This window comes from Microtus pennsylvanicus, chromosome 1 (genome assembly GCF_037038515.1).
Source record: "Microtus pennsylvanicus isolate mMicPen1 chromosome 1, mMicPen1.hap1, whole genome shotgun sequence".
In the NCBI taxonomy this organism is placed as follows: Eukaryota; Metazoa; Chordata; class Mammalia; order Rodentia; family Cricetidae; genus Microtus; species Microtus pennsylvanicus.
Window position 1 is genome coordinate 41,203,528 of NC_134579.1, and position 288,358 is coordinate 41,491,885.

The 288,358-nt window shown below is 42.8% G+C and overlaps 1 protein-coding gene across 2 annotated transcripts; it reads left to right on the forward strand.

Moving 5' to 3' along the window:
• The first annotated feature begins 35,883 nt into the window (after positions 1 to 35,883).
• On the forward strand, positions 35,884 to 171,015 carry Igsf11 (immunoglobulin superfamily member 11). Of its 2 annotated transcripts, none has more exons than XM_075962626.1 (7): positions 35,884 to 36,121; positions 151,338 to 151,501; positions 152,955 to 153,162; positions 155,293 to 155,448; positions 166,447 to 166,569; positions 167,290 to 167,440; positions 168,683 to 171,015. In XM_075962626.1, the coding sequence occupies exons 1-7, from the start codon at positions 36,070 to 36,072 to the stop codon at positions 169,113 to 169,115; spliced, it is 1,287 nt and encodes a 428-aa protein (XP_075818741.1). In that variant the 5' UTR covers positions 35,884 to 36,069; the 3' UTR covers positions 169,116 to 171,015. The 2 variants fall into 2 exon arrangements, with proteins under 2 accessions (XP_075818741.1, XP_075818747.1); XM_075962632.1 differs by lacking the exon at positions 35,884 to 36,121 and adding an exon at positions 107,281 to 107,400.
• The last annotated feature ends 117,343 nt before the right edge of the window (positions 171,016 to 288,358 follow it).

Below are 288,358 nucleotides of genomic sequence, written 5' to 3' on the forward strand. Positions count from 1 at the left end.
TTCATGTCATATATATGAGCACACATTTTTATGTATATAACATCTAGGGAACACAAATGAGAGAAAATAGATAATACTCGTCTTTCCGAGACTGGCTTAATTCTCTAGTTTCATCCATTTTCTTGCAAACAACACAACTTTGTTCTTCATGGCTGAAGAAGTCAGTCCATTGTGCATGTAGATCATGTTTTCCTTATCCATGCACCTGTTGATGGGCACCTAGGCTGGTCTGTGACCTAGTGGTTGTGACTAGTGACGTGATCAGTGTTGATGTGCAAGGGTCTCTGGGAGATGCTGACCTAGAGGTCAGTGAGCAGACATCCAGGAGAAGTCTGGGGTAGTGTGGAATATCTATGTAGTTTTTGAGAAACCTTCATACTTATTGCCATAGTAGCTGGATGAGTTTATATTCCCGGAAGCAGTGTGTGTTTTCTTTAACCCACATCATTGCCAACATCTGCTATTTTCTTAATGACTGACATTCTAATAGGGATGGAATCTCAGGGCAGTCTTTTTAATTTTTAATTAGAAATTTTATAATGATTCTAAATTAAAATATAATTATATCCTTTCCCCCCTCCCCTTCTCTCCCTCCATCTCCTTCCATGTACCCTGACTCACTCCCTCTCAAATTTATGGGCTCTTTTTTTCTTGATTTGTTATTGTAACTTTAGTGTGTAAATGCATAAATATTTAAATGCAGCCCTTCTGAGGCATTTAGTGTTGCTTGTGTGTATTTGACTTCAGGGCTGAGAACTTGGAATTGGATACCCAATTAGGGGTCTCATCCCCGGGGACAATTAATTTCCCCTCTTTTAGCAGTTTTTGGTTGCCTATAGTTCATTGTGTAGGAGTGAGACCCAATCAGATTTCTCCTTTCTCCAATAGCATCTCTAGTAATGTCACAGTTCAGGTCCTGTTTAGGCAGCTATGCTGTTGAAGCATCACGGGAGTAGCTTCCCCTCCATTTCTAGGAGACATTGTCTCACAGATTTCCCAACCCTCTGGCTTTTCCAGTCTTTCTACCCCCACTTTTCTGATGTTCCCTGAGCCTTAAATTAATAATGATGTTTTAGATATATCCACTGGGTCTGGGCAGTCCCCTATCAGATGGCTTCTGCATTTTGATCAGTTGTGGACCTCTGTAATGGTCTCCATCCTCTGCAAAGAGAAGCTTCTTTGATGGGGGATGAGAACTATTCGGATCTGTGGGTGTGAGGGTATTGGAATGCAGTTAGAAAGTATGCTGGTTTAGCAATGTGGTGACAGTAGCTTCTCCTGTAAGATTCATGCTCCATTAGCCCTGGGAATTAAGTATGTTTCTAGTACCTGGCATGATTTTCCTCCTGTGAAGTGAGCTTTAAGTATAATTGGACACCTGTTGGTTACAATCAAGATATCAGGGCTACTATTGCACCTTTAGGGACGTCTTTCTTAGTTTATTGTTGTAGCTCCCAGACATCATTGCTGGGTAGGGTTGTTGCTTGCTGCCTGCTCTTGCCAGCATGTACCTACCTTCTGGTACTCTGACAGCTAGTCACCAAGAAGGAGGCGCTCAGATCAAATCTAGCTTGAATCTTTTAAGTGTGCAATTGAGTTTTACCTTCGAACAAGGGCAACAGCAATAGTTTAAATTGTTTAAACTTCTCTGACCAACAACTTCAAAGGAGGTTTCTCATGCCTGGGTCTGGGGTTGAGCCATTATTTTCTGAGTGACTTATGCTGCTATTTTAAGTGTTTTCCTTCTAACAGTTTAAGAGCTTCAGGATCTATTTGATATTTTTGTTTTGCACAGGGTGAGAGAAAGAGATTTATTATCGTGTGGATATCTAGTTTTCCCAGCTTCCCTTGTGGAAGTGGCTGTCTTCTTCTAATGTATGATTTGACATCTTTTTCAAAGATTGGGTCATACCTTTTATTGGTCTATATCTCCTCTGCTCTGTTGACTTTATGTTAAAAGTACGTGACTATGTATTGTTTGCACCAAAAGTTGCCTTTTTGTGGCTATGGCCGTGTGATCTAACTTGAAATCAGGCAGGCATTGAAGTCTAGTATTTCTTCCCTCAGCATCAACGTCTTTGCCTTCCCTCCTTTCTCATTTTCTTTTTGTACCTCTGACCACAACACCATCTTTGTTACCCCTCCTCCTAATTTTAGCCTTTTGAATGTCATCTTTTTGTGTGACCAAACTAATTAAAATTTGTCAATTTTGTTTTCTTTTCAAAAGAGTCAATTTAATGTTCTTTTCTAATTTTATATTCTAGTTTATAACTTTTCTGATTCTTATGACTTACTATTTATTCCTACTGTATTGTGTATGTGAAGTTCTTTTTTCTTTATGTAGTCTTACAGAAGACTATATAAATTTAGGTTATCAGTTAGGATTTGGGTTGATAAACTATATCTTTCCTTCTGTACATTGCTCTTCTGAACCACTCATTTGGGTTCATTCTATTTACATTTAGATTCATCTCTAAGTATTTTTCATTATACTTAGTATAAACCCATTACCATTTTTAATAAATCATTGTTTTTTCTGGAATATGTAATTCAATTTTCACAAATTTGTGAATTCCCTGATTTTTCCTATTATTGATTCCTAATTTAATTTCACTGCAGGTTATGAATATACTTTGTACAATTAGAACACCATGATGGTATTTTACTTAAATGAATACTAAACTATCAACATTTCAACAAGTAATCAGTGCATTAAAATAATTATTGAGATATTCTATACTTCTATGAAGTGCTCACAATCTGTTGGGTGATTTTCTTTATGGGACATCTCAGTTCAGATAAGTCACATCTCTAGAGTTGAAGCTAAATAATGGCAAGTGTCTGCTTTATGGGACATAGTCCTTTAGAACCTACTGAGGTTTGTTTTATGGTCAAGCATATAGTGCATCTCGGGAAATGTTCACATGCATTTAAAATACATATTTTGTTATGACTGAATCATGTATACAAGATGTATTTCCTATAAGCATTAAATTTTAAAAATATATAGTATGTTATGTCTTCACAATATTTTGTCCTTCTTCACCTCCTCACTGTTTTCAGATGTGAAGAGAAGATGTCTCTGGTGGAACCGCCCTTCCGGAACTGGTGAGTGACTTGGTGGCTGTAAGAAGTTATTTCCCCAGTGGCCTGGATGAAGGCACGATGTTGGCAAGTCTTTATTACTGCTAGTGGCTACTACCCCACAGCCTGATTGAGTGAGGGGCTGTCTGTGGACCCATACCTTCCACATCCTCCTAACATTGAGAAGAAGCTTCCATTTCTTAATCTTGAGTAACAACCAATTTCCCATTAAACACACTCATTCGACACACAAAAATCAGTAGCCAGTGGTTTGAAATAGGAGACAGGAAAGCAATCTTATTTATAATAGCTGCTAAAAAGAAGTGAAAAAAAAACCTTTATGGGGAAGACCATAAAACATTGATGAAGAAAATATACACACATAAAATAGAAAGATGGTGTTTAGAGAGAAATCATATTGTTAAAAATATCCATACAGCACAAAACACTCAACAAGTCAATTCTTATCAAAATATCAGGGGCATTCTTCATAGCAGTAGAAGCAATCTTAGAATTTGTGTGGAAATACAGTGCCCTTTCCTCCACCTCTTTCCCTACAACTAATCTTTTTTTTATTGAGAAAAGGAAAAAAAAAAAAAACAAATTTCCGCCTCCTCCCAGCCTCCCATTTCCCTCCCGTTCCTCCCACCCTTCTCCCCCTTCTTCCACCCTTCTCCCCTTCCTCCCACTCCTCTCCCTCTCCCTCTCCAGTTCAAAGAGCAGTCAGGGTTCCCTGCCCTGTGGTAAGTCCTAGGTCCTCCCCCCTCCGTCCATATCTAGGAAGGTGAACATCCAAACTGGCTAGGCTCCCACAAAGCCAGCACATTAAGTAGGATCAAAACCCCGTGCCATTGTCCTTGGCTTCTCATCAGCCCTCATTGTTCGTCATGTTCAGAGAGTCCAGTTTTATCCCATGCTTTTTCAGTCACAGTCCAGCTGGCCTTGGTGAGCTCCCAGTAGATCAGCTCCACTGTCTCAGTGGGTGGGTGCACCCCTCGTGGTCCCGACTTCTTTGCTCATGTTCTCCCTCCTTCTGCTCCTCATTGGGACCTTGGGAGCTCAGTCCAGTGCTCCAGTGTGGGTCTCTGTCTCTATCTCCATCCATCACCAGATGAAGGTTCTATGATGATATGCAAGATATTCGTCAGTATTGCTATAGGCTAGGGTCATTTCAGGTTCCCTATCCTCAGCTGCGCAAGGAACTGACTGGGGACATCGCCTTGGGCTCCTGATGGAGAGGCTGTGGAGGAAGGGGTACCCTACAACTAATCTTAAGCAAAAAAAGAATAAGGAAGGGGGCATTGGAGTACTTGGTTCTTAATAGACTGTAAAGTTGTGTTGACCAAGATGACATGGTCACATGCAGACCATAGAAAAGACATACACACAGACCAATAGAATAGAAAACTAAGAAATAAACCCACACATCTGTAGACAAGTGGTTATTTTTGCTCTTTATTTATAGACAGATTTAACTCTGGTGGTCAGGTTTGTCTTATCAACAATCAGCCTTGGGACACTAGGGTGGCAGCCGAGAGGTGTGAACTGCCACACTCGCCTTAGTCAGTGATTTTTTTTTTAAAACAAAGGTCCTAAGGGAATTGTGGGATTGGATAGCCGCATGCAAAAGCATGAGAGCTGGCCCATATCTCTTGATAGTTAAAAAGTCACTTTAAACATGCAGTAAAGATTTAAAAGCAAGGCCCCAAATTATGAAACTACTAGAAAAAAATCTAGGAAAATGCTTTAGTATATTGGGATGGCAAAGATATTTTTGGTAAGACCCAAAAAGCATGTATAAGAAAAGTACACATAGAGAAATGTGATTACACCCGGACTGCGTAACAAAGGAAACAGTAGAGCACAGCCCAGAGACCGGGAGGAAGTATTTGTAAACTGTATCCGACAATGGGTCAGTTTCAAGAATATACAAGAACTCAATGGTCAGAACCAACCTGATTAAAAAATGGACAGTTCATGTAAGTAGGCATTTCTTTAAAAAAAAAAGGTACAAAAATGGCCAAAAAGTTTTTGAAGAAACGCTCATTATCAACAATGATCAGAATGCAACGTCTCACAGCAGTAAGGATGGCCATGGTCAGAGAGATAAATGGTAAAATGTGCTGGCGGGAATGTAAATTATCATGGGCATTACGGCAGCCACATGGAGATTGGCCTGGAAAGTGAGGGAGCCGCTCACAACTCCTCAGTCCCACACTGGGCGATGGCCACAGAAATGAAATCCGGACTGAGGACACATCAGAACGCGTGTCTACGGCTGCACTGGTCACAGTGGTCAAGAAACAGAGCAGCTTGTCACCAAGAAGATGTGGAACACAGACACAGTCATAAGAATAATCAAATCCTGTCATTTGACTGTAACGAGGGGTCGCTATGTTAAATGAGGTAAAATAGGTATAGGAAGACAAGTAACGCACAATCTCGTTCATGTGGAAAAAAGAATGGCTGCTTTTGTGGAGGTCAAGGACAGAATGAGGGTTGCCAGGGCCTTCGGAGAGGGATGTGGTGATGTTGGGATGGGGTCAGGTTGATCAATGGCTGTGTAGTTCTGAGCAAGCAGATATAGTGTGTTATTGCGTAGCAGGGCAAGTATAGACACCAATGTACTCCATGTTTTAAAAAAGCTGGGGGAGAGATTTTGGAGTTTTGACCATGAGGAGATGATACGCCAGGAAATACACATGTGTAATCTGAATCAAACATTAGGCCGTGTTCCAAAGCATCACGTGGTTCCCTGTAAATAGGTATCCTTTTAAATGTATTAGTTAAAAGGTAAAATGGGATGGAAATACACAGACTTCATAAGGGAGTGGGGGGGAAGTCTGATCTCCATTGGAAGAAGAGTCCAATGTCCTTCCTTGGAGTTATTTTGTTAATCCTCCTACTTCTGAACCTGAATCTCAGTATTTCAAACCCAGTGATGTATGAAGGGAGATGGGGAGCTGGGACACCAAAGGTGACCGTTTGTTTGGTTTTGTTTTCTTATTTAATTTTAAAAGAAATTTAGTCTTTGCTCATATATTACACCCCAACCTCAGCTTTCACTCCCCACCCCCTCCCAGCTCCTTCTCTCCCCACCTCCCACTACCCTGCCTCTGTTTCCCTTCAGAAAAGAGCGATCCTCCCAGGGGTATCAACTAAACATGGCATGTCAAGTTGCAATAAGACTAGGCTCCTCCCCTCATATTAAGGCTGAATAAGACAACCTAGTAGGAGGAAATGGGTTCCAAAAGTGGGCAAAAGAGTTAGAGATAGTCTCCTCCCTGTTTCCACTGTTAGGAGTCCCACAAGAGGACGAAACTATACAACCATAGCATACACACAGAGGACCTAGCTCAGATCTCTGCGGGCTCCCTGATTGCCACTTCAGCCACAGTGAGCCCTGTGGGACCAGATTGGTTGATTCTGTGGGTTTTTATGTGGTGTCCAAAGGTGATGTTTTTAACTAATTATCTCTGTTTTTGAGAGATGAGTTTTAATACAGTTCAGTTAAAATTAATCTAAATTTAAAATCTGTGATCGAACACTTGCTGTGTGTCAGGCAATATCCACAGTATAGGAAATAGCTCTTAGGCCTCACAGATTTTATATTATAAAAGGACTTTAATATAAAAATAGATAAATCTATTTCTCAGTGTAAAAATAGAAGATGGGATGTCTTGGGAGGCAGCTCAGTGGTAGAGTGCTTGTTCAACGTATGTAAGGCTCTGATTTCTGTCCCTAGCATGGGGTGGGAGGGGGGAGAAAAGAGGGAGTTGTTACGGAAGAAGTATAGCTACTAGTGAATATTTAAAATCACTCAGAGATTTTAAGATCTTAAATGTAAGACTAGGCGATGTTCGATGGCTTTTCTGACTACACCGGTCGCTGCAACCGTTCCTGGGTGGACTTCCTCCCCAAAGTTGGTGCTGTATTTTCCAATCCTGTGTTCTATTTCTGACTCCTCCCAAGAAGCCTTTACTTATTTACTGAATCCCGTCTCCACTCTCCAGTGCCCACTCCCTTTCAGGCTACTGTAGGAAGCTACTGTCCCGTAAATCTCCCCTTCTGCTCATCTCTGGAGTTGTATTGATACAGTTCCTTTACCGAGTAATAAAGCTTCTCAGTGCTCAGAAAACGTTTGCATTGAATCGAGGATTCTTCATGACCCCTCTGGGGGCATCCCAGGGATCTAAATTTGGGACATAATCTGAAGTTAGGTGGCAGGATTAACTGTGCACTCTCAAGTGAGAACGGAGCCCAAGGGCCCTTGACTCCTGTTGTATCTCTAAATGACATTCTCCACCTGCAACTTCCCCAAATTTCATGTTGCTTATTTGAAAATGTGATAGACTCGATGCAAAATTTAAACAGTGAAAATTGTTCGGGATCATCCAGGAGAAATAGATTTTGAATGCAAATAAGTTATCTGAGATATTAATCCAAATGTCGAAAAGTAAAACTCTGAAAACGAAAGAGATTGAATTCTTGGAAAACACTTATGTATAAAAGCTGTTTTGATTTTCAGAAACGACTTTTATAATTTTTATTTACTCTTTGGTGGTTTTACGTATGACTATAATGTGTTTGGATTATATGCCTCCAAATCACTGGCCTGCCAAGGCTGGCACCATTGTATGCTTTGTGTTGTTCTTCCACTAGAGGGCAGCAAAGATTCATGATTGAACAATAGACTTAGGGGTTTGTTTTTGGAATATAGTTTGAACAAAATACATTTACCATTAATGGTAAAACACACTAACTTTCTAGCCAATTGTAAGGTGAGATGAAGCGATATCTTTTCTCTTTTAAAGGACAGTGTGCTTCGTCATAGTACAGGCTCCTCCCATGGCTTTATAACCTCACCCAAATGTGTGTTAGGCTTTGCCCCTTGCTGGGAGCTGTGCAGGTCTTGGGATTGAGAGATGAACCAGATACCATTTCTGCTTCCGAGAGCTCTGTCCTGTGGCAAACCATGTCCACAGTAAACCCAGGTGTGGCATACCTGCAGAAGGCGCAGTATGTTGTACATTGCAGGTGTTTTCTGCTGTTTGCTTTATCTCATTACTCAAAAATAGCTATCGACACAGCCTTTCACCACAGTGTTATACTGTGTTCTGAAACAAACAAACAAACAAACAAAACCCCATCGTCTGTGATGCACTTGATCTTTAGGTCTGTTTGACGGTGTCAACAAAGGTACTTTCTTTCTGACTTAGATTCTAAATGGTTTGAGAAATGAAACAGGAGAGTGTGGAAATGAAGTTCACATCTTTATTATGGAGCGACTTTGAGGAATTGGAGGTCTGAGGTTTAGAACTGCTAAGTAGATTTACTTGTTAGTCCTGATTTTCAGCATGAATGGGCCTCATCCTCAGACCTCCACCCAGTGCCTCCTCCCGGTAAGGCAGTCCCCGGATGAAAAGAGGACTGAGTGACCTATTAGTAACTCATTTCCGGGAAGGAGAGAACTGTGAGTCAACACACCCAGATTATTCTTTTCACATCTACCAGTCAGATGCAGCATAGTCTCCCGTGAGCAGAGAGAAGCCAGGAAATTGCTTCCTAGGGAGGAAAAATCCACAAGTGATGGAGATGCATTCCTCCCTATTGCAGAGTGTGTGGCAGCCACCTACTGTTGAATTTTTATACAGTTGTACACCTACACCGCAGTCTCTGGAACCTGTGAATAGCTTACATGGCAAGGGGTGGGGGATGCAGGTCGTAGGTGGAACTTAGTTTGCTGATCATCTGAACTGGGAGGCTATCTTGGATATGCAATGTCATCGCCTTTGAACACGGAAGATGCATGAAAAAGAGTCACAAGGACAGAGAATGGCTTCCCCAAGCCCAAGAATGGTGCGGGAGAATTATCTGTATTCTGTCAATCATGTATTTTAATAAAACACTGATTGGCCAGGCAGGAAGTATATAGGTGGGTCAACCAGACAGGAAGTAGAGACAGGGAGATGAGAACAGGAGAATTCTGGGAAGGAGGAAGTTGATTCCTCCCAGCCCTGCCCAGACTCCGAAGAAGCAACATGTGATCTGCCCTGCTCTGAAAGGTACTGAGCCACATGGCTAACATAACATAGATCAGAATAATGGGTTAATATAAGCTATAAGAGCTAATAAGAAGCCTGAGCTAATTGGCCAATCAGTTTATAACCTATGTAGACCTCTGTGTGATTTTCTTTGGGATTTGCCGGCTGTGGGGTATTGGGTGGGACAGAAACCCCAACAAGCCGGCCCTTCATGTTACATGAGAAAACAATTATCCCCTGTGGCAAGAGTTTTGGTTGACAGATGTGGGAGCTTCCTCCTCTTCTGCACAGTGTGGAGTCCACTCTCAACAGCTTCTCTTCACTGTCCTGGTCTCCATGCCCTCCTAGCTCTCTTTTTTAACATCTTCTTAGAAGACATGACTAGATGAAAGGATTGTGTTCCAGATGTCGCAGAAGGTGCCTGGTGGGCTGTTCTTTTGTTTTCCATGAACACTCGTCTACAGGAGACAGTATCTGTGAGTCTTAGTGGTTCTCTATTGTTTGGGTTTTGGGGTTTGTAGGAACAAGCTATTATTTATAAATGGCATGCACTCTTGACTTTGCTATCTCGTTGTTTTTATGACTTGATAGAACTATGTTTGCATGGCCTGTCTTCCTGGCATCCATACTAACTCCTCCATCATCTACAACTTATCATTAGGGTGGCCAGTGCACCCCTACCACCTGTATCCAAGGAAGATGTCTTCTCGGATGTCCCAGCTTTATGAAAACACCCCTCAAAGTCTCTTCAGAGAATTATTTTCTGATTATATCTGGCTTGTCTTCTGGTCTTAATTTTATTTCTCTCTCAGAAGGTGATCACGTTGATTAGCTGATGAATAAATGACCTTGGATATTCTATTTCTCACTATGAATTATTTATTTATTCAATTCAGGTTAACCCTTCTTTGGGCCCTGCCATTTATACCAGAAACTATGAGCCGGGATACATGAGGCAAATAAGAGGAGGAATTGTGGATCCTGAACCAAAGGGACTCGCATCCTTAGGGCTCAGTGCTTCCCTCAAATGATGTCAGAGCCCAGAAAGCAACCACTGATGAAGAGAGGAAGCCTTGGTGTCTTAACTCTCAAGGTCACGAACAGATTTAGTCAGTTCCATGGAGATCAAAGGAGTTAAACTGCTTCTGGTTTCCAAGGGTGGGGAAAAGGCAGAGACGGAAGCAGAAGATGAAGAGATAGTATAAAAACAAATGAAAAAAAATCAAGAAATGGAGCCAAGAGGAGGAAAGCGAGCAAAAGGAAGGCAATGAAGAACAAGCCAGGAAGGATGCAGAAGACCCTGTGGGCAGCCTAAAGCGTCCTCAGGGGCCATAAACAGCAGGCGGGAAGATGTAGCCGAGTGGCTGGCATGGGAATCATTGTGCCTTCACTTCATCTTCTCAGGACCCAAGAAGCACAAACATCACTGCCACGAAAATGAATACATGAGAAAAACACACACGCCCCAAACTTTCTGGGTAATATTTTAGTAGAAGAAAATTCATTAATGTATTAATAGATTTTGGTCTGCAGGGAAGTAGTTAGAGCGGGAAGAAAAGCAACTGCCACCCTAGGTATGGGCCATCTTCCCTTAAAGATGCAAATGAAGCGGCAGCGACTCTCAGATGCTACTTAGGAATGTTACAATTAGCCGCAGTAATAACTGTGCTCTTTGGTTCTTGCTTTGTTATACAGTGACTCTAATTAAAGGCCTAGTGATGTCGGAAAGTCACATTAATTATTCATCTGCAAACATTTACATAGACTTCCCTATTCGCCTTCAATAAATTATCAACTTCACATCTCCATAATTTAATCAAAATGACTAAAAATATACCATCTCAGGCTTTGGTTCCTCCTCTGTGGTCTTTGACTCTTCAGTGTTCTTTGTCAGAAGAGAAGATTTCCAACTATTAGTGAGAAAGAAGAGAAGATAATCTGCCAGTGGAAATCGTGGAGACAGTGTTTACTTTTTCCCACACTGTTGTATTGATTGGTATAAGGCTGTGGTTTGCAAATGGCTGTAATTGGTTTTTTTTTTATCACAAGATGAGAGGTACCATGGTATTGTGTTGTTATTGAAAGTCGCATGCTGCTATAATTATTAACAGAAGCAGAATATTCCAGAATACAGGGAGAACCCCCCTACCATGCTCAGTATGTGAAGAACTGAGCCTTCAGCAGCTTAGAGCACACACACACACACACACACACACACACACACACACACACACACACAGAGAGAGAAACTCCTAGGGCTTACAGTTGAGGCAGCACGGCTTAGCATAGAGAATTCACACACACACACACACACACACACACACACACACACATACACACACACACACACACACACACACACACAGAAACTCCTAGGGCTTACAGTTGAGGCAGCACGGCTTAGCATAGAGAATTCACACACACACACACACACACACACACACACACACACACACACACACACACACAGGGCTTACAGTTGAGGCATCATGGATAGAGAGCAAAATTAGAAAAGCAATTGAAGAATAACAGACTAAGGAGACAGATGTGCAACTCGATGGATTAAGTAGTTTCTTAGTCGGCCTATAACTAACTCTTTAGACTGGCAGCCAGCCAGGCAAACCCAAGGACCTTTTTTTTTTTTTTTTTTTTTTGGTTTTTCGAGACAGGGTTTCTCTGTAGCTTTGGTCCCCGTTCTGGAACTAGCTCCTGTAGACCAGGCTGGCCTCGAACTCCCAGAGATCCGCCTGCCTCTGCCTCCCGAGTGCTGGGATTAAAGGCGTGCGCCACCATCGGGCACCCAAGGACCTTTTAAGGGTGGTGATGGGAAAAGTTTAGACTTTGGAGTCAGCTGCACTCATGGTAAAGAAAAATTCTCAATTCTGATTTTCAGTAGTTTCTGTTGAAGAAGTCTTATTCATCTCGACGGATAATGCCCTGGTCCAGGATCATTTGATTGCAGGGAGTGGCAGCCTCTTCAAGCAAATTAAACCCAGAGCACTCACTGGAGGGAGCACAAGTACACCGCCCAGACAGACTGCAGACAGCTTTTCATTTCCACCGGTGTTCTCACCCGAATTCCTGTACGAAATCTGCAGGACTGTAGAACCAAGAACAGAGAGGCATCCTGGGTTTATGGTTCAAAAGATGTAAACTGTTTAAATGGAAACACTCCCCGAGTTGGCCTAGACGTCCAAGCGCTTCTCAGAAGTCAGTTTTCGAGATTTGGGGACAGAAATCAACAAGTGGGCCCTAAGGTTCACATGAATACCCAGAGAACCAGAATAGCCAAGACCACCCTGGGAAAGAAAATGGTAGGGTGCTCACCCTCCTGATATCACAGTTTCCTATAAAGTTACAGGAACCAAGGGAGCATGGATCCGGCATGGAGGCGGACATGCAGGATCAGTGCAATTTAATTGGAGAGCCCAGAAATTATAAATGTGTACATACATACGGTCTAATTTTTTTTCTAAGTTGCCAAATGTTGGAGTGCTGGGATTAAAGGCGTGTGCCACCACCACCCTGCTGGAAAAGAATAGTCTTTAAAGGGAGTTATCACAACTGGGTAGCACCATGCAAAGTAATGGAACTAGACTCCTCTGCCATACCACATACAATAAACTAACTAGCACATCAGTCACAGATCTGAAAGGGAAAGCTCTAAAAGTCTTAAAGAGGTCCATGTGTTCATCAACTTGGATTAGAGAATGGTTCTCCTCCCAAGTTTTATCTCCTTGTCTTGTTTTTCTCCTTTCTCCCCTTCCCGTTTATCTGAGATATTGTGTAGCCAAAAATGACCTTGGACCTCATTACAACAACAAAAGTACAGGCAGCAAAAGAAATGAGATAAATTGACTATGTTGGGACTAAAAATATTGCTGGGCTGTTTTGTTTTTTCGTGCAGCTCTCTAGACATGCTGAGAATGTGCACTACCCCTGAGCCACGCTCTCTTAGAGCTACAGAATGAAATGATAACCCACAGAACAGAAAAATTATTTGCAAATCATTTAGTTGATAAGGTCTGATATCCAGGATCTATCAGAACTTCTGCAACTACATATGATTTTTTAAAATTTTTTTAAATTAATTAATTAATTTATTTATTAAGGATTTCTGCCTCCTCCCCTCAACCGCCTCCCATTTCCCTCCCCCTCCCCCGATCAAGTCACCCTCCCTCATCTGCTTGAAGAGCAATCAGGGTTCCCTGACCTGTGGGAAGCCCAAGGACCGCCCACCTCTATCCAGGTCTCCAAAGGTGAGCATCCAAACTGCCTAGGCTCCCCCAAAGCCAGTACGTGCAGTAGGATCAAAAACCCACTGTGATTGTTCCTGAGTTCTCAGTATTCCTCATTGTCCTCTATGTTCAGCTAGTCCGGATTTATCCCATGCTTTTTCAGACCCAGGCCAGCTGGCCTTGGTGAGTTCCGATAGAACATCCCCATTGTCTCAGTGTGTGGGTGCACCCCTTGCGGTCCTGAGGTCCTTGCTCGTGCTCCGTCTCCTTCTGCTCCTGATTTGGACCTTGAGATTTCTGTCCCGTGCTCCTCTGTCTCTGTCTCTGTCTCCTTTCATCACCTGATGAAGGTTAATATTCATGAGGATGACTATGTGTTTGTCTTTGGGTTCACCTTCTTACTTAGCTTCTCTAGGAACATGCATTATAAACTCATTGTCCTTTATTTATGGCTAGAAACCAAATATGAGTGAGTACATCCCATGTTCCTCTTTTTGGGTCTGGCTTACCTCACTCAGGATAGTGTTTTCTATTTCCATCCATTTGTATGCAAAATTCAAGAAGTCCTTGTTTTTTACTGCTGAGTAATACTCTAATATGTATATAAGAGTATTACTTATATACATATTGATATATACATGTTGATAAGGTCTGATATCCAGGATCTATCAGAACTTCTGCAACTACATATGATTTTTTTTTAAAAAAAAAAAAAGACCCAGAAAGACAACTCAATGAAAAAAATTGCCAAAGGACTTGAATAAGCATTTCTCCAAAGTCGTGTCAACTGCTAGTTAGTAGTGGTTGTCCCATAGTCTAAGTGATTACCAGGAGACTGAATAGCGGACACTTCTATCGTGACTTATACTTAAGTTTTGGTGTAAGGATCTTGTAGGCAATATGAAGTCGACTGAGGCACTGGGTGGTATCCTGAGCATAGGAAAACCTCAAAGCCTGCCCCACAGTGACACCGTTTTTCCAGCAAGGCCACACTCACTTTACAAGGGTCATTGTCACTCACCGCGGATGCTGAATCGTTGGCAAGTCCTCCATCCCTGGAGGTAAACTCTTCTGTAATCAGAGAGAAAATCAAGCCCTTTCATCCTGATTTGGGCCTTCCGGTACTTAGCTGGTTCTACTTTTAGTTTCAAGATCTAAGATTTTCTTTTCTCAGACCATGCCTAGTATTTTTATCTCACTCCAAGTGTTTGACCTTGCTTCAAGATGAGGTTAGAACCTCCTCAGCTTCTTTGTCAGTTTCTCTTTTTCTTGAACCTACACAGTGTAACCTTTGTCCAGTTCTCTGTAGTCCAGGCTGTAGCCTGGGGCCCACAGTGGCTCGCATGCCTCGGTCTCCAGAGTGATGGGATTCAAGCATGCGCCACCATGTTCCTTTCTTTTACTTCGTCTAGCTTTCTGTCTCTAAACGAGGATAGACTGTTTGCTTTTCTAAGTAGTCAATAATGTGGGAAATCAGCCTGTGAGAGTGTTATCCAGAGGCTTCCTGTTGCCCCACTCTGTGTGTACAGTGGTTAAGATATGGGATCAGCTGTTCATAAACAGATGGCAAAATTAAGGAATTACGTGGTATATATAAACAGTGGGATATTGTTCAGCCATAGAAAAGAAGTGTCATGGAAGATGTCTTAGGGTTTCTATTGCTGTGACAAGACACCATGATCAGAGCAACTCTTATAAAGAAAACCTTAGATTGGGGTGACTTGCTTACAGTTTCAGAGGTTCAGTCCATTATCATCATGATGGGAATCATGGTGGTGTGCAGGCAGACATGGTCCTGGAGTAGCAGCTGAGAGTCCTACATCTTATAGGCAACAGGAAGTCGACTGAGGCACTGGGTGGTATCCTGAGCATAGGAAACCTCAAAGCCTGCCCCACAGTGACACCGTTCTTCCATTAAGGCCACACCCACTCCACAAACCACACCTTCTCATAGGGCCACTCCCTATGAGATTATGGGGGCCAGTTACATTCAAACTGCCCCAGAAGACATTATGCTTGATAAAATAAGCCAGATGCAGAAAGTAGTACTTCATGATCTCAAATACATGTGGAAGCTAAAAACAACCAAGCAAACCCAAACCAAACCAAAACAACAGAATAACCAAAAAACAACAGAACTTGGTTCAGAGCAGACTAATGCGTATTAGGAGCTTGAGAGGTTTGGGGAGGAGGGAGCCCCGAGAGGTTGGTCAACAGTATGTAGCTCCAGTTAGACTAAAGAATAGCATACGGTTCTTTTAATACAGTGATGCTACTACAGAAAATAAGATGTTTATTTCACACAACTAGAAGAATTATAAATTGTAAAGAAAAAATACTTAACTTGATTTAATCACTGGACACTGTGTGCATGTGTTGAACTATTACAATACACAACATAACTTTGTACAACTAAAAAATGAAGAAAAAGGTAAATGAATACTTCATTTTCCTACTTGTTCACTTCCCCCTTCCTCCACAGCCCACCACAGTCAAGCTGGACTGTTTTGGAGTCAATGGAATTTTCCGCTTCATTCTTTCTTTAGCCTTTTAGGTCTAATCCTTAGCAATTCAGATGACTTCTTTCAGGATGGTGTGGTTGCAGAACATTTTTTGCTAATTCATCCATCTCCAACGGTGGCTTCTGTGATGTGACTCTTAGTTTTCTTTCTCTATCCTGTATTTCTATAGCCTGTATTTGGATAATATCCCATAGACTGCTCTTCCTTTCATCCAATCATTCTTTGGTTGCTTTGCCAAGTCACTTTATAAAGATTTGAGTGCCTCGTGTGCACCAGGCACTGTTAGGTATGGAGGTATAAAACACAATGGGGCCTTTGTCTTCATTGACCTTATTTTTTGCTCTGCAGCACTGGGTTTTGAACTTGGGTCTTACACATGCCCGTACGCTAGGCATGTAGGGCTTTACCACTGGCCTTTTCTCCAGCCCTTTTTAGTTTTTATTGGAGACTGTGCCAATTCAGGTAAGGTTTGGACTTTGGAATCTATGAATACATTGAGCTACCTCTCAAAGAGGAATTCAGGCTGCAGATCAGAGATGAGGTAGATGGAGCCCAAGGAAGAGGCAAGCCTGAGTGAATGCAGAACAAGAGGCATCTTACACCAGATGGTGTCAAGTCCAGCACGGCCTTAGCACATGGCAAGGGAAAGAACTGAAGTGCGGGGAGGTTGGAGAGCTGCAGTGAATGTGTTGTATTGAAACTTCTGCCTTGGAAGGTCCAGGGGACGAGTCCTCCACCCCTGGGAAAACTGAACTTGGGGTGAGACCTTGAGTGCTCAGAGCCACTGGGTGAGTGATTGGAGTGTCAGGCAATTTTCACCATGGAGGCACAGCACGTTATTCTTACTAAAAAGCATACTTACTCTGTGTGGATTTCCCGTTCCTCTACACAGTGCTTCTGCCAAAACTACCATCTGTGGGTCGTAGAATGCCCTCAACACTGTCATCATATTCCATAGAAACATCACTTCTGGCTAAGAAAGTCATCTCATAGATGAAGTCTACAGGGGGCCAGCCGATGGAATTCATCTGTCTTGTCATAGACCCGGCTATGCCAAAGAATCTGTCTTAATAATGGCAGGATGCCTTTGAACAGGGGGCTACGGTGCCAGGTAGGTAGCACTACCTTGCAGAGCTGGGGGAATGGCCTCAGAATGCAGAACATGTTCTATGTCCAGGGTTGAGAATGTGGTTCTGCTTTTCTCGCAGCCAGGGTTTTTGTGTCCGGAAACCAGGGCTGAAATTCACACTCCCTTCTTATGGTGTTCCCCAGGGATCTACAGACAGAGCTTGATGCCCCACCATCGGATTAAAGCTCTACTGATCTAGCAGTGTTCATTCCAGAGGAAAGGGGAACCCCTCTGGGAGGGTTGCTCGTGGACCACAATTTTGAGGAGGCTGCTGGGGCGCTTTGACTCTTCATGTCTCTCAATTCACAGACACGGGATTGGTTAACTGTCAGGCATGTGGTTATGAATTGTGACTGATCCAAATGCTTTGAAATCTGTACATCAGAGATAATATTTATTAGACTTGAAGTGTCATCCTTAACTTGAACAATAAATTAGTAAATCGGTATTACCAGTTTAGATTGACAGTTGTGTCAAATTGTTTGCTTACAGTTCCCATAATATAAGATATTGCACCAGGAAGATACGTGCATAGAGCATATGCCATGCTATGCTGGTTAGATTTTACCAATTTCATATGAACTAGAGTGAAGTGGGAAGAGGGAATTCTCAAAGGAGGAATTGCCTCCCTCAGATTAGGTTGTGGGCACATCTGTGGGGACTTTTTCTTGGCTAGTGATAGATGTAGGAAGGCTCAGACCACTGTGGGTAGTGCCACCCCTAGGCTGGTGGTCCTGGGTTATATCAGGCTGATTGATTGAGCCACGGGGAGCAAGCCAGTAAGCAGCACCCTTCCATGGCCTGTGCTCCAGCCCTTGGCTCCAGGATCCTGCCTTTGCTTTCCTTGACGATTAACTATTACTTGAAAACTAAATAACTCTTTCCTCTCCAAGTTCCTTTTGGTCAGAATGCTGTGGGGTTTTTGGCTTGTTCGACTGATTTTTTTTTCTCTTTAAGCATCCCATGCATATTGTTTCATCTCTACATTAGTTCCACCAAAGTTTATCAGAAATTCTTTACAGGAACCCCCAGGAAAAGAGACCAGTTTATTTTTCTTTGGAACTTTCAATGTAAAAGAAAAACACTTCTGCTTTGGTGAGACTCCTATCAGTGAGAGCAGGGGCTGATTCTGACTCTTTTGCCAGCTTTTGGGACCCTATCCCTCATACTGGGTTGCCTTGTCCAGTATTAATACAAGGGGTGGTTCTTAGTCTTACTGAAACTTGATATACCATGTTTTTTTTTTTTTTATATTCACGGGAGGCCAGCCCTTTTCTGAATAGTCGATGAAGGGCACGCAGAAGGGAGTGGGGAGGAACTCGGAGGAGAGGAGGCAGGGAAAACTGTGACTGGGATGTAAAACTATCTGTATCTGTCTGTCTGTCTATCTATCTATCTATCTATCGATCTATCTATCTACCTACCATTCTTAAAATTAAGGAAAGAAAGGAAAAACACTTCTGACTGTCTGCAAAAACTCTGTCAAAGGGAAAACAGCGTGAGCTCTGAGTCAGGAGCTCCTTGATTCTAGCTACCTGGCGACACATGTGGGCGGCTTTTAGATAAGGTCTTGCTAAGTAGCACAGGCTGTCATCAAGTTTAGCGACCTCCTTCCACTGTTCATGGAGTGCTGGGATTGCAGCTATGTACCGCCACACCAGCCGGTCCCAATGCCCTCTCCATCCAGCTGCTGAGAGAGCCCCTGCCAGCTCCTTTGCAGACTGAATATGGTGTTTGCAAGGTGTATTCTTGTTGGGGATAAGTGAGATTATGCCTCACACCTAGAGGAGCCCCCACAGATGTTCCTTCCTCCCACACACTGCCTCTCCTCACAGAATTGTCTCATCCTCGGGTGAATCATTGCTATATGGGATCTTAAAGCTGGGAAGAAATAGGTCTCAATTTCATTGCCATGACGACAGACTCAGAAGTGAAAAGCTTCCTCCTGAAACAGTGAGCAACTGTTAACAAAGTAGCACCTTTTTAATTGGTGGCAAGTATGTGATTTTTTTTCCTTTGTCCCCACTTTGCTGTTTTCCTTAATCCTGTTTATTTTCTCTTTGCTGTGAAGATGTCAACAATGGTATTTTGCCCTTTTATATATCTACCCCACTGCCCACAGAAGATGGTCCAAAGGAGCTGGAATTTTGTTATTATCTGAAATTGGATGTCATCATCAGTATCTGTATGTTCTTCAGATACCATCAAGCCGTGGTTATATTTTCCTCACTAGAAAATACCCCCAATGAGTTACAGTGGCTGTTACATTTTTCCTACTCTAAATAAGACCATTTCCAAAAGAATTTTGTAAATGAAAATTCACAAATGGAAGTGAAAAGTAGTATTTTGAAATGTTAAGAGTTGGTTCAACTAATGTCTAGGGAAATATATAATACACCTTTTGTGGTCTTAATTACCAGTGCAACTTCCTAAAATTGTAGCCTGTTGCTCTACCAACCACCAGTCAGAACAGTTACTCATTGTCACTAAGAAATGCTGTCCTCATTACTTTCCTGAAAAGGGACTCTAAATCTTGATTTTTTTTTAAGATCAAGAAATCACCCTTTAATCACATCACTCTGTATCAAGCTGTTGTGAGATAATGCTTTCTACCTAAACGTTATTTTTAAAAAGTTGCTTTGTAAGCCCGTGTTCTCAAGAGTGGTGTGGTAGTGGTCAGTGAAGAAATTACTTATTGACTCTTCTTAGAAGACACGAGAGATGCGAAGACATGTTGTCACTAATTTTAATGGTTCCTTCTCCATTTCAGACGGGAAGGCAAGCTGTTTGTGTGCATTGTGAAATGGTAGACTATGTTTCTGGCCTCTGATAAGGTACTTGGAGAGGAATATAATTCTTCACATGGACAATTATTGAGAGACATTTATTTTATTATGTTTTAAAGGTTTTTTAAATTAAATTTACAAACTCACAGGAATGCTCATAAGGAGGAGATAATTTTTGTTTTGCCAGAGGCAACCACCAGATTTTAAGATCAGTATGAGCACAGATTAAGTAGATAGTCTATGCCTGGGCTAGGATGAAGAAACTGAACCATGAGGGCTGAACAGAGGAGAAAAACCAAACACGCTCCACCATCCCATTTCTATCAAGATTGTACTTGGTAAGAAGAAGCCATTTTTCAGTGTCTAATGAGATGATCGTGTGCGTTTTTCTTTCATTTTGTTTATATGGTGGATTACATTGACAGATTTTTATATACTGAACCATCCCTGCTTCTCTAAGATGAAGCCTACTTAATCATGGTGGATGCTTTTTCTTTCCTTTTTTTTTTGATGTATTCTTTCTTGGATTCAGTTTGCCAGTATTTTGTTGAGTAGTTTTTCATCAATGTTCATGAGGGAGATTGGTCTGTAATTCTTTCTTTGTTGCATCTTTGTTTGGTTTGGGTATCAGGGTAACTGTAGCATCATAAGAATTTGGCAATATTCCTTCTGTTTCCATTGTGTGGAAAAATTTGAGGGGTACTGGTATTAGCTCTTCTTTAAAATACTAATAGAATACTGAAACCATCTGGTCCTGGCTTTTTTTTTTTGGTTGGGAGACTTACTGACTGTTTATATTTCTTTAGTGGTTATAGGTCTGTTTAAATTGTTTATCTGGTCTTGATTTAATTCTGGCATGTGGTACCTATCAAGAAAGTTGTTCATTTCTTTTAGATTTTCCAATTTTGCTGAGTTTGAGATTTTTGAAGTATGACCTAATGATTCTTTGTATTTCCTCATTGTCTGTTATGTCCCCCTTTTCATTTCTGATTTTGTTAATTTGGATAGTCCCTCTTTGCCCTTTGATTAGTTTGGATAAGGATTTATCTATTTTGTTGATTTTCTTAAAGAACCAACTCTTTGTTGCGTTGATTCTTTGTATTGTTCTCTTTGTTTCAAGTTTATTGATTTCAGCCCTGAGTTTGATTATTTCCTGGCATCTACTCTCCCTATGTGAGTTTGCTTCTTTTTGTTCTAGCGCTTTCATATGTGCTGTTATGTTATGTTATTCTCCAAATTCTTTATGTAGACACTTAGTGCTATGAACTTTCCTTGTAGCGCTGCTTTTATTGTGCCCCATAAGTTTGGGTATGTTGTAGATTCATTTTCATTGATTCCTGGGAAGTCTTTGATTTCTTTCTTTATTTCTTCCTTGACCCAGTGGTGGTTCTGCTGAAAGTTGTTCAGTTTCTGTGAGGTTGTAGGCTTTCTGTAGTTTGTGTTGTTGAACTCTAACTTTAACCCATGGTAGTCTGGTAAGATACAAGGGGTTTTTCCAATTTTTTTTTAATCTTTTGAGATTTGTATTGTGACCGAGTATGTGGTCATACTTTTAGAGAATGTTCCATGAGGTGTTGAGAAAAAGTATATTCTTTTGTGTTTGGGTGAAATGTTCTGTAGATGTCTATTAAGTCCATTTGAGTTATAACATTTGTTAGTTCTCTTGTTTCTCTGCCAAGCTTCTGTCTGTCAGACCTGTCTGTGAGAGTGGGATGTTGAAGTCTCCCAGTACTAATGTGTGGGGTTTGATGTGGGACTTATGCTTTAGTAATTTTTTTTTTCTTAACAAATGTGGGTGACAGGGACTGGAGAGATGGCTCAGTGGTTAAGAGCATTGCCTGCTCTTCCAAAGGTCCTGAGTTCAATTCCCGGCAACCACATGGTGGCTCACAACCATCTGTAAAGAGGTCTGGTGCCCTCTTCCGGCCTGCAGACATACACACAGACAGAATATTGTATACATAATAAATAAATAAATAAATATTAAAAAAAACAAATGTGGATGACCTGGTATTTGGGACATAGATGTTCAGAATTAAGTCTTCATCTTGATGGATTTTTTCATTTGATGAATATGAAATATCCTTCTTCATCTCTTTTGATTAATTTTAGTTTGAAGTCTATTTTGTTAGATATCAGAATAGCTATACTGGCTTGCTTCTTAGCACCATTTGATCGGAAAATCTTTTCCCAACCCTTTAATCTGAGATGTCTTTGAAGTTGAGTTGTGTTTCTTGTATGCAGCAGAAGGATGGATCCTGTTTTCATATCCATTCCGTCAGCTTGTGTCTTTTTATTGATAAATTGATTCCATTGATATTAAGAAATGTTATTGACCAATGATTGTTAATTCATGTTATTTTTTGGTTTTGGTGGTGGTGATGGTAGTGTGTGTGTTTCCCTTCTTTGGGTTTTGCTGTTGTGAGATTATCTATTGCCTGTGTTTGTGTGGATGTAGTTGAGTTCCTTGCATTGGAGTTTTTCTTCTAGTAATTTCTGTAGTGCTGGATTTGTGGATAGGTATTGCTTAAATCTATGTTGATTGAAAGTTTTTCTGGGTATAATAGTCTGGGCTGACATCCCTTAGTGTCTGTAAAACACCAGTTCTGGCCCTTCTGGCTTTCAGAGTCTCCATTGAGAAGTCAGGTGTAATTCTGATAGGTCTGCCTTTATATGTTAGTTGGCCCTTTTCCTTTGTAGCTCTTGAAATTATTTATTTATTCTGTATGTTTTATTGTTTTGATTATTCTGTGGTGAGGTTGTTGGACTCTAGTTTCCAAACACCGAGAAGGAGTCGCCCCCAGAGACCATCTCATACACCACAGCCTATGCAAAAGCATGAGGATTTTATTAATTCTGTCATGACAGGGTCCCCCAGCATTCGGGAAGCCGAGGGACCTCGAATAGCGGGTACAGTCTACTTTTAAAGGGGCCACAGAAGCAAGGGGGTTGTTTTTTGACTATTCTGATTGGCTTATTTGAAAGGGCTATTACCAATAATTGACTGGAGAGCTGTTGCCAGATCAGATGGGGTAAGAGGTCATTTTGACCCCGTTTCCCAGGGGACCGAACCAAAGCATACGTATATGGGTAATTGTTCAGGAACTGAGTACGTGCGAGTGTAGCTGTTAGGTCCTTGGTTCCCAGGGGAGGAGAGGAAGCACTATGGCACAGAGGCTGAGAGGATTCAGAATTGTCAAAAATGGCTTCAAGTCTTACAAGGTGAATTAGTCCAGCCTATTTGGTGTTCCGTAAGTTTCTTATAACTTTATGGGCATGAACTTCTTTAGGCTGGGAAATTTTTTTTCTATGATTTTGTTTAATATATTTTTTGTGCCTTTGAGCCAGGATTCTTCTCCTTCTCTTATTCCTATTATTTTTAGGTTTGTTTTTTCTCATGGTGTCCCAGATTTCCTGGATGTTTTATATTAGGAATTCATTGGATTTAACATTTTCTTTGGCTGATGAATCTATTTCCTCTATTGTATCTTCAACACCTGAGATTTTCTCTTCCATCTCTTGTATTCTGCTGATGATGCTTGCGTCTGTAGTTCCTGTTTGCTTTCCCAGATTTTCCATTTCCAGAATTCCCCCTTTCTGTGTTTTCTTTATTGTTTCTATTTCCGTTTTCAAGTCTTGAACCATTTCCTTCACCTGTTTGATTGCTTTTTTCTTGGCTTTCTTTAAGGGATTTATTGATTTCTTCCAATTTTTTGCTTGTCTTTACCTTGACTTCTTTACTTTTGAATTTCCTCTTTAAGAGCCTCCATCATATTCATAAAGTAAATTTTAAGTTCATCTTCTTGTGTTTTGGCTGCTTTGGAATCTTCAGGTGTTGCTGCTGTAGGATCACTGGGTGGTGCTATATTGTTCTTTTAGTTGTTGAATATATTCTTACATTCACATTTACTCATCTTTTCTTCTAACTACTATGACTTGTGCCTGTGCCTGTTCTTCCAACTGGTGAATTTTGCACCTTTACCTATGTAGTCTTCTATTTTCGCAACTGGTGTGTTTGTACCTGTGCCTATGTGGACTGCTGGGATTGCAGGGGAGGCCTGACCACAGGGAGCATGTTCAGGTGTGTGGGGTTGGGCAGCAGACTGGGTCTTGAGGGACAGTGTCCAGTGGGTGGTGGGAGGTTGGGCGCAGTCTGGAGGCAGGGCTTTTACCTGTCTGAGGCTCAGAAGAAGTATTCGTAAGAATGGTAATGTTTTGAAGCCTCTCAAGAACATACGTGGAGGTTTTCCCGGTGTGTTCTGTGAAGATATTCTGATCCTCAGCACTAAGCCTATGGAGATAGCTATGTACATCTTCAAAATAAGATTCAGTGAAAAGTTTGAGCTGGAAATAGCAAGTCTATAAAATGGATACTTTATCCTCACGGTGGCAGACTTTCAAGTAAAACGAATTCTGCTGATAATGGTAATAATATCAGCTAACAGCACTAGCTTGCCAGGTTGATTATCTGCCTGGCGCTATAATGGACATTTTCACACATATTAGTTCACTGAATCCTAATAACAACCTGTGAAGTAGGAATTGTATTCCATTTTCATAAATGTGGGTGTTGAGGCATAGAGAGGCAAATTGACTTCCCAAAAGGTATTGTACCATAAAGCAAAGTGGAAATTGAGCAAACCTGTTATCACTTAGAAGTTCAGACACCAAAGGCCTGTTTTGTATATGCTTTATTTGATTCTAATATCAAGAGAGCTACAGGATGGAGATGCTACAAAATCTCTAGGACAAGACGAGAGCTATTCTTAGAATGCAGACATGGGATTTAAAATATCAGCCACTACAAAAAAAATGATAAAAAAAAACTTTAGCTGAGTCATAGTGAGAACCATACACACGGATATATAAAAATCTAGGAAATGTAGGTCTCTTTGCCTGAATTCTCCTGAAGATACAGCCTGAGCCAAGGCTTATGTATAATTAGAAGAATTTTCAGGGGAACAGGAGTCATTGATGGAAAAGTTAACAGAGGGAAAGCTAATTAAAGATGCATCCTTTGCTGGTAGGTTATTGGTCATGCCAGAACCTTCTCAGGAGCCCAGTAAAACATGACCAGGAACTGCTATTTGAGAGATATGAAGGGGAAGGATTATATGTTGATACTCATAGGGTGGTCCCATAAATACTGACACCTGCGAGTTATGCACGTTGCGGTCACCAGTTTCCCGTCAGTGCCTCAGCAGCAGTGGTGGTGACTCGCCAGGCTCCAGGGCAGTCTGCGCACTCAGAGTCCCAGATGCGGAGAAGTTGAGGTAGGAGGGTAAGCTGGGTTCAAGAATTCAAGGCTTATGATAACCACACAAGGTGACCTGTGTGCACAGTGCCAATGTTGTGAGAGAGGTTTATCGATGATTGGCTATTGTGTTGTGTTTTTTTTTTTTGACTTCGCAAATGAGTTTACCTGACATGCAGGTTTAGACTTCGACTCACATGCCTCGGTGTTTCCTAGGGCTTGCTCTTTCTGCTGCAGTCTTTAGCAGCTGTCTTAGTCACTTTTCTATGGCTGTTCCCCCTCACTAGGACTAACACAACTTATACAGAAAAACATTTCATTGATCTTAGAGTTCCAAATGGTTAGAGTCCATGATGGTGGAGCAAAGGTGTGGTGGCAGGACCAGCCTAGAGCTCATGTCTTCATACACAAGAAGGAGGGAGAGAAAGGAACACTGGGGATAGCAGGAATCTTTGGAAACCTCCAATTGTACACATCTCTCACAAGGCTCCTCCTCCTCATCCTCCCCGAACAGTTCTACCAGTTGGGGACCAGCTATTTAAACATGTGAGCCTATGGAGGTTGTTCTCATTTGAACCATCACAGTAGGCAAGTTAAGGCCTTCTACTCCTGAACACAGAAGCTACTCCTGAGCAGAAAGAGCTTCTTCGTTGGGCCACAGCAAAATGTGCTTCCAGGTTGTAGCTGTGGGAAGTGGGATAAGCTTGCAGAAAGTAGTCCCAAGATCAGCAGTGTGTACAGGGAGCTCATACCATAGCACACTCCACATGATGCTACTGTGTAGATGTTGGTAATAATAATTGTTAAGTGCCTATGGATTTTTTTCTAAAGCCTTGGACCAATGTGTTATAATTACAGCATCTCTTAGGCCATCTCATCTTTCTCTCATTATGTTACTATAGAAACAGAGCATAGCTCACTGTTTTTAATTTAGGTTCCAATTGTTACAGTCTATTTTTGATTTTACTATTGAGATAATATAAAAACCAAGTATTATTTAGTCTTCATTCTCACTAAATATAAAATTCAGGTTGATTTTTTTAAAAGGTCAGTGTCTCATTTAACCGTGTCAAGAAAGGGTCATTAGCTGATAGAGAGAAGATAGGCTGAAGTTTGAACAAACTTTTAGTACTCAAAGTAGAAAAATTATCAGCTGTGAGTGGTCACATTAATACTTCAGACAGATGTATTGGAGCTCAGTTTTCTGGTCTTATAGACTAGAGACCTGGGTGATACTGTTTGACACTACTGTGTAAGAATGGTATGATCTGATCTTGCAGTTTAAACCTCCACTGAACTTCAGGTTTTTAAAAAGAATTCAATATATTTTATTGCATGTATATGGGTGTTTGGTGTTCCTGTTTGTCTGTGTACAACATGTATCTGGTGCTCAGAGAGGTCACAAGAAAGTATTTTCTCTCTGGAACAGGGAGTTATGTTGTGGGTGCTGGGAATTGAACCTGAGTCCTCTGGAAGATCAGCCAGTATTCCTAATCACTCAACCATCTCCCCTAAATCTGTTTCCTTTATCCAGAAAAATAGATTGTATTAGTTACTTTTATCATTACTATAATAAAAGAATGCTATGGCACAACCGGGCAGGGGTGGCACCCACCTTCAATCCCAGAACTCAGGAAGCAGAGGCAGGTGGACCACTGTGAGTTCGAGGCCAGCATGGTCTGCAGAGCAAGTTCCAGGACAGCTAGAGTTGTTACACAGAGAAAAACCATACGGGGTGGGGGAGAGAGAGGAGAGAGGGAGTGAGAGCACATGATTTCAGGGAATGTAGTCCACCATGGCAGGGAAAGCATGGCAGCCTGAGTGTGAAGCAACCGGTCACACTGCATCCATTTCCGTCAGGAAGCAGAGAAAGGCGAATGCGGAAATCCTGGCTGCTTTCTCTTTTTATCCAGGGACCCCAGCTCATGGCTGGCGCCACTTATCCAGAGCAGAATTCTCCTCTTCAGTGAAGGTGGCAGCACCCCTACAGACAAACCCTGTCTTCTAGAGGATTCCAGATATAGTCAAGTTGGCAATGACTATTAAACATGACAAGTGTGGCGTAACCTATTGCACAGGGTTGCGGTGAGAATTTAAATGAGGATTTGAATAATCCAAGTGAGATTTAAATTTAACCTTCTACACAGGTTAAGGCATATCTCACAGTTTCATTGCAAAGAACATAGTTAATATACTATAGTATGAATTAAATCTATATATGAACTGCACACTGTGCCCTGGCTCTGACTCCCACGTTGGCATCAAAGACACCATCATGCAATTCAATCCATCAAAATCTTCTATTGCTTTCTCTTGCATGTTGCATTCTTACCCAGATATTACTCTTTTACAAAGATTTCCTCTGATGAATTCAATCAAGGCAACCCCCCTTTACCTTTTAACCTTTGAAATCTAAGTCGATTGGTTTCTCTAACCTAGAAAGACAAAATCTTCAGAACATTTTAATCCCAAAGAGTTTAAAGCCCTTGGTTGCCAGAATAGAAATTTATGCTGACTGATGACTGGAGAGAAAGCCCAGGATTTTGAATAGCTCATAGACAGGAAGCCTGAACATTCCAAAATAAGGAGAAACCACAGGGATGTGTCAGTCTCTGCCCTAGTTGCTGCGGAAAATATCTGGCAGAAGCAACTTGAAGGAGGAAGGGTTTTTCATTTTGTTTCGTTTTTTCCTCACAGTTTGAAAGGATATAGTCCAACAAGGGAGGTAAGGGGTGAGGTGGCTGGTTACTTTGTGAGCGTGGTACTCGAACTGCAGAGAGCTCTGAGTACTGATTCTCAGCTCACGTTCGTTCTCCCTTTTATTCCATCCTGGAGCCCAGCTCATGGAATGGTGAGGCCTACCTTCACAGCCAGTCTTCCTTTCTCAGTTAAATCTTCTTGGAAATGTTCTTGTAGATGGACCCAGAGGTGTGTTTCCATAGTGATTCTAAATCCATCAAACTTACAGTGAAGACGAACCATTACGAGCAGCTAGGTAGTCAAAATGATGCCATAGGAAATCTTTCGGTGAGGATATCTGGGAACTCCCAGAACCACCCAGACTGCTGGCCTCAGGCATTAGGGGTCACAGCTCCTCTGCTCAGTGGGGAATGCTTTCTTCCTTATTTGTCATCTCATTATTTCCATTTCCCTAATCCGAATGCTTTATTTATAAAGATTTATTTATTTTTATGTGTGTGAATATTTTCCCTGCTTGTCTGAATGCATACCGTGTGCATGCCTGGTGTCGGAGGCCAGAAAAGGATTTCAGAACCTCTGGAATAGCCTCTGTCGGAGGTTGTCAGCTGCTGTGTGGGACTGGGGAACTCACACAGGGTCCTCTGCAAGACTAGCTGAAAACGGAGCCATTTCCCAGCCCCTGCTCAAGGCTTACATGCTCAGAGGTGTGCCTGTCCAATTGGCTAACGTCTTGTTCTGCAGCTGCTCATGGGTTCCCTGAGGTGCAAAAGCGTTTTGGGCTCTGCTTCCCACTGCAAATAAAACTGAGAAATTTTCTGTGCATTGACTGGGCGCAGTCTTTATGTTAGAGGCTAAACATACTAGAGGTATAAAAGTTGACTAAAGTATACTCAAAATGAATATCTGACATCTACTGATGCTCTTTCATTTAAGCTTAAAAATACATAGAATATTTTTCTTCCTAAGACTGAAACACCACTCAGTGCTCTCACATTGGACATTATAACCTGAATGTGAAAAAGTCTCCTAACTCTCTTCTGCTAAAGATGGTACATGGTGCAGTGCTCAAAAAAATAGAACTTTAAGAATGTGTCAGGATCGTGTGGGTTCTGACCAATGAATGCAAGGATCCATTGATAGACTCATAATGGAATAGATTGCTGGAAGCGCATGGAACTCTGGGAGATGGGGCCTGAGGAAAGAAAGTGGGCTGCTAGGGGCGAGGGTCTTCATCTCTCTGCTTCTAAGCTGCCCCGAGTAAGCAGTGTCGCATGATCCTGACGTGGTGATGTTCTGTCGTGCTCCAGGCCCAAAGCAGTGGGCCTGCTTGACAGGAAGCTCCTGAGACGGTGAGGGGTGAGCTTTAGTCTTTCATTTAAGTCGTTTGCCACGTGCATTTCTTCTTGTCACAGGTCACAACTCAAAGTTTTGAGTTATCAGTTATCGTTTCAAGATTTTAGTACAATAGTGATTATTCTGTTTTCACAGTCTTTAGTTTGTGGCTGTAGCCCATACCTATCATCCCCTCTTCTACAAAAGAGGCGAAAAGGAGAGGAAAAGGTGGTTAACCTACATACGTAAGCCATACAGCAAGGGATGGGATAGCAACAGAGGCTACAGGTCTCTAAGTCTGATTAGGAGATCTTGGGTATTTCCACCTTGCTGCTCAAGAGACAACCTAGATGCCCCTCAACCAAAGAATAAAGCAAATGTGGTATATTTAAACAATGAAGTACTACACAGTAGTAAAAAAATAGTGACATCTTGAAATTTGCTGGCAAATGGACGGACCTAGAAAAAAAATCATATTGAGTGAGGTAGCCCAGACCCAGAAAGACAAATGTGATATGTATTAACTCATAAGTGACTTTTAGACATAAAGCAAAGTAAAACCAGCCCACAGGCCACAACCCCAGAAAAACTAGACAACAAAGAGAACTGTAAGAGAGACATACATGATCTAGAGGAAGTAGAAAAATATAAAATCTCCTGAATAAATTGGAAGTGTGGGAGTCATGGGAGAAGCTAGAAGCTGAAAGGGGCGGAAGGGAGGGGAGTGGTAAAAAATGTACAGGTCAAAAAAAAACCAATAAAAAGGAATGATAGGAGAAAAATTACCTATGCATAGATTTTTAACTATCAACTCCCAGTTTTACTAGTTTTAAGTCAACCTCTTTTTCATAGATTTTGAAGATTTTTAACCTTATCCAATGAAATAAACTTAAAAATCTTGGAGAAAAAAAGATGGAGAATAATGACTTCCCAAAAATATTCACTTCCTAATCCTCAAGATTACCGAGCATGGTACTTTAAATGGCAGCAGGGCATTGAGGGCAGATGATATTCTGTTGACCTGGAAAAGGCTTATCTTGGATTATCTAAGAAGCTTCACTGTAATCACAGGAATCCTTACACATGAAAGAAGGAAACAGAAGTCCAAGTTGGCTGTCTCTCCCTTTTTCCTGGCAGTGCCAGAAGGCATGTTCCAAAGCTGCTGGCTTTAAAGACGAGAATAGCAACTATGAGCTAAGGGAAAACAGTGGGTTGTAGAGGCTGGGAAAAGAAGGGCATGGATTCTGTCCCACAGCTTCCAGAAAGGAGCACAGTTGTATCAATAATAGCTTGATTATTGTCTCACTGGGACTTACTTTATTTTTTACTCCAAACCCGGTAAAATACCAATCTGTGTTGTTTTAGGCCACAGGTTTGGGATTGATTACAGCAGCAATGGAACATGAACACAGGCCTTCTTTAGTAATACACCTTCTCCCTGACATGGAAACCCCTGACGTGCTGGGAAGGGGAATGACCTGAGATATGGGAAGTCACTCAACTTGTGTTCAGCATAGACCATAGACAATTATCCTTCCCTTCTGGCCTTGACCTTCTCTTTTCTATATTTTGTGGCGGGTTCATCAGCTCATTTAAAGCTTTTACAGCTTCACGTTTCCTTGTCAGTCAAGATTTCTAGGCTTTGTCACCAGAAACAAGAGTCTGAGTTATGTTTATGATTGTGAAAAATCCACCAGGATTTGAAAAGAGGAAAGCAACTGATTTCCAAAAAGCCCAATATATAAAAGTAAATGATGCATTGGAAGTAGACCAGCTTAATGGAAAATTGGTGGCGACTTTGCAGAATGTTAATAAAATTTCCTCATAGCTAAGAGACAGCGCCAAACTCTTAGGTGATGTGTAAAATGCTATTTAAGGGGTTGCTCTTGTCAAGTCTCTGTAAGTCACTGATGTCATTTTAAATTTGCCATTGGGGAGAATTCAGAAGCATTTTGTTAGAATGAATCCTGTACAAAAGCAACTTTATTCAAATACGGATGTTTGTGATGGAGAGATTTTAAAGAAAAGGGCTGAAATTTTCCAGTGGATGTAGATGCAGGGGCTGTTACCTTCAACAGAACTCACAGTGATGAGAGAGACTGGACATTGGGAGGGAGACAGAGATTGTCATTCACCTTGGTGTAAATCCTGTGCAGCCAGAGTGGCCAAGGGGAGTGTGAAGAAGTGTGTAAGAGAGTTAAGCTATCAGTATAGCTAAGCATAGTTAGGCTATACTCAACTTTCAGAAGGACGTTTGAAATATTAAATACTCATTTACATCAGCATATAAGGGGAACTTGTTGGCTTTCTTGCTGTTTGTTTAGATAATCCTATCAATTTTTACCATTTCTTTTTTATTTTAGAGAATTATTTCTGACTCCTTCTAAGGTGAGGAGAATTCCTCAGATTTTATCTTTAAAAGGACCAACCATGACTGTCGACAACATCTGGCTCTGAGCAGCTGGTCAAAAATAACTACAGAATAAGTAACTGGCCCAAACAGCTCTTTACTAGCCTTAAAATAATGTTCATATAAAACACTCCATAAATACTAAACCTCCAAATTTAAATGCAATTAATATGTAATTTATACACTTAGATGGAAAGGGATCTGCGTTCTTAATAATTTAAAATATTTAATTCAAAAGTAATTTATACTTAGCTTTAGAAAACTTTATAATTCTATCACTTTTTTAAACTATATTTCTCCCATGCCAATAATAAAATTCATTTCTCACTCTTGAATACAAATGAACTGATCATGGAAAGAGATCACTGGCATTTTGATGAACTGAAAAGTTTGTCTAGTGTTAAATTTAAACTTGGATAGGTAGAAGTTGAATCCATGCAACCTATGTTTTGAGTCAAGAGGTCTCAGTTATAATCACAGTAGAATCTAATCTGTTTTCCTTCCCTCAGCCTGACTCCTCTCTGTTGTAGGAATTTAGCAGAGTTACTGTACTGGGGGAGAAGGGGTCTAGATTTTAGAAGGAACAACTGTGTTTTAGAAGTACTTTGAAGAGTCCTTGTGGAAAACAGTGATTGTTTTGCTGGAGGGGCACCGTAGCTGTCCCACGACTATCACAGTGCACACTTGTATTGTTGTGTATTACAAATGTCACATAAGAAAGGACTAGAGTCGTGGGGGTCTGTGCTACTCTCCTTCAGTAGGACTTGCAAATTAGATCAGGGGCCTTGGTATGAAGAAATACTGTGTAACTATCAATAATACGCCTTTGTATGGCTGGCTGTTTGGGGTTCAGTCCATCAGAGAGGCTGGACCTTCCTGCTGCCACACAGGCCTTCCATTTCATCTTGGGGTGCCTCTCTCTTCACCTGACCCACGCTACACAGTGCACCCAGACACCTCCCCATTTCTTTCTTGGAGCAGCTACCATTGCCCCAGTAAACTCCATCCAACTGCCACTAATGTGGGGGTGTTGTCTAACAGTCTCCTAGGTGACCGAAACATTCTATCATGCTTGGGAGCACCTGAAGTGGGGAGGTAAGCAATCAAAAATAAAAAAAAAAACCCCAAAACTGAAACTGACCAGATGCCATGGGCCTCTCCCTCTAGAGTAAGCAGAGCCCAGCTGCCTGGAAGAGGTTGAGGCCTGCAGAGACACGGGGAAAGAACACGCTCCAACCTATTGAGCTGCCTGCAGGCGGTGCGGTGTGCTTTTGTGAGCTGTCACTCACGCTGGGGTCACCTTTGGTGTTACAACAGTCTGAGTCATTCCTGCTCCTGTTTGTAGCCCTCACCCATATTCCTACAAGCAACCCAACAAAAGTGCGCGGTTCACAAAGTTGGACTTCACTGGTATCCGTACTTGGGTCTGTTGTGCGTTCCCTATCTGGGAGGAATAGAAGAGTGTGTTTCATCAGGGAACGGTGCGTCACACAACAAGCGGTGGGTGGTCGTGGGATGGTGGTGGGGTAGAGAGGGAGATAAATCCTCGGGAGACAACTTCAGCGTTCCTCAGACTGGCTTTAGGACACCAGCATGTCTTTAAATGACTTTCTAATATAGTCAGAAAAGCTATAGGGGACACGAGAAAAGGCCTTGGTCCTGGTTCTACCCATTGGTACTTGCATCCCTGAGGTATCTTTGATTCTCTTAAGACCCAGCATCCTCCTGTGTGAATGAGGGTTATAATAAGCACCTTCCCTATCCTCTGGCATCGCAATGAAGATCAAACCAGATAGCATATGCGAAAGCACTTTGAAATACAAAGCATGGTACAAATGTCTGCTGATGTCTGTTGCTTTCTCACGCAGAATGCTTAAGGGATTTAGAGAAACCCCACTGTGGTTATCGGCAGATTAGGATAAAAGAGCACAGCGAAATCCGTCCTCAATGATAGCGCATCCCGAGCACATGGTGGTGGTGTTTCCGTGAATTAAAGATCATACCTGTGTTTTCTGGAAGAGCAAAAGGCTGAGAGCCATAGGGTCCAGCGTGGGAGCTCCTAATTCTCTGTCTGCTCCTTTGAGTCCACTCTTGACTAGATGACCCCAGTGCTTCTGTGTCTCCCAGATTCCGATTGTCCATGATCCTCCTCCTGAAGCCACAGGGCCTTTTCTATTCCAAGGGTTCCTTCATCAAACTGATACCATTGTGTCCTGGCGACTCACTGGCTCCTGTCCAGTGGGCAGTAATTCAGTTTCTCTGATGATTTGTGCCAGCATAGATGTGGTCCAGGTATAAGTGGCATTTATCTGGGGCAGGGATTACACCACATGGTTTGGCTTTAACCTTCTGCCCAGAGCCTTAATGCAGCCTCTGTGTTTAGTTAATATCTGTGTACTGTAGCCAGCAACTTGCTTTATCAGGACTTTTAAGCACAGGCTATTGAGCTGAAAAATAAACACTATTTGTCATTTAAATTTGGGATTATGACAAGGCAGAGGGGATGCTCTTGAGTAGCATCAACTACTTACTTTTCTGCAGACATCGCTTCTGTGCCCCATTGAAGACAAGGTCAGACTATAGGCAAGAGAGAGCAAAGGACTGGATGGAGAAAATAAAATCTAGTACTTGCCCCGGAGGGTAGAGGAATGGGAATAAGCTAGAGAGGGCACCAACATTGAAAATCTCAACTTCCCATTGATGTGAACGAGAAGTAGGAAGTGTGAGCCAAGCGGAAGCCTCCCTCACTCCTGAGAACAAATTACAGTTTCATGCTACTCTTGTTAAAATGATTGGCATTGTTTTCCAATATTTATTTTTCATGTCTATGACCATTTTGTCTTATGTATATATACTGCATGTGTGCCTGGTCCCTTCAGAGGTCAGAAGAGGGCACGCAATCCCCTGAACTGGAGTTACAGAAGGTTGTGAACCACTATGTGCGTCCCGGGACAGAACCCAGGTCCTCTGCAAGCCCAGCAAGTGCTCTGGACCACCGAGCCCTCTCTCAAGCCCCCAGTCATTGGCATCTTTTAAACATCTTTTTAACCTCAAAAGATAACATTCCGATTTTCAAAAGAGTGTATCGATAATTCTACTTTCTCAATATTTTTGTTTTTCTACGCAGTTTTCCATGTTTGTGCCAATGCATTTCCTTTATAAAAAATGTTTTCTACATTCGCCTTGCTTCTGAGCACACTATTGTGTCTGATTCGCTGCAGCCAGACTGACCGAGGTGTGGGGACACAGAATTCCCAATGGCTCCAGGAATTCTAATCGAGGTTGTTCGCTGGTCACACGGCCGGGCAGTTCCTGAGCAGGTATGGCCTCAGATTTAAAAGCTTCAGTGTGGATGATGTGGATGCAGAAAATAGCTCTGGGCTGTAAAGCGAAACAGAAACCCAAATGGAAAAGGAATGGCGGTAATGCAGTTGAAATAAGTAAAGCAATTTCAAATGTTGTGAAAGCCTCTCAGATGTAATCATAGCGAACAAGGCACGAAAGGTAAAAATCCATCTGAAGTAACCGCTGCCAGGGTCAAGGCTCTGCCACATGCAGGATTAGAGTCAGCTAAGGAAACCATGGCTTTGTAAGGGACCGCTTAAAACTTTGGGAGACGACATACCCGGTGGCTGCTGGCCTGAAATCCCAGGACTTGGGAGGTGGATGCAGAAAGACCAGGCACTTAAGGCCATCCTGTTTTTAACTGAAATAGTATTATATATCACTTTCACACTCTGTTTGGTCTCTCTCTCCGCTCTTCCCAGGTACTCTTTCTAAGACCCCTCTCAAGTTGAAAGTCTCTTTTTTGTTTATTATTAGTTACGTAAATATGTGTATGCATATCTATATATGCATATGTCTATCAGTCATATATTTGTATATGTCTATTAATCTCATATATATATAAATATATAAAATCATCCATCCATCCTTCAAACAACCTGCTCAGTCCGTTTTTGTTGTTTGTACATGGTTTCAGGGCTGACAACCCAGAGCTGATGACTCTGCATTGGACAACCAATAAGGGGACTCACCCCTGAGAGAGTCTAACTCTCCTTCAGTAGTCAATAGTGACAATATTGGCTATTAGATTTTTTTTTCAGATGAATTGGGTTTCAGGACAGGTTAGAAAGAGAAATGGCCAAACAGAGAAGGTACTGTCTTAAAAACTGCAACCCAAAGGCATGTTGGATCTGAGGGAGGCCGCTCTGGGTTTCAGGTCCTGCTCCCCTGTCTTTGCCGACTTCAGGGAACCAGAGCAGGTGGCCCGAGCCCCTCCAGTTGTGGTTCTGTGTGTTCCTCTGGTGGCCGCCAGGCGTCGCACTGGAGCCGCGGTTGCCCTGGAGACCGCTCGGCGAGTGGGCAGGCGGCGCCGAGCCCCCGGCTAGGGAATAACTGGCGGGAGTTGGGGGGAGTGGCTGCGGCGGCCGGCGAGCCCGGGACGCCCGAGCCTGCCCCGAGCCTCGGCGGAGCGGAGCGGCCTCGGCGCTCCCGTGTCCCGCGTGGTCCCCGCTGCACCCCGCCGCCTAGGAGCCCGGTGGACGGCGGCTCCCGCGGCGGCCCCGGTATGACTCGGCGGCGCTCGGCTCCAGCGTCCTGGCTGCTCCTGTCGCTGCTCGGTGAGTAGCCCAGCCCGTCCTCACGCGGCCGGACCGAGCCTGTCGACTCCCGCAGGTGCCGGGGTCTGGCTGCCCCGGAGGTCGTGGAGGCCCGGGCCACCCAGGCGCCCCCCGAGAGCGCAGTATCCCCTGCTCGGCTCCTGGCCGCCACTTCACGGAACGAACTCCCGTTGCCGGTCCAGTTAGAAATCGTGTTTAGAATCGCTTGCCGTTACTAGAAGGGTCCAGGAAAACTTTGTAGCTTTACCGCAACGTTGTAAGAAGATTGAGGTTTAAAAAAGAATTAAATTGATTAGAACACGTTCGCAATTTTAAAAATGTAGCTTCCTTATAACATTTAAAGCGCATACAGGATTAACAAGCCGTTTATTTTTTTTTAAAAAAAAATATTAGTCTACCAGATTGCATCGGAAAGCAAAGTTTTTTTTCACTTAGTTTCCTAACCGAAGGATCTAAGTTGCCTCATAAAAGCACATAGAATGTAGCAATACGAAAAAGAATTTGAAGGCGTTTGCTTATTCAGATTTAATTCCTTTATTTTTTCTTGCAGTTCCCCCCCCCCATAGACATTATATGTAGGCTCTGAATTTCATTTTATACAATGCTCCCTTTGTGTGTGCGCTGTTTTATGGAATCAAGTTGTCTGTCTCAACTAATTGGTTGCCGAGGTTTATGGAAATTTGTCGTGAAGGCTTTTATCAAGCTAGTTTAGTGATGTTTACATTTCTCTCTAGAGAGCTCTGTAGGTGTCCAGCCATATTTTTATGTCTAATCTTGAAGTAACCCAGTTTTAGACCGTTCACCTAGTAGAGGAGAAAGCAGAGCGAAACATTAAGTGTACCTTTTTGATTGTAGATGCCAGGGGAGGTGGAAACATCAGAGTTCTGACTTCTTGAAGTTAAGTAGGCGTAGTTTTAGTGACGCTATGCAGATAATTAAGTCATACACACCAACATATCCTTTTATGCACTTGGGCTTCCAAACTGATTTTGTTGCTCACCGCCCTCAGCCGGCCTGTTTCTCTGCCTTTCGGTCAGAGGAGAAACGAGAGGATACAGAGATGTTTCTTACAATCCTTGAACACAGCTGGAATGTTACAGATGTTGCTGTAAGAACAGCTGGCATGTTTTTGATAGAAAAATCTATGGTTAAACTCGGTTCGTTGGCCAATGGAGTTTGGCTGTGGGTTGATTTTGAATATATTAGGCCGTACTTTCTAAAGAGACAATTTCATTTCTAGAATCAGCCAGACACAGTCACCTGATTGATGCCTTTGCTCTGGGTAGAACTATGTCTGCTTTATACTAGACTACGTCTGAAGATTTCCAGCGTGGTTTCAATCTCCCAGGTAGTCTATTCTGCAGACCGCCTTTCATCCTTAAAATATATGTTCCTCTGTTCAACAGATATTTTTCGTGGTTCCCACTCGGGTGCATTTGGACATCTGGTGGGTGGGTGGGTGGGTGGGTGGGGCAGGGAGATGGTGGTGGCAAATCGAGTTTGTCCGCAGTTCTTCTGAGGTTTTCTGTCTTTAAAAATGCACAAATACTTTATGGCATAGCCAATAAATGATGAATAGCGTTTGCGAGCCGCACCAAGGACTGCAACTGTCACTGCAAAGTTAACTTTTTATCTGGACTTTGATCGCATAGGATTTAGATGATCTAACTTTAGAGTGGTTGGGCTTTTATAGCTCAGGGAACAGTGGGGATAAAGCATATATGAAGAGAAAGTGCAGAGGCATGTTCATATATGAAGAGAAAGTGCAGAGGCATGTTCATATATAAAGAGAAAGTGCAGAGGCATGTTCATATATGAAGAGAAAGTGCAGAGGCATGTTCATATATGAAGAGAAAGTGCAGAGGCATGTTCATATATGAAGAGAAAGTGCAGAGGCATGTTCATATATGAAGAGAAAGTGCAGAGGCATGTTCTTGAGAGGGCAGCTTTCTAGTTGGAAGAGCAGAGACAGGCGAGAGGAGGTGGGTGGAGACGGTATCTAGTGTTGAGTTCTGAGTTAGGGTTCATCTTGGGAAAGCCCCCAGGGCTGCTTCCTTATAGGCGGAGGAAGGAGAAGGATGCGCTGAGAGTGTGGGTGGGTGGGTCTGTGCTGTTATCCGGTGTCCAGGAGAATATTGTGTCCAGACTGAGTTCTTGAACTGCGCAGGCAGTGGCACCATTGGTTTGAGTAAACTGTGGCGTATCTTTAGAACTCTGTGAAGTTGGTTCTGTCATAAAGGGGGAGGGGAGGCTGGGTTCTGGATATGTGAGCCAGCCATGGAGGAGGAATGGTGAGCATGAGAAGTAGGAGAATCTCTTCAGTAAAGGAGGGAAAACAGGTCCCATGACATTGCTGTTCCTTTGTGAAACTTCTGTGAAAGAGTTCACAGGGAATATTGTTAGAAAAGTTTACTTCTGTGTAATTCCACCAATGGCGTAGAAATGGTTTAAGTGAGCTAGGTATGGTAGTGGGTGCCTGCCTTTATTCTCAGCACTCAGGAGGCAGGGGCAGGTGAATCTCAGTGAGTTCAAGGCTAACCTGGTCTACAAAGTGAGTTCCAGGCCATCCAAGGCTACGTAATGGGACTTTGTCTACAAATAAGCAAGAAATATCTAGAATGTTTCTTCTACTTGGGATATATAGCAGCAGATAATTTTACAGAATTTGAGGAAGTGTGTAAGAAAAAAAAGGGTCGTATCAGAAACAAAGACCCACGAATCTTTTAGTGATGACGATTTGAGAAGCTGTTTGTAAATTTCCATCTCTCAGCTTTAAACTTAATTATGTAAATGTTTTTGGAAGACTTGATTTTTTTTTTTTTTAGTTAGAATCTGTAGTTTGACCCTCTTGAAAGATGAAAGATACTGTGTGAAAATTTTGGAGAAGTTTAGTGTACTCAGCATCCGGCACTTGGGAAGTGGTTTAGAAGTTAAGTCAGGGTTTTTAATAATGTTGTGCTTAGAATGGTTGTCAGACCCACGGCGGTGACGCGCTGACAAAGGTGCTGGTTTGGGCTCTTACCCCCTGGTAACAGAAAGTGTCACATTTTCAGATGTGTTTTCACACTTGAGTAGTGGAAACACCTATAGCAGAAATTCTCATTTGCATCTTCATACTTGCGCCATGTGACTTGGTGGCAAACAAGGAGATGTGCCAGGCCACAAGATTCTGCATCGTCCCAGGGACAGGAAATGAGGGATGGGCAGTGTTTCCTGAGTTGGAACAGAGTTGGGGAATTGTTGCTTTCCCGTTCGAATTATCTCTATACCTGTTGCGGTGCCCATGCCGTAACCCCAGCATTTGGGAGGCCAAGGCAGGAAGATTACAAGTTTGAGACCCTCTTAGACGCCACGGTGAGTTCTCTGGTCAACTCTGGGCTGTACCATGAAGCCCAGTCCCTGCTTCATCCCTCCACCAGTCTTCTATGGAACCAGTTTATTTAAAATGAGGGTTCTAAGTCTGTTGCTATCTGGGCCAATAATAACAATTTATTTCGACTCCCTCAGCTTTTACATATGCTTGGTGTTTTGAAGTCAGACTGCTGAATTTCTAGCCTCGTCTCTTGCAGTAATCACAGTCACCCGAAATTTCCCCTTTGCTGAGGATTTCCCCTTAGCTGGCACCAACAGGTCTCAGTCTGCGCTCCGTGAACGGCACCCCTCCGGACCATCTGGAGGGTGTCAAGTCCCCTCCTGATCACGATTCCGTGAGCAACTGGCTTAACAGAGGTTGTCAGTTTCTGGGTGGGCCTCCGAAGCCATCTGACTTGAGTTGTGTCTTGAGAGTAGGAAGTTAATTCGTGTATTTAGTGGTCAAGCGTATCTGAAAGCCATGAAGTTTTTCTTTCTGTGTAAGTTTGGGTAGCTGACATCCTTTCTGGAGGGTCTCCCTGTGGAAGAGCGACGATGGCAGGGCTTTGCATTTGTTGGAGACATGAAATCAGAGGGAGAAATGCGTTTTCTAATTTGTGGATGAGCCTTTCCCGAGCGCTCTGTCTCAGCGTACCACGGCTGTCATCATTGACTGGGTAGCTGCTAAGATGTGTGGCTCTGCCCCACTCCCGTGTTAGAGGAAGAGGCAGGTTGTAGTAAATATCACTCAATATTCACGATGAGCTTAGGATGAAATCAACACAGATTTGCCAGTGTGGATGAACACTGCTTGATGAGTAGTCTTTTGAAAAAGTGGACTCATTTCGATTCACTAAACTTCTGCATCTTAAGAGGAAAGTTAAATGGTGTTATTAGTGGTGTACCTTCCTGAGAAAAGTAAGGAAGTTTAAGTCCTGGAAGCCCTGAGCTCAGGAAACATGTGTACCACATATTTTTTTTTTTAGAAGAATTTTCAGAGAATTAGGTTAACGGTGGCTTTGGCTGATGGTAAATCAGGATTTAGGTTAAAGTAAAGTAGGTTTGTGGAATAGGAGCGTAGATGCCGGGGTTTTCACTGAGGGTCACAGGTACACGGGGGTCACATAGTAAAGACAACCTCATCCTAATGGAGCCACAGCTCGGCTAGTCCTAAAAGACTCATCAGTTTAGTGTTCTAAAAATCTGACGAGATGAAAGTCCGTTAGAAATCCCACCGCTGGGAGCAAGGCAAGGCCCGCGTGCACCGGGCACCTCCCTGACCTGTGTCCAGAATCTTGTGGTCCTCAGCACTCTGCAAGTTTCCCCGACCCTCTTCTCACTAGCGTCGGGCTCCTCTTTCTCTTTCCTCCTCCTCCTCGCCTGTTTTGGAGTATGCCGTGGCTTTCTGTTGGCGGCATCAGATTCTTCAGAGGTAGTCAGGTTAGTCTTTCTCGGCTGCATCTGGGTAATGTGCTGATAAAAAGCAACAAACAGCTGGCACCCACAGGACAGATGCGAAGATCGTGTCAGCATGGCACGGTGGGCCTATGAGGGAGGACCGAGAACTTCGTGGGATAGTTCCACCTTGTTCTGTGAAGGCCACTCTGTGTTCTTGGGATACCTGAAAAGAACACTGTTTTCCTTTCTAAAAGACATGTAGACCCCGTTGTCATTTCTTTGAGAAATTGGTGTGACTCATGTTAGTCAATTATATAATTATACAACACAATACATATTATGTATAATGTATAAATTATACTAACGTTTGGCATATATTTTGTAGCAAAGGTGAGAGAGATTGATCTTCATAGTTTCAGAGAAATTCTGCGAGTTGTTTGGAAGTGTAAAAATATAAGTACTTACAACTTTTGTTTGCTTCTTGGTTTATCTGTGATTTTGTTGATTTTTGAAGTATGTTTTTCCCCTATGCAATTCTGAAGGTTTTGCTCTTGGTAGTAAAATAGTCTCAGGCTTTCGGCAGTCATTGTAACCTGACGCTTCCTCTTCCTGTACCTGGTACATTGTCAAACCCTAGGTCTACACGTTAGAATTTCCAAGAATGGAGTCATTTACTTCTAACACCTTTTGTAGCCCCTCCTCCCCTGTCACTGAGCCCTTCACGATGTCGGAGGTCATCTGCCATCACCCAACCCCCAGCTGTGTGTTTGAGATGTCTTAACTAGCAGCCAATACCAAACATCCGTCCCAGAACTTCCTTGTTTCTTTGGACTCAGAACATCACTGTTCATTAGACTTGTCAGCCCTGACTCAAGGTCATGTGTCAAAAACATAAATCCATAACAAACCCAGACTACAGCACACTCAACACCACTCCTGTGGGGCCAACATCTTCATGCAGGGCTTGTGTTTTAGGCTTTCATTGGTTAAACAATGTGCAGTGTAGCTTACTTACACTGTTGTCCGTGTACAGACATAGGTTGCTGTACCAGCTCTTGCTGGCCAAGACTTAAGACAGCAGAGCATGTGAGAAATGTCTACCCGATTGCGAAGATGCTTCTGGCCTTAAAGGTTGCCAAGGGCCCGTCACAGGGTGCTTGCTTATGTAGAGTGCATCCGTATTTATGTTCTAGAGACTGAAGCTGAAATCATTCAGAGACTCACCAAGAAACCTGAGATGTCTACAGAAACAACATATTTTCCTGACAAGTAATTATTCCAGATACCATGAGTGTTTCTGTTTGACATTTGTGGAAGTCTCTTTAAGGTCCAGCTTATTGGCATACACCCGCTTCTGCCGCCTCTGCATTACAATCCATTGTTTTGGCTTTGTCAAAGTGTAGGAAGCTTGTCTGACCCACATTTTCAGATAATTTTGGATACTCTCACCATTCCTCCAAAATGTGACGTGTTTGCTAAAGGTGGGTTGCAGTGTGGAATCGGACATGTCATTAAGTATTTCACACTTAATGTATCAGAAATCTGTTGGTTAGTCTTGTGCTTTGAGTAGATCATGTATCTTACATGTATCTTTTAAAAAAATACTGCACCTCAACTACTGGAAAATATTGATTCATTGGCTTAGCTGTTGATATATATTACATTTTAGAATATAAAAAGATAATTGTCACTGTTGCTATTAATTGCATAAGAACAGTCTTCCAGAATTTTTTTTGTTTTGTTTTGTTTTTGTTTTTCGAGACAGGGTTTCTCTATGTAACAGCCCTGGCTGTCCTGAAACTCACTTTGCAGACCAGGCTGGCCTCGAACTCACAGAGATCCGCCTGCCTGTGCCTCCCTAGTGCTTGAGAATTAAAGGCGTGCGCCACCACCTCCTGGCTCTCGAGAGTTTTAAGCACATAACACAGATACGAATTCTGCAACGTTTTAATTCTTGCTCCACTCTTGCGTCCTTGGCAGCAGATAATGCTAAAGGACAATTTCACTTTGTCCAGTTTTCAGAAACTTCGTTCAGGTCTCAGATCTCAACCACCAGCCTCTGTCTGTGTGTTGTTCTTTCAAGTCGGCTGAGCTCAGAAAATGGCGTATTCTCCGAGTTCTGAGCACACACGGGTAGGTAGCACACGTGACTAATGCATGGCACGGAACACTGTTAAAGGTAAAGGCCAGTAGTAAAATTACAGTTACATTTCATCAAGGATGTCGATGGAACTGTTTTTCCCCGTTGTTGAGGGAGAGTCCTGGGGAGGATGCCAGGGCCTCCAGCTCAGCTCATCGTCATGGCCTTGGCCCCAGTGATAAGGCACCAGCAGTTTCCCCCACCCACTATCCCTGCAGATGCCAGTGCAGGGTGGGAGGGAAACGGCGCTTTGCTGTTGCTAAGAATGTCCGTCTCCTTCCCACGGACTTTCTGAAAGGGTTGGAGCCTCATGTCTGCGCTCCCAGGGCTACTGTTGTGGCAATGGCATGTTAGAGCCTTTTATTTTGGAGATAATATACAATTAATATGTGCTATATAGGGTGGCATTAAGCAAGAAGTGCTTATATGTTTATTTTTATGTTATAATGTCTAATCTCAAGGGCAACATTGTCATTTAATGTAGATGTATATAGGCAATGATTCAGTCGTGACTTCCACCCACTGGGTGCCCTGGTTTTCTGTGCATGTGTCTAGACTTTATTGTAAGCAGGAAATAAACCCACACACAGATCAGTTTCTTCTTAAAATCAGTTTACGATGTAATGATCTGTAATTCATGTTTAGAGCTCAGCAAGTTAATTCTGGGCCCTTCCCCACCAGTAGCATACATTCATTTCATTCTTTGCGTAGCAGAATTAGTACTTCATAGCACACTGAGTCCATGGCTTATTTCCTCATTGTTGTTCCTTTATGTTGTTTATATGTTTTTGATATCGGTGATATTACAGTGAAGATATTTGTAGATGAAACCTGTACATCTCTGTAGACATTTCTGTAGTGCAGCTTACCCTTAGAAATACTTGCATGTCCATACTAACTTATTGGGGGAGAGCCCTGTGCAGAAGCTCATGCCCTTTTCTAGCCAGTCAAACCTAGTTTAAAATCAGCTTCTTGATATTTATTTTCCTTATGACCTTATGAATGTTATGCCATGCCCGAGCTTGTGTTTATCTTATGAAGGAGAGAGACTTTTCTTCTTATCCTGAGGAAAACTGAATTAAACAACACCCAACATTAGTAGGGGTCTAGCATAACACCCAGCATATAGCAAATGCCCAGGGGCAGTTGTAAGGATTAATCAGTCTTTTTAGGTCAGGGAGGCAAGTGGTCTGTGCAGGGTACATGCTGGATGGGTGGCCTGGGCATGTTTCCTCCAGGTTTGTGTTTACTTGGGGGATGAAGATATTAGATTTTGGAATCTATTCTTTTAGTTTCCAGTGGTAAGGTCATTGGTGGCAAAGCAAGCTGAAGATATCCTTTGGCTTGCTTCAACATAAAACTTTCACAAAAGTAGTCGTTTGACTTTGTTTTCTTGCCCCTCCTCCATCTATAGTAAGGTGTTCCAGTGAGTTCTAGAAAGTTAGACCATCTCCATCCATTGTGAAGATTATAGAAAGCAGTTAAGCTGTAAAGAATATTAAGTTTTCCCTTGGAGGTTGATGTCTGCTCACTCTGCAAGATGTGTTTTTGCCCCCCTCCCCAGCCTGTGACAGAAGAGGGTGGGTCAAAGCGGGGTATGAATGTGATGAGTGTCTTTTCATCACAGTGGCTGCATCTGGTCCTTCTGCTCGACTCCACTGGTGTTTGTGTTTGTTTAAGAAGGCAGATGTCCACATAGACCATATGACGGACAGACTTTCCGCGGTTGCATCACTGATTAAAAATGAGAAGCCCATGAGCTTTAAGACAGCTTCAGGCTGGAGCCACCTACAGGATGACTGATTCTTAGACTGAGAGCTTTGAGGGTGTGGTTAGTCCACTGCTTAATGCCAGTTGTGTTCCTGATGGGCCTTGTGCCTTCACGCATGTCTCCAGGCTGTTCTGCGGCCGTTTCCTGAAAGATGATGTTTGCACACAAAACCAGATGGTCGCTAAGACGGGCAGAGTCAGCGAGGCTGATAGGGCCGGAATAACTGCGATTCAGAAACCGTCACCTACTATGTTGCCACGCTGGGACAACCTCTCTTGCAGATGGGTAAATTATTCCTGAGTCCAAGCCATACTGGTAAGAAGTGCTTCTTGAGTTTTATATGCCAAGGTCACTCACTACATAAACTTAAACACGGGCCTTTTTCTTGAAAATACTTGCTGGAATTGTGACTTTAAATCGTTCTTAATTTGCAATTTCAGTGGCCTCAGAACGTGGCACACTGTAGTTGCCTTTTGGTCAACTTGTATTGCGAGGCACATTCTTATATGTGCGGTCCTTTGTCTTCTTGCCGCACAACCCCTTGCTTGTTTTGACTCAAGGTCAAATTGTCTTTGTCATTAAGGAGAAAGTATAATGCGTGCTGTAGACCAGTAAGGTCTCTTAGAGCCCTTTAATTCTGTAATGTCCTTGATCTGATGGAGCGACTTGGTAAATCTCTTCACGATTTCCATGACCAAGCCATCTGCCTGCATTAAAATAAATCAAATCTGCTTACTCCTCAGCGTCTAACAAATATTCTATAAACTGATGATGATGAAGTGCGTGAACACAAAAATAATTTGCACTCTTCAGCACTTCCTCCCGAGTTCTCCGCCCAGATCCTCTTCTGCAGTGGAAGCTGGCAGACTGGCTTTCTCTGGCTGCACTGGGGGGTAATCGCGCCGTTCTCCAGCCCTTTTATTTCCCAACTGTGGGAAACTAATTCAGATTTCACATTCTGAGCTTTGCAAACCCTTTTACTTATCACCCTGCTTCAAATACATCAAGGGAAAAACATCACATTTTACATTTATGTTGTATGTGTATATAGTGTTTAAATCCCAGGTGTAGATTTTGTGTGTGGCCCAGTTTCTGATGTTATCTAGAGTGTAAGGGCTGCTGACTATGGCTGTACTGTGCTCTCCATGTGTTGGCCTCTATGAGTCTCGTGACATGTTCATAGGCTAAGCTTGGTCATTTCTTCTCACGACTAGTAACCTAAAACCATCAAATCTTTAATATATTTCTTCCCTGTGATCTTCTTGTTATTTCTGATCACCCCTTTCTCAAATTATGTCTACATTAATTTTGTATCATTCTAGTTTTCTGGCTGATAATTGTCCTTCATGTCAATCCTTCCTTTCCTCTCTGCTGGACTGGTTCCTGATAGGTTTTACTCTTTACATTCCTCTCCTGTCAATAATAATGGCAACCCCCAAAGTCTTAAAGGATAACGTAGGGGCACAGAGGTCCCTGTGCTCAAATATAAGCACCGGGGAACTTGGGATGTCAACACGCAGACTTGTTCCTCCAGAGAGGGAGTGTATCACCTGTTGTCCACACACAAGGCTGGCAGCAGACATGGTTAGTAGCCTGGTGACCTATATGCTATCTGTGGCTGAGAACACACTGGATCCGCCCTGAGACCCTTTTGTGAGCCTGTCACTCTATGGACCCATCTTTATGGAAGGCATCATGTGTAGTCTAATCTGTAGAACACACCTTTATGGAAAATGTCTTTATGAAGAGTTTCGCAGTAGTTATGCCTTAAGATTTATTGTACACAGAGGACTGAGTTAATTATCACCAGGAAAATTTTATAAGATTGCACTGTGCTTAAATATACCTAAAATAAACTACTGGGAGTCAGACTCCCAAAGCTGGAACCAGCAGTGGCTATTGAGTTGTGCTGAGCCCAGCTACCCTTTTTGCCTCCCTTGGATTGTTACTCTGCTGGCTGAGGTGGGGTCACAGAGACCCAGGGGTACATTTTGGGGAGCTAGGGAGGTATCGCTCAGTTGGTGTGGTGCTTGTCCTCTACAAGGACTCAAGTCCAGTCCCCAGAGCCTGTGTGAAAAAAGTCAGTGGTGATGGAAGCCTGGATCTGGACCACATTTGTAAGTCCAGTGCTGGGGAGGCAGGAACAGACGGATGGCTGGGGTTCCTGACAGTCGTTCTGGTTTCCTTAGTAAATTCCAGGCCAATGAGAGACTCTGTTTCTAAAAGAAAAGGTGGGTGATGCAAAAGAAATGGCACGCAAGGTTGTCTTGTCTTCTGGCCTCCACATGTGCACTTGTGCACGCACACACGCACACACACACGCACACACACATGAGTGTATCATTTCATGTCCTTTATGGCTCTGCACAGCTCTCTACTCACTCAGGTTTTCTCTCTCTCTAGCTTTGTCACTGGAGTGCACATCTTTTGGTAATTCACCATTTAACAGATTAAAAGTTTAGAAATGAAATCATAATCTTAATAAATTCAGAAAAACTGACAAAATGTAAGAACCGCAGGAAAACTTCCAGTAAACTAAGAATAAAAGAACACCTGTGAAAACATGGCAGTGGGCATCGAGGGGATGCAGCTGAGGCGCGAGGCGCAGGTGTGGGGCTCACTGCGTCTGTTGGCACCGTGTTGCTCCACGTTGCACCAATGCGAAGGCTTCATGCCTTCCATCTGGCATCGTTTCCTGCTCAGAGGCTGCCCATAGATAACTCCTGTCCTGCAGATTTCTCTTCAGTGATGTCTAGCTTCTCTTTGTATCTGAAAACCACGTTAGTGCACTCCTTTTGGGTCTGTGCCTTGCAGTAGGGTCTCAGCAGCCCAGACTGGCCTTGCACACGTGCACACTGCTCCTGCTTCCATCTTCCAAGTGCTGAGATGACAGGGTTGTAGGGTCATGATGTCTGTCACCTTCTTTTGGAAACCATTGTGACCCAGCGAAGAATTCTAGGTTGAAAGTGTCTTTTTCTTCCTTTGAAATGCTAAATCTTCTACACTGTCATGCAACTTAAATCTTTCCAACAGAAATTGTTCTTCATCCTTTGATTCTCTGTGTGTGTTTTCTTTTTTCCCCCTCATTTGTGTGCTTTTCAGATTTTCTCTTTATTTGTAAGCAGTTTGGTTATGTTACAATATGCTTGTTACTTATACTTGTTCAAGAGTTGTACTTTTCACTGAATTTTGGCAGTTATTTCTTAATTGACATTTTTTTGTGGAAGTTAAATATATAAGTAACTGTTCTCATGAATTGTCATATCTAAGTAACTGTTCTCATGAATTGTCTTATCTAAGTAACTGTTCTCAAGAATTGTCATATACCTTGCTGATGTGCTGTTGTAGTTTTAAGTCTTTAATTTTCAAAATGACATTATTTATTTTGTGCGTGTGCATAATATGTGCATGCACACATGTGTGCATGTGCAGATTAGAGGAGAGCTTCTGGGAGTTATTTGTCTCCTTCCAACCACATAGGTCTCCTGGGCTTGAACCTAGGGCCTCAGACTTGGCAGTAAGCACTTTTACCCACCTCATTGCACAGGTTTTCATTTTTCTACACTTATTTTATGGATCCTTTCAAGTTTTCTCATCTATTCCTTTGAAGTGTGTAGCCTGCCCAACTTGGGTTCATTGCGGCCATTCATCTAAGATGGTGTATGTCTTAGTAAGGATTTTTATTGCTGTGAAGAGACACCATGACCACCGCAACTCTTATAAAGGAAGACATTTAATTGGGGCTGGCTTACAGTTTCAGAGGCTTAGTCTTTTATCATTGTGGTGGAAGATGGTGGCATGCAGGCAGACATGGTGCTAGAAAAGGAGCTGAGAGTCCTAAATCTTGATCAGCAAGCAACAGGAAGTGGACAGTCTCACTAGGTGTAGCTTGTGCATAGGAGAGAGACATCAAAGCCCACCCCCACAGTAACACAGTTCCTCCAACAAGGCCATACCTACTCCAACAAGACCACACTTTCTTCAACAAGGCCACAAGTGCCACTCCCTCCTGGGGCCATTTTCTTTCAATCACCACAGTGTAGTTTTTGTACAATTTGTTTTACCGCTCCCCAAATTTTCCGTGCTCCACCTAGTCAACTCTCTTCCTGTCCTCAACTTCTACAACCCACCAGTCTGTTGTGGTCATCTTTGCTTAGAATGTGCATTTAAGTTTCCTCCGTGTTTGTTTAACTTGTAGCTCATTCCCATTCACTTCTCAATCTGTGGCTTATTGACTTCTTCTTTACATCAAGATTTTACAGAAACATTGAATTATTGATTTTACTTGGTGTATGTGTAAATATGTCACAGTGCACCTGTGGAAGTCAGAGGACTTGCAGTAACTGGTTTAATTTTTGTTTGTTTTGAAACAGAGTATCATGTAGTCATGGTGGCCTTGAAAACTCTATGTAGGCAAGACTGGCCCTGAACCCTTAATCCTCTTGCCTCTACTTCTCACGTGACATTATAGGCGTGTATCACCACTCTTGGTTTTGATGAGTAATCATCAGTCTCTCACTCTCTCTTCCTCTCTCTATCTCTTCTCCCAACCCCCAGTGTGATGAGCGATATGGTCAGAACTTTATGTTGCATATTTTTCTCAATCATCTTATTTTTGAGACACAGTCTCTCGCTGAATCTGGAGCTTGACAGTTCAAACTCAACTACTGGCTAGTAAGCCACAAGGACCATTTTTTTCTCCACCAAGATTATAGGTGTTCATCCTTAGGTCTCTCTCTCTCTCTCTCTCTCTCTCTCTCTCTCTCTCTCTCTCTCTCTCTCTCTCTCTCCTCCCTCCCTCCCTCCCTCCGTCCCTCTCCTTCTCTTTTTAATTCCAAGTTTATTCTATGTGTATGGGTGTCTTCATCTGCTTGTATGTCTGTGCACCATGAAGGCCGGAAGAAAGCATTGGATTCCCTGGAACTGGAGTTGTAGACCATGTGAGCTGCCGCATGGGTGCTGAAAGTCAAAACTAGGTCTTCTGGAAGAGCAGCCAGTGCTCTTAACTGCTGAGCCATCTCTCTAGCTTCAGGCAGGCCTGGCCTCAGTACCGGGGTTTTGAACTCAAGTCTTTGTGCTTGCATCACAAGCAATTTATGGAGTGCATCATTTCCCCAAGACCTGATGGTTAATCTTTATTGTAAACTGGAGTGGATTGAGAAGTACCTGGGAGATCAGCAGTGGAAGTGTCCGAGGCTGTTTCCCGGGAGTGCTAAGGGAAGACGGCCCAGCACAACTGTGGCAGCAAGCCACCTTTCTTCCTGGCCACTGGGAGATGAGGTGAGCAGGGGTCCCCCGTGTTTGCTGACACAGTGGTCACTCGGCCTAGGCTCAGTGCAGTAGAGCCGGCTGTGACCAGCCTGAGACCTCTGGAACCGTGAACACAAACCTTCATTTTCAGCAAGTGTTTTCTAAGATGGTGGCATGTTCCTGGGTTGTCTTGGTTATACGGTCCCTTCTGAATCCTGGCCCCACCCAGTTTTTCCCAATCCCCTATCCCTTTGCCTGGCCATGCACCTTTTCTTGGTCTTCGCCTGCCCTGCTGTTCACACTTGGGCACACACCACTTGGCAGACTGCGTTCCGCAGACACAGCTCTGGTTCCTTTAGTAGGTCCCACTGTCTTCCAAAGCAGTGTGCCAGTGTTTGCTTCTGCTAGTGTGCAGAGAGTGTGCAAGAGCTCCAGGCCCTCTACTCCATCCTGTGAATGCTAGCTTCTGTCGTTCCAGGGCTCCTCACTTTACCCATTCTGACGGGTTGTAGCATGGTGTCTGTGTGCATGTATGTAGTTTTTGTTTATTTTTTCTGGTTCAAATGGCATTACTTCCCCATCTCAATATTTCTTAAAAAGAGTCATTTAAGGGGGCTGGAGAGGTGGCTCAGAAGTTAAGAGCACTGACTGTTCTTCTAGAGGTCCTGAGTTCAATCACAACAACCACATGGTGGTTCACAGCTATCTGTAATGGGATATGGTGCCCTCTTCTGGCCAGCAAGCATACATACAGACAGAACACTATACATAATAAATAAATAAATCTTTAAAAAAAGTCATTTAAGTCAAAAATTATATGTATGTGTGTGGATATATGCACATGTGTATTGTGTGCCCCATAGTGAGAGACTAATAAATTCTAATTAATAAGAATAGTTTCAAAAACTCACCAAAGGACAGCTAGAGGCTCAAATAGAACAGTAGGTAGACTTTGTGTTTAAGTAGCAACAGTTTGTTTTCTTTTCCTTTTTTTTCTGTTTTATTTTTGAGATAGAGTTTCTCTGTAGCTTTGGAGCCTGTCCTGAAACTAGCTCTTGTAGACCAGGCTGGCCTCGAACTCACAGAGATATGGAAATCTGCCTGTGTCTGCCTCCCGAGTGCCGGGATTAAAGGCGTGTGCCACTGACATCCAGCTCTTTTCTTTTTCTTCTATTTGTTCATCTCCCTGACTGTTTCTACCGCCATGTCTTCAAATTAAATGTATTTTTGACACATACAAAATGTATGTCCTCCCACATCCTCTCTTCCCTACAATGCCCCTGTCAGCTCCCACTCTTCCTAGGAATCGCCTGCATTCATATCTTTCTGCTTTGATTTGCAGCCCACTGAGCTGCACCAGGGCTGTGTGACCATGGATTTGGAACTATACCCTGGAACTTAGTGGGCTAACCTGTTCTACGGCCATTCTTACCACAATTACCTTCCTTGCTCGGAGCTGAGGTTTTCTCCCTTAGTTTTTCCACTGAATAGCATCTTCTTTTCAAAAGCATCCATTTAATTGCAAATAGAATTTTACATATTAAGCCCTTTGCATCCTAATGCCACCAGCGTTTGTTTTGACAGGGGAGTTTGATTTGTGAATCAAAGAAAGCTTTTAGGGCATTCACAGGCATGGCCAAGTTAGTGTTAGATTGCTTTTACATTTTTCTCTTTTTCTAAGAGAATCATCTCAAAAGCTTTTAAAGTTAGTTTCTCCTTCAGTTTTCCAGCACAGTCAAGAGCCCGCTCCACACAAGCCACTGTGGTTTCTACAGCGCGAGCTAACGTGGTGCTTAACCTATGTGTCGTTCTAGTTAGAACTGTAGCTGTGGTTGTGACGCAGAGAAGAAGTACTTGTAGAATACTTGCTGTTAGGATCAGGTCAGGAAATAGAAGTGCATCTCCATCATAGCTAAAATGGCAGGTGCCAGAAGATAAAGCTGGTGTGGTCTTTATCATGGTCAGCGAAGCATGGCCTTGCTTCTTATGTTCTCAGCAGATTTTAGAACTAACATCAACCTCCTCACTCCAGAGAGTTTATGTTTTAGACCCCGGAGGATAGAAAGATGCTTTTAAAAAGTATAGGATCCAGTCTTCAAGTGGAAGTGGTCCATTTGCACTTCCAATGCAACCCATAGCACTAATGGTTCAAATGAAGTGCTGTCTCTTGTTCAGTGCCCATCCTTATTCTGACAATGCGCTCCATCCACAGGGTAGGTTATTGGTTTGTTTTGGGATTTATAGGCTAAGCTGTCCATTTACAGCATGTCTGATGGCAAGAGGCTTGGACACATTCTTCAGGACCCACCTAAGCACGCAAGAGACTTAGAGAGGGGCTGAGAGGGGTCTGGAGTTAAAAGAGGAAAGCTGGGAATCCTCAGATTTTGAAAACAGAGTGCTAGCAGAGTCACAGTGGGCTCCCAGACGACAGAAATCTGTTTCTCACTGAGAGGTTAGGATCTAGAGATCTTAGTGTTGGAAGATTTGGTGGTTCCTGCTTCTTAATTCAGAGAAACCATTTTCCTGTGTCCCTAGGTGATGGGAGAGACACACGGGTCCTGTCATGATCCAGTCATGTCTCAAGAGCCCCTCCCCCACCTCTACATACCACTACATTGGGGATTATGTTTCAACATTTGGTTTTCTAGGGGACATGAACATTTAGGCTATAACAGCCATGCATGAAGGTCTAGGTCTGCAGAGCAATGCTGGGAACCTACACATGCTATCACACTTTCAATTAAGTAATAGCAACGGCAGCAATGGCAGAAAGAGCCCCCAGATAGGACAAATTCTACTTCCCATTTCTCTGTGAAGGAGTGGTTCGTCAAGATCCTCTAGCAGAGGCAACCGGAGAACTTCCCGTGGTTATGAGAGCCAGCCCTTTGCTCTCCTGGCTGGAAAAGCTTGAGTAGCTCCCTCCTTCCTTCATTTGGTATTTTTCTTGGGGGCTGGAGAGATGGCTCAGCAGTTAAGAGTACTTCCAGAGAACCCGGGTTCAATTCCCCGCACCCACATGGTGGCTCACAACTGTCTGTAACTCCAGTTCTACAGGACCCAACACCCTCCCACAGATATCTATGCAGGCAAAACACCAATGTACATAACATATTTTTCTTGAGTAAAGTGGGGCTGAGGGAAAGAACCCTAAAGACTATTTACATGATGTTACGGGAGGCCCTCCCACTCCTCCAGCCTATCGGCGCTGAGATACCAGCCCCTTGGGGCGTGGTCTCTCTCCCTTTAAAAAAGCGGCCACTTCCCTCTCCTCGCTCTCTTCACTTCCTGCTCCGCCGGTGACTTGACTTCCTTCCTGGTTACGCAGAGGGCTGACAGTGATCTGTAAGTTTTTTCCCCTTTAAATAAATATCACCCTATTAATCATAATCCCAATTTGGTGTGGCATTGTTTGTGACTTACGCCTTCATTTGGCGCCCAACGTTTGGTTTTAGAACCTCTCCCGGCTCGCAGCCGCGAGTTCGGCTTGGCGGCCGGAAGTTCGGCTTGGCGGCCGCAAGTTCGGCTTGGCGGGCGCTTGTTCGGCTTGGCGGGAGCCCTTGCTTCCTCAGCCGCTGCCTGTGGATTTAAACTCCACAGGCCCGCGTAGTCTCTGCCCGCGTGATTTGCTCTTTTCTGAGTCATTTTCAAATCTCCCTTGCAAGCACAGCTCTTAAGTGACGCGAACCAGAGCACGCGGTTGCTGAAAGCTGCAACCCCTCAGGGTGACTCTGTCACGTGGAGGCATAAGTAGCTTCCAGATTGCTCTTCTCTACCCCTGGATTCTAGGTTTCTGGTTCCATCTCTGGAATTGATTTAATTACATTTACTTTGTTGAGCAACTTACATTTTCCAGTTTTTAACAACTACTAGGCGGACTCTGAAACAGGACCGTGTTTTCGTCGAGACTTGGCAACAGCGCCACCTGCTGGATAATAGGTAATATGGCAGTTCTCGTTTCCAACGCGAATTTTACTGTTCTGGTTACCAATACAATGGGTTATATCATGCAAGGTTTATATGACTATGGGGATAACTTAATTTACTGGTTACTAGGTTTCAGTATTCTTTTGAATATTCTATCATTTAGGAAGATCATGGCACTCCTAAGAACCATACAATCTTTACTAGAAACTCATGCAGGTCAGGAGATTCAGGATTCAAAAGAGACAATAATAAAGACAATAATAAGAAGACTTGAAATGATTGAAGAAATGATTGGAGCTGGTGAACAGAGTAATAAGGCACAAGGACAGGATACAATGCCAACACCAGCTATTAGAACTGGCTTACCAAAGGTTTTAGCAGCATACCCTATACTTAATTCTGACAAAGCGTCAACTTCTAAAGGCTCAAAGGGAGTCAGAGAAGCTAGATGGACGCCAATAGCAATGAATGATCTAAAAGAAATTAAGCAAGCTATTGTTAATTTTGGCTTGCACTCTGCATACGTAAAGGAAATGATAAGGACTTGGGCTTCTAATGCTAGAGCTACCCCCCATGATTTCCATCAGTTAGTGTCTGCAGTTTTAGATAATGGACCTTCCTTGATGTTTGGAATTTATTTCAGAGAAGAATCCAAACATATGGAACAGCAAGGAAGAGCAAAAGGTATTGAGGTTTCCCAAGATCAAATTCTTGGTGCAGGAGAATATGCTGATCCACAGGTCCAAGCTCTTTATGATGATGAAGTACTGTGTCTATGTCACCAAGCAGCTTTAAATGCTTGGAATAGGATACAAGATCCAGCAAAAAGGGTTGAATCATATACCAGAATTAGGCAGGGACAGAGAGAACCCTTTATTGACTTTTTGCAAAGATTAATTAAGGCTCTGGACATAGGGGTAACAGACCCAGAAGCTAGACGAATACTTCTTGAATCTCTAGCTTTTGAGAATGCAAACATAGAATGCAAAAAGATAATTGGGCCTTTAAAGTCTAGATCAGCACCTATGGATGAATGGATTCAGCACACGATGAATGTTGAGACGTTTAGCTATAACGATGAATCTTGGGTAGGAGAAGCGATTTCCACAGCAATGAGGAGACATCAAACTGCCAGGTGTTTTAATTGTGGTAAATTAGGACATCTGAAAAGGGATTGCAGGCACAGAATTTCTAGGAATATTATCTCCTCTGGGAATGACAAAGATAGGAGACCTAGGCCTTCAGGTATATGTAGGAGATGCGGTAAAGGCCGACATTGGTCCAATGAATGCAGGTCAACAACAGACAAACAAGGCAACCCGATACCGTCGGGAAACTCCTTGAGGGGCCTCTCGCAGGCCCCCAAGCCAACAGTGGCCCAGTCATTCCCAGTCACAGTGGAGAACGTGCCTCACCAAGAAAATTAAAAGCTCCAATTTCTGCTGTAAAAAGTAATACTGGTCTAAATGATGAAATCCATGTGGAGGATGAGTCAAAAAACCCAGTTGGACAGAGTAAACGTATATTTTGGCAGACTTCTATTAATGATCAAAGACCAAAGCTAAGAGTCTGTATAAATGGCACTTTTATTGAAGGCTTATTAGACACAGGTGCGGATGTAAGTATCATTACCCCAGAATCTTGGCATCCGAATTGGCCTCTTCAAGAGGTAGATGTTCAGTTCCTGGGAATTGGAACCCTATCTCGTGTAAAACAAAGCACAAGATGGGTTGAATGCATAGGGCCCGAAGGGCAAATAGGAAGACTAAGGCCATATATAGCCAATATTGCCATAAATTTATGGGGCCGTGACCTGCTACAGCAATGGAATACCCAGATTAACATTCCTGTAGTTCCAGGAACTCATAATTCTGGGAAGTATATGATGAGGTATTATGGAAAAAGGTCACTAGACATTCAGGCTGTACAAGAACATACAGCAAATACCAAACCTGTAGAGGTACCAACAGCCCTACCTTTAAAATGGCTAACTGAGAAGCCAATATGGATCAAACAGTGGCCTCTAGCTGAAGATAAACTACAGGCATTGGAACAGCTGGTGCAGGAGCAACTAGATGCTCACCACATTGAAGAATCAACCAGCCCTTGGAATTCTCCTGTGTTTGTTGTAAAAAAGAAATCTGGTAAATGGAGAATGGTGACAGATCTAAGAGCTGTCAACAAAGTAATTCAACCTATGGGCTCACTACAATCTGGAATTCCTTTGCCTTCTCTGTTACCAAAAGGATGGCCTCTTATAGTTATTGATTTGAAAGATTGTTTTTTCACTATACCGTTACAAGAAAAGGATAGAGAAAAATTTGCCTTCACAGTGCCTACTTATAATAATTCTCAGCCCAATAGGAGATATCAATGGACTGTCCTCCCACAGGGTATGCTCAATAGTCCTACACTGTGCCAATATTTTGTAAGTAAGCCATTGGAAATAATTCGTAAACAATTCCCCAAGTCCATTATTTATCATTACATGGATGACATCTTGTTATCTGATTCAAATAAAGATACTTTAGAAAGGATGTTTGAAGAAGTAAAGAAAGTCTTGCCTAGGTGGGGATTACAAATTGCCCCTGAAAAGATTCAAAGAGGAAATTCTATTAATTACCTAGGTTACAGAATAGGGTTAGAGAAAATTAAAACGCAAAAGGCACAAATTAGGAGAGACCGGTTAAAGACTCTTAATGACTTCCAAAGATTGTTAGGAGACATTTCCAGTCTACGACCAGCTGTTGGGATAACACCTGATCTAATAGTTCATTTAAACAAAACCTTAGATGGTGATAAAGATTTGAATAGTCCAAGAAAACTGACAGCTGAAGCAGAAAAGGAACTGACAATGATTGAGGAAAAATTACAGGAGGCACATGTGGATAGGGTGAACCCAAATCTTAGCTGCATCCTAGTCATATTGCCTTCCAGAATTTCTCCTACAGGGATTCTAATGCAGAGGGAAGATATTATTTTAGAGTGGATATTTATACCTAATAAACCAAGTAAAAAATTAAAAACTTATGTGGAAAAAGTCTCTGAATTAATTATAAAAGGTAAGCTGAGACTTCGTCAACTAGCAGGTATAGACCCAGCAGAAATTATAGTGCCTTTTACTACTGAAGAAATAAAAAAGTTATGGGAAGACAATGAACCGTGGCAAAGAGCTTGTGCTAATTTTTTGGGAGAAATTAATAGCAACTATCCCAAAAGTGGTAGACTTAACCTCATAAAAAGAACTTCTTGGATTCTTCCTAGAATTGTACGTGATGCTCCAATAACTGGAGCCCGTACGTTCTATACTGATGCAAATAAATCAGGGAAAGCAGGTTACAAGTCAGATGAATTGAGTAAGGTGGAACAAAGCCCTTATAATTCTGTCCAGAAGGCAGAATTATATGCCATTCTTATGGTGCTAAGGGATTTTAAAGAACCTCTTAATATAGTTACAGATTCACAATATGCAGAAAGAGTTATCTTGCATATTGAAACCGCTGAATTTATACCAGATGACACAGAGTTGACTTCATTGTTTATCCAGGTACAAGACATAATCAGGAACAGGCTTTGTCCGATGTACATAACACACATCCGTTCCCATACAGGTCTGCCTGGTCCTCTAGCCCAAGGCAACGCTGAGATTGATCAATTATTGATTGGAAGTGTGTTGCAGGCCTCAGAATTTCATAAGAAGCATCATGTCAATAGTAAAGGCCTAAAGAAAGAATTTTCCATTACTTGGCAACAAGCTAAGGACATTATAAAGAGATGTCCTACTTGTTCTTTCTATAATCAAACACCGTTGCCTGCAGGGAGTAACCCAAAGGGCACTAAGAGAAATGAAATCTGGCAGATGGATGTGTTCCACTTTATAGAATTTGGTAAATTAAAATATGTACACCACACCATAGACACGTATTCAGGTTTTCAATGGGCTACTGCCCTGAGCTCAGAAAAGGCTGATTCAGTAATCACACATTTATTGGAAGTTATGGCCATCATGGGTATACCTGTGCAAATAAAGACAGATAATGGTCCAGCATATGTATCCAAGAAAATGAAACGCTTTTTTGATTATTATAATATAAAACACATTACAGGTATACCAAATAATCCTACAGGTCAGGCAGTTATAGAAAGATCAAATCGTACTATAAAGGATATGCTGAACAAACAGAAAGGGACCGAAAATACCCCCAGAAATAGATTACATAATGCTTTATTAACCTTGAATTTTCTTAACGCTAATGAGAAAGGAACGACAGCAGCAGAAAGACATTGGATAATGGAAAAGTCTGCTGAACTAAATCAACCGATTTATTTCAAAGATGTGCTGACCTCTCAGTGGAAGCCAGGAGATGTGCTACGTTGGGGAAGGGGTTTTGCTCTTGTTTCCACAGGAGAAGAAAAATTGTGGATACCATCAAAATTAATAAAGTTTCGATTTGAAGAGGAGAAACCTCTTGGAAAGGAGAAATGACAACTCATCCACAATGATGATATTCATACAGGTGGTAAGAAAAACATATAGAATGGGGGCAGGGTTCTGTTCTTATCTCCACAGGAAAACACTCATCTTTGAGAAATTCAAGGGACCCTGGATGTTTGGATACTGACAGATAGAAAAATACCTGCCCGATAGGAAATATCAAGAAAACTGAATGGGTTGTGTAAGTAATATTAAACCATATTTCTAAATTTATAAAGCTGGTTTTGAAGTTGGACTCTGGCTCAGTCCCTCTCCAATTCCAAGCCTGTTAGTAAGAGAAAAACCCAGAGTTTCTGGAGTTTCTGTCTCATGTCAAGAGCCATGATGTGGGACAGAAAGAAATATGAGTTTAGAAAACATCTTTGCTTTTCTTCATATCTATCATACTTTTCATTGAATATATCTATCATGTCTTTCATTGAATATATATATATATATATATGTCTATATGATTAATGCTTAAGTTTTTCATAATGAACAATGAGTTTTTCCTAAAGTGACATTTGAAGTTTCCAGGAAGAAGATGGGGCCCCATAACAACAACTCCACCTGGTTGATATGACGTCATGATACTGATAGCGCTACAACAAGACCTGCTTTGGGTACCAGCTGCACAAGACAGTTCCAACTTGGTTAGCTGAAATGGTGCACATCTTATACAACATTTTGGCCAGACCTGCACAAAATACTCAGAGACTACTGGCAATTTTAAAAGACATTGATCTTGAAATTTAACCATCATTTTACTTTCACAGGATCCCCCAGAAAGAACGTCGCCCCTATGACAGCTGGAAGTAATTTTAGAGGACGACGTCCCCTCTCCCAGTAAAGTTTGCCCTTGGGTTTAGGGACATCATTTAGGGGTTGATTATGATTAGTATACGATTGAGGGTTGGGGGAGGAATTTTATAAGCTCAGGGATCATTTTGAAAAAAAAAAAAAGAGGGATGATGGGATAATAGATTTGTAATTGTGAGTTACTGTTGTTAGACAAATATATTGGTATAGATTCTTGTATATTGATACAAAGTTAAATTATATTGACTATTGTATGCATTCATGTTTCTACCTCTGTTTAAAACATTTTTTATGTATTGACATATATTGTATTGATATATATATATATATTGTATATATTTACCATATTGCAGTATACATTTCTACCTCTGATTAAGATACTTATATAATGTTTGTGTATTGATATATATTTACCTACTACAATGTATATTTGTACATTGTTTATATTTGGAGGTCATTGTCTTCATTTGTTTCACAGTCGTTTATTGTCTTAGTCTTTAAGTTAGATAGATATTGAGAATTATATAGACTAATAGTCATCTAAGTTTGTCATTTATAATTAGACTAATCAGGTTCTTTAGATATATAGAGATTATACTCAGTATAGATAGATAGTCTTCAACTTCTTCAAAGAGCTGTAGAAAATGGCCTTTAATCTAACTCAGAGTTTTGTGGTAGTGAGACACAATTGCTCCTGGCAACACCACTCTATTCCCGAGAGAATGTTGAGCACCAAAGACACTCCACCTGGAGCCTTTCCTTTTGGCAGAACTGGCCTTGGGGCAAAGAAATGCCCATACCTCAACCACTGACAAAGATACAGAGTGTGCATCAGTGGATAAAACAGGGCTGTCTTATCCTGCCAAGACAGGGTAAGATAGTTTTGAAAAGTTGCTTGCCTTTGAAAATGGTGTGTCAGTTATGTTAGGCCTTAGCCAAAATTGGTTGCTTCAACGCTGCTAATGTGACTTTGGGTGATTGCCTAGGTAGCTAGTTGTCTCTGTGATTTGTTGCATGTTTTGGAAGTTGTTTTACTGAACTTCCTAATTAACCAGGTAACATTATTTCCCTTCTCAGATCTTCGATGGGGTTGAAGACTATATAGATGTAGTTACTTTTCTCTCATGACTTGGCCAAGTTATTTATTATACAAGACCTAAGCTAGTTAGAATAGGATATTTGTACTTATTGTATATAATTTCATAGTAGGTTTAGAACTCTCTTATTTAAACAAAAGGGGGAGGTGTTACGGGAGGCCCTCCCACTCCTCCAGCCTATCGGCGCTGAGATACCAGCCCCTTGGGGCGTGGTCTCTCTCCCTTTAAAAAAGCGGCCACTTCCCTCTCCTCGCTCTCTTCACTTCCTGCTCCGCCGGTGACTTGACTTCCTTCCTGGTTACGCAGAGGGCTGACAGTGATCTGTAAGTTTTTTCCCCTTTAAATAAATATCACCCTATTAATCATAATCCCAATTTGGTGTGGCATTGTTTGTGACTTACGCCTTCAACATGATCCATCCAAGAGCAAGATGGACAAGTTTGCTTCCAGAAGTTGGTCATGTTGGATTAGCCTGAGATGTTCAGGTTGGATGGACGTTAGTTAACCACCTGACTCCTGCCGCTCATCCAGGATGTGAGTAGACTCTTTTGGGGGATGATAACCATTCTTGGTTGTCAACTTGACTGTGTCTGGGATTAACTAAAACCCCCAAATGGGTCATACCTATACGGGACTTTTGCTGTATTTGAAGATGGGAAGATCCTCTTCTAATTTGGATCTTGAATGTGGAAAGACACACATTTAATCCAGACCTTTTGAAGTGGGAAGATGCGGCTCTAAACTGGGCTACACCGTCTGCTGGAAGCCTACGTAAGGACGTGGAAGAAGAAAGCTTTGCTCTTTGTCTGCTTGCTCTCACCTTTCTAGCAAGTGCATTCCCTCACTGGCATTAGAGCCTACTTCTCTGCGATTTTAACATATCCTGAAGACCAGCTGAGACTTCTAGTCTCATGGGCTGAACAAACTATTGGACCTTCTCTATTCATAGGCAGCCATGTTGGATTAGCTGGACCACAGCCTGTAAGTCATTCTAAATCGCATACATACATCCATACATCATGTATTATATATATATTCATTCTATTGGTTCTGCTGCTCCAGAGACCCGTGACTAATACAGGAGACAAGCATGAGAAGTGGCAGGAAGTTTGAGAGAAAATCGATTCTTCTTTCCACGTGTTTATCTACTAACAGAGGAATGAAAGATCAGTACATCACCCCCCTCTTGATACAGGTTATTTAGATGCAGAGCCGGTTCCACAGACTCTAGAGCCCTCATCTACCAGATGCACCAGGTCTTGAGCCCTGTTCTCGTCTTTAACTTAGGCGGATAAACCAGCGTGGCAGCAAGCATGTTGCAATCGCAGGGAACCCAGCGTTTTACCAAATCTCAGCAGGTGACCTTTCCTTTCAGGAAAAACCTCTTTGTTTTCTTGATCCTTTGGGATGTTTTCTTTTAATACTTGGGTTTGGCAAGCTTTTTCTGGTACCAAATTGCCCACAGTGAACTCAGTGTGGGTAAACAGCTCGGAACACTGCAGCTGAACGGGCACTGGCCACACGTACCCGAGTGGTGCCAGCCAAGTTGTCCCTCATCCCGTGCCAGCACAGAGAAGCTTTAGCTCTTCTTTCACCACTGCTTCCCAGAGTCACACACACACCCTCTATTTTCGGTCCTGAAGCTTTGAGTGTGGATGTCATCCAAATGTTCCTCTTGTATGCTGTGCCCCGCTGTTCACTTTTGTGTTTGCTCGTTCCTTCGGAAGGTGAGCCTGAGAGATGTGTGATCACCTGTCTCCCAGTGGAGAAGGTGGCGGTGCGCTGACAGCTTGGGATAGAGTCCAGTGCCTGGGAGAGGACATAAGATATCACAGGAAGAGACGGATCACAGCAGGCTCAGATGCCAGGAAGTGGATTCGATGTTGCCGTCTTAGCTCAGGCTCCTGTGGCAGTTTTGTCTCTGTTCTGACTGTTGAAGAATGTGGGAAATACCTGTGAGCGTGCTGACTGTCCCTATAAAACCTTTAAGAACCTTACAAGTTGTAAAGCATCAAACTTTAAGCTCAAGGAAATTGAACTATCCCGTAAGAGTGAGTCCTAGGTGGTTCCCTCCAGAGACCACATTCGCACTCACCTCTGTCCCCAGATGAATGATCCTCACAAAGTGGCTTGGATTTGCCCATTGGGTAATTCAGCTCCGGCAATGAGAGTTCATTTAAAAAAAACTGTATCATCAAGGAATGCTAGAAGACTAATGTTGTCAAATTCAAAGAGGAATTGTTCAAAATTGCTACATATGTTTTGAGGTCAACAAAAGGAAAAACGCATAGAGCTTGCTTACCTGTCTCCCCTGGGTTTATAACTTTGCAAAAGGAGTGATTTGTGAATGTGGAATGGAGTCGAGGCTTTCCATACGCATTATTTAATTCGTCTCCAGCATATCCTGGCTTATTTTCATTATATATTACAAGAAATGTGATGATCAGAAAGGTCAGTAGCTGACCTTATTTTTTATTAACTGCAATAAACTTTAAAAAATTCAAACTCATTTTCCTGCTTGAGAAAACAGTAATGAAATATTATCTCACCTTGAAATCCCTTCCCCTTTTCTTAATTCCTGGGACTTGAAGGCAATGCTGATGCTTTGGTGCCCCGCTGGGATGTCACTATACTTCTAGAGCAGTCTCCCTGGGCTTAGCTTTTTCTCTCTGTCTGTATACCGTATTAATACCATAACCCTTATCAGTTTAATGTTGCTTCCATACTTACCTGTTTGTGCAACCCTTCCTTTCTTAACCAGTCCTTGACAGATGCTCATTTCTTAGGTAGACAGTGATAATTATATACACACTTTCCATAACTGTAGAGGTAATTTCGATGTGCTCCTGGAGCATGCAGGAGCTAGCAGAGTCAGACTCAGAGCAGCCCAGAGGAAGCCGAGTACACCAGGCTAGGCAGAATATCATGGGAGCCAGTGGCAGCAGTGGTCATGTGGGAAGCAGCATGGCTTGTTCCTAGCGGGAAGAAATGTGAGTTAAATTTGGATGGCTTGTTTATTATTCAGCTCTTTCAAAACTACCCCTAATGGTATCGCTTTTCTTTTGTTTCCGGAAAATTAATTATCTTTTCGTAGCTATGGTAACTCACTTGAAGCCCTGTTATGCATGCGATCTGTACCCATTGAACTATGTGTTTCAGCAATTCTAAACGTTTTCGTGCTTAGTCGGCAATTCTGCACAACAGCGCACCACTTCCTTCTGTTGAGACTGGCTTTTCCCTGCAGACTTGTAGTCCAGAGGACAGACTGGCTAACAAGTTACAGGAAGTGCCCACCTCCGTTGTCATAGTTGTGCTACGATTGCTTGTATGGACGTCGTCTTACGCAGCTCTCAACAGTTGGCACATAGCAGCTTGGTTTGCCCAGCTTCCGAGCTCTGGGCCCCACGCTCTCTGTGGCTTACACATTTTCCTTCTTTCTTTGGAACCAGTGCCTCTCATCTTGCCCTGGTATAGCTAGTCCTACCTTGGTGTGTGTGCCGCCCCTCCCCCAGGCTGCTGCTTCCTAACCTACCACCAACTTCCCAGCCCAGCTCCCTGCCTGATGTGGTCTCTGATTGCTTTTGCCCTTCCTCCTTTGGAGGACTTTGAGGCTGAACTTTAGCTCTCTGAGGTAGACTAGATCATCTCATTGTCTTTTCTTCTGTGGTTAGGCTATTGTTTAACTCTTGAGTCTTTCTTTTATGGGGAGTGGGACAGATAACCCCTGCCTGCCAAGTGATTGGGTTAGATGAAGAAACAGGTAATTCCTGAGGCACAGTGAGTTTCCCACTTTTCCTCCAGCAGTAGCATTGGAAAATGACTCTTTTCTAAAGGAACTACTTAAACATTTTAATCATGTGTATAACCATGTGTCTCCGTGTGGGTATGTGTGGATACAAGAGCTTATAGAAGCCAGAAGAAGTTGCTAAGTCCCAGGAACTAGAGTTAGTGGTTGTGAGTCACCCCAGAAGTGTGCCGGGACCTGAGAGTTGTGCAGTCTGAACCACAGAATCATCTCTCCAGCTCCTATTCTTCTTTCTGAATACTCTGTATTTACTCACTAAAATTTACTTAGCGCCTGGTTTACGTTGAACTTTGTTTTAGGTATTGAGGATACATACTGGAGGCAAAATAGACAACAACAAATGAAGAAAAAAACAACATCCAAGGCACCAGAGAACAAGATAACACTAAAATGTCCATTTTAATCCTCCTTAAAATACTCATTCACTACACATATAAGTAGATTAATAATAGTACTACAGGAGAAGTTATATAAGTGTCCTTAAGGTTTGTAAATGCTTTTAATGTTTTTTGAATGCTTTTTATGTCTTTAAAATGCTTTTTAAGTGTTTTAAAATGCCTTTACCTCTGGAATACCAGAGTATTAAGAAAGAAGAGCAGGGGCTGGAGAGATGATTCTGTGATTCAGACTGCACAGCGCTCAGGTCTTGGCACACTTCTGGGGTGACTCACAACCACTAACTCTAGCTCCTGGGATTTAGCAACTTCTTCTGGCTTCTATAAGCCACACGGATTCCTTGGTGGAGTGACATAGTCATGTTGGCCCCACAGTCCTTGTCACAGACACCCTTGTGTTCGTGTTAAATAAGCTGGATTTCATCCAAGCTGTTGTTGGCAGCTTCTGGTTAACTGACTCCCTTTTGCTCAGAGCGCCATCAGGAACTGTCCTCACTTAGCTGTCCTTCAGTGCTGCTGGTGTGGCAGTGTCTGACACAGGAAGACCACACAGCAAAGGTCTGGGGGCACCGCTCAGGGGAGGGGTGTTGGTAAATAAAATGGTGCTCAGGTTGTAGTCTCTTTAGTTTAAAATTTTCAGAGTTTACCAAATCTAAACTTCTGAGGTCTATGATTCCCATCTTTTCAAGAGACTTAAAAAGGTATATGGTACATACTGACTTGCCTCTGATTTTAATGTTAAGGTTTCCAGCCAGAGGGGGAAGAGTCCAGCTAGGTGTGGTAGCTTCTTCGTGGGAATTGGCTTAGCTCTCTGTAGAACCAAAACTGTAGATGCCAAAGCACTTTCAGCGTCTGTGTTTCTCTTTATGCTCAACCCCTCCCTCCTGCCCTCCTACCTTTGTTCTTGCATGTACCTTGTAGTAAAAACCTGGAGAAGAAAAGTAGTCTTTCCAAAATAACACAGCATATACGTGGAAGAGTTTGGGCCAGAATTTGGGTAAATGCTTTCTCCAAGAAAAAAAAGTAAACTAATGCAGCTAGGTACCATTTCTTGTCCCTTCGTTATCTTAACCTCTTCAAGAGCCACGCATCCTATTTACCTGGGTTCTTCTGTCTCTGTAATCTTACCCCACCCCCAACCCAAGCATGGCACAAAGGCGCATTTGCAGCAGGTTGACGTAAGCACAGTGGGGAAGTGGGGTGCCTCATCGTGTACCACACACAGTCCATGCGGGAGACCCTGCCCTCGGCCTTTCTGCTTCTGCCGCGTCCTCGCTGTCCAGGCTGGCTAAGACAATATCCAGGAGAAGGTACTCCAGTTTCACTTCAGGAGCTGCAGCAGCTGGAGAGAACGCCAAACAGATGGGCTTTTCCACCCTGATTATCCCGACTTCCTAAATTTAGAAATACATGCTTTAAAAAAAATGTAAATTACCCAAGGGGGTGGCGTAGCACGTGCCAGGCTGTGCTAATGAGTGCAGATAGATGTCATCTGCCACCGACTTGCCGCTCGGCTCCCACTGCTCCAGCTCGAGTTTGTTTCCTTTAAGTGTGTTTTATTTTATTACTGTTTTTTTTCTTCTGAAGCTGTGCTGGCAAGTCTCTGTTCACATGTTGATTATTAGTTTAAGATGTTCAGATTTATTTCCTTCTTTTTGAGACAGGGTTGTAGACCGGATTGGTCACAAACCTTCGCTGTGGACAAGCATGGCATTGAACTCTTGGTCTTCCACCTCCTGAGTGCTGGCATGTATATAGGATCTCAACCTAGCCTAGGAGTTTTCTTCTCCCTCACACTAGTGGACCAGGCTAGGAGAGGAAGACCTTAGATAAAAATCTTCCTTTGTCTTACTTTTGCTGCAGAATAGCTGGGTGGATTTTGGCAGGACACTTCCTCCAATGTATGGGTAGACTATTTCGTATCTCTAATGAACCTTTAGCCATGAGTTATAAGGATCTCTCTCTCTCTCTCTGTCTCTCTCTCTCTCTCTCTCTCTGTCTGTCTGTCTCTGTCTCTCTTGTCTATTTGCAAATTATTTTAAACATTATCATGTCCCTAGAATATGGCACAGTGCCCATCATAGAGTAGATGTTTAAATATTGGCAAAAGAATCAACACTATGTATCTTATGTTTCCCTTTAGGAAAACTCATTGAGAAAACTTCTTAGAAACTAAATATTTAATGACCGCTTTGTTTTCATTAGAATACATGAGACTAGGTCTTTTCTGTATCCTAGAGTTGTTGAGGGGCCAAACAATGGTCCAGAGACATGGAAGGCATGCACAAACAACGAGGCTTAGGAGTACATGTCACCCTCCACTAGGGTGTAAATTATCTGGAAGAATCACATCATTCATTCGTTTGCTCTTTTATTTGAGACAGGGTCTTGCCATGTGGCCAAAGTAGTCCAGGCAGAATTTGAGTTTTCATTTCTCCCTTTTCAGCTTTGATTGCTGGAATTATAGGCATGTACCATCATGTCTTGGATGTGAATCACATTGTATGTCACATGAATATTTATAGGACCACTCTTATTCTAAAGTTCTATCTATCTATCTATCTATCTATCTATCTATCTATCTATCTATCTATCTATCTATATCTATATATAAGAAACTTTATATCTCTATATATCTATACATCTCAATCTGTAGGAGTTGAGGGGAGATGAGTCTAGAAGGTTTATCTTAGAGGTAGAGTGGAGTGTGGACATTCAGGAAGCAAGAGGGTGATGGGGAGGCAGGGAGGAAACATGGATGCTCTAGTCAATCTCAGCAGAGTCAGCAAGCAGAGCAGAGACTAGGCCGGGAAACGTGAGCCTTTTCCACATGTAGGGAGCTGGGATCAAGAGGAGTTGAGGCTAGAGACACAAGATGGGGAAGATGGAAAAAGGAAAGAGAACTAAGATAATAATGAAGTCATTGATGATACTGGACCAAAAGAAAAGGAGAATGAGGCGGACAGGGGACTCTCTGATGCCTGTAAAGAAAGAACATGATACCGGGAGGAAGGAAGTGGAGCAGAAGGGAAACATTACCACAGCTGCACCAGCTGCTCTTGCCTCAGCTGCTACCAAAGCCAAACACCTGGTCACTGTGGAAGAGGGAAAGATAAAATCCCTGGTAGTTCTCCTGGTTGAAACCCAGATGAAGAAACTAAAGATCAAACTTGGATTGAAGAACTGGGAATCATAATGGACAGAGACAAAGAGGGAGGCCCCAGAGCAATGAAGGGAGCAGTTGCTTTCTGAATGCCGGGACTTTCACGTGGGACAATTGAAATATGCTGAGTTATGAGTCTGACAATGGAGCAACAGCAGCATGACCCGAACCCTGAACAAGCACACCAGCACTCAAGAGGACCTGGTCTGGCAGCAGGGCATCTGGGCACGATGCCTCATCAGCAGCTCCCTCCCTTCCCTTGGATGCTGTTACCCTATCTCCCCCAGCCAGATCACATGCCTGATGCCTGGGAAGTGATGTCTGGCTGCACGATGCCCATTGTGGCAACCCTCCCAACTGGGAGTTGCCCTGCCCTTCCTGGTATGCCTCTGATGCCTGGAAACATCTTAGGACCTTGGGTACCCCTCACAGGACCCAGCATGTATCCTCCTCCTCCACCGTAGCAGCCACTGCCTCTACTTGGAGATGGGGGTGTCCTTCCACCTCCTGCTCCAGACCCACAAATCTCGGCCACTACTTAGCCTGAAAGATACAGGGAGCCCCCCCCCCACATTCGCTTCAAGTTCAAATAGGGATGGCAGGACTTATGTCTCAGCTTTCTTGGTTTGCTTTCTGCTGTGGATAATCCTTCTGTATGCTGCGAATATCAATTATTCTCATTGGTTAATAATAAATCTGATTGGCCTATATAACAAGGCAGGATAAAGTTAGGTGGGATAATCAGACTGAGGACTAAGATGAAGAAGGGCAGAGTGGGGCAGATGGCAGTGAGCAGTCCAGAAAAACAAGATGCTAGAGACAGGTAAAGCCATGAGCCACGTGGCAATACGTAGACTAATAGAAATGGGTTAATTTAAATATAAGAGCTAGTTAGTAAGTAGCCTGAGCTATCAGACGAATATTTTGTAATTAATATAAGCCTTTTGTGTGTTTATTTAGGACTGGGCCATTGGGACAGAGAAACTCCATCTCTGTTTACATCTTTAAGGATTTTTCTTCTTATAGACCCAAGTATGAGTCCCATGTCTCTCTACTCCTTGGTACTTCTTGTGTTGGGTCCTTAACTGATACTGAATGAGAAACCTGTGTGACTAATGTGCCCTGGTCTTCTGGCAAATAACCCTTGTTTCCCCTGTTCCATGTGGCCGGCACTTGGTCGGCAGGTCCTGTTGACATTCGTTTTCCATGTTCCTCTTTGCTTTGTCTTACGCTTCATGCTTCAGTGGATAATCCTGTATAATTACCATCCTTTCTTCCCCTGTTTTGGTTGTTTTTTGAGGAGAGAATCCTCAATTAATAGAAACAAAAGAAAAAAAGAGAGAAAAAGAAAGAAGGCGATGGCCAGAAGGAGATAGCCGCAGAGGGACCGCCTGAAGGTAGTGGTTCTCAGCTTTCCTAACGCTGCAGCCCTTTAACACCGTTCCTCATGCCGTGGTGACCCCAACCATAGAATTACTTTACTCCTACATCATAACTGTAATGTTGCTACTGTTGTGATATAAATATCTGATATGCGACCCCTGTGAGAGTTGCGACCCACAGGTTGAGTACCACCGAGGCATTGTAAGTGAGCTTATTTCTGCTTCTCTGAGCTAAGAGTGAAGCTACCAGTGAATTTCCTAAGACTTTTGCCACCCATACATGCCTCCAAATGAGACTATCTGGGGACCGAGGTGGCACCTGTTGGTTGTGTTCCTGTGCCAGGACAGTGAAGGACTGCACTCTGCCCTGAAGGACATGTTTAGTGTTTAGTAGATGGGAGAGGAGAGCACAAACATCAGAACAAGCCTGCTCCTTCCTCCTCCACCATTCTGGGTTTCTGTGCAGAAGATTCACTAGGCAGCTTGTTTTCCTAAGGGCAGTGTGAGGCTTAAAGGTTGGAGTTGGGGAGGTGTTCCTTAGATTCTCATCCTAGCCAGGAAAGTTACCTGGATACCCTTAGGAGTCCTATCCGGTCCTTCTCCATCACACCCTCTATCCTCACTGCTCCAAATCTAGCCTAACTTTATATGTGTTTTCTAAAACCTTACTCGTATAAGAAAAGAAATCTTTAAACTAGGTAAATAGATGATGCTAAATGTTTTATCTCATGAAACCTGGTTAGGGTTAAACTACCGCCTGCAGTAGCCAGGTGAGGGGGATTTGTGTAGCAGTCCTGAAGTTCAGAATGGGAGTGGAATTGTGGGCAGCGTCATGCCTTCTTCCTGGGTCGTGGAGGATGCAGAGAGTGTGGGCAGCCTCATACCCTCTTCCTGGGTCGTGGAGGATCCTGAGGGTGTGGGCAGCCTCATACCCTCTTCCTGGGTCGTGGAGGATGCTGAGGGTGTGGGCAGCCTCATACCCTCTTCCTGGGTCGTGGAGGATGCTGAGGGTGTGGGCAGCCTCATACCCTCTTCCTGGGTCGTGGAGGATGCTGAGGGTGTGGGCAGCCTCATACCCTCTTCCTGGGTCGTGGAGGATGCTGAGGGTGTGGGCAGTCTCATACTCTCTTCCTGGGTCGTGGAGGATGCTGAGGGTGTGGGCAGCCTCATACCCTCTTCCTGGGTCGTGGAGAATGTGCTGACAGCAGGAGGATTCACTTGGTTCCGGTTGGGATGCTCACACTGGGAGGGTGGGCCACTATTTCAGAGGAAGGATCACAAAAGTGCCTTGATTTGAAAGTCTGTATCTACCCCTGTTGATGATTCGATGGTTCTTGGTTTTGTCTGCCTGTCTCTGTCCTTCCATGAGTTGCAAGTGGGTGTTTTTGGCAGAACTTCACTTAGATGTATTATTGTTAATGCAAGGTGGAACATTGTATGCACATCTTTTTAAAAAGCATGTGTTTTATGTCTTTCCATATGAGAGTGTTTAGGGGGTGTCTATGAACTTGTCTATAACCGCCCTGCCCCCTTGATGTCAGAACGCGAAAGTCCACAGTAGAGGTTTGCCTTGAGATTCTCTTTGGCCTCTAACTAGTTGGCCTGGTCACCGTCAGAGTTCCCAGCCACTTGAGCTAAGGAAACCTCATTCCTTTCTTGTGTGTGTTCTAGATTTTTTGGAGTGGAACTGGAAATGAGCTTGTTTCTCACGGAGGTTACAGACCCCGGTGCCTTTTGACAGTGGCTCTGGTGTCCCTCAGTTCCCTCCATTCTCTTCCTAAAGATACTCACCCCAGAAGCTCACCTTTCCCCCTGGAGTCCTAGAGGAGGCTGGGATTCTGGTTTCTACTGTGGTCCTCTCTAACCTTTAATGAGATTGCTTTGCCTCTTGAAAGATGCTTGTGTTTTTAAACCAGTAACCGACAGAACCCCAGTTCAGCGCAGTTCTTCCTGTGTGTGTCTTAGGTTTCCCTCCTGAGACGACACCCACACAGTTCTGGGAGGGGCGGATACTGGCGGATACTGTGCGGGGTTTGTACAGATGCGTTTCTCACTATAGGCTTTTTTTTTTATTGTTTGCTGTTTTGTTTAGTTTTTAAATGAGAGGAGTTCTGAGATTTGGGAGAAAATGAATGAAAGTCGCTTAATTTGCTCTTTCATTGAATAAAAGAAATATCATTTATAAAAAAATTTTTAAGGAGAATATTTCCATCTTAGCATGGGGGAACCAGGACAAAGGAAATGTATAGAATTTGATGGTGGTTCAGTTAGTAGGTGAGGAGTGTAAAACCAAGGTATGTTTGTTCATGGGGAATCAAAGCCAGCCTTTCGTGTATACTGTCTCATTCTGGTGATCAGGCTGACTTCAGAAATCTAGACTCCCTTTGACACCATTAAATAGTACCCTCCTGAGCAGAAACTGGGTGGGACTCTCCTTATGGGGGCAGGAGGATATGAATTATAAGGAAGTCTGTGAAAATCGTAGTTTGGAGCTTTGGAATCTTGTGAAAGGCTGGGAAATACAATGCATAATTTTGAGACTAGCAAACCCCAGCAGTTTTTCTCTTCCTGAATTTGTCTGGGGACTCATCATGGAGCCTGCCAGTTTTCCTGTTTCTCAGAGGTCTTCAAGATGCTCGGGCCGTCCTTTCTCCCCACGGCTTTCTCCTAAGTTGTATGTGCATCGCTTGTCTACCTTACACTTCTGGGGGTGGACAGACCCTGTCCCCGTCCCCCTGGCCTGGGAGGTGCTCTGCTCCAGTCCTCCCCCCCCCCAGCACATGTGAAGTTAAGTGAGCGGCTTTTCAACCACTGCATCTTCTCACCCACCTAAATTATTTTTTGTAGTATAATTTTACTGTGGAAATAAATTATGCCTTATTCTAAAATTCTGATCCTTAGGTTATAGCCTTTGTTATCGCCATGGCAGTTTCATGGAAAATGGTGATTATAAACGGTTCTGCCTTGATGCATTAGTGAGAGGTTTAAGCAAACTAATTTACATGCTGGGCATGGCCACTAGCCAGGCAAAATACACCGTGCGCTTTTCTGTCTTTCCTGTTCTCCACCAGTGTCCCTGATTGGAAGAAGATCTCTGAGTATTTATCCCCTCTGCAACTCAGACTTCCTAAGAAATGTGTGCTTGGTTTAAAGTTTGACAAACAGCTGAGGTGGTGGCGCACACCTTTAATCTGGGAGGCAGAGGCAGGTGGATTTCTGTGAGTTCAAGGCTAGCCTGGTCTACAGAGTGAGTTCCAGGACAGTCAGGGCTACAAAGAGAAACCCTGTCCCCAAAACAACAAAATAAAACAAAAAGATGGACAAACACACATTCCTGATTTGTCATGCGCGCTCACGCTCAGTGCTGCTATCTACAGAGCATTGTTAGTCCCTCAGGCATAACTACTCTTTCTTGTCAGCTACAGTGGAAGACAGGCAATTATCCTAATTTTAGAAATAAAGACAGAAGAGTTCTGTGGTGTGATTAAACTGTTCTTTGGTTGTCAGGGCCGTGGGAATGCAGTTGAGAGCCCAGGTGGGTGTGCATGTAATGTCACTGATCATGCCTCAGAGAGAGGACCCTTAAGTGGTCACTGACAAGGTTGTTTTTTTTTTTTTCGTTCAGTGAACTTAATTGAGGTTCAGTTTGAGTTAAAATGGTTTCACTTATGTAAAGAGAAAAGGATTGAGATAGTTGTATATATCCAATGAGTCACCATTTCATTAAAGATACAAGGCATTTTTATTTCTGCTTACAGATCACCTGTAATAGATTTAAGAAGCTTTAGTTTGTGTTTAGTAGGCTTCTTTCAAGGGAGTCCTATAGTACATACATTTTTAAACCTAGTATGCTTTTTTTTTTAAAAAAAATAATTACTGTTAACTCTGTTATTTTACTTTTTAAAAGTTTTATTTTATGTGTAGGCATGTTTGGCCTCCATGGCTTCTGTGAACTACATGTGTGCCTGGGAGGTCAGAAGACAACATTGACTTGCCTGGAACTAGAACTATGGATGGATGGTTGGGAACCACCGTGTGGATGCTGGAACTGGACCTGGGTCCTCTGGGAGGGCAGCCTGAGCTTTAACCTCTGAGCATCTCTCCAGCCTTGTCATAATGACTTTAGAACTCACCTGAACATCTTGATAGTCTGATTGTTGCTAGCAAAAAGAACTTCTTGTGGATATACGTGGTTTTTTTCATTTTCCTGCTGGGGACACTTGAGTTGTTTCTGGCTTGCGTGTTACCATAAGAGATAGGTGTGGACACATTTCATTCTGTTTTTTTGGGGGGAGGGGAAAGTTGTTGTTAATAAATGTTAGCGAAATGGTCAGTGTTTATATTTCTTGGAAACTTTCAAATTGTTTCACCAAGTGATTGCGCCATTTTCTTTGAACTGTGTGTTTTTGCTTGTTTGCTCCTTTTTCTTTTTCTTTTTTAAAAGTGTCTTTGTTTCCTTACTTTTGGGTAAATGTTCTTAACTTTGAAAAGTTCCCCATTTCTATTGTTATATCTTGAAATTCTTTTTCTTTTTTTATTTTCTATTCTGCTTGTAGCTTGTCCAATGAATTTTAAACTGCAGACATTTAAAAGTTTCTAGCCCTTCCTCTTATTTCTTATTATAGCTCCTATTCTTTAAAACTAGTACTTCCTTCCTATTTATTATAGATGCCCATTTCCGATGTTGAACATAATTGTGATAAACTAAAATCCATGTCTGATAATTCCAGCATCTGACTCAACTTGAGACTGGCGTCCGTAAAAGTTATTTTAATGTGTCCTCTTGCCTGGGCCCTGGGATGCCCGAAGCTGGTTAATATCATTCTTCGTGTGTCTGTGAGATGTGTCTTGATGAGATTAGTGTTAAACTAGTCAGCCGTGAAAGGACCTCACCTGTGTGGGTGGGCATCATAATGTTGAGAGTCTGCAGAGAACAGGGTGAGAGAAAGATGGGGTTCTAGAAGTTCCAGACTGGAGAAGCTCAGGCATAAATCTTCTAACGTTTGCGCTTCCGACTCTCAGGTCTTCAGAGCTGGGTAGCATCCTTTCCCCTCTGACCATCAGTCTCACTGCAGCAGCTTTCCCGTGTCTCTCGCTTAACTGTGTGATAACGGGGCTCCTCTGCCCACAAGAGTCATATATACCACGGTACCTTGTTAAAAATCTGTCTGTAAAAGTGTCTCTATATATATACTCAGGGGGAGGGCAGAGAAGGAGGGAGGAAGGGGAGAGAGGTGAACAGAGTGCAGGAGAGAGCCAGAGAGGGAAAGAGAGTTTAATATAGCAGCTATCAACTGTCAATTTTTTAAATTAGTTTTTTTCTTAGCCTTTCTTTATGAGGTGTAATTTTAAATTCTGTCACCATTATATTGAGTCAAGTGTAGTTTAATGGAGTCTGGTTTCTGCCACCTCACCCCATGGCGTACTGGTTGTTATTACTTGCCCAGTCAGCAGCCATTTCATTTAGACAGCCTGTAAACTGTGTCATGCCCGTGACGGGTGGTGGCTCAGACCTCATGTCAGGCTACCTTAAGTCTACCCTTTACGTCTATGCTTCCTTGTTCTGCGAGAGACTTGTTTAAAATTTCTATGACATTGTGAGTTCCACGTTTTTACCCTTTTCTCCCTCAGGTCCCTCCCATATTCTCCAGTTGCCTTGACTCAGCTGGGCTCTTTCATCTGGTTGACAGGTGTTCTCAGAGGTTCTACGCAGCGGTCATGCTAGGAGTGGGCCTTTGACATAGTTCACACTAGTTTTGGTCTGTCCCGTGCTTCAGGTATATGTACTCAAGTATCTTCCAGAAAACCTAGTGGGATTTTCATATAGAATCTGGCCCCTCCTCAGTCATCTTCCAGGGTCTCCCTTATTCTCTGTTGGCTCTGGTCCCTTGAGCTACTTTCTCTGATTCTTAGGGATAATTGTTACGATGGGTTTTTATCAATGGCAACTTATTGTTGAGAGCCACCACCATCATAAAGTCATCCTTAGGCCAAAGCTGCAAATGCATGAAACTTGTGTAGGCCGAGCACGTGGGGAGCTTGGACTTCTCACCTCACCTACACCTGAGAGGGTGAGTCTCCGTAACTAGTCTGCCAGTGTGATGCCAGTCAGTTCCAGAAAGACCCTCAGAGACACAGCAGGAACAATGTTTCACCGCTCACGGGTACTCATCATATAGTCAAGGTGTCACACAGGGCTGACTACGTAGGGCTCCTGTCTTTCCCTGCTTCTCTTTTTGTGTTTGGCTTTTAGTAATTAATTTATAAGCAACATTACAGTGGGAAGACAGCTGGACGTACTGAACATTTGGATGTCTGTGACCTCATGACTACTGTTTGTTAGAAGGGTCCTTCTTATCCAGGGGGTATCCTTGTCCTCCTACAGTGGTTGTCCTAGCTCTGGAAGAGGCCTCTGAGAAGAGGCAGGTGAGAGGATGCTGCCGATAGGAAAGGTTCTCTGCAAACCTTTCTCCATGTGTTTGTATGCCACCTCTGCTTCTTTTCTCCTGTTGGCTCACTGTTACCACTCTTCTCATTCGGCTTAATTTGACCAAATGTACATCTTCAATATTGAAGTATTATGTTCTGTGCCATGATTTGACTTTTCATGCTTAATTTGTAGTCTGGGTATCACATACTTGAAGCTAGAAATCCAGTCCCTTGTGGTGCTTTGAACCTTCTCCGTTTGTGTGGTCATTGTAAAGAGCATCACCCAGAGATGAGTGAAGCAAAAAGCCTCACCCTGGAAAGGCTTGGAGAAAAAGCAAAATAATCTTGAATCTACTAAGAGTCGCTTCTTTTCATTTTTCGTAATATGGGTTTTGCAAAGGACTTTAACTTTGTGGGAGAAGAGAACGATTGGAAAATAGCATTTTGGGTATGTGAATTGACCTCTAGAATTAATGGTGTAGAAGAAGGCTGCACGCTGAAGCTCGCAGATTAAATGATATGTAGTTTGTAGCGTCAGATGGTGTATGTTAGGATTCTTTAGAGGAGCAAGTGCATACATGGATGTGTTCATGTATTCAGAGAAGTTTCTTAAGAGGAATTGGCCTCTTTGTTTAGGGGCAGCAAAATCTGCGGAGCTGACATCCCAGGCTAGATCTAGGCAGAAGCCACTGGAGAGCCAGAAAGAGCCGATTTCCACCTTTGAGTACCAGGCAGGATTTGCTCTTGCTCTGTCACTTGACTCTGTGAGGCCTGCCCACAAGAAGAAGGCAGTCTCCTTTACTTATCCAGCTAACTTTAATGTATCCAAAAATACCTTTATGGAAACATCCAAAAAATGTCTATATGTTGGGGTATTCCTTATGTCCCATTGAGGCAACATTTGTGATGAACCCTCTCAAGTAAAAAAAAAAGAATATATATCTATATTTATCTACATCTATCTATCTATCTATCTATCTATCTATCTATCTATCTATCTATCTATCTATCTATCTATCTATCTATCTACGCCCTAACTTTGGAATTCTTAAAGATGGACATGGATGGAGTGGTGAGAAGTGTCACCGATGTCTTCGGGGCAGAGGATGAATGTCTATTCTAGAATTGCCTTCCTCTCTATTTTCCCCCGGGGCTCTCCTTAATTCCCACTTTCTCTTCAAGAGCTCTTAACACTTGGATCTAGTCCGTGTGCTGTAGTTCGCCACAGAGTGAGGAGGAGGAAAAAGAGGAAAAGTTTTCCTGGAAAGCCTTCACACTGGAACTTTTATCAGAGGTTTTAGCATTCACAAGCTCAAGGCCACATTCCAAAGCCCGCTGGAGGGGTTTGGGTGAGCCATTGGCATACTTGGGTTGACCTCCATTGCAGATGACCAATGAGGTCTTCCTTCCTCTTTGTGGGGATACCTGAGATCCTGAACAATAATAATAATCGTACAGTTGTATTATTTGCTTTAACTTTTTTAAACCAATAAGTGCCTGTTCTTGTGGAAGGAAGGCCATTGAGATTTCCGCCTACCCTGATTCATATTTTACAGTGCTCACATTCATTTCTCCAGTTTCTCAGACTCTTGTCCGTAATGCAGGCAAAGCAGGTAAGCGGAAAGGCTCCGCTTGGCTCAGTGATTGGAAAGGAGGAAGAAACCTCCATAATGCCATTTTAGTAGAGGGTTTAAAAATCAAGCGTTCATTTGCCAAGGGATTTGAATTTTAAATTTGTACAGCCTGGGTAGAAAAAGGACTGTTATGTACAGACCAAGATATCTAAAACCCTGAGTCAAACTCCTGCAGTGAGTTGTTTGTGTTAGGTTGTGTGTTCACAGGAACAAAAAGCCTGACTGATGTATGCACAGACTGAAATGCCAGGTTGCCTGGAAGCCCTGGAAAAGACGTGAAAGACCTAAGTAATCGCTGAGCAGTTGAAAGTTCGTGATGGACGGAACCCAGGATCTCACATGTCATTCTCTAAGCAAGCACTTTAACACTGAGCTATATACATGCCCAGCCCAAAAGTCTAACGTTTCATGCTTATATTAAAAGTCAGAGTTGGGTTCCTGGAGTGATGATGGCTCAGGGGTTGAGAGCGCTTGCTGTGTTCTGGCAGACGACTGGGTTTTGGTTCCCAGCACTCTTGTTAGCCAGCTCACATCTGATTGCCTGGAACTCCGGCTCCAGTTGAGCTGATTCCTTCTCCTGATCTGTGGTCACGTGGACATGTATGTGCACATACATTTGCGCACATACACTTAAGTAAATTAAGTCGTTAAGAAATTGAGACTTCTTTAAATACAATAAAAGACTAGCATAATAACAGAGTAGATGGTATTATTCATTGTCAGTGAAAGGCTAGTCTGCTGTTACATATTTTTTTCTCCTCCCTTGGATTTTGAAATATTAGAGACATTCTGTTTCAAGGGATAACCAGATGATGTGATACAATGATACAATAAAAGCCTTGAGTGGAGCTGGGTGGTAGTGGCACATGCCTTTAATCTCAGTACTTGGGAGGCAGAGGATGGAAGATGTGAGTTCGAGGCCAGCCTGGTCTACAAGAGCTAGTTCCAGGATGGGCTCCAAGGCTACAGAGAAACCCTGTCTCGAAAAACCGAAGCCTTGAGCTGAGGTTGTAAAATGTAATGTTTATAATCTTTCTTTTTGCCTCACCCTCTACTCCCTCCTTCTGTCTCCCCCACACCCTTCTACTGCACCCCCTTTCCAAATTCTCTCACGCTGTCTTCACAGCTCACCGAGTCTAATTCATGCTGCCCGTGTGTACCTGGGTTAGGAGGCATCCACGAGGGAATGGGCAGTCTGCCAGTAGCCGTCCATCAACGACAAATTGCTCTCCTCCCAGGAGCCAGTTTACCCTCAGAAGTGTGATCTCAGGATTCCCCCCCCCAATCCTGTAATTTTTAACTGGCTTGATCTTGTGCAGATAACCACAGCTGCCCGAGCTCATGTGTGTGATAGCCACGGCGTGTTCGGAGGACATTTCACAGTACACCTCCTCATCCATTCTAGGATGGTCCTCGAGCCTCGGCAGGGAGGTGGGTCTAGGTGTCCTGTCTGTGTGTCAGCACAGCCATTTGAGCAGTTTTTCAGTCTCTGCCTTCATCACTTCCCACTGTAATAGGAAGGTTTTCTGGCCAAGGTTGGGAGCAGCACAAATCTATGAATATAAATAAATACTTAGAAGGCAGTTTGACAGTGTGACCACTCAGTAGAATAACGTCAGTAAGTCCTTCGCTTGGGCTCGAGACTTCACCAGCCTTGGGTGATGACTGTGTTTTCAGTTGTTCTGTCTGCTTTTATATCAACACAAGCTGTAGTCACTTGAGAGGAGGGAGTCTCAGTTGAGGAAATGCCTCTGTAAGATCGGGCTGTAGTCAAGCCTGTGGGGCATTTTCTTAAGTGATTGATGTTGGAAGGCTCAACCTACTGTGGGTAGTGCATTCTTGGGTTGATGGTCATGAGTTCTATAAGGAAGTGGGAAGAAGAATAGGCCATTTGGGAACAAGCCAGTAAGCAGCATTTCTCCATGGCCTTTGTATCAGCTCCTGCCTCTAGATTCCCACCTGGTTTGAGTTCCTGCCTTGATTCCCTTATTAGACTGTGACTCAGGATATGTAAGCCAAACAAACCCTTTCCTCTCAACTTGCATTTGGGTATACTATTTCATCACACCAATAGGAACCCTAACTAAGACACAGTACTAGATATGAACTTCTTCTTGTAGAGCATGCCCCGGATCCAATCAAGAGAGTAATTGGTCACTCCAGTAAACTGTCCTGCTGCTATTGTACAAGTGGCTACATATACTTTCATGGTAGAGTGGTATTGAAGCATGCAGGGTCTGTGCAGGCTAAAACTATTGATGTTTGTTGTCCCTAGAAGACTGCATAGCACCTTCCAGTACGATGAAAGCTAGACAGCCAGCAGGTGGAGAATTTCCTATTGAGCTCAAGATCAACTTCTTTATGTCCTGCAAGCAAAGTGTGTTGTGTCTTCAGTAATAGGATATTACCATTAATTGTGGTGGGCGGACAAGAGCAATGGGAAAAGTCTCTGCTGTTTTGGAGGCTTCTAGGGCTGCCCTGACCAGTATCTTATAAGAGGTAACCTGTGCCTGGCTCTAGGATGGTCTTTAACAACTCATGCCTTCTGGAAGTAACATAATTGTTTATAGTATTTATTGACTTACAGGTCAATAATTCTGATGTGTGCTGAGTTTAATCTATGGTCTTTTCTAGTTATGTTATAAATGATAAGCTGTGTTAAAATATGTCAGGGTCTCCAAAGTTACTGTTCAGGCTCTTGTTTCTGATTACTAGAATGATAATCCAAATACTAAAATTGTAAGCTGACTCACCTTATATTTTATAACTATCATGTATTTTCTTCACTGTGGGTGGAGGTTCTTGGCTCTGCTTTAAAATAAAATATTTATATAATTGTTTTATATACTGCTTTGATATCAGAAAAGATGCAGATATCATCACCAGTTTATGGGAACTGAAGAGTTTACATATAGTAGTTAAGAAACCCTAATATTGGGGAACGTGAGGAGGCAAAATAATGTGGTATTGAATATTAGAATCTTTGTCTCTTCTGTCTTTGCAAAAGTGACTTTTGCTTGTTAGACATATCCTGAGAAAACTGGGTGCTTGCCACAACACTTTATAGGAAATGTTTTGCTCAGTATTTACTGTCAGGAGCCCCAGCAAATTATAATTTTATTATTGCTTGAAAGTCCTTAGAGTAGTCATATCTTAAGACAGCTTAGGGAGAAGAGTCAATAGAAGAAAAGGACGAAGGTGATTTTTGCAGTAATTTTACCAGCACTGAGAAATTCCCGGGTGTATATTTGTCAGAATACAGATTTGCAGATGCACTGTATGAGAATCAGGTAAGGTTTGTGACTAATAAGGAAGTCACAGGTCAGCAAAGCAGATGTATAAAAAAAAAGTTGAAAGAAAGTGGCCACGTGACAGGCTTTGCCACCAGCTTATCCTGGTGATGATACCACGGTAGAGGCAGCACTCAGTTGGCAGCTTCGACTGCCCTTCCAGTGCTGACTTAGGTCTAACCCCAGAACTGCAGGCTTGCAGGCTAGAGTGACACTTTAATCTTTTCCAAGAAGTTGAGCTTGCTTCCAGCAAGTTTACTTGGTTCATGATTACCTGAAATAAACTTAATCCTCTTACCCTGGTATAACATTGGTCATGGCGGTCACGACACTGAAAAGCCAATTGTCAGTGTGGTCCAGGCCAAGGCTGCTAGTTGCCAGTGGGGAACTTACTTTGACATCCATAGGCACCAATTTGTCCAGAACCAGTTTGTCCTCTCGCCCAGACTTGATTCCTCCTTGCTCATTCTCTTAAAAATATTATTGTCTACAGAGTATTTGACATGGACACCAAAGTGCACAGCACAAGATCCTTTCTTGGTGTTTAGACTTTGAATCAGGGATCCCATTGAAAGGCTTTATAATTTGAAAAGATTATCCTCATATGCAGAGAAAATTAGAATGGGTCAAGGATAGTAGTGGAGAGAGTGATTTGAGGGACTGTTGCAGAAATGATAGTGACAAGAACTAGCCTGGTGGTGGTAGCAGTAGGTAGAGGTGATGGAGAGATGAAATGTTTTGACATCATAATGGTGGTGGGGTACTTGGTGATGGACACAGTGTAGGGGCTGCAGGTATCAAAGATGATGAATTGGTATCTTGCTCAAGCACCAGCATGAGTCCAGCGCAGTGGACTGAGGTGATGAAACATGTTTGGAGGAGGGGCAGGTTTAGTCCTGTGAGTTGCTTGGTTTGAAGACGCCTCTAGGAAAACCCTCCCACGTTTTATTTATGTCCACAGTCGTCCCCCATCTAACTCAGAAATCACCCTTTGTATCGTTTTAGAACTTTCTGGATTCTTTTCTCTCATTTTCCCCTGCTTTATGCTTGCTTTATGCACTGGTCATTTTCCTGCTGGCCCATTGTATCAGCTTCTTAATCTCTAGTTATTATTATTATTATCTAGTCCATTATTATTAATATTAACTCTCTTTGCTCCAGAGTTTCCCACCACATCTTCTGCAGATCATGAGGGATTTCTCAGTGGCTTTCCCTAGATGGGGTTGTCACGCTTACATGGCTGCTTCATCCAGAATAGCTTTACTTTCCTCACTGGAAGGAAGGTTAAAAGCAGATTGACCTAGCTGAGATAAGGGCTGGAGAATCGTTCACCCTGGGGAATCTTCACCTTGCAAACAGCTACTGTGATTTTCTTAAAAGAAATATGCTGTGTTTATTCACCTTATGAATAGCCTTCAATGACTCACTCTTTTTTTTTAACTTTCTTTTTGTTTTATTGAGAAAAAAACAATTTCTGCCTCCTCCCAGCCTCCCACTCCTCCCTCCCCACTCCTCTCCCTCTCCCCCCACTCCTCTCTCCCTCCCTCTCAAGTCTGAAGAGCAGTCAGGGTTCCCTGCCCTGTGGAAAGTCCAAAGTCCTCCCCCCTCCATCCTGGTCTAGGAAGGTGAACATCCAAACTGGCTAGGCTCCCACACAGCCAGAACATGAAGTAGGATCAAAACCCAGTGCCATTGTCCTTGGCTTCTCAGCAGCCCTCATTGTCCGCCATATTCAGAGAGTCCGGTTTTATCCCCTGCTTTTTCAGTCTCAGTCCAGCTGGCCTTGGTGAGCTCCCAATAGATCAGCCCCACTGTCTCCGTGGGTGGGTGCACCCCTCTTGGTCCTGACTTCCTTGCTCATCTTCTCCCTCCTTCTGTTCCTCTTACTCCAGGATAAGGTTTGAACTTTGCAGCTTATCAGCAGTCTGAGGTTAATTTCCCTAACCCACTGTTGTGGGTGAGTGTCCCTTAAATACTCATGTGCTGAAGGTTGGGCAGGGATGGAACCTTGAAGGGATGGGGTCTAATGGTAGATCCCTGGGTCCCCTAGAGTTGTGACCTTAAAGGGAATTGTGGGACATGAGCACTTCATCCCCCTCTTATCATTACTGTTCATGAAGTAAGCAGTTTTTTTCTTTGTGTTCCCTAACATTGCCATCTGCCATGTTCACCATGCCCGAAGCAACAGGTCCATCCAATATTAAACAGGACCGCCTGAACTGAGCCAAAATAAATAAATAATAGACTTGATGCAAGCCCCTGACAGATATGCGCCTTCCAGGTCTTTCCTTGTATTCTTTTGGCGCCGTTTCCTTTCTTTGGTGGTGGTATTTGAAACATACTTTTTAAAATAATTTGGTGAGGGGTATCATTTTTTCCCATTCCTTGTGTCCTTGGCATCACATCTAAGAAACCATTGCTTAACTCCAGCAAAAAATTTCATGTCTGTCTCCTTTTCTTGACCTTTTCCTTTTCAATTCTAAGTAGCCATGCAATTTTTGTAACCACACTTGTATAGTGCCAGGGTCAGACTTACAAAACAGGGCGCACAGGTCATATGGCAATTGCTGTATGTGTGCTTGGAAGTAGGGCGAGGGTTATGCATGCCCTGCCAGTCCCGGTGAGGTATCTGTGAAGCTCTTTTAATAAAGACTTAGCCTTTATCTGCCCATTGCAGATTCTCGTAGACTTTGTACTTTTTTGCTCGTGCTTAAGGAACACCATGTAAATTAACTTGCGCTTGATGTCTTAGACTGTGGTTTAATATTACATGCAGTAGAGGTCTATGGAAGAAGGGGGTGAAACTCCGTGCGTAGCTCGGTCATTGGGGGAGCTCTACCATCCAGCCTGTGCTGAGTAGAAGCTTCAAATGGCAGTCAGTGATCTTTCTCAGTTCACATTTTGGAATATTAGATGTTTGGGATGTTTAGGCACATTTTTCTGCTGTTCCTCTTAGTGCCAGTTTAAGGAATTACTAATTGTCCATTCTTGCTGGAAAGTGCTGATTTCCATTTGAATATAACAGTCTTTTTACTAAAACTTTCCTATGGTTGATTCGAGCAAAGACAGAAGCCTTCTGTTTGTGGACTGAATGTTCAGCCAGCCGTGACGTAGCCACTATTATCAATGAAGCCTATTCATCGCGTTCTGCGCTAGTGCATTGTACGGGCCTTGCCGAGGGTCTGGGAGACTTAGAATGCAGCCCCCCCATACACTCTTGGTATTAAGTGATTTTGTTCTATATCTTTTCTAGACCCTGTGTATAATTAGATCTTTTGTTTTCTCTTGATTCCCAATAGTGTTTTGCAGATGCTGGGCACTGATTGAGAATTTGTTCATTTTCTAAATTAAAAAAAAAAGGGCAATTAATGCTGTTGAGAGATAATTTTGTTCTGTTCTTTTATATGTGAACATTTATATCACAGTGCTCTTTTAAATGTACACAATATTATGTTTTTATAAAAGAAAATGAAGTGGCCATTGATGATCTTAGATTAAGAGCTTATGAGTTCCTGAGCAAATTATTTTCAATATTTAGTTTTATACATATCTTGAACATTGAGTTAACTCACAGGTTAATTGTAGAATTTTAATTTGACAGACAGAGCTGTAGAAATACAAAAGGCCTTATTCTACTTCCCGACTAGAATGCTGTAGAAGTTACCAAACGAAGCCTTTGTCAAAACCACGTGCCCTGAAATATGGCAGCCACTTTCTCTGAGTGCTTTTGGACAGCCGGCCTGCCATAACACAGAAACTGAGTGGCCGCACAACCGTGTCACGACAGTGGCATTCCCTGTATATTGGCTGTGGGTGAGGGTACAGTTGTGTCAGCGATGGTACAGTATGAATGACTGAATAAGAAAATAGATTTTTTTTTCTAACCATCTGTTCCATTTTAACAATTATTCCATGAACACGGAATCTGATTATTCTGCCTTCCTTATTCCCAGTTCCTCTCATGCACCTTTATTTCAGGGACTTTCCAAACCAGTGTCCTCCATCTTTGGAAGACATGGTGGGCACAGGGTGGTGAGGAATTCCAGAGCAGTTCCTTTTGTTTGGGGAATTAGGTTGTCTGTGGGGGCAGTCAGCAAACGCTCATCTCCTCCAGAGGCACCCTTCCTTCCCACCCCCATCTGTAGAGATTATCTCAGCCCACAGATTTTTCCTGGGCTGAAAATGAGTCTCGAGTTTTCCGAACTCCAGCATCCACATGAAGTCTGGTTCCGTGCACAGCTGACTTCTAGGGATATGGATGAGACCGCCAGGAAAGGCTGTTCTTAGTTCCTCAAACTCTTTTGTGTGTTTATAGAATGTTCAGAAGAAACATGTTAGTGGTAAACCCTTCGCCTGTTTTATTGCTGTTTACCACTTTAAGGCAATTAAAGCCCAAGGTGATTTTAGAATTTGTATTTTGCCACTTATATGTCACAGTTCTCATGGCAATTCTTGTATTTCCTGAACTTAGACATCCTCATTTAGAATTTGCATTTCGCCAACTGTCATGTCTCTGGTTGTCTCAGAACATGGTTGTCCTCCTCCATTAATTATTCCTGATCCCCCTGAGTGCACATGATCAGGCCACACACTGACTTTAGTGAGCACTTGTTCATTTGCAAATGCGGACCCATATTGATAAGAAGGTGGGGACGCATAATATATGGAACACTTCCTCCAGTGATTCTCTTGATTTTCCTGAACACAATGCAGGGTTCTTCCTAACCACAGCCACTCCAGTAAAATCACAAACATAGTCTCCTGCTGCTCGTAGAAACCGTGAGCGGTTTCCTGTTGTGTTTTGAGAGCCCAGAGCCTGTACTGTGAAGTCACAGCCATGTCATTTACTTAGATTCATGCCCTTTCTCTGCTTACCACTGTGCCCCCACGGATGATCTGTGAATGTTCCCTCCATTTGTCTGTTCCCAAGTTTTGTCAGATTTTCACCTTCTCTCATCCGAACTGTCCTGGAAAGCCTCTGCCCCTAGAAGCTCATGTCTTCCTTGGAGCCTCAATTTCTCTCCTTGTGTGCTGGTGTTGCAGAGACAGCTCAGCAAAGACACTCCTGTTGTATCACTTTTTCAGTCCCCGTGGACTGAGGATTTTGTAAAGTATGATAGAAATTATCTATCAGAAAAGGGAAACGTAAAATAGACACAATAGAAGCCACATTCAAACATTTATTAGCTTCATCAGACCCCAGCTTACACAATACTATAAAAGAGTGACATGCTTAGTGTCAGTCTTTCTACCTTAGCAATCTGCTTGTAGGTCAGTAATAGTTCACAGGCCAGCCCTAGCCCAGGCCTGCTGGTTAATGCTGAGCAAGCAGTTTTCCTATTATTTACCGTTAGTCACCAGACAGGGGCTGTGTCTTGATCTCGTGTATTATGTGGCTTCCCACCTTTAGTCTACTGCCCTCAGAACAACTGGGTCTTAAAACATCACCTTGCACAGCCAATCAGTAACCGCCAGTGACTGAATTGAGTGTAGCATGACCGTCCCAGCCGGCCTGCATGTGAGCTGTCAAGTGTCTTGGATCAGACTTTCATTTACATGACTATTGCTTCAAACTTCCTGATACTGTGTGGTCAAGGAAAAGGCTTCCTGACTCAGTCTGCAGCCGAGGCAATCTTCTTTGAAAATGCTTTGGTTTTAGTGACCTCTAGCAATTGGAGTGGATAGGCAAGTGACACCATTAGATTCTTAGCAGTGTGAGGAAACCCCTATTTGCTGAAGGAGAGGCAGTTGGAAGCAGCATCTTTAGTAGATCGTTGCTTAAGACAAATGCTTCTTGAGAGTTACAAATGAAATGCTTTCTAATTTTCTGGTCTCACTGACAAACAATAGATAGGCAGTTGCTATGCATCCTTCAGTTTTTCACCCGAGGGATGGCCAGACCCCAGTGGTTCAAATGTTGCACTAATCTATTTATTTATTTACTTATTTATTTATCTTTATGTGTATGTGTGTGTGCCATCTTGTCTGTATGAGAAGGTTCCGTGACGTGCTGAGAAGAAGGTATATTCTTTTATGTTTGGATGGAATGTTCTATATATGTCTGTTAAGTCCATTTGAGTCATAACATCTGTTAGTTCCCTTATTTCTCTGTTAATTTTTTTTGTCTCACAGGCCTGTCCAGTGATGAGAGTGGAGTGTTGAAGTCTTCCACTATTAGTGTGTGGGGTTTAATGTGTAATTTAAGTTTTAGAAGTGTTTCTTTTACATATGAAGGTGCCCTTGTATTTGGGGTATAGATGTTCAGTATTGAGATTTCCTTTTGGATTTTTCCTGTAACTAATATGAAATGTCCTTCTTTGTCTTTTTCAATTGATTTTAGTTTGAAATCAACTTTGTTAGATATTAGGATAGCTATACCAGCTTGTTTCTTAGGTTTATTTGATTGGAAAATTTTTTCCCAACCCTTTACTGTGAGGTGATGCCTGTCTTTGAGGTTGAGGTGTGTTTCTTGTATGCAGCAGAAAGATGGATTCTGTTTTCATATCCAGTCTGCTAGTTTGTGTCTTGTTATAGGTGAGTTGAGTGCATTTATATTAAGAAATTTTAATGACCAGTCTTGGCTAGTTCCTGTTATTTTAGTTTTCATTGTGGGTGATATTGTGTGGTGTGTTTTCCCTTCTTTGGGATTTGCTGTTGTGAGATGATCTATTGTCTGTGTTTTTGTGGATGTCGCCAACTTCCTTGGGATGGAGTTTTCCTTCTAGTACTTTGTGTAGGGCTGGTTTATGGCTTGGTATTGGTTAAATCCGTCTTGCTTGTATGTACACCACATATTTGCTGCATATGCTGAGGCCAGAAAAGGGCACCAGATCTCCTGGAACTGGAGACATGTGTGACATGCCTGCTTGGAACTGAACCGGGGTCCTTTGCAAGAGCAGCAAATGCTCATAATTGTTGAGCCATCTCCCCAGGTCTAGGGTCTTTATGTTTTGAAAGCTGAACTCCCAGATTCAGGTGCCTAAATTTTTGCCCTTTCCTCTGATTTAGGGACAGTGTTCAGCTGTGGTGGGAAGCCCGAGGGAATTAGATTTAGCCCAGGGTTTGCTTCTAACTGACTTGCTTACTCACAACTTCATTTGAAATCCAGACTAGACTGATTCTATAGTTGCTTTAAACTTCTTCCTTGCTCCAGGACTCTGGGCCTCTAGCCCTGCCTTTCTCTAGTCACTAACTCTGGCTAGCGATCTTCATAGACCACCATTTATATAGTGTGCTGGCCTTGAGTACACCATATTAACCTTACCTTTGATTCTTTCTCCTCCTCCCTGTGTGTTGTATCTTCCTTATCTTCATCGCTTCTGTTTTTCAACCCCTAGTCTATTAATGTTGGCTGATTTGTTAATCTGAACTGCCCTGTACTTTTGTGTCAAAGTTTGGCTTAGCAGTCTGTCTCTAGCAGGTGAGAAACTGACATATATGGGTTGTGTGTTTGATTCCTGTTTAATACTTTACTGAGCTGTTTAAGCTTCTAAAAGTTCCGAGGCCCAGTTGGAGTGATGTAAATAGTCATATGCCCATGCAAAACAGAAGGGCATTGTTTTTGTTCATTCATTGTTCTTAGAAAGGTCTCATTGATCATTAGCCCGATGGAGGATAGGAGATGGTGTTTCTCTGTCTGTGCCTTCTTGGCCTTTGGCAGCAGAGGAAAGGATGTGAGTTCTGCCCACAGACTGTCCGCCCTGCAAGGCTGACTGCCAAGGGTCACATGCCTGCTGAGTCAATGCTGCATTCCTTTTCCCCCTTTGTATTTCTCAAGGCTACTGTTGCTGGCCTTTTTGCCGGGTGTCCCTGAGTTATAGCCCTTTCACTTCTTAGAGTGATGAACTCCGAGCATTGTTGAGCAACTGAAGTAATCTTTATGGGGTTTGAATTCCCTTTACCAAGGAAATTAGGCATGCTCTTGATGCCAGGCTGAATGTCTAGAGGTGGCGAGTATTACACTTGTTTTGTAGCCTTGGTCGCGAACTTGTGACTGTAACTAACATGAGATTATGGTCCTCAGTGCTCACAATTTGCTCCTTGGTGTTCCAAACCTACAGAGAGGGAGGGAGGAGGCAGGGAGGGGAGGGAAGGGGAGATGAGTAGTGCCCGAGGCTTGCAGCCCTGACCACTAGCCCTGGAAGAAGGGTCTTCTTCCTCGGGGATGAGCTCATGACAAGTTCTCACACTTAGCTGACCTTGTCCTTCCAGGCCACGTTCCATCTTGTATTTCATTTGTGCTGCTTGCTTTGCCCCTCATTGTAAGATCTCATATACACAAACGTTCAGGTGTCAGTAGGAACTCGGCTGCTTGGAAGGATGATGGCAAGGGATTCAAAAGGAGCTTCTTCTTCATGTTTACTGGCTCGTGTGTTTGTGAAGCCATTTGTAAGAGTTTAGTGGCTGGTTGTCTGATGGAATGAAACTCATTAATGCTTAACTTTTTTACCTCCTAACCTCAGCTCACCTTTATACTATGTTCTAGCAACAAGTGTGGTTTTAGGTGACCCTATTACCCAGAGTTACCCATTTCACTGATGAATGTGGAGAAAAGAGAAATCTGAGGATAGGAAAAACCTCAAACCATTTCGCTTAGTCTTTGTGTCGCCTTTTTCTTTCTGTGCATTTTATATATCCTCTCTTTCTGAGTGGGAAGCACATGAGGTTACTTAAGACTTAGGTTTCAACACTGACCCCTTCGCTTTCCAGCTGTGCCACCTCGAGAGAGTTTGCTGCCCCCTGGTGCTGCAGTTTCCTCTCTGGGATGCAGCCAGACTAACCAGTTACTTACTAGTTACCATACCAGTGACTTACCAGTTACTACAAGCATTGACTAGAGCAAAGGGAGTGTGCACGTGGCACAGTGCACGACTAGTTTGGGCCCCTTTCATTTTCCTGTTGACCATACAAAATATTATTGGCTATAAATCTCTCAGCTGTATCTTTATAATTTATGGAGGGAAGGTAAAAGAGTGAGCCTAAAGTTGTCAGCAAGTGCTGCCAGTTCATCAGCCTAGCTGATGGCAGGTGAGGTGGCAGGAGGTGGAGGATGAAGCTGTTAAGGACAGACGGGCACTGGGGCACGGAAGGCCTCATTGTCATGCTAAGAAACTTGGGTAATGTCCTCTGGAGAATGGGGGCTATTCATTCCAAGCCCCTGTACTGGGTTGTACAGGATGGGATTTGCATTTGATAAGAATTCCTCTGGTGTAGGGCAGGGAGTATATTGGACTGGGGGCGGCACTTTGGGGGAAGTGAAGCCTGTGCAGAGGTGAGGACGGTGATGAGGGCCTGGCGTGAGGGCTGGAGGGATAAAGAGGCGACTAACTGGGAGTCATTTAGGTTCTCTCCATGACAGTGTCTTTGTAAGGGGTCAGAGCGGCCAAGCAAGGATAAACCTCTTAGGTTCTCGTTTTCTTGGGTGTTGCTGTAAAAGATGGGATTTGGGGAAGATGATGAACTCAGTGGGATGGATTCAAGGGGTGTGTGAGAATTAATCTCATTTGTCAGTTTGACAAGATCTAGAATTACCTGAGAGATGAGCATCCGGCTATGCCTATGGGGAATTCTATTCACTACATCCCTTGAGTGGGAAGACCACCCCACTGTGGGTGGCATCTTCCCTGCACACATCCTGGGCTGAATAGAGAAAAGGAGCCACAGAAGGCTTTGGTTGCTGCTTCAGGCTCTGGCTGCCTTCACTTTCCTGACTAGACATACTGTACTGTACTGTACCTTGAACTCTAGGCTAGAATAAACCCTTCATTCCTGAAGTTTCTTTTACCAGGGGATCTTATCATTGCAATAGGTGGAAGGAAAGGAAAAAACAAAAAACAAAACAAAGCAAAACAAGATAGAGATGAATACCAGCAGCCACATTTGATACACGGGCTAGGGGCTTGGTGGAGGTCAGGGCTAGAATCTCAGCCCTGGCGTTCGCCTTAATTGATAGCAGTGTTAGAATCAAGTGAAAGGAACATTTGTCCCTGCTCCGTGAAAGTAATAAATATACAATGTGTCACAAGTGAAGCCTTGCTGGGAATTGTCCAGGAGCTCTCTCCTCCCTCCCACCCGAGTTCTTTCTTTGGTAGAGACGGAACACCACTGCCTCCCTTTTCTCTGTCAATTACCATTGTGCTTTTCTGGTCGACATACAGTTTTGAGATGAGGTAAGATGGAGTTTTGAAGGGTGTTGCATTTTAATGTGATTTTACATAACTCAAAGTTGCATTTTAATGTGGCTCAGCATCTTCTACTGATTCCGGGAGTACTTCCAAGCAGCTATTATTATTAATAATAATAATTTTATCATTAGTATTTAGACAAAAGTTTAGGGAGAATTATTAGCCAAGCGAGGAGGCTGTCTCCATGTGGGAGTCACTGTGAGCTCCCCAGGTCTAGTCCCCTAGCTGGCACTGGTGCTGTCTTGAAGGACTGACACTTTCCCTCACTCAGCGCTCATGTGGCTCTTCGTCATTTCCACATCATTCCCTTGCCCCCTATTTCAGAGGGTTTACCAATCACAGTCTTGATGTTTATATTCTTTTTTTAAAAATTATTTATTTGATGTATATTGGTGTGAGGGTGTTACAGACAGTTGTGAGCTGCCATATGGGTGCTGGGAATTAAACCCAGATCCTCTGGAAGAACAGCCAGTGCTCTTAAACATTGAGCTATCTTTCTGGCTCACTGTTCTAATGTTTTATAGTCTGCATATGAATTTAAAAACATGTTCTTACTAGCATCAAGGTTTTTAGCAGCTGTTCCCTTCCTAGCATTTTCTGTTTGAGTATAGATGGAAAATCCAGCCTCTGTCTGGGCTCCATTTAAACTGTGGCTTCACCTGTTATTCCTTCTTTCCATCTGTTCCCTGCCCTCCCTTTCTTTTCCTTTGCTCCCTGACTCCCCTTGCTCTGCTGTTGACAGAGGTTTCTGTCTCACCAGGTCCCACAGCCATTTAGTTCCAAATAAACACACAGAGGTCTATGTTAATCATAAACTGGTTGGCCTAGATGCTCAGGCTTCTTATTAATTCTTACATCTTGTCTGTGTTAGCCATGTGGCTTGGTACCTTTGTCAGTGAGGCATTCTCATCTTGCTTCCTCTGTGTCTGGGTGACGACTGCAGACTTACCTTTCCTCTTCCCAGAATTATTCTGTTCTCATTGCCCTGTCTCTACTTCCTGCCTGGCCGCCCTGCCTATACTTCCTGCCTGGCCGCCCTGCCTATACTTTCTGCCTGGCTACTGGCCAATCAGCATTTTATTAAAAATAATACCAGTGATAGGATGACCATTGTCCCACAGCACTCTTCCTTTCTTTTTTGGTTCTTTTAAAAATATTTATTAGTGTGTGTTGGGAGGGGTGGCACTGTGTGCATGTTGAAGCCAGAGGATGATGTATGAGAACTGGTTCTCTCCTTCAACCATGTTGACGTCAAGGTTCGGATTCAGGTCATCAAGCTTGGTGGCAAGTGCCTTTACCTGCTGAGAAATCCCTCCAGCCCCTCTTTTTTTTTTTCTTGTGTCTGCTAGGTTAAAAAGTATTTTAGGTCTAATCATCGTTCCCCTTCCAACCCAATTACATCTGATAGGTCTGTATATTATTCTTGCCGTGCAATCAGCCTTCCTTTTCATAGTTACATCCTAATTTTCAGCCATTTTGATTGTTAAGAGGACAGATAGTTTCTGCATCTCAGCTAAATCTGGAAGCTTGCAGCCCCAATTAAGCTTAGTCACCAAACAAATGAATGAGTAAAATGAAGTTAGCTTTGAGTAGGTGACTTAGGGACTCAGGTTTGTGTCTGCTCTATGTAGGTGGAGCAACAGTTAATGTAACTATTTAGATGTAAGCTACAGTTAATACTCGCTGGGAGGCTGAGGCTAGGTAGCCTTGGGTTTAAATCCAAGCTGTGTGAGGTTATTTCTTCCCTGTGAGTCTGCTTTCTGTTTTATCTAGAGCAGTAATATCTATGAGAGCCAAGCTCACTAAAAACACCCCTTCGCTTCGATTTTTGTCTCATCTCGTGTAGAATATCACCTTAAGGTGTGCTACCTTTGTTTATGCTCTGGAGCATTTGTTTAGTGATGCAAAGATGTGTTTGATTAAATAAAACTCACCTCTTGTCAGGAGGCTGTGGCAGCCAGTAGCTGACCAGAAATTGTAGGGAGGAGCCTGGTGGAGAAGGGTTTTTAAGGATGGACGAGGAGAAGCAGGAGGGCTTCTTGCCAGTCGCCAGGAGGTGAGCTTGTGAGCTGCTTGATATTTAGCCTCTCTGGGGAGCAGAATTCTACCTCAACCTTTGAATCTTGAGTTCTTTAGAGGGACAGAGATTTAGATAAGTTCCTTTTGTAGCTTTGAAATAGTCAGTTCCCAAGGGAGCAGAATTTCCTCAGGCTGCGGCTCTTGAGGCAGAGGCCAAACCGCTGCTGGTAGCCAAGGAGTTGCAGTTGCTGACCAGGACAGCCATAGCTTAAAAGGCAGCCACAATTACAAAAGAAAGCAACACATCCCTGATTTTGTGTTTGCAAGACTCAAGGTTTATTGAAACCTTTCTCTGCTAGGAATATTTGAATGCCAGTTTTCTTACCAGCGTGAGCCGTGTACCCTCCGTGCTTGGGAAGCAGCATGGCACTCTCTGCTCTACTGCACGCCGCGTGAGCTGACTCTCAGCGAGGCCACTTTATCACTTAGGAGAGTTACTTAACTCCTTGGGCCCTAATTTCCTTATTTGTGAAATGAAGATGGCAATAACACTTATCTTACGGAGCAGTTGCAGTAAAGACGTTAATGCGTATAAAGCTTGCTGTGCACCCAAGGCACAAAGTACCTGGGTGGGGCAGAGACAATGCCATATGTTCTTTTAGTCTTGTTTTCCTCTTAGAACCACACGGCAGCCATATCTCCCTGGGTCCTTGCAATTAGACCGGCGCTGTGCACCTGTTCTATCTGGGACTGTACATGGAGGTAAGGGAATGAGGGGGGTCATTTATGGGCAGAACGCTGCTGTGTTTGTTATGGAGAATACGTGTTGAGCTGCAGATTCACAGGTGATGGTTAACTGGGTTCCTAAGGAGTCATGTCAAGTGGTTGTATCCGGTAGTGCTGGGATGAGGGTGTATAAAGCAGACATCTAGGTTAATGATGGGGTGGCTGGGGGAGAGAGAAAGTGTGTGAAGAGACCATCCATTGCTTTTGCTATGAGAATTATGATATGTTTAAGAACTGCAATAAAAACCGTTAGAGTTCACTACAACAGAGGAGGAGGTAGGCAGGTTCTCTACGCCTCATGGACACAGTCATAATGTCCTTGAGGACCATCCCTAGTAAGTCACAAAATGCTGCCACTGTGCCGAAGGACACCCCAACCCTAGCTGTGATTTTTTTGCCATTTATTATAAAACTCGGACAAATATGAGAACCTGAGAAAGTCACCACAACCATGACACACTGTACCGTTTGCCTCCTGGACCCCAAAAGGACCACCTCTTCTTCTCCAGGGGCCACTCTTTCTCTTTCCCTAAGTCTGCCAAGGACTCTGATCTATTCCAGCCAGCTCAATGCGAACCCTGCCTCTTAAACCAAACGCTCTATTCAATTGGACAATGAACCACAGCATAAACAAAATTCCCCTAAGGTTTTAATTCTAACATAGTAAGCTATATACAATAAAAATAGTTGTCAGGTATTGTCCAAATAGAAAGGAAAGGTAATAGCCTCCACAGAAGTAAAACTGCATACAAGAAGAACAATTATCAAGTAAGAAATGCGTTCTCAATGTCCAGGCCATATGTGATTGACAGACTTAGGGAGATTTCTCTATTAGCTGTCCTCACCTGAAGAGTCCAACGTTTTGTACCTAGTTTACTTTGTCCCATGATTTGGGAGAACTGTAACTACTTAGTTGTCACCTTCATCAAAGACCAAGAAGGACATACTCTTACCTGAGTAAGCAGGAAGCACATAGCGAGCGACTTCCAAGATTAAGAGAAATGACAGAAACAGCTGGCTGTGGAATAATCCTTCCTTACATTGTGAAAATGTGTTGCTCTCATTGTTAATAAAAAGCTGATTGGCCAATAGGCAGGATTTGGGGACCAGAGAGAATGCTGGGAAGAGGGTGGAGTCAGAGGAGGAAGAAGCAACATGGGAAGTTTATAGATGAGGTAAATGAGCCTGGGGCAGCACATACACTAATAGAAAACAATTAATTTAAATTATAAGAGCTAAAAGGGAGCCTAAGCTTTCACTGAGCATTTATAATTAATATTAAGTCTCTGAGTCATTATTTGGGAACGGCTGCTGGGACACAGAGAAAAGTCTGTCTACACCCCTTCCCCTGATGCAGCATGAATCAATACATGCTTCCCATTCTTGGGAAGAAATTCTCAAATATTGCCTTCTGCAAATGTTCTAGTATTATTTTTCTCTTTTTAAATTTTTAATTATTCACACACTTTTCAGCCTGACACAGTATGATCCTGAATAGGAACGTACTGAGCTGGAGAGATGGCTCAGTGGTTAAGAGCACTGGCTGCTCTTCCGGAGGTCCTCGGAGTCTGTAACTCCGGTTCCGGGGATCTGACACCCTCCCACAGACATGCATACAGGCAAAAACACCAATATACATAAAATAAAAATGAATAGATCATTTTAAAAAATGAAAAAGTACCAAAATAAAATCTAAGAAAAATATAAGCCAAGTATTAAGGCAAATGACATAGAGGTCTAAGCGAGGCCAGCTTCATGTATATATTCAGGTTGATATGTGAAAAAAGAACAACTGAATCCAATGATTGCATCATTGGTCGCATTTCTTGCATGTCACTTCTCCTTGCTCCTATAATGCCTGCTTTAAAGAAAATGTCAGCATGGAAAGATTTCCCAAGTTCTCGTGGAATGATGAATGGCGCAATTCTGCACAGGAGAACAAATAAACTCTGTTTGTTTCCTCCTACGGAGGTGTGGGACACAGGAGGCTTGCTGATTAGAGAACACGTCACTGTTTGGAGCGATTAGGATGGGTAATTTCTGATGATGGACCTGAGTGCTGCCTTGAGCGCGGATGGGGAGGAAGAGCAGCGCCTCGGGGACTGGGGAGTACAGTGGTACAGCGATAACACAGTCGGTCCGCCAGAGACGTGGAAGAGGGGTTCTCGCGGTATCCCCGGTGTCACACTAGTATGAAAAGTTACTTCCTGTTTCTCTTCTCCCCTCCCCCCACGGCAGGCGTCAGGCTCTTCTCTCTCTCTCTCTCAGGCACCATTTCTCCCAGTGCCTGCCTCCCTTGTGGAGGATGGTCCTGGGCATGTGAGGATAATAGTTTCGGGGTCGTGCCTTTGTTATTTTATCTGGAAGAATAGGCGCAATAGTATTAAAATAATGGGAAAGATAGTTTCAAGATTTAAGCCCATTGCCATCAACACAAAAAGGAAAAGTTAGGAAAGATATTTTTTTCTTTTGTGAGTCAGAGTTTTTCTGTGTAGCCAAGTTCTGAAATTAAATTCCTTACCCCTCTGCTTCAGCTTCCTAAGTGCCGGAATTTCAGCTGTGTACTACCATCATGCCCAACAAGAAAACTCTTTTTTAAAAATATTTACTTTTTATTTTATGTGTATGGGTGATTTGCCTGCATGTTTGCCTTTGTACCAAGTACCAGAGGAGGCCAGAACTGGAGTTAGTGATAGTTGTGAGCCTTCATGGGTGCTGGAAACTGAGCCTGGGCCCCCTGGAAGAGCAACAAGTACTCTTAGCTGCTGAGACATCTCTCCAGCCCCTGACAAGATCATTTCTAAGAAAAAAGTACTGAGGCATTTTTGGAGATTGAAGTGCTGATTAATAAAATGGCTAATTAAAGTTATACACCCCTGTTTTGTGTGTGTGCAGAGCTGGGATTAGCAGTGCTTTAGATACTTTTTGTTGTTAACTCAAATTCCTTCCCTAATTCCTTATTTTATCCGACACATTGTTGAGATAATAGGACAGGTTTGCAGAAATACATGCTCTGTAGTATGATCTCCGAACTTTCTGCAAGCATTTAGTTTTTGTTTTATATTATTAAACAAGGCTATTTTCATTTGTAACACAACCTCCATAAATGGGGAAATTCACTTTAAAGGAGAGGTGCTATTGAAGGAAGTAGAAATGCAGGGTATCATTGAGAGTTATATTTGGCTGTGTGAACAAATGATTTAATTTTGACTTTTCTTTTCAAGGCAGCGTTTCTTCACTAAGAGGCAGCAGAGAGGGGAGAATTTCTTTTCTGTGGAACTTAATCTGTAGCCATCTGCTGCTGGATCTCATTATGTTCTTCATGTAATTAGAGTAATTAGGATGAGGCTTGTGCCATATATTGGTCTTGGAAAAGGGGTTGAGCTATTTCGAGGCTTGCTATGAGACACCGGAGATTAATGGCCTAATCTTTTAGGTAAACTGATGGAAGTCGAGAAAAGCATTCAAGCTACAAAAAGAAGGGTGATTGTTTTTGTTATGCAATGCTATATATAGTTATATCTTAATTGTATATAATTAATATTAATATATAATACATATATTAATCATGATGATGGTAACTATGTGTCTTGGCAAATGCATTTCAGTGGCCTAACACCAAAGGTCCCAGAGACAAGGCTGGAGAGGGGAAGAGATGAAAGATGGCAATGGTGGTACAGTGTTCATGGTGGGAACCTGGCCGCAGGCTGGACACCATCCAGATTGGGGAAAAAATGGCAGAAGGAGAAATCACAGGAAATGGCAAAATTAGAGGTGTGCAAAGTTTTCTGGGGAAGGCAGGAAGTGTGTGGTTTTCACGGCGAAGAAGGACAAGATCAGGTCGTGACAACACCTGGGTATACAAGCCTTGTGGGGTCCCCAGGTTAGATTACAAAACGACCCCAAGCTTATCTGGGATGCAAGAACCATTCCACACTGTGGGAGGAGCTTCCCATGAGGACTGACAGTTCTCCCTGCCTCTCTACTCACTTTCCTTCCTTGTGGTTTCCAGTACATGAGTTGTAAACTTCATTGTGAGTTTCAAACCAATGTGCTGCTTGTCTAGCTGACCTTTCTTGCCTCTAAGTCAAACCACTCCTGGCCACCAAATTTGCTTTTTAGTAACTACTCTACTATACTTGTGTCTTTCACTCACATGCTTTTATTGAAGACTCACACTGTCCCAGGTGCCAGACTTTTACTCTGACATTTAGATGACCCGAGAGGAGACCAACACACTTTATCTGCCACGGAGAATGAGATACATTCCCAGCTAGCCTGCTGACCCCTGTCTCTCAAATGCACGACGTCCAGTCTTGCCGCTCTGCGTTTGCCATTGATCTTGCCCTTTGCTCTTGGTTCTCTATGTTCTGTGCTTTTCGTGGCCCAGCTTAGCATCCCTGTTGGGATTGTGCCAACCACTTACTGTCTCTCGCTGTTTTATTTAACAGTCCTTCAGAGTGCAGCCGAGTTGTTGGCAGTAGAATTGGTGGTATTGGTTGAGGCACAGGTCTGTAGAAACAGGAGTCTTGGAGGCCAAGATGGCTGGCCTACTTTGAATGTCAAGTCGCTGTGGCACCAGGTTTTTGGGAACTAAGACAACTCAGTTTAATGAAATGAGTGGGGTCCTTTCTTTTCCCCCCTCTGTTTCATCTTCTGTCAAAGGCCTGGTGTCACCAATTCCAAGGCACCAAATTCCTGACTCAGGCTCTTGAGAGAGAAAGCCATTTTTTGTCGTTTTGTGAGAAATTATCTGAATGTGTTGAATGCCTTTCGCTACTGGGTGGGTGCCCAGGCCTTGTGCACAGAATGGTTAATTCTGGGCTGGCTGTGCCCCACTCTATTCAGATCAGGGCCCATTTATGTGTGCCAGGCCACTGCTGGGCTTGGCATATGTTGGTGAGCAAGAGAGGCCAGGCCTCTCTCTCTGCCTATGACAAGCTCTGCTCCCTGCTGGGAGGGGCAAGTGCCTGGGTGAGAGATGGCTCAGTGTGAGAGGAGCAGAGAGAACATCACCCTGGGATGAGAGACCGGGAGTGAGCAACCACGACAGATGTGCTAAAAATAGAGGGCACTGAAACCCATGTTGCCAGTGGAAGCTCTACCTGGAGCTCTACATGGCTCCTTCCTCTTTACTTCTGTCTTTTATTTACAAATTACATTGCTTATATACTCAATTATTTCTTTAGACATATCACTTTTAAAAGAAAATCAGTGTGTATGCGTGCATGTACATGTGTATTTTTGTGTGTGTGCATGCACAAAGTGTGTGGTGCACTTGTGTAAGTGAGGGAACAACTTTGTGGAGTTGGCTCTTTCCTTCCACCTTTACATGAGTTCTGGGGCTCAAACAGAAGTCACCAGGCTTTACAGCGTCTGTCTTAGTTAGGGTTTCTGTTGCTGCGATAAAACATCATGACCCAAAGCAAGTTGGGGACGAAAGGTTTTATTTCATCTTACAGCTTATATGTGCATCTAGGAAAGTCAGGGCAGGAACTGAAGCAGAGGCCAGTTATAGAGCAATCCTAATTACTGGCTGATCCCCATGGCTTGCTCAGCCTAATTTCTTATAGCACCCAGGACCAGCAGCCCAGGGCTGGCACTGCCCATAGTGAGCTAGGTCCTGCCACATCAAAGCAAGAGCCATCTTGCTGACTTTGGATATATTTCCTTTTTTAAATGATCTATTTATTTTTATGTGTAATTACCTGCACATATGCCTGTGCACCCCGTGTGTTTTATATCCATGAGGAGGTCAGAAGACGGCATCAGATTCTTTGGAACTAGAGTAAGAGATGTTAGATGCCAAGTGTGTGCTGGGAACCAATCCCTGGTACTCTGGAAGAGCTACAAGTATCCTCAAACTGCTGAGCTGTCTCTGCAGCCTCCAGGTGTATTTCTTAATGTTGTATGCCCTCAAATTCATGGGTTTCCCATGGCCTTTAATTCTTGACAATTCATGGTATGAGCTGTTTTAACAGATGTCAATTCTTTATTAAGTGTGCCCATACTTTCCTTCCACAGGGGCCCTCATTCTTTCAAAATGACTGTGGGGCTCTGGGCCACATATCTGAAAGTGTTTTCACTTAGGCTTGTCTCCCAAGTCTTAAGCTGGAATTGCTATGACATCAGTCATAACTAAGTATATGGCTCAACAAGTAGCTATTGAACCGTATTTGCTAATGTACAAAATAGTGATTCAGTTCTTTCTCTCACATATTTTAGCAAGGCAGGAATACATGAACCTAAGTATGCACAGTGTCCTAAATAAGCAGATGAGAAGCACATTAGAAAACAGAAAACAATATGAGAGAGGGTGTCCAAAAGACTGAAAGGAGAGAAAATAGCTGAATATTTTCAGTTTGGATGAATTTAAACTTTTTATTCTAGCAAACATCTTAAAGAGACTGTCTTTCCATGTGAGCATGAGGAACTCAAGTTCAGATCCTAGTATTTAGATGTCACCAAAATCTTTGGTTATTTCTGGCCATATGGGATGCACAGAAATAAACCCCAGGGAGCAAGCCTGACTCCAGCTTTGTTGAGGACATGCTCCACAGCAAAACCCCAGAGTTCTTCTTTTCTGTTTATGGCCTTGGAAGTTGCCGAGTGTTCATCTTTGTGTACATTATAACTTTAGGTGACTCTGATTAAACATCTTGAATAGATCTAAATATGATATTGGAAATACGTTAGCTTAGACATAACCATTCTTTGACAATACCAAACTTGCTAATCTTAAGGGTAGGAAGGCTTAGAGTTATTCAGTATCCTCTGTCATTACCAGGTTTTCCTTTTTAATAACTGTAAATTTACCTGTTGACTCGTCACTCCTACACACCCCCTAGTTCGGGTCTTGTTTTTAGCCTGCTTGGTTTCTAACCTTTTCTTCAACCCGGTGCCATCTCCATCCTTCTCACAGGCTCTAAATCCTGCCACTCCTCTCAGTTTTGATATTTAATGTAGTGCCATTTGTGCCCTGATTTGTTGCTTCATGGTCTTTATTGTCCTCCACCTAGAGAGTTAAGCTTCTTGGGTAGAAGGGCCACAACCCATATTTGTTTCTTATCTTGAGTGCTGGCTTGAAGCTTCAGAGTAAGTACTGAAAACGTATCCATTAGTAGGGTAGGAGCCATTGCTGTTTGCATTATGTGCTGGGATGATTTTTTTCTTTGTTTCATCCTTTATGTAACTGTGTCTCCATGACTCCTGCAGCAAGAGAAGCAGGCAGTGGGTGGATGCGCTGTTCACATCTCCAAACAAGCAAAAGCCAAGCGCATTTGCCCTATTTTTAGAAAACTTGATGGTGTTAATTTTTCAAGTGTCACTTAAAAATAGGTATTCTTTTTAATGCAGTGGCCTAAGCTGGAGAAGAAGGAGCACCACAGGCTTGACATCCATAGTCATTGCTGCCCCCATGGCTGACGGGATGGAGAAGTCATTTCTGTGTGTCACGTCACTTTCTTTGGTTGTGAACATCTTCTCATATTAGGGCAGCCTGTTGACGTGCCCACAGATGGAGTCCCTTGGTTACAGATGTTAGTTCTGTGCTGCATGTATGTGCTTGAAAGAGAGCTAGCGTTCCTGCCTGGCTGCGCACTTTGTGTTTATTCAGTGGTAGGGCTGTTGTCACACACGGTCCTTCTCTGTAGACTTGGGGGAGGCTGGGGCTTCTGTTCCTGTGTTACTTCTCTGGCAGGTCTGATTCCCTGAGGACCTAAAGCAGGCAGCAGAGGATAGGGAGGAAGGGAGGGAGGAAAGGAGGGAGGGAGGGAGGAAGGAAGGGGCAGAAACTCGAGAGGTTTCAGGCACACAGCAATCTTACTCTTTTTTTCTTTACCAGCTTTCCCATTCATTCATTGGTTTTCCCCAGGCCTGGAGAACACCTAACCTATTTCATAGAAGTAGGTTGTGAGCCCCTCTTAGAGGATAACCTGTGAAATATATATTTTTTGCATATTAAACTATATAATACTTCATTTTTTTTAAAAAAAATCTTTAATGGCCCTTTACAAATAATTTTCATTTTGTGCCATTCAGTGTGCAAATCGACCTGGTTGCGGTCCCTTCGCACTTTCTGGCTAAGAAGGTTTCCTAGAACAAAATCAATCCCACACTTCCCCGTGACCCTGAAAATAGCCTGGAATTCTCCCCATGTCAGGGTAAGGGTGTTGTAGTGTGTCCTTGCACGACTAGAAGAGAATATTCAGTGAGCTTCTCTGCCTGACCTGTGACCCTGCTTGCCAGTGCACAGAAGAAAGAAAAGAGAAGCTTTCCTACACAGAGCAAAGAGACAGCTCTGATCTTCACTGCATCTCACTCACCTGTCTATTGGAGGTGTTTCCGAGGAGCAGGCATACAGGATGCCGTGGGGAAGAACGCCGGGCAGGAGGGGGTTCTGGGAGAGAGTCTTTAAAGCCACCATCCACTGCGACGGAAAAAGCAAGTAAAGACTGAAGAGCCAGGTGTTAAGTGAGTGGTTACTTGTCACTGGACACCGGCACAGAGACAGCGCATGTGTCGGAGAGTGGTTGGTGGTGGAAGCTGGAGGCAGCTTTGCTGAGGAGACCTTATATTTAGTGTGAAGTCTGATTTGGGGATTCGCAATGGGCAAATAAGCCTGGAAAGTGAAGTGCCTTGTTTTGGAGAATGAATTTGCCGATGCAGGAGATTCTTATGAAGCTGTATTTAAAGGTTCCCAGAGAATATGTAGGAAGCCAAGAGAAAAGGTTTCATATAGATGATGCTGTTGACCATGGCTTTGATGAAGTTTTTCTTTCTCTTTTTTTTCTCTCTTTCAGGTGACAAGGGAAATATTTGGGCATTTACGTGAAAGACTTATATGTATTCATTTGTATTTTAGTTTAATATTTTTGGTATTCTTGATGATTGTTTATTACTTATTTCTGTATGTTTAGGAGCCTTTTAGAGTGTTTCTTATTGTGAATCTAACAGCGTGGCTAAGCATGAGCCTGTCCCCAATGTCTCAAGTCAGGAGCGGAAAGTAGTCTTCCCGTTGTGTTGCTAACCTCTCTCTTTATTAGCTTATCTCCGAGGTAGGATTACAGAAGCCAGTGGGTGTAGCTGTCTCTTCTAAATGTGGCACTGTGTTACCCGTTCCTGTGCGGGCAGAGTTCTGTGTGTTCCAGAGACATCCTGGGAACAGAAAATAGACAAAAGGAAAGGGAACTTGATTGATGTGGTTAGCTTCACAAGCGTTCAGTTTATGAAGGGATGGGGTGGGTGTGAGGGCTAGGAAATGATGCCTAGATTTTTGCTCAAGTAGTATTTATTTTGAGATGGAGTCTCACTTTGTGGCCTTGAATGCTCTTAGAACACTGTATCTAGAATGGTATGGCCTCAAACTCATAGAAATCTCCTGGTCTCTGCCTCTCCAGTGCTAAGGTTTGTGGCCTGTGCCATCATATTTGGTGACCTTGACTTTTTTTTTCGTTTATTTATTTATTAAACATTTCTGTCTCTTCCCCGCCACCGCCTCCCATTTCCCTCCCCCTCCCCCAATCAAGTCCCCCTCCCTCGTCAGCCCAAAGAGCTATCAGGGTTCCCTGCCCTGTGGGAAGTCCAAGGACCACCCACCTCTATCCAAATCTAGTAAGGTGAGCATCCAGACTGCCTAGGTTCCCACAAAGCCAGTACGTGCAGTAGGATCAAAAACCCATTGCCATTGTTCTTGAGTTCTCAGTATTCCTCATTGTCTGCTATGTTCAGCGAGTCCGGTTTTATCCCAGGCTTTTTCAGACCCAGGCCAGCTGGCCTTGGTGAGTTCCCGATAGATCATCCCCATTGGAAATGGATGGAGATAGAAAACACTATCTTGAGTGAGGTAAGCCAGACCCAAAAAGAGGAACATGGGATGTACTCACTCATATTTGGTTTCTAGCCATAAACAAAGGACATTGAGCCTATAATTCTTGATCCTAGAGAAGCTAAATAAGAAGGTGAATCTAAAGAAAAACATATAGTCATCCTCCTGAATATTAACCTTTATCAGGCGATGAAAGGAGACAGAGACAGAGACCCACATTGGAGCACCGGACAGAAATCTCAAGGTCCAAATCAGGAGCAGAAGGAGAGAGCATGGAACTCAGGACCGTGAGGGGTGCACCCACACACTGAGACCTTGACTCTTTAATGTAATTCTGACCCCTTAGCAGATCCTCTGCCTGATTTTTTCTCTGTTTATCTATTATTTTTTGTTTAAATATATAACTCTTTAATGTGCTTTATTTTTAAAAAGGGATGTGTGTTTGTGTGTGTGTGCATTTGTGTGTGGGTGTATTTGTGTATGTGTATGGGCCCATGTATATGGATGCCCGTAGAGGCAGAAAAGGAGTCAGATCCCCTGAACTAGGGTGGGTCACAGACAGTTATAAGCTGCCTGGCATAGGTGCTGGGACCTGAACTAGGTCCTCTGCAAGAACAGTGCATGTTCTTAACCACTGAGCCATCTCTCCAACTGCAGAGAACAGACCGACCTGTCTGCCACCTCCTCACAGGCAGTCTGTCTTCCAGATGACAGCAGGGGACACCTACCATCTCATCCATCATCAGCCATGAGACTTTCTTCATGCCGCCTTTGCGCTAACCTCAGCTTGTCAGTCCTTGTATCCGCCGCTGTGGAAAGATGCAATCTGAGCTGAGAGTTGTTGCTTTAATGCTGCTGCCTGGGAAGCCCCTTGCTAAATGCTTGGTAACAAAACCAGAAAGGTTAAGTGCCTTTTGGAAAACTTTACGTCATTCTGATTTTTAGCCCGTGTACAGTTATAATTAGCCAAACAACTGAGGCTTGCGAGAGAGATGTGCTGTAGGGAGAGTCAGGCCTTCTGACACCTCTCCTCTGCCACAAAATGGCCATGTGACCTCAGACTAAAAAACAGCAGCAGCCTCTCTGTGCTCTTTCCTCACGTGTGAAACAGATATTCGCAGTATTTACATCTGAGAAGGTCACAGTACATCACAGTGCTCAGCAGAGGCATGCATAGCCCTTAATTTAACTCAGTAGTTGATGGGATCATATGATGTGTAAGATTAGGTGGAATAAGGCATCTCTAGCCTTGTCTGTAAGCGGTTTACGGTTTAGCAGTTGAGACTTGACTCATTTATAGTCTTGCTATTCTGTCTGAGAAACATTATTAGTTTCATTTGTGCCTCAGGCTTTAATTTAGAGATCAGCGTGCTAGTTACAGGATTCTGTGGCAAGAATGACAGAAAAACAGTGTATCAGCCCATGCCTGGACCACGCATAGGCGACGGAAGAGTCATCTGCTTTGACAGCAGCCTTGGCTGATGGAGTGAGTACAGCCAGGGTCAGTCTCGGAAACAGGACTTGGGAGGAAAGCCTCCAAGGTTATGAAAAGAACACAGGGATCAGAGCAAAGTTAACAGGCGCAGATGGTGTCAGGCAAACTGATGGACTGGTGGGCGTGTGGTGAGGACAGATTCACCAAGTAGGAACACAGCTAACTCATCTGGATTTTGTTTTATTCACTTTGCATTTGTGTAAGAAGGGAGACAGCCTTCCTGTGCCCTTGGTTAGGTAGGATCACCCGTGGGTCACTGTGTTCCTCCCCTTAATCTTTCTGTCTGCTCTTTGCTGAACACCACAAGTGTCTCCACTCCTCAGACTTCAACCACCCTGTCCTTTTATATTTCTGAAATAACATTTGTGCTGCTATTGCATAAATAGGATTTGACAGATGCATCCCCCACTTTTGTGGTGTGGATGTGTGTGCTTGCATGCTTTTGCATGTGTGTTTGTGTATGCATGTGTGCAGGTGTGCCAAAGGGATCTAGCTTGCTTTGGGAATCCCCTATCTGATGCCTTCTGAAGCTGGAATTACAGAAGGCCAACACACCCAGGTCACTGAGGATTGAAACTCCAGTCCGCTTTAACTATTGAGCTACCTCCCCAGCTTGAGTAGATATATTCTTAATTGCAACCACTTTTTGTAGGAGTTGTAGAAGATTCCGAAGAAGAACAGGGTCTGCCCTTACTATTTAGCTCTTGGAGAGCACCTGAATGCCACTTCGGACATATCTGTCCTCTGAAAGATAATATTTAGAAAATGGTTGGATTTTTCAGTGGACTGACTAGTTACATGTAGAAGACAATAGCTCCACAGTTATTTATGATCTCTGGTAATTTAGAACCATTTGTGTTAAAAAATTATAATCACTTCTGCAGGACAGCATTTTGAGAAACCCTGTTCTTAATAAGATTACCACGATTACTGACCTTGAATCATTTATTTGCCTAAAAAGTAGTAAAATAGAGATAGGAGAAATGAGAGCCCTTTATTATGTGGTCAGAAGGTTTTTTTTTTCCTCCTTTACTGTTTCTTCTTTACGTGTGTGTGTGTGTGCGCGTGCTCATGTGTACACTTCCTTTTCAGCTCTTCAACTTAGGTAACAAGTGGAGTCCCATCAAATCTCTGTAGCATCCTTTAATGTAACTCATTTTAGGACTTGAGTATGACCCAGTTCTCTGGTATGAGGAGGGCTGTAAACAGTCTTTCTGCTTTGGTTTCCCAGCAGCCCAGACTCAATAATCACACAGAAACTAAATATATATAATATAAATCATTGCTCAGCCAATGGCTCAGGCATATTTCTAGCTAGCTCTTACATCTTAAACAATCCATTTCTATCATTTAATATTTTTACCACAAGGCTCATGGTTTGTAACCTCTTGTTTCTTGGGCGGATACATGGCGTCTGCCTGACTCTGCCTTCTTTCTCTCTTAGTTTAGTTTTCCTGCCTGGATGTATTCTTCCCTTCCATAGGCCAAAGCATGTTCTTTATTAACCAATGGGAATCATAGTCACAGCATACAGAGGGAATCCCACATCAGAGGGACAGCTGTATCCCCTACAGTTGTATGTTAGGACCTATGTATGTGCACACTCTTCTGATAAGGTATTTGTTCTAGAATTTAATCAGATTCTCAAATGGCTGTGTCACTAGGAAAAGGATTTAAGGGATTGTGTGTTAAGATGTTGCTGTGTCTCTCTGTAGTTGTTGTCAACTCTGAAAGGGCACATATACGGGCACAGTATACCAGGACTTCGTAAAAATTGAAAATTATGAGAAATTTGGTTTATTGGTTAGGAACATGTCAAGGGGAATTGTCAGGCATATGAGATTTCAATTGAGACTGTATTGATAGATTTGGTCACATGAGTTCAAAACACCAAAATGATGATGTTTTGCTCTCCTCTACAAAGTCTCAGACACTGGACAAGATGTTCAGGTGAAATAGTCTGAAGAGTAATCTATATAGATCACTTATACCCATATGATCAGGGTCTGCCCAATAATCAAACACAGTTATAAATATGAAATGCCTCAGCTTTTCCCTGCATGTCTTCTCTTTCCTCTGCCTGTTTTTCTGCAAGAAATCTCTCCTATCCTCTCCTCTCCTCTCCCTTCCCCTCTCCTTCCCTCCCTTTCTCTCTCTCTCCCTTTCCCTTCCCCTCCCTCTTCCTCTCTCTGTTCTATCTTAAGCCAGTGTTCTCATTATGTCCTAAACTTGTGACAGTCTGTCTGTCTGTCTATCTCTATCTCTCTCAGTGTGTGTCTGATGTTAAGCAAGTGTTCTCATTCTCTTCTCTGCTTGTGATGTACCGGCAAGGCTTTCCTGGCCCTCCCTCCTTCCTTCATTAGCTTTTCCCATTCTCCAGCCCCTCTCAGCCCTGCTGTCAGTGTAGTTGTGGAGTTGTATGTTAACCATAAAGCATTATGACTAGTCCATCCATGCCGATAATGACCCATTCAGTTTAGTTAAGTTTGTTCTTCTGTCTAAAGTTCTACCAGCTCATTTGCAAACCTGGAGTGGAGTGGTACTCCATGACCATCACTTCCTAGATTAATTCATGTATCGAATGCTGCAGATGAGTCAAGGAGGATGTGAAGGGAAGGGCTTGTCTGATGAGCAGGTCCTGCAGAAGGTAGGGTGGAAGGTGGGGCGGTTGTCATGCTTTTAGAAAATCCTATAGAAGGTTGAAGTAATTGACATCCCAAGGAACTTTCTGGCTTCAATATTTTAAGAGTTAAAAAGCATTGCTTTGACAAAGGCCAGTACATACAAAAGGCTTCTCTGCATGGTTGAGTTCATAGGGTGGTTACCCATTGGGCTTGGCAGAGCCCATCATACAACTGTAATTAGTCAATTATAGTCAATATCAATTAAGGGGTATTAATTAAAACTAGTTTCCCCCAAGGAAAAACTATTGATTCTGTCTCCCTATGAAACAGTGACACTTTTATATGTGCATATAAGTATATGCACATATATGTAAATACAAATACATATCTATAAATACAAATACAATTTTTACTCCAGACAAAAGGAAGACAAAAACAATGTTTTTGGAATGTGTCTGCTAGTTGCGACCCAGTGCTTTGGGGGTCGCATGGTCTGTCCTTTACAGTGCTCTGTAACTGTACACACCCATTACAGTGCTTTTCTTTTCATCCTTATTTTATACAGTGTACCTGGCCCGCTGCCTTGTGCCCATGAGTCTCCCGTTTACCTGTGAATGTAGTGCTCTCTAGCGCTGCAGCTCAGCCCTCAGCAGAAGGAAGGGACTGCACGATCCAAATGAACAGCAGGAAATCAGACCCTCCCTGCCCGCCTGACCTTTGGCGCGGATTCAGTGACCTCTGCATTGAGAGACAATTCACTGCAGAACAGGAAGTCAGATGATGAGGAACATGTAGTCCGCTGGTCCTCCTAGCATGCGTGTGTGTCTAAGCAAACCTGGGAGCTTGTGCAAGATACACAGTCATCTTTGCGTGTTACCTCCTCATATTCTAATTTTGGTGTGTAGTAAAGTCCTTGAAAACAGGTGCTCCCTTGATGCCAGTGACTGTGGTTCAGGGACCACATTCCCATGGTCGCCAAACCCAGGGATTCCCAGCAGGATGACCTGGCAGAGGCCCCGAACCTCGGTGCTGCAGCCCTAAGGGTTGAAGACCCTTTAAGGGCTAGCTTTCAGACTTCATGAAAAATTAGCTTAAGCATATAAGTTGGTTTTATAACTTTTTATGTTTGCTCTCCTCCCTTTCCTGTGTTTCTCCCCTCTTCAGATACTCATCTGTCCAGCCAGCTCCCCTTTCTCCCCGCTAGTGTGGGTGTGCTGACACAACCCTGGCTGTTAACCTTTGTAACCATCTCTTAAATAGCTCCATGACCGCAGTGGCCAATGTGCTTGTGATTTCCAGACCTTGTTTACTAGGATTTCTGGGTACTTACTGGAAGGTTTTATGTGTCTATCTGTAGAACCTCTAGCATCTAACATCAAACCCCAAGTCATTTTCTCCACATCCCCCTTTAGCTGTGTGTCTTACTTCAATAAGTGGACTCTCCAATAATCTACAGAGAGTACTTGACAATCAGAGTCTGGTTATTTATTTATTGAGATGGGGTTTTACTATGTAGTCTAGGCTGGTTTGGGACTCATTATGTATACCAAGCCAACCTCATACTCACAGAGAGCCTAGTGTCTCCACCTTCTGGGTGCTAGAACTAAGGGCGTGAGCTAGCATCTCTGTCCAGAATAATTGATTTCAGTGCCTTTCTTTCCTTTCTATACAGCAACTGTTTTCATTTATAGTCATGTTATAAATCAGTAATGGCAAAGAAAGAATGTTTTTCATGCTGAAATATAGTAATGTCAGGAAGAAAATACGCATATTGTAATACAAAATGAAAACTTAAATACAGTGTGTAATACTTGATGTCAAGAGCTAGGGGTGGGGAGGGTTCCTAGGAAGACACTTTTCAAAGAGTGAAGTGTAAAGCGATTTGTCACATGAGGACAGAGGGGAGACCAGTCAAGTTGTCTTTCTTCCTGTTGGTGCTCATTTTGAAGTAACTCTTCAGGCCAGGCATGTACACATGGGTTGGAAACAGGAAGGGCTTAGACTTGACGTGGACTTGGTCCTTTCTAGTAAGTAAGTGCCAGGGATCAGGGCACATAATTACACACAGCAAATGCAATCTTTCAAAATTAAATTTCATGTGGGGTTTAATGTTTATCAAGAGACCATAATGAGAATATACTGATGCCACATTTACATATGTAATAAGTTATTGGAACTTAATGGTGACCAACTGTGGCATCTTCTCAGAGGTGAGTTTGCCTTTTTCTGATATCGTTTAGGACTGCTAATTCGTGGTGACAATAAGAAGAAAAGAGTATTATTTGATGTTAAATATTATTTCAAGTGGATCACCAACAGCACATCTGTAGTTGTCTGGAATCCCCAGGATCTAGTTTGACCTTGGAAGCTAAGCATGGTCGAGACTGATCAGTACTTGGATGGGAGTCCTGTTCCCTCACCTTTCACGGGGTCCTACCTTTACCTCGGGCCCGGAGCCTTCGAGTCATTTTGAAAACTTATTTTGTTCTTTATTTTTGGAGTGTATTTTCATGTTCAAGTTTTAATTTTTCATTGTTTATTTCCTTTTTTTAAAATTTATTTATTTATTAAAGATTTCTGTCTCTTCCCCGTTGCCGCCTCCCATTTCCATCCCCTTCCCCCAATCAAGTCCCCCTCCCTCATCAGCCCAAAGACTGATCAGGGTTCCCTGCCCTGTGGGAAGTCCAAGGACCACCCACCTCCATCCAGGTGAGCATCCAAATTGCCTAGGCTCCCACAAAGCCAGTATATGCAATAGGATCAAAAACCCATTGCCATTGTTCTTGAGTTCTCAGTAGTCCTCATTGTCTGCTATGTTCAGCAAGTCTGGTTTTATCCCATGTTTTTTCAGACCCAGGCCAGCTGGCCTTGGTGAGTTTCTGATAGAACATCCCCATTGTCTCAGTGTGTGGGTGGACCCCTCGCGGTCCTGAGTTCCTTGCTCGTGCTCTCTCTCCTTCTGCTCCTGATTTGGACCTTGAGATTTCTGTCCGGTGCTCCAATGTGGGTCTCTGTCTCTGTCTCCTTTCATCACCTGATGAAGGTTAATATCCAGGAGGATGACTATATGTTTTTCTTTGGGTTCACCTTCTTATTTAGCTTCTCTAGGATTGCGAATTATAGGCTCAGTGTCCTTTATTTATGGCTAGAAACCAAATATGAGTGAGTACATCCCATGTTCCTCTTTTTGGGTCTGGCTTACCTCACTCAGGATAGTGTTTTCTATTTCCATCCATTTGCATGCAAAGTTCAAGAAGTCATTGCTTTTTACTGATGAATAGTACTCTAATATGTATGTATTCCATACTTTCTTCATCCATTCTTCCATTGAAGGGCATCTGGGTTGTTTCCAGGTTCTGGCTATTACAAACAATGCTGCTATGAACATAGTAGAGCATATGCTTTTGTTGTATGATAAGGCCTCTCTTGGGTATATTCCCAAGAGTGGTATTGCTGGGTCCAGGGGTAGGTTGATCCCGAATTTCCTGAGAAACCGCCACACTGCTTTCCAAAGTGATTGCACAAGTTTGCATTCCCACCAGCAATGGATGAGTGTACCCCTTTCTCCACAACCTATCCAGCAAAGGCTATCATTGGTGTTTTTTATTTTAGCCATTCTGACAGGTGTAAGATGGTATTTTAAAGTTGTCTTGATTTGCATTTCCCTGATCGCTAGGGAAGTTGAGCATGACCTTAAGTGTCTTTTGGCCATTTGAACTTCTTCTGTTGAGAGTTCTCTGTTCAGCTCAGTGCCCCCATTTTATAATTGGGTTGATTAGCCTTTTACGGTCTAGTTTCTTGAGTTCTTTACATATTTTGGAGGTCAGACCTTTGTCAGTTGCGGGGTTGGTGAAGATCTTCTCCCAGTCAGTGGGTTGCCTTTCTGTCTTAGTGACAGTGTCCTTTGCTTTACAGAAGCTTCTCAGTCTCAGGAGGTCCCATTTATTCAATGAGGCCCTTAATGTCTGTGCTGCTGGGATTATACGTAGGAAGTGGTCTCCTATGCCCACGTGTTGTAGAGTACTTCTCACTTTCTCTTCTATCAGGTTCAGTGTGTTCAGACTGATATTGAGGTCTTTAATCCACTTGGACTTGAGTTTTGTGCATGGTGATAGATATGGATCTATTTTAATTCTTCCACAGATTGACATCCAGTTTTGCCAGCACAATTTGTTGAAGATGCTCTCTTTTTTCAATTTTAGCTCCTTTATCGAAAATCAGGTGTTCATAGGTTTGTGGGTTAAAGTCAGGGTCTTCTATTCGATTCCTTTGGTCGACTTCTCTGTTTTTATGGCAATACCAAGCTGTTTTCAATACTGTAGCTCTGTAATAGAGTTTGATGTCAGGGATGGTAATGCCTCCAGACGATCCTTTATTATATAAGATTGTTTTGGCTATCCTGGGTTTTTTGTTTTTCCATATAAAGTTGATTATTGTCTTCTCCAGATCTGTGAAGAATTTTGATGGGATTTTGATGGGGATTGCATTGAATCTATAGATTGTTTTTGGTAGAATTGCCATTTTTACTATGTTGATCCTCCCAATCCAAGAGCAAGGGAGATCCTTCCATTTTCTGGTGTCCTCTTCAATTTCTTTCTTCAAAGACTTAAAGTTCTTGTCAAATAGATCTTTCACTTCCTTGGTCCGAGTTACCCCAAGATATTTTATGCTCTTTGTGGCTATCATGAAAGGTGATGCTTCTCTGATTTCCCTCTCTGTTTCCTTATCCTTAGTGCATAGGAAGGCAACTGATTTTTTGGAGTTGATCTTGTATCCTGCCACATTACTAAAGGTGTTTATCAGCGGTAGGAGTTCTTTGGTAGAGTTTTTGGGGTCGCTTATGTATACTATCATATCATCTGCAAATAACGAAAGCTTAAGTTCTTCCCTTCCAATATGAATCTCCTTGATCCCCTTATGTTGTCTTATTGCTATTGCTAGAACTTCAAGCACTATATTGAAGAGGTATGGAGAGAGTGGACATCCTTGACTTGTTCCTGATTTTAGTGGGATGGCTTTGAGTTTTTCTCCGTTTAATTTAATGTTAGCTGTTGGCTTGCTGTAAATAGTTTTTATTATATTTAGGTATGACCCTTGTATCCCTAATCTCTCCAAGACCTTTATCATAAAGGGGTGTTGAATTTTGTCAAATGCTTTTTCAGCATCTAATGAAATGATCATATGGTTTTTTTCTTTCAGTTTCTTTATATGGTGGATTACATTGATAGATTTGCATATGTTGAATGAGCCCTGCATCTCTGGGATGAAGCCTACTTGATCATAATGGATAATTTTTCTAATGTGTTCTTGGATTCGGTTTGCCAGTATTTTATTGAGAATTTTTGCACCGATATTCATGAGTGAGATAGGCCTGTAATTCTCTTTCTTGGTTGGGTCTTTGTGTGGTTTTGGTATCAGGGTAACTGTAGCTTCATAAAAGGAATTTGGCAATGACTCTTCTGTTTCTATATTGTGAAATACATTAAGGAGTATAGGTATTAGCTCTTCTTGGAAGTTCTGGTAGAATTCTGCATCGAAACCACCTGGTCCTGGGCTTTTTTTGGAAGGGAGATTTTTGATAACAGTTTCTAGTTCTTCGTGACTAACAGGTCTATTTAGATTGTTCACCTGGTCCTGGTTTAACTTTTATATGGTATTTATCTAAAAAAATGTCCATTTCTTTTGCATTTTCCAGCTTTGTGGCATACAGGCTTTTGTAGTAAGATCTAATGATTCTCTGAATTTCCTCTGTGTCTGTGGTTGTGTCCCCCTTTTCATTTCTGATCTTATTTATTTGCGTGTTCTCTCTCTGTTGTTTAATTACTTTGGATAGGAGTTTGTTGATCTTGTTGATTTTCTCCAAGAACCAACTTTTTGTTTCATTGATTCTTTGGACTGTTTTCTGCATTTCTATTTTGTTGATTTCTGCCCTCAGTTTGATTATTTCCAGTCTTCTACTCCCCTGGGCACGTCTGCTTCTTTTTTTTCTAGAGCTTTCAGGTGTGTTGTTAAGTCCCCAATGTATGCATTCTCCGTTTTCTTTAAGTGGGCACTTAGTGCTATGAACTTTCCTCTTAGCACTGCTTTCATTGTGTCCCATAGGTTTGAGTATGTTGTCTCTTTATTTTCATTAAATTCAAGGAAGACTTTAATTTCTTTCTTAATTTCTTCCTTGACCCAGGTGTGGTTCAGTAGTTGACTGTTCAGTTTCCATGAGTTTGTCGGCTTTCTGGGGGTAGCATTGTTGTTGCCTTCTAACTTTAATCCATGGTGATCTGATAAGACACAGGTGGACACTGATATTTTTTTGTATCTGTGGAGGTTTCCTTTGTTTCTGAGTATGTGGTCAATTTTTGAGAAGGTTCCATGAGCTGCAGAGAAGAAGGTATATTCTTTCCTATTTGGGTGGAGTGTTCTATTGGTCTGTTAAGTCCATTTGCTTCATTACCTCCAATAATTCTCTTAATTCTCTAATAGGTTTCTGTTTGATTGACCTGTCCATTGGTGAGAGAGGTGTGTTGAAGTCTCCTACTACTAGTGTGTGTGGTTTGATGTCTGCCTTGAGTTCTAGTAATATTTCTTTTACATAATTGAGTGCTTTTATATTAGGGGCGTAGATATTCAGGATTGAGACGTCATCCTGATGAATTGTTCCTGTTATGAGTATAAAGTGTCTATCTCGATCTCTTCTGATTGATTTTAGTTTGAAGTCAGTTTTGTTAGAAATTAGTATGGCCACACCTGCTTTTTTCTTAGGACCATTTGCTTGAAAGACCTTTTCCCAACCCTTTACTCTGAGTAGATGCCTGTCTTTGTGGTTGAGATGTGTTTCTTGCAAACAGCAGAATGTTGGATCCTGTTTTCGTATCCAATCTCTTAGCCTGTGCCTTTTTATAGGTGAATTGAGACCATTAATATTAAGTGATATTAATGACCAGTGGTCGTTTACTCTGGTTATTCTTATTGTTTTTGTAGTAGAGTTTGTGTGTCTCCCTTTTTTGAGTTGTGCTGGTGAAGGGTCGCTAGATGCCTAAGTTGTTGTAGGCAGTGTTGGCAATGTTGGATTCCTTGGGCTGTGATTTTCCTTTTATTACTTTCTGTAGGGCTGGATTTGTGGCTACATATTGTTTAAATTTGTTCTTATCCTGGAATGTCTTGTTTTCTCCATTGATAGTGAACAATAGCTTGGCTCGGTATAGTAGTTTGGGTTTGCATCCATGTTCTCTTAGCTTCTGCAGTACTTCTATCCAGGACCTTCTGGCTTTCATGGTTTCCATAGAGAAGTCAGGTGTAAGTCTGATTAGTTTACCTTTATAAGTTACTTGCCCTTTTTCCTTTGCAGCTCTTAATATTCTTTCTTTAACCTGTATATTTTGTGTTTTGATTATTATATGGCAAGGGGATGTTTTTCTTTGATCCAGTCTGTTTGGTGTTCTGTATGCTTCTTGAATATTCAAAGGAATATCTTTCTTTATGTTGGGAAAGTTTTCTTCCATAATTTTGTTAAAAATATTTTCTGGGCCTTTGAGCTGTGACTCTTCTCCTTCTTCTATTCCTATTATTCTTAGGTTTGGTCTTTTTATTGTGTCCCTTATTTCCTGGATGTTTTGTGATGAGAATTTGTTCGCTTTGCTGTTTTCTTTGATCAGTGCGTTTATTTTCTCTATGGTGTCTTCAGAATCTGAGATTCTTTCTTCTATCTCTTATATTCTATTGATTATGCTTGTTTCTGTAGGCTCTGCTTGTTGACCTAGATTTTCCATATCCAGCTGGTCCTCAGTTTGTGTTTTCTTCCTTGCTTTCATTTCTGTTTTCAATTCTTGAACTGTTTCCGTTACCTGTTTGATCGTTTTCTTCTTGGTTTCCCAGGGTATCATGTACGTATTTACTCATTTCTTCAAACTTTTTGTTATACTTCTCATCCATTTCTATAAGGGCGTTTTTTATATGTTGTTTAAGGGACTCTATTGCTTTCATAAAGTCATTTTTTTCCACTTCTTCTGTGTTAGGGTGTTCAAGTCCTTCTGTTGTAAGATCATTTGGGTTCTGGTGTTTTCATGTTGTTCTTCATATTATTGGGTGAATTTTGGCGCCTGCCCATCTCCTCCTATTGATGCTATCTAATCGGTCTTTTAAAACTGGATCAGGTTTCTCTGCTGGCCAGGGGCTCCTCTTACAAAATGCCCTCACTCTGTTTCCTGGCTCCTGCTGGGGGCCAAGATCCCACTCACCCCTCAGAAGGGTCTTCAGGAACAGGACCAGGCTCCCCGTTTACCAGGGACCTCGCCAACCAAAGGCCTACCTCTTTGATTTAATTGTAGTGGGGCGATCTGCTCTTGGTGTTGCGCGCAGGTCCCCGTACCCTCTGCGCTGGTCCCCGCCAGTCCCGGCCACCTGCAGCTTGCGTCGTCTGCCTCCGCCCGCGTCGTCTGCCTCCGCCCGTGTCGTCTGCCCTGTGTCTCCATTGTTTATTTCCTTAAATTCAAGTCTCTTTGATAATGTGGATATTTTTGTTAAATGCCTTTCACTACCTTTGAAACACGTTACCTTCTTTCAATACAATCTCAAATGAGTGTTATATGGACACATGAGGGTCTGGGAGCCAAAGCTAGCACTGGACACAAGGGCTTCACTGCAGAGCCCACTCTCTGGGACCACATGACCCAGAATGAGGGTCACCAAGCCTCTCCAAAGTTTTTCTGTGGCCACATCTCAGCAGAAACCAGCGAAGAAGGGCTGCTTTGTACCTGACAGAAGCAGGGACATCTCGGGCGTCACTAGAGAAACAGTGATATTAAGGTTCCCTTTTACCCCTCATTCCGACTTCTTTTTTAAAAAAAAAAGTAGAATTCTGTAGTGATTCTTTGGGAATTGCACAGCATGCACCCAATCCTTTCACCTTCCAGTCTCTTCATATCCTCCCCTCACCCTTGCAGGATCACCCCCCAAAGAGCAGCCCCTAAAATCAATTAAAAACAACAACAACAACACACACACACACACCCCTTGCTCCTCAGTCTTTCCTGACACCTCTTCATTTGTCCTAGGGGCACTGGGTGCTGTCGTCTGTCTGACAGACAGTATATCCTTTTGTCCAATCAGCCCCACCCACAACATGTTCATTGCAATGAGTCATTGGTCTGGTTCCAGGCCTCTGGCCTCTGGCACACCCATCACTACTTGGACCCTCCCTGAAACTCCTCTTGAATTTTCTCTGTTGCCTTAAGTCATGGAGATCCTGCAGTTACCCTTCTGCAGGACCAATCCCTTCCTGTTCTCCAGCAGATCATACATGGGGTATGTGTTAGGGTGGGCCAGTTGAAGGCCAGGATGTGGTTCTGGGTGGTAGGTGAGTTGGTCGGTTGGGATCATTGGGACTGTCCCCCTCAGGCAAGGTGTGGAGCTGGCTCTTCTAGAACCAGACTGTAGGGGCCAGCTCTCCCACGCCTGTGGTGTGGTGTGGGGCCATTTCTCCTGCTGCAGTCCACTGAAAGGCAGGGCCCTGCATTCCAGGGACAGTGAGAGGTGGGGCCGGCTCAGCACAGCACTCTGCTTCAATATGCCTGGTTTCTATGACCCTCTTTGGCAACACAGGCCGTGGACGTCATCACAAACCCCAGTTGCAGCAGGACAGAGCCACCTTCATTCAGTACTGTCTCTCAGTCTTCCTAGAAAAGGGCAGGATCAGAGCGAGCTCTTAGGAGAGTACCCTGAGATATCCAATCCAAAGAGACCCTGTAAACTGACTGCTTTGGCACATCTGGGTTTGCATAAGTATTTAAAGCAAAGAATTGTTTTAAAACGAAAAAGATTGAAATTTAGCTAATTAGCATGTCTGATTTTCTGATTATCTGCTAGGATAAAGCTCCTAATCAGGATGATTAGGTGAGTGTAGAAAGCTGTGCTTTCTTTATACAGATGGTTTCAAAAGTATATTTGCTATATTTCTCAAAGAAGTAATCCCTGCCCCAAATGTATTCGTAGCTATGATGATTTAAATGACAACAGTCCCCATAAGCTTGTATACTTGAATACTTGGTTCCCATTTGGTGAAACTGTTTGGGAAGGATTAGGGGTGTGGTCTTGGTGAAGGAAATGTGTCACTGGGGGTGGGCTCTGAGGTTTCAAAATATGCCACTTCCAGTTAGCTCTCTCTGCCTCCTGCTTTCGGATCAAGATGTGAGCTCTTAGCTGTTCCTGCCACCATGCCTTTGCTTGGCCATCATGGACTCTGACCTCTGAAACTATGCGGATTGAACCTCTTTTTAAAAGTTGCCTGGGTCAGTGTTTTGTCACAGAGGCAGAGTAGTAGCTAAGACAGCACCTTACTGTGTGATTATAAAAACAATATAACACACACATGGGAAACCAGAGATATGAACCCCGACCACATCCATTCAAGTACCAAGCTGAATTTTTGTGTTTTTCCATTAATCTGCCCTTCCCCTAAATTGTTTGAAATTATATATATTTTGCAAGTAGAAGAAATGCACACAACTTTTATTGTACATAGTTACATTATTACATATTTTATTATTTTATCACACACATTTTACATATGCGTATTTGATACAAGATTGCTGTAGGGTTTTATAATCTAATTTTATCAACTATTTTACAGCATGATCGCTCGCCCTTTTCCCTAAGTGCTCTTTAAAAGCAGAATAAATAATAATCATGTGTTCATTTGTTGAATACTTTTTGTTGCTATTAGGTTATCTAAAATTTTTCATTTTGAAAAATCCTGTTATTATATATATATGTTTATTTGTAATCCTGATGTATTTGAGAGTTTTCTTGGGATAAATTACATGGAGTAGAATTACTAGGACAAAATATTACTGGAATATTTCCAATGTTCTTTTTAATTTTAGTGATCCTTTAGAAGCCTTGATTAAGGACTGAGGTATATTATCTGGAATTAATCTTTCTATTCTTCAATTTTTTCATTTCCCAAAATCCACATCAGGGCTGGGCGAATGACTCAGTGGGAAAAGAGTTCATTGTTCTATGGTGAGGCCCTGAGATTTGATCCCAAGCACCCATGTAAAACGCCAGGTGTGGCAGAGTTCATTCACCCCAGTACTGGGGGACAGAGACAGGCAGATCCTGGGGTTTAGCTATCCAGCCAGCCTCGTAAAAACAGCAGGTGTCAGGTTCAGGAAGAGACACTGCCTCAAAAATTAAAGAAGCTATGTAAAGACGCCTGGCACTGACTGTAGCCTATAGCATTGATGTTTTCTCCCTGGTTTGATTGCTGGCTCCTCGGTCAGGGGTGTGGTTCTATGTCCTTATAATTTGATTATCATTCTTCCTGGCTCTCCAGGTCTTACCCAGGCTCGGACCATCTGCAGTCTTGCCTCTGAACCAAGCGTGTCAAGCTCCTTCCTCTCTGACACCCAGGAACATATGTGATCAGATTGGGCATCTTACTTATGGGCGTCCATGTTTTCTAATCAAAGAGTTATAACTTACCATTCCTTTAAAGGAACACCACAGTTGACTCCTACTTGCAGGAAGGTAGGGATTCTATTTGTGCTCCTTGCCCAGTCCAAATAATACCTCCAATAAACCCTTAATGTCTAACACAACATGCTCTGTCTGGCTTGAGTTTTACCAAAACTACAAATGTGTGCTAGATGCCTTGAGCACATTAAATTAACTACAGATAAATTTTCTGTGGAAAAAAAGGGAGAGCTATCACTTGGAATTAACTAAATAAGATGACATTTCAGCTGGCAGGATGGCTCAGTGGATAAGGCACTTGTCTCCGAACCTGCTAACCTGAGTTGGATGTGGTGGAAGGAAGAGGCCCAACTCCTTTAAACTGTCCTCTCAGTGCCACGTTGTACCGTGGCACATGCACCCCTCCCCCAAATTAATAAATAAGGGGATTTCTGTCAGCTTTGGTTATAAAGTCCAGAATCTCCCTTGCTGCTTTTGTGTTCCCTGTGATGCTTAACTCTGGGCTGTGGACAAAATGTGCCCACAGTAACTTGCTGTGTTCATCTGCACTCCTGTTTCGTTATTATTGGGCGATAATTAAATGTTGGAGAACATCCATTAGGGCATGCACAGATTAATCCATCATGTTACAGGCCGACCTTGCCTTTTACTCACTGCAGTTAGGTCCAGTGTGCTTCAGATCTGAATCTGCTCCTGCGGCAGCAGAAACAAGCATAGTTAACTACCAGATGTCACTACAGCGAGCACACATACATCATTTTGTCCCCCTTGTTTACGCCACTGCCTGGAGCGAGCTGTAGATGAACGCAGTGCATGAGAAGAATCCCACTGTAGCGTGTGAGCCACCTTCGAGCCCAATGTGAGAGAGTAAGAAAAGGGGGGAATTCAGCTGTCAAGGATCACTATAAAAATGCCTGCCGTTCCCCTTGTCCCCTCTTAAGCCCGAGTGGCAGCGGGCATCAGGCATGAAGCAGTGATGGTGGTACCCACACTCTCATTTGTGAGCTCTCTCTCACTCCTGGTCTTCACAAAGGACGGTAATGATGCTCATTAGTAGCAAGTTTCATTGTGACCTTTGACCTTTCCATCAACGCTGTTGTGAATGTTCCCCATCTTCTGTGAAATGTCATAGAGAAAACTGAAGCAGTAATGACGATTCTGCAGCTAAGCCTCACAAATGGTTTGTCTTCTGAGATTCCTCTTCTGAGTTTAGGAGGAAGACCTCTGCAGGTTTTGTAACCTAGTAGGTTGCTAATGCTTCTCGTTATAGTTTAACTGTGGAAAGACCCCGATAAAGTAACGTGTTTGAACACTGGTTCCCCAGCTGGTTGTGCCTGCTCAAACCTTTAGATGGAGTCTGGGGGGAGCAGGCTTTGAGAATTATAGGTGGGTCCCCCTTCTGGTCTAGCTTTCAGCTCCCTAACTGCTTTTGCAATGTAACCAGAGATCTCCAGGCCCTGGTATCTGCTCCTGACACTGTGCCTTCCCTGCCACAGGGAACTGCACCCTCTCATCCCTTAGCCAGAATCAATCCTTTCTCCTTTAAATTGCTTCTTTGATGGATTTTTATCACAGTGGCTAGCAAGGTAACTGATGTATGTCCAGTCAAAGTGAAAACACGTAACAGGCCGAGGAGCCTGGAGAAAGCAGGAAAGATGAAAGTTTGGTGACCAATGGCCACAAGAAGGGAATTCTGCTTACTCAACTGTTGTTCAAGTTGGGAGGAAAACCAGGTAGGTATTTCCTCAATTTAGCCTGTAGATGAAGCACCTCCCCCCGAAGCTTGGACTGACAGGTAGATGCTGTTTCCAAGAGAAACTTGCCCTCCCTAGAACAAGGGTGTAGGAGTGATAGGTAATGGCATTGGGAAAACCGTGTTTGCTGTGTGTTGCTTTTGAGAGTGATGACCACGGACATAGGGCAGGCAAACAGAGGAGAAAGCACCGGCACTTAAAACACAGGGACCTCTGGAACCAGACTTCTGATACTTGAAATTTGGCTCTGATGAGGCATCATTAGGAAAGACTTTAGAAAAGTTTAATAAGTTAATTTGAAGCATGAATTTCTTAACCTGCCAAACTTATATAAGAAATAGATATTAGGCATATGCTTATTCCTGATAATTAAATCAAAACAATGTCAGTAACTATGCTGGCTGATGTTCTGTGTAAAGTTGAATGAGCTTTGAGTACAAGAGTTCTTACTCAGATTTATTTATTTTGTGTCTATTAGTGTTTTACCTGCATGTGTCATGTGTGCCATGTGTATGCCTGATGGCCATGGAGGTCAAAACAGGGCTTAAAGATGGTTGCCAGCCAACATGTGGGTCCTCTGCAAGAGCATCAGGTGTCTTAAGCCATCTCTCCAGCCTCTGTGTTGTTTTTCTGCATGTATGTGTCTATGAGACTATTTCTAGATGAGATTGGCATTTGAATGGATACCTCTAGTAGATCACCAGTTCCAGTGCAAGGGGCATCCTCTGAACAGTCAAGGGCCCAGATTAATAAAATGAGGAGGTGGAGGAGGAGGAGGAGAAGAAGGAGAAGGAGTAGGAGGAGGGAGGGAGAGAGGGAAGGAGAGATTTGCCCTCCCATTTCCTTTCCTTATAGCTAGTGCTGGAACAGTTTATGTTCTGGCCTAGAACTTGGATCTACATGATCGTTGCGGCTCTTAGGCCAGTAGCTGTGAGGTGAAAGACATCCCCAGCATTCTGGAGTCTCCCAATGGCAGCTGGAGAATCATGCTCCTCACTCTCTGTCATCAGCTGAGCCAGTTCCTCACCCCACCACCAACCCTGTGTGCATGGATAGTGCCATGTTCTGAAAACGCTCGGCTCACAAAACAGAAAGTACCAGGCCCAGGTGGATTCACTAGTACAGTTCACCAAACATTTAAAGCATTTATAGCGATCACACACCATTTCTTTCAGAAGATACAAGCAGAAGAGTGCTGCAGCTCACTTTGTGAAGCCTTTGTCACTGTAATACTAAAATGAGACAAGGTTCAGAAGAAATAAAGCCAGCATCTCTCATGAACATCCTTGTGAAATATAGTACCATTGAAAACTCTAACAGCGAATAAAAAGAATTGCATGCCATAGCCAAGTGAGGTTCATCCCTGCTGTGTGTAACTGACTTGGCATTTAAAAATCAGTTCATAGAATCACAGTAATAGACCAAATATGAAAAATGATGGTATATGAAACTTGTATGTGTCCAAACTCATCTGTTATCTTGGGCTTTGGAAGCTGAAGCAGGAGAATTGCATGTTTGAGGTCAATTTGAGCTACATTGTGAGTAGCTTGTCAGCTTGGGCTATCTCAAAGCCAAATCAACCAAACAGAAGCATCAGAGGTGTTGGAGAAGCATTTGACTTCTCAATTCTGTCATCTGTGAGCAGTTTTATTTCTGTTTTTCCAATCAATATTCACCTAAAGTCCTAATCTTATTTCACGGTGTTTTCTTTTACTGCCAATTTAGTGTGGAAAGAAGTTGTAAGCAGAGAAAAAAAAAGACTCTTATTCATCCAAGCTTTAGTACATTTAGCATTTGTGTAGAAAAATTTAAACGAATCCATAAAAGAATCCCTCCAGACACTAAAAAGCAAGTATAGGAAAGTTTCAGGAAACATAAAAGTCAGTTGTTCATTATGCACCAGCAAGAAAGAAGCGGAATATTTCATGAAGAATACACTAGATTAATATTACTACCTTAAAGTAAACCCTAAACAACGTTAAAGAAGAAAACTATAGAACCAGAGTGAAAGAAGTCAAAACCAAAGTAAGTGGGGACTTGTCCCCATACTCCCGGTAGGGAGATCAGGCCTTGCCAAGGCTACTCCTACTCAATTTCAGCAAGACAGTCAGTGCAGTCCCAGCCTGAATCCTAGCAGGTTATTACATGGGGGTTGAAAAGCTAATTTTGACATTTATATCGAGAGGCAAGGGACTCAGAAAGGCCAGTGTAGTGTTGAAGGAGAAAAGCAGAACTGGGGGGGGGTTGGTGCTCCCTGACTTTGATTCAGTATGAAGTGCTCTTGGAAGAGAAGACTCGTTAGCGGAGTAGAATAGAGGACCAGAAATAAGGCCATCTAAAGGAGCAAAGGAGTTCAGTGGGGAAAGGATGTGTGACAGATGATACTGGAAACTTCACTTCCCCGGGCACAAAGCCAAGTAGACATGGGCCCAATACGGTTTAGTAAAATTAGCTCAGAATGGGCCATTGGTAAAAGTTTAAAATGCAGAACTCTTAGAAAATGACACAGGAACATTAGATAACCTTGGGTCTAACAATGTCTTTTTGACATGGCATCAAAAAATCAATGAAATAACTGCCAAGTTTGGCATAGTTGAGAGTAAAATGTTAGGGGTAGGGTGTGCCTCAGCAGTAGAACTTTTGCTGAGCTCTGGGGCTCAGGATTCCACCTTGACACCGAGAAAACAAAAACAAAAATTTCTTCTCTGGAAGACTGTCAAGACTGTAAGGTGAAGGGCAACAAGTTGAAGGGAGATGTTTCTTAAAAGCACCTCTATTAAACAACTGATATCCAAAAGGTGCAAAGAACCCCTAAACCTCAAAAGCAAATTGTTACCTGATGGAAAAATTGGCCAAAGACATTAGACAGATGCTTCACTAAAGAACACACAGACATCAAAAAGAAGTATATGAGAATATTCTTGCGTTAACATAAGAAATGGAAGTAAAAGTGATCGTGAGATGTCAGTATACACCTGTGTCAGGACACAGATAACCTCAGTTGCAGAACCAGATGCTGGGCTGAGTGCGGGGAACCAGGAAATGCAGATGGCTGGCAATCTCTTACTGTAGAATGAACAGTCATAGCCCTTTAGTTCACGGGGCTGAAAATGTGCCCACAAAATGTGCACACATATTTGTAGGATCTTTGTTCATAATTGCTAAAACTTGCAAGAAGCCATACAGCCCTCAGGAGATGAGTAGGTAAATAGCTGAGATCCTGCAAGCAATCTACTATTTCTTAGGCTTACAGAGAAATGAGCCATCTCGCTGTGTGACTAGCATGGCAGCCATTAGCCTCCTGTAGATATTTAAATAAAAAGGAATACAAATTTAGTTTCTTAGTCACACTAGCTACAATTCAGGTTCAGAATATCTATCTAGTAGTTCGCATCTGGGCAGATTGGATAGTAGGGCATTACCATTTTCACAGGAAATTCTATTGGCTTGAGTTAATCCACTGGCATATAAAACCATTCTTTAGTGTGTACTATCATATGTATACCTTGGTGAGAAATAGTCAAATCAGGGCCAATAGCCATGTGTCACACAGCTCTGTGAGTGGTTACAGTACACTCACTTGGAGCAGTTTGTAAGTTTTTAAAAAAGATTATTTATTTGAGGATTCCTAGAATTTGACATTAGGTGACTTGCCAGTTTGAAGCAGCAAAGGCAGAGTGATTTTTCTCCCAACAACATCAGAAGACACTTTATTTGTGCCTTTTCATGCACGAGGGCAAAGTAGGCTGGGATGTATGTCTATGAGTTTGCTTGCATGTGTATTTTTTTTTACCAACTAAGAAAAATAATAAATTGAGAAACCCAAACCTTTATTATTTGTTAAGGAATGTGTCAAATGCTTGCTTCCTTGGGCTGTTCCTTTAAAGTCTAATGGTGAACCTCATGGGGGCAATTAATTCTTGCAGTCCCTAGACATGTCACAATTAGAAGTCACACACTTAAATTCTGGGTGCACGCCTTTAATCCCAGCACTCAGGAGGCAGAGGCAGGCAGATCTCTGGGAGTTTGAGGGCATCCTGGTTTACAGAACAAGTTCCAGGACTGCCAAGGCTATATAGAGAAACCCTGTCTCAGAAAACAAAACAAAACAAAAAAAAGAAACAAACCAACAAACAGAAACCAAGCAAACAAAAAACTCACACATTTTAAGGCATTTAGTGGTGAGTTGAGTTTCTACTGTATTAAAATTTAGCTAGAGGAAGCGTGAGCTGGAGCTGAGGTGATCTGGTAGGTAGGGCTCCTGAGGTTAATAGCTGGATAGGACCTCAGATGCCATTCCCCACTGGGTGCAGACAGCACAGAGCCCAGGGATGGCATGCGGCACAGCTATTGAAAGCACCGCAGCCAAACTGGTGTTGTACAGGTCATGGGGAATGACCTATTCTACCTGACTAGATCTATTTTTCTATGCCTGCCTCAACAAATACATAGACAAGCTTTGTATTTCCTTTCTTTGTTGAGCTAGCTTTTTCATTAACAATGATCTTTCCTCCCTCCAACTGGATGTAATTGTAGACTTTGGGCTGAAAGGCAGACAGTTTCACTGGTGAATTCTTTCACACGTTACTTCCACATTAGAGTGAAGGCAGCCCTTCTCCTGGAAGGGCTTTTAACCTACCTTGGACGGCTCTCTGCTTAATCCTTCCTTTTAGGAGTGTGTGCTACAGTGGATAGGAAATGGGTAGCATGAGGCTTGGATCGTAGTCTTGGTTTTGACGAATTTCTTGAATTAGTTTATGTAAGCTCTTTATGCCCTCTGTCTTACTTTCTGAGTGTACAAAATGAAAAAAACCTAGTACCAATGTCCATCTAACTCATAAAAGTATTGAAGATAGTGTATGAAAAACTGCTTAGAGTCTTTAAGAAAAGAACAAAATCGCAGATAAAGGATTCATTGTCAACATCTCAGCTACAGTTATGGCACTGGAAAAGTCTTGGAGATTTTTACACAGCTGCAGTCTGTTTAGATCTCAGGAGACTCTCGCTCTTCAGTGGTACCTGCATCTGTGTAAATTAACTGATTGCCATCTTAGTTTCTTAAGCTTCTGGCTAACTCAGGGTGTAATACTTTCCCCATGCGACTGAAGTAGTTCCAGCCAAGTTTTTGTTTGTTTGGTTGTTGTAAGTTTGTGCATGTGGTTTTCTTGCAATAGGATATTAAAAAATCTTTGTTCTTTTCCTTGTGGTAATTTAACAGATAGTTCTGGTTGATATTTTCCATTGACTCTGGTAGCCTGTGTGATCTACCTTACTTGAATGGGGACCAGAGGTTAGCCTCTTTCCTCCAAGTAATTTTATAAGATTTTCCAGGGCATCTTTGCTTTTTTAATGTTCTTTATACCTAACAATTAATAAATGCATTGCATAATTATCATCTTGTGGTAAAAAAAAACCACTTGATATCCTCATTACATTTTTTCAAGAATAAAGCATGTCATCACTGACTGTAGTTACTCTGTTCTACAGCACATCTCTTTCTTCCTTTTAACTGGGTCAGTGTTTCCCTTGACCAACATATTCTCAATCTTCTTCTTGATCAGCTATGTAGTAGCTCTCTACTGATGTGGGAGTCCACTCTGTGTGCGGTGATTACCATAAATGAATAAAGAAACTGCCTTGGCTTGTTGATAGGGCAGAACTTAGGTAGGCAGGGAAGACAAAACTGAATGCTGGGAGGAAGAAAGGCAGAGTTAGAGACACCATGGATTCGAGGCCGGAGGTAGATGTGCTGAATTTTACCTGGTAAGACATTGCTATGTGCCAATATACAGATTAATAGAAATGGGTTAAATTAATATAGGAGTTAGCCAAGAGGAAGTTAGAGCTAATGGGCCAAGCAGTGTTTTAATGAATACAATTACTGTATGGTTATTTTGGGGCTAAGCTAGCTGGGCGGCCGGGATGAACAAGCAGCCTCTACAACTACTATCTTGCTCTTCTTAAGTCCCACATGAGTAGGCTCATATAGGACTGGTCTTTCATTGCTTTGGTTATTTCATTTAACATATTATTCTTGATCATTGACTTCTTAATTGTAACTTGGGTGGGCAGCAATGACAATATCTTAGTTTTAGTTCAAAAGACATCTGCCTTGGCCCAGAACTTTGCGTTGCAAGCAAGAGATCATTTCCAAAGTGCATAGAAAAAGTGTCAGTGGAGTATTTACCACAAATGAGGTATCTGCTTACCCAGCCCTTTAATGCCCAGGGACAGAAGGATTTTAAAAGCCAGTTGTTGAAGAGGACTTTTGGACATGGCAGGACCTCTGTGCTCATCAGCTCATAGCAGCTGTGGTGGCCTGCACAAGACCTATACAAGAGCAAGCCAGTCGGCATACGAGCACTGACGGAAGGGGAGCTCATGAGCCCTAACCCCTCACTGAGGAGCTGTGAACAACCGATGGAGAGAATGAGAGAATGATTAAGGGTAGGGCCCGGGTGGGTTGGCCCCGTCACAGGAGTATATGGGCAGTGCAAAGCAGACATAGTAGGTTATTTAAAACAACATCAAAGAGGACATGGATTTGGATAGTGGGGAAGTGGGCAGATCTGGGAGGGGTTAGGGTGAAGAGTGTGGGTGAATATGATCAAACTACATTGTATGAAATTCTCAAGAAAATTTTGAAAATGTACAAAAAGATATTTAATAACATACTTTACATTTTACCACTAGTAAAGTAATTATTCCTTTGTTTGTATATTCATACACATGTGCATACATACACATGTATGCACACACACTTGCAAGGGTCTTCAAAGGACTTGCTGGTTGATAGTATTTAGATATGTTTTCAAACCGTATACGTGTTTTAGAGAAAGAGGTACTTTGCCCTAGAGTTTACTTAGAAGTGTAAAAGCCCATTGGGTAGTGTTACAGTTCACACCTCCTGTCCCCTCTGAGCACTAATTTGGATGGCTTCTGTTGTTCTATCTTCACGTTCATTGGCTTTATTTTTTTCTTCTGCACTGTCAAACCTTCTCATTAGCCTATGCAGGGAATTTTAATTAGTGGTTTTATACTTTTTATTTCTTGATGTTGTAGCTTATTTCTTTTGTATGGGAACAACTGTCTGTTAAAAATCACATCACTCATTAAGTCCGTTTTTCCCCATTGACTCCTATGCATATTTAAAATAACCATTGTGGAGTGCCTGTCTGTTAGCGCTAACACATTGGCCGTCTGCGCGGGCATCTATTGCTTTCCTCCCACCCTCACTTTAGGTCACATTTGCTTGTCCTTGTATGTCTGATAGTTTTTATTAAATGCAGACACTGTTGATACTGTTCCTGGGAGACCAGATTTAAATGTCAGAATGCTGCGTTTTATTCCAGCAGAAAGATAATTAGCTGGAACATAAACCTGATTGATCTGAAACCCGGTAGCTTTAGGTTATGTCAGGATTTGGAATCTGGTGATTTTAGGTTATGGTATGGCAGTGCCCAGAGCTGCCTTTATTCTAGGGTTATAGACACTATTACTCAGACTGGGGCTTAATTAAACTTTTCGAGTTTCGGTGAGGCCCCTCCACTCTGCCAGCTCTGTTTCTCCCAGCAGTAGGAACCCCAGACCTCTCCAGCTCCCAGTTCTCTCCTTGCTCATCTGCACTGAGCTGCATGCCCAGAGTCTCCAGTCAGACCCAAGGGGAGCTTCATGTCATTTCTGAACTCCTTCCACACTTCCTACCTGAGTTCTTTATAACTCAGTCTACAGAGTCTGTGGGTCTCAGTCGCCCTAAAATCGAACCCCTCCTGTCTTTGTTTCCGTGCCCCCTCGTCCTCCAGGAATGAAGCATGCCTCAGGGCCGATGGCTGGGGCAGAGCTTCTGTTCACTTTGTGGTACTGCCTAGCCGTTTCTGTCTTCAGTTGCTTTGTGTGTTTTGCTCAGTTTTATAGCCATTTGCAATGATAGGGATAGACTGAAGTCATCTGCTGGTGGCAGACATTATGATATACTTTTTACTAATATTTAGCGGCAATTTCTAATATCAGTCTTGCTGACATTTCATAGTATCTTAGACTTAGCTTCATTTATGTCCTCTAGAATACTTAATATTTTATCATGATCATATTTTAATTTTCATTTCTTAAATAGTTAGGAAGTTACGGTACGTTTTCTACACAGTTTATACTTCATAGTACCAGCTTTAATTATCTGTGGGTATAGTACATTTGCATATTCTTGCATTTTACTTATTTAATTCAACTATGAACATTTCACTAATTAAAACTCATATATGAGACTTTTGTATCGTATAACTAGATGACCAGATATCAGCCACTCTGGCAATAGCTGAAGCCAGACACTCTTAGACACTTTATATAGGCATGGGGGTCAGGGTGAGGTGTGCCTTTTGAAGCTCTTATACTTTGTTTAATATGAACATTTGACTTTCTGATGAGGCAGTATTTTTGAATTTTTACAGAGACTGTGGCCTAGTATGGTAGAAACTGGAGAGAGCATGAAATAAAAAAAAATCCGTAGCTGTAAAATTCCCCAGTTGTGATTTTTTTTTCCCATAAAATTGCAGCCCCGCTTCATGCCTAGGCTTCAGAACAGCTGTCCTTTCTAGAAATCGTTAGAGGGATTGATTTCTGGGTCAGTGTCTTTACTGTCGGAGGAATGACCGGACAGGTAGTGCACAAATCACAGCGGGACACAGAGAGAAGCTGAGATCTCAGCTTTCCTATTGAGACCTTCCTGTGCTTTGCTCCCGTGTGTCTGAGTGTCTGTCCTCGGTGCAGTCAATCCGATAGCATGGGAATCACACTCGATGGAAAATGAGGGCGCAGTACTGGCGTTTCACACACACGACTTTTCCCTTGTGGGTTCAAGGTTCTAATTTAAAAATGATCAGAGTTTTCTAACTTTATATTAGGCGATTTGAAAATGTAATATATGCATATTAAAATGATACCAAAAGTATAGCGTTTACCTTAAGTGTTTATTTTTACATGAAAGAATATATAATTGGTTCTGTAAGGAAACTCAAGGGTGATACATAAAACCATCCAAAACAGTACTTCCAAAGAAACTTTGCAAACTCTGAAGCTGCTGGAAGTGGGGCAGGAGAGCAGCAGCTAGAGTGCCATCTGGCCGCCGTCTTGGTTTCTGAGGAGTTGGGTAACTGATCCCTTTGTGACTGGCCTCTCATCGGAGGCGGAAACACTGTTCCCAGGGCACCCTGAAGTGGGTTTGTCTTGGCAGTGAAAACTCCGATTAAAGTAAGATTTGTACAGTCAATAGACGGTGTGTTCTTTATAAACGTTTCAGTCTGTAAGGTTGAGAAGCAGGGTAGTTATAGGATACTCTTGGAACTTATTTTATTTGAAAACTAACTCACTGAATACGCCCATTACCCTACACTGGTGATTAAATACCACTTTTCATTTCTGCTAACACTGATGGATGAGACCCCAGTTGGTTGCTGATCCTGTTTATTTCCCCCCTCAAGCACACTCCTCTTTCCATTACAGATCCAGCCCAGATCCACAGTTCGCTTAATGGCACTTGCCACTAGATATCGACGTGTGACCAACCAGAGAAGGCTATTTTTATCAAATCCTAATTAAAACATTGGAAGTGACTATTTTTAATGAAACAACTGCTGAATTTTAAAATGAGTGACTCTCTCGACTCAGCTAATGTTCTTAAGATGTTTTCACTGTTAGTATTATATATAAATATTATTACATACATATAACAAAATATACAGAGCATACATATTATGTATATATGTGCACACACATTTTATTACACACATATAACTCATGGTATAGAATGTCCATAAATACTATACAATCACTGGCCTGTCATTTCCTTGCTTATTGATCAACTCTGGTCCTCCTTGGAGACTACCTTCCAAGGAGAGGTGGGGGTGATCATGAAATGGGGATGGAAAAACCTGGGCTGTGATCTCCCATGTCTTAGGTTTCCTTTGTCAGTCTTATTGTCATAACCCTCCCTTTGAGACCTACTTTAAAATTTTATTTTAGTTTTCCTTTCTGTGTATGCATATATGTGACCTTCTAAATGGATTACACAGGTTAACTTGGGCATCGGGGCCTGTGCATGTTCAGAGGCCAGACAAGGGACTCCTGGAGCTGGTGTTATGGGTGTTTGGTGATCTGCTTGTTGTCGTTGTTCAGACACTGGGATTTGAACTCTGATCTTCATAAATATGCATCGAGCACTCTTCACCACTGGGCAATTTCTGTGGCGCCAAGAACTGCCATGGACCTGTGTTCACGCTCCTGTTCCATTGGTATCTAACCTAAGAAGCTGGCTGCTTTCTGCATTCTCAGACTGCAATCTGTACTTTTATTGGATGCTTCATGATTGTTAATTAATTGTAAGGTATTTTGTACCCAGTGGTATCTTTCTGGCTAAACCTCTTAAACTTGAGACAATTCCGAAGAGCTGTGGAATTGGGGAAGAATTGCACTGGAGTGTGGTGACGCTGTCCCGAGTTGGGTCAGGGTATCTCATGGTATGTACACACAGAGGAAAGGTTCAGTTGATGTCTGCGACAGCCACTGTGTTCAGTCTAACTAGCAAATGTCTGTTGAGGAGAGGAAAAAGAGAGGACATTCAAATTGCATGGAGGAACATATTAAGTCATCACGGTACGCTGGATCTTGTGGCGTTCTGCCATTTTCCTCATAATTGGTGGACTCATTTTGATGCACCATGCATTTTCATTGTGAATTGGATAATTCACAGTTATGGGATTAGTCTTACTTTTAAATCATCACCTATATTGCTACTAAATGTCTGAGAAAAATACATGAACAACTGTGTAGAAAGTTCCGTCTGTCTAGCCTGCTGCCTCCAGTTCTCCTCCTCCTCTTCTTTTTTATGCCAAAGGAAATACCTCTCCTCCGCTCTCTGCTGCAGTCTGGACTCCCTTGCGAGGCTGAGGCAATATTGGCGGGGTTGGATAAATAGAATACAAGCCCACAGACCCTGGTGCCAGGGATCACAGAGTCAGTGGACCCTAGGGGAGGGTTGACTCTGCTATGCCAGCTTAACTCAGGTTTCGGTGGTTTGTCTTTGCAGTATAGGGGAGTCTCGCCGGAAATGTGTGATTTCTTTTAAACCACTGGCTGAATTCAGTTTTGTAAGGTCTTTACCCCTACAAGTGTACACATTAGTTCCCTCTCTCCCTGGACCTGAAAAGAATCGAGTATATTCAAAACTTGAGTGCAAAGAAAAAAAAATAGAAAAGAAACATTAAAAAATGTTAGCAGGAAATACAAAAATTTAAATCTCTTACATATTTATTATGTAAATGCATGGGACATACACATTTTTGATCTTTCCATTTATTTCTTGCCTCTGTGGTTGGTTCTATAGTTGCTATGGGGAAGGAAGGTCAGAATGGGTTTGCAAGTTCTCTGCCGCTGAGATAGAAATAATGGGCCCCTCGCAGGTGGACTGGCCTTGGATTGGCCTCCGCCCTGCTGGGCTGATGGCTAAGGGGAGGATGCTCCATGCTGCATTTGAAAACCCACAGAGAGGAACCGGTCCTCTTCATTTTACTTCTCTCAAGCCTGATCACTGTCATTTTAGTGGCCCTACCACAGGATGAGAGGATACAAGAATGAACTTTCCATCTGGGCCATTTTTGCTTCACGTGGGTGTTTGGTTCCTTCTGTTTTATTTGTGTGCTTAAATTTTTAATTTTTTTCATGGATATGAGGGAGGAAGAGCTTAGAGACAGGACCTGATGTAGAACAGTTGGGATTTGGTTAATCTGCTTAGCAGCAATAGCACTAATCGGGGTACCAGATGCTGTGGACAACAGTGCCCCCACCTGCTTCTCCAGCACACACTTCTTGTCTTTTGATTTCATGGAGTTGTCGATTTCTTTCTGACTCAGTTTTGGCTTTCTAATACTTTTTTTGTGTATGCATTTCATTTTGAATTTTACTACTGCTGAAAGTATAGCCTTTGACGTCTTTCTCATGATAGCCGAGGACATAGGAATCTATTCACTCATGTACCAAAAGTGAGCTTTTCCTTAACATGATTAAGGGCAATTTTGTATTCCTTTTAGTAATCACAGTAAAACATAGCTAAAGATTTGCATCAAAATGAGACTATGGCCATATTCTTTTGAGGGATCTTTTGTCATTAGGGCAGTTAGGGGGTGCACCCTCTCAGTCAGTTTTCTGACCATCCATGCTTACAACTTGATGTCACTTTTATGAGGTCAGAATCAGTTACTGGTAATTAAAGACCTCTTTGTGCCTGGAAAACTTGAGGTGTACCCTCCAAGGTGATCATGGAAGGTAGATACTTTCATCTGTTAAAAATGCCCCACCTAAGACTTAGAGAAGTTAGGTATCATGTAAGGAACACACAGCCCACTGCCACACTGTCATGCCAAGTCTCTCTGCCATTATTGGGGACCATGTGGCTTAGAGTTTGGAAGGATTCTGCAGTTATGTTAGGCATCTAACTAGGCCAGGCTCCATCTCTGGGCCTCCATGGCCTCATGCCAGCCTTGTTACCGAGGTTTGTATGACGTGCTTGCAGCATAGACATCCCTGATGACCTGCACACTGGGTGCTCACTGTACTCCTGTCTTTACGTGCTGGGACTGGATATAGTTTCAGTAGAGAAGATAAGTGGAAAAGCTCAGTGCTGAGAGAATCTGAATTGTCACAATAATCTCAAGAATACGTAGGGTGCCAAGGGGGACATTCAAGTGGGAGGTGTAGCCTGTTGTGGGGGTCACTGGGGTTTTGAAATCCAAAGGATGGGCAGAATTAGAAGTTGTGTGAAGAGATTCAAGCCAAGCATATAGACCATGTAGAGAGAAAGGTGAGAGAGACAGGTGTGAGCTGAACCTGAGTAAACATGCAGAGGAGACAGGCAAAGGGTAAGGTGAAGCAGGGCCGGGAGGCTGTGGACAGGGTTTGAACTCATTATCAGGACTTGGTTCTCTCCCCACTGTATCTCTTTCTCTGCCGGCATTCCTAGATTTCTGTGAGTGTCTGAAAGGATTGGTAACAGGTTCCTTCTTCCCCCATCCCAAGCGCTATTCTCTCACATCCTTTATCCTCCAAAGAATGTGTTAACTGCTTACAAGTTAAGCTGGAGCTGACCCACACACATCAAGAAGGTCAAGAAAGGGGGTGAAAACTAGAGTTCCATTTGGAAGAGGCACGGTTGAGCTAGGCTTAGAAAAAGCCTCCTTCTGATGGTCTCAGATGGCTTTGTTTGTCTATATTAACTCCACTTGTTGGTTTAGCCACTTCTGTCATACGAATGCCTCATTAAACAAATGGAGCTTGCTCCCTGCTGCCAAGTGGGGACGCTCCACTGAGTGGTGAGGTTAGGAGGATGCTTGTGTCTAACAGCAAAGGCTACTGCTCTGGCACTCTGCCCCCTGGAAATGCTAGATAGCATTTCCCAATAGAAATAAATCTTCAGTGGGTACCCGACAGAGAGGGACCATCAAGTACAGTCTGCCAGCATCCACTATATAAGTTATGCTTTCATTAAGGAAACCTATCCCAAGAAAGAAAAAGTACTTTCTTCGTAGCCTTGTTTAGAAGATTGTGTTTTTCAACAGTTCCTAGAAAAATAAGCAACATGAATTTTGGTCCCCTGCCCCCTCCTCTAAGCCAAGTCTCTTGCAGGTTCACATTTGACTGGCGAGTTTACCTTTGGAATGAAAGGCCATCCCCAGACACCAGGAACATAGCCATTAGGTTCTGTCAGTTTCTTAACCACCCCTGCCCTGGATATAAATGGTAGTTTCTGAGATTTGAAGACACAGAGATATAAACCTTTCATCTACTCATTGGTACATTAACATTTTCTTTAAAATAGTTATAATTCATCATTCCTAGGCTGGTGATGGTTAGGGAGAAATGCTTGTCTCTCTTTTTTAAAAGTTGTTTTAATTTAAAATCTGAAGCTCTCTTTTTTGCCAGTGTGGTATGGAATTTAATATCAGTTATTGAGGCTCCTTTTGTATGCTCTAATGTTGACTGAAGGTTTTCTATCCTGCCTGGTTTCTCTCTTCCCACCAGGTCCCACAGTCGTTTAGCCCTCCCCCAAAGTCACACAGAAGTCTATATTAATGATAAACTGATTGGCCCATTATCTCAGGCTTCTTATTAACTCTTATAACTTATGTTAACTTATTATTCTTATCTATGTTAGCCACATGGCTCGGTACCTTTTTCAGCGGGGTTATTGCATTTTCCTTCTTTTGTGGTTGGGACAGGACTGGGGAGGAATGGGCTTCCTCCTTCCTAGAATTTTCCTGTTCTCATTGACCCGCCTCTACTTCCTGTCTGGTTGTCCTGCCTATTCTTCCTGCCTGGCTACTGGCCAACCAGCATTTATTTAAAACATAATTGACAGAATATAGACAACTGTCCTGCACCACTGTAAGGTCTTTTACAGTGCTGGACTCTGAAGTAAGCCTCTTTTGTTTAGTTTTGTTTTTTGTTTCTTTGAGGCAGGGTTTCTTCTCTGGATAGCTGTCCTGGCTGACCTGGAACTCACTCTGTAGACCAGGCTGACCTGGAGCTCACAGATCCGCCTGCCTCTGCCTCCTGAGGGCTGGGATTAAAGACATGCACCTGGCTAAAGTAACCCCCTTAACCACCACAGAATAACTACTGATGTTTACCTCCACAGTCTGTGAAGTCTGCTTTGTAACGGTTGTTGTCCTGTGATGACGAAACCCATTTCCAGGGATGGCCATCTTTTCCTGGTCCTGCCACTTCTTAGTTTCTTATGGACAACATAGAACTCAAGTCTCTTGTAGGGAACTTGGACAACTTCCGTTTCCCTGCCTCTGGACACTTTTCTCTGGCTTGGTGACATCCACTCCTACCACCTTAATGAGTATAGAGGTCACACAGCATAAGAAGGCAGGTTCAGCTTTCCACCCTGCAAAGCCATGCAGTGAGTGACTGGGACAAGGGCTGGACAAGAGCAGGCATGGAAGAGGTGAGGGAGGAAAGACAGGCCAGGGTTTTGAAGTTTGCATTCATGACTGGCTTTAATATACATGGTTGCCCATCATATTTTGAATACTATTTCTCTAAGTCCCCATTTAGGGTAGATATTAGAGATGCCTTCTCAAGCTCCTCTGCTCACAAACAGAGAAATGGGTCTTAGGTTCAGAACTGTAGGTGACACATCACAGAGACACACCCACAGGAAGGAATGCGCTGCATGGCCTCTGCAGCCTGCAGAGACAGACAAGGAGCAGTGTGGCTTTGCATCATGCTCCCGTCACTGGTTAGAGAACTGACATCCTTAGTAGTTGCAGGGGTGCAGGGGGACCTGGCACATAACCCTTGGTTATAGGGGTCACTGCAGTGTTTCTTTATCAAGCTAGTTTCTCTATGCTGGTTTTGGCTACTTTCCTGGAAAATCAGTCTTTGTTTCTTTGGTCATGTCACTGGCTGTATTTTTCTAACATACCGCCCCCCCCCCCACAATTTCTCTATATTCAGGTCTTCTGTATTTGTACTGATATTTGTCTATTCTCTGAGCAGATATTAAAGAAGCTGGCAATCTCTAACAGTATTTATTTCCCTTTTATGTTTCATTTCTCTCAGTTTCTGCTTCTTGTGCTCTGAAGCACTCTTTAGGAATGAAGAGAGCTGTGCGCCTGTAGCACAAGGACCCATTCATTCTTGGTGGGTGGCCTTTTCTTCTTTAGCAGCCCCTTCTACCTCCATCTTAGTGATCTAGCTCTTCTCACATCTGCTGATTTTCCCAGGCTCTTGCCAACAGGGAAGGTGACGTCGGGTTTGCCAGACACAATTATGCTTGCTATGTCTCTTTTTCTCTCTGCTGTTGGAGATTGAGTTAGACCTTGAATATGCCACGGCAAGCGCTCTATCACTGACCTACACCCTAGCCTGTATTTGGTGTACCTTTAGATAAGACCCACCTCATAACAGCTGTCTAGCCTGGAGATGACTCTTTCTTTCTTTTTCTTCTTCTTCTTCTTCTTTTTTTTTTTTTTGTCATGTTCTGATTCCTGGCAGTACAATTACAGTTAGCCAGACTGTGAGTGGGTGAGAGTTTGTGTCTAAACTCTGGTGACCAATATGTGAGGATTTACCGTTTTCTCTGAAGGGAATTTCAGTATGCAATAGTTAACTTGCTCGTTACAGCTCCGCAGAGCTTGGCTCTGCTTTTCTGTCTGGTTACTTTACACTTAATGATGACCACACACCTTATGTAAGCCTTAAGAAATGGTGCACAAATGCAAACACCCGTAGGAATCAGGCTGCAGTCTGACTGCCTGAAGTGCTCTACTGTGGAGAGACAGGAAGTCATGGGGCTTGCCATTCCAGATGGAGGCCCGGTGTTACTAGTTCTTCAAGATTAATTTGGTAATCTAGACCTGTTTTATTAACTTATAAATAATTCAGAGTTATTAAAAAACTCAGTGAGTCATGCAATATTGGCAAAGCAAAAATATGTCTATAAATTGTGTTGCTGGTCTGTGGTGCTGTGGTGACTAGGTTTTCTCCCATCGCTCTTAGGGACTCCTTTGCATCTGTCTTACCAGACTGTTGCAGCCACGGTGAACGGGTATTTCTAAGTGGAACAGAATGCTTCAGCCCATAGCTTGATATGACCTCAGGAGAGGGTGACAGGAAAGTGACATTACCGGGATGTTTGTGCTGTGTTGTGAGGTGGATGCTCATACTCTGACAGTGACAAAGAGGAGTGGTTGTCCACTCAGCTGCCTGGGTCTCTGCCTTGTTGCTCAGTACAGGCCTCAACCTCTCCTGAATCTCTGCTGCATCTGTAGACCTGCTCTTTACCTCCTATGTCCGTGTTCCTGGCTGTTCTGTTTGCCCTGGAATGCTGGTGGTTAGAAGGTGAAGTCAGTGGGAAGGCACTAAAAATAACTCTCATACCATTAAAGTATAATGCCATGTCTGTATATTAAGTGTTCGATGCTTCAGCAAGAAAATTAGGATAGGAATTTTGTAGTAGCTGTTTCTGTCTACCAACCATAAAATGCAGTGTTAACTGGCATAAAGTAGAAATTTGGCAGTGATCCCATACATTGATTGTAACCAATGTACAAGAGAACCATCTGCATTCATAAAATGAACCAGATGTTATGTTTATGGTCAAAATTTAATTGCAATTAATACAAACATATTTTAGTTCTTATAGCACTTTTAAAAGATCATAAATTAAGTCTATAAATAATTTCATCAAATTAAATTTATTTAAAATAGAGGGGAAAAGTCATCTGTTTTTAAAAAATCTCAGTATCAAAAAATTGTAATATTTCCTCAGTTTCCTTCAGAAAATGTAGACTAGAAGTTTAGTATGTTGCAATTTACTTAACTCTGATGGAACTACACAACCCAACAGACTAGAGGAATTAGATGTATATGCTGTTGTGCATATGTCCTGTGTAAATAATGGAAGCCCAGGAGCATCCTTTGGTTGTGACTCCTATTAAATGTTAGAGCAGGAGAATAATGTAGGCTCCCCAAAGTGCCACAAACACAAGTTCCTGTTTGCTTTACCTCTGCATTCTAGGGAAAGTATTCGCCAGGCGGTGGTGGCGCATGCCTTTAATCCCAGCACTCTGGAGGCAGAGGCAGGCGGATCGCTGTGAGTTCGAGACCAGCCTCGTCTACAAGAGCTAGTTCCAGGACAGGCTCCAAAACCACAGAGAAACCCTGTCTCGAAAAACCAAAAAAAAAAAAAAAAAAAAAAAAAGAGAAAGTGTTCTTTAGGGAGGCTGACCCCCGAACAGAAGCACCTCCAATAACACCGGATGGTGCTCCATTTTAAAATCTCAGTTGGGTTACTTGGGCTGGTGCCCATTCTGAATGCCCACTGTGCTGGGTTTGCTAAAGACTTCATGTCAGGCTGTAAAACACCCTTGGTCTCTTCTATTGACTGGGGATGGTCCTTAGGACTTCCCAGGATTCCTACTGGCAGCTTCTTTTTGGATCTTCTTGATCTGACATAATATAATTTTATTTTTTGCTTCAAATCTTAGGAAATGAGTCTTTAGCTTTTAGAAAGAGGAAACAAAACTTTAACTTTGAATCTCAACTCCTCAGAGGAAACATGGCTGTGAACTTTATTCCTTTCTTATTTAATTGCTGAGTCATTCAGAATTCATGAGGGGACTTTAGTTTCCGGGGAAACACTAAGAAAAGATTGAACTCTGCAAAATGTTACCAATTCTGCCCATGAATTATGCATTTTACATGTAAATATTGCAAATTGTAGGATGTTGTAAGTGAATTTTTAGTCTAATATTTAGCATTAAAGTTTAAATCCTTGCCTAGAATTTTAAACATGGAAATATACTTTAAAAGAAAGTTGGGTTTTCATTTGATGTTTTACAGATTTGGTAAAAATTAAGCATTTAAAATGTGAAGCACTCACTTCTTTACCTTGGAGTAGCAAAGACTTATTTTTAGGCTGGATTTGCTGCACTGACTGTGCTGGAGTCCTGGGACACTGCCACAAGGCGGCATTTTATTTTAGTTTTACCTTCACACCCTTTGAATCTGCTCAAAACCAAGTTCTGTTTAATCCAGAGATTAAAAATGAAAGCAGGCTATACAACTTGTTTGATTATTCCAGATGAAAATTAACAGACAGAAATCTCAGCTCTTGCCAGATGGGTTGTCAGGCATGACTTCTCTAGGCTCCACGGAGCTCCACAGCCTTCTATCCCTGCAGCCAATCAGGAAGGCCCCTTGTGCAGATAAGGTAACACTGCACCAGCTCATGGATGTGATGTCAGCTGCCTTTGCCCAGATCATTAAATGAGTGGTTCCCAACCTTCCTAATGCTGGGATCCTTAAATACAGTTCTTCATGTTGTAGTGACCCCAACCATAAAATTAATTTTGTTGCTACTTTATAACTGTAGTTTTGCTTCTGTTATGAAACATAATGTAAATAATTGTTATGCAGGATATCTATTATGTGATACCTGTGAAAGGGTCCTTTGCCCCCCCAAAGGGTTCATGACCCACAGGTTGAGAACTGATTTGAGGTGTGTAGGCCCTCTCTGAGATAGGATTGGGGAGGGTGCTTTAGTGTCTCTCAATTACAATTCAAAAATTATCTCCATGCTGGGCGGTGGTGGCGCACTCCTTTAATCCCTGCACTCGGGAGGCAGAGGCAGGCAGATCTCTGTGAGTTTGAGGCCAGCCTCGTCTACAAGAGCTAGTTCCAGGACAGGAACCAAAGAGCTACGGAGAAACCCTGTCTCGAAAATCAAAAAAAAAAAAAAATTATCTCCATAAAATTCCTCTATGTGATTTTCCTTAACTACATCTTCTCTGTAAAGACGTTTGTGATAATGGAGAGTGACTTAGGTGACTTCAAAATTCCTGCTCCATAGAGCAAACAAAGTTTATGTCATCTTGACATTGGCTAGAGTCATCTGAGAGCAGTGGGCCCCAATTGAGAAATATCTCCATAAGACTGGGCTACAGGCAAACCTGCAGATCATTTTCTTAGTAGTGTCGATGTGAGAGGGCCCAGCATATTGTAGTTGGGCTTATCAATAAGCTGGGGGTCCTAGCTTCTATAAAAAAACAAAACAAAACAAAAACAAAAACAAACAAACAAAAAATGGCTGAGAAGCCATGGGAAGCAAGCTAGTAAGCAGCACCCTCCATGGCCTCTGCAACAGCTCTTGCCTCCAGGTGCCTGCCCTGTCTGAGCTCCCATCCTGACTTCCTTCAGTGATGGACCATGATGCGAAAGTGTAAGCCAAGTGAACCCTTTCCTCTCCCACTCGCTCCACAGCTACAGCGGCCTTGACAGTTGACAAACGTGTCAGACACACGCATCACAGACGAGGCAGCAAAGATGCTGTTGACAAATGGCGCTGGGAAAAGTGGATTTTCCACGTGTGGAAGAATGAAAGGAAACCATGATCTCTCATCCTATACTAAAAGCAATTCCAAACAGATCAGAGACCGAATGTGAGACCTGTTACTTGGCAACTGCGAGAGGAAAACTTAGGGAAAACACTGAAACATATAGACACAGATAAGGATTTTTGTGGAAAAAATAAATCCAGTAGTATAGACATAATCCAAAGAAATGATGAAGAGGATTATACGAATCCAATAGGCTTTTGAACAGCAAAGGAAATGAGCAGCAAAGAGAAGAGGCAGCCTAAAGAAGGAAGAAAAACTTTCCCAACTGCACATCAGCTAGGTGAATGTCTAACACGTGTGAATGAATGTCTCACTGCCAGGGGGGTCTGATCTGCTGTACAGTGAAGGAGTAGGAGGGGTAGGCTCTTGCTCCGTGTCCAGCTAGTCTTTTCTTTGCCTTGCTTGTCTAGGGTTCAGCTGGATTCGAAATGGCTGGTGGTAAGACTGGAAAGGATTCTGAAAAGGCCAAGACCAGGATGATTTCCACCTTGTGGGCGTCTTCAGTGACACTGAAGTATAGGGCAGCTACCCTGGTGGGGTCTGGTCCTGCAGAGAGCAGTGTGGCTGCCCTGGAGTAGCCCACTGATGACCTACTTGAACTGTCAGGAAACATCAGAAGTCTTAAACTGTGTTACCTGTACATCACTTACAACTTGGTTTCCATGGAGATAAGGAGCCAGACTCTCATCAGTGCTACAGTTGCTGCTGCTGGTGCCATCCCACACATCTCCAAAATTCTGACTGGGAAGAAAGGACAAGAGAAGAGTGTCTAAGGCTGGCTATATTCCTTATCATTTTAGAACTGTATTTTAAAGATTTCTTTTTAGTTTTTAAAATTGTATAAACAAAATGCATGTCTCTGTGTGGGTGTTCGCAGGTGAGAGATCAGCAGAGGCCGCCCGGTCCCCTGGAGCTGGAGCTATAGGCAGTGGGGAGCTGTCTGACATGCTGGGACCTACACTCAGAGCCTCTGCAAGAGCCTCTTAACGCTGAGCCATCTCTCCAGCCCCAGCACCCAAAATATTCTCAGCTGCTAGTCAGTGTTGACGATTTCAGTAAACCATAATCTCTGGAAAGACAGTTTGGAGAAAGGCGTTGATTCTGAAGTAGTGGGTTGTGGTTGAGTCGGATGTGGTGGTTTAATTTGTTTGTTTTCGTTTTGTTTTGTTTTTGAAGCTGTGGATTTGTGATGCAGAAGTTATAAAATGCACATTTGGTTTTGTATAGCCTTTATTTTCACTCTGGTGGATTAACTCAATAAAAGGCATACACCCTAAACTAAGCAAACAGACAGAAGCCAGCTAAATGGCAACAAAAGGCCTGAACACCCCATGTAATCCCCCAACAATAATCAGTTTATTAATGGGCTAAGAAGTGCATGTTCCAAATTGAATGAATACACATGGCTGATAAAGGCTGAAGACGTGTTCCTTGGACCCCAGGGAAAGGCGTTAAAACTGCTTTGAGAAAACAAATGACAACAAATGCTGGTAAGGATATGCAGCTGACAGTGTGAACTTGTGACCCCACTGTCGAAATCAGCGTGGCGTTTCCCCAAAGCCAGCAGTATAACTACCATACCCCAGCTATACCACTCTTTGGTACCTACTCAAAAGCTTTCTAAGTCAGCATCCTTGAGAGATACTTGCACGCCCATGTCTATCGCTGCACTTTTCACAGTAGCCAGGGAATGCAGGCAGCCTTGATACCTACTAATAGAAAAATGGAGGGAGAAAACATGGTACATATATACATTGGAATTTTACTCAGCCACAAAGAAAAATAGAATCCTGACATTGACAGGAAAATGGCTGCTATTAGAAACCATTATGTTAAAAGGAAGTAAGATAGACTCAAATACTGCATATTATCTCATATTTAAACTTAATTTTGAAATGGAAAATATGAGTGTATTCATAGCTCTGTGTATATGTGTGCGCGCACGTGTGCATGCATGCATATGTGTTTGAATGTGCACAGCATGCTTCCTGAAACTACAAAGGTGACTACGGGAGGCGAAGAGGATCATGATGGGATATACATGTCATGAAAGCATGGAGCATGGAGAAAGGAGAGTGTGGGGAAAGACAGAGAACCAGTCAGAGTGGGTGTCTTAGGGTTTCTATTGCTGTGAAGAGACATTATGACTATGGCCATTCTTTTTATCATCATCATTATTTTAATTTCATTTTACATTCTAACCACAGTTCTCCCTCCCACTTCTTCTCCTTCCAACCCTTCCCTTCCCCCAGCTAACCCACCACCCACTTTTCCCAAAGGGTAAGTCTTCCCATAGGGACTCAATAATGGCTGGCACATTAAATTGAGGTAGGGCCAAGCTACTTCCCCCTGCATCAAGGCTGAGCAAGGCATTCTACTCTAGAGAATGCACTCCAAAAAGCAAGCTCATGCTCTAGGGATAAATCCTGGTCCCACTGCCACAGGTCTCCCAGATAGACCAAACTGCACAGCTGTCTTCCACATGCCGAGGGCCTAGTTCAGTCCCGTGCAAGCTCTACAGCTGGCAGTCTAGATAGAGTCTGTAAGTTCTTGGGAGCTTGGTTCAGCTGTCTGTGTAGATTTCCCCTGTCATGATCTTGACCTCCCTTGCTCATATAATCCCTCTTCCCTTTCTTCAGCGAATTCCCTGAGCTCGGCCTGATGCTTAGCCGGATCTCTGCAACTGGTTCCATCAGTTATTGAGTGAAGGCTCTATGATGACAGTTGGGGTATTCATCAACTGATTAAGGGGAAGGCCAGTTCAGGCACCCTCTCCACTATTGCTAGGAGTCTTAGCTGGTGTCATCCTTATGGAGTCCTGGGAATTTTTCTAGCACCAGGTTTCTCCCTAACCCCATGATGGATCTCTCTATCAAGATATCTCTTTATTGTTCTCCCATTCTGTCTCTGCCCCAACTCCACCATCCTGTTCCCTCATGTTTGTTTTCATCCCCAATCCCCTCCTTTCAACCACCCACCTTGCTCCAGTTTACCCAGGAGATCTGATCTAATTCTCCTTCCCAGGGTGATCCATGTGTCCCTTTTAGGGTCCTCCTTATTACCTAGCTTCTCTGGAGCTGTGGGTTGTAGTCTGGTTATCCTTTGCTTTACTTATGAGTGAGTTTTTTTGTCTTTCTGAGTCTAGGTTACCTCATTCAGATTTTTTTCTCTAGCTCCATCCATTTGCATGCAAATTTTGTGATGTCATTATTTTTTATGTCATTGTTTGATTTTTTTTCAGATGAGTAACACTTCATTGTGTGAATGTGCCACATTTTATTTATCCATTCTTTGGATGAGGGGCATTTCAGGTTCTGGCTATTATGAACAATACTGCTGTGAACATTGTTGATCAACCGTCTTTGTGGTATGATTGGGCATTCTTTGAATATATGTCCAAAGGCATATCACTGGGTCCTGAGGTAAACTGATTCCCAATTTATGAGAAGTTGGAATACCGATTTCCAAAGTGACTACAATTTTGCACTCCTACCACTAGAGGAGGAGTTTTCCCCTTACTCCACATCTTCTTCAGCATAAGCTGCTTTTGATCTTAGCCATTCTGACAGGTATTAAGATCCTATCTCAGAGTTGTTTTAATTTGCATTTCCCTGATGACTAAGGATATTGAGCAATTCCTTAAATGTCTTTTGGCCATTTGAGATTCTTCTGTTGAGAATTCTCTGTTTAGATCAATACCCCCTTTTTAAACTGGATTATTTGGTACTTTAATGTCTAGTTCCCTTGAGTTCTTTATTTATTTTGGAGATCAGTCCTCTGTCAGATGTGGGGTTGATGAAGATCTTTTCCCATTCTTTAGGCTGTCATTTTATCTTATTGACAGTGTCCTTTGCCTTACAGGAGCTCTTCAGTTTCAGCAGGTCCCATTTATTGATTGTTGCTCTCAGTGTCTGTGCTACTGATGTTATATTTAGGAAGTGGTCTCCTGTGCCCTTGCATTCAGGGCTACTTCCACTTTCTTTTCCATCAGGTTCAATGTAACTGGATTTATGTTGAGGTCGTTGATCCACTTTGGCCTTGAGTTTTGTGCATGGTGATAGACACGGATCTATTTGTAATCTTCTACAGGTTGACATCCAGTTATGCTAGCACCATTTGTTAAAGATGCTTTCTTTTTTTCCATTGTACAATTTTGACTTCTTTGTCAAAAATCAGGTATTCATAGGTGTGTGTATTAATGCCAGGGTCTTCAGTTTGATTGTGACTATGGCAATTCTTATAAAGGAAAACATCTAAATTGATAGATTACAGTTTCAGAGGTTTAGTCCATTATCCTTATGGTGGGACATGGTGGCATACAGGCAGACATGGTGCTGGAGAAGGAGCTGAGGACTCTACGTCTTGATCTGCAGGCAACAAGAAGTGAACTGTTTACCACACTGAGGGTATTATCTTGAGCAAAGATTGCAAAGCCCACTGCCACAGTGATACACCCCCTCCAACAAGGTCACATCTAATTCTGCCACTCCCTTTGGGAGCCATTTTCTTTCAAACTGCCACACAGATGAGAGAAGTCAGGGAGGGTAATGAGAAAAAAATGTATAATGCCACATTATGAAAATGATAAAATAAAACACATTGTTTTGTAGACCAAGCTAAAAATGAACAAAACAGTTTTAAAAAGAAAGGAGCCTGGCATGGGAGGGATGACTTTGGTCATGGACACTGACTTGAGATGCCTTAGAGATATCAAATAGAGGTGTCTAGGAGGTGATGAACTGAGATTTGCATTTGAGAGAGATGTTTGGGAGCCATTTTTGTATAAATGAGAATCCGGTTCAAGATTGTAGATGTGATTCTGCAGGAAGAGTGTGGCGATCAAGAAGTCCTCTGAGGACAAACACTTGAAGCTGTGCAGCAAGGAGTGAAACTCCAGCCAGACCAAGAAACACTCCCAAAAGGGTGGTGGGGTGGGGTTCAAATTGTCTCCCTGAGGGAAGTGGATTTCATCAGCAAGCCTGCTCATCCTTGGTATGTGCCCTTGATGGTACATGAGAGATTACAAAGACTGTGTAGCCATGGGGTTTCTGGGAAGCTGGAGGAAGTGGTGGGACAGGAGCAGATCAAAGCCAGAGGGAGAGAGTGATCAGTAGACAGCCAGTGTAGAGAGTTCTTCAGAGTCAACTGAAGACTCTGTAGCAGCAGATCCTGGGGAGGGCAGGGTCTGGGGTTGTTTTGGAATGGAATAACTGGAGAATGTTTAAATGCATTTAAACAGGAGTTCCTGTGCAGACAGACTGCAGTCTGTGGGAAGGTTACTAAGGGGACCAAAGAAGAGGAGTCAAAGCTCTCCTGGTGGGAGGAGAGCGCATCTCTAGATAAACTTCTCTAGCAGTGGGGAGAGGGCACTGAGGCAGAGGCAGCTGACCTGTAGGTTTACAGGCAGGAGAATGGGGAGGTTTCCAAGTAATGGGTTTTTGTAAAAGTCCATTATAATTTTAAATATTTTTCTTTCTTAATGCAGTGATAATAAACATTTAGGAGATATTTCAGTGCATGTTTTCCATAGATAAACTGCCTGCTTTGAATCCAGAGTGTAAATTTTCTAACCTTATGATTATGTGTCTGCAAACTAGTTTTAAGTTTTTCTGTGGGTCTCTATTTTCCCTTTTTTGGGGGACAAGTTTTATTAGAACAAACAGCTCCCAGCAGGGAGATCAGAATGGCCCCAGCTGTGTGGATTCCTGATTAATTCCTTATAGAATTAAATGAGTGTATCTATATAGAGACTGTAGGCTTGGCTGGTCAATGTGCCCCATTGCTTACCCAGCAAGAACAGTCATTGTGGTCACTGTCGTCTCTGACGGTCCTCCTGTGGTGAGGGGGTGGGAGCACAAACCCTTGTGTAGGTGGAGCACCGCTTTTACAGGGATTAAGTGACTAGCTTGTGCTCCACAGCTCATTGGAAGCAAGAGCCAGATTTCCAGTCAGACCCACACAGATTCACCTGCCCCTTTGCAAGCTCTAGAAGCCACCGGTCTAGAATGTTCCTTCTGCAGCTGTGCCAAAGTGTGAGATTCAAGAATCAGATCACATGAGGATTAAAATAAATACAGTGAGTGCCACAGAGGCTTTCTCTTGCTGGCAGGGTCCACTTTCCTGACCCTATCCCTGTCCCTATTCCTGCTGCATCCCTGCCCCATCCCTACCCCACCCCTGCCCTCCTCTGCATTACCTGTTTGAGCAATTTCCACCATTTTTAGCTTTTGATTTCAGTGTAAATTAGTATGTTTGCGGATGGATGATAAACATTGCCTTGCATAGATTAACAGGGCTATGTGTTTTCTCCCCTGCATTGGAGCAGTCTGAAGAATGCAGTGGTGGAGCTTTTGTGGCTGCTTTTTGTGTTTTGTTTTGTGAGGCATGGCCTTGCCGTGTAGCCCAGGCTGTCCTGATTTCACAGTCCTCTGGCTGTAGTCTTCCCACTCGGGGAGCACGTGCCTCTGTCATAGTGCTCAGCTCCTCCCTTCCCTGTCCGTCCCATCCCCTCTCTCTGTCCTTCTTTCCAGGCAGGGTATCACTGCGGGTCAGGCTGGCCTCAGACTTGAGCTCCTCCTGCCTGTAGGGCCGTACACCACTGTTGTGGGATATTTGCGCACTGTGAAGATGCATTGTTGTGATTGACTTAATAAAGAGCTGAATGGCCAATAGCTAGGCAGGAGGCATTCGTGGGACTTCCGAAGATGAATATAGGTGTGCAAGAGATGCCAGGAGACATGGAAGAAGCAGGCTGGGTAGTACGTGGCAGTTTGAAGATTAGTAGAAATGGATTAAGTTCTAACAACTAGTTTGGCACGAACCTAAGCTATAGACTGAGCTTTCATGATTAATAAGTCTGTGTATCATTACGTGCGTGCTGGCAGCAGATGTGAAACTACTGCTACATACCACCATGGCCACCCTTAACACTTAACCTTGACAGTCTCTAGTGGCATTGTGATATCAGGTCTTTGTGATGGACATTATTTTAATGGCCTACACCTGTCCTATGAGGCTACTATTATATTTACTCCCCTTAGCTTGTTTCAAAACTCTCCTTTTCCTTACCTAACCCCTGAGGTTCTTTGAGCTTTCCAAAACTGAAGAACTTCTCCTATGGTTATTTAACTTAGACATTTTTCATGCTGCTATCTGCGACTTTACATTCGGCTGCAGATGGCTTATCTTATGAAACATTTTATACTGAAAAGGTAACTCCCTAGAACATCATGTGAAGAGCATGCAGTTCTGTAGAGGGAAGGTGTTATCCATGGTTTAAAAAAAACCAATTGAAATAATAGCAAGATCTCATTGTGTTGCTTTTGGGGGAGAGGAGTAAAGTAACGTCATTGCCAAATAAAACAGTATGCCATCATGGACCAGATGTACTCTACGTGACTTAGAAGAGCTCTTTTGAGGGTCTCTGTGACCTCTTTAATCTGCTCTTATTTCCACACTGTTCTACCATGCAAGGGGTAGGGCTGGTCAAAAAGAGAACAGTTGTTTTAACTCTGGTGAGTCGGTTCTGATGAGTCTCTGCTTCTGTATCTTAATTTTTATAGTTTTATAGAAGTATAATTTCCATCCTATGAATTCACTCATTTAAAGTCCAACATGTATTGATTTCTACTGGATGTATAGAGTTGTACAACTATGACAACAATCTATAAACCCCAAAAGCCCTCTTGAGCTTGCCTATACTGTCCTCAGCTTGTCCCCTCCAGTCCTACACAGCCTGCAGGCTGCTTCAGGTCTGTTTAGAGTTGCCTTTTCCACACATTTCTAGCTTATGGAATAATGTGCCTGCAGCATTTTACTTCTAGATTGGTTTTGCATGTATTGGCAGTTTGATGCCTGTATTTCTAAGCAGCATCCCATTGTATATGGGGTGTGTGTGTGTGTGTGTGTGTGTGTGTGTATGTGTGCATGTGTGTGTGTCCACACACACACATATTCATTTCGTAAGTTCTGTGACTTTATTATATTTCCATTTTTCTTGGAGTAGAGTTCTAAGATAGGTTGTTATAATATGTTTAAGTATGACTTTTAAGAAATAAACTATTTTCCAAGAATCCTGTGCTTTTATGTTCTTACTAGCAATACACGAGCCTCTCTGTTCTCTAAGTCTCATTGCACCTTCTGTGGTTTTGATGGTAGCTGTTCCAGTAAAAGTGCACTAGTATTGTGATTTAGATATTGTCTTATCAGTGTTCTGTTGCTCTGAAGAGACATGGTGAGCACAGAACTCTTTTAAAAGAAAACATTTAATTAAATGCTCACTTAAAGTTTAAGAGGGTCAGTCCACTGTCCTTCTGACAGGGAAGGTGGGGCTAGCATGATGTAGGACAGCAGCTGAGCGCTGCATTCTGATCCTTGAGCAGAGAGACGGACTTCAGGGGCAGAGAGGAGAGAGACTGGGTCTGGAATGGGCCTTTGAAACCTCAAAGCCCACCCCCAGGGACAGACTTTTAACAAAGTCATACCTGCTCAAACAAGCCATACTTCCTGATCCTTCCCAAATAGTGCCACTCTCTGGAGACTAGGACTTCAAATACTCGAACCTGTCAGGGCCATTCTTATTCAAACTACCACAGATGTATATATCCCTTTAAAATTAGATTATCTTAAACTGAGTGGCGGTGGTGCATGCCTTTAATCCCAGCACTTGGGAGGTAGAGGCAGGCCGATCTCTGTGAGTTTGAGGACAGCCTGGTCTACAAGAGCTAGTTCCAGGACAGGACCCATAGCTACAGAGAAACCCTGCCACAAAAAACCAAAAAAAAAAAAAAGCAAGAAAGAAAAAAAAAGATTATTTTTATCTTTTACATTGAATTGTCATAGGTCTTCATATATTTGAGCTATAAACCCTTTATAAAATATATGATTTATATTATTTCTATCAGGCTATATATTGAAATTTTCTTAAATTGTTAATAGCAATAAAGATTTTTAATATTTTTAGAGTTAATTATTGTAAACTCTCTCTCTCTCTCTCTCTCTCTCTCTCTCTCTCTCTCTCTCTCTGTGTGTGTGTGTGTGTGTGTGTGTATGCACATGTGAAGCACAGGGGCCAGAAGAGAGCAGAAGAAGGTTGTGTGTGTGTGTGTTTGTGCGTGTGTGTATGTGTGTGTGTGCACATGTGAGCACAGGGCCAGAAGAGAGAAGGTTGTGTGTGTGTGTGTGTGTGTGTGTGTGTGTGTGCGTGTGCACATGTGAGCACTGGGCCAGAAGAGAGCAGAAGAAGGTGTGTGTGTTTGTGTATGTGTGTGCGTGTGCGTGTGCACATGTGAGCACGGGGCCAGAAGAGAGCAGAAAAAGGTGTTGGATGTTGCTCAGGAGTCACAGGCATCATGACCGACTCCTTCACACACCGGTACCAAGAACCCAACCCAGGTCTTCCACAAGAGCAGTATGTGTGCTTTTAACCACTGAGCCGTCTAAGATATCTGACAGCCAGGTGGTGGTGGCGCACGCCTTCAATACCAGCCCTTGAAAGGCAGAGGCAGGCAGATCTCTGTGTGTCTGAGGCCAGCCTGGTCTACAAGAGCTAGTTCCAGGACAGGCTCCTAAGCTACAGGGAAACCCTGTCTCAAAAAAAAAATCTCTCTGATTAGAGGAAAGTAACTTTAAATTTTCTTTATGTTTATTTGTAGATACACGATAAGTTTAGCTTTTTCTGTTTAAGCTTAGAAGATTGGAATCAGTATTTGCATATTGTGTGTGAGGTATGGGTTCCAATTCTATTTTCCTCTTTTTGAGTTACCGTAGTATTGCCATATTGTTCCCACACCATTTGGCAGAGAGGAAATCCTGTTTTTTTTTTCTCCTTTTGTTTGTTCCTTGTTGGAAAGTGTCTAGCCATGAACACCAGGTGCCCTCAATCCTGTGTGATCTGTCTGTATGTCACTCCTCACACTAACACTGAACTGTCTTGGTTGGTAGAGCTCTGTAGAAAAATTTGAAATCAGATAGTATAAAACTCATTTAAAAATTAATCTGTTTTATGTGTATGAGTGTATTGCCTACATGTATGTATTTGTAATTTGTGTGTGCAGTGCCTGCAGAACTGGAGTTAACAGAGGTTGTGAGCAACATGTGGTGCTGGGAATCAAACCTGAGTTCTCTGCAGGAGCAGCCAGTGCTCTAATTGCTGAGCCAGATCTTGAGCCTTTTACCGTTATTTTTTTATTATGTCCTTTTATTTCTTTTAACTCTTTGTGATTCTTCCTTTTTCATGTGTGTGTTGAAATTAATTCAGTGCCGTGTGCTTAGAAAGCCTGGTGGAGTTTTAATTGGATTTGCTCTGAATTTTATCACTGGGAAGATTAATTGACCTCTTATTGACATTGAATCTCCCATCTCATGAACACTGTATAGCTTTCCACCTGTGTGATCTGATTACTTCTTTCATTAATGTTCCGTGTGTGGTTGTGAGCATAAAGACATGCACATGCTTTGGAGGATTGGAAGATGAGCCGTGGGTTTCATGGTGTGGTAGGTGTCCTGCTGCTGCAATGGTGCTTTCAAGACTCAGTTCATGGCTTTTTCAGGATTTATCACTTTCTGTTCAGACTGCCATGCCATGGTGTATCTGACTTTAAAATTATTTTCTCAGATGTAAAGGAGTGAATCCTTTCTTATTTTGGCTCCATGAGCGGTGAGTCATCCTCTGGTTAGAGCATGCCCTCAATGTGTTCACAGCTCCAGACTGTGTGTAATGTGGTGCCGTGGTACTCACAGCTGTTAGGAAGGGACGCGCACAGGACCAAACTGTTCCTTTCTCTGCAGGTGTCACAGTGTCCCTGGAAGTGTCCGAGAGTCCTGGCAGTATCCAGGTGGCCCGGGGCCAGACTGCAGTCCTGCCGTGTGCCTTCTCTACCAGTGCTGCTCTCATTAACCTCAATGTCATCTGGATGGTCATTCCTCTCTCAAATGCAAACCAGCCTGAACAGGTACCTCTGTCCCCACCCCCCAAAACGGTGGATCTTTATGGAAGAGAGGGTGAGGGAAGCAGCGTGGGAATGTTTGATTTCTAGAGTAAGGACATGGTCAATGCGCCCTCCCTATTGCAAGATTAGTTAATATTCTGAAGGCTGTCTTCCTTTTACAAGGGTGTTGTTATTATCTCACTAGCAAATGCTAAAGAGAGTCTTCTGAGGGTTTGTGCAAGACTTTGGCGTGTTGAGAAGTGACTTAGAATGTTCTCTAAAGAGAGTGATGGTAGTAAGAAGCTGTAGGCAGGAGTTTGCTTTGCTGAGTTACTTATGCACCCTAACACAGTAGGCTTGCCAGCCAGCATGCATCCAAACACAGCAGGCTTACCAGTCAACATGCATCCTAATACAGTAGGTTGACCAGCCAACATGCATCCTAACACAGTAGGTTGACCAGCCAACATGCATCCAAACCTTACTAGCTATCTCAGATTCTCATACAAATGAGAGTATGCCACATGGAAAGACACATGTGAAAATGGAAGCTGCCCTCAGAAATCTCTATCAGTTCTAGGTAATAAATTAATAATCTCATATACCCACTATAAATTAATTAGCTGTGTTAGTCACCACAGTTTTATTTACAAAGATGAAATTCATTTTCTGAAGCTCTTCTGATTTTTTTCTTACAGCTTAGCCAATATAGTAAAGTAAAATTCCTGCTACAAAATTCAATAGAAACTTCTTTAAAATTAATTAATTTTAAATTTCTTATTTGAAAATTGCACACAGGGATGCAGTGCATCTTCAAACTAAGAAATGTTTGCAGTAGACTAAGTTTGAGGGATAATTTTATTAAATCACATCATTTTAATCATCGGTGATGGAATTAAACATGTTTTAAAAAGAACCGATGAAGGTTTCCTACACTTGCACAGGAAGATCCTGAAAGGCCCTCCTCATCCTAGGGCATGGAGCGTTCTGCTGTGCTCTATGCCGTGTTTCTCCCAGGAATAGTTGCTCTGATAACTGTTGGCTCTGAGAGTTGGCAGGCACCGTAGTCATGGACTTGCAATGTTCTCTTCCTTTTATGATGCTGATATTCAGCCTGTGAGGGATCAGAATTCTGTGGCCGAATTAGTACGAGAACAGCAGTGCAAATACCTTTTGGATTTCATCTCACCATTAACCTTTGCACTGGTAGAAATATTTATGTGCTGATAGTAGCATTCAAGGTATTTTTTTTATGTTCTGATAAATTAAGGAAGGGAAATAGTTACTCGAATTATGTGCATGAGAATTTAGAGTCCTAGGATACTCATAGATGGGGCGGTTACAGAAAGTTGCTGACAACCCTGAGAAATTACAATTTCCACTCTTGCTTGCAGGGACGTTTGGTTCTGTCTACCAGGTTATGTGCCGAGGAGGGGCTACCATGGCCCGTTTACTGACATGTTGCTTCCTTTGGCAGGTCATTCTCTATCAGGGTGGACAGATGTTTGACGGCGCCCCCAGGTTCCATGGGAGGGTAGGATTTACAGGCACCATGCCTGCTACCAATGTCTCCATCTTCATCAATAACACCCAACTCTCAGACACAGGCACCTACCAGTGCTTGGTGAACAACCTTCCAGACAGAGGGGGCAGGAACATTGGGGTCGCTGGCCTCACAGTGTTAGGTGAGTGACAGACAAGACCCCCTACCTTAGGCTTCACTTACAAATCTACTTGAAATCATGTTTACTTCTGTACTTCACATTTTCTCTCTGCTCCCTTCCTATGATCTGAGTCTCCCCCACCCCCCATCCCCGCCCACCTGCCTTCTCACCCACAATGTCCCTGGACTTCTCTATGCTTCTTTTACCTAATGCTGTTTCTGACAGTGGATGAAGGGTGACATAAAAGCCAATTTTAAGGTCCTGGAGGGCAGGAGCTTTCTGCTGTCATGAATAATTTGCTGTGAGCAAAAAGTGAAGGTGTCGGTGTGTGTATGGATAATAGTTATCCTCGCAGGAAGTGGGGTCAGCGCAGTGCCCATCTTGCTTGTAGAGCTGGCGTAGTTTTAACTCTGCCTCCTTATGCAAGACATCCTTGTTTGTAACGTACCTCAGATCATCACCTTAGAAATGAGATCAAACCGATTTAGGGCCTGATCCTTTAAGACAACAAATGAACCAAGTTTAGATTAAAACTAGAGGGGCTCATTCAAGGCAGCACTCTTCATATCGTATGATGTGGTTCTGTAGTATTGAAGTATATTCCCTGCTGCTGTTGGATATCTCCGTCCTCATGGCTCTCAGACGGGTTACTTGTAAAAGTGGCTTCCAGGTAGATTATCGTGGAAGGAGGGATGAATTCCTCATTTGGGCAGAAGGGGAAGTACTCAGGAAGGCCCCCCCCACTCACCTCCCAGTATCTATCTCCCTAGTCCTGTCCAATCCCCTCCTCAGCCCTTTTCTCCCCTCCCACTGCTAAGCTATTTCAGGATACTGACGTTTTTCTCAATGGAGGAGAAGATACTTTAATCCTCGGTGCCCTGTTCTCCCAGCCTTCTAACAGTTCCGAAAGTTAAGGACCAGGTTGCAGACATATCTTCTGAAGATAACATTCATTATATTAAAGCTATATAGAGTTCTAAGGACTCTGAGTACAATAATGACTCCTAAAGGAAATAGATGCCATTTTAATGTTTACATGATAGTTGAGCAACTGGCTTCCTGCAGTATCTATCTTAAAAGAATTCTTAAGGTGGAACAAAATCCTTTATTTTATAGTGAATGACACCTTAAAATAATTACTTTAGGTTTCCCTTCACAATAGCATGGTGGTAATGTTGAAGGCGTCCAGGAGGCTGGCTCACCCAGCACAGCAGACCATTCAGATACCACATCCCTCCCCCTGCCTTTGTGGGAGTTCTGACCCTATTCATGCCAGGCAAGCATTCTGCCGTGAGCTACCTTCCCAGACCCCTCCACCCTCAGCTTACTTGGTCTCTCTTCCACTCCCTGGCTTTCTGATTGCTCTGTCTATCCCTACCTTATTCTGTGCTTCTGGTTTGTGTGTCTCTGAAGGGGTGAACTCACTTACTGAGAAGGCATTAGGATTAAGAACATCATCACCTGTATATAAACTCAGAGGTGTCCATCAATCTAGAACTCCATGCCGTGGGTTTTGTTCATTTGTTCACTCTTTTGTGCCAGTGGGAGCCATCACTTCCTCCCTTTTGCGTTGCTTTGGTGATTTTTGTATCCTGGTTGCCAGTGTCCTTGTCAGTCATTGATGAGTATAGTTTTGGATTTTGAAACGTCCCCTGCCTTATCATTAGTGTTCTCTAACTTGAGTTTCACCGGAAGCTGAAGAACCGGAAAGCTGAATCCACTACAAAGCTGGCCCGTCTAGTCTTTGTGAAATAACGGAAGACCCGACTAAAGCAGGCTTTGTTAGCAGACAGATGGGGGGAGTCAGTTTCTGCTCTGGAAATGGGTTTGAATGTGTCTTCTCAGCAATGTCTTTAAAGGCAGTGTGTTGACCTGAGGCTCTTAAGAATCCTTTAGAGGGAGCATTCAAACCAAAGCTCTAAGATACCTTAAAATGTAACCGAAAACCATGGTTCCTTTTCCTCTCACATGCAGGCTTTGTGCCCATCTCTACATCCTGGTAGTTGATACTTGATTGTCCCCTGGTGTTGGCCATGAGGCCATCTCCCTCAGTGATTCACAGTTGTTGCCTGTGGCTTCCCAGTGGTCAGCATTCCTGTCTCATTGCCCACAGTAAAAGTGAACTTGTGTTACCCATTCTTCCCTTGACAGTCCCCCCTTCTGCTCCACACTGCCAAATCCAAGGATCCCAGGACATCGGCAGTGACGTCATCCTCCTGTGTAGTTCCGAGGAAGGCATCCCTCGGCCCACTTACCTTTGGGAGAAGTTAGATAATACGCTCAAGCTACCTCCAACCGCCACTCAGGGTATGTACAGTGCCGTGAAACCTGTTTGATTAGCACTCGAGGAAAGTAAGGAACTTTAATAGTTTGTAACTGCAGAGAAGAATGTGCTTTCCAGTTTAAGGTGAGTATGACATTTTCTCTCTCATTCCTAAGTGACTTTTAAGAAGTGTATCTAGTAGGATGAAAACTTTATTTCCTCAGTAGCGTACTGATAGCGTCACTGAGTTAACATTAACACTGGGACAGTTCTTACACCTCTGCAAACTCACTTTCTGCCTATTTTAGTGTAAGAGAGATCTGTGTAAACATAAGAGGATCAGTTCTCCTGTTTCCGCCTCAAGTCTTCTTAGAGGAAGAGAATGAAAAAGACAGGGAAGGGGCCCTTGACCTAAGCTCTCACCAGACAGGTAAAGGCGAGGAGCCATGCGTGCATGCCATTGGTGGATCTGGATCTGCAGGTCCCGTCATTTGGATTTGATAGTGAATAAAGTACCTTTTAAACTCTCAGATGTTATGAAATAAGGTGAGAGGAAGTGATAGGTTTGTGTAAAGCCCTTGAGTGCTGTTATCTTTAATATAAACTGGTTTCCTCATCTCATTCTTGGGCTAGATGGCCAACTCTTTAAAGAGAGCTAGCCATTAACAAAAAGGCCCCAGATGGATCAGCTGCGCCTCAGTTTGAATCGTCCTGATGATTTGTGCCTGCCCCAAGAAAGGAAAGCCTTGGGTTGCTGGATGTAATTAGGAACCAGGGCGACGTCCTCTAAAAAGCCTGCAAGTAAACTCCCTATAGACTCAGAGGAACACCGATGGACTCTCCCCATCTTTTTAGTTCATAGAGCCCCAAATTCATTAGTTTTTAAACCTTCTTTCCAGCTTAGTAGCTCTTATGTCACTTTTGTAGTGACTGCTGCAGTTCCATTGTCCATGTTCCCCGCCTTCTCCCCCACCCCCGCTGCCTCTTCATTGCTAAATGCTTCGGCTACACTGTGGGATAAATAGCTGTCTTGTGGACTGACTTGTTAATCTCACTATTGTAAGTGGCGGGCTTAAAATAGCGCGTGTTGAAATGCTGAAAACTGTTTGAAGTCCAGCGTTTCCAGTAACTTTGTCTACAACAGTTCACTTCTCCACTCCCGTGTTAACCATTCTGTAAGATGAGGGGCTTGACGGTATCATCTAGAGCCTCTGAAACACTGAGGTTCTGAACTTCATATCTGTATATCGCTGTGGAACACTGGGAAAAGGGTGAAATTTGGGTGAACATCTGACAATCCTATGTATGTTGGCCGAGAGGTACATGTAGCTTCCTGTATCTCCCTGTTTTTGATAAGTCTATATTTGCAACTTGAGAATTCTTTGGTATTTTGGGGATAAAGGTGAATGAACTTGAATGCCAATGATGAAGATGGTGGACTTTTGTAATTCAGTCTTTGGATAAATTATCCTAAGTACTTTAGATAAACTTAATTTGCTCAATTAAATGTTTTTCTTCAGTTTCACCTCTTGCTACCTATATTAACAAAGTAGATCTTAACATACATCCCAAAACAATTTAAATAACTTTTTTACTAGAAGATTTAACTCATTGATTATATGTACAGTACTTTAAAATTTGAACTCCTAAAGCATTTTCTGAGGAAATAATATTTACAGAGGGCATCCTATGAGTCTGGCCAGTAACAGAACATTATTTTGCAATAAGTAGTTTGTGGGGCCCTACTGTGAAAGTATAAGAAGAGTCTGTTATTCAGCAGCCTTTTGCTTATGGCCTGGCATCAATCAGTGCTGCTGTTATCACTGTATAATTTCCTCAGTGTCCAGTAGTCAGCCTTCTTCTGTAAGACAGCGCTCTCCCACTGTCTTCACGTACACTTCTCCTTCCATTCCATGCATTGTGTTTATATCAGCTCACCACAGATCTGCCAAAGGGAGCTCCTTCAAGCCCCATACCATAAGTATTCATTATGCTTTAGATTTTAGTCTCCCATTACTGTATGCTTAAACTGCTTTGAAATCGTGACTTTTTTGGCCCAGTGTATTTTAGGATATCATTTTGTAACTTCTGTTAAGCCGTAAGAAGTTTTCTTAGAAATATATCTTTATATTTGTTCTGCTTGGCATGCCCTACCTTTTGATTTTTGTGACCTGATATCACAAAATATAAAAAAAAAAACTTACAATGTTTTAAGGAAAAAAATTCATAATGTTTTAAGTAACTTTATAGGATTGTGTTGGGCAACATTTACAGCTATTCCTGACCATATGCCACAAACTGAACATTCCTGGCAGACTTTTAAATCCCATGTAAGATATTTTGAAATATACATGTATTTGCCAGACGCTGTAATTTGTAGTACACATTCTAATGCAACTGTCTATATCTTACTGTACATAAAAATTACCCATCAGTCTTTACTGCATGTCAGTACCCCATGACCCTCTCCAAATATTTCTGATTCCACTCGTTTATAGTAGACACTAGCATTGATATCTTAAATGTGTCTAATATACAGTTAGAAAATCACTTAACAACTCATTGCCACACCTAGAAGGATACATCTCATACTGCACAGGGTGACTGATTTCAGGAGTGACACCTCTTCTCTAGTCAGCCTCTCCTCTTGGTGGTCAAGGCTTTGGTAAAGATGGTGGCTCTTCTTAGTAGCTCAGTAAAATCTGAACTCAGCAAGAAAAGCTGTGAGATATAACTGGGATATAATTAGGACTGCATTCTTTTGTTCTAACTCAAAGAGGGAGAAAAAACCCTCACAAACACAAAACTTGCAGAACCCCAAAATACCTTTCTTTAAAAAATTATGGCGAATAATAACAATTAATTTCTGACAATCTTTCCATTGGAAAATGGAAAATTAAAGCTTTATTTATCAACAGTTCAGTTTCCAAAGCTAAATTGTACATCTTTTCTTATATATCTAAGAACAACTTGGTCGACCCCATTTTTCCATAGTTGATCACAGGGAAGTAATGTAATGGTCTTGTCAGCTTGCTTGAGACCTCTGTGCAGAGCTTTTTAGAAATAGCACAGCTGGAACAGGGGACAATCCTAAAAGGCACCATAGCCTAATGCTGTTTTATTACAAAGTTTGAAATCCAAATGAACCAAGTCAGAAATGAAAAGGGGTCATCAACAGTACACACAGAGGAAATCTAGAGAATCAAACCCTGTAGTCCACCAAAGTGGACTAATTTGGAAAATCTAAAAGAGGTGGATAATTTTCTTGTACATGCCACTAACCAAAGTTAAATCATAATCACGTGAGCAATTTAAACAGACCTGTAACCCCTAATGAAATAGAAGCAGTCATTAAAAGTCTCCCAACCAAAAAGGTCCAGGGCCAGATGGTTATAGTATAGAATTCTGTTCAAAGAAGAGTTAATGCCAGTGCTCCTCTAATTATTCCATAACACATAAACATATCATTGCCAAACTCATTTTATGAGGTCACAGTTAACCCTTACACCCAGACTACATGAAGAACCAACAAAGAAAGAGAATTACATACTTTTGTGAGACAAAACTTTTTGTAGAAAGACAAAATATACATCTATTTACCACAGGTAGGGGTCCTACAACAGAACAAAGCCCAACTTGATGAGCCAATGAGTTTTTTTGTGGGGGTTACTTACAGGTATATGGGCAAGGGGTTACTTTTAAAATTGAAATTTATGCCCTGGCAATGCTGAAGCATGTGTGGGCAGCCTGTTTATGGTGGTTTTGTTGAACTTGTTCATATTGGGTTTCATGGTAACAGTTGATGAGGATGCCTTAAGAGTGCACCAGATCTCATTAAAGATGGTTCTGAGCCACTATATGGTTGCTGGGAATTGATTCAGGACCTTTGGAAGAACAGGCAGTGCTCTTAACCGCTGGGTCATCTCTCCAGCTTACCAGAACATAAATGAGTCAAAGGCAGCTGAATTTTCAACGTCTATACCAGCAAGGGTGACAGCTCACAAAACTGGGAACCTGGAGCACACTGCACACCCTGCAGGCAGCTCAACAGGATAGAGAGTGTCTTTTCTAGGTACCTCAGGAGTGTGAACCCTTCTAGGCAGCTCCACTGGTTCCTGCTTCTTTGAGGCAGCTGTTTTGGTCTCAGGGTCTCCTTTGTGGCTTTTCTTCTCTGGGAGCATTCTTTGAAGTTCAGCTTTCTTCCCTATAAAATAGACTCACAACTTTTATGTTTATTCCTACTGGTGGGGACCTAGTAAGTCTGATGAATTTCAGGCACTTCCTGAAGCTATCTTGAGTTGTGTACCTTCCTGTTTAAAGAACTTCCCTACAGAGAAGTAATTTATTCAACCTTGGAGGAAGCTATAAAGACATAATAGACCATTTTCCCATATTATCACAGATGTAAAAATTCTCATATAAAATCCTGAAAACTGAATCCAAGAACACATAAAAAAGATGGCCCACCTTGGTCATACATAAAGCTTTATTCCAGAGATGCAGAAATGGTTCAACATATGTAAATTGATAAATGTAATCCACTATATAAATAACTTGAAAGACGAAAAACAAAAACAAAAATATATGACCCCTTCATTAAACACAGAAAAGGCCTTTGACAAAATTCCAACACCCCTTCATGATATAAATCCTGTAGGCTTTAGGGATTCAAGGGACATAACTTCAACATAATAGAGTCATTTTACAGAAAGCTCATAGTCAACATCTTAATGGAGAGAAACTCAAAGGAATTCTACTAAAATCAGGAACAAGACAGGGTTGTCTACTCTCTCCATACCTATTCAATATATCACATAAAAATATATTTTCAATAAAAGAACCATAACTATTTTCTTACTCAGTCTGAGTATTTATGTGACCCTCATGGAAGAAGAAAAGTTTTCATGAACTTAAACTGTTAAATAGCTGGGTGGTTTTTCCCCCTTGCTTCATGACATGCCATTCTTATGTGAGAGAATCTGGAAAAAAGAAACAAGAGCCATATAATGTTCAATATTACAACTTCTTAAAAAACACTAGACTGTGTCCTTTGCTTTACAGAAGCTTGCAGTTTCAGGAGGTCCCGTTTATTAATAGTTTCTTTCAGTGTCTGTGCTACTAGGATTATATTTAGGAAATGGTCTCCTGTACCAATGCATTCAAGTATACTTCCCACTTTCTCTTCTATAAGGTTCAGTGTGGCTGGCTTTATGTTGAGGTCTTTGATCCATTTGAACTTGAGTTTTGTTCATGGAGATAGATATGGATCTATTTTCATTCTTCTACATGTTGATATACGGTTTTGCGAGCACCATTTGTTAAATATGTTTCCATTTTATATTTTTTGCTTCTTTGTCAAAAATCAGGTGTGTGGCTGGATATCTGGGTCTTCGATTTGGTTCCATTGGTCCTCCTGTCTGTTTTTATGCCAATACCAAGCTGTTTTCAGTACTGTAGCTCTGTAGTAGAGTTTGAAGTCAGGGATTGTGATGCCTCCAGAAGTTCCTTTATGGAACAGGATTGTTTTGGGTCTTTTGCTTTTTCCATATGAAGTTGACTACTTTAAGACAAAATGGCAGCCTACAGAATGGGAAAAGATCTTCACCAACCCCACATCAGACAGATGACTGATCTCCAAAATATACAAATAACTCAAGAAATTGGTCATCATAAGAACAAATAATCCAATAAAACAAATGGGTTACAGACCTAAACAGAGAACTCTCAACAGAAAAATCTAAAATGATAGAAAGACACTTAAGGGAATGCTCAACATCCTTAATCATCAGAGAAATGCAAATCAAAACAACTCTGAGATTCCATCTTACACCTGTCAGAATGGCCACAATCAAAAACACTGATGACAATTTATGCTGGAGAGGTTGTGGGGTAAAGAGAACATTTCTGCATTGCTGGTGGGAATGCAAGCTGGTACAGCCCCTTTGGATGTCAGTGTGGCAATTTCTCAGAAAATTAGGAAACAATTTTCCTCAAGACCTAGTAATACCACTTTTGGGTATATACCCAAAGGATGCTCAATCGTACCACAAGGACATGTGCTCAGCTACATTCATAGCAGCATTGTTTGTCATAGCTATAACCTGGAAACAACCTAAATGCCCCTCAACTAAAGAATGGGTAAGGAAAGTGTGGTACATTTACACAATGGAGCAATACACAGTAGAAAAAAAACATCTTGAAATTTGTGGGCAAATGGATGGATCTAGAAAACTCATACTGAAGTAACCCAGACCCATAAAGACAAATATCATATGCATTCACTCATAAGTGGCTTTTACACATAAAACAAAGAAAACCAGCCTAAAATTCACAATCCGTGAGAACTTAGACAACAATAAGGACACTAAGAGAGACATACATGGATGTATTCTACATGGGAAGTAGAAAAAGACAAGATGATCTGAGTAAATTCAGAGCATGGGGACCATGGGAGGGGGTTAAAGGAAAGGGGAGAGAAAGGGAGAGGAGAAAAGAAAAATGTATAGCTCAATAAAATCAATATAAAACACTAGATATTACTTAAAGCACCACACTCAGATTGCGAAAAGCATTGGGTAATATTTGAGGAGTCTGGATGTTCTTGCTGACATTCTGAGTATTTACAGATGTGTAACCAGAAAAGTTAGCAAGAGGTACATTTTAGAAGAGCGCTAGAAATCAGGGTGAAAGTGGGCATCCAGGTCATAAATGGGAGACTTTGATGGATGAAGAAGGCTTGAAGACAGTGATGGGGTGGGGAGGAAATGGGGAAGGTTAGCATTCAGAATGAGTAAAGATAAAATCATCAGTATCTTAGCCAACAGCAACACAAAAATGATACATAATCCATGTGTCTCCTGAGCAGAGATCAAACCTCCTCCTGAAGAGTGCACAAAATGTCACATAGCATTTAAATGTTCTATTTAAGAGTGGTAATTACAGTGTTAACTATTTGTAATTTTTTTAATTTTTATTAAGATTTTATTTCATGTGTCTGCGTATGATTAGATGTTCTTGAGTTCAGGTGCCTCTTTGAAGCTACCTATGGAGTTGGATCCCCCGGAACTGGAGTTCCAGGCATTTGTGAGCTGCTGACATGGACTGTGCATACCTAACACAGGTCCTCTGCAAGAACAGTTTTTGTTCTTAACCACTGCATTGCACTTGCAGCCCCATGTTCATGCTTTTAAATAGATTTTATATTTATTTATTTATTATGTATACAGTATACAATATTCTGTCTGTGTGTATGTCTGCAGACCAGAATAGGGCAGCAGACCTCATTACAGATGGTTGTGAGCCACCATGTGGTTGCCGGGAATTGAACTCATGACCTTTGGAAGAGCAGGAAATGCTCTTAACCACTGAGCCATCTCTCCAGCCCCCTAAATAGATTTTTTTTAATCTGGCCTTCATTTGGTGTTAATATTCCCTTTGGTTTTATATTTACCATTAAATATTTGTTTCAAGGAGAGATCATGTTTGCATATAATTTTACCTAAGTAATAGTAAACCATTTATCTATCATTATATTTTAAACAGAACTTATGATTCTTTTATATAAGAAATTATTCATTGTTATTGTGATCCTTCTTTTAAGATGTATAAATCATAAAAATACGGACTGATTTATGATATTTGACATTCTTATTACTGTAAAATCCCAAATATTGACATCTACTGAGAATTTAAGGTACTCGAGGCTTTTTTACATTTCTCAACCAAGTTTTTAAGGATTTCAAATATGTGTGTATGTGTGTGTGTGTATCTGTGTATGTATGTATATAGTCCCAAGAAATACCGGTGTAGATATAGCACCAGACAGCATCCTGGTCAGGTTAACATGCAGGGTCTCATTTGGTTCTCACAGGTTGAGAGGTTTTTCTAGTTCCAGATGAGGAAGCTAACACATATCACCAAGCAGGTCCTCATCGCTAGTAGGAGGCAGAGTCTACCTCCCAAACACACGACTCTGCTAATGCACTCTTGACCCAGCCCGATGTGGGCTCTGGAACTGAGAATCACAGATAGAATGGGGAAGAATCACGTGTACTTGTTTCTGTGATCCTGAAGGGCCCACTAGGCCGCATGTACCGCTGCGTGTGACCTAGAGCATGCGCAAACCAAAGTGCGTTCGCTGTCCTCTCACCTTCTCACAGTGTAGTTCCCCAAACCACATGTCCATGTTTGGAAGACGGAAGATCAGAGGGACAGCTCCCCTCATCCTTCATGTCAGCAAATTGCTCCTGTCCAACACAGGCCTGATGGGTCAGGGTGGGAAGTGTGCTAGTCTGGTGTTTGCTGAGGGCTGGCTCCTAGCTCAGCTTTCCTGATTTGCTGCTTCTTAATCCTTCCTTATCAGTGTGTGTGGTGTGTGTCCCATCTGTCACCTGATTACATCTGAGTGAGCTGTACCATGGCACATCAGCCCCATTGAGCCCCATTTTCTTACGGCAAATGCAAACGGTGTCTGTATCTGGAGACCAAAAAAGAAGAAAAAAATGAGGAGGATGGGTGGCCCCAGCTTTTTAAAAGAAGTTATAGAGCGGCATCCTTTGGAGTTGACTGCTGTGTGCATGCCTGAGTGCCGCTTAGAGCAGCTGTTGAAAATCCCCCTAGTTGTCTCTGGGGATGTCAACAAAATTAGTGGTTTGATGTGAACTGATTGAATTTTTAGAGTCTTGGGCCTTAAGAGGAAAAATGGAAGAAAACCAGTAGCAGCATGTGGGATTGTAGGGTTGGTTACCCCGGAGCTGGTGCCTTTGCTGCCTGGAAGCTCTGGGATGACTGAAGGCGTGGTTCTGCAGATGGTTGGTTTGTTATTCCAGCAGCGCTGGCCCGTTGAATGGTGGGGTGCTGTGTTCAGATGCACCGGTGTAGCTTTAAGTCCCTTACTGGAAGGCAGGTGTACTTGTGAGGGTTGTGATCTTTGGACCTGGGTAGATCTTATTTGAGAGACCACTTTACTTGCATACATATGTTGTCAAGGCTACTCTGAGATTGCTCAGTTTTGGAAACCTAAGCATATTATGAAGATTAAATCAGGCCTACTTAAGGCTTACACACACACACACACACACACACACACACACACACACACACACATGCGCGCACACACGCACACATACACACACACCAGAAAAGGAAATAATGCATGCAAACCTAGCAACCATTAAGTACATTGACTTTGCTGTGTGCAATCCAATCCACATAAGATATCAATGTAATATGGAGTTCCCCTTTTATTCCCATAGGAAGGTGTCAGAGTGCTCTATGTATCATGGGTCTTGCTACCACATAGGTCTTAAACTGTCCTCTGGGAGTGCCTTCTTTCTTCAACCAACCCGTGCTACACAGTGCATTCCAACAGAAATGGAAAATACCAAGTCTCTCTCCTTTATCTGGCCTGTGATACCAATGTCACCCCAGATATGTTGGTTGATTCCAGCTTTCATGAACACATCCCACTGCATTGTATTTGAAGGCTTAGACAACCCTGACAGCCTTGGTATATGGGGACCTGTATATACTCCATACCTATATTCTATTCAATTTTCAGCTGTTCTTTAGGTGGCCCTCCCTTACACACCCTAAGCAACCTGAGGTCTGTAGCTCTGACTGGCTGGCATTTAAACCACTCACTGAGACTCCTTGCCTCGTTAGGGTCTGTCCTGTTGATCCTCCTGGCACTGATCTCTGGATAACCCAGCACAGATAGAGGGTCTCCATACGTATTTATGCAGTAAATGAAGGAACTGATAAAACCAGACCCCTCTGGCTTTGCTGTAGATAAAGATGAAAGCCACTAGCAGATAACTAAATTGTAGTTCCGTATAAAAGTCAAGCCAGGGCAGGGATAGTTCCCAGGACAGGCTCAGGAATTCTTGGACCTTGTGCCTGGTACTTTTCACATATGTCGTTAAGAGCTTTCTCCATTGGCTTCTAAGTTTGCACTGTTTTGGATGGTTCTGATGACAGGTGTGTTTTTTTCCCAGCCAAAGGGAGGCAGTGAGGCCCAGAGCAAAGGTCTTAGATGCTAGCCATACAGTTGCAGTTTCTGGCCACCAGCTGTGTACCCTTTCTTAGCCAACCATCTAAAATTACAGTGTCTTTAGTTGTCCAGTAGGCTAATAATAAAAATATCTCAAAGGGTCATTGGAAAAATAGCTACATATAAAAATTTACCCGGTGCTTGGAATATTTTTGTTACTCTGGTAAGGCATTTCAGTGATGTGGGCACAAATGACTAAAGTGTGTTGGTGCTGTTGAGTTGCCCAAGTGTTACCAGCTAGAGCATTTCTCAATATGCCAGTGTGGTGGCTTTAAAAATAAAACACAGGACAAAACCTCCTTGTATGGGGAGCAACACACACTGGCTACTCTGGCTTTTTCTACTCTGGATCCAACGCTGCTTCACATCAAGGCCAAGCTTCCCTGAGCTGTTTCTAGAGGCTAAGGACACAATGGAGCCAGTGTTGTAGGACCATTCCTGCAAGGGTATGGGGTGTCTTCAGCAGATGACTTTGGCTCGTGGATGCTCCATGTGCCTGATGGGAAATTCTGTGAATGGTACTGTGGTCTGAAGCTCCTCTTTTCCAGACTTCCTTCTACTGTCCTTCCAACTTTTTGTGATACTTAGAGCATAGCATTGATTCTTTCTCTGTCATGCATAAACCAAACTGTGTGAGTTCTAAGCTTTTACCCTATTTCTATATAGTTACAATGTGATCTTCCGATCACAGCCTCCCAAGGACAAGCCAGACCTCCCCAGTCAGGAGAGATCACCAGTTAGGCTATGATTCACTAGTGTGGATCTTGAGTTTCAAGGTTGTCCTTATTCAGGACAATCCTTAATAGGTCTGTCTTTAATATGCTGTCATGATTTTCTTTAACATTTGCGAACCAACAGTTTCTCCTGTCGTTATAAAAAGGAAGAAAACTGGCCACTCTCCAGTGTGGGTATAATGTCATCTGTGTTCTGATTTCTTTGTTTTCCTTCTTCATTCCATCAAGCTGTCACTTGATTATTGTCTTTGTGACAGACCAGGTCCAGGGAACAGTCACCATCCGGAATATCAGTGCCCTGTCTTCGGGTCTGTACCAGTGCGTGGCTTCTAATGCCATCGGGACAAGCACCTGTCTCCTGGATCTTCAGGTGATCTCACGTAAGTACATAACTCAAGACGCAGATGTCCAGACCTTGGTTAAGTCACAAAATGCAGACTTCTTTATAAGTGTTCTGAGATTATGTGAATAGTAAACAAATTCTTTTAAATCATTGTTGAAAATATTTTATAAAAATTTTACTATTTAAGCCTCCCTGATATGCCGATCCTGTGACAGAGTGTCTTCTCAGGACCATCAAAACCAAACTAATCTTCATGTCATGGCGCTGTGGACATGACATTAGTCTGCAGTCACAGTAGTATGCAGTCTCGTGATACTCCTTTGCTTTCACCCCTAATCTCTTGGGTCTTCTGGGTGTTCAGTTATCAACAAGCAGTTTGGAACACTTCTTTTTGGTAGGGGAAATTTAGATGATTTTTATTTTGGTTGTGGAAGGGCATCATGTGACTGGGATGAGGCCATAAACAATCTGAGATTCAAAGCTCTCTGGGACACTAAGGCAATTGAGTAGGCTCTGTCTCCTGCCCTATTCCAGCTGCGCTCTTCTGGGGCCTTGGGAGGTGGTGGTGGTTTACTTGTCCAGCAGTCACTGCAAGCCTACTGGGAATGCCAAAGGTTAGTCAAGATCTGTTTTCATGTGGATAGGATGCTTTGGGCAGCTTTGTACATTTTAAACAGATGTATTGGTGTGAATATAGCTGTATGACATGTACTATTTCTCTCTTGTTTATTTAATCTCCCTTAAATATGTTTTGCAGCCCAGCCCCGAAGCGTTGGAGTCATCGCTGGAGCTGTCGGCACCGGGGTAGTCCTCATCATTATTTGTATTGCACTGATTTCAGGGGCATTCTTTTACTGGAGAAGCAAAAATAAAGAGGAAGAGGAGGAAGATATCCCTAATGAAATCAGGTTAGTCTGTCAGATTGCTGATCTTGCAGAGTCAGTGTGTGTTTCTCTTCATAGTGGAGTCAAGGTTTCTTGGCCAGTCTTACAACTCTATGGTCAAGGTAATGTTAATGTCTAAATGCCATTTTCTTGTTATGTTTATTACTTTTCTTCATGTCATACTCATGTTTATTCACGAAGATCCTTCATGAATCTAAGTAGGATGAAGAGCTCCCCTGTGCCACCACAGCTGTGGGGTAGACCATGAATGTCACACCAGAACAGTTAGCCTGTAAGATCTGTGTTTCATGTTGGCCGCTGTAATAGATGGGAACATGTAGAGGCAAAGGGGTTGACCACAAACATACCAGTTTCTCTACCTAGTTAACTACTGTTCTGTGGCTTGCTATGAAGGAGCATATTAATCATATTCATCATGATAATAATATACACCAGGCATTGTGCATTATGTAAAAACACTTGATGCCTTTGGAGGAGCTATGTCTAGGGGTTGTCACCTGGTGGTGGCTTCCTGCCTGAATCACAAGGCAGCACAGCATCACACACAGAGAGATGGGAGGTATGTATCTGTTAGCCCTTTCTTTTCTTACAAAGCGGCTTGGATCCAGTCATTGTGCCCTATCCTGCTGGCTTTACCTAGTCCTAAACACCAGCCAGAGCTCCTGCTTCTCAATGCCATAGCTGATTACATTTCTCCCTCAAAAGTACCCCTCAATGGAGGTCAGTTTTCAACCCTTAATTTCTTAATGGACTTCCCAAGACATAAAAAATATAGCAGGCAGTTTATAAAAGAATAAAAATGTTTTAAGGAAAAAAATGTGAAGATGGTGTTTAAAGCTTGGTGTTTAGCTCCTGGGGTGTGGGGGTCCAGACTGTCTCAGACTTGACTACATCATATCCCTGTTGGTATGCTTTAATGATCCAGGTCTTCTCAGTTTTTCTGAATTTGTTCCCCTTCCTTCTCTGGTCTTCCTCTCTGCTGCCAGCTTTCCTTGTTCACCTCCTGTAGCCTATCAGCACACCACAGTGGTTCTTCAAATTCTGTTAGCAGTACAGCCTAGACAACATGAATGACTTTTTCAACTTCTTGATGTCCTTAGTTTGCTCACCTGGGTGTTTTATAACAACTAATTCAGTGGGTTTCTTTGTAGGTTGTCTTCTTCATAGTTAAAAGAGATGTGTGTGTTTATGTATTTGTAGACATGTGTTTCCATTATATATAACTTTATCTTTGTTTCATTTCAGAGAGGATGATCTTCCACCTAAATGCTCTTCTGCCAAAGCATTTCACACAGAGATATCCTCCTCGGAAAATAACACCTTGACCTCTTCCAATACCTACAACAGTCGATACTGGAACAACAATCCCAAAAACCACAGAAACACGGAGTCATTCAACCACTTCAGTGACTTACGCCAGTCTTTCTCTGGCAATGCCGTTATCCCCTCCATCTATGCAAATGGGAGCCATCTGGTCTCTGGCCCACATAAGACCCTGGTAGTGACAGCCAACAGAGAGTCCTCACCCCAGGTCATGCCCAGGAACAATGGTTCAGTCAGCAGGAAGCCTTGGCCTCAGCACACACACTCCTACACTGTCAGCCAAGTGACTCTGGAGCGCATTGGTGCAGTACCTGTCATGGTGCCTGCCCAGAGTCGGGCGGGATCCCTGGTGTAGGATGTTGGAGGATGCTGTGTGCAGAAGAGAAAAATGGAATGCCTCCCGACAAGGGGGAGAGCAGGGGTGGGCGAGTGCTGGAAAGATAGACTTTTGTTACCATTACTTTAGTGGAAAGCACCAAGAAGACGGTGCTCTTGCCTGGCCACTGCAGTGTGTGAAGTGACCGAGAGTATTCCGTCATGAAGACTCAAGAAGACTGTTTCCTCACCACAGTTGTCCTGGGATTCAGTTAGAAAAAAAACCCGCTGCATCTCGAATGACGTGCCAAGCCAAGGAGAATGCTAGAAGCAGAATAGCGCTTACGACCCAAACCGTGGTCCAGGTGGACCTGTTCTTTAATTCTTGCCTAACTTAATAATTTTCAGGAGACTTAAGTGCCAGGTGGAGTTTAAATAATAAAATTATTTTTTAAAATATGTATATTTACAAAACAAACATGAGCAAGCTTGTGGCCTGTTCTGCCTCTCCCATTCCCCTTTAATGGCGAGGCCTTAATGGTACTAGCGATGCATTCCAACTGGGCTGGCTCTTTATCATAAAGGTGAAACTTTGTACAAAACACAATTTGGCTAGAAATGGGGGAAAATAAGGAAACTTCTTGTGAACACCCCACACTCTTATTTATTTACCTCTTCCTGAACCGTGAACTTCTGTATTTGGGATTTTGCTATGTTGACAAATTCTTGTCTGTGTTTCTCTGGGATCTCTTACAGATCCATGGCAATTACTGTTCATGATTTCCTAAAAAAAAATATTTTTTTAAAAGAAAACTATTTTTTTTAAATACTTGAAAGACAGTGAACTAGGAAGGCATGAACTTAACACCTTGTCCAGTGATTGTGCTCAGTGGCTCAGCAGAAACCTGTCACGGTTCCCGGAAATGAGGGGGCTGTCTGGAAAACAAGCTGGAGGCAGGTGGGAGGGGCCTCTGCATTGCTAGGAGGGCCCCAAAGAAGCAAGATTGTGCCTGTCAACCCTGCTGCCACACTGGCCACTTGTAATGTGGGCAGCACCTGATGTCTTTTGTACCGAGGAGGATGACTCCTTCTTGTTTGACAAGTAGAGGTTAGTAGGCTGTTGCAGAAAGGGCAGGAGTTGGTTTGTTTCTTTCAAAATAATTCCCTTTTTTTTTGCAGAAGAATAATGAGGGTTAGACAAACGGGCGATTGCCCAGTGTGCTCTTGGGGTTTGTTAAGCATCTGAAAATGTGCGTGTGCAATTTTGCCTGAATGCATTGCACACCCGTGTAAAAATACACCTTCCCCGTTTTTTGTTTTTTTTTTTTCCTTTTTTGGCTCATTACTTGGCTTGCTAGCCTTGCAATTGACCAAATTCATTTATGGACTCTCTGCTCTGTATTGTGCTGTACTTGTATGGTTGACTATCTTGCCTTAACTACACTTTAGGCAACTCATGGTGATTTCTTCCAAGACTTGTTTTTTTTTTTTTAAATTGTTTGTACTGAGCCTACAATTTTCAAAGAATATCTCTTTTTTCTTCTTCCATTCCCTCTGTCCCTCTTCCACCGATCTGCTTGCCTTCTTTGCCTATGGGCATAGTCTGCACGGGGAGTGGCTCCTGACTTCACATTTGAGTGAGTGGAAACTTCCAGTGATTCTCTACACTGTTTTTCCTTTGGGGCACACTCAGAACACTATTGTGACCATTTCAATGTCGATAGATGAATTTATTATAGTGTTACTCTTTCTTCCCCATTTGATGGTTCTTGACTTTGTAAAAATTTAAATAAGTGAATGTCTATACTTTTTAAAGAAAAGCGAAAATACCATGCCACAGAAGAGATAATACTATCAGATGCTGTTTAGGAAGCATTTATCTTGCATTTCTTTATTCTTTCTAATTACCTAAAATTCAATAAAAGTTTATTCATATAAAATGTGTTGTGGTTAATTGTCATAGAAGTAATGGATACATAGACCATTAGTATCGCTTGGTGTTATATGCATTTCTCTCTTCTGATAAATAATATCCATAAACATTTTAATGAACATATGGTATTTTTAAAATGACTTAACTTTTCTTATATTAGACGTTTATGTGAATTCTAGTTGTCCTCATAAGACTGTGTATGTAATGACCCTTTAGACCATCTAGCTTTTTCCATATCGTTAATCTGAAAGTTCCTGAAAATAGGTGTTACCTATAATCCCCATCTGCCCAAGGACCAGATAATTTCCTGGGATTCTAGGAATTCTAGTTCTTAAAAGAAAACACCTACCCAAGGACCAGGTAACTTCCGGAGATTCTTGGAGTTGGAGATCTTGGAAAATGACAACTAAGCCTCATGGGAAAGTATAGTGGCCTATGGGGTTTGCCTGTCTAAACTCCACCAACACTTCTGTCTGAAGGCCACAGAATTTCCTGATGATGTTCTGACCCAAATTCCATCTTGGTCAGTATTTAATATTTTTAATGAAAGCTTACATAAATTGGGTCAAAATGGTGGACCTGTTTTTTTCTGGCAAAATTCAGGATTAACACAGGATTCTGGCTGCTCTTGCTACTGAATCCCCCCCACCTACCAAGTGAGTACTGTGAGCATTGCATGAATAAATGACGGAGGATTTCTGAGCTGAAATCGACGAATCAAACTAGGGGCATGGTTGAATAGTGATTTTGATATATATTGGAACACATTTTTTCTGAAATAAATATGAGACTTCATTTTTCAGTTGTATATTGAGATAACACATTTGCGGGCAGATGTAAGGAATATAGAAACCACAAGTTCCTTTGATTTCTCTGCCCAGAGGCATCTTGAGTAGCTATGATATATCACAAATGAACATTAATAAGCTCACTGCACTTTCATTCAGTTTGGGTATATACTAATGTATGTACTTTTAATTTTTGAGGTAGGGTCTCACTGTATAGTCTGGTTGGTCTTGAACTTGTGATCTTTCTGTGTCTGACTCTCAAGAGTTGGGATTACAGGCTTGCTCCATCCAACCTGCCTCTAGTTACATACAATTTATCATGGAGATTCATTTGACCATCAAAACAGCTAAGACATAAAATTCTATGTGCGGTTCTTTCGTAGTTAGAGCCATATCCCTGTTCTCAGACCCCTGATATTTCAAAGACTACTGTCCTGTGTTCCATCTCTGCCATTTTGTCACTTTGGTAATACTATACAAATGGAATAAAGTATGCCACTTTTAGGAATTGACTTTTTCTCAGGACCATCCATGTTCTTGCATATATGAGTAATTTGTTCCATATTATTGCTGAGTAACAGCCAATGGTACTAAGATACCCCAGTTCACTTAACAACTTATCCATTGAAAGATGGAAAAGACATTTGGGTTATTTCTACATTTGTATATCATGAAAAAGTCTGCAAATTTTATATACAGATTTTCATGTGACCCTAAGTTCTATCTCTGAAGAAAATGGAGAATGCAGTTTCTGGCTTGCGTGCTGTAAACACATGCTTGGTTTTGCAAAAAGAATGCATTCCTATTCTTCCAGAGTAAACAGTCATGCATTTCTTCTAGCAAAATGGGTAATCCAGTTCTCTGCATCTACTACACATCTGGGTATTATCAACAGTTTTAGTGTTAGCCATGTTGGTGGGTATTTATTGCTATCCCACAGTGGTTCCATGATTTTAACTCCACATGCCAGTGGCTTATGATCCTGGTTGTGAATATATTTTCATGTGCTTTTCATCCCTATATATTCTTCAGGGAAATGTCTGCTATTCTGTCTGTTTTGGGAGTGCTTTGTTTTCTATTGTATATGAAAGGTTTTTGTTGATATTTGCAAAGTTTCTCAAAATCTGTAGGTTATATTTTAATTCTTCACAGAATCTTTCATAGAACAAGTTTTAAGTATAATAGGGTCCTACTGGGTGCAGCACCTATGCCCTGTATTACCAGCTAGTCCAGTGTCTAAGGCATGAGTATTATGAGCTCTCAGATCAGGTCGGGCAGACACACTCTTTCTTATTTTTAGCCAAAATTCAGAGAAGTGATGTAAGCAATGTAAGAACCTACTAAAACCAAAATTATATAAAGTCCGAATGATCAGTTTCTTTTTTCACTTTTAGTTATACAAATTTACTTTTGTAATTACAAATGGTTTTTATTTCTTTTTTATTGTTTTTATTGAGCTATATATTTTTCTCTGTTCCCCTCCCTTCCTCTCCTTTCCCCTTCTACCTTCTCCCATGGTCCCCATGCTCCCAGTTTACTCAGGAGATTATATCCATGTATGTCTCTCTTAGGGTTTTCATTTTTGTCCATGTTTTGGGGGATTGTGAATTGTAGGCTGGGTTGTTTTTTTTGCTTTATGTATAAAAGTCACTTGTAAGTGAATACATACGATATTTGTCTTTCTGGGTCTGGGTTACCTCACTCTGTATGATGTTTTCTCGATCCATCCATTTGCCCACAAATTTCAAGATGTCATTTTTTTCTGCTGTGTATTACTCCATTGTATAAATATACCACATTTCCCTTATCCATTCTTCGATCAAGGGGCATTTAAGTTGTTTCTAGGTTCTGGTTATGACAAACAAACATAGTTGAGCACATGTCCTTATGGTACAACTGAGCATCCTTTGAGTATAATCTGAAAAGTGGTATTGCTGGGTCTTGAGGAAGGTTATTTTCTAATTTTCTGAGAAATCGCCATACTGATACCAAAGGGCTGTTCCAGTTTGTACTACCACTAGCAATGGAGGAGTGTTTTCTTTACCATAGAGCCTCTCCAGCATAAGTTGTCATCAGTGATCTTGGTCATTCTGACAGGTGTAAGATGGAATCTCAGAGTTGTTTTGATTTGCATTTTTTGATGGCTAAGGATGTTTGATGGCTAAGGATGTTTCCTTAAGTGTCCTTCAGCCATTTTAGATTTCTCTGTTGAAAGTTCTCTGTTTAGGTCTGTAACTCATTTTTATTAGATTATTTGTTCTTTTGATGACCAATTTCTTGAGTTATTTGAATATTTTGGAGATCAGTCCTCTGTCTGATGTGGGATTGGTGAAGATCTTTTCCCATTCTGTAGGCTGCCGTTTTGTCTTGTTGACCATGACCTTTGCTTTATAGAAGCATCTCAGTTTCGGGAGGTTCGATGTAGTAGTTTTTTCTCTCTGTGTCTGTAATACTAAGGTTATTTGTAGGAAATAATCTCCTGTGCCAGTGCATTCGAGTGTACCTCCCACCTTCTCTTCTATGAGGTTCAGTGTGGTTGGCTTTATGTTGAGGTCTTTGATCCATTTGTGCTTGAGTTTTGGACATGCCGATAGTTATGGATCTATTTTCATTCTTCTACATGTTGATATCCAGTTATGTCTGCACCATTTCTTGAATATGCTTTTTTTCCATTTTATATTTTTTGCTTCTTTGTTAAAAGTCAGGTGTTTTTAGGTGTGTGGATTGATAGCTGGGTCTTTGATTCAGTTCCATTGGTCCTCCTCTCTCCATTTAGTTTGATGTTGGCTGTTGGTTTGCTGTATATTGCCTTTCTTGAGTTTAGATGTGTTCCTTGTATCCCTGTTCTCTCCAAGACCCTGATCATGAAGGGGTGTTGTATTTTCTCGAAGACTTCTTCAACATCTAATGAGATGATCATGTGGCTTTTTTTTCCAGTTTATTTGGTGGATTACATTGACAGATTTCCATATGTTGAACCATCCCTGCATCTCTGGGATGAAGCCGACTTGCTCATGGTAGATAATTTTTCTGCTGTGTTCTTGGATTCGGATTTGCCAGTATTTTATTGGCTATTTTTGCATCAATGTTCACTGAGTAAGATTGGTCTCTAATTCTCTTTCTTAGTAATGTCTTTGTGTGGCTTGGGTATCAGGATAGTTGTAGCCTCATAAAAAAAAGTTTGTCAATGTTCCTTCTGTTTCTATTGTGTGAAACAATTTGAGGAGTATTGTTATTAGTTCTCCTTTAAAATCTTACAGAATTCGGAGCTGAAACCATCTAGTCCTGGGCTTTTTTTGTTTGGGAAAATTTTGGTGACTGTTTCTATTTCTTTAGCAGTTATAGGTCTAATTTGCTTCTCTGGTCTTGATTTAATTTTGGTAAGTGATATTTATTCAGAAAGTTGTCCATTTCTTTAAGTTTTCCAATTTTGTGAAGTATTGTGTTTCCTTTTTGAGAAGAAAATTGCTTTATTTGTGTGTGTGTGTGTGAACACATGTGTGTATGTGATACATGCACATGATATGGCCTATATGCAAAATTCAGAGGACAACTTGTAGGACTCGAGTCTCTCTTTCCATCAGGTGGGTCCCAAGCCTGAAACTCAGGTCATCGCGCTTGGTGGCAAGCACCTTCCCTGCCGAGATATCTCACTGGCATATTTTTTCTTTTATGGGCTGTGCTTTTTGCATCAAGTCTAAACTCTTCAATTAAACCCAGTTTTCCCTAAACTGTCCTATGCTTTCACATTAAATTCTCTAAGTAGTTTTTGAGAATTATGTATTGTTTTGTGGTTGTCTTTTAAATAGTAGGTGACACTTTGGTTGTGGTTTATTATTTTTATGTGTTGGTCTCCTTGCTATCTGTCCTCAAATAAATTGCTTTTCACTTTTGTGAAATGGGTTGAACCCTCCCACATTCATGACTAATTAATAAAGTGCCCTACAGGCTTGCCTACAGCCCTGTCTTGGGCATTTCATAGAGGCAGCATACAAGGGCCTACATGGGTCTGCACCATATGGAGTCCTAAGCTGATAAAAGTGGACACATGTCCTATTCATAAACACAATCTATCTCCAATAGACAGCAACTTGAAAATGAAAAATTAGTTATCCTCAAGGGAGTATCACTAGAAAATCAAACCACTCTTAAGGGCAGGCCCCATGCCCAATGGCAGATAGCCAACATAAAACAAAACAGCAGCATTGGAGGATTTTTTTTTGTCTCATGTTAAATCAGGGAGTTTTTTTCCTACCTTATAAATCCTTTGTATAGACACTATGGCTTTCAGTTTGGGGTTTTTATGGGATTCCTTTGTGCAAATGTTTCTGCACCTATATGCATTTTTCTTTTTCTTCTTTCTTTTTTGTTTTTTTCTTTGACTCTTTTTCTTGCTTGGTTTTGTTATATTCCAATTTGTTTTTTATCTATTTTATTTTGCCTTATTATTATCCCTTAGAAGCCTGATTTTTTTTCTAATGAAAGACAGACACAAAGGGGCTAATCCTGATGGGAGGGGAGGTGTGGAGGAACTGTGAGGAATCGAGGGAACAGAGACTTTAACCAGAATACCTTGTATGAAAACATCTATTTTCAATAAAAGAAAAATGATGTTTCCCTCATTTCCTTATTGTCTCTGATTTGAGCAGGGTCTGAAGTGACGTCCCTGTTCCGAGTTGTTTGTGACTTCTACAGTTTTTTATCTTACTAAGAATTTGTTGGATTTTCTGAAATTTCCGCCCCAAAGGAATGGTGTTTTAGTTCGCTGACCTGTCTTTGTTATTTATTCTCTTCAGATTACATTGACTTTAAGTTGGTATCACTTTAATTATTATTTTGGGAGTGAGGAAATAGTTTATTGATGTGAAACTTTTGTTGTCATGTAATGTTGCTAATTCTATTAATAAGGGCATTTAAGTCAGCTTTATCTGATGCTCATTTACCAGCTTTGACATTACTGAAGTTGGTTGGTAATGTAATCTTCACCTTCTTATTCTCAGCATTTCTATACTACCATATTTTAAATGAGTTTCTTGTAGACAGCATACTGTGTGACATTTCATATCTGCTCCACTAGTATCTAATAATTGCTACATTTTGAACACTGACATTTAGGTAATTATTGACATTTGAACTCAGAATTGTTAGTTTTATTTTCAATATCACTCCCATTCCCAGCTTCTCATAATTTGTTTTACCCTCCTCACTTTTTTTTACACTTTTTAAAAAGTATTCCATTTTGATTTATTTATAGTGCTTCCCTGTATAATGCTTTGTATAGTTTTCTTGCTTTAGGTGTTAAATATTGCATATAAAACATACCACAGTCTATTTATATCAACATTTTAGCAGTTTCATTAAAGAAACTATTCTATTTACATCTAGCTATCGCCTCTTGAGCATAAGGTTTTGTATACTTTTAGTTTCAATAATGAAAACAGAAAAATTATAAAACTCAAGAAGAGAAAAGCCATTGTACATACTTAGGCCTTTTCTTCTTATTTTCTTTTTTTCCTTTCTTTTGTAATATCTTCCTTGCATGGTCAAAGATACTTTTAAAAATAATTTCATTTTTTTTAAAAAAACTCCCTTAGCTAGTCTTCAGAGTAGATCTTAAAGTATCAACAAATTCTTATTAGTTTTTCTTTGTCTAAAATGTCTTTGTCTCCCATTCAATCCCCACTGGATGCTGCATTGACAACTCAACCCCTATGCAGCGTAGGAAGTGTTCAGCCATTGACTCCCAGAATCATTCCTGACTCATTCTCTCTCAAACTCTGATGGAAGAACACTGCTGTTTTCCTCTAGTTTTTCCTATCTGTGTACATCCTGCTACTGTCTTCTCGTTTATTCCCCATTTGCTCACCTGCCGCTTCTTCTCTATTACTGAGATTCTCCAGCAGGCTTTTCTTTGAACTACTGTATTTTTTAAGTTTGATTTCGTTTTCAAAACAAACTTCAGGTAATACAGATTTAAGTACCCAGAGGTACAGTTTACAGGCTAGAAGTTTTACTCATGTTAAGTACCCATGAATTTTGTTAATGCTTTTGAAGTTGAATAAACATCACCAATGTGTAATTTCAGATTTTTATTAATCCTAAAGAGAAGCCCACACTGATGGTCACCCTCATTTTACCCCATCTTTAGCCCTAGACAGTCAGTAAGTACAGTCTGCTTTTATAGATACTTTCTTCTGGAATCTCCTATAAATGGTATATGTACATAGTCTGTGGGGCTTTGTGTGTAGCTTATCTCACTTGCAGTGGTTTTTAAGTTTAATCATGTCAGGGCATGCGTTATCCCTGCATTCCTGTTACTTTCCTAAGATTTTCTAAGTTTTAAATTGCTTTTAATAGAATTGATAACTGCCTCTTGAATCCTTTAAACAAAAAACAAAACTATGGCTGTTTTAAAATTCAGATATTTCTAGCATTGACTTCATCTTGGTGGTGGCATGTACTGTCTTTTCACATTCAAGTTGTAATTTTTCTGATTCTTAAGGTGTCAAGTAATGAATAAGTTACTATTTTCACTTGGACATTTTGAGTATTATGAAACTCTGTATTCTTTCAAATTATTTTTAAGTTTATTTTTATTTTAAAAAATATGTATGTGTGTGGGAATAGATGCCCGGGGACTCCGAAAGAGGGCGCCAGATCCCCTTGAGTTAGAGTCATAGGCAGTTGTGAGCTGCCCAAAGTGGCTGCTGAGAGCCAGACTCAGGCCCTTGGCAAGACTAATATGTGTTCTTGACTACTGAGCCATCCACCAGTTGCTCAAATTATTTTTAGGACACACAATTACCCCTTCATAAGGTATGACGTTAGAGCCAGCTGGTCCTCACTGGCAGGTCCCTGTCCAAAGAGGCCTTCACACTGCCTTCTGTGAAGGAGTCCTGTGGAGGAGAGCTCCTCACCTTGGCTCTTGCTTGCACCTTCTTGGTGAAAGTGCAGTACCAAGTTGTACCACGTGTGTGAAATCAGCTGTGCTGTAGTGACACCCAGATACCACATGTCACTAAAGGGCTGGACTATGATCTCAGTTCCAAGCTTCTCTGCTGACATCACAGGGGGGAGGAAAAGAGGTGAAGTCTCACCTCATGGAGGCTTTCTGACATTAGGTGGGAATGGATGCCTGTCTTCTCACAGGCTCAAACAAGGGGAAGAAAGAGGCAGTGTGTCAGCAATCCTGCATGACTCTACTTTTTGCTGCCGTGTTGATCCTGAGTGACAGCTCAGCGTCCCAATGGGAGGATCTCAGGGTTCCAGTAAACCCACCTTCTTTCCTTACAAGGGCCTTTCTGTGATTGCTTGTTGTGTGATGGCCAGAATTTTTGTTGTTTGTTTGTTGATTTTTTTTTCTCTTCAATCGTGAAAAGACTGTCTTACAATGGAGTCCTCAATGGAACTACTTCATCTTTGCTGGAGCCAGAACTTCGAGAGCCTTACTACAGGGCAAGCATCAGTTGCACAAATCTGATAGGTTCTATCTGGAAGTTTTAAGATATATATATTAAGTAAACATCTTCCCCCTGGCTGGACTTGCTTAGTTCCTTCCATAAATTGCGGCTTTCCATTTTCAGCTTCCAATATTCTAAATAAAATCATCTTCACTTCCCTAGAACTGACTTCTAATATCTATTTCTCTTCTCTCCCTTTCTTTGCCCTCTTCACCTTCTCCTTTTCCTGTACCTCCCACCTGTCATCACCACCTGTTCCTGGACTACTGATGTGTAAAACAATCCCACACCAGTTCAGAAGAATGGATCATAAAAGGGTTATTTATTTAAGGGGAAAACTTACAGACCACTGTCCTAAACAACAGCCCTTTGAGTGCAAACAGGAACAGAGTCTAGCAGCTGGAATGGGAGCCAGAAGCAAGAGAGCTGGCACATGGTTCCCACTGCTTTTTAAACTATAAAAGACCACGCCCAAGTGGGCTGGTATCTTAAAAGCTATTGGCTGAAGGAGCAGAATGTGCTCCCACACACATTACAAGTCAAATCTGAACAGTGAGTCCTCTGTGAGTCCTGGCTTTTCCAGCAGAGTGAGAAGTGACTGCTGCCACTCATGGTCCCTAGCATGTAACACCTAACGGAAATCATCACAGTGTCAATTTGCATCCCTGTCTCTTGTGTACATGATGGATCTCCAATTGAACTTTAGGCTGAGTTATTCTACAGGAATTTTTGTCTCTTAACCCTTGTAAAATAAGCACCATTCTAGGAGACAAAACTGGAGAGTGATCTGTAATCTTTGTTTCCAAGCAGTTCACAGTACAAGAGGGCAGCAGACTTGAGAGCAAACAGTTACAGTAAAACGGTGTACAGGCAGACGTGGAGGGGACTAGACAGGCTCTAGGTCTCGATTATGGCCGTGACACTTAGCATATTACTTAATCCAAAGAAAGTACTTGATGTGCTAAATTTGAGAAAGGGAAAATATAAATGTCTGCACCTGTGTTAAAAATAGCAGTTGAATATGAGAAAACTCTCAAACAGGGCCACATCAGAAATGTTTACACGGGTGCCCAATGATGGTGCCAGCTCTCTTAGTGGCCTTTGGTGTGACACTAGAGAGTGGGTAGTCTTTGGGAAAGCTGTAGGGATAACGTACTAATGCAGTGGTTGGAACGAATCCTGTGTTAAAGTAACTGTGAAGTGTTTTATTTAGAAATAGTATATATCATTTTGTGCTTACACGGAAGACATTTTTTAAAAAAATGTGTGTCATTTAATCTTTTCAGATCCCTACCTGGAAAGGTCATCACCCAAATTTTATAAAACTAAAGTGGACGGGGAAACAGTTTGCCTAAATTAGTAAGCTGACAGGTGGTTTTTCCCAATAACTATTCTTACTGGACCAAAAATAAAATCCCTCCAAAAAAGCTCTGAGACCCTCATCATTTTACCTTCTAATAGCATTCTTTTGGACACTCATTTAACTAATGTCACACAGTCATCTGCTTCCCTAGAAAGTCAAGATGCTAAATGCAGTGCAGAGCGAAGGTGACTTGGGCTTCTGTGTGTATTTGAGTATTTTTAGCATCCCCTCACCTCTTCCCTTACAAGGAAGTATTCCTCCTCTATGCTAGGGAAAGGCAGGGCACGGAATTCTGACTTCAGCAGAAGACAGCAACACAAGAGACAATCATCAGGCAGAATTAAAGTGCCAGCTTCCTGTTTAACCCTGGATTTGCTTGGCAACAGTAACTGTGTCTGTGGGAAGGTTAGGGGGGTCGTGTCTATGTAGGGATTGCTCGTGAGCTCACATTCCTTTCTGTTCAGTTGTTCCCCAAGTTCAAGAGCTACTGTTTTTACATTGGAAGCTTAGGAAAAAAATAACACGTCCATTTATGTTATATTGGATCTCAGCAACTTGTTGTATTGGACAAGTTACAAAGCTCTCAAGACCTGGCAAGAGCTCACTAGTTATCACCAGAGCATCAAGGCTTTCTAAGCAGAGTGTCCAGGTTGCACATGTCTCTACCGCTTAATTCCATTTACAAATACTGGCAATAGCAGGTACCTTTGAGGCTGTGTGGACTAAATAGAGTAATGCATACAAAATGAAGAGTTTGGTGTATGGTCATTCTTTATTGTGTGGTTATTCTTTATTGTTAGTAATCGCTGAGGAACTAAACTCCCTGTCAGTAGCTGAATCATTTACAGCTATTCAGCGTTTCAACTCTTCTAGTCAGAGGTACTGTTTGACTGCTATTCCATGAAAAGGAGCACTCTGAGACTCTGTTAAGAAGAGAGAGGACTTGGTAATTACTATCTGTCTGCCCAAATAGTCCCTTGTTACATTTTTCCCTTCACGTTTTATTCCAGAATAGCACATTTATATTCTGATCACTACTAATTCGAATCACCCAGGAGAACGAGAGGGTAGGAGAGCATTGATATTTACATAGAATCTACCAGATAGCAGAAGGCATGTCCATCACTGTGTGCAAAACATTTAATCCTTATGGCATCCAAATTCAATATTATGCTAGCTTCACATACGCGGAAATAGACTTCAATTGGCTCAAGTCAAGCTCACAAAGTCTGTAGGTTATGAAGCCAGTGTATGGCCCTCTGACATCAGAAGCAAGCCCTCCTTTAAGAAAGCTAACATTAAAGGCATGGCACAGGCAGAACACCGGTTCATTCTAGTCTTTCTTTGCACACTTAAAAAAATTACTGAAGAAAATTTCCATCTCCAACTAGACCATTAGGGTAATTTTTTCCATGCTGTCAAGTGTTTCTGAGTCTGCCTTTTTAAGTTTCTACGCAGTAGGGTGCCTCACAGCCTTTTCATTCTTTCTCATCAGTTTCTCAGGGCATCTGTGATTCACATAAAACACTAAATCCTCTTGCCATCTTCAGCTCTGCAGAACTGAGCCCCGGGAGGGTGAATCAGCCAGTTCACCTTGGCAGGGAGTTCTAAGGGGAAAAAGGTCTGAGTGGGAAAGAAGATGTTCCCTGGAAGGAGGCTCTGCCTCACCCTGGACCCAAGCATCAGTGCCAATTCCACCAATCCCTCTCCCTGATAGGCAAGCTCCTCAGACTCCCTGAAGCTAGATAATAGGGCTATGGTCTCTGTATCATAGACTATAAAATAGTCTAGTTTTGTAAATACTCTTTAAAATTTTATTTTTTAACTCCTTTGATTCTACTGTCTTCTCTGTTTTCATCCTTCTACGTAGTGAGCTGACAAAACCCACCCTTACCAACCGCATCTGCTATAGTCCCTCTCTTGTGTGTGCTCTGAAAGGCAGCTTAAGGCAGCTGTAAATAAATAGCTTAGTCTGGCCTCAGCAGCAGCCAGCCCAAAAGTAAGGTGTAGCTTTCTCTTAAATCTATCATGGTAGTTTTTGAAAGCATGTGACCTTAGAGATCATAAAATGTGCCAAGTGCCAAATATTCTTTATTCGCCACTGTACATAAACTACACCAAAATGACCTTTCACAAATAAAAGGCAGCATTTTAGATAAAAGGAATTCTAGTTTAATTGTCATAGTCCTAACCAAAATCATAAAATAGATTTATTTTCTTTATGCTCTGCCCATAGGGACTCATGAACAGTAATAGAAACAAAGGCAAGTCTTGTTTGATTCTGAGACCAAGGAATAATTTTCCCTAGGACATCGTTGTGGTTTGAATGAAAATAGTCCCCATCGTCTCATAGGGAGTAGCTATGAGGACGTGTGGCCTTGTTGGGAAGGTGCAGCTTTGTTGGAGGAAGTGTGTCACTGGGGGTGGACTTTGCGGTCTCAGATTTTCAAGCCAGGCCTAGTGACTCACTCTCTTCCTGCTGCCTGCTGATATGGATGGAGAACTCTTAGCCACCTCTCCAGCACCATGTCTGCCTGCATGATGCTGTGCTTGCCACCATGATGACAGTGGATTGCAACTTCTGAACTATAAGCCAGCCCCCAGGTGAATGCTTACCTGTATAAGTGTTTCTGTGGTCATGATGTGTCTTCACAGCAATAGAAACTCTAACCAAGACAGACCTCAACATAACCAGATCTATAAAACAAATCTTCAATAGGTTTGAAATGGCTTTCTCTTGTCTTTGAAAATGATGAGACATTACTAAGTGAAAACTTATTTAGAAAGTAAAAACTTATTTATTTACTGAATGGTACTATTTTAAAAAAGATCTTAACTGTCTGCAGCTCAGTTGTATTTAAAACAGAACTATCTATCTAAGAGTTCTATTGGTCATTCATGACCTGAGTTCTGGTGTATAAGGTCAGTTGAATTACAAACATCATAAGCATGAGGACTAACTGTTTTGTAATATATATGGTAGTGGCTGTTACTTAATTATCCTTCTTGATATAACTGTCAGGTCCGCCTTTTCTCTCTTCTTTTCGATGACAGCAAAGATAGTGTTTATTCCTGGATGGACTCTTGGGGATTCTCCCAACACCCCACCCGTGTCTCTTCTCACCAGAGCGTGCCTTTGTTCTTGCTGTCATTCACATAACAGAACCCTGCCTGATCTTCGACTTCTTCCAGACCAGGCCCTGAAGACCTGACCCAGGCCTTTGCTTGCCTCTGTTTTCCACCTTGCTCTCCTTGTGCACTCGATCTTACGTGAAAGGGAGGGAAGTAATTGGTGCAGTGCTGAACCAAACTCCTGCTGCCTTTCATCACTCACTGAAAGTCTCATTTTACTTCTGTGTACAGAGGTAGGGGTGGGGTGGGTACGATCAGAGGACTCATGGCATTGCTTCTCTTTGTCCACCGTGTGGGGTCTGGGAATCTAACTTAGGTCGCCAGGCTTCTTGGCAAGCACCTTTGCCAGCAGAGCCATCTCCCTGGCCAAACCCATGTTTAATTTGCCCCTTAGTCACTGACACAAAGGAATGTCCCTGATTGGAAGTTAGACTTTTCACTCCGTGGTCTAGCTGTAGTCAGCAGTAGCTGTAGTCAGCTGGAGCTGTAGTCAGCAGTAGCTGTAGTCAGCTGGAGCTGTAGTCAGCTGGAGCTGTAGTCAGCAGTAGCTGTAGTCAGCAGTAGCTGTAGTCAGCTGGAGCTGTAGTCAGCAGTAGCTGTAGTCAGCTGGAGCTGTAGTCAGCAGTAGCTGTAGTCAGCTGGAGCTGTAGTCAGCAGTAGCTGTAGTCAGCTGGAGCTGTAGTCAGCAGTAGCTGTAGTCAGCTGGAGCTGTAGTCAGCAGTAGCTGTAGTCAGCTGGAGCTGTAGTCAGCAGTAGCTGTAGTCAGCTGGAGCTGTAGTCAGCTGGAGCTGTAGTCAGCAGTAGCTGTAGTCAGCTGGAGCTGTAGTCAGCAGTAGCTGTAGTCAGCAGTAGCTGTAGTCAGCTGGAGCTGTAGTCAGCAGTAGCTGTAGTCAGCTGGAGCTGTAGTCAGCAGTAGCTGTAGTCAGCAGTAGCTGTAGTCAGCTGGAGCTGTAGTCAGCTGGAGCTGTAGTCAGCAGTAGCTGTAGTCAGCTGGAGCTGTAGTCAGCAGTAGCTGTAGTCAGCAGTAGCTGTAGTCAGCTGGAGCTGTAGTCAGCTGGAGCTGTAGTCAGCAGTAGCTGTAGTCAGCTGGAGCTGTAGTCAGCAGTAGCTGTAGTCAGCAGTAGCTGTAGTCAGCTGGAGCTGTAGTCAGCTGGAGCTGTAGTCAGCAGTAGCTGTAGTCAGCTGGAGCTGTAGTCAGCTGGAGCTGTAGTCAGCAGTAGCTGTAGTCAGCTGGAGCTGTAGTCAGCAGTAGCTGTAGTCAGCAGTAGCTGTAGTCAGCTGGAGCTGTAGTCAGCAGTAGCTGTAGTCAGCAGTAGCTGTAGTCAGCTGGAGCTGTAGTCAGCTGGAGCTGTAGTCAGCAGTAGCTGTAGTCAGCTGGAGCTGTAGTCAGCTGGAGCTGTAGTCAGCAGTAGCTGTAGTCAGCAGTAGCTGTAGTCAGCTGGAGCTGTAGTCAGCAGTAGCTGTAGTCAGCAGTAGCTGTAGTCAGCTGGAGCTGTAGTCAGCTGGAGCTGTAGTCAGCAGTAGCTGTAGTCAGCTGGAGCTGTAGTCAGCAGTAGCTGTAGTCAGCTGGAGCTGTAGTCAGCTGGAGCTGTAGTCAGCAGTAGCTGTAGTCAGCTGGAGCTGTAGTCAGCAGTAGCTGTAGTCAGCTGGAGCTGTAGTCAGCAGTAGCTGTAGTCAGCTGGAGCTGTAGTCAGCAGTAGCTGTAGTCAGCAGTAGCTGTAGTCAGCTGGAGCTGTAGTCAGCAGTAGCTGTAGTCAGCAGTAGCTGTAGTCAGCTGGAGCTGTAGTCAGCAGTAGCTGTAGTCAGCTGGAGCTGTAGTCAGCAGTAGCTGTAGTCAGCTGGAGCTGTAGTCAGCAGTAGCTGTAGTCAGCTGGAGCTGTAGTCAGCAGTAGCTGTAGTCAGCTGGAGCTGTAGTCAGCAGTAGCTGTAGTCAGCTGGAGCTGTAGTCAGCAGTAGCTGTAGTCAGCTGGAGCTGTAGTCAGCAGTAGCTGTAGTCAGCAGTAGCTGTAGTCAGCAGTAGCTGTAGTCAGCAGTAGCTGTAGTCAGCAGTAGCTGTAGTCAGCAGTAGCTGTAGTCAGCTGGAGCTGTAGTCAGCAGTAGCTGTAGTCAGCAGTAGCTGTAGTCAGCTGGAGCTGTAGTCAGCTGGAGCTGTAGTCAGCAGTAGCTGTAGTCAGCAGTAGCTGTAGTCAGCTGGAGCTGTAGTCAGCTGGAGCTGTAGTCAGCAGTAGCTGTAGTCAGCAGTAGCTGTAGTCAGCTGGAGCTGTAGTCAGCTGGAGCTGTAGTCAGCAGTAGCTGTAGTCAGCAGTAGCTGTAGTCAGCTGGAGCTGTAGTCAGCAGTAGCTGTAGTCAGCAGTAGCTGTAGTCAGCTGGAGCTGTAGTCAGCTGGAGCTGTAGTCAGCAGTAGCTGTAGTCAGCAGTAGCTGTAGTCAGCAGTAGCTGTTGTCAGCTGGAGCTGTAGTCAGCAGTAGCTGTAGTCAGCAGTAGCTGTTGTCAGCTGGAGCTGTAGTCAGCAGTAGCTGTAGTCAGCAGTAGCTGTAGTCAGCTGGAGCTGTAGTCAGCTGGAGCTGTAGTCAGCAGTAGCTGTAGTCAGCAGTAGCTGTAGTCAGCAGTAGCTGTAGTCAGCAGTAGCTGTAGTCAGCAGTAGCAGTAGTCAGCTGGAGCTGTAGTCAGCAGTAGCTGTAGTCAGCAGTAGCTGTAGTCAGCTGGAGCTGTAGTCAGCAGTAGCTGTAGTCAGCAGTAGCTGTAGTCAGCTGGAGCTGTAGTCAGCAGTAGCTGTTGTCAGCTGGAGCTGTAGTCAGCAGTAGCTGTAGTCAGCTGGAGCTGTAGTCAGCAGTAGCTGTAGTCAGCTGGAGCTGTAGTCAGCAGTAGCTGTAGTCAGCTGGAGCTGTAGTCAGCAGTAGCTGTAGTCAGCTGGAGCTGTTGTCAGCTGGAGCTGTAGTCAGCAGTAGCTGTAGTCAGCAGTAGCTGTAGTCAGCTGGAGCTGTAGTCAGCTGGAGCTGTAGTCAGCAGTAGCTGTAGTCAGCAGTAGCTGTAGTCAGCAGTAGCTGTAGTCAGCAGTAGCTGTAGTCAGCTGGAGCTGTAGTCAGCAGTAGCTGTAGTCAGCTGGAGCTGTAGTCAGCAGTAGCTGTAGTCAGCAGTAGCTGTAGTCAGCAGGAGCTGTAGTCAGCTGGAGCTGTAGTCAGCAGTAGCTGTAGTCAGCAGTAGCTGTAGTCAGCAGTAGCTGTAGTCAGCTGGAGCTGTAGTCAGCAGTAGCTGTAGTCAGCAGTAGCTGTAGTCAGCTGGAGCTGTAGTCAGCAGTAGCTGTTGTCAGCTGGAGCTGTAGTCAGCAGTAGCTGTAGTCAGCTGGAGCTGTAGTCAGCAGTAGCTGTAGTCAGCAGTAGCTGTAGTCAGCAGTAGCTGTTGTCAGCTGGAGCTGTAGTCAGCAGTAGCTGTAGTCAGCTGGAGCTGTTGTCAGCTGGAGCTGTAGTCAGCAGTAGCTGTAGTCAGCTGGAGCTGTAGTCAGCTGGAGCTGTAGTCAGCAGTAGCTGTTGTCAGCTGGAGCTGTAGTCAGCTGGAGCTGTAGTCAGCAGTAGCTGTAGTCAGCTGGAGCTGTAGTCAGCTGGAGCTGTAGTCAGCAGTAGCTGTAGTCAGCAGTAGCTGTTGTCAGCTGGAGCTGTAGTCAGCAGTAGCTGTAGTCAGCTGGAGCTGTAGTCAGCAGTAGCTGTAGTCAGCAGTAGCTGTAGTCAGCAGTAGCTGTAGTCAGCAGTAGCTGTAGTCAGCAGTAGCTGTAGTCAGCTGGAGCTGTAGTCAGCAGTAGCTGTAGTCAGCAGTAGCTGTAGTCAGCTGGAGCTGTAGTCAGCAGTAGCTGTTGTCAGCTGGAGCTGTAGTCAGCAGTAGCTGTAGTCAGCTGGAGCTGTAGTCAGCAGTAGCTGTAGTCAGCTGGAGCTGTAGTCAGCAGTAGCTGTAGTCAGCAGTAGCTGTAGTCAGCTGGAGCTGTAGTCAGCTGGAGCTGTAGTCAGCAGTAGCTGTAGTCAGCTGGAGCTGTAGTCAGCAGTAGCTGTAGTCAGCAGTAGCTGTAGTCAGCTGGAGCTGTAGTCAGCTGGAGCTGTAGTCAGCAGTAGCTGTAGTCAGCTGGAGCTGTAGTCAGCAGTAGCTGTAGTCAGCAGTAGCTGTAGTCAGCTGGAGCTGTAGTCAGCTGGAGCTGTAGTCAGCAGTAGCTGTAGTCAGCTGGAGCTGTAGTCAGCTGGAGCTGTAGTCAGCAGTAGCTGTAGTCAGCTGGAGCTGTAGTCAGCTGGAGCTGTAGTCAGCAGTAGCTGTAGTCAGCTGGAGCTGTAGTCAGCAGTAGCTGTAGTCAGCAGTAGCTGTAGTCAGCTGGAGCTGTAGTCAGCTGGAGCTGTAGTCAGCAGTAGCTGTAGTCAGCTGGAGCTGTAGTCAGCTGGAGCTGTAGTCAGCAGTAGCTGTAGTCAGCAGTAGCTGTAGTCAGCTGGAGCTGTAGTCAGCAGTAGCTGTAGTCAGCAGTAGCTGTAGTCAGCTGGAGCTGTAGTCAGCTGGAGCTGTAGTCAGCAGTAGCTGTAGTCAGCTGGAGCTGTAGTCAGCAGTAGCTGTAGTCAGCTGGAGCTGTAGTCAGCTGGAGCTGTAGTCAGCAGTAGCTGTAGTCAGCTGGAGCTGTAGTCAGCAGTAGCTGTAGTCAGCTGGAGCTGTAGTCAGCAGTAGCTGTAGTCAGCTGGAGCTGTAGTCAGCAGTAGCTGTAGTCAGCAGTAGCTGTAGTCAGCTGGAGCTGTAGTCAGCAGTAGCTGTAGTCAGCAGTAGCTGTAGTCAGCTGGAGCTGTAGTCAGCAGTAGCTGTAGTCAGCTGGAGCTGTAGTCAGCAGTAGCTGTAGTCAGCTGGAGCTGTAGTCAGCAGTAGCTGTAGTCAGCTGGAGCTGTAGTCAGCAGTAGCTGTAGTCAGCTGGAGCTGTAGTCAGCAGTAGCTGTAGTCAGCTGGAGCTGTAGTCAGCAGTAGCTGTAGTCAGCTGGAGCTGTAGTCAGCAGTAGCTGTAGTCAGCAGTAGCTGTAGTCAGCAGTAGCTGTAGTCAGCAGTAGCTGTAGTCAGCAGTAGCTGTAGTCAGCAGTAGCTGTAGTCAGCTGGAGCTGTAGTCAGCAGTAGCTGTAGTCAGCAGTAGCTGTAGTCAGCTGGAGCTGTAGTCAGCTGGAGCTGTAGTCAGCAGTAGCTGTAGTCAGCAGTAGCTGTAGTCAGCTGGAGCTGTAGTCAGCTGGAGCTGTAGTCAGCAGTATCTGTAGTCAGCAGTAGCTGTAGTCAGCTGGAGCTGTAGTCAGCTGGAGCTGTAGTCAGCAGTAGCTGTAGTCAGCAGTAGCTGTAGTCAGCTGGAGCTGTAGTCAGCTGGAGCTGTAGTCAGCAGTAGCTGTAGTCAGCAGTAGCTGTAGTCAGCTGGAGCTGTAGTCAGCAGTAGCTGTAGTCAGCAGTAGCTGTAGTCAGCTGGAGCTGTAGTCAGCTGGAGCTGTAGTCAGCAGTAGCTGTAGTCAGCAGTAGCTGTAGTCAGCAGTAGCTGTTGTCAGCTGGAGCTGTAGTCAGCAGTAGCTGTAGTCAGCAGTAGCTGTTGTCAGCTGGAGCTGTAGTCAGCAGTAGCTGTAGTCAGCAGTAGCTGTAGTCAGCTGGAGCTGTAGTCAGCTGGAGCTGTAGTCAGCAGTAGCTGTAGTCAGCAGTAGCTGTAGTCAGCAGTAGCTGTAGTCAGCAGTAGCTGTAGTCAGCAGTAGCAGTAGTCAGCTGGAGCTGTAGTCAGCAGTAGCTGTAGTCAGCAGTAGCTGTAGTCAGCAGGAGCTGTAGTCAGCTGGAGCTGTAGTCAGCAGTAGCTGTAGTCAGCAGTAGCTGTAGTCAGCTGGAGCTGTAGTCAGCAGTAGCTGTTGTCAGCTGGAGCTGTAGTCAGCAGTAGCTGTAGTCAGCTGGAGCTGTAGTCAGCAGTAGCTGTAGTCAGCTGGAGCTGTAGTCAGCAGTAGCTGTAGTCAGCTGGAGCTGTAGTCAGCAGTAGCTGTAGTCAGCTGGAGCTGTTGTCAGCTGGAGCTGTAGTCAGCAGTAGCTGTAGTCAGCAGTAGCTGTAGTCAGCTGGAGCTGTAGTCAGCTGGAGCTGTAGTCAGCAGTAGCTGTAGTCAGCAGTAGCTGTAGTCAGCAGTAGCTGTAGTCAGCAGTAGCTGTAGTCAGCTGGAGCTGTAGTCAGCAGTAGCTGTAGTCAGCTGGAGCTGTAGTCAGCAGTAGCTGTAGTCAGCAGTAGCTGTAGTCAGCAGGAGCTGTAGTCAGCTGGAGCTGTAGTCAGCAGTAGCTGTAGTCAGCAGTAGCTGTAGTCAGCAGTAGCTGTAGTCAGCTGGAGCTGTAGTCAGCAGTAGCTGTAGTCAGCAGTAGCTGTAGTCAGCTGGAGCTGTAGTCAGCAGTAGCTGTTGTCAGCTGGAGCTGTAGTCAGCAGTAGCTGTAGTCAGCTGGAGCTGTAGTCAGCAGTAGCTGTAGTCAGCAGTAGCTGTAGTCAGCAGTAGCTGTTGTCAGCTGGAGCTGTAGTCAGCAGTAGCTGTAGTCAGCTGGAGCTGTTGTCAGCTGGAGCTGTAGTCAGCAGTAGCTGTAGTCAGCTGGAGCTGTAGTCAGCTGGAGCTGTAGTCAGCAGTAGCTGTTGTCAGCTGGAGCTGTAGTCAGCTGGAGCTGTAGTCAGCAGTAGCTGTAGTCAGCTGGAGCTGTAGTCAGCTGGAGCTGTAGTCAGCAGTAGCTGTAGTCAGCAGTAGCTGTTGTCAGCTGGAGCTGTAGTCAGCAGTAGCTGTAGTCAGCTGGAGCTGTAGTCAGCAGTAGCTGTAGTCAGCAGTAGCTGTAGTCAGCAGTAGCTGTAGTCAGCAGTAGCTGTAGTCAGCAGTAGCTGTAGTCAGCTGGAGCTGTAGTCAGCAGTAGCTGTAGTCAGCAGTAGCTGTAGTCAGCTGGAGCTGTAGTCAGCAGTAGCTGTTGTCAGCTGGAGCTGTAGTCAGCAGTAGCTGTAGTCAGCTGGAGCTGTAGTCAGCAGTAGCTGTAGTCAGCAGTAGCTGTAGTCAGCAGTAGCTGTTGTCAGCTGGAGCTGTAGTCAGCAGTAGCTGTAGTCAGCTGGAGCTGTTGTCAGCTGGAGCTGTAGTCAGCAGTAGCTGTAGTCAGCTGGAGCTGTAGTCAGCTGGAGCTGTAGTCAGCAGTAGCTGTTGTCAGCTGGAGCTGTAGTCAGCTGGAGCTGTAGTCAGCAGTAGCTGTAGTCAGCTGGAGCTGTAGTCAGCTGGAGCTGTAGTCAGCAGTAGCTGTAGTCAGCTGGAGCTGTAGTCAGCAGTAGCTGTAGTCAGCAGTAGCTGTAGTCAGCTGGAGCTGTAGTCAGCAGTAGCTGTAGTCAGCAGTAGCTGTAGTCAGCTGGAGCTGTAGTCAGCAGTAGCTGTTGTCAGCTGGAGCTGTAGTCAGCAGTAGCTGTAGTCAGCTGGAGCTGTAGTCAGCAGTAGCTGTAGTCAGCTGGAGCTGTAGTCAGCAGTAGCTGTTGTCAGCTGGAGCTGTAGTCAGCAGTAGCTGTAGTCAGCAGTAGCTGTTGTCAGCTGGAGCTGTAGTCAGCTGGAGCTGTAGTCAGCAGTAGCTGTAGTCAGCAGTAGCTGTAGTCAGCTGGAGCTGTAGTCAGCAGTAGCTGTAGTCAGCAGTAGCTGTAGTCAGCAGTAGCTGTAGTCAGCAGTAGCTGTTGTCAGCTGGAGCTGTAGTCAGCAGTAGCTGTAGTCAGCTGGAGCTGTAGTCAGCTGGAGCTGTAGTCAGCAGTAGCTGTAGTCAGCTGGAGCTGTAGTCAGCAGTAGCTGTAGTCAGCAGTAGCTGTAGTTAGCTGGAGCTGTAGTCAGCAGGAGCTGTAGTCAGCTGGAGCTGTAGTCAGCAGTAGCTGTAGTCAGCTGGAGCTGTAGTCAGCAGTAGCTGTAGTCAGCTGGAGCTGTAGTCAGCAGTAGCTGTAGTCAGCAGTAGCTGTAGTCAGCAGTAGCTGTAGTCAGCTGGAGCTGTAGTCAGCAGTAGCTGTAGTCAGCTGGAGCTGTAGTCAGCAGTAGCTGTAGTCAGCAGTAGCTGTAGTCAGCTGGAGCTGTAGTCAGCAGTAGCTGTAGTCAGCTGGAGCTGTAGTCAGCAGTAGCTGTAGTCAGCAGTAGCTGTAGTCAGCAGTAGCTGTAGTCAGCAGTAGCTGTAGTCAGCAGTAGTTGTAGTCAGCTGGAGCTGTAGTCAGCAGTAGCTGTTGTCAGCAGTAGCTGTTGTCAGCAGTAGCTGTAGTCAGCAGTAGCTGTAGTCAGCAGTAGCTGTAGTCAGCTGGAGCTGTAGTCAGCAGTAGCTGTAGTCAGCTGGAGCTGTAGTCAGCAGTAGCTGTAGTCAGCAGTAGCTGTAGTCAGCAGTAGCTGTAGTCAGCTGGAGCTGTAGTCAGCAGTAGCTGTAGTCAGCAGTAGCTGTAGTCAGCTGGAGCTGTAGTCAGCAGTAGCTGTAGTCAGCTGGAGCTGTAGTCAGCAGTAGCTGTAGTCAGCAGTAGCTGTAGTCAGCAGTAGCTGTAGTCAGCAGTAGCTGTAGTCAGCTGGAGCTGTAGTCAGCTGGAGCTGTAGTCAGCTGGAGCTGTAGTCAGCTGGAGCTGTAGTCAGCAGTAGCTGTAGTCAGCTGGAGCTGTAGTCAGCAGTAGCTGTAGTCAGCAGTAGCTGTAGTCAGCTGGAGCTGTAGTCAGCAGTAGCTGTAGTCAGCTGGAGCTGTAGTCAGCAGTAGCTGTAGTCAGCTGGAGCTGTAGTCAGCAGTAGCTGTAGTCAGCAGTAGCTGTAGTCAGCAGTAGCTGTAGTCAGCAGTAGCTGTAGTCAGCAGTAGCTGTAGTCAGCAGTAGCTGTAGTCAGCAGTAGCTGTAGTCAGCTGGAGCTGTTGTCAGCAGTAGCTGTTGTCAGCAGTAGCTGTTGTCAGCAGTAGCTGTAGTCAGCAGTAGCTGTAGTCAGCAGTAGCTGTAGTCAGCTGGAGCTGTAGTCAGCAGTAGCTGTAGTCAGCTGGAGCTGTAGTCAGCAGTAGCTGTAGTCAGCAGTAGCTGTAGTCAGCTGGAGCTGTAGTCAGCAGTAGCTGTAGTCAGCAGTAGCTGTAGTCAGCTGGAGCTGTAGTCAGCAGTAGCTGTAGTCAGCAGTAGCTGTAGTCAGCTGGAGCTGTAGTCAGCAGTAGCTGTAGTCAGCTGGAGCTGTAGTCAGCAGTAGCTGTAGTCAGCTGGAGCTGTAGTCAGCAGTAGCTGTAGTCAGCAGTAGCTGTAGTCAGCAGTAGCTGTAGTCAGCAGTAGCTGTAGTCAGCAGTAGCTGTAGTCAGCAGTAGCTGTAGTCAGCAGTAGCTGTAGTCAGCTGGAGCTGTAGTCAGCTGGAGCTGTAGTCAGCAGTAGCTGTAGTCAGCAGTAGCTGTAGTCAGCAGTAGCTGTAGTCAGCAGTAGCTGTAGTCAGCTGGAGCTGTAGTCAGCAGTAGCTGTAGTCAGCAGTAGCTGTAGTCAGCAGTAGCTGTAGTCAGCAGTAGCTGTAGTCAGCTGGAGCTGTAGTCAGCAGTAGCTGTAGTCAGCTGGAGCTGTAGTCAGCAGTAGCTGTAGTCAGCTGGAGCTGTAGTCAGCAGTAGCTGTAGTCAGCAGTAGCTGTAGTCAGCAGTAGCTGTAGTCAGCTGGAGCTGTAGTCAGCAGTAGCTGTAGTCAGCAGTAGCTGTAGTCAGCAGTAGCTGTAGTCAGCAGTAGCTGTAGTCAGCAGTAGCTGTTGTCAGCAGTAGCTGTAGTCAGCAGTAGCTGTAGTCAGCAGTAGCTGTTGTCAGCTGGAGCTGTAATTGGTTTTCCGGTGTGTTTGAATTTTATTAGGAAAAACCATCTCTAGTCTCGTACAATCAGTCTGGACTCTTTCCAGTTTTTCATACCCCAGTAAGTCAGAAGTCAAGTCCTAGTTCCCCCACTGACTTTACAGAACGAACACATTTTGTTCGTCTGAGAAAGAGTCTTCCTATGTATCCCAGACTGGCCTTGAATTCAAAATCCTACTGCTTTAGCCTCCTGAGTGCACGGATTTACAGCCACGTGCTGCCACACTTGACCAGTGCCATTCCTTTATAGAGATGTGGCGATGAACTGTGACTTTCTCAGCCCCCATCCTTGAGGTATTGAGGTCACAACCTTCAAAACCTAGAGAGGTTAGGTAAGAGAACTGGGCCAGGTAGTGAGTCTGCTGCCTTCCAAGAATTCAGTAGCTGCTCAACTCCTGGCAAGTGTTGTCAGTATGGTCCAGAGTGGTCCAGTGTGGTCAGGTCAGGTTCAGAGAGAAGCTGAAGATGCTGATTTGAATATTTCATAGATTGCTTGTATAGGAAATGAGCTAAAGGTAAACAAATTAACCTTTGTTGCCATTAACTCAGTTTGTCTGTGCTCTCCTTGGCTTGTGGTCCAGTTTTTACAGATGATTTTATAGAGCAGAAGTCTTTCTATTGATCTAGCCAGAAGCTTCCTCCTTAGCATCATATATAGTGACCAGAATCTGGGTGCCGGGGCACTGTTCCTAGAACTATGTGAAGTCAGTCTTCTGGCTCTGTAGAAGGTGCTATGATTCTACATTTTAGATGAGGACACAGGTTCAAGAGCTTAAGTTAGGCTAGTGGAGACAGAGCGGGATGCAGGCTCAGATGGAGATAAAGCGGTCCTTTCCTGTTGCAGTACGGTGCTCCCTGCTGTGCGCGTCTCTGGAAGAGAAAAGGGTGCGTGCGGTTTTGATCAGTTTAAGATTTAGATGTGGCTGCTCGCCCTTCCTAACAAGAGCGAAGGCTGGTTCGCCCATCTGGCTGCTTCACAAGGCCCTTCTGAAGGAGGGAGCTGAAAGCCCCCTTTGTTAGCCCAGAAGTCATGAGGGCATCTCAAGCCCCAGCATTGCTCCAGAAGCCAACGGAGGAAAACTCATTAACAACGCATTGATCTCTGACTGCGCTTTTCTAAAGAGAGCAGCTTTACTGGAGGCCTTGGCAGCCTTTTTCCTTTTTATAAAGTCTAGTGTTTTTAGTTCCTTGCAAGGCACTGAAGAGGAATTAACTTTTAGATGGGTCCAAGGAACCCTCAGATGTGTTGCTGCTATCACTTGCCGCTACCTTCCATTTGAATTAAGGGTAAAAAGAAAGTTAAATTTCGGGGCAGATTAGCAGACAAGAGAGTTTCTTCTGAGTTAATGGAACACAGCCCAAAGGGGGAAATCTTTCACCCAGCTCTGACTTTAATTATCCTATACGAGGAAGAGAAATTTTTTTATCTTGTCCGAGAAAGAAAGTGCAAACCTGCCATATTAATCTTTCAGTAGAGCGCTTATGAATATGTTTATGAGAGAGGAAGGGAGCAGGCAGGGAGGGTTCAGCTTCAGTTTTCTCTTGCGTGAAAGGGAAAGACTACTTGAGGCCTGCCCTGTGTTAGATGGTCTATCTGTCATCTGCTTCCTCCTGCTTCGCATCCAGAAGGTGTGGGACAGGCAGGGACTCTTAGATCCCCTCCAACTCCATGTCCCCCTTCCTGTGCCCAGACATAGTGTGGATCTGGGAGAAACTGCATAGAAGAGCCATCTCCTGGAACGTGGACAGGGTGAAGTGGAGGGTGGCATATTATCACCCACCCATTGGGATTCCCTTAGGACAGAGATCTGTCTTTTTGCTTCACTTGCTTATCTATCAACTCTGCCCCCATATAGACTCCGCTGTATAGACCTGACATTTCAGTAACCTCCTTCCTCTGCCCCAGCTGCTTTCCTTTCGGCTTCTGCATCTGCCCTCTTCACCCAGACAATCTCTGTGATCTCTGTGTGCCCCTCAATTGCACTTCCTGTCCTTAATCTCTCCCATTTCCGACCACGCTCCACACACAGATTGAAGATACACTATTACACTTTGCTTATTGCACTTTCTAATTGCTCCTTGTTGCCTACAGAAAGAGGTTGGGCAAATAAATAAATAAAAGGACTGTTGCCAAAGTCCACCTAATCAGTGTTAGTGTGTGTGTGTGTGTGTGTGTGTGTGTGATGGGCACTGTAACCTTTAGAACTGTACAATGTGTGTTAAGAATCTGTGACCCAAAGAGTCCAGGCTTCTTGCTAGGCATAAGGCCCTCCATGATTTCACCCAAGCTTAGTTTTCCAGCCTCACTGCTCAACCTGCCCCTACCCTGCCTTTTTTCCAGTCTACCGGGGGCCTTCTACTTGGCTCAGCGTTCATCACTCCCTGGGCTCCATCTCGCCCGTCAGGAAAGTTCTTTCCCTCCTCAGCCTCTTGAGGTGAATACATTCTTAATCTCAGCTTGGGGAATTCTCCTTCTAACAGAACTTTCTCTCATCCCATAGCGCATCCCATGTTCATCATCCGCATTGTGGGTATATTAATTTGTTGAGCTGTGTGCCTTCTCCTGATAGATTGGGGCCACCTTTTCATGTTGAGCACTGAGAACATAGTATTTATTGCCAATAAACACTTAAAGAATAAAATGAATACATCTGCATCTTAGGCTCTTTCTCATCTGCTCCCTGCAATAAACTACAACATAGAAATATTAAGCCCATGTTTTTGTTGATACTCATGGGATACCTGGACTTTCCTAAAGAGAAATGGAGGAAGAGGGATTGGAGGTGGGAACAGAGTTAAGGTGGGGGAGAAGGAGTGGGAGGAGTGGAGGGAGGGAGGGGAAACTGGGGCTAGGATGTAATCTCTATATCTATATATAGATATATGATATCTGAAATAGTAGGCACACTGAAGCCCTCTGTCTATTTAGAATAATACCAGAAAACTATTCCAGTTCAAACAACACTAAAATCAGGCTCTAGAGACAATTGGTATCTTGATTATGATAACAATACATAAATATTTCATGGAATTATTATTTCAAATATTTTTATAGCTAAGGAACATTTCATTATACTGTAACCATAGCTTAATTAGACTATTTTTTCAAACTGTGGCTTGCAATAGTACCTAGTAGTAGGTTTTTAGTTTAAAGTAGCAGTCACTACTTTAAGAAACGAAATCGGGCTGGCAAGGTGATTTCCTACCCAAGCACGATGACAAGAGTTTGGATTTCCAGAGCCCACAGATATGCTGGATGGTAATTGTGGTCCACTTTTAATTCCAGACGTCAGAAGGCAGCGACAGGACTGCCAGAGCAAGCTGGCAAGACTAGCCAAATCAGTGAGCTCTAGGGTCAGTTGAGAGATGCTGCCTCAAGGAGTAAGATACGGAGTGATGGAGGAGGACTTGTGTGCACACCCCTCCCCACACACTCACACATCTGCACACACATATGGCAACAACTGTGAACACGAACACATCCACACATTGCGCTCATGCGTGCATGCGCACACACACACAAACAGCAATGGTAAGTTTTACAACCCTTGTATTTATCTACCTACTAGCTATCTAAACACACGAGCGTGTGCGTTCAGTATGTAAATATAATAGATCATATTATAACACACTTTGATTTTTTTCCGACTAAATCCAAAAGCTGTTTAAAAAACTCGCCATGGAGGACAGTTAGGTCACGTATAGTTTTTACTACTCTAAGTAGCACAGTCATAAATTACTGTGTAAAATATTTTGGAGTTTTGCTTGGTACAGTTGTTCTTTCCAGAGAAGCACTGTCCTAAATCCTGTTTGCCATACTCAAATGTACTGGCCAGTTTGCGTGGCACACGCAGGTGAAATTTCAGAACTAGGCTCTGGCTCATAGATGCTGCCAGGCTTTGGAGGAGAGGGGCATACTCCAGGCAGAAACCCAGTGTGTGAGGATTCCGATTTGGGGGCGCTTGCTCCCTTGAGGAACGACAGTTAGCATTATGTATGCACACAGCTGAGGAAGATGTCTTGGGATTCTAAGGTTTTCTGCAAACTTAAAATTTCAGGTTTTGTTCCTTAAGAACTAGAACCCAGTGGAGCTTGGAAATAGAAAATGGTGTGGCGAGATGTGCTCTGTGCAACTGGCACCACGGAAGAGCGCTCTGCTTTGCGTGTCTACGTTTAAGAGACATAGCCTTTCCTGCAGTCAGGCTTGTAACCTGGGGGATCAGAGCAGTGGCGTCTGCTCTACTCTTTTTGTAGTTCCAAGTGAGGTTACACGTGTGGAGAGTATTCTCCAGACAAGTGACAAAGACGTAATGATTGTACCACATTCTCTTTCACATTTCAGGTATAAACCTGAAAATCATTTGTCCAGACCTAACTGGGTTCACCATGCCCATGAGTCTGAGCAGAGCAAAGCAGGCTGGAAGAAAAGAGTGTACTATTAGGGACAACATTGCCCTGCGATGACCTTAAATCTGAGCATTGATAATAAGGTCTAAGGGGTTGTTAAAATAGGACGGAACGGGGGCCATTTTAATCGTCTGCCGCCCCCCCCCCACCGTGATTGGCATATAGCTGTTATTCTAAATACACAGCCTCACTGGGGACAAAGATACATGGTAGGTGAAGCACTTTTAACAGCAGCTGTCTGTGCTGTAATGGATTGCTCTTTTCTGTATTGTTTGTTTATCGTTAAGATGTAGGCCAAGCCCCACATCATATTATATATATTACACTTTTGTTCGGATGTTGGTCACTGCCTTAGTTCAGTAGCTCTAGAGTGACACTCACTGCAAGTTGTAGGAAAGCACATCCCCCTAAGAATTCATTTGGCTTTGTATGGGCAAATGAGGTGAGGCTTGTTAATAAAGACCAATCTCACAGGCTTTCCACGAGACCCGCAGAGTGCCATTTCTTGTTTAATTGAGACAAACCCAGTTAGTTAATATTGCTGATGCAAAGCTAGTTAGTAAATATTGTTGAGCGGCCACACTGTTCGCTATGCTGCCACCATGTGGCACAGGAGGGGATTCCCTGGAACGGGACAAGTCAGGGAAGCCAACTGAGTAGAAGCCCTTTTGTGACTCTTCTGTGGCTCATAACACCTACTTGACCTTAGGCAACGTGGCTAAGTGCGTGTAACCATAGCAACAAATAATGTCTGCAGAAGACATACACACAGTGGTGGTAGCAATCACAATACCGAGGACGATTTTAAACTCTGTCAGCGTCTTTCAGGATTCTATGTTTTTGTGATGGTTCTGGTTAAATCAACACAACTCCCTGTGCTCAGAAGACCGGTGTGTGGAGCTCTGGGGCCACCACGGTGTATGCTGTTGTTGGTTGTCTGCTATCTATTTTTTTTAAGACAGGTCCACCGTGTAGCCCAAGCTGACCTTAAAACTCACAACCCTTGTGCCCCAGCTTCCCGAGTGTCGGGGTTTCATGTACCATTATGCCTGTTTATCTGCTTTGACTTTGCGGATGTCCAACAGTTACCAGGCCATCTGTCCTGTCCCCACCATACCCTCATCAACCTCTTTGAGTCCTGGGCCAGGCACGCTTGCCTCTCTGTGAAGATGCTAGTTTCTTTTGTGGGGTCACCATCCCCGGGAGGGTTAAGCTAAGAGACTGTTGTGAGTTCTGGTTTTCCTGGCTTCCTGCCTTGGACCATTTGCCACTCCTCCTCACGGCATGCTCTTCCAACCCAGCCTCCCAGCTGCCAGCAGACGAGAAGGAGGAAGTCCTTCTCAGCCACTTGTCCTTGGTGGTCCTTGATCAGCAGCCTCCTTTCGAGCACCAGGTCTCCCTTTGCAGACTTGTGTTTGCCATGCATAAGTTCTCGACTCACACAGAAAGCCATATTCTATAACAGTTGTAATGGCTCTGCCTTCCCCAGTTCTCCCTCCTCTTGCATAAACTTAGCGGCTCTCACAAAACATTTTATAAATATTTATGTATTTAATTTATATCATGTGCCTGATAAGTAGGTCCATAGTTTGAATATTTTGAAATCAAGACATAGAAAGTTCCACTAACTTGTCCAGCATCACAGCGACTAAGTGACAGAGCTGGGATTTGAACCCCAGCTCCACAATGGCCCAAGAGCCTGGGCTCTTGGACTCTGTACTCTGCAATGTCTGCTGGTTGCCCTTTCAATGAGATGCTATTGGGGTTTGACATTGGGAGGAAGCTATTAGGCTGACATTGCTCCTCAAAGGCCGTAGTAGTGGAATGGAATTGCTGAGTCAGAACATCTTGGGTCTGAGTCTGCAGCAACTGTGTGCTGTAGACTGCATGGGAAAAGCAAAACAAACAAAACCAAAGCCAAATCCAAGGGGTCTGACGGCAGTACAGCTTTAGATGGTCTCACACTGGCCGGTTATCAGTGCTGGGGAAACCTGGCCCTTGCAGACTCCAGAGTGGAAATCCAGTGGGTTGACTCTGGGAAGACAGAAATGATGGTGTAGATAGAATGGGAAGAAATGGTCCTTGAGATCAGAGGGTGGACGGCTGTTAACAATGACCGTTCTAAACTGCCTGATCCTGGGCCTGTGTGGAGTTCCTGGTACAGGAGCCCTTTAAGCCTGCTAGTGGTGGTTACATGGATGGATATATGTGATTTCTGTTGCATCTGCCCCTTTGAAAACCACTTTTCTGGATCCTGTGGCTCAGGTGGGACTGATTGGTCCCTCAATTCCCACATCCAGAGTGGACCTTTATTAGCCCTCGTGTGAGTTGGGGTTGACGTCATTCTCCTAGTCCTAGGGCAGAACTCAAGGGGATCATCTGACACCAGCAGAACCAATTACAGCGACCAGCTGACCTCTTTTGTGTTTATTCTCCTCTGTCTGTGAACACTAAGCACAATAGAATTGAGATGGGAGTGCATAATGCCCGATAAATAAAATAAAGTTATATTTACTGTTTTCGAAAGGTTGAGCCCAAGACACAAAGAAAAAACAAAAGGGAGGGACTGGAGAGATGACTCAGAGCACTGGCTGTTTTTCCAGAGGTTCTGAGTTCAATTCCCAGCAACCACATGGTGGCTCACAGCCATCTATGAGATCTGGTGCCCTCTTCTGGCATGCAGGCAAGCATGCAGACAGAACACTGTATACATAATAAATAAATAAATCTTAAAAAAAGTAGGGAGAGAGTCCAGGCTACCCAGTTTGATTACTGGATCTACCTGTTTTGGTAAGATCTGTGTTGCCCGATGTGGTTGCTATCAACATACGCGGCTGCTAGGCCAAGTCCCGCCAGATCTCTATCAATCAACTTTTTGTTGCTGTGCCAAAGTATCAGCTTAGAACAGTGGTTTTCAACCTTCCTCACGCTGCAGCCCTTGGATACAGTTGTAGCACCCCCGCCATAAAGCTATGGTCATTGCTGCCCCGTGACTGTAATTTTGCTACTGCTACGAATCATAATTTAGATACCTAATATTCAGGATATCTGATACGTGAACCTCAAAGGGATCACGGCCTGTAGGTTGAGAACCACTCACTTGGGAGTGTGAAAATTTTACTTTGGCTATAGTTTCTGTGAATAGTCAGTGGGCTTCATCACTTTTGGGTCCAGGGCAAGGTAGAATGTTATGATAGAGAAACTGGTTACAGCATGCGAAGCTTGGGGTGGGGGTGGGGGAGGGCACTGGCTAGCTCCCAGTCTCCCAAGGGTGTATCCCCAGTGTTCTGACTTACTTCACTAGGTTCTGCCTCCTAAATCACCTACCACCTTCCAACTGCAATGCCCCAAGGAACGCACCTTTAATGTAGGACATTTGCAAAAAAACTGAACCTCTAAACAACCTCTTAGCCCAAGCTAAGAAATTCTGTGAGCCATGTTTAAACACAACGTAAAACAGGTCTCAAAAGTCTTAACATTTTAATCATATGCATGTCTTAGTGTTTATATTGCTGTGACGAAATACCATGACCCAGAAAGCATGGAAGGGGAGGAAAGAGTTTATTTGACTTACACTTTAGCATTGCTGTTCATCATGGAAGGAAGTCAGGATAGGAATTTAAACAGGGAAGGATCCTGGAAGAAGGAGCTGATACAGAGGCCATCGAGGGGCGCTGCTTACTGATTTGTTTTCCATGACTTTCTCAGCTGACCTTCTACTAGAACCCAGTACCCACAGCCCAGTTGTGAGCGGCACCACTCCCCATGGGCTCAGCCCTCTCCCCCAATGATCACTGAATGAGAAAATGCCTTACATCTGGATCTCAAGGAGGCTCATTCCTCTGGTGACTCTAGCTTGTGTCAAGGTGACACACAAAACCAGTCAGTGAGATGCTGAAAGCAGAATAATTTGGAATATGTTGGATTAAATAAATTATGAAAATAAATTCTACCTACTATTTTAACTTTCAAAAATATATGTTTACTACCAACCTTTAAATGTGTATGGCTCACACTGTATTCCTACTGTTTAATGCCGCCTAGACTACAGATGCAAGAGATGGTGAAATTCCCTTTTTACCGATTCTGATTTCAGCCGAGCCTTTGCCAACTGCTAATAACAGACTCAGAAAAGTCACAGAAGCTGGGCACATAGGCCTATATACATTATTGGGCTGAGACCACAGAATGTTCAATTCTCACGGTATGTGGCGTCTGTGACCTCTCAAATTACATCTCTCTCTCTCTTTTTTTCCTTCATTTTTCATTTATGAACTCTGGGCACAAATCTCCTAATGTCAGCCAGGTATAGCTATTTCGCCACTCGGCCACCAGACCATCAATCTGTTTAAAACCAATTCTCCAGTCCCTCTGCTCCTTCATATCCAAAGACCCATTTATCTAGATCTCCCCTGCCTCCTGGTTTTCCATCAAAACAAACCGATTTCTGAGCCACGATGAACTTAGAGGTGCCCCTGTTGGGTGACAGATCATTTCACAGGTAGGAAAACCAATTCGCCACAAACCTGTTGCATTTTTCTTCTCCATGCTTTTTGTCTGACACACTCTTTACCCAGTAACAGGACAAAAGTTCTGTAGGCTGCTAGCCTCCTCTGGCTCGCTTCATAATCCCTTGGGTGAGATGATCAGCTTGATTGCACTGCCCCCTTGTGGCATCAGCAAACATTGGCTCGCAGCGCCATTTGGTGGGATCTAAAAAAACCTGTGTAATCAAGAAGCAGAGAAATTATATTATCTTTATTTTCGTTTGCTTATATGTTTAAATACAAAAGAGGCATATTCCATTTGATAGATTACCTGCCAAGTTAAAATCTTGAGGAAAAATAGCCATATTGAATAAGCGTAAGATAAGAGTGGTTTGTGAGTGAGAGGGGAGTGAACAAGAGTACCTGTGGCAAAGACTGACCTCAGGTGGGGCGGAGAAAGAATGACTACAGGAAATCTTAGGGGAGCAGCAAGCAGCCAAACAGTGGGAAGCGCACAGCATGCAGGAAAGGAGATCTTTAACGTTGCACAATCACCGCAGAGCTAAGGTTCTGGCAGCTTAGCAGGGTTCTTTCTGGGCGGTGACTCCGCAAATGGGTCTCCATTGTTACATAGTGAAAGGGGTATGAGGAAGTCACAACTAAGACCCCAAGGGAGGTTGAATGGGCAGGAAATGGGGATGGTTTTTCACACACACATACACACACACACACACACACACACACACACACACACACACCCCTCATGCTCCTTCCCAGAACCACTTAGACTTAGGTCCAAATGGGTGCCTCAGTCTGCAGGGGAAGCCATTGTGGAGGCGAGGCCAAGGAGTATTTGGTGGTAGATGCCCGTGATGGTGCAACTCGGTCCTTAAGTCAGGTAGACCTGACAAGACAGAGTTCCACAGACCAGGCAGCTTCGAAGGGGCCTTTTAGGTCTTCTAGGCTTATGGACCACTGCTTTCTATGTGCCTTCAATCAGGCCTTTTTGTGTCCTGGGAGAGAGAGCTCTCTGTATTTTTTTCCCAGCCTTTCTTCCTATCAGATGAAGGCTCCTCCCTAGCCCTAGTGATCTTCTTTAATCTTAATCATCTCCTCAAAAGCTCTGTCTTCAAATACATCACATGGGGTGGGGGTCAAGTAGGGCATCAGTACAGGAGCTCGAGGGGCATAATTTAGTTCTGGAAGGAACCAAATCGGGATGCTGGGACTTGTACGGTGAGAAACTCTGTATTGGGGATGTGCAGACATGGCAAAGGGCGGCAGGGCAGAGGAAGGCTAATAGGCGGTCACGGTGAGACCAGAAGGGATGACTTGGGGTCAAGGTCAGCCCACTAGAGTGATGTTCAGGTGCTGGGATCGTGATAATGACCTGCTAGGGAACTCAGCTGTGAACAGGAAGTGGCTCTGTCTGGCAGAACTGGGCTCTAGTATTTTCACTAGTAGGACTTTGGCGCCATTTAAGAGAAAAAATCTCTCTCTCTCTCTCTCTCTCTCTCTCTCTCTCTCTCTCTCTCTCTCTCTCTCTCTCTCTCTCTCTCTTTCAGGCTTGTGAGGCAGAGGGTGCCCTCCAGGGTTGAGGATGAATGGTACAGAGGGGCTGAGACATGTGGGCTCGTTATTATGTGAGGACTGGCTGAGGGAAGACACACACACACACACACACACACACACACACACACACACGGACGCACACATGCACGGTAGAACAATAAACCTGAAGGTGTCTTCCAGGAGAACCTTTATCATCTGACCTTTCAGTTCATCGCTGTCAGGTGGCATTTTCCCACGTATGGGTCCGAGGGGAAATAGAGCTCTTGGTTATTACCCAGAAACCAAAGATTGGGGACTGGGTTTTCGCAGCCGGGAGTTTGTTCCTTAGCTTGCACTACCTAGGACCCACATGGATTCCCCGTGGGATCCACAAGGGGGCAATGCACTCCAAGAATGGATTAGTTCTGGAATACCTAGCTCGTAGTCCCTCAAACCATCAAGGAGAGCAATGGAGATCAGCGTGTTTACCTCTGCTGGAAGGGGAAAATGGAAGATGACAGGCGATCTGCTTAGAGGAGGCGGGCCGCTTCTGCAGTTGGAGCAGGGCAGTCCAAAAAGTGACTGAATTCATGAAAAAGTCCAGTTTGTCAATTAAGTGCAGACACACAGAAGGTCCTGCCTAAGTCAATGGGAGGGCAGACACCTGCTGGCTAACTTCGGAGCTTACTGACCACACACCAGTGAACGCTTTTAGTGGAGAGACCCAGCCACTTGTGAGTCGGGTCGAAGAAGCAGGTTTCACAGTGCAATGGGAGCTTCCCGGTGGCTCCGAATGCCAGCACCTTCCTTTCCTCGGGGGTAGACCTGTGAGTGTGTGACAAGGTGTGGTTGGGACCACAAGGAGAAGAGTTGTCCCCTGTCCCCTGAGCAGATAAGGTATGTCCAGAGGACAAGCAGCTGTCGGATTCTGCGCCAGTGGGAGTCTGTGCCGAGTATGCAGGAGAGTCAGCCGGGATGTTGCTGCAGAGAATATCAAGCAAACGTTTTTTTCTGCTTCGGTGGTCAGGGGGCTCGGAGAAAGAGTTGCGCTCCACCCGACCCCCGTCGGAGGCATCCGCTTCCGGGGGTTCTCTTCTTCTGTCTCTATGGCTCTTGTTATTTGTTTTCTCTGGGATAGACTTAAAGCACAGTGCTTTGCAGAGAATGGTTTATCACAAGCAGATGCCGTGGTTAAGATAACTATCGCAGCGTGCTTGGAGTTCTAAGGTTACTAGGCCCCAGGGCCAATCTCTATGTGACACCACTTGTTAGGAGCTTGGCAGCTAGTCCTGGGTCCTGACACTGTGGCTAGTGCCTTGGTAGATTCTTGCTCCGAGGAGGACCCGCAGCACAGATGGCTCTGCTTTCATCTTTAGGATCTTAGCCACCTCGGAGACTCGGCTGACCTTTTGTTGCTCATCGAGATGATAGCAGGAGGAGCAATTTGTCAGAACCCGCTCACGGATCTAAATTCGCTCCGAGTTTTGCAAAGTTCAAGTCTTTCCACTTTAGGGCAGCCACTGGCATTTTTTACATTTTTTTCTTCTTTCTGTAAAGGACCAAAGAAAACCATTTAACTCCGTGGGCCTGTTTCTATTGCGTCTGCTCATCTCAGACGCTATAGCTTTTATACAGCCATGCACACTGGGAAATGAATAAGCATGACTGTGGTTCAATAAAAAGCTATTTACAAAACAACAACAACAACAAAAAAAAACCAGGGGTTGACTAGATTTGGCCTGCAGGCCGTCATTTGCTGTCCCCATATATAAACACCTTTTTATCATCTCCCATCATAACCTTCTGTCAGCCCAGGGCAACCCCTTAGCTAAAAATTCAAGGTCTGTGTTTCCATGATTCTTCCTGGGATGTTGGTTCTTGGTTAGCAAAAGCATGTGTCCCCAGTCAGCTTCAAAAGTCCTCTAGGCCCAGGCTATTGAACTGAACGCTCAGCATCTTCCCCACTGTCTTAGGCCAATGGCTGAGTCAAAGATGACATCACTCCAACCTAGCAAGTACAGGAAAGGTGGAACAGCCTGGCCCCAGTTTTACCTAGCTATAAAATGAGTCTTGAAAATTATTTCCAGGTAAAAGGAGAATCAATAATATCACCAGCTAAAGTTAAAGGATTGCAAGCTGGCCTAACATACATGTAACTTTCCTAACAGCCCCATGTCCCTCCCCACAGGCTGGGAATGGGTGTTTCACTGCAGCCCAGTCAAGGTAACTCATGGGTTTTGCTGGGACTGTAGTGAGGAAGATTGAGGACTCAGTGGGACTTTTGTTGCTTATAGTTTTTTTTTCATAGGGTCTTACATTGTAGTCAGGATAACCCGAAACCCATCACCCCAAATTTGTTCTGTTTTTAAAATTAGGAGCAGGGTACTGATTTTTTTTTCATATGCGTAAAAGGCTAATCAACCCAATTATAAAATGGGGCACTGAGCTGAACAGAGAATTCTCAACAGAAGAAGTTCAAATGGCCAAAAGACACTTAAGGTCATGTTCAACTTCCTTAGCGATCAGGGAAATGCGAATCAAGACAACTTTAAGATACCATCTTACACCTGTCAGAATGGCTAAAATAAAAAACACCAATGATAGCCTTTGCTGGAGAGGTTGTGGAGAAAGGGGTACACTCATCCATTGCTGGTGGGAATGCAAACTTGTGCAACCACTTTGGAAAGCAGTGTGGCGGTTTCTCAGGAAATTCGGGATCAACTTACCCCTGGACCCAGCAATACCACTCTTGGGAATATACCCAAGAGAGGCCTTATCATACAACAAAAGTATATGCTCTACTATGTTCATAGCAGCATTGTTTGTAATAGCCAGAACCTGGAAACAACCTAGATGCCCTTCAATGGAAGAATGGATGAAGAAAGTATGGAATATATACATATTAGGGTACTACTCAGCAGTAAAAAACAAGGACTTTGTGAATTTTGCATGCAAATGGATGGAAATAGAAAACACTATCCTGAGTGAGGTAAGCCAGACCCAAAAAGAGGAACATGGGATGTACTCACTCATATTTGGTTTCTAGCCATAAAAAAAAGGACATTGAGCCTATAATTAGTGATCTTAGCAAAGCTAAATAAGGAGAACTCAAAGAAAAACATATAGGCATCCTCCTGAATATTAACCTTCATCAGGCGATGAAAGGAGACAGAGACAGAGACCCACATTGGAGCACCGGACAGAAATCTCAAGGTCCAAATCAGGAGCAGAAGGAGAGAGAGCACGAGCAAGGAACTCAGGACCGCAAGGGGTGCACCCACACACTGGGACAATGGGGATGTTCTATCGGGAACTCACCAAGGCCAGTTGGCCTGGGTCTGAAAAGGCCTGGGATAAAACCGGACTTGCTGAACATAGCGGACAATGAGAACTACTGAGAACTCAAGAACAATGGCAATGGGTTTTTGATCCTACTGCACATATTGGCTTTGTGGGAGCCTAGGCAGTTTAGATGCTCAACTTACTAGACCTGGATGGAGGTGGGTGGTCCTTGGACTCCCCACAGGGCAGGGAACCCTGATTGCTCTTTGGGCTGAGGAGGGAGGGGGACTTGATGGGGGAGGGGGAGGGAAATGGGAGGCGGTGGCGGGGAAGAAATCACTTCCTCCAGCAAAATCATACCCACTTTAAAAAGACCACACCTTTTAATCCTTGCCAAATAGTACCATTCCCTAATGGCTAAGCATTCAAATATATGAGCCTCTGGGGGCCATATTCAAGCCACCACAGAGACTATTCATTTAAATACATACATTGTATTTCTCTCTTCATTTGCCCTTTAGTTTTACACTTTTTAAAAGATAAGTCTTTTCTCCTTTTTTCATTCTGTGTAGCCAAATAGGTTATTCTCTCTCATTATTGCATCTGAAATTTAAACCCCATGGAAAGATCCTCCCCACTCCTTGGCTTAGGTAGTAATATACCTATTTTTCTTTACGTTTTTGTATGGTGTTGATTTTTCACACAGATGTCTGTAGTGTATTAGCAAATTATCTTGGTGGACTGTAAAAGAATAAATTATGTTTTTGTTTTCTTTTTCTAATGACTGTCTAGCTGTTATAAGATGAGTTATTAAAAGGTGGCACATGCCTTTAATCCTAGCACTCAGGAGGCAGAGGCAGGTGGACCTTTGTGAGTTCAAGGACAGCCTGGTCTACAGAGCTAGTGCTAGGACAAGGTCCAAAAGCTACACACAGAAATCCTGCCTCAAAGAACAAAACATCAACAACAAAAAAGCCACCTCTTCCATCAGATTTAACAAGCTTCATTTTTATGTATCAGGCATAAAAACAGAAATAACAAATATAATTTGAACTTGTATCATTTGACAATATTGTTCCATATATAAATTGTTCCATAAATAATAGCTCACAAATATTCACTCTATTACTCACTATTATTATTAGTGTGAACAAGTTCACACTAAATTATCTATTATTCCATTCAATCTTCCTTTTTTTTTGAGATCTCTATAGTTCCACATAATTTCCACCCCAACCCTCAACACTAAGCGAGTAATAATCAACCCCTAACCATGAGGACAAACTTTGTTGGGAGAAGGGATGTCACTTTCTAGAATTGCTTCCTGCTGTCATGAAAGCAATGTTTTATTTTTTCCTATGGAATCCTGTAAAAGTAAAATTATGGCTAAGTTTCAAGATTGCTGTTTTGTATAATTACAAATGGTCTCTGAGTAATCGTTACGGTCTTTTTGTTTGTTTGTTTTGAAGTTCTTATTTGGAGTTCTAGCCAGAATGTTATAAGAAGGTGCACCATTTCTGAAGCTGGTACCCAAAATCCAGTCTCATAGTAGCGATATCAGCATTATGACATTATATCAACCAGATGGAGTTGTGTTGTGAGACCCCATCTTGTTCCCGGAAGCTTCAAAGATTACTTCAGGAAAATCCACTGTTCATAGTCTATTCATATAGACATATATTCAATGAAAGATACTATATAAACAAAATGGGTATGGAGAAAAGTAAAATATTTATTTAAAATATATCTTTCTGTCCCATACCACATGGCTCCTGACATGATACCGAAATTCTGAATTTTTCTTTTAACAACATGCTTGGATTTAGAGAAGGATAGCCATTGTCCAAATCCAAAGCCAGCTCTTATTTTAAAGTAGAAATATATATGTGTCCAAACAATAAAATTTTACCATGCAGATAATGCATCATAAGGCAGATTTCTCTTGTTGATTCTTTCCGGATAGCTATCTTTTTATATCTTTAGGATTCTAGATGTCCAAGGTTTCTCTACTAGTGGACTGATCCCAAAAAGTGTCGACTTGGTTCCCATGTTTGGGTGCCAGATGATGACTGAAGTTACAAAATAATCCCACACTAGTTCAGAACTACATATAATAAAAGATTATTTATTTAGGGGAGACTCAGAGATCGCTGTCCTAGATCACAGTCCTCTTCATGAACGGGGAAAGGAACCGAGTCTAGCAGCCAGAGCAAGAATTGGAAGCAAGAGAGTGAACACACACTTTATAGCTGCATTTATAGTATAAGAGACCATGCCCAAGCAGGCTGGTATCTTAAAGGCTATTGGCTAATGGAGCTCCTGCAGCAGTGATGATTCTAGCATTTTTTAAAATTTTTAGTTATTGATTTCTAGCTGCTGTATTTATTCTGATTGTAACTTGGTGAGATTCCTTAATACCTGAATTGGTAATTTTTGCCAATTTTGGAATTTTGTTTTCTGTTATGGCTTTAAAAACCTTTAAAATAATTCCAGTATATCTCATCTTGCTCCCTGGAAATCCAATCCCTTTTTTATCAGACTCTGACTACTACCCCCAGTGGCTGAGCTTATCTATCTATCTATCTATCTATCTATCTATCTATCTATCTATCTATCTATCTATCTATCTACTATCTATCTTCATCAGTTTCCACTCACTCCCTAGCTCCACTCTGGATGTTTCTCATTGTATCATTGTGTGTTCACTACTTTTTCGTTTTCCCTGTCCAGATCCATCTGGCTAAATATTCATTTCATTTCTCAGTTATAAGTGAAATGATTTGTACTTGATTATTTTACGTGGGTTCCACTAACCTCTTGAGATGCTGTGTACTGACATCTACTATATATCCACTCATAGATGTTTCATATTTTTGCAGTTGTTTGCTAGTTATGTGTCTGGAGTTTCTGAATCTGTACTCTCTATTGATTTTGTTGTTATTTTAGATCACATTTTCTTGGGTCTCTTGGCCAAAAACCAACCAACCAACCAACCAACCAAACAAACAAACAAACAAAGAAAACCCCCCAAGCCTCCCAAAAACAAAAAGAAAATTCTTTTCAGTGCTACTAGTTGTGCACAGGACTGCATTCTTAACCCATGGTGAATAATTTCTATACAATACATTATTGAGCCGGGCGGTGGTAGCACACGCCTTTAATCCCAGCACTTGGGAAGCAGAGGCTGGTGGATCTCTGAGTTCAAGGCCAGCCTGGTCTACAAGAGCTGGTTCCAGGACAGGAACCTATGGAGAAATCCTGTCTTGAAAATCAAAAAAAAAAAAACCCCCCAAAAAAAAAACAATACATTATTGATTTGTCAGTGTTTTCTAGAGGAAAAAAGACCATAAATACATATTTATAAATATATTACATATTTATACTTTTTTATATTTATTATATACATACATATATATGTTATTAAACAGGCTTACACTGGAATAGTAACACCACCTGTCTCACACTGGAGAGCCTGAGAATCCAGTAGTTGCTCAGATCATGGTTCTGTATGCCTCAACACTCCTAACCTGTCCCCAAGTCCCAGAGGATGCCTGAAGACCTGCTGGTTCTTAGTCAACAGAGACCTGAAAATGCTGGTGCTGTTATCAGCAAAGGAATCACCGCCAACAGAAATGAGGTAAAGAGACTCAGCAGCAAGAAGGATGGCTGAGTGAGACAAGGGCTCTTGATGTGATGCTTTGAATAACTATGCCCCCAAAGGCTCATTTATTTGGCTTGTGGGTCATTAGGGAATGATACTACCTGACAGGATTAGGAGGTGTGGCCTTTGGGAAGTGTGTCACTCGGGGTGGAGTTGAAGTTTCAGAAGCTCAAGCCAGGCCTAGTGTTTCTCTCTCTTTGTACTGTCGGCTGATCCATATGTAGTACTTTGGGCTCCTTCTTCACACCATTTCTGCCTGTGTACTGTCGTGCTTCCCACCATGCTGATAATGAATAAACCTCTGAAACCATAATCCAGCCCCAATTAAATGCTTTCCTTAATAAGAATTGCCATGGTCATGGTGTCTCTGCAGCAGTAGACATCCTAACAAAGACAGAAGTTGGGACAAGGGACTAGGGTGATTCTGTGATAGGCCTGACCACATTTCTTTTTGGCATAATGTAGACTTTGGTACTTGGGATTAGGAAAGCATTTGAACATATTAGGTGAGGTTTAGTGGGCTTCACTGGTAGGAATAGGGAAGACAGTGGTGCTGAGAACAGTGTAGATTATGATTCCCTGCTCAAGAGATTTCAGAGGAGACTAGTATTTGTATGTGGCCTAATATGCCTGAGGCTAAGTTGAAGAGTTTTGGATTAATGACACGGGCAGAAGAGATTTTTCAAAATAGCCTGCTATTGACTCTGTCCTTTGGTTATTAGTTTCTACTCTCATGAAGACCTATAATGAAAAGGAGCAAGTTGAGTAAGAAAAAAATGCAAAATGCAGTTTGGTAGAAAAGGGGTACCAGGAAGTGGAATTGAACTAAGTCCTGTGTTTAAGGAGATAAACAAATTAAAAGAAATTCCCAATATTAAATGCAATAAAATAAGTGGTGATCTCAGGACAAGACTTCATGCAGCTAAGCTTCTAACTTGTGAAAGGAATTAAAGCTTAGGTTTAGGTGTGGTATCCCATGCCTCTAATTCTAGCCCTGGGGAGGCAGATAGATACAGGTGGATCTCTGACCTCTAGGCCAGCTGCAGAGTGAGGTCCAGGACAGTTAAGCTTAGGCAGTGAAGAAAACCATTGAAAACAGAAAGTTGGTAAAAACATATTGGAAAAGAGGGTCATGGTCCAGTCCTAGAAAACAGCAGAATGCCAGCACTTGGGATACAGAGGCAGGCAGATCTCTGTGAGTTCAAGGTCAGCTTGGTCTACATAGTGAGGCCCTGTCTCCAAAACAAACAAACAAACAAACAAACAAACAGCATCAGCAATAACAACAGCAACAACAAATCTTTCGGGTGGTTTATTAATGGAACATAACTTTAGTAATGCATTATGATTTGAATGTAAAGACATCCCTGAAATCTCCTGTATTACAGACTTGGTTGCCATATGATGGGCCTTTGTATGGTGAATGGCCTATTATGGGGTGGTGCTTGGAGGAGCAGGTCACTGGGAGAATGTCTTTGAAGGATGCATCTTGTCCTCAGCCCCTTCCTTCCCCTCTCCCTGTCTCCTATACATCATGAGATGAGCCATTTTGCTATGTCACATTCTATCTTTCATGATGCTCTAGGGTACCATGAGTCGTGAAATGAAGCGATCAACTGACGACAGACTGAAACATAAATCTGTAAGTTGTTTGGCCCAGGTATCTTGCCACAGTGACAAAAGGTGACTAACACACTATGTTAGTGTAAGTTGGTAGTGGCCTTTATTCCATTGGTGGAATAAAACAAACCTCGCCTGCTTTTTAGGTGGTCCCGGTTGGATTCCCAGAGTGTGTGGCAAGGTTTCTTTACATTGGTTGGTTGGAACACTGCCTTTTGGTACTCTGTGTGTTCGGCAGTCTTCTTTTGCCTTGTGAGTCTCATCCGTGGCAGCTACTGCTTAGCCTAAACCTGCTCACATGTGACTTAACCCTTGTTCATTGTTGCAAGCAGATTGCTTAGAAGACTCTTTTGCCTTCCATTTTGGTGAAGCTCCCTTCTTCCTACCCCTCCATAGATTCCATCATGGTATATCCTTATCTCCAAACTTTGCCTCTGCAGAAGCACATTGCTTGAATGACAGCCCAGAAATGATCTCCTCTTGGGAAGCCAGAGAGACTGTAAAGGCTCATCTCATTTGCTTTCCTCCTCTCAGATATTGCCTCTAGCCCAACCAGTAACAAACATATATTCTGTCTGACAGTTGGGTACTAAGAGATGACAACTGATAATTGTTATTGTTACGATCAGTAGCAGAGGTGTGGCCGACATAGCCCTCCTCTTATCGATTCCTTATTGGTTACATGGTGTTCAGGAGGAAACCATGTCGATCCAAAGTGGGGGAGAATAAGTAAAAATGGCTTTAAAAGCTTCCATTGTACTAAGAATCCTGAAACCTTCACCTAGGAGTTGACTCCAAGTGTATCCTTATTTCTGGACTATTTTAGCGTCCACATTCTGCCTTGGGTTTTCAGCAGTTTATTACACTTGTTTCTCAGCTCATTGTTATGTCTTGAGGGATTCCCGCTTGGCCTGACCTCTACCTGTATCTTTGGTGCTATCTTTAAAACATGAGCCACAGCTGTGCCCTTGCCTAGCCCTTGTGTTGGATAGACCATCAGCCGAGGCAAATTCAGTCCTTCAAAGAATAGGATGAGAGAAATAAGCATCATCAGTCTCTCGCGTCCTAGTGGGACACAGGCACACTGCAGTGCATGTGGGCATGGCTTGAGCATTCAAGCCAGCAGCCCCCATGTTGTTTCGGCTGACAGCACACCCTCGGTGGCAAACCACATAGGGATTAATAGGGACTTTGCCTTTGAATCTTCTTACCCTCTGTGGCAATGAGGCTGTCACTTCCATGGAATTATAGATTCATATAGTTCAGCTGCTTAATTCCCAGGGAGAACCAACATGGTTTCTCACTGTCATGCTGAGATGCTCTTTCCAAAGGTTTCCTACAAAGATAGCCTCTGCATTTCCAGCCTTCCCCTCTCCTCTGCTGGGCAGACTCGGAGGAGCAATGTACAACAGTTCTAGCAGAAAGCGGTAGGGGTGCTGACTGCTTTTATTACTCTGTCCCGGGTTCAAACTGTGGGTTCACAGTGGCATTCAGTCACGATTTGATTTTGTTTTCTTTGGTTTGTGGAAGGCTTAGCATCTCACGATTTATTTATAGAAACTCACATATCAAAGGCGAGAATAAAAGTGATTGTTAGATGATCAGGCTCTTAGCAAGATTCTGAAAATGGGGCATGCCTTTGCCTCTCATAGCAGACGTGCAGTCTCCTGGAAAGGGTGGAGATAGGCAGAGCCCTGTCACACCTATCTAGCAGACCACGGCCATTGCCTATTGGTTCCATTTAGTCTCAGCAAGAAGAGAAATCCTTACGTGACTGTGCCAGAAGATATTGGCCCTATTTAGGACATTTCCTGGAGAATATCCCAGACCTCATATAATGTGAATGGAGACTTTTACAGAAAACTCCCTGGGAATTGATTTCATTGACTATCTAAGTATTGCTTTATTTCCTCCTTTTAGCATTGTAAAAATTAGGGAAATTTCCTATCGAAGAGTTAGTTAATAAGAAATTTAACAATCCATATTAGTTCCACATAGTAGCTGAAGTATGCCCTGTGACCAATGGTCATGTTCTTTACCTCATCTGCGTGGCTGTTCTTAAAGCCCTCAGTGAGGTGCAATCATCTAATCCTTTGGTAGTCACTCTTTCCCAGCTCTGCTGCTATTGGTCAGGCTGTGTAGCAATCTGCTGCCATTGGTCAGGCTGTGTAGCAATCTGCTGCCATTGGTCAGGCTATGTAGCACATCTGCTGCCATTGGTCAGGCAGTGTAGCACATCTGCTGCCATTGGCCAGGCTGTGTAGCACATCTGCTGTCATTGGTCAGGCTATGTAGCACATCTGCTGCCATTGGTCAGGCTATGTAGCACATCTGCTGCCATTGGTCAGGCTGTGTAGCACATCTGCTGCCATTGGCCAGGCTATGTAGCACATCTGCTGCCATTGGCCAGGCTGTGTAGCACATCTGCTGCCATTGGTCAGGCTATGTAGCACATCTGCTGCCATTGGCCAGGCTGTGTAGCACATCTGCTGCCATTGGTCAGGCAGTGTAGCACATCTGCTGCCATTGGTCAGGCAGTGTAGCACATCTGCTGCCATTGGTCATAGTGTAGCACATCTGCTGCCATTGGTCAGGCAGTGTAGCACATCTGCTGCCATTGGTCATACAGTGTAGCCCATCTGCTGCCATTGGTCAGGCAGTGTAGCACATCTGCTGCCATTGGTCAGGCAGTGTAGCACATCTGCTGCCATTGGTCATAGTGTAGCACATCTGCTGCCATTGGTCAGGCAGTGTAGCACATCTGCTGCCATTGGTCAGGCAGTGTAGCACATCTGCTGCCATTGGTCAGGCTGTGTAGCACATCTGCTGCCATTGGTCATACAGTGTAGCACATCTGCTGCCATTGGTCAGGCAGTGTAGCACATCTGCTGCCATTGGTCAGGCAGTGTAGCACATCTGCTGCCATTGGTCAGGCAGTGTAGCACATCTGCTGCCATTGGTCAGGCTGTGTAGCACATCTGCTGCCATTGGTCATACAGTGTAGCACATCTGCTGCCATTGGTCAGGCTATGTAGCACATCTGCTGCCATTGGTCATAGTGTAGCACATCTGCTGCCATTGGTCAGGCTGTGTAGCACATCTGCTGCCATTGGTCAGGCTATGTAGCACATCTGCTGCCATTGGTCAGGCTATGTAGCACATCTGCTGCCATTGGTCATAGTGTAGCACATCTGCTGCCATTGGTCAGGCTGTGTAGCACATCTGCTGCCATTGGTCAGGCTATGTAGCACATCTGCTGCCATTGGTCAGGCAGTGTAGCACATCTGCTGCCATTGGCCAGGCAGTGTAGCACATCTGCTGCCATTGGTCAGGCTATGTAGCACATCTGCTGCCATTGGTCAGGCTATGTAGCACATCTGCTGCCATTGGTCAGGCTATGTAGCACATCTGCTGCCATTGGTCAGGCAGTGTAGCACATCTGCTGCCATTGGTCAGGCAGTGTAGCACATCTGCTGTCATTGGTCAGGCTATGTAGCACATCTGCTGCCATTGGCCAGGCTGTGTAGCACATCTGCTGCTATTGGTCATACAGTGTAGCCCATCTGCTGTCATTGGTCAGGCAGTGTAGCACATCTGCTGCCATTGGTCAGGCAGTGTAGCACATCTGCTGCCATTGGTCAGGCAGTGTAGCACATCTGCTGCCATTGGTCAGGCTGTGTAGCACATCTGCTGTCATTGGTCATACAGTGTAGCCCATCTGCTGCCATTGGTCAGGCAGTGTAGCACATCTGCTGCCATTGGTCAGGCAGTGTAGCACATCTGCTGCCATTGGTCAGGCAGTGTAGCCCATCTGCTGTCATTGGTCAGGCTGTGTAGCAATCTGCTGCCATTGGTCATACAGTGTAGCCCATCTGCTGCCATTGGTCATACAGTGTAGCACATCTGCTGCCATTGGTCAGGCAGTGTAGCACATCTGCTGCCATTGGTCAGGCTGTGTAGCTCATCTGCTGCCATTGGTCAGGCTGTGTAGCACATCTGCTGCCATTGGTCAGGCAGTGTAGCACATCTGCTGCCATTGGCCAGGCTGTGTAGCACATCTGCTGCCATTGGTCAGGCAGTGTAGCACATCTGCTGCTATTGGTCAGGCTGTGTAGCACATCTGCTGCTATTGGTCAGGCTGTGTAGCACATCTGCTGCCATTGGTCATACAGTGTAGCCCATCTGCTGCCATTGGCCAGGCTGTGTAGCAACCCACTACTCAAATTCCAAGCCCTGTGGGAGCCTGATAGGAGACAGGAGCTGTAGCCTTTGTTCTCTCTGCAGTGCTATCTTAGGTCCCTTCCTGTCCAGTTATTCACCCCTGCCCCTCTTTGCTGGCCAGCAAGCCCCTGCTGGTCTTTGAGATTCTTCCCCAGTCAATGATTCATCCTTTGCTCCCCTTGATGGTGCATAAAATCTTCTGCTGCCTCGATATTGCACCATTAAACTTTTTTTTTTTTTGGTGATAAACAATTCAGGGCAAATTCCAAAATTAAAAACATTCATCCTGAGGCAAACGAACACTCTAGTTTATTGGATTACAATCCAATAGTAATCTGGTAATTTTACAAGAAGGCTTTCAATTCTATTCTAAGTTGCTGGGTGGTAGATCTCCATTGAGAACCCACGTGCCCACTTTCTGCCTGTATTTTCCCTAGGACCTTAGCAATTTGCATCTTGCAGAGCTGTGAGCTTCTCTTCTTGACAACTTTGATCTTATATTAGGAAGATTTTCAGACTTCTCTCTTGCCACAAACTATTTTTGAGAAGTAAGAGTCATGTTGCTTTTTCCCTTACTCAGTAGTTCTCGGTGAACTGTACTGGATTCTGAGCACTTTCCACTATTTCTGGAAACACCTTTCCTTTCTTAAGATCCTGTCTAGGCTAACCTTAAATCCTTCCTAATATGCTTCTTAAGTGCTTTCGCCTTCAAAGAGCTGTTTTTCTCATCTTCCCAAGACAGAGACAGAACTATACACAAGGTAGATGCAACGCTCCCACTGTCTTCTAAGACTTCACAGCTTATATCCCAGTATCTCTGTTCCTCAAATGCAAACGAGGCTAATAAAAGTATCCAACATTTAAAATTACTACCAAAAACACCGCGGGCTTACAAGTACGGAACACTTAGAATAGTGGCCGAGAAATTCTTCATTAAGTGTTGGTGCCAGCCCTCTTATTGGAAAGGACTTATTGGTTCAGGCACACATTTTAAAGTGTGGACCACAATGATGCTGTGTTTGACTGTTCCATCTCTCTCCCAGTTAGATTGTGATTTTGATCTCTTCAGGAAGAACCTGAACTCAAGTGAGTCGTACTGTAGTTCAACAGATTGCATTCCTGACCTGTTTTGCTGAGTGTCATCTGTCCCACATTTGTTCTCAGGGGTCTCTGGCCATCCCCTACATGAATCTCTGGTTTTACTTTGGGATCTGGATATGAGGTTTCTTCCTGGAGGCCTATGTATAGAAGCTTTGGCTGTTAGCTGGTGGGTCCATTTGTTAAAAGGAGATTGGATTATGAGGACTCTGACCTAATGTGGGGTCTCCTCCATGGATGGGGTCATTTCCATGGTATTTTGGAAAGCTGCTGGTCAAAGGTAGGTCATTTAGGAAGTCTGACTTTTAAGGGGATGTCTTGTCCTTGGCTCCTTCCAGCTCTTTTTTTTCTGTTTCCTGGCTGCCACGAGGTGAACACTTTCCTCTGTCACATGTCCTCATTATCAATAAGTTCCAATTCACTTCAGGCTCAAAGAAATGGAGCAAGTCAACAAAAGAAACCATGCTTCAAGACAAATCTTCCTTTCTTTAGGGTTTCTTCTCAAGTACTACTCACCATGGCCACAGGAAACTAATTAACTACATCCTCTTCATTCTCGTCCTCTCTCTGTTCCTAGCCAAATGAATCTTTACATGGCGAAAGACTGAATAACGCAGTAAGCTAGGTTTATTTATTTACTGCTCTCTGTGACTGTGTGTCTAACTGCTTGATCCTGTAGTTAGACTGAGTGTATTTGACCAGTTAGACTGGTCTTTTTGTTTTGGTCACTAACCTTAGTGAACAGAGAAGTGTTTCTCACCTTTCTAGAGGTGGATAAATCCAGGTACCATATGGTGTCTGATGAAGCCTTCTTACTATGTGATCACATGGTAGAAAGAGTAAATACTGTATCCTCATATGATATAGGGAGTGATATTTCTTCCTAGTTCCTTTAAAATACACAGATCAGTTTACCAGAAAAGAATATTTATGACTTTATTCCCTAATCTTCTCGCCTTATAAAACCATCACAATGACAGTTTTAAATGAATATTTTGATAAGGCATTTAGTCTATCATATTAACTATGACTGTATTGCTTAATTTCAAGGCCAAAATCAATCACAGGTTTTATTGGGTGTGCGTATTCAGAATCACTCACAAACAGTTTAACCTCAACATGATGTAAGGAGACCAGTAATCACAAGGTATGTCCTTAGGGATGTTTATTATTTACCAGTTGGTTGGAAATTTATCTTGCACTTGTGAGCCCTATTACCAGCTTAGCAAATTAGCTTCAATTCATATCATAGTCTAAGCCATAGGCTGTCCCTCACCACCCTCAGAATGTATTCATTTGGGCAATCAATGGTGAGTTTTCCCTAGCTCGGACTCTTTCCTATAATTGCCCTCCAAATTGTTTATAGCAGATGCTCAGAATCTGACATTCAGATCTTTACATTTGTAGCACAGCTGGTGGTCTCCTTAGATATCACTGATTTAACAGCTTTGACACAAGGCTCCCAGGAAGGTTCTGTTGTTTATGTTAGAAATCAAACATACTTGGTGAAAGGATATGGTATAATAGGATACCAAGCTAGAGTTGAACAGAAAAATGTCTTTTTTTAGGTTGTATCTTTTTCTGAAGCCTTCCTTGACTGCCCAAGGCAGACAAAGAAACCTGTGGCAGTCTAAGATCCTGTGCACAAAGGTATTTTAGGACTTACTGTATTATCTTTAAATTAATTTTGTTCTGACTATTCTCCTTGGTAGCAGGGATTATTTTGTAATTATTTATGCTTTCCCAAGGCCTTGGACAATGCTTGGCACAAAGCAGACACTGAGAAAAAATTAATCAATATTTGTTGTAGTTATTTGAACTTAAGTTCAATTTTGTCACGTCTTCGATTGGCCAGTGTTGGTTAGTATATGCTATAGACTGCTGCTCACTGACATTAGGAAGTGTATTAATTTGATGTGTTGCTAGTCAAGCAGATCATTTATCTTCTCTCACAACTTCCTCTTCCACCCCATATGGAAGCAGGTGAACTTCTTTTATTTCTCCCTATTTTCAATAATTTTCAGTAATGATTTTGTTGTCCTAACCTAAAGCACATCTACTTTCAGCCAAGGCTTTCTTCATACTTTCCAGTTAGGGACTGGAGCCAACCCCAGAAATATGTTTCCTAAGGGCTAATGGTTAGAGTTAAAGAATTGGGAAATAGGTTGCCCTGCCTAGAATCATGAGTTTTGAGTCTGAGATAGAGGCTTGACACGAGGCTAATCAAACAATGAGGAATCATTTAGAACTGTTCTCAAAATAATTGTTATTCTCTGCCTTTAATTCTTGTAAAACATTTGAAAGCAATGGGTTACATATAGTGTTTAGACACATATGGTGGATTTGAAGGACCAATGCTATTATTATCTTGTTATACAATGAGCAATTGAGATTCTGGAATGTGGCAAGATGAAAAAGTTTCGAAATATAAAATGACTATAGTGTTTTCTGCTTTTTAAGTGGAATAGAAGCAATGCATTTCCTGCTTGAGGGGGACATGTCTCTAGCTGGGCCAGTTCCTTCTACACATGGGAAGGAGATCGGGTGAAAGGATGGCAGTGGAGACTTCAGAGTCCTGGAGGACTAAATGTTGAGAGCCACGAGGAGATAACACTTTGTCTCACCAATGGGGAAGAATGTGCTTTCCTGTAGATGCAAAAGTGAACACAGGTTGAGGCTGAAGAAGAGGATGAATCTGTTGAATAAAATAAGAACAGTTGAGATTTGAGGTTGGAAGGATAGGTGGTGAAAAAGTAGGTCAAAACAGCTGAAAGATTTTTAAGGATATATTATAGGTAGCAAATATTTAATTGTAAAGTATAGCATTGCTGAAGCTGTAATCACACTATAATATATCATGTATTGTGTGTGATTTGAATATATGTGTAATTAATAACTTTCATTCTTTGACAATTTTATGCACACACACATATAATATATTCTGGCTACCTTTCCCACTCTCTATTATTTCGCTCCCACCCCTACCAGACTTTCTTCTTCCTTAGAAACCCCTTCCCCATTTTTCTGACTTTTTGATTTGCACCCACAGTGATGTGGGATTCCCCTCTGTATGCTATGAATATATTTTATTACAATTGGTTATTAAAGAAGCCTTTTTTGGCCAATGGATTAGTAGAGTAAATGGCTTAGTAGAGAGTAAAGCTAGGTGGGAAATCTGAATAGAGATATAGAGAGAAAGCAGTCAGAATCAAAGAGACATCATTTAGTTGCAGAAGGAGAAAGAGGCCACTCGCCAGCCAGAACCTTACTAGTAGGCCACAGCCTCGTGGTGATTCACAGATGAAGAGAAATGGGTTAATTTAAGATGTAAGAGTTGGTTAGAAATATGCCTAAGCTTTTGGCCAAACAGTGTTGTAGTTAATATAGTTTCTGTGTTATTATTCAGGTCTGTCAGCAAGGAAACAAACGAACAGCCTCTGTCTACACCACAGAGTTTAACTAGTACCTATCTGTATGGCTTTTGGTTTGGAATTATCCATTAGAGTCTGGAGAACTCACCAGTGGATACATTAACTAGCTATTATTCTCCCCTCTCCCCACAATCAGCTAATTTCTAGTGGTTATCCAGTAAGTAGGTACATCCAATCCAATGAACCCTTTCCCCATCCATAGTCGGCCATTGGGTGACTTGTCTAAACTCACTGCTAGTGGGTAAGCTGCTTTACTATGGCTGTGTTGAGCACATTTAAATGAGCACATTTTTGCAGACTTCCTCCTCTTCTTCCTGTGTTTACATTCTTTCTTTCCTTCTTTTCTGCAATGTTCCTCGAGCCTGAAGGGGTGGGGGTACAAATGTTTTGTGTAGACCTGAACCCTCCGTTGTCCATTATTATCTACACCTTGTGCAATGTGGGGCTTTGCATTCACCTCTGTTCACTGTAGAGAGACTTATGACGGCTGAGAGTAGTTTTTATCTGTGGGTATACTTATTGGGCATTACAGGGAGGTTTGATACTAGGACAAATTAGTTAAGTGGCAGTGATTATATTTCCCCCTAGGGCCCTTGCAAGACCTGTTTAGTCATAGTCTTTTGATCTGGTTTACAGTACTAGGTGTGGATTTCTTTTTTTATGGAGTGGCCCTCAAATTCAACTAGGGAGTGGTTGGTTACCTCCTCGCGGTCAAAACACTATTTCATCAATGAGCACATCTTGTTCAGCACCTGGTAGTGTAGCTCATAGACATCATAGCTGGGTAAGACCTTTGGTGCCTTTAGTTCCCTCTTTAGCACCATAAACGCTGGCATTATAAAAGCTAGTCAGTAGGAGGAAGCTTCCAGCGAAGTTCCAATGATTTCTCTGTGCGTTACATGCAAGGTGTATGGAGTTTTCAGGAATAGGAGTTTGTTGTCTAGTTCTGGTAGGCAACTAAGAGGAATGTAGTCACTTATATTGTTCTGGGGGGCTGTTGGGGGGCTTCCTTGATCAAAAGCTCCTATGAAGTTATCCCATACCTGAGGATTTTTGCCTAGTGACCCATTACGTCTAGGGCTGTCATAGTCTAGGTTTCCCAGTACCATTGTTGAAGGCACTGTCTTTTCTTTTCACTCATTGGCTTCTTTATCACAAATCAAGGAGCTGTAGTTTCATAGACTTATATCTGAGTCCTCTATACTATCCTATTTCTCTATATGTCCATGTTTTTATTTCCAAGGTTTTGTAGTAAAACTTTAGATCATATATTGTAATACCTCTGACAGCACTACTTTTGTTCAAGATTTTTCGACTTTCCTTGATATTTTGTATCTCCTTATGAATTTTAAGATTTTTAAAAGTATCTGTAGATATGATAGGATAAAAGGTTCAGTCGGTAGAGCATGGTACTGTTAATCTCAGGGTTATAAATTTGGACCCCAAACATTGGGCACAAAATGTAGCATGATTAATAAAAACCCAGAGATAGATATTGGGGTTCAACCTGAAAGTCAGAAAAACAAAACAGCCAGCCACTGACTCTTTCCTCTACCTCAGTCTGAAATGGCAATTCTGCCTCCAGGAATCTCAGAATGAGACTGTGTCTGAGAGTTTTCTCCTCCCATCTTATATTCCTTTCTAGGGCTGGGATTAAAGATGTGCATCACTACAGCCTGGTTTCTATGGCAAACTAGTGTGGCTACTGGGATTAAAGGTGTGTGTCACCACTGCCTGGTCCGTAAGGCTGGCCAGTGGGGCTGGTTTGCTCTCTGATCTTCAGGCAAGCTTTATTTATTAAAATACAAGTGAAATAGCACTCCATTTGTGAAAAGCAGATTTGGAATATTGATTGGAGTTCTACTAAATCTTAGATTGTCTTTGGTGTGATGATTGTTTTTACCATATTAATTCTGATTCATGAGCGTAGAAGATCTCTTCATCGAGTTTTTCTTAAGTTGGTTTTTATTGTATGGGCCTTTCATTTCTTTGGTTGGGTCTAATCCTTGGCATTTTATTTTTTGGTTGGTTAATGTGAATGGGATTATTTTTTTTCAATATACTGGCCATTGGTATATATGAAGGCTATTGATTTTTATGTATTATTTTTGTAGCCTACAACTTTACTTAAGGTGTTTTGTTCTAAGAGGTTCTTGGTGAAGTTTTCAGAGTCTCTTAGGAATCAAATCATATCATTGACAGAAAGACACGTTGACTTCTTTCTTTCCTCTTTTTATCCCTTTTAATTCTGCCTTTCCTCTGTTGTTGGCTGTTTTTTTATTCTTTGGGCTCTTTACTCTTTTGGGGGCCTGCCTCCCAGCTCCCAGATAAATCATACACAAAGACTTATTATTACTTATAAATGCCCAGCCTTAGCTTGGTTTGTTGCTATCCAAGTTTTCTTAAATTATCCCAACTTCCTTTTGCCTCTGGGATTTTTCCTTTTCTTATTTCTGTATATCTTCCTTTCACACTCTGACTCTGTGACTTCTTGTGTGGCTGTGTGGCTGGCCCCTAGCGTCCTCATCTCCTCCTTTTCTCATTCCTTCATCCTCTTTTTAGGTTTATCCTTCTATTTATTCTTTCTGCCTGACAGCCCTGCCAATCCTTTCTCCTGCCTTGCTATTGATCATAGACCAATCAGGTGTTTTCGACAGGCAAAGTAACACAGCTCCACAGAGGTAAACAAATGCAACATAAAAGAATGCAACAGGAGGCTCAAGAGATGGCTCAGTGGTTAAGAGCACTGACTGCTCTTTCAGAGGACCAGGGTTCAATTCCCAGCACCCAAATGGCAGTTCACACCTTTCTCTAACTCCAACTTCAGGGCTTCTGACGCCATCACACAGACATACATGTAGGAAAAAAAAACACCAATTAACATAAAATAAAAGTAATTTCTTTATATATTAAAGAAAGAATGATTTTTAAAAAGAAGGCAATGCATCTTTGCATCATTAAACAAATGTTCTGCAGCATAAACAAATGTAACACATCTTAAAATTAATATCTCACAACCCCCCTCTTTTGTTTCACCTAAGCACTGGAGACAGTGAACATGAACTTGGTCTTGAACTTAGTAGTAATGTTGTGAATATCCCTCAGTTCAGTTTGTTGCTGCCTATTCATTCATTGTGTATTATTATTTTGAGGTATGTCCTGACTCAATCAGGAAGGCATGTTAAGTTTTTTTAAAGGCCTTTTCTGAATCTATTGAAATGACTGTATGATTTCTATATTCAGATCAGTTTTATGGTGATTTATGATTAACATATGTTTAGTCATCCCTGGATTCCTGAAATGAAGGCAAAAGAATCATGATGAATAACTTTACTAAATGTGATTTTTGAATTTGGTTTTCAAGTATTTTATTCAGAATATTTTGCATCTGTGTTTATTTAGAACATTGGTCTGTAATCTTTTTTGTTTTGTTCTTTATTTGTCTAGTTTTGGAGTCAGGATAATACCAACTTCATAAAAGAGGTTGAAATCATTCTTTTCTTTTCTATTTTGCAGAATAATTTCAGGTAGGACTCTGTATGGATTCTTTTGCTTCTTATTTTTTGCATGGTTTTTTAAGTAAAGAAGTAACTGAGCTTCTGAGCTACTTTGTGCTGAGTATGACTGAGCTTCTCCTACTTTGACATATGTTCACTATATTCACATCCCCGATCTTCTGATAACTCTTAGATTTTAATACAGTAAGTCTGAGGTTGGACCACAACCTTACTTGCATCACTAACAAGCCCCAACTCTCACCAATACCTTTGCTCTCAAGACCACACTTTCAAATGTTGTCTTAGGGTTTCTATTGCTGCGAAGAGACATCATGACCATAACAACTCTAGTAAGGAAAACAGTTAAGAAGTGATGGCTTCCAGTTCAGAAGTTTGGTCTATTGTCATCATGGTGGGAAGTATGCCAGCATGTAGGCAGACATGGTGCTGGACAGGTAGCTGAGAGTTCTGCACCTGGACCTGTAGACAGCAGCAGGAGAGAGAACCACTGGATTTGGCTTGAGCAATTGAAACCCCAAAGCCCACCCCCAGTGACATACTTCCACCCACAAGGCCACACCTCCAATAGTGCCACTCCCTACGGGCCTGTAAGGGGCGTTTTCATTCAAGCCACCACAAATGTCAAAACAGCCATAAACAGGAATGCAGGTGAAGTGTCATATTCATAAATTGAGAAATCTACAATCAGAGAGGCTTTTAATTTAAACCCTAGAGTTTCTTAGGAACTTAGGAGAGAGTGTGAAACGGCCCCCGGAGCAGCGGAAAGAGCGATGGAGCCAGCTTTATTCCATCTCAAGTGACAGGTGGAGAAGAGCTGACACCTCATCAGAGGCAACTGGACTCTTGTGTTTCACTGTTGAATTTTTCCTAATTTGCTTTCAAGGCTTACTTTCCTTGACTTCTCTTCTTCTTTTTCAACTCTTCATGATTCTTTGTAAATTCCAATCTACATTTTACTCACATCCAATTCAGTCTCAACCAGAATCTTGGGAAGAAAAGTCAAACTTGCCCTAAAAGTGTCACGCCTAATTAGTATCCTAGAAGGCGACCCCCTCATTAGCATTCAGACACGGCTTCAGCCTAGATTATTAATGGACTCTCTTCTCCGAGGGTGATAATTATGGGTGATGTTGATGTGGCCTGCCAGTCTAGGGCTATAAAGAATGGTTACTACCATTAGGCTCATCGGAGCATTTATTGGCCTGGCTGAAAACTGAGTCACCAAGAAAACACGGACACTCGGTAAACAACCTTTCAACCATCGCTAATCCTGATGCTTCTGTGTAGTTCCCTACAATTTCAGACCTCACTAGACTGTAGGTCTGCTGTTTGCTGTCATGGTATCTGATGTCAGCAGACACAATTCACAGTTCTTGGCTCCTACATTGAGTCACCTATGGATGAGAGTCATGCAGACATCACAAGCATTCTTCCTGTGAGCCTAGTTCTCAGCTAGTGTGTACCCGTTCTGACTCATCGCTCACTCCAGGATGGTGTGTTCAAATGTGTCATACCTCAGAACTCATAGACTGAAGTTTAAACGAGAGTGATTCTGAGGAGCCGGCTCATCCCATCTGGAGACGTGGTTAGAATGTGTCATTGTTGAGCAGGAAATGTGTTTGCATCAGACTCAGAGTCTGTCAGTGCCCTGATGGTGGGCATCCCAGGCTGTAGAGCTACAAGAAACAAGCTTCTTTTATTTATAAGCCATTCTGTGGCGTTAGGTAGTAGCCAGAATGGACTAAGACATATGATGTTTTCCTAAACCTCATTTTTCCTCCTCTCAGCCTTTTGTTCTGTTGACCATTCTCCCGGACAGAGTTTTATAGCTTTGTGTGCATCAGAGAATGTCTGCATATATTTTTATTTGATGCCTTTGCTGTTATCCCTTCCTAATTCTCTTTTATTACTTCATCACCTTCCCGCTGGAAAATTACTTGTCACCTGCTCTGTCTTATATTCACAGGACAGTGTGTCCCACAATATCATGCATGCATTTTCCAATATTTCTCTGTGTTGTTGCTAAGTCTGATACACTTGGATGTGAGGAGAAGCTCTTCTGATGTGGCAGATGAATAAAGCAGAAAGGAGCCCACAGTGTGAATCAGGCAGGAAAGGAACTGAGCATGCACACCTGGGAAGCTAAGCAGTACAGGTAGTCCGCCATCTAAGGAACGGATTGGTATTCACAGTTATGCCAAAGTTGACGGGGTAGAGAAAATCAAGCAGGCACACCACAGTTCATAATAGGGGACAAATGATGCTATTTACTGAAGCCATCTTCAGTCCCCAAAGTTTATAGATGCTTAATGTTAAGGTCAGATCTGCTTGTTTGAGTATCTACCACAGGGCTTGCTGGTAGGGATGAGTGGAAATGTTTTGGTTAGTAGAGAATTGAGTGGTGATCAAAACTCAAATAGAAGGTCAACTAATGACGTAGATATTATAGTAGTTCTTTCTATTACAGATACTCTTGTCTGTAGAATTTCAGAATTGCCTAGGAGTACTGATCTCTGGAGAAACATCATCAATTATACTGCAATTAAATTGTAAATTGTGGGAATACTTATCTGTGGCCACTTGAACCTTACTACCAACACAGTTCTAGTATTTGACACAGTAACTACCAAAGATGTTTTTGGCTTGCTTGGTACTACATGTCAGAAGCCTAGAAATTGGCCATGTGGAAGTTCTGCGTGTACACATTAAGAGAGAATGAATAGGAATTAAAACAAGCACAAATATTGAGAAAAATGAAATATGGAAGTTAAGGAAATTCTGCATGCTGGGAAGGGAAGTCTTTCTCTTTGTAAACCAACCAAGTAGGCAAGTAGTCAGAAAGACAGACAGAATGACAAACCTTGAAGCAGGGTATTTTCTGGGGAGGATAGCTCAGTGGTTGGCAATGTCAGGAATGGCCAGCTTCCTTTATGCCTTCCCTTTATCCCCAGTGTGATGCTGCATCTTCAGGATGACGGTGTCCTTGACGACGAGATGTCTGCAACTGCTGGAGAGTTGTGCATGGATGTTTGTGAAGGCACGGGCTGGTTCTATTTCTTCATAGCAAGGCTCCAGTAGGCTTCTCCTTACAGTTCTTTGGCTAAGACTAAGCTCACGATTACTCCTACATCAGCCACTGACAAGTGAGATACAACTTTCCTGTTAGCATACACTGTATTGCATAGAAGGAGGTACCTGAGCCTGGTAGAGCTGACAACAGAGCTAGAATCCCTCTACATACTAGGTAGCAATAACTTTACTTTGAATGTCTACAATAATATAACTTTGGGGGTTTGGAAAGTTTCTAACCCCCATCTCAATAAAGGCCAAGTTTGAGCTCACCTCTGATAGATCATGGATGCTTAGACTTACTGGACTGGAGTTGTAGTTGAGAACTCTTTACAAGAGCATACAGGAGAGATGGAAGAGACTATATCTCCAAGTCATGGTTGCTGGAACTGGTACACATCTGTTCTTGATGTGGTAAGACTGTGACAGAGGAGCCCTTGCAGGGTATGTTATCCTTAGGCTGGGTCATCACAGAACTTTACTATGATTGCTCTCTGTGGCCCTAATTTAAAGATTAAAAGTGTGCAGCCTTTTTCTTCTGACCCCAAGCCCCTTTCTGTATTAACTGGTTGTCCTGCCACAGATCGCTCTGCCCTGGTAGCTCCTACTTTCCTTGATCCTCATATGCTTTCCAAAGTCAGCTTCAAATCAGTGGGGAAACACATTTCTCTGTGGAACTTCTGAGAAAATAAGGAGTAGGACCCTTCTTTCATTGCATTCCTTGTTTTACTAGATAGCTGTCCAATCTGCTTCCCTTTTGAACATTGTCGTTTTTATTCTATGTGTATGAGTGTTTTACTGGAACATGTGCACCATACAATGCAGTACCTGTGACAGCCAGTAGAGGGTGGCAGATCCTCTGGCACTGGAATGACAAGCAGTTGTGAGCTGCCACGCGGTGCTAGGAACCGCACCTTTGTCCTCTGCAAGAGAAGCAAGTGCTCTTAACCACTGAGCCATCTTTCCAACTTCCAATCTCCTTCCTTTTAATGTTTGTTCTAGGTGTGTTTCAAGTTCAAGGGTCAAGGAGAATGCTCCTTTTTCATGACTTTTTTTTTTTATCATGTTTCCTATTTACCATAGATGGGGTTGCAATGTTTCTGAGGTGGTCTAGTTCTGTATTGGAAGATCATCTCATTCCTAATTCTTGCTTTCCTTCTTAGCAGCACTGGGTTACAAATTCCTTGGCTAAATTCAATTTGATAATGAGATCTCTTTGATCTCATTCTCAATGTCGCCACATGAGAAAGTTTCAAAAGGTACACTCCATGTGCCCTCTCGTGACAGTTAGCTTACAGTCTGACCTCTTGTACCCTTGGCATATTGTCCCAAAATGGTTTAGTGGCAGACATCTTAGATGCCATAGGATATGTCATAACTTTAAATATTTTATAACAAATTAAATGTTAATTATATGCTGGTCAGAGGAGAAAATCACTGAAGCATTTAATTAACATTTAACTTATTAGTCATCAAATATTTAAGTAGCTCCTATTGGAGGGACGTTTTTTTCCTCATTAGTTGTTAAGTTAGTAACATTTTAATATTGTTGATTGCTTTAGTTCCTTCTGTTCCAAGTATGTATGGCTTCTATAGATTGATTTGTTTTCTATTACTCTTTTATTGAAAATAGATTTTTTATAACATATTCTGATTATGGTTTCCCCTCCCTCAACTGCTCAACTTTTCCCTACCTCCCCTTCCACAACCTTTCTGTTTTTCATCAGAAAACAAACAAACCTCCAAACATATAATAAAATATGATAAAACAAAATCAAACAAACAAGAATAGGATAAAACAAACAAACAAAATAAAAAGAGCCAAAGGAAAAGTACAAAAACCACATACAGATGCAGAGACTCACACCATTGCACACAAGGAAATCCCATAAAAATGCAGAAACAGAAGCCGTACTGGTATGCAAAGGGCCTGTAATGTAAAAAGGAAAACAATACATTATTGACTCTACATTATGAGGCAAAGAACTTTCAAAGATGCTGTTGAGTTGGTTTTGTGTTGACACTGGCTATGGGGCCTGTCCTTGACCCTCTACTACTGGCTATGGGACCTGTCCTTGAGTTTGCACATTCAGTGAGCCTCTATTGGAGAGAGCTAATTCTTCCCTTGTGAGTGGTTATCAATTGAAAATAGCTTCTGGGTTAGTTCTAAAGATCTTTTCACACACGTCCAAACAGATCCCAAACAGGGATACTATTTCTTAAGCCTTTTTGCCCAAGGCTGTATGGCTTTACTTGATTGCTACTTGGGTGTGTTTTCTCACAGAAGGCTGTGTTTGCCTAGTACTTTGTAATTTGAAAAATGCTGTGATTTAAGTTTTAACAGTTTATGAAATTTTCATGGCACTGGTAGAGTGGGTAGAGTCACTGCTGTTTGATTAGAAGGGAATCACAGAGGACCTGGGTGACTGCGCCTGTGACACACTGTGACCTTTGATCCCGGGTTCTCTGCTTAGTAACGTCAGGTTGTGTGACTTTCAATGTCAGGTGATATTTCTGCCTTGGGAAAGCCCACTGTAACTAGGCAAGCCATGTTTTTACTTTTTGTTTATAGTTTATTGGGACTGAAAATATAGCCTGTAAGATACTTCCTTGAATAAGCTTTTATTTGCATAAATATTAGATCAATTTCTGTGAATGTTTATTGGACATAAACAAAAACTGTATGTTTTCTTTTTGGAGCTTTATGGCTTTCCCTATAACTGATATAGTTATTTGCATTGCTCAGTTTATGCTTCCTTTAGGTATTTGTACATGTTTTGTCTAGCAAATATTTCCATTTCGGAAAGGGTCACAGAGTCTTTGTACCACATTGGGATTTTCATAAGTTTTTCCCGGTTTCCAGAGCTTTTGGATTTATATATTTATTGCTATCCTCTTTGTTGGCCACAAAATCTTCTTTATAAATGGTGCATTTGTAGTATTGCAAAATATCTTTGTCTTTTTATTCAACCTTGTCTGATTTTAAAATGTTTTATTCAACTTTCCTCCCCCCCCCAATATCTGTTTTTCTATTTGCATTCAGCCTTTATCTTATAAGCTTGGAATTTCATTTTCAGAGAAAATACAAGTTTGCGTTTTGTCTTTTGATGGATGAGGTCAGTCATTCACAGTGTAAGGACTTGCAGAAGTGTTGTTTTTTATCATTTTGTTTTACATTTTGTACTTGTTAATGTGGGAGAGCCCTCTTAGGCCAAACACATCGATAAATACATTCACAGAAAATATAAGTATATGCTATATATTTGTAATTCTATAATATCAGTTTTGATGTATTTCTACATTTGTAAACTCCTTCATCAATCAAACCAACCCTCCTGCTACTTCTGAAAGTTTCCATGTGTTTCACTGTAGTCTTTCTGTTTACCCTTACGTTTTTGGCAAATACTGTTTAACTTTTTGCTGATATAAGTAATTTGAATTTTTATAGGGTTTTATGTGAATGGAATCACAGAATATCCCCTCATTTTTGTTGGAGTTCTTTCAAAGGACATAATTGCTTTGAGAGCCATCCCATGATTATGCAGTGCTAGTTTCTTCCATGGTCCAGTACATGGTCATGCCACAGTTTCTCTGTCCATTGACTTCAGTGAGCATATGTGTTGTTTCCAGCCTCTGAGGTTTATGAACAGAGTTTCTATGAGCATTAATGTAGAAGTCTTTGTGAGAAGATGTGAGTGCAATAAATATATGGAAATAAAGGCTGTTTCTTACAATACGTATAATTTTAACTTCCTATGATATTGCAAAACTATTTCTCAAGGTGGCTAAAATTTTTGTTCTCTGAAAACACATGCGAATCCCATTTCCACATTCTCAAAACAGAAGATTATAATAGGATGTCTCAGGGTCTCACCAAATAGCCTAGGGAAGCTTTAAACTCAGTTTTCTCCTACCTCAGTCTCCTAAGTGCTGGGATTACTGGTATATGCCACCACACCCATCTATGACATGATATTCCAAGCTTGATATAAAAGAACTAGAGAACTATGACTAATTCTTAAGGGGAAAGATACTCAAAAGAGATCAGCTCTGAGATTCCCTGGATGCTGGAATTAGTAGAAGGAATTTTAATTCTTTTATTGTTTCTATGCTCTATGAGATCAAATTAAACACACTTGAAGTAAATAGACAAGAGTTCCTTGAAAAGAAATAGAAATTATAATAAGAAGAAAACAGAAGCTTTAGAACTAAAGTTACTGTGTCTGCAGTAGGTAAGTTCCTTGGGTAAGCTCAGTTGACTGAAAAACAAGTCGGAGACTAAGGAAGGTAGATCAATGCAAGTTATCCACCCCAAGAAGCAAGGCAAGGAGATGTTGAAAACATTAGCAGAGCCTCAGAGGCTCATGAAATGGCAAAAGGTCTGACTTTCATGTCTTAAAATCCCTAGAACAAGAAGAAAACAGATTAGAGCTGAAAACGCATTTGAAGAAATAATGACCCAAATTTTCCATATCTGAGGAAAAAAGCCTAATGTCCTAAAGTAACTACATACTCCTCTGCTCCAGAATCATATGAAATTGAAAGAGAATAAACTAAAGATGCCATGTCAGGATTCATCATGGGTAAGCTGATGAAATTTAGAGAGGGCAGAAAAAAAACCAAACCAAACCAAACCAAAAAGCTCTTGAAAGCAAATGGAGAAAGTGACATGTAGGGGTACAGTGATTGCAATAACTGGATTTCTCATTTTTAAAAAGTGAAAAAGAGGAGGATGAAATAGAAATATTAAGTGCTGAAAGAAATGCGAGGTCAACTACAAGCACCATGTCCAGTGAAAATGTCCGTCAGAATACCCGTCAAAATACCCGTTAGAATACCCGTCGTCAGAATACCCGTCGTCAGAATACCCGTCAGAATACCCATCAGAATATCATCTATCAGAATACTCATTCCTTCTTCAGATGGTGGAATGCTGTGTTTCATCGATGGCAAAAATGGCAAAGGACGTTTTTTCAGAATGGACAGGTCCTGTAAAATGAAGGAGGGATGATAGAAAGGCTAAAAATCTGAATGGATAGAAAGGATTGTATTTTTGTCTTAAAGTCTTTAAAATACTTCTAGCAAAAAACAAAAGTTTTAAACTTCTTACTGTGTGGAGACATAGCATGTGTGGTACTTATGGCGTAAGCACCAAAGCAGCTGTTCCTTTTGCTGGAAGCAGTGTACAAGCAGTTCTGATTGGACGAAGTGGGTAAGTTGAGGAGTGATGTTACCATACCCAGAGAGGCCACGGAAATAAGAAAAAGCAGAATGCGTATGTGACCCAAAAGCCAACATGTAAATGAAGATGGAATTCCAGAAATATTTAAATAACCCAATTGAACATTTCCTGTTCATTGTTTTTATTTGTTAAAATCAATATCCATTGCTTAATTCTATGAATAAGATATATATATATATGTACAATAAGAAAATATCACCTATTTATTGCTGCAATTTTTAAAAGTCTTTATCTAGTGTGTGCATCATTCACTGTCACAGCTTATCAGTATTCACATGTAGTGTGTGTGTGTTTCTGACTGTCTGCCTCTCAACCTACCCACTGCAAAGCTACCTGCATAGTAGCTACCTGCATAGCATCATAGTTAGTGTAGTTAGTGAATTTTCTTTTTCCTTCTTGTTCATCTGTGACTTGGCTAGAGTCTTTTCTTGAGTATTGTCTTCTGGTAAAGTGTCAGTGATCTCTCTCTGTGTAATATATATATATATTATAATGTATATATATTTTCCCCTCCAGACATTTAACCGAGATTAGGATTGAGTATAAAATTTTCAAGTTCCAATATTTTCCTCTTAGTAGTTTATAGATATTACCCAAATACTTTATAGCTTTCAATGTGGAGGGAAAGCATTTTGATACAGTTTTTCAAAGATAACATATTCATCCATTCATCTTGCTTGCCATAAATTCAAGATGTGACTGCACCCATTACCTGTACCTATATCAATCATCTATACCTATATCTACGTCATTCTCTCTCTCTCTCTCTCTCTCTCTCTCTCTCTCTCTCTCTCTTTCCTCTCTCTCTCTCTCTCTCTCTCTCTCTCTCTCTCTCTCTCTCTCTCTCTCTCTCTCTCTTCTCTCCATACCATCCCAGAATTGATCTAGGGTTTCATGAATGCCAGGCAAATACTCTTATCTCGGAGCTACTACATCCTCCACTTTGATAATGTGTGTATTAATATTAGATTTTTGTTAACTGTGGGTCCATACTAACCACTGGAAATCACTCAGCAATGGGAACTAAGGAGCAGACCATCTAACACACAACTCTAGAAACACAAAGTGTTCTAAGCCTGTCGCCATCCTCGGAGGTGCAAGTGTTCCCTCTGTCTGCCTGGGTGAGGCAACCTCTGAAATGTGTACATGTATTTTCTTTCCATTCTCTTGACTTAAAATTCCATTCTCGTCTCCCTCACTACTTTTGTGCAGAATCAGCTTGGGCTTTTTAAAGCGCCCGCAGGAAGTTGGAGTCTGGGACCAGATCATCTGCGAACAGTTTCCTTTCGTCTTTTGAATCCATAGGATCTGCTGCTTCTTCCCCCAGCAGGGTGTTTAAAAAGAGACAGCTGAAGGCTGGGACGAGGGATCAGGAATTTCAACAAGATGCCCCCCAAAACATCTTTTTGCATCAAATTTACATTATTTATTGTATACTTTTAATTTGACAAGAAGGGATTTTTTTTCATCTCAGGAAATTCTTTTAGTTCCATTTAATTATTTCCTCTCATCCTTGTATTTCGTTAGCAATTTCTAGCACTTTGATTATTGCCGCTTTGGTTCTCTTGACTCTGTTCTCTGAGTCTTCTACCTTTTCCATCAGAATCTACCTCCCTTTCCTTCACTTTGTGATTGCTCTTCTAACTGGTATACCAGGGCATCGATTGGGATCCCAGCACTGCTAACCTGTCAATTAACAGCAGTTTTGTTTCTGACTGTCATCTGTGTATGCACGTGTGTTGTGTCTGGATGCCCCGAGGGACCTCTGATAAACTTTTGCTCGCTTGTCATCGGTTTTCTCTTACAGTCCCTCTCTGAAACCATTAGTTGTGCTATTTTCTTTTGTGTGACACCGTGACCTCCAGGTTACAGGAGTGCTCTAAGGGACCACAGCTCTGGTAGTAATGGCGAACTGAGAATCTTGACATCAGAGTGGGAGGTGTCAGCAATTGGGGACCTTTGCAGAAAGTCTCCTTTCCACACACTCTGCACACTCTCCTTCTATGATGTGCAAGGACATCTCCAGTCCATGTTTCAGCACATGTTACTTCTTCGGGGAACTGAGAGACACCTAACCATACACCCATGCTGAGCTCACCTTTAGGGGACACCAAACTTTATCAAGCTCTCCAACCATCACTTTATTTCTTCTTTTTAAAAATTATTTATTTTTTATCTTATGTGCATTGTTGTTTTGACATGAGTTTTGGGTCCCCTGGAGCTGGAGTGACAGACAGCTGTGAGCTGCCATGTGGTTGCTGGGAATTGAACCCAGGTCCTCTGGAAGAGCAGTCAGTGCTCTTAACTGCTGAGCCATCTCTCTAGCCCCCAACTCTAGTTCTTTGATGTTATTGTTCAAATGTCTTGTGAACTGATTTTTAGTCTGGAGCCCAAATATCTGGAAACTTCCAGGGTAAGGAATAGAAGGTCAGTGGATTCAGGAGGAGAAAGCAGACTTAGGCTTGCAAGATTTGGTCCCAGGCTCCAACTTCTTGCGAAGGCTTTAAAAAGCCCAAGCTGATTCTGCAGAACATAGTGAGGGAGATGGGAATGGAATTTTAAGTCAATCAAATAGAAAGAAAATGTGTGTACATATTGCAGACATTAACCCACTCAGAGAAACAGAGGGAAGGTTCCCATCTTCAAGGACGGTGGCTTGTTTGAAACATTTTGTTTCTAGTGTTGTATTAAATAAACTGCTACCCAGCGCCTTTTGATTAATGACTCTTAGTAATCCAGTTTGAAAAATATGACCAATAAGATAAGGAATGACTTTAGCTTTTGTAGTTATTTGAATGTGTCTCCCTAAACAGTGTGCCTACTGAGTGGTAGCTGGGTCAGTAGGGCTCTTCCCTCATGAATAGATTATTGTTGTTATTATGGGAGCGGGGTCCTTATAAAACAGCAGCAGGTTGACCACCACAGTGTCTCTTTCAGCATCTCTTTGCCTCTCCATGGGAGGATACAAGAAGACAGCCCTTGCCAGATGCAGCTTGTCTTTTGATCTTGGATTTTCCAGGATTCAGAATCATGCACTGATAACTTACGTATCCACGTGTGGCATCAACACATCATATGACTAAAGGAGTTTTATAAATGGCTGTAGGGTCAACTTACTATCTTCTTTTGACCTGTCTCAGGTCTGGAGACAATGCCATTCTGAGGCACTAAACCATTCATTTGGTAAATTTTAATTAGATTTGCAGCATCAGGAGAAAGGATGGGAACATGGCTCAACTAGCACTGAGTTTTTCAAATATGGCTACTGAAATATTTCCTAAATGGATGACTCTGGTAGGGGAAAGAAAAGTCAGGTTATTATTGGTTTATTAGACTCATGTTAAGTCACCCTGGAGATGTTTTTCCTTCCCTCGTTCTTGCTGTCCAAGTTTGAGGAGATAAGTTCAAGAACCTTTGTTGGCTCACATTACATGGAATTGACATCAAGGTTGAGTCTTGGTAGAACGAATCAAGATGAGCTTGTCCCACCAGAAGCTGCTTTGCCTTGGGCTTTGTTGGATGTCAGGACAAAACTTTATTTCCTTTCCTTGCTTACTGTGGTTTTTCCTTCAAATGATATTTCCTCCCTATTAGAGTGGTGATATACACAGAATTCATTTTAATCTTGAGACTGTGCTCTTAGGGGAAGTGACCTAGGAGAACCCTCAGCCTGCTTTGTTTTAATATTCCTCAAATGAAGAACATTTCTTTCTGATAGTTCCATTGGGGCTATACTGGAATTTGGAATAAACCACTCTTGGCAGTAAAGAGCAAGGTTTCTCTTGGTTTTGTTTAGTGTATGTGTGTGTGTGCGTGCACATGTGTGTGTTTGTGTAGGTGTGTGTGTTTGTGGGTGCATGTATGTGTGTGTCTATGTACCTACCTACCTCCCTACTTGCCTGTCTATCAAATTTCCATCTCTTAGAGAACTTGGTACAGTGATAGTAAGAGCAGCAGTAGACAGTATTTAGATGTTGATGAATATTAGGGGCTTGTTGCTAGACAACTACTTTTAGTATGATTTGTAACCCAGGAACCGAGCTAGAGCTGGGCAGTTAGGGAGGATGCTTTTCATTTCTTTGGGAAATCTTCACTTCCTTCAGCTCCTGGGACTGAGGTTTGAAGGTCTTTTGTGGTTGAGAAGGGCCGAGAATCCAGTGGTTCATAGGGTGGGAAAGCTATGCTCCACGGAGAGGGTAGGAGCCTTTGTCAATCATTAAGCTGTCTTCTCTCATTCACAAAGCCACCCTTCTCTACTCTACTCTGCTTTGTGAGCCTTTAGTGTCACATATCCCTGGCCACCTGGATCCCTGCTGGCATTACCAGTAGGGGGCGCTAAGAAAGAGCAGGAAAGCCCAGAAGTATTTTGATGTTTTATTTTTCTGATTGTCACACAGTAAAACTTCATGCTGGTAACAAGTCCTTGCTATGGAAGCATCTGGCTTTGGTTTGCTTCTGGACGAGTGGCATTTTTGTTATTTATTTTGTTGTCCTCCAAACTACTGTCAGCAACCACCTGGCACCTTCTCAGAGGTTGGTGTCCCTTCTGTGAAGTTTTTCTTTTCCTTCTCTAAGTTTTAATTATTCACCTTTCCTTTCGTTCTTCCAGCACTGGGGATGATGGCTCTTGGATACCGTGATGTTCTTTTACTCTTTTCAGTTTGCTGATTGATGGCTTTATACCATCCTTTATATTAAATTTTCTCTATTCAGATTTTGTCTGTGCTTTACCTTAACTGATGTAAGATTTTTATCTGAGCTTGTTCCTGGAACAAGACCGAGCGTTTTCAGACAAGGCCAGTACTGGGGCCCTTGAGACTCACAGGGAAAGCCATGAACATTCTATTTTCAGTTTCCTGGGACCCTTTTGAAGAGGGATTATAGAGATCCTGGTTTATAGAGTTGTTCCCGCTGAGAGCTGCCTCCTCCCCAGATGCTGTGTATGTCTAGGGCAGGTAAGTATGAGGTAAAGTAAGTTGGCTAGGTGTTCAAGAACTCAGGAAACCACGAAGCACCGTGGACCATGACCTTTAGCTCTGTAGAGAGTCTGCAAAGCCCACTGAAGACTGATCCGGGAAGAGTAGGGTCACACAAGGAAACACATCTGGAGTCTCAGGCTAGAGCATTTAGGAGAGACTCGCTGTTATTGTGTTCCGGCAGATGTCTCCACGTCCCCTCAGCTGGTTTATCTGCAGCCAGAGGTGACTTGATGTGCAACTAGAAATCTGGGGAAAGTTGAGAACAATGATCAGCATTGACTAATGATGACATCTTCAATTTACCAATCATTAGCTATCTCTTCAATATTTTATAGGTACTATCTTGTTTAATCCTTATGATGCATGATCCCTCTCTTGTAAAGAGAAAAATAGTATTAAAAAGACTTAGCAGTTTCTGCAGTCTTACAGTTAGGAAGTTTTGGGAAGGGGTTGTGGATCCAGGCCTTGAATCCAAAACACTTAAGAGTAATTTTGAATCTTATAGTATGCAAAAACTTGGATAGGCAAAGACTGAACATTTCAAGGGAGCTAGCATGTGTTATTTCTTTGGCTATAGCTACACACACACACACACACACACACACACACACACACACACACACACACTCTAGTCGTCCCTCTCAGTAAGAATTTAGTTTAATAACACAATGTTAATTTCAAATAATAATAGGTCTGTTTTATCTCTAGCCAGGTTGCAGTTTGCAGGTTTTTTTCCCCCTTTCATTTATGTTTCACCTGTTACTTTGGTAACCAGAGCTATCACTCCGGGTGACTAATCCCTTCTCTTTGCTCTGATTGACCCCTCTCTCTGCTTCCTGTCTGGATGAATTTACCCTACAGTATCCTCAGAGAATTGGTTACAGGCCCACCATATGGACAGCGAAAGCTGGAAGGCTCAAGTTTCTCACATACAAGGGCACAGTGTTTATGTATACACATGGCTTGTGTTTAATTCTTTAGATAGTGTTAATCTCAAGATTATTGACTCTGTAGGTATAAAACTCATGGCTACTGGGGCCCAATGTAATTGGTTACCTTTAAGCAAAGCTAGGCACTTCTTGGTATTTTCTGCTGCTGCATTCTGGATCCATTTGTTAGAACCTGAAATACATGTCACAGGCTCCCTCCCCAGCTGATGGCTCTATTGTGAGAAGCTGAGGAAAAAACTGGCTGCAGATGTAAATCACCAGGGCCAGGTCTTTGCAAGTTGCCGTCACTCTCATGGTTCCTGTCTTGCTCTCTCTGCTCTCCAATCCACAATAACGTCAACAGCCTCACCACCATGACCTTAACTGTTCCACTGTGCCGTCCTTGCCACGATGGACTGAAACTTTCTGAAACCATGCTTCCAAAGAAACCTTTCTGCCCTTGATTGTTTTTGTCCTTGATTGTTTGTAGTCTCAACAATGCAAAAGTCACTAATACACGACTAATAATTATTTAATGCATGCATAGATAGAATCTCTTAATAACTGCATGGTGTGAGGAAGACTCAGAGCTGGGGAAGGTGATGAGGAGAAGGGATCACCATCTTTACCCCTCCCATGAATTACCAAGCGTTTAGAAGACAGAAGACATGGTTGAGTCTATATTGTCTAAGTGATGCTTTAAACTGATGTCTATGAGCTACAGCTTCTGTTCTATTGTGATTTGTAGCCTGTCCTTTCAGAACAAGGTACTGAGCATAGGCTGTCTGTGTGTCTTAGACTGATAATGGTCGTGTACACAAAGCTATCTGATGGGTACTTCATAGTGGGTGAATGGCTCATTGTTATAAGAGAGAATTCATAGTGGGCAAATGGCTCTTTGGTATAAGAGAGAAAACGAAACAAAAAACAACACTGCTGCTCTTTATCAGGTAGTTATTTTATTATTTGCTGTGGGAAAATGTTTTTGTACACTGTAAAGATTTGTCACTCATATTGGTTTAATGAAACACCGAATGGCCAGTAGCCAGGCAGGAAGTATGGGGGAGGGGCGAGATTAGACTAAGAGAATTCTGGGAAGAGAAAAGCAAAGAGTCAGTCACTAGCCAGACACAGAGGAAACAAGATGAGAATGCCTCACAGAGAAAAGGTACCAAGCCACGTGGCTAAACATAGATAAGAATTATGGGTTAATTTATGTCGTAAGAGCTAGATAATAACAAGCCTGATATAATAAGACAAACAAAAATAAGTTAATATTATAATTAATATAAGCCTCTGTGTGTTTCTTTGGGACTGAACGGCTATGGGACTGGGTGAGTCAGAAACTTCTGCCTACAGTTATTTTATTTTTGCTTTGCAGTACTTACATTTAAACTGAGTGGCCATCATAAATAAGAAAATGAGGCTTTTTAAAGGGCAAATTTTCAAGGAGGTGACATTTGAGATTGGAGGAATGTATTAAACTTGGACACAAAGGACTTGGATTTGATCCTTGGTTGCATCAGGTTGCATCTGTAAGCACCTACATGAGAAAATGTCTGAGAGCTTCAAACATCATGACAATGCAGACAGAACACAACCCAAGTCACCTTCTGTAGTTCTTGCTTCTACTAGGGTATGATTAGTCACAAGTAACAAAAGGTTTGAATCCCGTGGACCCACACACCAAAGAGAACTTACCGTCCTGTAACTGCAAGTGTAGAACCTATTTTAGGTTTCAGTATGGGTGTGCTTCCTCAGACCTTAGTGTTATCAGCTTCTCTCTTTGCCCTCTGCTCACCCTATAAATGTCTCCCTGTTGCTTTCTAGCTTAAGGACTGACCATGTTCTTTCTTGTCCACATGGACCATGCATGCCTACAAACCCAATGGTAGCCTTTTTAAAGAAAGAAGTGGGTCTTTCCTTCAGCTCCTTTAGAAAAGCCCAGTGTCCAGTTTCAATGGCTCACATTGGAGCATATTCTTAACCAACTGTAGTCTGAAGTAAGGGTCACATCTCTTTGCTATATGTCTTATGTCTAGAAGCAGGTTTGCCATGAGTTGTATGGGCTACAGTGGGCAAACCATGTATTCCACAATGTAAGTCTTGTTTTTTGCTAAGTAAAGCAAGGAGAGTAGTGAAGGCAGCACCTGAAATGCCCATGATATTTAGGATAAAATCAGGAAACTTATGGCTATGATGATTAAAATTCAGTGTTTGCTTGAGCCTCAAGGATGTGAGTGAGGGGTCATCCAATATCAATCCATAATAACTCACACCCTTTAGCCAAAGGGACTCTAGCATTGAATTATGGGAAAAATTTTACAACTCTATAAAGTTGTCTCTGTGGTATTATCTACAAAAATAAAACTGCTTCAGCAGTCTGGACTGGTTCAGGCTTGGGCATTGCTGTGCCCTTTTTGTTTAGTAGGGAGGAGAGAGAGAGAGAGAGAGAGAGAGAGAGAGAGAGAGAGAGATATCATTTTGTAACGTGCTCATTCATGTCTAAAGCATGTTGAAGAATGCTGCTTCTCACGAGCTCAGATCATTCTCTGCTTACAATCTATTCGAAAGTGCCTTTTCTGTACCTGCAAATGCAGATTGGTTTATGTTTACTGTTGCAAGAGACATCTTTTATTAAGATGTAAGCAGTGTGGAAATAAAATTATAGAAGGAGTTTTCAGCCCTGACCTCCTTGACTTTGTTGCTAATAAACTGTCAAGATAACACAGTACCTTATACAGAGCACCTTAAAATATTCAAGACCCTACTGGTCAAATCCTTAACCAAAGGAAAGATAAATCTGTGTATAAACAGGTAGATTACCAATTTATCCTGTCTGTTCCTTGTTTATCAGCCACTGAAGTTCAAGGCCACAATTGCTTGACTTTTCCCCACCGGAAAGGTTAACTTGGTGTTTTGGATAAAGACTCCTAGCTCTTCAGTTTCTGACCTTGGAATGTCATTCAAACCATAGCCTCTCCTTCTAATGTAGCCTCAATTATTCAAAAGGCTTTTAATCTTCAAATTAACCAAATCCGTTCACTGCCCTTGCCCAGGGCTCAGGATAGACCTTTATCAGTTAATGAAATTTGACTGGAAAAATTTTTGAGGTTTTGATCATTTCTGTTTCGTTTTAAATTCTTTTCTTCTTTATTACAAGAGTGAAAGCTATAGCGAAGAACAGAGTCACTTAAAATCCTGCCAGCATAATTTTAAAACAATAGATTTTATTCAAATTCTAACCAAAGAATAAGCTGGTCCTATTACATAGGGGCCACCCTTGGATGTAAAGTTTCTTCATCTCCTTTTGGCCTTAATTTAAGAGGCGCTCCCATCTGTTCCTTCCCTGTCCTTTCTCTTGTATTTTCCTTTAGTCTTCTTGGCCTTTATGTCCCCGACCTCACTTCCTCTCTTCTCAAGTTCCGGGCAGCAGATTCCTACCCTCCTCATTCATCACTGATTTATTTCAGGGGCTGTTCTTTAGGTTTCTTTGTAGATTTCATTTCCGAAGGATGCCTTCCTCTCTATCCCAAGCTCCACAACACAGGAGAGACTGAGTAGGGATCACACTCCTGTCTTTGCCATCACAGCTTCAGATCCAGCCACGGGGCCCACTCTGTCCCTCCCTGACCCCAGGACTGTAGTCATCATTGGGTCCCCTTCTGTTTTCAGAGCTCTGCTTCTGCTTCCCACACCTCCCTCCTCTCAGCCACCTGGGCATGGTTACCTGCAACTGTTCTTTCCTGGAGTAGCTGAGTATGAAGCTTAGCAGATTGCCAAGGCTGGCCAGGTGCTCAAAGGTCACACGCTCTGCTGCATGGAAGCCTTTACTTCATTCGGTCACCGCTGGACTTCTTTTAAAGACCACTAAGGGCTGACTGATTTCATCCATCAAGTTCTTACCGGGAAAATCTCTTTTCCATGATGTAGTGACCAACCAGGAGGTTTCACCTCCACATTGCCAAGAGCCAATGTTCAATTGGCTTCTGATCAATTGTTACCTAGTGTGGCTGTGGCCTAGGTACAGCTCCTATGGGATGGCTGGGGGTTGGCTCACCTTTTCTGTGTGCTGGTCTAGGGTTCAGCCTCCTTGTGTGGAGTGAGGAAGCTGGTTGAAGGAGTCAGTACAGAGTACCCTGTAGTCATCACTGATGCTGGCATATGTCCCTGTGGTGGTTTGAATAAAAATGACTCCTACAGGCTCATAGGGAGTGGTACTATTAGGAGGTGTGGCCTTGTTGGAGTAGATGTGGCCTTGTTGGGGAAAGTATGTCACTGGGGGATGGGGTTTGGGGTTTTAACTTCTCAAGTCAGGTCTAGTGGATCACTGTCTCTTCCTGCTGCCTGTGGATTCAGATATAGAACTCTTGGCTACCTCTCCAGCACCATGTCTGCCTGTGTGCAACCCTGCTTCCCATCATGATGATAATGAATTAAGCTTCTGAACTATAAGCCAGTCCCAATGAAATGCTTTCCATTAAGCCATGGTCATAGTGTCTCTTCACAGTAATAGAACCCCAAATAAGACAGTCCTCTCCAGGCAGATCTTCAACTAGGCCCTTCTGCCCATTCTAGTAAAGACTGGGTAGATTGTTTGACAGGATTTCAAGTTCTTTTTCTCAGACAGAGTGTGTAAATTAAGCTCAAAGAAGAAAGAACATAAAATTGGGAGGCTGGAGAGTGAGAAGGATCTGGGAGGAGTTTGGGGAGGGGAGATAATATGCTCCAAATATGTTGTATAAAATTCTCAAAGAAATGAATAAAAACATTTAAGAAATGAAGAAAAAATACTTTGTTAGACTGGTTTGCGGGAGGGGAAGTTGTTGGCTACACGGCTCACTCTCGAGGGCTTCCCTGCTTTCTATTAATGTGCCTGTCTGCCACTCCCTGTTGCTGGCATTTGTGGAGCAGAAAATGTGTTCTGTATGCAGATTGGCTGCCCTTAGATCCTAGCTCTCTGGACATGGATTTGGTGTCCTATAAAATTCGAGTTATGAGTGCACTACTTCGGAGGTCCTCGAGAAGGCTCAAACAAGTGCCTGCCCATCGAAGGATTTCATCCAGAGCTCGGCACACTGAAAGCCCTCAGTAAAAGAGTAACTCTGTGGCAATTGTGGCAATCATATCTATATTTGGCTGCACTTCTATTATCTTGTCAGTGTTTTCACACTCGTTATCTGATTAGAATCACCAAGTAAATCCAAGAGGCAGAAATTATTGTGCCTTTTTTTAAAAAACATACTCAGAAAGCAAATCTCAAGGGAAAGAAGTAATTAGCTTAAAGTCATAAATCTAAAGCACTTTGTTCACTTGGACTTCAGTCTGTGAAATCCAGACTCCCACCTCCTGCCCCAACGGTGAAGTGCAGGCAAACAGCTAGTGTCCTGCCAAGCCCATTCCCCTTCAGGACAGCCCTGAGTCTAACATACACACTCCTCCACAACTCCTTCACCCTCATATCCCAAGTTCTGCCTTCAAGCCTGCCCAGTTTTTAATGGCCCTAGGTATTGGACTTCTGTGTCTTTGTCCCTTGCTGTCCCTCTCTTCTTCCTTGTGGCATCTTTTCCTGGCCTGGTCATTTTGGACTCTCCATCACTGGTTAAGGAGGGTCTCGGCCACTCTGGAAGTCCTTCTGCTAGCACAGGAGGGCTCTCTGTGGGCTGTGATCTTACATCTGCCTAGGAAACTAACCTGGCAGGGCAAGACTTCTCTCTGCAGGTTGTCAGGGCCAGGCCTGGGAAGTTCTGTCCTAAACCTCCAGGAACACTTCAAGCGCAGAACAGCCCGGCACTCTTCCCATGCTGTTTTCCTCTGGTGATAGCTGACTGCTGTCAAAACGAGCCCAGGCAGCGGCTTAAAACAGCCAGTCAATTACAGCTCAGAAACTATGCAGAGGCAAAGGCAAAGGGACTTCTAAGAGCATATGAAAAATTCACACATAACCTTTTAGCTGGGATTAGCTTAGCCCCGTCTCTCTGATGCTTGTGCCTATATGCGCGGTGTATGCTCTGTGTACTGATAGGCATGAAGCTCTATAGGACGGGAACTTCATGGTCAATTATGGGTGAGTGATGCTGGGCTAAACCATCTTCAGTGGAAGACATCTTGTAGCTTTCCTACAATGCCTACCATTGAAGTTCTGTCTAGAGAATTTCTGATTGTGTCAAATTCCAATTGTGTTAGACACAGCAATGTTTCCCCTTATTTCACAGAGCACCACTAAGTGAGAACTAACAGGGAGAAGGATGGGGCAGGTCCTTGTACCTTCAGAATGAGCTAAGTCAGCCAGCTCCCCTGAAGCTCCATCTTCAGCCATATAAGAACTCAAGACGTGGAGGAGCAGGCCTTTAACCCCAGTGTTTGGGAGGAAGAAGATCCGGTGAATTCAAGGCCAGCTTGGTCTACATACCAAATTCCAGTTCTGAGCAAAGAAACCTTGCTTAGAGGTTTTGTTTTTTTTCCCAAATACCTTTCTTTGGGTGGCATTATAATTTCTACTTTTCATAACCCTGAAAGACACAAATTTAAATACTGTAATCCTGAATATTATAGTTTTGAAGGATCAAAATCCCTGACATCTAAAACTTCTAAACACCGACATCTTTAAAGTCGAAGCTTAAAGTCCTCAAAGATTAAAATTCCGAATTATACTTGTTGAAATGCTGAAACCTGAAATTCCCGTGACTGTGTCTATTTCAAGGAAGGCTGTAAAGAGGGGAAGAGAGATGAATTCAAGGTTTATTGGGATTAGAGCTTCTAGGATAGTATGACTGCTGAATTCTGTTAGCCAGGACAAGTAATGGGGCTAACATCAATTATTTGGGGTGTGTGGATATGAAATACCTTGGGGAGAAAGAATTTCAACTGAATTTTCCAAGTGTGGTGATGGACTTGGAGTTGGGAACAATCAAGGCTGCTGGAGGGAATTTTAATATTTTTTTTTCCCACTCAGCCCAAAGCATTTGGCAGAAAATTCTGACAAGTGGCTTGGCTATGCAATATTTCAGCGGTGAAACATCAATTAAAATATGCGTCATTTGTCTGTGTTGGCATTCCTCCCCGCTGAAGAAATTCCAGGAGCTTTTCAGGAATTAAAGCCTTGTTTGCTTGAAGAAGCCAATGAAGTTACCTACCGAGTGGAAAATAATGGCGTGCACGGTAGGACAAGAGGGGAGAGATGCCCCTTTGATCATCAGCCTTGTTACCCTCCCTCCCACTACCCCCATCAGCAGTCTATGTGAGAAGACACATGCCCTGGATCACTGTCTGCTCCCAAAGTGAAGCATGGCATGGAAGATCAGGAGACTGGGTATGCTTACAACTTGTTATGAATATAACAAGGCATAGAGAACTTCAGAAGGATGACTTGAAAGAGCATGTGAACACGTTCCCAAAGAGAGTCAAGCACTTGGGGAAAAATGCGGGGCTCCAAAATGTCCTCTGAGATCTCAGACGCCAGTCAGCCCTCCTGGGTTGCCCCTGTACTATTCCATAGTCTGCGCCTCTAATAATGTACTTTCTGAGTATATTGTTAATGTAATCTTTTCTCCATCACCCCAAATACTCAGACTGTCAGTGCTCCCCTTACAGCTCACTCTGCTCTCGATCTCACCTTCGTATTGTTTCTCACATCGGAGTGGTTGTTACATAAAGGTTCTAGAGGGTTCTGCTGTATTTTATGTGGTTTTATTTTTATTTTGTTTTTCCGTAATCTGAGTCTGAAAGTGCATTACCACAGGTAGACTAATATGTAAGCACAGAAAGCCTTGAAAGAGCCTCAGTGAAGAAAGAACCTTCATCTGTGCAGTTGTGACCTGAAATTTCTGGAGACAACAGGTCTTTGACTGATGGCATTGTGTGGCGATTCACTACAATTTGGGGAAAAAAACTTGAAATATTTGTAAAATCTTATTTATTATCATTATTATTATTATTGTGTGGGTGTATATGTGTGCGCGTGCATGAGTGCCACGGTGTATGTTTGGAGGTCAGACGGCAGTTTTATGGTATCAATTGTCTCCCTCTCTCTTTAAATGAGCCCCAGGAATCAGATTCGGGTCGCCAGGGCTGTGCAGGAAGCACCTTTATCTACCGAGCCATTTTGCTGACCCTAGCTCCACATTTTAAATTTACCTTTAATGATGAACTCCTGTATTTATGAGTATTCTATGAGATTTCTGTACCTGTATGTAATAAGTACTGGTCATATTAGGGCTTCATGTCTATGAACCAGCAACAACCAACAGAAGAAGCTGAAGGGGAAGGTGGGAGGTGGAGGGGTAAGATCATGGGGAGCCTTCCGGACTCCAGTGATGACTTTCTTCTGGATACAGTGTAGTGAGCAGCGGGCTCTGGAATAGACGTTAGGGGAAACTGGAACCAAACTAGGCGAGTTGTGCTTGGACCTGAGGAAGCGAAGTTGGGGGCTGGGATTCTGGTTTTGGACATGCAAGCAAGTAGATGAGTGGATCTCTTAAGAGAATCAGAAAGCTTTGGCCACAGCGCCACACAGGTTCAGAGGGTGTGGGTGGAAAGAGTTAGAGCTGGACCCCAGAAGGGTTCCGTTCCATCGGGCATGACAAGGGTATTTACTTCAAAAACTATGCGCCGTCTAACCCGTGAGTTAGTTAGCTGTACATATACACTGGGCTGCCCCTTCACTCCAGGGCTCTTCCATGAGACCTGGTCTTGCTTCCCCTCGTCTTTCCCACTTCCGCCAGTTAACACTCATTTTTCTACCTTACAAGAGTTTGTACTGGAAGCTTACTGTTCAAGATGTCCGAGAATTTACCCAGCCCATCAGAGAAGTATCAACAGGGTAATTTGATAAACTTCAAATAAATTCCCAGGCACTCCCCCACCCTGGTCCGGAGTGAGCTTAGGTATCTGTGCTTTAGCCAGATACTGAACAAGGTTGGAGCGGGGTGGGTGGGGTGGGGAGGATGAGGACGACGACCTGGGGACTACTTTACATCCGGCTGCTCAATGACATCAACACTGTTTGTGAGCATGTAGAAATGCAGATTCCCAGGTTCAGCCCTGGACTTATATGGCAGTGTGCAAGACCGTTTGGCTCAGTTGTTCGCTAGATTTGAGAAGCCTTGCTCTAGCAGTCTGATCTTCATCATCTGCCACAAGGAGATTTGTCTCCGAAGTTCATGAACCTGAACTTGAACTTGAACTTGATCTTGAGTTTTTGTTGAGGGGGATCTGCCTGTGTCTTTTCGTGATCAGGGTCAGTCTGATTCCTCCAAACCAGCCTTTGATTTGTCCCTTCGGCCACCGCCTAGGTGGGAGGAGGAAGAGCTTGGGGGAATTGGAAAGGTCCTCCTTCAAGGTGAGAGGCTGCCCTGGGCCGGGCCTTGCTGGAGTTTCTGTGTTTCTGTGCTGAGAATGTTCCTTCTTTTTGCTTCCAAGGAGGCCCCTCTGCCCGCTGCAGTTTTATTGCTTTTAAAATCTATTTTATATTCCATTATGAGATTCCGCCGTCCTCCCTCTCACTCAGTCGTTCTGCGAGCTACATTCTAATCTAGGTTAGAACATTTCATCAGATGGTCCCCGATTAAAATCCAATAAAATTGAAAGCAGGGGGAAAGTACAGAATAAAGCAGATGCCATGTACATGTGGATTCTGAATGAGATTCTGATCTGAGCCTTCTGTATGCGTTTTGGAGACCGCCTGTGAGGTCTGTATTAAAAATGAAGCAAAACAATAAAAAGCAAGCTTCTGCTTCTTTCGTTAGAACTTATTTTGCGTGTTTAACCTTAGGAATTAAATATTGTCCCCCAGGACCTCAAGGGTGCAATACACGCATTAGCTACTTACTATGCGGGAGACATGTTTCCTAGTGTGGTATGCTGGGTCTCCCCTCTCGTGTCTCCGCTCCTTGGATGGCATTTTCCTTTCCCAGTACTCTCTCTCTCTCTCTCTCTCTCTCTCTCTCTCTCTCTCTCTCTCTCTCTCTCTCTCAGAGACAGCATCACTCCTGCTTTTCACAGTGAGTGCAGAAACCAGAATGAAGAATTGGCAAGAAGCATATTCTCTTTATCTCCCACACAATGCTAAGACCCTGAGTAGCTATTATAGAACACGGATTATGAACCTGTTTCTACTGTGTGTTTTTCTTGTCACATTTCTCAATATCTGTAATTAGATGCATCCAATGCGTATGTATTTTCTGCGCCTTCAGACTGATGCCCCCTCTGTTTCTGTGCTGGGAAGTGTATCCACCACAAACCCCCTTCCTTTCAAATAGCACAGAGCTGCAGCCAGGCACGGTGTCACGCACAGGCTGACATCTTCACTTAGAGTCCCCATTAAAATTCTTAGCATAAGGAATTTTGGCTTTAAGCAGCATTTCTTTTTCTAGGAGCTTAAGGAATTGTCATAATTGCCAGAGACAAAGCCTGGGTGATGTGGAAGGAGGGACAGAGTGTAATTAATTTTGTCATTGATTTGGGGATGGTCGCGCTTCTCTGGTAACACAGGCTCACACCTCCTCCACCTTCCTGGGACAGACCTTCAACTGAGAACATTGACAGTGGTGCCGGAAGGGAGGGGTGGGCAGGCAGGAATAGGAGGGTACTGTTTACACACTGTTATCTTATATTCCTGCTAGCAGAGTGGGAGTGAGAGAAGGGAGCGAGCTAAAACTCAAATCAGTCACTTACATTGTTTGTTAAGCTGAAGGAGGAGGAGACTGCCGGGAGGGTCTCTATTATCTGTTATTCAGTTTTAAATATTTCAATTATGCTTCTCCATTGGTATGGAAAATTGAGAGCTGGCTATAAAATGCTTATAAAAATAACCATACTTGGAGCAGTTTAATTACTTTAATGAAATGGAGACAAATATTTGTAAGTGAAGAGCATGCTCGTAGATAGTGCAAGTAGAATACATGTATTATTCAGCAAATGACTTAATTAGTTTTTAATTAGTAGGAATTGCAATAATTTTTCAGCATATCTTTATTGGAATGGTTTTTAATAAAAAAATAAGCACGTGGGTATCCTTTGTAGAAAGCCATTTACTGTAGAGCAGGATAACAGATTTGTTGTTTCAACCAGAAAAATTTCAGTTCCATTATGAGCTAATTATAGTCCAACTTATCTTAGCAGCGCTCAGTGTAGTGCTTTCTATATGTCATCTGTGGCCTGCACACATTCACCCAGGTGAAACAGCTGGAAATGGCCCTGGACTCTAGATTCTATCAACCCTTGAATGCTTATTGGCATCGCCACCCATCCATCTGTCCATCTATCTATTCATCCACCATCCATCCACCCATCATCTGTCCATCTTCTATCCATTCATCCATTACCCATCCATCCATCATCCATCCATCCATCCATCCATCCATCCATCCATCATCCATCCACCCATCCATCCACCCATTATCTGTCCATCTTCTATCCATTCCTCCATCCATCATCTGTCCATTCATCCACTATCAATCCATCCATCCACCAATCATCCATCTATCCATCCAAACTCCATCCAACCATGCATTATCCATCCATCCTCCTTCCATCATCCATCCACCCATCATCCATCCATCCTAACTCTATCTAACCATGTATCATCTCTCCATCCTTCATCCATCACCCATCTCCCATCATATATGCATACGCCATCCATCATCTATACATCATCCATTATCCATGCCTCCATTCTCCAGTCCATCCATCCATCCATCCATCCATCCATCCATCCATCCATCCATCCTCCTTCCCTCCTTCTATCCATCTATTGTGTCATCCATATAATAGTCTTTAACGCACACACTGAGTATTTATGTCACCTCAGGGAAAGTACCAGGTATTAGGGACTTAAAGGATTCCTAGACTCAGGGTCCTAGAAAAGTTCAAAGTCCACTGGAAAACTGGACATAGGCAGGAATAATTACAATCAATTTTGCAAATGGCAATTCTATAACCAAATATGGAGTGGTTTAAAGACAAAGATGAAGAAACAACCAATTCTTACTGGGAATGTCAGAGAAAGTGACTGAGAAGAACTGACTTTCAAGTCCTTATAGGCCCTTCTATGTGATTATTAAGAAGAAATACATTAACTTCTGATGTGTTTAGGAAACAACCAGACCTAGAAGGAAGCAGCCGGGACAAACCATTTGCAGGGCCTTGAACATCGTGAAACTGAACGTACCTTAAATGTTTTTTTTTTTTAATTTTCAGAGTTTGGGTGCCCATTATGCAGATTTTGGAAGAGAAACAAAAATTTTATGAAGAGTAAACAAACATGTCTTGTGGCCATGGCACTTTTCTCTTTGCATATAAATTTCATTGAATGTAAAACATAACAGGACCGCTGAAGCGAGCAGTTTTGAATCCTACTTCTTTTTGTTGGTGAGCACTTCCCCGTGTCACTCAGATTCCTGGTAAATGTGATTTTTAATAGCTGTGCAATAGTCAACAATATGCATGTCTGTATGGCTATAATTTATTAAGGCCATCTTCTGTTGTTGGAGATTTTATTATTTCCATTTATTACAATAATAAATAATGCTATAATAAACATATTTGTGCATAAATTGGCTTGTGTTTTTGATGATTTCCTTAGGGTAGTTATCTAGAGTTGGAATTAATAGGTCAAAAGGTATAAAAATTTTAAGACTATTGATTCATATTGTCTTAGTGCTTTCACAGGGGTAGGATACTGACATAATTAAAGACACAAATAGTACTGGGAAATAGGGAATTTTTATAATAATTTTAAGTTTTTAATGTTTTCCAGCTTGATAGAAAACAGCATCTCATTGCTGAGGTAGTTTACATATATTTAATTATAATGTTCATTGAATGTATAGTTTATGTAGCTTATACTGATGGGTTGTGAGACTCTAGCAGACACACACACACATGCATACATACGGATTGCCTGTTTCTTTCTCCTACTGTTTTTATATTGTTTTAATATTTTCATTGTTGATTTATTACTTCACTGACAGATAAAATATAGTCAAAATGTAAAAAAAAACCCCTCTCCTTTGATATTTCTTGCATTCCTTAACATTTCTGATGTCATTTACTTCTCAGGATCTCCTGACTGATCTTTCATTCCTATGCCAATGGGATGCTCAGTGCTACTGGGCACTGAAGTTTAAGTTGCTTCCAAGAGAATGTATGAAAAGCTATGGTAAAGAAATGAGTTCTTCGTGTATTCATTCGTTCTTTTCTTTTTATGTGTTGGTGTGTGACATGCATGCATGTGTGCATATATATGGAAGCCTATAGTCTTCCTCAACCACTCTCCATTCTGTTCCTTAAGTTCGTCCATTCAGTAATCCACTCTAAGGACCCCATCTCTGGCTTCCAGGCTGGGGTTAACTCCAGGCAGGCTGCAGTGCCTACCTTGCTCCAGGGATCCGGACTTTGGTCCTCATGACACTCTGAGAAGCACTTTGAACACCGAATTATCTCCTTAGCTCCCATTAGTTTTGTGTTGTAGCATCTCAATAGGACGTGTGTGTCCTTGACAATTTTTAATGTATTTCAAGAGGATCATTCTACTGCTTTGAGATCCAGATGAAAAGCAGAAATGTTTTGATTGGGTATCACTATCAATCATATGGAGAATAATGTATAATGCAGGGTGTGACTTTGTGTGGTAGAGAGGGGAAGTAGTTCAGGTTCCTTAACCATGACTGCTTCTAAATCTGCATATGTGCTAGGTGCATGAATGTGTGAGTGTGTGTGTGTTCTGTATGTATGTATGTATGTGTGTGATCATGTATCTTCTGTTTGGTTCAGGCCTCTGGAACACTTCAAGGAGAATTGATATCTGATGATTTCCGAATGTTATCTAGAGTAGAAAATAAAGGGGCTTTGTTGGAATAAAGTCTGATATCTAGGCCTTTCATTCAACAGCTTTAAAGAGGATGTAGTAATTAAGTTGGGGCCAAGCCGGGAGAAAAGACTATTGATTGTTAGACAAAAAGTTTAAATCCTCCAATTCTAATAATATATGCCTATTAACCTCATCATTAAAGGATAAATAAGAGGGAAATATAAATGACTATGTAATATTCTGAAATGTTCCCACTCTTCCTGTATGTATAATTTTTTAAAGTTCTGTTTTTTTTTTCCAAATAGAGTTTAGAGTAACTTGTGGAGCCCCCCCATCCCCTGCAAAACAGTGTCTGATAAGAAGCTCGAAGACAATATAAGATGTTGTAGCAGCGTGTTTTATTCACAGGTTTGATGAATTGACGCTTTATGAATGAGCATTTTAGAAAATGCCATCCTATGAAATCTGTAACAATGTGGTTGATATCGAACAAACATGTGACTCTCCAAAATGGTACAACTGTTCACAATGTCATACAGAATAAGAAACTGCACAAAGCCCTCTCCCAAATGGGACAACTGTCTACAATGTCATACAGAAGTAAGAAACTGCACAAAGCCCTCTCCCAAATGGGACAACTGTCTACAATGTCATACAGAAGTAAGAAACTGCGCAAAGCCCTCTCCCAAGTGGGACAGGTGAACACTTGTCTTTGACACAGGTCTGAGAAACACTGGCTACACCACAGGCCTACAAGGAAAATTGTATATAGGATTATTTTCTGCTATGTGGGGTTCCTTGGCTAGGTTCAAACAGAGAGATGAAAATAACACACCTCTGCAGTTTGATGGACAGGACCATATGTCAGAAATAGCAAACAAACTGTGGACAACTTGGGATAGGGCGATATGGTCCGGTCAGGATGACACTCACACCTGCGTGGTGAGGCCGTTCTAACAGGGATGTCTGCTGCACAGCCAGGTTGACGCTGAAACCCTTCAGTGATGGATGAGCGCATGGACGCCACATGATGCTGACTTGTGGTCCAGCCAGCTGGGGCAGCTCAGTCACTCAGGGACATCTATTTGTTTCACTTTGAGCATGTGGGAAGTTTGTTTTTGCTGAGAAATCAGGTCCTTAGGAGTCATGTCAGGGAGTGGAATATTCCCTGACAGGTTCCTGATTTTCGTTCTTTGACTTTTCCTAACCCTGTCCTCACAGTCCCCAGTGTTCTTGAGAAGGCTTAAAAATGCACTGTTTTTTAAACATAAAGCAAAGAAAACCAGCTTACAAACCACAATCCCAGAGAACCTAGACAACAATGAGAACTCTAAGAGAGACATTCATGGATCTAATCTACATGAGTAGTGGAAAAAGACAAAATCTCCTGAGCAAATTGGGAGCATGGGGACCTTGAGAGAGGGTTGAAGGGGGGAGAGGAGAGGCAGAGAGGTGAGCAAAGAAAATGTAGAGCTCAATAAAAATCAAATATATATATATAAACAAAAAATGCACTGTTCCCAAGAGAAGTGTCACTTGCATGCAAATTAACCTGTTCTTTTTTCCTGTCTGTAGAATGGGACAAATTATCTGCTTAGTTCTTGGTGGGTTTTGGTAAAAAAAAAATGGAAATTAAATATATGGAAGTGGGCAACAATTATGAAACATTATACCACAATACTAAGCTTGAACAAGAATGCCTACCTTTTGGCATTTGATTGTTTGGGAAGAAATAAAGTCTTTGGCCAAAATGGCTATTGTCGCTTAGTGAATGCAGTTCTGAGCCTGGTGATTTATAGCCAACCTTGTTTTTTTCTCTCGTGTCTTGGCAAGGTTGGTGCCAAAGAGGGAGCGCGTGTGTATCCTTCGTGTGACCACAAGGTGGTGCTGGTGTACCCAGTAAGACGCCTCATCCATCAAAAGGAAAAAAAAGGCACCTCTTTTTTCCAGCCTTAATTTATGATCAGGATTTACAACTGGCTGCTAGAACGTTGCCTTTTCTAAGCTATCAATTCTCTGTTTCATTTTTAAAAATTCTCTTCCTGTAAAATTACTCTTTTCTTTTTCTGAGGATTAAGTTTGCCTGGTTTCAAATCCGTGTCTACACTGCGAAGTAATTGACTCCGTGTTTTGGGAGTGGGGATGGGCGTTGCTGAGTTCTGCTTTTTCTTCACAGTTTCGCAGAAGTCCCACTCTTGGGCTTATTGGCGGCCAAGCGCTGTCAGGGTCGGTTTGCGATAGGTTTTAATGAAAGGTCAAACGGGAGGAGAGAGTAAGGGATTTCTCTACTGCTATCACAATGTGTGACTGTGGGCAACATACAGGACCTTTCTGAGCCTCTGTTTATCAGCTGTAATGTGGTAATAACGGTCAAAGTCAAATTGAAAGCAATGATATTTTTTCTCATCTGTAAAATGGAAAGATAATAGATGCTTCCGGACTGTACGCTAAGTAAAGAAGAGAAAACTCACACCATTTGTAGCATAGTTTGAGTGCTGGTTGATTATTGTCATTGTCACCAAGGGGGGCCTCAGGGTGTGCACATGACTGGGGTCAGGAAGGAGTTCTGCTCGGGAAGTCCTTCGCTGGCTCTGTATGGTGGCAGAGAGCATCTTCCTGGGGTAGGGGTGGGGTGGGGGTGAAGAACAGAAGACAGGAAGCAGAAAGAGGCAGAAACAACCAGTTGAGGCAGGCAGGCAGAGGAAGAGCAAACAGAAAAGGGTTGTGCTTTAAGTGGCAGGGCTTGTCCCTTTCTTATCCCTTCCTCCCCACTCGGCTCTAAGGAAGAATAAAGTATGCCCGCCTGCCTTAGCAGGCTCAGCGTGTGAATTCTGCAACAGCATTTGAATGGAAGGCAGGGAGAGGATCCCGTTTTCCTCCAGGTAGCAAAGTCTTCAGCAGACCAGAGCCAGCCACTCGGAAGCCAGGGGAAGCAGACACACAGACTCGGAAGCAAAATTCCTTGTTAATGGTGGCCGTTTCCTGATTTGATGATTCTTGAAATTGTAACAACAGAATTTTATCTTTCAGACTATCTTATGAAGATTTAGGTGGACATACAGGATGTGGCTGACAATATTTGGGTTCTGGGTGTTAATAATAAAAACAGAGCTTATCAGGCACCTGATGTGTGTGTGTGTGTATGAGGTGTGTGTATGTGTGTGTATGTATGAGTGTATGTGTGTATGCGTGTGTGTGTTGAACGAAAGAGCTCAAGATCTGGGAATGCTGGATTACACAAAATATATTGGTTCAGCAATTTCAGCTGTAAAATTAAGAGGCGAAGGTATAATTACTCTCTTTCTGTGTTGTCTCTTGTCTCTGTCTCTGTCTCTCTCTCTCTCTCTCACACACATGCTCTACACACTCTAGCTCCACTTTAAAATATAGGACAATTATTTGTCCCAGTGGAGTTGAAAATGGAAGAAACATTAAAAATATGGGTCATCCCTCGCCGTGTTTGGGATATCTAGTAATTTTGCCCTTGAGGGGACATGAACATTATTTTCTAGGGCAGGGATCAGTCAGGTCTCTCTTTAAAAACCCTACTGGGGGAAAAAAGTTGCCTAAGCATGAATAAATATAAGACATGGGGGTTGGGTAAAGAGCAGACAAGGAAGGCGGGGGAGGGGTCAAGAGTGAGAGAGTGGGGGAAGCGGCCAAAAGAAGAACGTTGTACGTTGTTAGGAGTGGGGCCGGTTAGCCAGTTGTCTGTTCAGGTGCATGGCAGATGTAAACTGAGAAACGAGGTGTGAGGATGCTGTAACTGGAATCTCAGCTATGCTGCTGGACAACCGTGTAGCCAATTTGAATTCAGGTCCCTTAGTTCTCCACTGGGGTTAGTGAGATTTATCTTTGTAGGTGTAGCTACGTCAGGAGGATGTGTGTGTGTGTGTGTGTGTGAGTGTGTGTGTGTGTGTTTGTGAGAGAGAGAGAGAGAGAGAGAGAGAGAGAGAGAGAGAGAGAGAGATTGGATCCCCACAATGAAAAGAGCAGCCAGAATTTTCCTTCCAGGCAACACTGGGGCCTCTCTTCACCAGCTGCCTCCAGTCCTTCACTCACACAGGATAAGGTATCCCGGAGCCTGGGTGAGAGGGCAGTCTTGTAAAGTACCAGGAGGCATTCTATGGGAAATATTCTGGTCTTAGGTTGGTCGAGTTGGAGTTTCATGCCTACTCCATCCTTCTGGAGGCTGTGCACTCAAACCCGCTTCTGTTTAAGCATCTGGGAATGGCTTTCTGCTGTAGTCCTTTGAAGACTCTTCTTGAGATCACCCATGGTGTATCCATGTGCACATGGCTCCAAAGATGGGATCTCCAAGCTTCTCTTGGCTATCTCTGAAGGCTAAAATCAAAAGTGCATGGGACAGAGTAGAGTGGGGGAATGACACCTACCTGAAGTCAGGCCTACTGTGTTTGTAAGACCCTGAAGTTAGCCTAATAAGTAATTGCAATGAATAGGCCTGGATTCAAACTGGTTTTGATATAGCATGTTCTACATTTTTAAGAACTGTGAAGTACCATGTTGACCTATGGTTACTGGGAACAATTTTTTTTCCTCGTTTAAAAAGATCCACGATTTATTTGACCTTCTTTAGGAATCATTCATACTTTTGAAGTGTTATCGTCCTTGATTTTGTCATGGAAAAAAAAAGAGCCACGTCACTGTGCTCACTGCTTTAGCACCCAGATTCTAGTTTGACTGGATTTTCCTATATTTTTTTTCTTTAAAAAATAGCCAGAACCTGGAAACAACCTAGATGCCCTTCAATGGAAGAATGGATAAAGAAAGTATGGAATATATATATATTAGAGTATTACTCAGCAGTAAAAAACAAGGACTTTGTGAATTTTGCATGCAAATGGATGGAAATATAAAACACTATCCTGAGTGAGGTAAGCCAGACCCAAAAAGAGGAACATGGGATGTACTCACTCATATTTGGTTTCTAGCCATAAACAAAGGACATTGAGCCTATAATTAGTGATCCTAGAGAAGCTAAATAAGGAGAACCCAAAGAAAAACATATAGGCATCCTTCTGAATATTAACCTTCATCAGGTGATGAAAGGAGACAGAGACAGAGACACACATTGGAACACCGGACAGAAATCTCATGGTCCAAATCAGGAGCAGAAGGAGAGAGAGCATGAGCAAGGAACTCGGGACCGCGAGGGGTACACCCACACTCTGAGACAATGGGGATGTTCTATCGGGAACTCACCAAGGCCAGCTGGCCTGGGTCTGAAAAAGCCTGGGATAAAACTGGACTCGCTGAATATAGCAGACAATGAGGACTATTGAGAACTCAAGAACAATGGCAATGGGTTTTTGATCCTACTGCACATACTGGTTTTGTGGGAGCCTAGGCAGTTTGGATGCTCACCTTACTAGACCTGGATGGAGGTGGGTGGTCCTTGGACTTCCCACAGGGCAAGGAACCCTGATTGCTCTTTGGGCTGACAAGGGAGGGGGACTTGATTGGAGGAGGGGGAGGGAAATGGGAGGCGGTGGTGGGAAAGAGACAGAAATCTTTAATAAAAAAATAAAAAAAACCCAAATAGTGACTATTAGCATAGGAATGAAGAGCAGGGGCTGACTTGGGCTGTTGTCTTAGAACTATTGTATTTTAAAGGTTTATTTTAATGTGTGTGTGTGTGTATATATGTGCGCGTGCGCATGCCTGCGCATGTTGACATGTGCACCTGAGTGCGGGTCCTTCAGTAGCTGGAGGCATTGGAGCTGGATTACAGGTGGATGTGGATGCTGAGAACTGAACGCGGGTTCTCTTTAAAATAAGAAAGGTTTCTTATCCTCAGAGCCAGCTCTCCAGCCTTGTTATCTTAGAATTTGGAAGCACCATCTGCCTTGTGCCATGTGGTCCTCACGGCCCTTGTGGTCCTCACAGCCCTTGTGGTCCTCACAGCCCTTCGTGAATTTGAAGGACTCGCTGATGTTGAGTATCCCTTGTCTGAAACATTTTGGTTTGAAAATGCTTTGGATTTAGGATTTGGAGGGTGGGGGATATTTTCATATACATAATGAGATAACTTGGGTATGGATGCCAAGTCTAATTACAAAATTTATTTAGGTTATACACACATACAATTTTATACAATATTTTATGATATACAATATTTTGTATAATTTCGTGCTTGGAGACGAAGTTTCATAGCATGCAGATTTCTGTGTGTGGCATCCTTTTTGTGCTCAACTTTTGGATCTGAAATGTTTAGATTTTGGGTTAAGGATGTTCAACTTGTCTTTCCATTTGAAAAACAAATAAGCAGACTTGGAGATATCAATAAGTACTCAAAATCTTACTGCACCAGTTGGCAGCTCTTGTTCTACAATGTGTCCTTGACTTGATTTTTTTAAATGTCTTGTTATACGTGTGGCTCACTATATGTGGGCTATAGTCTTTTTATATGAAAAATAAACTACAAATAGACAAGCATACAGACGCATACATATACACGTGACAGCATCCGCCTGCATATTCTGTGATGAGGAAAACAGCCTCTTGTATTACTCTTCATTTGTGATTGCCATCAGCCACATGTGGCTATGAAACAGCTAACATGTGGCTCATGTGACTCGGGGACTTAGTTTTTGTTTATTAATTTGAATTGAGGTAGCTGCATGCTGAAGCGGCACATGCCCAGGAGCTGGTGAGACAGCACTGTCCGGTGGAGTTAAGACGGTAGGTGAGTTCAGGCCCAGGCAGAGGGACGGGAGGATAATAAAGAAAAGAATCCCGAGTGTCTGAACATTTACTCCGAGGTGACTGCGTGGCATAGAAATAGGGGTTCTTAAGCATGGCGCTCTAAACTCCATTTCTCTGTCTCCGTCATAAGGTGCACATTTTAGATTCACTCTGTGGGCAAACCTCAGGCTCTTTGGGGACTTTTCCCTGTTGAATTATTCTTATGAAGCTGCCCCGTTGTGTGGATGGCTCTGGGTATGTGTTCTGCTTGCTGATTGCCCACGAGACTTGTCCACATAGGTAATTGGTTTCGTTGGTCCTGCTTAGAAAGAACATGAAGTTTCCTGATCTCCTCCCTCACGGGCAGGCGAGGCAGGCGGGGGTTCACTTTAGAGCTGTCGTTCAGATCCAGGCTGTGCCGCTCACTAACTGCCTGCGCCTTGGGAAGCACATAGGCGCTCCGTGCCCGCCTTTCCTCATCTGCAAAGTGGGCACGATAGTAATAGTGCCCATTTCGCTGGGCTGGTGGCAAGATTAAATGAATGGCTAAATGAGAGTTAGCCGAGCTCAGCACAGTGGGAGCCATATTAGGGCTCAAGCACATTCTGGCGTCAAGGGTCACTTGTTTCTAAGGAGCCCTAAGGAACACCAGCCTGTTTTCGTCTGCAGCCGTGTGGGAAGCTTTACTGCCAACTGTCGTAGACAAAGGCTGGTCACTTAGTTTCTGGAGCCCTGTCCCCTTGGCCAGACCTCGTATTGCAGAGGGACTAGAGGGAGATTCGCTCGGGCCTGACTGCTGAGTGCCTGCTGGTGGCTCAGGTACAGCCCTTTTTAACCATGTTCAGACCCTTAGGATGTGAGGTCTCAGAAAACTGACAATCCTGCTGCCCTATTGTGACAGGGTTGTCCACTTTTTAGGGATCAGCACCATTAGTTTCTGGATTATTTTGTTTTTCATAATATCTCCTTTTCCTTTGGGAAGTCTTGGGGAGACTATCTTCATGACTTTGGGAGTTGAATTAGACATTTCAAATTTGAGGTAGCAATGTACCAAGTGCTATGAATCGCATTTCTTCCAGAAATAGAGCCAAATCTTATCTTTTATTTCCCTTACGTCAATGCCAGCATCAACTTCTTTGACATTACAGGGCAAACACTTCATTTACACATTCAACACCTTAGTCTCGGAACCCTTACAATGCATTAGACATTGGTCTAGAAGCTGGAGATGCAGTTAGATCTACAGGGTCAGGGGGTCCTCAAAAGTTCTCCCCAGATTGTGCTTTACACTAGGCATTACTCATTTTACATTTAATGTTTATATTTAGTGTTTTTTGATGGGCGGGAAAGGGGAGGAATAAAACGGAAGGGGAAGAAGATGGTGACCGACCGTTGGCATCACCAAAGCCATCACCAGGCTCGCGTCTCTCAGGCCACAGGTGTCCTGCCCCCGGATCCCTTCATCTGTCCACCACAGAGCACACAGAGGGGACCAGGATGAATGGTGTGGAATGCTAACTCTTTGTTTTAAATAACTTAATTTATTTGTTGTATGTAGATAGGTGTTTTGTCTGTATGTCTGTGTGCCTCATGCATGCCTGGTGCCCTGGAAGCCAGAAGAGGGCATTAGAGGCCCTGGAGCTGGAAGTACAGACAGTTGTGACCTGCCATGGGGTTGCTGGGAAATCGAACTAGGGTCCCCTGGGAGACCAGACAGTGCTCTTGATTGCTGAGCCACCTCCCTAGAATCCTGACTCCTATCTAGAGCACCCATCAATGCCCTGGGAAGTGGAAATGTCTAGCTATATCTCCATAATCACAATTCTGAAAACGCGTGTATGACATCAAGCTTGATCCCGCATGTATTGAAGCTGACTTACTTACTTTAGGTAAGAGACTCTGTCCCTGTTCTAACTGGTTATTCTCCAGGGATTCACAGAGCTGAACACTGAGACACAGGCTCCCAAGCATGCCTTTCCGGCCTATTTGCTCTTTCAAATACAGGCAGTTCTAAGCAGGGCAAGAGCTACGAAGTTCTGTCAGAGAGGAAAGAGATGTAAGTAGTATGCCGACTGTACCGGCTTACAGAGTTCAGTGCCCCCCGCGGGTGCCCAGGAGGGCTCCCCTGGCATGGTGGAGGCCTCAGGGTTGAGAGGTGACAGGAGGGGAAAAACTCTGTTTGAAATTGCTCTGCTCAGATGTGCTCGGCGCTTGGAACACAGCTGAGAAACATGGTGAGAATGAGAGACTGGCCACGCCTCTGCTTGTTAGTCTGTGTCTTTTCCAATGGCAGCTTTGAAGAGGAGGCTGCCGTACACAGTGCTTTACCCCACTTCAGTGAGTTTTACAAGACCGCAGGGGGACTGGTTCCCGCTTGAACAAGCTGAAAATGTCTTAGAGCTGACAGAATAATGAGTATTTTTTTTCTTTGTTTAATATTTCTGATCCAGAACGAGAATGGTGGTTTCTGTCATTTCTGTCTGATAGTATCTTTTGCTTTGTTTTTAGCATTGTTATTTTGGCTTACTAGAAGGTTCAATTTCTTATATAAATAAAACAGCCAAATAAGAGCAATTATTATGAGTAAATTTCCCAAAATCATACATTGTGAATATTTGATTTTCTGGTTTCCTAGTCAACTGTAAACCGGTGTTTTTGTTTAAGTTAAATTGCATTTGTTATTTTACTAATTGTGTGTGTGTGTGTATGTGTGCAGGTTCCCAGGTGCCATTTCATGTGCGGAAGTCAGAGGACAACTGCCTCACCTGATTCTCTCCTTCCACCACGTGGGTCCTGGGGCTCAAACTCAGGTGGTCAGCCTTGGCAGCAAGTGCCTTTTCCAGTTTGCCATCTCGCTGGCCCCTAACTGGCAGTTTTAACTGAATCTTTCTCTTGCTTTTCTGCTTCTGTCTAGTTGTCCGTACATTCTTGGTTTGAAAGTGGAGTTTGACTTTCTACGTCTGGACAATAAGAGCAGGTCAGGGAGAATTTGACAGGTGGGGTGTATGTGGGGGGATGTGAGGGATAAGGGGGGGATCCCGATAAACCCAACTGGGATTCGATCTGAGGCAGGTAGGAGAGTGAACTCATAGAAGAAATGTTTCTGTTCTGGCCTTGAGACTGGCTGGTGTTCAGAGAGGGTTTTCATGCATGTATTTGCTGCGGTTGTTTTCAGTGCTGCGGTTTATTTGTTTCGTAGTATGTGCCTATGAGTCTGAGGCTCAGAGGTCACGGATGACTTGCCTAAGGTCAGCCAGCTGTTGTAGAGACGCAGCTCTGCTTCTGGATCCTGTTCATGGTTCAGAACACACCCTCCATCTTCAAACCTAGGGCCTTTAGATCAGACGCTCTTCTTACTCGTAGTCTGCCTCCAGGGTGGCACTCACCATGGTGACAGGGTGGTAGCACAGGTGGGGAGTGGAGGTTTCCACCATTTCCCACCTTCCCGGTTTGTACGTTGAAGTACCAGTCTCCAGTGATGTGGTATGAGGAGGTGGAGCTTTTGGGAGTCAAGTAGACTGTGTGGGTGGAATCCTGATGAATGCAACTATGGGTTTTATGAATCACAAAGCTCCCCATCAGCTTCTTTCTTTCAAGTGAAGCTCCACGGAGAATCTGAAGCCTGCACCAGGACGAGGGTCCTCAGCAGGGCCTGGCATGCTGGCACACCACTCTCAGATGCCCCAGCCCCCAAGGCTGTATGAAACACATTTTTGTATCTTATAGGGTGCCCAGTCTAGTAGTCTGTGGTAGCACCCCCAGCCGAATCGAGGTGTTTCTTTTCATATTCTGCGCATCAAGTCCCATGCCTCATGTCAATTCTACAGGACAGAGGTGATTAACACATTTTACAGATAAGGAAACAGAAGTTAGGTTCTATTTTTTAGACTCCAGCAAGCTCTCCATGCTCCTTAATGTCAGAGCACACACACACACACACACACACACACACACACACACTTGCCTGACAATGGGTCTAGCGCCTACCTAAGAGCAGCAGGCCAGAAGACATGCAGACAATGGCTGCCCTGGCCAGCTAGCCCCCCCAGGTGCTCTCTGTGGGGTCTCGCCTGCCCTCTCTCTTCCTGCTGCTGTGTGCTACCGCTGCTGTTTGCTAGGGAAGCAGGGCCCTACGAGGCTCTGCTGGTAGCCTCTTGTCTTGTGTTATTTTCCTTTGCTCAGGTCAGGGCATCACCTGGGCCTTCCTTTCCACTGGTTCCTTCCTCTTTGGTTTTCATTGCTTGCTGCTTACATGAGCAGCCTCTAGCCTCCCCTAGCTCTGCAACGCTCCATGGACATGGTGAGGGGGATTTTGAGAAAAAGAAAATTATGATTGTCCCATCAAAATCTCTAGATGAAGATGGGTGATGATGGCGTACATCTTTAATCACAGCACTTGGGAGGCAGAGGCAGGTGGATCTCTGCAAGTTCAAGGTCAACCTGGTAGAAGAGTGAGTTCCAGGACAGCCAGGGCTACCCTGTCTCAAAAAACCAACCAACCAATCAACCAACCAACCAACCAACCAACCAACCAACCAACCAAACCCCAAACATCTAGATGATTAAAAAGAAAAACTTCACATACTATCTTTTATATTATATGTATATAAAGTTTAATTTGTAAATTAGATACAGTAAGAGATTAACAGTTAACAGTAATAAAATGGGACAATTATAAGACAATGAACATAAAACTCCTGAAACACATGAACTATTTATTTCCAGAACTTTCCACTTACTCTTTGGGACCCTTGTTGACCATGGATAACTGAATCCGTGGCCAGAAAAACTGGTTGAACAGGGACCTCTGTGATCCAGAGAATGGCCTCTGTTCTTCTGGCTGTGTGGGAAGAGTTCATCTCCCTTACCCATGTCTCACTTCCTCCTCTCTTGAACTGGTGGCTGCTGAGTTTCTCTTCATTTTCATCTTCTAATAGTGAAAAAAGATTTACCGATCTTCAAAATTTTAACAGACTGAGGGGACCCTGGGCTTGCCCAGGTTGCCACCTGACACAACAGAAGTGTGGTGTGCCCGCACCCAAAGCAAAACTAGGCGAGAAACATTCCCAATGCCTCAAGCTCAAACTCAGTCAGGAAGAAAGATAATATGGAAGATGGGCTCAACTCTACGGGGAAATTTATTATCTTTCTCTTTTTCTAAAAAGCTCTGAAGAACAGTGTTCCTTTTTCATTTAGGATTCAGTGAAAAGATTGAACAATAAATCCTTTGGGTGTTACACACGTGGAACTTGACACCAGTGTCCCACATAAAACTCCCACAGTGTCTCCTCCAGGTTGCAATCTTGATTTGGATTTTTGTCGTCCACCCTCTGTTCTCTCTTCTTTCTTTTTCTTCTGAAAGAGAAGAGGTAAACCTTATTTTTCTTTCAAGCTTTTTGCCTTACAGGGTTTCTCAGTTTTCTACCATGAATCAGAATTTCAACAATTTTAACTCCTTTCAGCTCCTTCCTGGGATTGGCTAAGTCCCAGTTTGCCCTGATCACAGGTACCTGCTCCTGGGACTAGTGCCGAACAGGTAGGTAGGCCAGTGGCTACCACTGGAGTCTTGCGCGTCAGTCCTGCAACTGGGGGACAGCTCCCTTTTCTTCATTTACTCTTGGCTTCTGAAGAAAGTCGAAGCTCAAACAGAGGTTGAAGGAGATACTGGGGTTTGCTCGCCTCCCTTGCTGCAAGTTAGAATGTCGGCATATGAGAAGGGATAAGATGGCAGTGGAAACATCGGGTCCACAACAACGCTACTGCTCTGCCACCACAATCAAGACCGCCCTGGCGGCAGAATTTGAGTTAGAATTTAAGGAAGTCTCTACTCTCTGCATAGGAGAAACCTCAGGGGGAAGTAGCTTTGAAGGACTAGGCCTGATGGACAGACAGATGGGGCGACCGGCCATGACTGAGATGGCTGAGCTCTTCTTTACCTTCCCAACAGGAGACAAAGACTGGCAGCTTAAAACAAAGGCCTGTAAGAGTTTTGCTTCTACTTGCCTGTTGACCTGTCTGCTCTGCTAGTTCAAGGTTAGATCAGGACTTGTTTACCCCCAAATTGTGGGTGTGTCATCTCTGTCTTTGTTCAAACTGACCAGTCCTAACTTGAGGGCCATTAAAGTCTTCCAGTAGAACCTGACCTGTGGCTTCCTGAGTCCCCCTTTCTGCCCTTTAGATGGTCTTTTTTTTTTCTGTGTTTAGCATGTGTTTATTGTGTGCTTAGTTTCCTCACCCCAATAAATGCCCCCTTATTTTAGCCATCTGATTCCATCTGCTGTGTCCAGGATTTTTCCCGCTGTCATCTGGTGGTCCTCCAGTTTTTTCCTTCCCTTTAACTGGTGGAGAAAATGAACCTGATCAAGACCCCAGGTGGTGATAACCTTTTTTCTTCATCTGTTGTTTTATATTTTGTCTTTTGCTAAAGATATAATGAGCTGCTTTCTGTGAGGCTCACATAGACTATGGAATGCTAAGGGCATTTGCATCAGCCACCTCCACCAGAGCCCAGGGAAGTGCCCAGGGCAGGGAAAAGAGATGGGCAGACTTCTTGGGAAGACTTGAGAGCTCAGGATGAGCATTTCTTATCTCTCTATCTACCTATCATCTGTCTGCCTATTATCTATCTATCTATCTATCTATCTATCTATCTATCTATCTATCTATCGTCTATCGATCTTGTCAGGCTTTAAAGTTGCAATCCCCCTGCCTCAGCCCCCAGAGCAGCTGGAATTACAGGTCTGTGCTACTGTGTTCATTTGGGATAATTTCTAACATATTGATGCCTTTTAAAATATTAGGGTATCTTAAATTCCCTATCTTTAAACAACTTGGGATTCCAGACATATGTATTACCTGTGACTGACTTACGACTTCCTGGGTCCCACAAATCATCACTACATAGCTATGGATAAGTCTGTCCTTCAGTGTGAGAAGCATGGCCATAATATTTTAGTAGGTATAAATAGGTATAAACAGAACGAATCTGCTACTTTATTTTTTTATTTTTTTTAAATATTTATTTATTTATTTATTTACTTATTATGTATACAATACTCTGTTGGCGTGTATGCTTGAAGGCCAGAAGTGGGCACCAGACATCATTACAGATGGTTGTGAGCCACCATGTAGTTGCTGGGAATTGAACTCAGGACCTCTGGAAGAGCAGGCAACGCTCTTAACCGCTGAGCCATCTCTCCAGCCCCGAATCTGCTACTTTAAATAAGGAAGATAAAATCCTTAAAGACAACCATACCACAAAGTCAGGACAAAACAGAAAATCTCAAATAAGCATTCAAATAAATCAAGGTTTGGGGGGCAAATAATTTTCTCTCTCATTGAAATAGTATTAAGGAAAAACATTGATGAGTCTATCAGTGTAGACCCGTTAGTGCTTATAAATGCCGGCTTTGGCTATCTGTTAGCCCTGTTAGGATTATATGTGATGGTCCCCGATGGCATGTGTCTTTCCAGCTGCTGGTGCTGTCCTAGCCATTATGAAGCCTCTGTGATATGGGACCTATGTGGCAAAACTAAATTGCTAGAAGTGGGCCTTCTGGTTCCCAGCTCTGTGTTCTGCTTCTTGTTCTAGGCCTAATGGGAGGCTCTTACCTTGTGTTCTCACCCCCTTGCCCTCCCTATTGTGGTGACCTGAAATCCTTCTGGAAGTACTAGCCAGTGTGTTGTCTTTCCCATCATAAGTGCCTCTGTGAGCGCTCTCCAGAGTGATGATAACCAAAGTAGCTGATGCTTCGCTATATGCATCTTGTTGTAAAAGGTTGTCCTTTTTCACTTCCATATTTCAGGTATGTTCTAGTGGATTCCACACTTTCCTGCACATGGGGGCAGTTAAAAAATAAATCAAACATCCAGGGTGGACCTGTTATCAATTGAAATCTCTGGGGCAGGGAGCATAGCAGCCTCTGCATTGTTTTGTAAAAGCGCCGGAGGTGATTCCAATGTGCACTCAAGTTTGAGAAACAGTGCTATAAGCCAGTGGTTTTTAAACTTGAGCTGTGAGTCGGAATCGCTGGGAGAGCTTGTAAAAATACAGAGCCAGGGTTCCACGGCCTTGAGTCCCTGAGTTAAGTGGCTTCAGGACCATGTATTTCTGACATGGTCCCAGTTGATACCAGTGGTCTGGCTGGGGAGTACATCGTGAGGTCGATCTATTGCTCTAGAGGTTCAGGTTTGCTGATACTACCAAAATGGACCAGATGGGAAGGAAAGATTCAGTCACTAATGATACGCTTGCATCAGGTTAGAAAATTCAGGTGATATCCCAGGGCTTGAACAAACACCTACAAGCACATTCTTTGGTTATTGTTGTTAATTACTTCATAATGACTGAAAGTACATTTTATGTCAGGTAGATGTAGCCCAGGTCTTGAATGCTCAGCCCATTCCCTACGGGTTGAAGAGGTGTTGTAAATGCATAGGAAGGAACCTCAGCTTGGTCCATTGCTTGTTACTTAACACAGGTGCTGGCTGCTGTCTGTCACTTCTCCAGTGCTCAGATTAGTGCCGGTGAGGAAGTTGCCAGGCTGTGGCGAGTGTCTGCTCATTAGGAAGACCACAGCTCTGGCATTATTGAGTTTCTAACAGTTCCCAGCTCGGGCCATTTCTTGTTTTGGCTTAGTGCAGTTATTTTTTCTTTTCTATTATAAATATTATCTGCCCCGCTCTCTTAGCTCTCCTAGGCCCATTTAAGTGTCATTAGGTTTCCCATTAGCAGCTACTGTTGATGGTTTCCTGCCGAGGCCTCAGCGTGAGTCTCCTTGCTCTGAATTTGATCTGGGGGAGAAGAAGAGAAAAGGAAGAAGTATGGACTCTACTAATGTCTGCCTCTCAGCTCGGAAACAGAAACATTCATCTGAAACCCAAGGCATCCTTCGCCAGCCGAGCAGGCAGCAGGTGAAACCATTTGTGCGTCTATTCCCACAGCCCCCAAACATCAACTCCCATTCAATTTCTTTGCTGCTTTTTGCATTTTTAAAATAAAAAAAAACAAACAAAACATCCAGCTGTTCAAGTCATTTTGCGTGTCCCCTGCCTTCTGCTAGTTGCTAGTTGCTGGCATTTGATGGCTTTTCCTCATCTTTCTGCCTAGATCGCCTATTAGTTAAGTGGCCTCAGGTGTCTAGTGTGAGATGTCCCAAAGGCAAGGTTAAATGAGTCCTAGAAACAAGAACACCTTTCTTTTCTTCAACCTTGTCCCCCTTTTAAAGAAAATGGCCACCCTTTGTACTAAACCTTTACCATGTGTTGTTTATTAAACACTATACTTAACAACACATATAATCTTCAAAATGTAAGGAAACAGGAAATCTAAACACAGTTAGAGCTCTTGCTAACCGACTTCTTATACTGACTAATGCTTGTCTATTAGAAAAAGCTGTGTTTTTGAGAGCCCTGGCTCGGTCAGCTTGAAGGTTCAGGTTCAGATTCCCAGCATCCGTGGAAAAAGCTGTGCACCACAGTGCACACTTGTATCCCAGTGTTGGGGAGGTGGAGGCAGGAGGATTGCTGCATCTCTCTGACCAGCCAGCCTAGCCAAATCGATGAGGATGAGCTCCAGTATGCATATGCACACACATGCATTTGATTAAGGGATGCTATCACTTAGAATTTGTGGCAGTAGAAGTAGAAATGCCTTTCTGTAGCACGATTAATCAAAACCCCGAGACAGATATTGGGGTTCAGCCTGAAGACCAGAAAAGCAAAGCAGCCAGCCACTAGCTCTTACCTCTACTCCAGTCTGAAAATGGCAATCCTGCCTCCAGGAATTCTCAGAATGAGAATGAGCCTGAAACCTGTCTTCTCCTGTTCGCCACTACTGCCCTCTTTCTATGGCAAACTAGTGTGGCTACTGGGATTAAAGGTGTGTGCCATAGGATAGGGTCATTTCAGGTGACGAATATCTTGCATATCATCATAGAACCTTCATCTGGTGATGGATGGAGATAGAGACAGAGACCCACACTGGAGCACCAGACTGAGCTCCCAAGGTCCCAATGAGGAGCAGGAGGGAGAAGATGAGCAAAGAAGTCGGGACCACGAGGGGTGCACCCACCCACTGAGACAGTGGAGCTGATGTATTGGGAGCTCACCAAGGCCAGCTGGACTGTGACTGAAAAAGCATGGGATAAAACTGGACTCTCTGAACATGGCGAACAATGAGAGCTGATGAGACGCCAAGGACAATGGCAAGGGGTTTTGATCCTACGTAATGTGCTGGCTTTGTGGGAGCCTACCCAGTTTGGATGTTCACCTTCCTAGATATGGACGGAGGGGGGAGGACCTAGGACTTACCACAGGGCAGGAAACCCTGACAGCTCTTTGGACTGGAAAGGGAGGGGGAAAGGAGTGGGGGGAGGGGTAGAAGGGTGGGAGGAGGGGGAGAAGGGTGGGAGGAGGGGGAGGGAAATGGGAGGCTGGGAGGAGGTGGAAACTTGTTTTTTTTTCTCATTTTCTCAATAAAAAAAGATTTTAAAAAAATAAACAAATAAAGGTGTGTGCCACCACTGCCTGGTCCATATGGCCGATCAGTGCGGCTGTTTTACTCTCTGATCTTCAGGCAAGCTTTATTTATTAAAATACGACTGAAATATCACTACACCTTTCATACACATTAGCGGGCTGCTGTTGTTCTTGGCCCTTCTTTACCAAGAAAATGATCAGACTTAACCTGTCCTCAATTACCTAAACGATGTCCTCTTCTAGAAGTTTTAAACAGCATTTCCTGAGATGCCCACCTCTCTCCCTTGCCTTTTGGAGGAAAAGAAAAAGCCTAATTACAGCACTAGCTCCGAGTAGCCATGATTGTGCGTTTCTGATTAAGAGAAAATTTGCTTTCTCTGACTGCTGCTTAGATTTAGCTCTCTGCCCTTTCCAACCGAAGAAGAGAGTCCTAATTTACACCGAATACATACGTTTAGTCATTACCACTAAATGTTACCCTGTCTCCTCGAGAAGCTCCTGGAAGTCTGTTATCTGCCTTAGCTTAGCCTCATTCTCTGGGGCTTCAGCCAAGCTTGAGTGTAGCTCAAAGCCAGTCCTACAATGTGGCTTTAGGTAGAAATGGGAGCGGTTCTTTTCCTCCCCAGGAGGGGAGCAGGTTCTCTAGCCTCTGGGTTCTAACTACCTTGTGCTGATTGGAGGAGGCTCCAGGAAGTGTCTAGACTTTGACAATAAGACGCATCTGGATGGTATAAGATACAGCCATCCACAAAACGTTCTATGGGTTAGCAAACTGTTCACCTCTTCAGAAAGGGGATTGGAAAGCCTAGAGGAAAACAAAATAAACAAAACCAACCCAACAGAAGTTCTTAAAATTGGCCTCTGCTTGCCAAGCTCCCTAGAATTACAGAGACTGTTCTTTCCTCTGTTTATCCACGGGGCAGTGTCTGGGGTTGAAAGGACACGTGGCGCTTCCTGCCCACAGGAGACATGGCTACTCAAGTCCCTTGCCTGGAAGTCACACCGTCAATGTCAGCTGCATTGGTTATATAATTATACACACTTGTTAAGCATTCCATACATAAATGGGATATTAATTCAAGGAACCTAACACCTCCTTGGAAACATTTAGTTAACAGGTGGCTAAAAACTTTTCAATTGGAGACGGACAGAGCATCTGCCAAAACTTTAAAAAATGGAAGTCTAGCATATTCCAAATTTAGGCTGTTTGTTTCTTTTTCCTCTACAGAACTAAGACAATGCTTGTTTGCGACATGAACGACGACAAAATGATAAAGAAAGTCCGTCAACAAGCTCTCGCTGGAAGAAGCAGCCTTAACTCCACACTAAGGCACTGATTGATGCATGCGTGGGTGGATTTGCAGGTGTAAGGTCAGATGAAATGTTAAGGAACTCTGACTTCCAGCCCCTGTTGCGCTCAGTAGTGGTGCAGTCTACATGTGAGCTGGGTGTGCCTTATCTTTGTGAACCTCTGGATGTAGTCTTGAAGCTCAGTCCTTGGTTCTGTGGATTTTGGCAGTACTTGGGGTTGGGGTTGGGTCATATGCTCATGGTCCCCTCTGGTGTAAATGGATTACCATATATATGTTTCAGCTTTGGGAGCATTTTATGTTTCTTCTTTGTTCTGAGTCTCTTGGCATGAATTGCGAAGCTTAGGGTTTTTTTTTTTGTTTGTTTCATTATTTTAAAAATGTTTAAGGCAATGTATTTAAATATTCAGTCTATTTGACTGGAATAAGGAGAAGGAAGGGCAAGATAAAGGTTTAATATTGTAGGAACAAAACATTTTGTAACTTGATATGCAGATATCCATGCTCTTTATAGGCTTTGGCACTCTGCTATAGGAAGAGGACTTGGCCGTGAATCTCATACAGAACCAGGGTCACACGCCATCTGCCTACGTTCTTCTAATTCCACTTCTTTTTCTTCTCCCTTTCCGTCCTTTGTCTCTTCCTCATTCCTGTTGATGCCAGAAGTAGAGCATTTCAGATACCTCATTTCCTGTGAACTCTTGCTTTTGGGTGGCTCTTCTTTCCCTCCTTGTTTCTATTTGGGTGACAGCATAGGTGTGAGGAATGTACATGAATGCATGCGTGCGCACACACACACACACACACACACACACCAACAGGTTGAGCACACCCTAAGTACTAGAACACCTGTTAATGTAAAAGTGGACAATGTCACTCATTTTCCTCAGCCATAAGTCAAAAAAAAAAAAAAAGATTGTTCTAGGTAAACCAGAAATTGCTATTTATCAAGTTATTTTCTTAGCCAGAGATAATTTTCTCCTTCAGAGGAGGTCTGGCGCTAGCTAATAAAACTTTTTTCACTCCATTACATGCACTTCCAGATTTGGTAAACTCAGCCAGTTCTTTGCCTCATTAGGGGAGTGTGTCATTAACTGAAATGAAGTGTGCTATTTCCCCAGTTGCCATGAAAAATCCTCACTCTCTCCACGCTCAATTTTTCTATCTTTGAAATGGAGAGTATTCCTTTTTTGGAGGGGGGGTTGAGTAAAAGAGGAATTAAATTATAGAAGTGTAGGGTTCCCTGAGATCACCGTTTGTTTTGAAATGATTTATTAAGAAGCTGTGAATGACACAGAGGCCCATCAGCAGCTCTGATCGATCTTTGGGATTGGAGTCTCTGAGCATCTTATTTAATGATGCTCCTTTATTCTTGCGCCCTGACTCTAAACCTAGTTCCTTGAAATAGCTCCCCCAGTAATTCTGGACCCTGACCTTCACCCTCCTTATTATTTCTGTCTTGGACCTACCTCTACTCGGCAAATCCATCCAATCACCCCAATTGTATGTCGTCGAGCTAGGTTATTGTGATGGTGATAAACGAGAACTAAATTGAAGCCATCAGTCTCATTTTCCTTTCTCACCTTATTTCCAGATGTGCAAGTTAATGGGCTTGGATTGGCTGCTAACACCGAGTCTCATCAAAGGCCATTTTCCCTAAGGGCATTAGCTGCAATTTATTGATTGGGTGGAGGCCCGAGGCACTCTGGGTGCAGAATCGTATTATGGTCTAGGCAATCGGTTGGAGCTGAAATCCAAGCCTGCCACCAAGTTTGTCACATTGAACGGGAACACTGTGACTTTAGATTCAAAAGCCAGGTAGGCTGACAAGATGAGCAGGTTAAAAATGTCTCACCTTGTTAGAAAGAGGTAGGCAGCTCTTTCTTTCCCTAAGCAGCAGCTATGCAGGCCCTATTTTGTGTGTGCTGACGTCTGCGTTCTTCCTCAGCTAACAGGGAAGTCTCCTCCGATTGTCTGTACCTGTCCCCTCCATTTCCTCTCCCGTTTTGAATCCATTCCATTCAGACTTCTCATCTGCTTTACTCAATCATCTTTTAAAGACCATCAGTGTCCTCCCCGTGACTAAGACCAAAGTCAGTTCTCACCTCCCATTTCCGTTGTTCCACCTCAGCATTGTGATGACAAGTGGGACTTTATCTTTCACATTTGAAGAGGTTTCTTCTCTAGAAAATATTCTCTTTCAGTTTCTTCACACCTATGGGTGCCTTTGCCTCAGCCCCATAGGCTGATGCGTCCTGGTCTTCTTGGTGTCTGAATACAAGATTCCCACAGTTTAATCTTTATCTGTTTTCCCGAATCCATTTGTATTAATACTCAGCCAGTGTTGCAGATGTAAATACTGCTTATCCATGGAGGACGCTTACATGTCTATTTCTGATGTGAAACCCTCTTTATGTGGATGATACGCTGAAAAATAGTATTGCTAATTAGTATTGCTTTGATCTTTGGTGAACTTGTGTATCCAGAATCTGGCTATGTCTCAGCACTTCTAGCTCTTCCATCCCAGCCTCCAACTTCTTCTACCTGCTTCCCTGCAGTGCTTTCCTGAATGTCTGCCTTGACCCTGGAATCTACAAGGTCACTTTCAGTGGAGGCCAAGTTGTATAGCTTTTCAAAACTGTGTGACTCTTCTGCTTGAAGCCTTGATTCACATGTCATTCAGAGTCACAGAGTGAGTCTGCACCAAGTCCTGTAAAGCTCTTCACAAGTGTTCCTAAGCTAATGCCTGGATAACATCCTTTCTAATTCACACTGGCTTTCAGGATCCCAGTCATGTTTTTGGTTTGCTTGTGGCTGCTTTCTGCACGGAACTGTCTCTAGACACATGCATGGGTAGTTTTCTCCTATCCTGACTCAAATGTCGCCTCAATAAGGTCTTATGGTCATCTTATTTCAAATTAGGAGGCTCACTAATTCAGAACTTCCCATCCCCCTTCCTGCTGTGTATAGAACTCATTATAAATGAAACAATTCAAAAATACTTCTATGAATAAATTATTTGAGCATATGTCTTGTTAAAGAACTGGACTACATTTTTCTTGGAAGTAGCAATATCTTCTGTAGTAGGAGGTAACGAGTGCTAATCTTCCACTTCTATTGATTTTTACCAAGTATATTATATATATAATATAGTAAATATGTACCTAAAATTTCTTAGTAAATCTATTGTTGAAAGTGCACTACCTGATATATAATGTCTCTTACTTGTTTTTGTTTGAGGCACTGGCTTCTTCCCTGTTTCAAAAAACTTTTTGCAATGTTATGGGTAGAACTAAGGGCTTTGCACATGTTAGCTAAATACCACTAAGCCACATCTCCAGCTCCAACACTTGACCTTTTGTTACTCTATTTTGTAGAGTCTGGAAAACTTGGTGAATGAAGCAATGTGGCTATTCTCTGTGTAACTTTCTTCATTGAAAATTAATTGTGCTTTTGCCTCACTATGTTTTAAGGTCTTTTTATTTTTAATAATATTATAAACATAAAATGTTCTCTTTTTATAAAAAGATTTGTTTTTTATTTGTGTGTGTGTGTGTGTGTGAATATGTGGTGTGTATGTGTGTGTGTATGAATACATGTTATGTGTGGGTACATGCCCAAGAAGGTCAGAAGAGCTGGAGCTACAGGTGGTTGTGGACTGGTACGTGTGAGTGTGAGACCCAAACTCAGATTCTCTGTAAGATCAGCAAGTGTTCTTAACTGCTGAGCTGGTTCTCCAGCCCCAAATGTGGTCTCTTTTAAGAATACAAATATAGAGAAATTGAGTCCTCATTAACTGAGAAGTCACAGGCTGTGGCAAGAAAATTCTGAAGAGACTCATCCAGCACTATCAGAACCTGCACAGCCAAGTCAAGAGGATCCTGAAACAAAGGACACACTCAAGTGGCATTTCCTTCTAATCATCCCAGGGAAGGAACAGGCTTGGGATCCATGCTGCCTTGTCTCTGTTCTCCTCTGTGTAGAGGTCATCAGCTTCTACCTACAGCAACATCCCAAACCCCTTCAGCACCTATTAAGAAGTAATAAATTATTTAAATATAGCTTAGGCTCCTTTCAAATATGACACATTTAAAATGCACTTGAAATATAAGTGAATTATTCATTTACCAAAGAGCAGACTTCTACTGAAATAGTTCAGGATAAAACACAGCATATGCAGTGATCTAATTGTCACCTACTTGCGTTCGAGCAGCCATATGCACTCTCCCGCTCACTTTCCCTATTTCAGTCCTTGGGCAAAAGGTCTCCAGCACAATCTGAGAACTTGGAGGTCTCTGATTAAATCCACGCCTCCTCTAAGTTCAACTGTTGATGTTTCCTAATCTGGAGATTTAGGAAGAACTTTGTATGTTTGGACAGAAAACACTTTTTAAAATTTTTGGTTAAGGGGCAAATCTAATTATTCAAAAATTGCAAAAATAAAAATTAAGATATTTTTTTTGATCTCTCTATCTCTATCTGTCACCCTCAATCTCTCTTTCTATCTCTCTGCTTGGAATATGGCTTTAAAGGCTTCATTTATGTAGCTAATACTAGAGAGATATGAGTTCTACAGTCAGTCTGGACTGGGGAGCTTTGCAGCTTTAGCTACCACCCCTCATCAGAGAAGCCTCTAGAAATCTAAACCTAGATACAATGTAGAGATCAGAGGACCAGGGCAATCAACCCTAATGTATAACCCATGTCACTGCTCCTGCATCTACTGGTCACAGAACAGGGGTGGAAAGATCGTAAGAACAAGAGGACTAGAAAGGCTGCTGGGAAACAGCCTCTTGTAGAAGTGGTTATATAAGCATAACCAAGAACAATGGCACTATCAGTAGACCTGCTAACCTGGACGGGGAAACATTTTGTGGGGTCCCACCTCTGATAATGAAGTACAGAAATCTAATGGTTGCTGAAGGAGAACTAGCCTTTCTCAGGGATGAATCCCCTTATTGGTGGTCCAATGCAGAACAGTCAGTCTGAAATTATATGTACATACAAGCAACAAAAATGGACTCAGATTGTGTGTGTGTATATATTTGTATGTGTGCATGTGTGCACACACACACACTGATAATAAAAAATGGAACTAGTGACTTGAAAGTGGGAAGTGCTTGGGAGGGACTTAACAGAGGGTGGCTAGGAGGGGCTAGAAGAAAGAAAAGGAGAGGGGCGATGATGTAATTCTATTTCATTTAATACATTTAAAAAATTGGGAAGCTTTGAATGAAATCTACCATCTCTTCCAACATAGGATCCTTGAGTTTTAAGTTTGGAAGGAATGGCAAAGTTCGGTATGGCAGTTCGGCAACTCTAGTTGCAGGTTAGAATCATCTGGAGAACTCTAAACTGTACTGATGTCTGGGACAGCTGACATCAACAACGCCTTAGTTACTGTTCTTTTGCTGTGAAGGTTTATAAAATTTATTAAGGAAAGCATTTCACTGGGGACTAGCTTACAGTTCAGAGGACGAGTCCATGACCACGGCAGGGAACTTGGCAGCAGTCAGGCAGGCAGGCATGGCACTGAGCAGTAGCTGAGAGCTTACATCTGATCCACAAGCACAAGGCAGAGAGAGAGAGAGAGAGAGAGAGAGAGAGAGAGAGAGAGAGAGAGAGAGAGAGAGAGCTCTACTGAGCATGGTATAGGCTTTTGAACCTCACAGAGCCCACCCCAGTGACACACCTCCTCCAACAAGATCACACATCCAAATCCTTCCCAAAACAGTTTCACCACCTAGGGACCAAGTATTCAGGTATATGAATGAGCCTATTGGGGGGCAGGGGAGGGGTGTTCTCATTCAAACCAACATGACAACTGAAACCAACTTTCTGAGGATTGTCCCTAGGAATCTATACTGACAAGAAAGCAAGCATCCCTTGTTTTACGTTTAAAAACCACTAACGAGTGAGTACATGTGGTAATTGTCTTTCTGGGTCTGGGTTACCTCACTCCAAATGATGTTTTCTAGCTTCATCCATTTGCCTGCAAAATTCAAGTTGTCGTTATTTTTCCCTGCTGTGTACTACTCCATTGTATAAATGCACCACATTTTCCTTATCCATTCTTTGATTGAGGGGCATCTAGGTTGTTTTCAGGTTCTGGCTATGACAAACAAAGCGGCTATGAACATAGTCGAGCACTTGTCCTTGTGGCACAATTGAACATTCTTTGGCTATATACCCAAAAGTGGTATTACTGGGTCTTGAGGAAGGTTGTTTGCTAATTTTCTGAGAAATGGCCACACTGATATCCAAAGGGGTTGTACCACCTTGCATTCCCACCAGAAATGCAGGAGTGTTCTGATGTGGGAGTCCCCTCTGTGTGCTGTCATTACCATTATTGACTAAAGAAACTGCCTTGGCCTGTTGATAGGGCAGAACTTAGGTAGGCAGGGAAGGCAGAACTGAATGCTGGAAGAAAGAAGGGTGGAGTTGGAGAGACACCATGGACCCGCCAGAGGTAGACATGCTGAATCTTCAATAGAAATGGGTTAAACTAATATAAGAATTAGCCAATAAGAAGCTAGAGCTAATGTGCCAAACAGTGTTTTAATTAATACAGTTTTTGTGTGGTTATTTTGGGGCTGAACTAGCTTGGCGGCTGCATGAACAAGGGGCCCTTCTCCTACATGTTCCCTTTACCCCACAACCACTCCAGCATACATTGTCATCAGTGTTTTTGATCTTGGCCATTCTTGCAAGTGCACAAATCACAATCCCAGAGAACCTAGACAACAATGAGGACCCTAAGAGAGACAAACATAGATATAATCAACATGGGTAGTAGAAAAAGACAAGATCTCCTGAGTAAATTGGAATCATGGTGACCTTGGGAGAGGGTTGAAGGGGAGAGGAGAGGTGGGGGGGGAGCAGAGAAAAATGTAGAGCTCAACAAAAATCAATTAAAAAAAAAAAAGAAAACAAGCATCCTAGCGACAAGCTACAATTGGTGTAAACTTGCTCCACATCTGCCTGGAGCTTGTCAGACACCACCAAGAAAGGCATGCTCCCTCTCTGTAGTGTGTGCCCTCTTCGCAAGAACTCTCTAGTAATTTCTGCTTCAAGCTACACAAAATTGTATATATATATTTGTTTCCCATAAATCTGGGTATGTTTTGTGGTCATTGTCATTGAATATTAGGAGGTTTTTAATTTCTTCCTTGACCCACTGATGAGCATATTTTAATTTCCATGTGTTGTGGGCTTTCTGGAATTAGTGTTGCTGTTCCTGTTATCTTGTTCTTGATTCTGTTACTTGAGATGATAAAATTCAAATCTAACTTTCACATGAAAGTTTTTTTTTCAGAAATTCAAAGGCAATTTTCAGTCATTCATTTTTTTCTAACTAAATATTTATTGTCTATTCTGGGTGCAGATCTATGCTGGAAGCTTATCACAGGTTTGAAAAGATCATTGTGGTTAATATGTTCCCAGTTTAGTAAGGAAAACCAAATGATAGTCACACAGTTCAGCAATTTATGGCTAATCTGTCCCCTCACCCTAGCCCCCCGCCCCATTAAAATTTGCTGCTTTTTAGATAGAATAGCAACTTTTCTTCATCTGGCATTATTTAGAGACCTTCTGTCTCTTGCATTTTAAGTTTACTTCATGTTGTCTACACCCCCAGTAAGGTGAAGCTCTCAGCATGGGACAACAACCAATGTGGTTTGAACTGACTGAAGAGAGGGACAGTCACTCAAGGCTGGGCTCTAGCTCTACTCTAGTAAGGTGATATTCTGAGTAGGGTTTGTTGTTGTTGTTTTTCATTTGTCCGAGACTTGAGTCATTCTGGAAGAGGGAAATTCAATTGTGAAATCATATTATAGGCAAGTCTGTAGGAAATTTTCTTGACCGGTGATTAAGGCCCAGCTCTCTGTGGCAGTGCCATACCTAGACAGGTGGTCCTGGGTTGCACAAGTAAACAGGCCCAGAAAACCAGGGGGAGCAAGACAGCAAGCAACCCTCTTCCGTGGTCTCTGCTTCAGTTCCTGCCTCCAGGTTCTTGCTTTTAATTCCTGCCCATACTTCCCTTCATGCAGGGTTGCAAGTTGTGAGCTGAAATAGACCCTTTCTTCCCCAGGTTGATTTTGGCCATGGTCTTTATCAACGCAAAAGAAAGCAAACTAAGGTAGATGTCACACTGAGGCTAGCAGATCATAGGTAATGACATCGCCATCAGATTCAAGAAGCATTCACGGGGGTTGTGTGACATGGTAGCTTTTGATGAGAACCCACTTACATTTCAGAAGCGGGAAGGTTTGTACATTCCATTTTCCATTTGGTCCTTCCTTAGTACCTTTTCAATTAGAACAAAGAAAGCCAATAATGGGTAACCGTGCCTGAACACATAGTGCGTGTCCTAGTTCATCAGGCACTCAGGGGAGTCTGAGATGATGTTGACCAAGGGGAAAGTGGAACTCAAGTGTCTGAGCAGAGTTGAACTACAGTCAGAGAGGAACTTGGTATTTTAGTGCAGCATCCGAAGGGTCTTTATCTGCTACTGTACACAGTGACTAATTCACCATGTTGGGGTTGCATTTGCAGTATATTCATGGGCGACATCTGACAAGACGTTTTTATCTGATTGCTGTCTCCTCTTGACTCACTCATTCTTCATGACAGTTTCAGATGGCCGGCTCTTGAAGGGGCATATTTATGATGATATTAGTCATCTCCACCATTTTTTTTGCCATCTGTATCTTCTGTGTGACATTTGTCTTCATTAACAATTCTGTTGTGAGATCCTTCCCCTATGCTATTTTACAGTTACCTTGGTGGATTTTGTCTCTTCAGCTTTCTCTGACTTATTCCTCCCACTTCCTAACTGTAGGAATCCTTCAAGACTCAGTATTTTGTTCTTTGACATTATTGACGGTGTGTACTTTTTTCATTTGCATGTCTCTATCTACATGATTAAAAGCTCCAAATCATTATTTTTAGTGGTAGAATACAACATCCATTATCAATTGTCTATTAAAGTCAAATGTCACTGTAATTATTATGATTCTGTTTTATGTAGCCACCTGTATTTGCTGTCAACTTATTAATTCTTAAAAATCAAGTATTTTATTTTCTCCTTTACCGATTCTTCGATTTCTTCAGAAATTATTGAATTCTTTCAGCTATCCAAGTGTGTGTGTGTGTGTGTGTGTGTGTGTGTGTGTCTCCCCTCCCCCAGTCAATAGTGGTGTCTGTATCTCAGACAATATTGAGTGGAATATGGACCAAAAATATATGATCCCTACTCCAGCAATATTAGCAGTAAGTGTGTTTATCAGCTACCTTTGTTGCTGTGATAAAACACCACGACCAAAAGAAACTTAGGAAATAAAGAGCTTATTCTGGCTTATGGTTCCAGGGGGAGAGTACACAGGAGGTGTGGCAGCAGGCAGCTGGAACAAGAAGTACCATATCTTTAACTACAAGCAGGAGGCAGAGCGAGTGATCTGGCTGAAGCTTCAAGCACTCAAAGCCCACCCCCAAAATCATGCTTCCTCTGGTAAGGCTCCACTTCCTAAATCATCCAAAACCTCTCCGAACCATGCCACCTGCTGAGGACCAAATTCTCAGATGCATCAGCCTATTAGGAACATTATTCACGCAACTCACAGCAGTGTGTAATACCAAGAGTGTGGCTTACTTGTGGCCCTTCCTACATTCCAGGAAGAGCAATGGAAGAGAAGCAGCCGGGCACCTGAAAATGTGTAAATTGCATCCCACCAGACTGAAGGCTTTGTATCAGATGTGAGGTTTGAACAAGGATTTGATGGATGATGAGTCAGGACTGGAAAAGGATAGTTCCACAGACATAGGGTAGAAACCAACCATCCAAAAGCAAGTATAACTAACAAATGCCCACACAGCTGCGGCTGTGGGAGAAGACTGCAAGTCAAGGGGACAAAGGTGACTGGCAAGAGTGAGCAAAGGAACAGAGGACTGGAGGCTGTTTCAGGGGAGCTTATGAGGACACAGTGATGGTTCTGGGGGTGAGGAGAAGATGCTGGCTTTGGGATACATATTACAACCTCCATACTTCCGGTTATGCTTCATATCCAATCAGTCAACTCATGTCAGGAAATCTTCCTATATAATGCTTGTACTTACACCTTCATTCCATTCTTGGCTTTCTCAATTGATTATAGAACTGTTGTTTCCTGTTTGAATTGTGGCCCTTCTTAGAGTTTGCTCACGTTGAGTACTGATATTCCTCTTCTTTCAAGTCTTCACCTCAGCCAGGGCTCATGGTTCCCAGTGTCTTGTTTCCATCACACAGTTTATGCTGGGACCTATTGAAACTGACTTGTACTAGGTGGGAGAGCATGAATCTCTGTGTTAAATGAGGCCATAGTTATAAACACAAAGGCTCTATCACCTTGTGCATTTTGAAAATTTCCAGATTCCCAAAATTAACACCAAGATGCTTTGAATCAGTAGTGTGTGGGTAGAAGCATATTATTCAGCCTTGGGCCTCTATCACAGATATCTGAGGCGTTCAAAGGCTTTTGTGAGCTTATAGCTTTGGAACCGCATTGCTCTGGGCTTGTGGTACGGCTGCCCATCATGGAAGGACCAATGTTGAAGCACAGTGCAGAGTTCATGACCAGGAGGAAAATGGACGCTTGAGGAAGTGGCTCTAGGCATGTAAGCAATGACTTTAGGGACCTATTTTGATGACCCAGCTCTTTAAAGTGCCAACACTTCTCAATATTTCCATTCCAGGAACCAAATCTTTGGCATACAGACCTTTGTGGGCATGCTTATGATCCAAACTGTAGCAACTAGGGTCTACATGGCACATGACGGTGGTTGTTAGGAACCAGACATTGTTTACCTTGGCTGCCTTTGTTCTGCGTTCTCTTCTTGGTGGAGCATCTTCCTTCTTCTCACTGCCTTTCCCATGCCTTTCCTCCCTTAACTAAACCAACCTTTCACACGTAAATCCTCAGTCCTCTTGAAGCCTTCTGTGTTGTGGTTTTTCTTCCCACTGGGACTGGCTGATATCTTCCCTGTGCGTACAGACACCTGTGAAAGGATGTGGCATGCCATTGAGGACCGCTCCTGCCCAGCTGAGTGACAGGGAGGATGCCTTGAGATTATAAAGCAAACCCTGTATTTGCCAAGATGAGTTGCTGGATAAAGCACGAGAGGAGAGCTGGCGGGAGGATAACAGTCTATTAGAGAATGCAGCCCTCTTTCTGGTATCTACCAATTAGATTAACTCCCTTTTGGTCTTTCAGTTAGAAAAAAAAAGAAACCTCAAATAAACATGACTGTGGTGCATCTGTTTTAATGTGTCTAATCTTCTGATTACTAGAGCAAAAAATTAATATCTCCCTTCTTCAGTTAAAGTTAACACTTAGATACTAGTGGAAGGAGGGAAATCAAGAAGAAAAGCAGTTTAGCTCTGTGTAGGAGAGAAACCCCTGTATACATGTGCATCCACACATCTATATGATTAGCATCAATTTAATATTTTTATGGAACTATAGTAATAGATAATGTTAGATATGGGAAAATATCAAAATTGGATCCCTGACCTAATATACTTTATAGGCATAACAGTGTTATCAGCTACCATGAGCAAAAGAAATAGCATGAAGGTAAGTTTACTTGGTGTCCAAATACAGATATATTGCTTGTTAATATTCCCCAATGTCTATGCTTAGAATCACATGTCTTTTCAAATGTCCTTTAATTTTATCTGTTGCCAGCCCACTGACAGGCATTCACTGAGCTAGGGCAGGTAGCAAGAGAGCGCATATTTGCATTCTCTAATTGAGTCACTGAAACCCAAAGAGAAACACAGATGAATTATAAATTCAAATTGGAGAGAGAGAGAGAGAGAGAGAGAGAGAGAGAGAGAGAGAGAGAGAGAGAGAGTTAACATGGGCGAGGAGGAATGTTTTGAGGGAGAGGGAGGCTGGGTCGCTTCCACTCATAGCGCAGAGGATAAATCATCATAGGGGATTAAAAAATGTAAAAATGCTTTTCTCATTCGCCTCGCTTCCTTGTGTGTCTTTGAATGTGCTTGGCAGCAGTGGGCCATGTCAGACCACCTGTGCAGCCAGCAGATTGCTGTGGTATTTAAAGGGCTCCTTTATTAATCTCCTCAAGCAGTCTTTTGGGAAATGGGATGCTTGCTTTGGAATGCCTTTGGGGCTTTCACGTTTTTTTTGGAGGCATCGCTGTGTTTTGTTTAATTTGGTTAATGGGTGTTTTATTTATCTCCCAGATAGACCAGAGGATTCTTGGAGGAGAGACTTTCTTCCTTACTTTGGTTTCATTCGGAAGGACGTGAACAAACATAGGCAGGGCCTGGGGATGATGTAGTTGCCGTGTTGATGCGGAGGTGAATGACTAATAGAGGCACATTGTGACTGGTAACTTGAAGTTATACAACACAAGAAATGAAAATTACTGAGTAATCAAGTGACTGATTGAATAAATCCCTTTCTTTTCACTTCCAGAGGCAGTTTAGTGTAGTTTTTGTTAAGTCCAAATGAAATGGAAATAAATGAGCTCTCGATTAAGAGATACTTGGGCTCAATCCTGTGCCCCTCACTTAAATGATTTAGGCAGTTAGTCAATATCCTGAAAATCTATCTTGTCAGTCTATACAATAGATAGAGCAGTGACTGCCATATAAATACATAGGTAACATACACACATATGTTATCTGTAAGACATATGTAATAATCTGTATAAATATATACAAATCATATGTACAATAGATTTATACATATACACATCTCTCGCTATATGTGTATATATGTAAATATATATTTAGCAGTCCATGGTATAGAGTAAATAGAGACTACCAATAATTATCCATAGTCCTATGTATTTTAATCCAACTTCAGTTATCTTAGTATAGTAAATTAGAAAAACAGAATATGAACACAGGCCTAGAACCTGAATCTCCTAAAGGTTGAAAATAAACTTCTTATTCCCATGTATGACTTTCTGTTCATGCCTTTACAACATAGGGAGAGAACTGTTTTGAATGCGTGTTGTCATTTCAATTACGAGAGTGACTTGGCAAGTTTTGGAAAGCAAAGACCATGGGTTGAGAATTACTGTATCGTGCAATGGGAAGGAAATGCGTTTTGTCCCATATCAGCTGTGACCTGTGGTCAAACAGGCAAGGAGAAAGGCTGCACACCTGGATTCTGATCTGAACCTCTGCAGGCTCCACACAGGTACCACAGAGAGAATAACCCTGCTGCTCCTGATTCCTCTGCTAGGTTCTTTGATCTTCTCACCATATGGTACCTTCTTTTCTGCTGCAATAAATTACTTATCAAGCCTGGAGCCTTTCCTGAAGAATTCATCAAATTTACCCTTTGTTACTAGTATTGCCTACTTCGGACTGCTTCGGTTTCTTTTGTGTGTGTCTTTGCTCTTTCCGTGCATTTATTAAATGAATTAGCACATTTCCAATGTTTGTTCACAGTTAATGAGGTATTGGTATTTTGATGGCAGAAAAGAAAAAAGTGAGACCCATGGGTGAGAATTTTATTGAACTTCAATGCATTTTAGTTTGCAAGATGTATTGTAATTCACACAGTCATAATCTGCTGGGCAAAACAAACGGATCCTTGCCCGCACTCCTCTGATGGGCTATGCGTGAAAACATAACACTGTTAAAGAATGTCCCTTACACAAACTGGCTATATCCTGAAGAATTCAAATTTGCTCCATAGTAAAGGAAAACCCTCCTATTAACCACAGAAACATTTTGAATGTATTACAAACTATTAGAAATACCAAATCAAAATGTAAATCCCTCTAAATTCATTGGATTATATAGTCATAGTCAAAGCCATCTTGGTAGAAAATAATAGAAACTTACCAAAATGCACTGGAGCAGATAGGAGGGATTCATTAACAAGGATACATGAGCATTTAGGAGTTCCCAAGGGCAGAAAATAGGCGATGTGAAGCCAGCACCCCATCAGAACCTAGGCGTAGATGGGCTGTGAACTTGCTGCTTCTTTCTTTTCCCTACGCAGTTTCATGGACTCCTTTCTGCCTGACTGGAGGTGGCTGCTTCCATGGGATTAAAAGACGATCTCAATCTTCCCTGCATTCTTCTAGGCTGGGTGTCTAGAAAAATGTGTGTGGTTTCCTTGGGAAGTCAGACATACAGCTGCCTGCAGACCTGGATTGGGTTATTATGGGATGGGGCCGGGAGGAGACCCTGCCAATGAGGCCGATTTGTATGATGGACACTGTCTGTTACACATGTGGGCTTAGGTGAACCTTTGCAGTGCCATTGCCCAAAGCAGTTTAATGTGGGCATTAAACAGCTGTAGCTGTATTGTTTTATGGTGCACGCTTCCTGTTAAAAGGCTTAGTCTACATACATATTCACAGCAACGTGAGAGCATCAGGAAATGTTCCAAAACCCTAATTATTTTCTTTTTACTTACTAATAAAATATGTACAAGTTGTACATATTTTTATTTCATCCTTATTTTGCTTTCTTTCAACAGAACAGACTGACGTAACCATTATTGAAAGCTCATAGCAGTGGTATCCTTTCTTTGGTTATCCATATGTATGTATTTTCTCATTGATCTCATCGTTATTTTCTCTTTTGTTCCATTTTATCCTCTATTTAATTCTTACCTTATTCTTGCTCTCCCTCTCTCCTCTTTTCCTAAGGAATGAAAAGATGTGTGTGGGTGTTTTAGCAAGGGGGAGAGAGGAAAAATTGAGCAATGACAAGTTTGAAAGTAGCAAAAGTATTTTAGTAACTCACTGTGTTGGAAAGATACATATTGATGTATAATTTATACACAGATGCAAATAGTCATGTAAATTGGGTGCGTATTTTAGCTCTTAGAAAAGACTGCCCACACGTTGCTGAGTCGTGCCTTCCAATGCTTTGGCTGGTTACGAGTTACTAGGGGGGCAGAATCAAGGTGGTCTACTATAATTCAACATGAAACACAGCTTTTCTACTCTCGCAGAACGATCAAGCAATGCAAAAGCAATGGAAGCCGAGAGAACAATAAAAGACAAAAAAAAAGAACAGATAAGAGGAAGGCAAGAGAATAGAAGCAAAGAGAAGGCTGGAGAGAGGCTGGCAGCTGGGCCAGGTGTGTGGAGCTTTGTGCAGTGGACTCTTGCTTGGTTTGAAGAACCCTTTATGGGCGCAGCTTGCATCTTTATATGATTTAAAAGAATCTTTTTGCATTTACAGGACAGTGCGACAAGACCTTCCTTCGCTGGATGAGGCATATTCACACAGGCAAACTTAAGGGTCCTTAAGCAATGCCCTTATGTCGTTCCTGAGGGTGAGAGGGAATGTGAACGTGGAAGGCAGGGATGAAATCTAAGCTTTGCAAAGAGCCTTTGCCACTTCAGGTCCTCGATATGAGCACTAGTCACTTGACAGAAACTCCATGGGTCAGAATTTTGCTTTGGGGTATGATTGGGTGGAGACCTTGGGACAGACAGACTCAGTGGGAGACTATTCAGAAGATATTGGAGCAGGCCATGCCTCCAAATGAAGATGGTTTAGGAGCATGCATGGCTCTTGCTTTGGGGTGGGGAAAGCCAATGGTACCTATTTTGTTGTTTTACTGGGTAGTACTGAATTCACACACTGCAACAACTAGGGGATTTACATCTCCTGCAACTCTTTCAACCTGTAATGAGAGGGAGAACATTTAGATGGCCCCTGATGCTGCAGGGCTAGGCAGTGATTCGTCTAGTAAGAGACAGAGATGGGATCTGTGTTCCAACTGGACTTGTCTTTCTGCAAAGTTGTGTGCTATCTGTCCTGCCTGTTACTCTTCCTGCCTTCCCTAGGGATACGGCTGAAAACCCAGTTTCTACATAGCGTTTTACCCAGCTGTGGCAAACATGATTCCTCATCAGTCTTGGAGAAGGGACATGTTGCAGCAAATGCTAGACGCATGAGTTATCACAGGAGAAAGAAAGACCCTTCAAGCTGATCTCAGGTTCTTTGAAACAAAAATTGTGATAAGCAGTCTAACAAAAGAATTTTGTTCTGTTTCGTGCTGTGAGCTGAGACTTGGAGACATAGAAGATGAAATATTCAAACTATAGGGACTTTGAAGCCTTAAGAAACAGAAGAGTAGAGTGAAGTAAAATTCTGGATGCAAGTTCATGCTGTTTGTGGAAAGCCATTCTATCAGGTACTGCAGGAAGCTTGAAATAACATTTTATTTTCGCTGAAATGTATGTTAGGGGAGTACCTAAAATACAGGGAATAAGTCAGTGATTTGAAAATATATAAGGAGAGCCTGGAGATTGGAAGACCATGTAGGCAGATCTCTGAGAAACCAATGAAGTAACAAAGAAGGCAGGAAACAACGCTGTATTATATGCACAGAAAGCCATGAAGAGAACATGACACTGCACATGAATAAAACCAGGTTCTCCTTCAGCTTGGTGTTCTCAGAGAGGGGATGATGAGAGACACGTGCAGGCTTGAAGTTGAGCAGTAAGCCACTTACAGTTCTTGATTGTATGATAGTCTTTCTCATTTCTGTCTCCTGAACTCACAGTTGCCTTCCCATGGAGTGCCATGGGAAGGCAACTGTGCTTCCTACAGAAGATCTCTCCTCCCCAGAGACCAGGTATGTGTCTACCCCTCCCTGACACCCTCACTGATCTGTAGCTTTCAAGTCCTGGCAAAGCAGAGTGAATCATCCAACAAATCAATGAAAATATTTTAAAAATAGTTTTGTGTTTACTTAACAATTTCATATGCATGTGACATAGTTACACCCTTCCATTCATTCCCTTATCTTATCCCTCTCTTACTCCCTACAGAATCCCATCTTTCCAGGATCTGTTCCTCATATTTTCATGGCTGGCATTTTCTATCTCTTTTTACATCATGTTGGCCTGCTTGTCTATCTCTATCTATTATCTATCTGTCCTCTCTCTCTCTCTCTCTCTCTCTCTCTCTCTCTCTCTCTCTCTCTCTCTCTCTCTCTCTCTCTC

Coding starts and splice junctions, on each gene's coding strand:
- Igsf11 (XM_075962626.1), top strand. CDS start 36,070: ATGACTCGGCGGCGCTCGGCTCCAGCGTCCTGGCTGCTCCTGTCGCTG. Junction 155,449..166,446: donor ACCTCCAACCGCCACTCAGG/GTATGTACAGTG, acceptor TCTTTGTGACAG/ACCAGGTCCAGGGAACAGTC. Junction 167,441..168,682: donor GATATCCCTAATGAAATCAG/GTTAGTCTGTCA, acceptor GTTTCATTTCAG/AGAGGATGATCTTCCACCTA.